This window comes from Orcinus orca, chromosome 15 (assembly GCF_937001465.1).
Source record: "Orcinus orca chromosome 15, mOrcOrc1.1, whole genome shotgun sequence".
NCBI classification, from domain to species: domain Eukaryota; kingdom Metazoa; phylum Chordata; class Mammalia; order Artiodactyla; family Delphinidae; genus Orcinus; species Orcinus orca.
This window is the reverse complement of record NC_064573.1, coordinates 47277633-47494207: the sequence shown is the minus strand read 5'-3', so window position 1 is coordinate 47494207 and position 216575 is coordinate 47277633. Positions and strand designations below refer to the sequence as shown.

Sequence of the window (216575 nt, the reverse complement as noted above, 5' to 3'; positions counted from 1 at the left end):
ATCACATGAAAGCAGAGGGGTAGCACTGGTGTAAAGATCCATCCAAAAATACAAATGATCTCCCCAAGAGAAGACACTTTTTTTTTTTTTTGAGAAGACACTTTTTAAAAGGGACTTTATCTTACTCTTAAGCATCCACTGTAAACCAATCAATCAGCTTGACCTGGAAAAGTGGAAAATTCAGAAAGTGAATAGAACGTTCCTTATGGAACGTTGTAGCCTGGAGGAACTTTCTTAGAATTTTGGAGTCTTTGTACCTGTAAAACGCCCTGAGTTAGAAAAAAGATAGAAGCATCTAGTAAATCCTGTCTCACTTCACCATTAAGAGAGAGGAATCCCGAGGTACAGATTGAGTGGTATCAGAGCTGGAAAGAAAAGAATAGAGTCCCCAGCATTTAGTTAAGGAGAAAACAGAGAATGAATACGAGCAGTTGGCCCAAGTTTGAGAAATGACTCTGGGAACTTAAAAATGAGCTACCCAGACAACCATCTCCCCAACCAGAAAAATCAGTCCCATTATTTAAATTGTTCTTGGATTGAGACATCTGAAAAAGGAATTGAGATCACATAATGAAGATGTGAAAGGTTTTTTAGAATATACAATAGCTCAGAGTAAATAAAATAATCTGGATGAACAATTAAGTGTTGATTATTCACACTAATGAATGTAGTACAAACCAAAAAAAGGTAATAAGGAAATTATCCATGCTTGATTTTCAAATATGCTTCAATTTTTTATTTGTTTTACATGAATCTGAATTCCTTAAATGTATTTCACTGAAGTGATAGCTTGAAGTGCTGTAGGAATATGCTCAATATTTAGTGAAACTATATAATCATGGCATTAAAATTACCTCAATCCACAGAAGAAATCATGAATTTGCAGATAATTGAGATTACTTTCGTACATTTCTTTAATACTTATTGTTTTATAATTAGTAGAATCTCTGTACTATCAAATTAGCTAATATTTTAAGCCCCAGTGCTGCCATAAATTCTTATAATACATTGGGAAGGCACAGACCAAGCCTGTCTGCTTGTAATTGGGCTCAGAGCAAAACCCCTCAGGTCATATCTTTCAAAATATTTCTCTGCTTACTGTCACCATGGCATTTGATGAGTCATTTTGAGTTGTGGCTTCCACAGATTTCAAGACTATAAGGTGAAGAGCATACATCTATATATATAATCACTATTCCAGGCAAGAACAAATCACCTTTCCCAATTCTTCATAAAAGACTTTATTTTCAATACTCCAGAAGATTTCATTCAAAGTAGACTATAACTTAGGCCTCTCTGGTGCATTTCCATTTCTTCTTATAGTATCAAATATTTAATGAATTAAGAAGGAGCTGAATCAATTATATTTGGGGATTTAATGTTATAAGAAAGTATTGCTTCAAAAAACTTAGTTTCTATGGGAAGCTCTATGCAATCGTAACTCACTGTGATGGATGCCCAAGTTTGGAGTTCCCAGTTCGTCCACCTGTGGTATGATACTGGACAGGGCATTTCTGTATCTCATTCACCTTTCTAAAAAACAGCCGCCCTATTTAAAAGGCTATTAGAAATAATAAATGGTTTAATCATTTAGTTAGCATTTATTATGCACAGCCACTGTGCTAAGTGATAGTCTTACCTTAGATTCTTTAAGACTGTGTCAATTTTAACAGGTAAAATATGCAGAAACACGTGATATTGTAAATTACTAAACAAGGATAAGATTTGTACTTAATAATCTAATAAGAAGAGAAATACATACTTCAAGGCTAGAAATGGTCCAAAATACTTGGTAGTCTATCCTTGAGATAGTTTCTGGCAATAATTTAGAGATCATATGATTTTTTTTTTCCTGTTTAACATGTTTCCTGACCTTGTGCATGATGTGCAGTTACTTTACCTTTAGTAAAAGAATATAACTGTTGAACTACTTCACAATTTATAGGATTTATAATTTCCCTATGAATTCATAGCTACTTTCCCTATGAATGGGTATGATAGGCACAATAATTTCATCCTCACAAAGATGACTACTTCCCAGTCTTCAGAACCTGTGAATATGATAGGTTACATGGCAACATGGAATTAAGTTTCCAGATGGAATTAAAGTGGTTTACCAGCTGACCTTAAAATACAAAGATTAACCTGAATTATTTGAGTGAGCCCAGTGTAATCACAGATATCTCTAAAAGGAGAACAGTGAGGCTGAAGAGTCGTAATCAGAGAGATGGCACCTTGAGAAAGAATTGACTGGACATTGCTGGCTTTGAAGATAGAAGGGGTTCATAAGCCAAGGAATGTGGGTGACCTCGAGATGCTGGAAAAGGCAAGGAAGCAGATTCTCCCCTAGAGCCTCCAGAAGTAACAAAACCCTGCCGACACCTTAATTATAGCCCAGTGAGACCCTTTTGGACATCTGACCTCTAAAACTGTAAAGTAATAAATTTGTGTTGTTTTAAGCTTTACGTTTGTGATAATTTGTTCAAGTAGCAATAGGAAACTAATACAATGTTTATTCCCCATCTAACATTGATGGTTGAATTATGCAATGTGCACTAAAATATTGATGTTATTCAATACGTTACAAACTACTGTCCTAATTATATACTAAGCTAACTTATCAATCACATTTATTGTATATTTTCTATAAAAGAAAAATAATAGCATAATATTATAGTGCAGTCCTGTAGACACCATGATTTCAGCCTTCTGGCCTCCAGAATTGTGACAGAATAAATTTCTGTTTTAAGCCACCAGATTTGTGGGAATTTATGATGGCAGCTATAGGAAACTAATACAGATGCCAAGGTAATTCAATAGAGAAAAGATTGTTTTGAAACAACAATCCATGTTTCATCCATGTTTTTAAAAATGAACTTTGACCTTTTCCTCACATAGACACAAAAGTTAACTTGAAAGAGATTGTGAACCTAAATGTAAGAAATAAAACTATAAAACTTCTGAAACAAAAAACTGGAGAAAATCTTCATGACCTTAGGTTAAATATTTCTTAGACATAACCAAAAGCAAGAAGCATAAGAGAAAGATTGATAAATTGGATTTCAATAAAATTAAAAAATCTGCTCTTCAAAGGATTATAAGAAAATGTAAAGGCAAGTTATACTCCATGAGAAAATGTATGAAAACAAAGAACCTGTATCTAGAATATTTAAAGAACCCTTACAACTCAGTAAGAAGACAAACAACCCTATTAACAAAAATGGACAAAAGATTTAAAGACTTCACAGTAACGAAGTGGCCAATACATACATGCAGGTTTAGTATGGGTTTTCTAAGCTGAATTTCTTTCATTTATCCTGCTTGTTGTTAATAGTTTTTCCTGAATCTGTTGCTTGATTCTTTTGTCAGTTTTGAAAATTTCTAAACAAACTATCTTTACGTGTTTCTGCCCTATTTTTCTATCTGCTATTGTTCTGGTACTGAAACTATACAAACATTAGGCTTTTCAGCATATCCAAAATGTTTTAAATTCTTTTTCAGTGTTCTCTATCCTTTTACCTCTCTCTGCTTTGATATGGAGGGGTTTTTTTCTTTTTTCAGTGCATCCATTAGTTTTTATTTTATATTACTTTTTTTTACATCTTTATTCATTAGTTTTTATTTTTAATCATTCTTACTAGTAATTCACAGAGAAAACTTTGAATTTCCAAGATATGGAGATTTTATATACATATAAAACTATCTTCTAGTTCTCCACTTCTCTCTTCAACTATATCTACGCTGATTTTAAATCCATTTATTGAACTCTTAATCTCAATTAATGTATGTAGTTAGTTTTCATTTCTACAATTTCCAATATGTGCTTTATTGATAGTTCTACTTCCTGCTGAAAATCTTGATCTTGTCTTTAACCCCTTGAATATAATTATATTATTTGTTTTAAAAATCTGCATCTGATAACTCCATTATCTAGATGCTATATTGTCTGCTGTTTCTCTTGTTCTTTGGTCACACCATTTTTTGTGTGTGCCCGGTTATTTTTGATTGAGTACATGATATTGCAAATGAGAAAGTGTAGTAATTATTTGAGCTTCTACATGATCTTATCTTCCTCTACAAAGGATTTACTTTTGCTTCTGGCAGGTAGCTAATCATCTAGGGGCACTAGCAATGCTTTATCCCAGTGCTTCCCAACTTTTTGGCCTTAGGAACACTTTACCCTCTTAAAAATTACTGAAGATCTCAAAGGGCTTTTGTTTATGTGGGTTATATCTATCAATATTGATTGTATAAGAAATTAAAACATTTTACTTATTAATTCATTTAAAATAGTAAACTCATTACATATTGATATGTATGTTTTATATATTTCTATTAAAAAAACTATATTTTCCCAAATTGGGACAATTAGTGAGAAGAATGAGATTGTAAATCTCATTCATGTCTGGCTTAATAAAATATAGTTGTATTCTTATATCTCTTTCTACATGCAAACTGTTGCAATATGTTATTTTGGTTGAAATACAGGGAAAAAACTCACAAAGATATGTATTAGAAAATAGAGGAGTATTTTTATAGCCTTTTTAAATCACTGCACATCAATCATTCAGTGAATTTCAATCATTGGGTCTCCTTTGATACTAGACCAGTGCTCAAAAGGTGATAGTTTCTTAAAGTTGGTTGAAACACAATTTAGAATCCTATGAGTGAACTTTGATTATTACATTAAAATCCATTGGTCTACAGCAATTTGAATGTCTTTTTTAAAAAAAAAATAATTTTATTTATTTATTTATTTATGGCTGTGTTGGGTCTTTGTTGGTGTGCGCAGGCTTTCTCTAGTTGCGGCAAGCGCGGGCTACTCGTCATTGCGGTGCGCGGGCTTCTCCTTTCAGTGGCTTCTCTTGTTGAGGAATGTGGGCTCTAGGCACGTGGACTTCAGTAGTTGCGGTACATGGGCTCAGTAGTTGTGGCTCACGGGCTCTAGAGCACAGGCTCAGTAGTTGTGGTGCTGGGGCTTAGTTACTCCACGGCATGTGGGATCTTCCTGGACCAGGGTTCAAGCCTGTATCCTCTGCATTGGCAGGCAGATTCTTAACCACTGTGCCACCGGGGAAGTCCCGGTAAAGTTTTTAATTTTTTAAAAATTTATTTTATTTACTTATTTTGGGCTGTGTTGGGTCTTCGCTTCTGCGCACAGGCTTTCTCTAGTTGTGGCGAGCGGCAGCTACTCTTTCGTTGAGGTGCGCAGGCTTCTCATCGTGGTGGCTTCTCTTGTTGCAGAGCACGGGCTCTAGGTGCACAGGCTTCAGTAGTTGTGGCACGCGGGCTCAATAGTTGTGGCTCGTGGGCTCTAGAGCACAGGCTCAGTAGTTGTGGCACACAGGCTTAGTTGCTCTGCGCCATGTGGGATCCTCCCGGACCAGGGATCGAACCCGTGTCCCCTGCATTGGCAGGCGGATTCTTAACCACTGCGCCACCAGGGAAGTCCCAGTAAAGTTTTTAATTATGGGAAAGTTGTCAAGTTCATGGTGATGTATACAAGTCTTCCAAAATTCTAATTTTTGCTTAAAAGCTTGAATTTTATCTTTTGAAACACATACTGTTGTTTTTTTGAAATGACAGGCTAATTTTGTTCATTTTCAAGAAATGCCTGCCCAAATTATAACTCTGAATAACCACAGTGTGTCAGTCATTCTTTCAAGTATAAATGGTGTCCAACAAGAAAGGGGGCTGGTTCGGTTAGCAACTCAAATATTTTAAAAAGTGCTTTTTCTCAAGCTAACTATCTTACTTTGGAGGCAGCAGAGGTGCTTTATGAGTACTGCCCATTATGTCATTCTGAATATTAAAAAGACAGGTACTCAAGAGACAAGATTTAATAAAATTAATAATTTACTGCTTATTCAATGATACTCTAAAATGAAATTGGCATTTTTTTCCATAGGTGCTTAGTGGTAAAAAATACAATGTTTACTAGCACAGTTTGGTACTACTGCCTTGATTTATTCTAAGGCTCTAGCAGTTTTACCCATTTCTTTTGCACTGTGAATGTAAATATCCACACCGTGAAAGGGCAAATACTGTTTTAGTGTTTTCACTATAGGCTTGACATTGTGAATCCCTTGAAAGTTTTCTGGGTACCTCCAAGATCTCTGAACCACAGTCTGAGAAACACTGCTTTATTCCAATCATGGATTGAGATGATTCAAAGCTCAACGTAGGTCCCTGTGAGAACAGGTCTATTTTTGTTTCACTCTTACTTCGGGGCTGTGGCCCCCTGAGTCCCAAATAAAAGCCTAGGTGTTTTTCATGACCTCTATACCCTGACAGACTTTGAACTCCAGTTTTTGTTTATCAAAGGTCTCCTTCTCACCTAGTGAGTGCTTTGGAAATAGGCAAATACCTCCAAGGGAAGATGCTAGGCTTACTCTCTACGAGTTTTCCTTCTCTTCTGAATCTTGGCACCACAAACCCTAGTTGGAGTCAGCATACATAATTTAAAAAAAATACTTTGTTCAATATTTCTAATTGTTCTCAATAGGATATTTGGCTCAAACCATCAAGGCTGTCATTGCTGGAAGCCTCTAAGCATTAAACTTTCTCAATGTTGTTTTTATTGTTTAAGTATAAACTATGCTTGCTGTAAAATTTTTTAAATAATACAGTTATACATATGAAGTTTAGAACAGTAACTTCTCTTTCCTTACCATGTCTCCCCATTCTCCTTCCAATCCCTGGCCTCCTGCAAAGAAAACCACTTTTGTCAAATTGGTGTATGTTCTTTCACTCTTTTTTGTCTGTATACTTACAAATGTATATTTATACATATATACATATTAAAAATATATAAATGGGTTCATGCTACATTTTTTTACTTTCCTAATTTCTCTCTTACAGAATAATCTTAACTTTTTAGTTAACTCAATGATTAGTAACAATAGTTAACATTTTTCAAGTGCTTATCTGTGTCAGGCACTGCCCTATGTGCACTAACACATTATTTGCTCTTCACAACAAGATTATGAAAGTATTATTACCCTTGTTTTACAGATCAGGAAACTAGTTTTGTTTTGTTTTGTTTTGTGTTTTTTGCGGTACGCGGGCCTCTCACTGTTGTTGCCTCTCCTGTTGCGGAGCACAGGCTCCAGACGCGCAGCCTCAGCGGCCATTGGCTCACAGGCCCAGCCGCTCCGCGGCATGTGGGATCTTCCCGGAACGGGGCACGAACCCGTGTCCCCTGCATCGGCAGGCGGACTCTCAACCACTGAGCCACCAGGGAAGCCCAGGAAACTAGTTTTTTGTGAAGTGAAATATACCTGCCTAAAGCCACAGTGTTAAGCTGCAGTGTCAATGTGAATCACAAATGTGTCAATTAATCCTTGTCAACATTTTAATGCTATCATATTTGTGAAATAAATGCTAAAATACATCATAACACTTTCAAAATGTCTTTCAATCAAAGCTATATACATATTTTCTACCAACGTCAATTTCTTCATTCTCATATTGTACTATAGTCAATAAAATGTAACATATTGGGTAAACTAAGTGAAGGGTACAGGAGACCATTCTGTATTATCATTGTAACTTCCTGTGAATCTACAATTATCTTAAAATAAAAAGTTACATACTGTATGATTTTATTTATATAAAATTTTTGAAATGACAAAATTACAGAGATGAAGAACAGATTCGTGGTTTCCAGGGTTGGGGGAGGGAAGTAGGATGGGTATGACTGTAAGTGAACAGCACAAGGGACCTTTGTGGTCATGGAACAGTTCTGTATTTGATTGTGGTAGTGCGTATACCAATCTACACATGATAAATTACATAGAACTATGCACACATACACAAATGAGTACATGTAAAACTGGTAAAAGCTGAATAAGTTTGTACCAATGTCATTTTCCTGGTTTTGATATTGTACTATAGTTATGTTAAAATATTACCATTGGGGGAAGCTGGGTGAAAGGTACAGGGGACCTCTCTGCACGATTTTTGAAATTTCTTGTGATCTATAATCATGTAAAAAGAAAAAGAAAAAATCATATTATTCAACAAGGACACCAAGACACTTTTTAAATAACAGCTTCTTGCAAATGTTGGTTTACCATAACATTGTAAATTTCAGAAACTCTTGAAACATTAGAGTGAATTGGTTTGGTTAGGAATTTTTTTCTTTTTTAGTAAAACCAGACTTTTCAAGAGTTTCTAATATTAAAGAAAAAGATGGGCATACAAATTGCTTTTAGTAGTCAACTAAAACTCTGAATTAAGTATTTGGAATTGAGGGTATGGAGTTCTCCTCTTTTGTGGGTACCCTTTTTTCTTTTTTTAGTTAAGGTTGGTTTCACCAAGCTTAAGATCCTCCCCGATGGAAAACAACAAACATGGAAAGTAATAACAATACTTAAACTTACCTGGCTATTACTATCCACTAGGTACCATTTTAAGTTATTTATACCTATAAATACATTAAACCTCAGACGAACACTTTTCTACCAGTTTTTAAATATTCCCATTTTATTGATGAGGACAAAGAGCCAAGAGTTGTTTCACAGGTAGTAATGTTGTACCAGATTATACAGACTTTATAGAACAGTTAAATTTGCAGATATCTTTCAAGTTAGCATAATTTGGGCTTTTAGAAAATTTCTTTGGTTAAAATAGTATTACCTTAATTCCTATCATTAATATTACTTTGATGGACTATTTGCTCATTTGCTCTATTTTGATCACAAGGCAGAAATGGACGAAAGAAATGAAAAGAGAGAAAGAGCGCGAGCAAGTGCAAGGACAAATGGAAATTCGAAAATTATAACTTCTTTGGGTTAAAATAATGTAAGATAACCAAGGATGGAGGGGAAGAGAAAGAGAGAGAAGGACATTTCAGAATTTGAATCCAAAAATAAGAGGTTGAAAATTAACTTACCACTGGTTCTCTAATAGGTTTGTGAAAACAAAAATACCTGATCTTTGAAGTTCTCACTATTAAGCCCTAATCTTTGAGGGTCATTTTAATAACCCCACTCCTGGAGCAACACCAGCGTGGGAAAATTGGGACACACGTGCCAGGCACTAAGGATAGCGGAGGAACACAGTCGACTCGCACGCACAGCCTCGAACCAGCGGAAGGCCACGAGGACCCCTGAGCTGTCCCCGTGATCACTTCCGATGGCGTCTTGAGCATGCGCAAGCACTTCCGGGTAGCATGTGGCCGCAGGTGCGATTCCTCTGACCCCTCGACTGAGGCAGTGTGGGACTCACAGCGGATATTGCGGTAGCCCTGCGCCAATGGTGTCTCAGTATGACCGGGCAATTACTGTCTTCTCCCCGGACGGACACCTACTCCAAGTGGAATATGCCCAGGAAGCGGTAAAGAAAGGATCCACCGTGGTGAGCGAGCAACTCTTCTTCACTACCCTTCTCTGCCCTCAGGCCTTCCTTACCCCGCTGCCCCAGCGCATCACTCAGTGTAGGGGGACAAGAAAAGAATCTCCCACATGTGAAAATTGCCTCCTTCCTTTATTAAGGGAGATGCTGTTCTGAAATGTGGGATGGAAGCCGTGGAGTTAAAAGTTGGTAGATTTCATAGGTTTCCGTTGTGCAACTGCCTTTAACAGTCGCTGTAAACGTTTAACTAGGGTGTGTGTGTGTGTGTGTGTGTGTGTGTGTGTGTGTGTGTGTGTGTGTGTGTGTGTGTGTGTGTGTGTGTGTTGTAGCCTTGACTGTAGAAGAGATATTAATGCTGTGTCTGACTTGTAAAGAAAGAAAAGACTTCTTTCAGCCTGTAACAGCCTGCCTGAATGCACACTGTCCACTAACTCAGGATTTGGCAGACACATAGAAAAGTAATAATTACAGTAAAAATCAAACATGGCCATCCCTGAAATGTGGCTTAAATCGATGTAAAATTAAATCTTTGTTGAGGGAATGGTTGAAAATGCTAATCTACTCCAACACTTTCACCTTTTAAAAATAATTGTCCAAAAATTTACTCCTGAATATTTAGCAGCCTTCTAGAGGTTTTAAGCCCAAGAATCTCCGCTCTTTTGCCATTTCCACTTCTTTTGGTTTGGTTTTTAAATAATACTGGAATTCCTTGAGAGATTATACCCTCCTTTAAATTGATATATCCACATTTCTGAAAAACTTTAAAACATTCAGGGCAGCAGTAATGCTCCTGCCAAGTTTTAATTATATTTAATAATCTTGGTGGTTTATAAAAATTTAAAAGGACAAAAGTGCCCTGGTGACCAAAGATATATTACCCCAAATCGTCCAGATCCTAGCCTTTGAATTCAGGAGGATCCAATTTTTTTAAATCTTTCAAATTTCATAAGCATGTTTGTTGTGTATCTTGGAAATTGAGACACTAGCTATGACAATACGCAGTGCATTTCTAAGTCTAGTAGTATCTGTATTTTCTCTCACTTTCCATACCAACTTAGTTATGAAAGGAAGTAATTCACTTTTATCATAAATCTATCAAATGTAAAATGGTAAAAAAAAAAACACTATAAAGAATCTTACCATTTTTTGAAGTATTTTTCTATTTAATTGGGCCCTCTAGTTTTACTTCTGTTTTGTAAGTAATTCTTTTGGAATTGTAAATTTAAGAAAAGCCTGATGTAGCTTAAACCAAAAGGGTACCATTTTGATAAAAACAAAAATTATATAATCCCCAGCATGCCATGAAGCATATGGTTAGAAAATAATGCCCGAGTTTAAGAACCTAAAATAAAGGGAGTAATGGGAGAAGACTGAGGTGTAATAAGAAACCGCATTGGCTATTTAAAATGTTTTAAGAATGCTCTAGAACTGATTGATGGTTCCTTTGTAATGAACTGTAAGAGGGTAAGGATATAAAAATACCTATAGTGGGCATTTTTAAAGACACATTGGAAGGATGAGACAGTTTTATCTCAGGATTCTGAAATTATAATTTGCATCTTTGTATGGAGTTATTCATTGTGTTTCCTTGAGGGCACTATGACCTTTCACGTGGGGTAAAGTTTACAATGGCACTTGTTTATTAAAATATGGCACAAAATATTCTGTCTATAAATGACAGTTGATATGATAAGTTATAAATAAGCTGAGGTTGGCCAGTTGTGACCAGTATGTAGATATGATATTATTTGGTAATACAAAAAGTTATATGGGCCACAATTAGAGTCCTTGGGTTCTGCTTCTTTCTTTTTTTTTTTTTTTTTTGCGGTACGCGGGCCTCTCACCGCTGTGGCCCCTCCCGCTGCGGAGCATAGGCTCCAGACGCGCAGGCTCGGCAGCCATGGCTCACGGGCCCAGCCGCTCCGCGGCACGTGGGATCCTCCCGGACCGGGGCACGAACCCACGCCCCGTGCATCGGCAGGCGGACCCCCAACCACTGCGCCACCAGGGAAGCCCAAGTTCCCTTTTATATAAATGAAAAATATGTTTGAATAACATTTCGAAGAGGTAATACTTCCTTTTTAGGGAAGAAAAAGATGAATCCTTCACAATATTCCCATGAAAAGGTTAAGGTTTATTATCCTTCCTCATTCTGTCCTTTCCCTGACCCCAAACTGTTATTAGCTCCATATTTCCTACTTTATCAAATCTCAGCTCCACAGTCTGGCCATGAAAATCTCACATGATCCACATCCACGCTCTTTAATTAAGGAAGCAGTTTCATGGTTTTACCAATATATGCTTCTGCCTTGTAGGTGGGGAGAGTGAAAAACACCTCTCTGTCACTCTCCATCTTACTTATCCTCTAAGAGTCTCTGCACATTTCTTTCCTTTGTGGCCGTGTCTCTGATCCAGTCTAGTTATCATGGATCTCTTTCTTCTTCTGAATTTATCATCTGTACCGCAGAGCAGTGTAGAGTATTTACTATTTAGCCTCATATTCTCTTTAACTTCAGGTATTCTTAATAGTCTTCTCACACCAACTGGATAGTAAGATCTTTGAGAATCTAGATGGTGTAATTCCTTTTGTGCTTCTACTGCAAGATATATAGTGGATGAACTGACGAAGTAACCTACCATTTAAGTAATACCTATTTTATACCATGTATTTCATGTACATTATCTAACATTAAGAACAGTATTTAATCCTCTTTTTAATGTATGTGGAAACCATGATTCGGATGCTTCCATAGCTTGGTGAAGGTACCCAACTAGAAAGTGATAGAGTCCGTATTCTCATTTAAGTTTTTCTAGTTCCAAAGCTTCTGCTCTTTGCATTGCACCATGCAATTTATTTCATAAATTTTGTATATTACTTATCTGTCGACATCATGAGTGTGGAAGCTAGATATGTATCATGTAAAGCAATTCTCTAAGCTTCAGGGGTTTTTGTTTGTTTGTTTTGTTTTTTTTAATGTTGAGCCTTCTTTTATTTATTTTTATTTATTTTTATTTTTGGCTGTGTTGGGTCTTCGTTTCTGTGCAAGGCCTTTCTCTAGTTGTGGCAAGCGGGGGCCACTCTTCATCGCGGTGCGCGGGCCTCTCACTATTGCGGCCTCTCTTGTTGCAGAGCACAGGCTCCAGATGCGCAGGCTCAGTAGTTGTGGCTCACAGGCCTAGCTGCTCCGCGGCACGTGGGATCTTCCCAGACCAGGGCTCGAACCCATGTCCCCTGCATTAGCAGGCAGATTCTCAACCGCTGCGCCACCAGGGAAGCCCAGGGGTTTTTTAAATAGTAAAATAGGCCTCGAAATAGTGCCTGCTTCATAGTGTTGATGTGATAAATGAATGAGGCAACAATACATGTTCAGCGTCTTGCGCAGTGTCTGGTTCACAGCAAGTACTTAATAAATGGTAGGTATTATTCTTTACTATCCCTTTGTTTTCTCCTTTTCCTTCAATTGGGTCTGTATTTCTTCCAGCACTTTCATTTATTATTTCAAGACATTTTTGTTGAACACTTACATCTGCCAAATGTGGTGCTAGGTCCTAGGATTTCACAGTGGACAAAATAGACTCAGTCAGTGGCCTCAGAGAGCTTCCTCTCTAGCAGGAACGTTAGATGACTATGAGTAGATAGTCCTAACAAGGCCTATCTGAGTATTATAATGAGAGAATATGAGGCATTGTGGGAACTCTAGGTGTTAGGTCCCCATGAAGATGTATGTAATATTTAAGTAGACACCTGAAAGATGAAAGTTAGCCAGGTGAAAAAGTGGAAGGGGAAAGAGAAGAGTATTTTAGACAAAAGAAATAGCGTATGGGAAGACCAAGAAGGAAAATATGACTATGGTTCACAAACTGGAAGGCATTCAGGATTGCTGAAGCAGTGGAAAAATGGGAAGAGATGAAGCTAGATACAGGAGCCAGATCACGGAATACTTTTAAAGGAATAAGAAGGCTTGAAGGCTTTTGATGTGACTATTGCTGTTCTGTCTTTCTAATAACAGACTGCATTTGTCCCACCAAAGAGGTACTAACATGACCCGAGCAGAATCATTCATAGTTTCTGTCCTCCTGTAATGAGCAAGTGACAGAAATCTGGCAAATAAGTCCATCCTCGGGGCTTTTCTAGCTAGAGATAGTGGCAGCTTTTTTCCTCTGGGAGAACTGTTGGGATATGAGTCCAAGGTTGCTGGTGGCCATCTTTTTTTCTGTACAGATAAAGCCTCTCTGCATCAAGAGAGCAGGAAGGCTGATATGCAGAAGTAAATATTATAGTCCCTAGATCCTTTTGCCCCTAATCCATCTCTGTGTTGTCTTGGTTCGCCTAGTGAGAAATGTTCCCTCCTAATACAGGTTTTAAGTAGAGGAATGCCACATTCAGATTTTCTTTTCTTTTTTCTTCATATTTTTATTTTTCAAAGACTTCTCAGACTGCATCGTGGTCAGTGGATTAGTGAAATCGACTGCGAGCAGGGAGACCACATGGGAGTCTATGGAAGTAGTCTAGATGAAAGATGATAATAGTTCTCACTAAGGTTGGGCCCAAAATGGAAATAAGGCAGATTCTGGAGAAACTTAAGCAGCATAGTTGATACATTTGATGATTATTTGGCTGGTGCTGGGGGTGGGGGAAGGAGAAGAGGAGGTACTGAAGAGGGAGGAGTTAGAGAGGTGCCTCCATTTCTGGATTTAGCCTCTTAGCTTATGGCACTGCCATTTTTTTAGGGAATATGAAGCACTAAGTATGAGGAGAAGATAACTGAGGTTTGGACTTTTTGAGATTGAGATGCTTATAGAATCTGTAGTAGGCAGCCTCTAAAATGGCCTCTAATGATCCCCACCTTCTGGTGTTCATGCCCTTAAGTAACCATCTCCCCCGGATGTTGGCTGAACCTAGTGACTTGCTTCTAAGGAATGGGATAGGCAAAAGTGATGGAACATCACTTCAGATATTACGTTACAGATGGTGACTTGCGTCTTGTTCATCCTCACTCACTCTCTCATTTGTTTACTCTGGTGGAACACAGTTGGCATGTTGTGATTTGTCATTTGGAGGGTCCTATGTAGCAAGGAACTGAGGGAAGCTTCTGTTAAAAGCCCAGTATGGAGCAAAACCCAGTATGGAACTGAGGTCCTTAGTCCAACAATCCACAAGGAACTGAATCTTGTTAACAACCATACGAGTGAACTTGTAAATGGATTCTCCCCTATGAACCTTGAGATGAGTGCAGTCCTGAGGGACAACTTGGTTGCAGCTTTGTGAGAGGCCCTGAGCCAGAGAACTTTGCCAAACTGTTTCCAGATTCCTGATCCACAGAGACAGTGAGGCAGCTGAATATACACATTTGGAACTCAGGATATTGATCTGGGCTGGAGATAGTTATTGGTATTTTGAAATGTATCCTTTCTCTCTCTTACTTAAAACCTATGTTGGGACTTCCCTGGTGGTGCAGTGGTTGAGAGTCCGCCTGCCGATGCAGGGGATGCGGGTTCATGCCCTGGTCCGGGAAGATCCCACGTGCCGCGGAGCGGCTGGGCCCGTGAGCCATGGCCGCTGAGCCTGCGCGTCCGGAGCCTGTGCTCCGCAACGGGAAAGGCCACAACAGTAAGAGGCCCGCGTACCGCAAAAACAAAAACAAAAACAAAAACAAACCTATGTTGAAGGTCAAGTAAATGAGTATTCTTGAGAACTCTTTTAAACTAGAGAAGACAAAATTTAGACTATAGACTATGTAGACTGGGGTAGACTGCAACCTTAAGGGACCTTAATGACCCTATGTGTAGTCTACCTTGGCAAAACACTGGGAGGAGTGGGGTAGAAAGCAGGTTACTATAAGCTAAGAGTTGATGACAGTATTTGGCCTTGAAGTTGAGAGAGAGAGGCAGAATTGAAATGAAGTGGTCTTTAAGATTTTGTTTAAGATAAGAGAGACTTCAACATACATTTAAATGTTGGTGAGAAAAAGCCTGGAGAGAATGTTGAGGTTGATTTGTTTTAACTTCAAAAGGTTATTTAAATGGCATCGTACAATATGAAACCTTTTGGAATTTGGTTTCTTCCCTTGAGATTCATCTAAGTTGTTGCATATTATTGCAAGTAGTGTTCCATGGTATGGATGTACCACAGTGTTTAACTATTCATGTGTTGGAGAACATTTGAGTTGTTTCCAGTTTGGAGCTGTTATGAATAAAGCTGCATTCATAGCAGGCTTTTGTATGAATGTAAGTTTTTATTTCTCTGATATAAATCTCCCAAGTGTACAATTACTAGATTGTATGGTAATTGCATGTTTTATAAGAAGCTGTCAAATTGTTTCCCCGAGTGGCTGTACCATTTTACATTCCTACCAGCAATATGCTAGTGATCCAGTTTCTACACATCCTTGCCAGCATTTGGTGTTACTGTTTTCCATTTTAGCCATTCTGATAAGTGTGTAGTGATACCTAAGTGTGGTTTTAATTAAATTAGCCATTAATGGCTAATAATGTTGAACATATTTTCATGTGCTTATTTGCCATCTGTATACCTTCTTCAGTGAAATGTCTTTCATGTCTTTTGTCCATTTTTTAACTAGACTGTTTAGTTTTTTTACTGTTGAGTTTTGACAGTTCTTTATATATTCTAGATTCTGGTACTTTGTCAGTTAAGTGGTTTGCAAATATTTTCTCTCACTCTGTACCTTGTCTTTTCATCCTCTTCACATGGACATCCACAGAGCAAAAGTTTGTAATTTTAATAAGCCAAATTTATAATTTTTTTCCTTTTTATGGTTCATGCTTTTGGTGTCAAGAACTCTTTGCCTAGATCCCCAAATTTTTCTCCTTTTTTTTTTAAGAGTTTATAGTTTTACATTTGATTCTATGATCCATATTAAGTGCTCACTTTGGCAGCACGTATACTAAAATTGGAACGATACAGAGATTAGTGTGGCCCCTGCTCAAGGATGACATGCAAATTCATAGCATTCCATATTTTTCTAACAAAAATTAAATACAAAGAAAAATATTAAAAGCAACAGGGGAAAAGCAACAAATAATATACAAGGGAATCCCCATAAGGTTACAGCAGAAACTCTGCAGGCCAGAAGGGAGTGGCATGATATATTTAAAGTGATGAACAGGAAAAACCTGCAATGAATAATATTCTGCCCAGCAAGGCTGTCATTCAGATTCGACAGAGAAATTAAAAGCTTTACAGACAAGCAAAAGCTAAGAGAATTCAGCACCACCAGACCAGCTTTACAACAAATACTAAAGGAACTTCTCTAGTAGGGAAACACAAGAGAAGAGAACAAAAGAGGAAGGGAAGAAAAAAGACCTACAAAAACAAGCCCAAAACAATTAAGAAAATGGCAGTAGGAACATACATATCGATGATTACCTTAAATGTAAATGGATTAAATGCTCCAACCAAAAGACATAGACTGGCTGAATGGATACAAAAACAAGACCCGTATATATGCTGTCTACAAGAGACCCATTTCAGACCTAGGGACACATACAGACTGAAAGTGAGGGGATGGAAAAATGATTTGCATTTCCATGCAAATGCAATTCAAAACAAAGCTGGAGTAGCAATACTCATATCAGACAAAATAAACTTTAAAATAAAGACTGTTACAAGAGACAAGGAAGGACACTACATAATGATCAAGGGATCAATCTAAGAAGAAGTTATAACAATTGTAAATGTATATGTGCACCCAACATAGGAGCACCTCAATATATAAGGCAAACGCTAACAGCCATAAAAGGGGAAACACAATAACAGTGGGAGACTTTAACACCCCACTTATGCCAATGTGTAGATCATCCAAACAGAAAACTAATAAGGAAACACAAGCATTAAATGGCACATTAGACCAGATAGATTTAATTGATATTTATAGGACATTCCATCCAAAAACTGCAGAATACACTTTCTTCTCAAGTGCACATGGAACATTCTCCAGGATAGATCACATCTTGGGTCACAAATCAAGCCTTGATAAATTTAAGAAAATTGAAATCATGTCAAGCATCTTTTCCAACCACAATGCTCTGAGATTAGAAATCAATTACAGAAAAAAAACTGTAAAAACCACACACACATGGAGGCTAAACAATGTTACTAGAGAACCAATGGATCACTGAAGAAATCAAAGAGGAAATCCAAAAATCCCTAGAGATAAATGACAATGAAAACCTATGGGATGCAGCAAAAGCAGTTCTAAGAGGGAAGTTTATAGCAATACAATCCTACCTCAAGAAACAAGAAAAATATCAAATAAACAACCTAACCTTACACCTAAAGCAACTAGAGAAGAAAAAACAAAACCCAAATTAGTAGAAGGAAAGAAATCATAAAGATCAGAGCAGAAATAAATGAAATAGAAATGAAGGAAACTATAGCAAAGATCAATGAAACTAAAAGCTGGTTCTTTGAGAAGATAAACAAAATTGATAAACCTTTAGCCAGACTCAACAAGAAAAAAAGGGAGAGGACTCAAATTATTAAAATTAGCAATGAAAAAGGAGAAGTTAAAATGGATACCACAGAAATACAAAGGCTCATAAGAGACTGCTACAAGCAACTATACACCATTAAAATGGACAATCTAGAAGAAATTCTTAGAAGGTACAACATTCCAAGAATGAACCAGGAAGAAATAGAAAATATGAACAGACAAATTACAAGTACTGAAATTGAAACTATGATTAAAAATCTTCCAACAAACAAAAGTTCAGGACGTGATGGCTTCACAGGCGAATTTTTTTTTCAATAAATTTATTTATTTAGTTTTGTTGGGCTGTGTTTATTTGGCTGTGTTGGGTCTTTGTTGCTGCGTGTGGGCTTTTCTCTAGTTGTGGTGAGTAGGGGCTACTCTTTGTTATGGTGCGTGGACTTCTCATTGCAGTGGCTTCTCTTGTTGCGGAGCATGGGCTTTAGGTGCAAGGGCTTCAGTTTTTGTGATGCGTGGGCTCAGTAGTTGTGGGCTCTTGAGCTCTAGAGTGCAGACTTAGTAGTTGTGGTGTATGGGCTTAGTTGTTCCACAGCATGTGGGATCTTCCCGGACCAGAGCTCAAACCCATGTACCCTGCATTGGCAGGCAGATTCTTAACCACTGCACCACCAGGGAAGTCCCCAGACAAATTCTATGATCCATATTGAGTTAATTTTTTTATATGGTGTGAGGCTGAAGTTGAAATTCATTTTTCAATGAAGTATTTTAAAATAAATCCCAGATATTATGATATTTCCCCTGTAAATATTTCAGTATTTATCTCGATTAAAAAGGATGTTTTTTATTTTTATTTATTTATTTTAATATTTATTTATTTACTTTGGCTGTGCTGGGTCTTAGTTGCAGCACAGGGCATCTTTGTTGCAGCATGCAGGATCTTTAGTTGCGGCATGTGGACTCCTTAGTAGCGGCACGCAGACTTCTTAGTTGTGGCATGCGAACTCTTCATTGTGGCATGCGAACTCTTTGTTGTGGCACACATGCAGGATCTAGTTCCCCAGCCAGGGATCGAACCTGGGCCCCCTGCATTGGGAGCATGGAGTCCTACCCACTGGACCACCAGGGAAGTCCCAAAAAAGATGTTTTTTTAAAACCATGATCACTCCCAATGAAATTAACAAAAATTCTTAATATTTTGTAATAGTCTACATTCTAATTTTCCTTATTGCTTACAAAATATGTTTTTATAGCTCTTTTGTTTGAGTCTGAATCTAAAATCCATGCATTGCAGTAAGCTGTTAGGTATCTCTTTTATTCTTGAACAGCATCCCCCTTTATTTTCATGCCTTGGACTTTTTTTTTTTTTTGTGGTACACGGGTCTCTCACTGTTGTGGCCTCTCCCGTTGCGGAGCACAGGCTCCAGACATGCAGGCTCAGCAGCCATGGCTCACAGGCCTAGCTGCTCCGCGGCATGTGGGATCTTCCCGGACCGGGGCACGAACCCGTGTCCCCTGCATTGGCAGGCGGACTCTCAACCACTGCACCACCAGGGAAGCCCGCCTTGGACTTTTTGAAGAGACTGGATTAATTGTTCAGTAGTATCCCCCATCTAGATTTGCCTGATTATTTTTTTGGCCCTCATAGATTTAACGATTTGGAGAGGTAAGTATAATGAATAAATAATTATAAATGTGTTGATTGCATGAAAAGATAGGTTGTTTAGAGAATAATACAGAAGGACTCCTTGAGGTGAGATTTAAATTGAGACCTGAAATAAGAGGAGAAGCATTCCAGACAGTGGGAATACCACATGTGAAGGCTCAGAGGAGGGAAACAGAATTGTGTTTGAGAAGTCTTGAAAGAAGGTAGTGTAGCTGGTGCTTGGTTAACAACCGTTACATACTATTGTAGAAGTAGGCAGGGGTCAGATCATGCCCAGCTCTATTGGCAAGACTAAGGAGTTTGAAAAAAGTTTCTAAGGGCAGCGGAAGGATATTCAACTGGAGAGTAATCTGACCTTGTTGATGTTTTTAAATGCTCATGCTGGCTGCTTTGTGGAGACTAGATGGGGGTACAGTGAAGGGTAAGGCTGGAAGAAGGAAGGTGGGGAACAAGAGAAGAAACTGGAAAACCTATTAGGATATGCAGTAGTATGTAGTCCAGGCAAGAAATGATGGTTGCTTTTACTAGAGTGGTGATAGGAAGAAGTGGATAGCTTTTGCAGGTAAAATGGACAGAAACTTGGTGATTGATTGGAAATGGATAGTGTGGAAGAAGGAATTATAAAGGATGTCAACCAGATTTTTGGCTTGAACAGTTGAATGGACGGTGATTCATATTCTGAGACGAACCTGGCTGCTGATTTGTGATACTTTTAACAAGCTTTGAAATAGTTTTCACAAATAATCTTCTTCCTGCTTTTCTAGTGTTATTTTTAATTTAGGTATGGATGTTGAATTTTATCACGGCTTTGTAGTTTTATCGTTTACTTTTTATTTTTACTATTTGATTGTTTTAGTTTGTACTATTTCAGTTGCCGGTATCAGAAATTCAAATCAAACTAATTTAAGCAAAAAAAAATAAATCTATTGAGTCAAGTATCCAAAGGGAACAGCGGTAAACCTTGCTTTCAGGTTCAACTATATGGCTGCTAGGGTATCAAACGATGTCAGCAGAACTGGTGTGTCTCTTCCTCCCTTTTTCTCCTTCTCTCTCCCCTTCTGTCTCTTGCTTCCTCTCCCTGTTACTTTCACCCTCAGACATAACATCTCTACGTGGTGGCTCCCAGAGAGCCCTAGGCTTCAGGCTGCCAGCTCTAGGTACAGCAGAAGGAATTATCTTATCTTCCAAACACTTCCAGTAAAACTTTAAGGATTTATCATTTGGCTAGGCTGGGTTTCATTATAGCCCCACCTAAAGACTCAGTATTTTTTCAAGAACAATTGAAGTTCTGTTCTTATCAGAAGGCCAAAAATAACAGATCTCCACTTACCCAGTGTAACATTTATATTAAAAGATTTACTTTTATTGATGTTCCTAAAACTCCTGGAATGAACCATACTATTTATGGTATATTGTTATTTTTCTGTACCTCTAGATTCTATTTATGAATATCATTTTGAATGGGCATCAGGTTTCCTAAGTGAAAATCATTAGTACTTTTTGCCAGATTTTAACATTGTTACGTAGCTTTCCCTAAAAGCATTAGGGGGACTTCCCTGGTGGCACAGTGGTTAAGAATCCACCTGACAATGCAGGGAACACGGGTTCGATCCCTGGTCCAGGAAGATCCCACATGCTGCGGAGCAACTAAGCCCGTGCGCCACAAATAATGAGCCCATGTGCTCCAACTGCTGAAGCCCGGGCGCCTAGAGCCCGTGCTCCGGAACAAAAGAAGCCACAGCAATAAGAAGCTCACACACCACAATGAAGTGTAGCCCCCGCTAGCCGCACTAGAGAAAGCCTGCGCACAGCAACGAAGACCCAACGCAGCCAAAAATCAATCAATCAAAATAATTTTAAAAAAGCATTAAGAATATTTCAATTTTGATCTGCACCATAGAATAATTTAAATAGCATAGGAAGTACCTATAACAGAAGATTAGAAAGAATTTATCCATGAACCTTCTAGGTCTGACACTTGCTTTTGAGGAATAGTTCTTTCCTGAAATTATCCCATGTTGGTTAGTGAGAGTGAGACTTCTATCTTTTCTTGAGTAAGTATGAGCAATTTTTAATTTTTCTAATCTGTCATCTTTTTTCAGTCAGGTTTTCAAATTTATTAACTTAGAATTTTTAAATTCCTACTTTTTCACATGTGCATATATTTATTTTATCCTTTCCTCCTCTTGGCTATATTAACTGAAATACTGCTTTTAATTATTTTTTTTAAAAAACGTATCTTGGGGAGTCTGCTGGTGGCCTATTGGTTAGGATTCTGGGCTTTCACTGCCGTGGTCCAGGTTCAATCCCTGGTCAGGGAACTGAGATCCCGCAAGCTGTTCAGTGCTGCCAAAAATAAAAAAAAAATTTTTTTAAATCTTAGTATTATTTATCAATTGTATTGTTTTCTCCCTAACCATTAATTTCTGCTTTTGCCTTACTTCACCTCTTAAGTTTAGCTTAAGTATTTTTATTCCTTTTTGATCTTCTTGAATGAATTCTTAATTTTTACTTGATTTTATAAAGTGAGATTATGAATTTTCTTCTGAGCTTAATTTCATCCACAGAAGACTTTAATATTAGAATTTTCATTATAAACATTTTCTAAATAGTCTGTTCTGACAGTTTTAATCACTTTATCAAGTCAAAAATTATTTAGGTGAGAGCTACATATTGTATTCTCTTGTGACCAATGAATTGAATTGGATTTATTTCAATTTTGGGAAAATACTGAGATTTTTTTTTGAGTCCTAATATATGTTAAAGTGTTATAATGTCCCATGGCTTGGTAGAAAGGCATATTCCCTGTAGGGTATAAAGTTCGACATGTGTGTATTAGGTGAGGGTGGGATGTGGGCGGGGAGGGTTGCTGATGTTGGATAGAATGGTAAGAGAAGGACTGTTGGATAAACGGACAGACTTGAAGTAAGGGAACAATAAGAGCAAAAGCCTTGATAAATTGTGTTTTACTTAACTGGAAGATGTAGTCTCAGATCTAGTTCTATATATTTAACTTGTTCTATATTTTTACTTCAATAATACTAATTCAAGCACACCTTTTTGCATAATTATATTGTATAAAACAGTACTAATACCACATTTGGTCACAAGGCAATCATAAAACACAAATGCCTCTTAAAATATTTACATTACCATTGTAATACAGAATTAAAATTCTCATAGATTACTCTTGAACCCCTGAGAAAAGGGTCATGTTTCCCAGAAGTCCCTATCTGAGAGCTACTACTCTTATACATTATTCTTTATTATTTTTTATCTTTATCTTTATTTTATATTATTTATTATTTTTTATCTTTATCTTTATTTTATATTATTCTTTTTTCCCACTTCCTTCCCAAGTGAAGGAGTGGAGAGTGGAGCAATAGTGATTCTTCTTGTTATATTCATGTTTGCATTGAGGTTTTCCTTATCACTGATGTAGCGTGAGGGCATTTGGTCTTTCTCTTGGCTACTTATGGCCCCTATTCCTTATCCCTCCAAATTGTGAGATTCATGGGAGAGCTTTCAGGATTTTTTCTACTTGACTTTCTATACTACTTCTCCTACCACCAGCACTGGTACTACCCATTCTATAAGGAATTCACATGTATTTCCAGCATCTTCTTTCATTTGGGTTAAATTTTTTCTTTATTGAGATAGTACTTCTTTAGGTGTACTGTATGAGATTAGGACACTCACGTAGTTTCAGCATTGGTGGTGTATTCTTCTAGTTTATACCTATTTGTCTTTACTTTGAGTTTGGGAAATGAACTTCCCGTAAGCCTATACCTATGCATCTATTTTCTTAGAAATCTCCTTTTCTCATTTTTATTGAAGGTTAAGGAAAAGCCTTTCTCCATAAGTCATATGTTAGAATAATTTGATTTTAGTGTTAAAACTGACAACTCGTTATGTTTTTTTAATGACTCAACAGGTTGGAATTCGAGGTGCTGATATAGTTGTGCTTGGGGTCGAAAAAAAATCTGTTGCCAAGCTTCAAGATGAAAGAATTGTGAGGAAAATTTGTGCCCTTGATGACCATGTCTGCATGGCTTTTGCAGGTACTTAGGGACCTACAATAATGATAGAGTATCTTGGTGTAGTAGGGTAACAGTTGGCCCCTCTGTAGCTGTTATGCAATATTTATACAACATATAGAGCTAAACTCCATTTTTTATTAAACATAAACAGTATGCCTTATATTTTTTGGGAAATCACAACTCTAAACCAGCATTTCTGATAATGAGCTTTAATAAAACATAAATGTTAAAAGAAATATATTACCTTAATTATAACTTTAGGTAGCTGTTTTCTTTTTAAACTTTTTACTTTGAAATAATTATACTTAGGAAGTTACAAAACAACACAGGGAAGTCCCCTTTACCCAGTTTCCTCCAAAGGTAACATCTTTAAAAACCAGTAAATTGACATTGGTACAAGCCACAGAGCTTATCCAGATTTCACCAGCTCTGTGTGCATTCATTTGCGTGCATTTGTGTGTGTGTGTGTGCGTGTGCGTGTGTGTGTGTGTGTGTAGGTTTAATAGATTTAACATGCGTACATTCATGTAGCCATCACCAAAATCAAGATATACAACTCTTTGGTCATCACAGGGCTACATCATGCTATTCCTCCTTCTTGTGTCTGACATCTGGCAACTACTAATCTATTCTCTGTCTGTGTAATTTTGCATGAGAATGTTGTATGAATAAAATCACGTGGTATATAACCTTTTCATATTGGCTTTTCTTGTTCAGCATAATTCCCTTGCAGTTCATCCAAGTTATTGCATATGTCATTACTCCATTGCTTTTTATTGCCAAATAGTATTCCATGGTACGAGATATACCACACTTTGCTAACAACTCACCAATTAAAGGACATTTGGATTATTTCCAATTTTTGCCTATTACAAATAAAGCTGGTGTGAACATTCATGTACAGGTTTTTGCGTTTTCATTTTTCTGGGATAAATGCTTGAGCACAGTTGCTGGGTCATATAATAATGCATGTTTAGTTTAATAAAAGACTGCCAAATTGTTTTCCAGAGAGGCTGTACTATTTTGCATTCTTGCTCACAATGTATGAATGATTCATTTTCTCTGCATCCTCATTAGCATTTGTGTTGTTACTATTTTTTATTTTAGACATTTGTATAGGTGTGTCGTGAAATCTCTTGTTGGATTTAATTTGCATTTGCCTCATAGCTAATGATGTTGAACATATTTTCATGTGTTTATTTGCCACTGTATAGCAAACAAGACATGTTTCTTGTCTTTTTTTTCTTTTTGCTCCTTTTCTAATTGTTTTTTTTTCAAAACCAAACTTTTGTATTGAAGTTTAAAAACTTTATTGAGCAAAAAATAGCCTTTACCTTACTATCTTATAAAAGGAATCATTTTGCCACAGAACAAGTCTGAATACATTTTAAAAGGTTGAAATCATACAAAGTATTTTTTCTGACCAAAATTGAATAAAACTAGAAATCAAGAGCAGAAGAAAAATGGAAAAATCCACAATATGTGGAAATTAAAGAGTACACCTAAAAAACCCCATGAATCAAAGAAGAAATCACAAGAGAAATTAGAGGATATCTTGAGACAAATGAAAATGAAAACACAACATACAAAACTTACGGGATGCAGCCAAAGGATTGCTAAGAGGAAAATTTATAGCTATAAATGCTTACATTAAAAAAAAGAGGGCTTCCCTGGTGGCGCAGTGGTTGAGAGTCCGCCTGCCAATGCAGGGGACACGGGTTTGTGCCCTGGTCCGGGAGGATCCCACATGTCGCGGAGCGGCTGGGCCCGTGAGCCACGGCCGCTCAGCCTGCACGTCTGGAGCCTGTGCTCTGCAACGGGAGAGGCCACAACAGTGAGGCCCGCGTACCGCAAAAAAAAAAAAAAAACAAAAGAAAGATTTCAATTTAGCAATCTTTTACATTAAGAACTAGTAAAAGAAGAACAAACTATAAACCCAAAGCCAGCAGAAGGAAGGAAATAATAAAGATTAGAGCAGAGATATGTAAAATAGAGAATAGAAAAACAATAGAGAAAAAGCAATGGACCCGAGATTTGGTTCTTTGAAAAGATCAACATTATGATAGTATTTTCAAGTTAAAGTTGTATAAATTTAAAAGCAACGGACTGAGGACTCATTTCTTCTATAGGTTGCCTATTTATAAAGAAAGCGAAATTGCAATTTTCAATGTATCTTTAAATAGAAGTGGTTCTCTTTTTCCTAGCCATTTAGTATTGATTTGTATAATTGCTAGTTCTTATGTTAAAATCAGACACATATACACAACTATGTTACTTGTATGGTTTGACAAATTTATCACTTATTTTTTTCCTTGAAGTAGTTACATTACTACTTTCTAAGTATGATACTTTTATTTTTCTGTAGTTTTGGACCATGTTTACAATGTAAAGGGGAAAACGGTACTTCAAAATCTCCTTTCTGATCATATTTTTAAGTTGAGTGAAGCTTTTAGTCTATAGGGTAGGATAAGTCAATCTGTTCCCATTTCTTTCTCTCAGATAACCTTTGCAAAGAGAAGAGAATCAGTTTCTCTTCTTTAACTGAGTATCTGATTATAATTCACACCCTACTCATGAATGTTAGAGTGTTAACAGCGGCATATTCTGACAACGTCTTCATTGTTGGTTACTGTTAAGTATCTTCAGGAGCTGACAGTTCTTCCAGGTTTGTAGAAACACATTTTGAAGTGGTGTGGAAGGGAAACAAGAGTCTGCGACTGCAGAAGACTGATGGTTATGTGGGAAAAGGCTGTTTCAGAGATTTTGTGAAAGAATTTTTTGGGCAATATGATATTAAGAGAGTGGAGAAAGAAAGAAAATGGTGATGGAAAGGTCAAATGCCAAAAAAGTCTGTAGTAGAAATGTTTGTAATTATTAGAATACATTTTAAGTTTTTGGTCAGTTTGTTTTTCTTTTGATAGGAACACCTTCTATCTCCTTATTAGAAGTGTTGAGAATTCATCACATGATGTTTTGGTATGACAAAAGCAAGATGAAGTTTTTTTTTTCTTTCTTTCTCTTTCTCTCTTTCTCTTTTTTGGCCACATGGTTTGTGGGATCTTAGTTCCCCGACCAGGGATTGAACCCGGGCCATCGGCAGTGGAAGCACAGAGTCCTAACCACTGGACCACCAGGGAATTCCCTTCTTTTTGTTTTAACATTCCTGATTTTCAAACCCCTAATCTTAGACAAAAGCTGAGAAGTGACATGTCACAGTTATACTGAATGCAGATTGAATTCTGTTTGATAATGAAGTAATACTCATTGTTTTCATAAGAAGAAATCCAGCTTACTTCATGGTTTAGGTAATAAGTATCTTGGTTCTGGAATTAGGATAGACCATCAACCTTTGAACAATCTGCCACTGATACCTTCTCAAAAAAGTTTTAAAACCTAATAATCAAACCAGCTACAGTTAAGTCCCCTACATATGAACCTTCGAGTTGAGAACTTTCAAAGATGCAAACGGGTCTTCACATGTCCAGTCACATAAGTTAGTTCACGTGTCTGGCGTACATTGTCATGTGCATGCATCCTCTACAAGTGGTTATGCTTTTATATACTTTACAGTACTGTATAGAGTACAGTAGTACAGTGTCTTTATTTCAAGCCCAGGATATCTGGAAGCAAGGGTAAAAGCAGCAGTGATGTAGCTGGTACTGCTGAAGAACTGAAGAGATTCTCAATGCAGGAAATGACAAGGGGATTTTCTTTATTTGACAAGGCGCTGTTAGTTTTTGAGGACAGGACCCGAACATAGAATGGTACATGAAAGTTGCAGCAGCCATTCAGAATGCAGTCCAGTGCTACCGTGTCATCTATGACAAGAAAAAAAGAGCTACTACCCAGACATCACTGGATCGTTTTTTCAAGCATGTAGATACAATTGAACCCAGCAAGGAACCAGAACCTGTGCCATCAACGTCAGGCGTGAGTGAAATTGCAGCTTGCCCTCCGTCTCCTATTGCTGACGATCCTTCAGCTCTACCATCCCCCACCTCCTCTCCCTCCTCCAGTCAGTAACTCTTCTTGCCTGTTCACTTGATGGCAGCCCCTGTATGCCAGCTGTTGTACTGTACTACTGTACTTTTCAAGGTACTGTACTGGAAGATTAAAAATGTTTTCTTTATTTTTAGTGTTTGTTTCTTATGTATTATTTGTGTGAAAAGTATTATAAACCTATTACAGTACAGTACTATGTAGCCAATTGTGTTCGTTGGGTACCTAGGCTAACTTTGTTGGACTTAGGAACAAATTGGACTTATGAATGCACTTTCGGAACAGAACTCGTTCGTATGTAGGGGACTTACTGTCCTGTGAATTAAACCGTTTTGATCTTTGGGAAATAGGTGACTTAACATTAGTGTTTAAACATTATTCCTTAAAACAATTTTCTTTAAAAAGTAAATAAGAATGGATCAGGGCTTCCCTGGTGGCGCAGTGGTTGAGAGTCCGCCTGCCGATGCAGGGGACACGGGTTCGTGCCCCGGTTCGGGAAGATCCCACATGCCGCGGAACGGCTGGGCCCGTGAGCCATGGCCGCTGAGCCTGCGCGTCCGGAGCCTGTGCTCCGCAACGGGAGAGGCCACAACAGTGAGAGGCCCGCGTACCACAAAAAAAAAAAACATATATTGGAAAAAACAAAGGATGTTACAAGAAAAATATCATGGTGGCCAAAACCCTTTTGACAAGAAAAAATGCCATCCTTTTTTTTGTAATGTATCGACTACTTTTATAGGACTGACTGCTGATGCAAGAGTAGTAATAAACAGAGCTCGTGTGGAGTGCCAGAGTCATAAGCTTACAGTTGAGGACCCAGTCACTGTAGAATATATAACTCGCTTCATAGCAACCTTAAAGCAGGTAAGCCAGTATTCCAACAGATTTCTTCAAGTTTTCTTCTTTTCCATCATTATGGGTCCTGTCATGGGAATACTACAGTCACTCCAACCATTTAGTCTATTAAAACATGCTAAATTCCTTATTATTTCTCACACTTAACTTCAAACTCACATTCTTATTCCAGTGGAGTGGATTGATTTGATATCAGAAATCTCAATCAATGTCAATTCTGAGAATTATATTAAATTTTAAAAAACGAGTAACCTTTTAAGGAGATATCTACAGTTGTACAGATTTCTACATCAGAGATGTAGCAGTAAAACACATGTTTTAAAGTTTTCCAAAGAAATACCCATGATTGTTTCACCTACAAAGCTAAACACAACTGATCAGGTTTAGATACGACTTCTTCTGAGTCCATGTGTAGAAACATGATTTTACATTTAGTATAATCATGATGTATACAAGTATTGTTTCATTTATTATCATTTTCTTTGTTCTTTAAATATGGCAACATCTCCTTATACTTACCATCCTTATGAACTATATAGTACTGTTTCTAGTTACTATCTGGTAATTATTTAGGTTGTTTCCAGTTTCTTTCCTTTTCTCCTTTTCTCTCTCTCTCTCTCTCTCTCTCTCTCTCTGCCTTTCTCTCTGTCTCTCTCTCAATTTGCTGCTTTAATAACATTACTCTATCTTTGTCACAGCTTTTGTTTTTCTTTTTTGAATTATATTGTTAAATTAATTTTCAGTATGGAATTACTAGATTAGAGATTGTAATTAGTTTTAAGACTCTTGTTATACGTAGCTAAATTGCTTTCTAAAAAGATTGAACAAATTTTTATTGTACAACTAGCAATGCATAAATACATCCCTGAAGAATCATCAGCATTGGGTTTTTCATTTTTCTTTTATTTTGCAAATAAGTATAACATAGTACTGTAATAGTTGTTTTAATTTGTATTTTATAATTAGTAGTAAGGTCAATTTTTTTCCACATGTTGGTATGCTATTTTCATTTCTCCCAGTGTAAACTATCTTTCCTTTTGACAGGCACTCTAGTAGTTAAGAATGTACTCCCAGGAGCCAGAATTTTGGGATTTAAATCCTGGCTTTGCTACTTCCTAGTTAATGCCTTGGGAAAACTATTTAGCCTGTTTTGCCTCAATTTTCTTATTTATAAAATGAATGTTACAATAATGTTTGTTGAATTACAGTATGGATTAAATGATTTAGTACATTTTAATGCATTTAGAATACTTCCTGGCATGGATTTTACCATTTGTCTACACAGATTTTTTAATAGGTTCTATATATTCTAGATAATAAAGTTTTAGATTACATAAATTTTTTTTTAATTTAATTCATGTTTCAAGAAAGTTCAACATTTTTATATTGTTCTGTTTTTCTTTTTTCTTTGCTTTGATTTCCCAGTAGTTAAAAGGTACTCACCAAAAAACAAGGTGCGGAACATTGTATATACAAGGCTCCCAAATGTGGATTTTAGGTTTTCTTTTGGAAATACAAAAGCTATTATGCGTGGAACATTTATAGAAATATACATTGTGAATCTGTAACAGTGGGGTTGCTACTGAGGAGGAGGCTGAGGCTCTGGGACAAAAGAGTTATCCCCATGTACACCTTTTGTTCTTTTAAATTATTTTAAGTTGTGCATATGTTACTTTTTCATTAAAAAGTGGTTGATTAGGACTTCCCTTGAGGTCCAGTGGTTACAACTCCACACTTCCAGTGCGGGGGGCGTGGGTTTGATCCTTGGTGGGGGAACTAAGTTCCCACATGCAGCACGGTGCAGCCAATACAAAACAAAACAAAAAAAGTGGTTAATTAAGCAAATAAGGTAAAAGTTTCTCTCCTCTAAAGTATATTTACAAAACATCTACTTCATACCTAGGTGTGAACTAGGAACATTAGGAAATACAGAGAAAAAAGACAAACCCTATTCTTTAAGAGTTTATATTGTGGACTTCCCTGGTGGTGCAGTGGTTAAGAATCTGCCTGCCAGTGCAGGGGACATGCGTTCGATCCCTCATCCAGGAAGATCCCACATGCTGCCGAGCAACTAAGCCCGTGCGCCACAACTACTGAGCCTGTGCTCTAGAGTCCGTGAGCCACATCTACTGAGCCTGCATGCCACAACTACTAAAGCCCACATGCCTAGAGCCTGTACTCCGCAACAAGAAAGGCCACCGTAATGAGAAGCCCATGCACCGCAACGAAGAGTAGCCACTGCTCACCACAGCTAGAGAAAGACCGTGCCTCAATGAAGACCCAACGCAGCCAAAAATAAAAATAAATTTATAAAAAATAAAAGTATGTTATTAAAAAAAAGAGTTTATGTTTTAACTCACTATTTGCATTCAAAATTTAAAGTGGTTTGGAATTCCCTGGCTGTCCAGTGGTTAGGACTCCATGCTTCCACTGCAGGGGGCCCGGGTTCAATCCCTGGTCTGGGAACTAAGATCCCACAAGCCATGAAGCCAAAAAAAAACCCCAAAAAACCCCGAAACTTAAAGTGGCCTATAAATATAGATATAATACAATTAAAATTTAAAAACAGATATGTAGACAAGTCCAAGAAGAAAGCTAGTATAAAGCTATCTCAAGCCATAGAGTTATATACAGTTCCTACAGTTGCCTACAAATGTAGTCCTGAGTTTTCTGCCAGGGCTGCCTCTCTGCACAACTTCTGTGGATGCCAGTCTCAGAATTAGTGTGAATTCCACTCCCTAGAGCACAAATTCAGAAAGTTCCTGGCACTAAAGTAAAAAGAAATACCATTGGTTTCCAGTGCCCCACTGTCAGTCAGGAAAAAACATTTTTTCTTCAAGAGAAACAGAGGTTCCTTGTCTTGGTACTGAAAGAAGTGTCTTAGTTGGGTTTTTATATAGAGATAACTTGGTATAGTGAACAGAATATACTTGATACTAATAGTATCAAGTAAGAATACTTGATAATAACAAAGTGTCCCTCACAGTAAACCAAGGACATGCTTCCAAAGCACAGCTCATTGAAATCAGCTTTATTGGGAACCAAAATGGTATGACATGCACAGTTCTCTGAAGTAAGAAAAAAGCTTAAAGTCTAGTTATGTTACCAAACTTACATAAGGCAACGAGAAAACAAATTTAAGACCATACATAAGAAACTTACGATTTTATTTTACATATCGTGTACATTTATTTCTTAAAATTTTCATCATGGATTGTGGTTAGTACAAAAAAAGGAAGAGGATCTTGAAATTATACACAATAGGAATTAATGAAGATCATATTATCAGGAATACTTTACTATTGGAATTTGTTATTTGATAAGTAATAGTGTTGTCCTTTCTTTAAAAGGCCTCATATAGAAAGTAGTCATGAAAACATTTTATTTTTCAGAAATATACTCAAAGCAATGGACGAAGACCTTTTGGTATTTCTGCCTTAATTGTAGGTTTTGACAATGATGGTATCCCAAGATTATATCAGACTGATCCCTCTGGTACTTATCATGCTTGGAAGGTGAGTCATGAATTTGTTAATGTATTTTAGAATTTGAGTAGGTGCTTTATCGCTTTCAGGCATGACAACAAATTATGTTGTACTAAAATATTGATGGTAGTATAAACTTTATGTAACAATTTAGTCAGAAACTATGATGGTTTTTGATGGATAAAGAAACACTTTGGTTTATTAATCACAGGATCTTTACTTTTGAAAAATGTGACAAACCAAATGTATATAAATGACAAATTAAGATAAATACCCAGTTTCTTTTCATCATTCATTCCTCCGTATTAGTAGGATGCTTGCTTTGAGTAGAAATAGTCTTTTTGTTTTCAGTAAAGAATTAAATGAGCTTTTAAATCTCATGGTGAAGTCTTTAATATATCCTCTATTCTAGGAGAGTCAAAGCACCCCAAACTATGAATCTATACCTATGTGTCAGTACCTGGCAGTTGTATCCACATAATTCCTGGAACATAGTTTGTTTTCCAGATAAGTTGTTACTCTTGTTTTAGTACCCAACTGCTAACTTTGTTTAATGGTAAACTCAAATCTAATACAAAAGTCTAGGGCTTAGGGAAACTAGTGACAGCTTGCAGAAGTGAATTTTTGTATATTCTCATATATAAGAATAAGACTGTATACTATAGAGTCTAAGTGATTTTGACTTTATTAAAAGTTTAAACACTCAGGCTTTAAATAATTTTATAGAGAGCTTTTTTACTGTTATTAAGGGCCAAATAAATTCATGGGAAATACTGCCTTGGTCTTTAAACCTGTATTAACTAAAGGATTTGATTTTAGCTTACCATACTCATAAGACAGTTATGAGTTAACCAGGCCAGTAAAACAGTGGATTATATTCTTGCCACAAAGATCTGAATACTTGCGTTATTAACTGCACATCTTAAAAAGCTATCTGGACACTCTAATTGGTAACCAGAAACTATGAATTTACCTGATGCAAATGCCAGACTTTTTTTCTGCCGGTTAGAAATCTTTTACAGGTACTAGATTTCATGTCCCTCTCAAATCTATGCCCTAAACAAAACAAATTATTACACTCAATCTTTCTCTAAATATTTTGAAGTCTGCCATCTTCTGTTTACATTTATCATTACATTCTGACCTTTAATTTCAATATCATAACAATTTCCAAGTTTACATAATTTTCTATTTTAATTTGGTTGCTCCCTGGGGGTTATATAGAGAAGCATTTTTATTTCATTTCAAGGTCAGTCAGGAAAATTATGGAAATTTTTTTAATTGTTGGGGATTTCATTTATCACTCAGGTCTGAAACTGCTGCTGTGGTACTGCAAGGCCACGTGGTGGAGGTGGGGAGGGTGTGAACAGCGTGAGCATGTGCACACACACACCTACACCCCGTTATCATCATTTTACTGATTTTACATGTTGTACTTTCTTATAAGATTTTGGTTGAAGGAAGCATTATGCAGCTTAAAAAAATCATCAATAACAAAAAAGTCTTGGAAACTTTAATTTTACGTATTTGGTAAGTAAGACTCAGGAGTTAAGTGATTTTTTTTTTTTTTTAAGTTCACTAGTTAATAGCAAAACTGGAATTAGAACTCAGGGTCTTCTGCTTGTTAGTCCAGTATTCTGTCCACTACTTCATGCTACTTCCCTAGGCCAAAGGATTCTCTATACATTTTATATAAATTCTGATATTCAGTCTTTAAAGGTGGAGTAAAATCTTCCAGTTTTATTTTTATTTGTGGGGGGGGCGCGCTATGGCACTTTAAACATAAGATCAAATTTTTTTGTTTGTTTGATTCTATGTTTTGTTTTTTTACTCTGACCTACTATACCACGTAGCCTGACAGGATGGTATAGAGGACTTGAGAACACAGCTCTGGTACCATGAGATGACAACACTGCAGTACTAGGCTGTAGCCTTACAGCGTACACATAGAGGACATGTGAAATAGATACTAGAGAGTTTTGCTTATTAGAGTAACATGATCTGATTTATATTTTTAAAGTATCTATCTCTTTTTTTTTTTTTGCGGTACGCGGGCCTCTCACTGTTGTGGCCTCTCCCGTTGCGGAGCACAGGCTCCGGACGCGCAGGCTCAGCGGCCATGGCTCACGGGCCCAGCTGCTCCACAGCATGTGGGATCCTCCCAGACCGGGGCACGAACCCGTGTCCCCTGCATCCGCAAGCAGACTCTCAACCACTGCGCCACCAGGGAAACCCTAAAAGTATCTCTTTTATTGAGAACAGATTGTAGGGTAGAAGCAGGCAAACAAGTTAGGGGACTCTTAATAATAATTCAGGCAAGACCAGATTTAGATCAGGGGCAGTGGCCAGTGAAAGGTGGGGATAGATCCAGTCTATTCTGTAAAGGAGGAGAACCCAGAAAGCAATATCCTGGATCCTTAAGTGAAAACAGTATTCTAAGAAGAGTTGATCAGCTGAGTCAGTGCCACTGATGGATCAAGTAAGAAGAGGACATGAAATGATTGAATTTGATAACAGGCAAGTCATTGGTGACTTTGGCAAGGACAGCTTGGATGGAGCGATGGTGAAGAGCTTATAAGGCCAAGTGTTTTGCTGTTGTAGGTAACACTTTAAAACAGGAACAAAGTTAATATGTTGTATATTTCAGAGCAGTGTTTCTCAAAGTGTATTTCTTTTGATGTTAATAGGTGTAATGTAAACAAGCTCTTTAAAGTTAATTAACTTTGAGAGATGTTTTTCTAAAGAAATTTAATAAATTTTGTTACGTTCTGCATCTTCTAAAAGGCATTATAAATATTCTAGAAGCAGCTAAAGTAGTAGTCTCCAAGATTACTTGAATTTGGAACCCTTTTATCATAAATCCTCTCTCCACTCTGGTATTCTTTGGAAAATATTTTAAAGGCCATTTAACCATCATTTTTAGGAAGTATATTAGGAAATGCTTTGGGGATCAGCATTTGTTGAAGGGAAGGGAACCAGATTAGGCCGAGGGAAAAGTTGGACTGCAGTGCAATCTCAATAAAGGCCTCATCAATCCCATGGGAAGCCCTGGATCTGGGGTAGCTCTTCAAAGTTTTTCCAAGTTGGGGTGAGGGGACTGGACATTAATAGCTCTTCATCAATCAGTCATTGGACTTGGGCCAACCCTAGATAGTACAAGACCTTAGATGAGGCAGCTCTTGTTAACAAAGGCACCTCTCAAAGAAAGTTAAGAGCTGAGGGCTGTGTGTCATTGGCACTTCCAGCAACTGTAGGAATAAGGCTTTCATTTCTGAAGGGAGGTGGGGCAGTATGTCACAGGATCTACTCAAAGGTGTATTCGTGAGTTATTGTTCTTGGCTCCTAACAACAGAGATGCGATGATTCTTCACACAGAAGGATTTATTTCTCCCACATTATGAGAAGGCTGAAATAGGCAGTTGCTGGTGTTTGTCTCTTTTATTATCTTAGTCTTTTCTCATGCTCTCAAGGTAGTTACTAGACCTCCAGCCAACATGTCTGCATAACAGGCAGCAAGGATTACTAGAAGTTTCACCCAGTTATTTCCACTTGTATATACCTTTTGGTAACAGAGGGTAGGACATGACATTTTTCAGCAGGCACATTGCCTAGAGTTCAGTTGCAAAGGAAGAATGGACATTGGGGTTGGCAGCTCATATTGTTTGCCACAGAAAATCGTCATTAATCTGGATAGGCAGGCAGGAAAAACACTGCAAACCCATCAGAGTCTGTTGAAGTGAGCTGGAGTGGGTGATCGGGTTGCAGGGAGGGTAGGGGCATGAGTGTGGCAAGAAGCAGCTAGATTTTAGGAAACCAGTCAAATAGGTTAAGAGTTAAAGAATTTTGACATCAGCAATCGGAACAGGTGGACAGGAACGTCACCAGGAATTTACAAGGTGACTTTTAAAGGCTCAGTGAGATTTTTGGACAAACCACTACCTCATGTACTTCCTCTCTGGGCAGCAACCAATTAGTTAACCAAAACAAACTAGAAGCTGATAAACTCCAAAGTCATACCAGGCTGAAGGCTTTACCTTTGATCTTAATGAAATTTCAAGGCCACAAAATCTGATTTAAAATTTCACAGCTATTTAGTTTAATCTTCTGAAATATAAAGGTATCAAAAAAGTTCTGTCAAGTAGCAGAATTATATACTCATGTAGTACAAAAGGTGTGTTTTCATTCTCACTTCCTAAAAGACTCCTTTGAGATCTCTTTCCAGTAATCATAATACCTACCAGTTGGAACTGAGACATCCCCCATTTCGTGCCAGAATCCTTCAGTGAAAGGATGGGCCTTTCTGCTGGTTCTTTTCTCTCTCTAGAGACATCACAGCAAGGGGCATGTGGCAGCATGGGGTATAGAGTTCAAAGCTTGGATTGGTGATTCCGTCTACTTGGTTTCAAAGCTCAGATCTTCTGCTTACCCGCTATATGATCTTGGGCAAGATTACTTAAGCCAGTGGTTCACAATGGGGGTGATTTTGTCCCATCTAAGGGACATTTGGCAATATCTAGAAACACATTTGGTTGTCACAGCTGAGGCCGGGGTGCTGCTGGCATCTAGTGGATAAAGGCTGCTAAACATCCTACAGTGCACAGGACAGCCCTCACGAGGGCAGAGCTATCCAGCCCAGGATGCCAACAGCGCTGAGGTTGAGAAGGCTCTTTTAACCCTGTATGAATTAGAGTAGTAACAGTTCCTATTTAATTGTTTTTGTGAAGGTTAAGATGAGATAATCCATGTAAAATGCTTAACATAGTGCCTGGCACATTAAGTGCTGTTAATATAAATTACTGTTATCATCATCATTATCATTACTATTACTGGATATTGAGACTAAATGGAAAGAACATGCCATATACTACTTGTAGTCATGCAGCCAGGAAAATGCATTTACCTCTTCCCTTCATTTGATGAAAATTTCTAAAGAACAAAGAAAAATGGGGCATGGAACAGAAGCAGCCTTTCTTGCTTATAGTCAAAGGATAATGAATCAGTAATTAGTATACTTAGCTAAGTTCTAAGAAAATGATGCACAGTCCTATCCACAGAAACAACTTTCTTCTTCACAGTGATGTCCTTTTTTTTCTTTTCTTCTTTTTTCATCATATTGCAAAGTTATGTCTCCTTTCCTCTTCACATCTTTTCGAGTTTCAACTCTTTTAATCTTTTCTGACTACTAAGGACTTGGGAGCCATTAAGGAAATAGAAAGCACTGGCCAGGAAAGCATTGGTATATTTGAAAGTCAGGCATTCCATCACCACAGATTATTCATATAGTAATCAGATGAGCTGTTGAAATGTTTGCTAAATCTTTGAACCTACAATCTTCATTTAGTAATTATGCTAAGAAATATTGGAGTAAGCTCTAAACCTCACTTAGTAACCATAAGTTCATTCATATTCCAGTGATATTAATAATTATCTTCTATCTTTCAAGGCAAATGCAATAGGTCGAAGTGCTAAAACTGTCCGAGAATTTCTAGAAAAGAATTACACAGAAGATGCTATAGCAAACGACAGTGAAGCTATCAAATTAGCAATAAGAGCTTTGCTGGAAGTAAGTGATCTAATAAAGCATATACAGAAAAGCATGTTTTTTCCCCTCATTCAGTCGCCTTTTAAAACAGAGACTTTCCTGAAGTAATTCTAAAATTGCACTTGTTTTACATTAGGTTGTCCAATCTGGTGGAAAAAACATTGAACTTGCTATAATAGGAAGAAAGCAACCTTTGAAGGTAAGTCATTAACCAAAGAGGAAAAAATATCTGTAGTATAAAGTATTTTGACAAAATTTAATATGTTGTTGACACCTGTGAATCTTTTATTATAAGCCTGAAACATCCATTAGCATCCACTGACACTATGATGACTTCTGTTTTGTTTCTGTAGCCTAATAGTCACTAATTTGTACATGCTTATTACACAAGCAGTTATCTATTCCTAGCCCTCTGGGAAGACCTAGATGTGCTGAGATCTATATATAGGCCTACCCCATTTAGTATATGTTCTTATAAGTAGGAACCCCTACTGAGTCAGTCCTATATAGGGTCAGTGTAGCATATTCCTTACAAAGATTCATTCCTGGCACCATATAGAGAACAGTTACTCTTCCTGTCTTTACATCTTCTGAAATCAAGATTAGCTTCTAGCCAGTGTCATTCCGCTGCCATTTATATAATTGTTGGCCCTCTAGGCTTCTAACACAATGTTATCCTTCATTATGTCAAAAAAACACCCTTGGGCTTCCCTGGTGGCGCAGTGGTTGAGAGTCCGCCTGCCGATGCAGGGGACGCGGGTTTGTGTCCCGGTCTGGGAGGATCCCGCGTGCCGCGGAGCGGCTGGGCCCGTGAGCCATGGCTGCTGAGCCTGCGCGTCCGGAACCTGTGCTCCGCAACGGGAGAGGCCACAGCAGTGAGAGGCCCGCGTACCGCAAAAAAAAACACAACAAAAAAAAACCCCACCCTTTCTTGATTGCCTACTGGTTTTTATCTATTTTCTCTACTTTTCATTTATGAGTGCCTTGAGCTTATGTAAGACTTGCATTTTAATATCTAGTGTGATAATCTTTCCATATTTCTTTATGGCAAGTCTAGCATTATTATTTGTACACCTTTTGTCAGCCACTATGTGTTAAAACTGCTAGACTGCAAAATAAAGTATTCAGAACGCTGTGATAAATTGTTCCAAATATTGTGATAGAGGACTCATTGGCTAAAGAACATTTGAAATGTGGTTCACTATTGTTCATTAGGTAGAGCTTCACACTGTTTGCTAACTAGCTGTCCTTTAGCTGAGAGTATACAAAAGCACTTGCATGGGAAACTATATGAAAAGTGCGCTAAAAAGGATTATTTTACATATAACTTTTGTTTTAAAGAAAATATTTCAAGGGGAAATAATGTTAAAATCAGTGCTGTGTGGAGTAGTGGTTTTTGCTTTTGTTTTTGTTTTCTTGACAGTTTTTTTGTTGTTGTTATTGTTGTTTTGACACCAATGGATGGGGATGCAAGGAGAGTGCAGGAGCAAGTTTCAATGAATTAGAGAAATGGGGACAGGGTAGTTGGGTCTGCCTCTGCAAGGACATAATAACCAGGGTGCTGAGCACAGAGTATGGAGATAGGAACTGGGTCAGGTTGTCACCCCTGCTGCCAAGGACTCAGGGACAGATGTGCCAACACCACAGGGACACAGAACCACTGAGTCCAGAGTCACCTCTCCAGCCCCATCACATACATATGTACACACCTGGACAGACACACACACAGATATACATATCGTTTTATTTATGAGTGGTAGAATGGTATGTGTACTGGCACCAAAGTTACACTATCTTTCCACATGATATTTCACAATAGGCTGTGTAGTGAATAGAGCCTGTGCTTTGGAATTGGATAGATCTGGGTTTAATTTCCAGCAGATACATTTGTTTAACCATATGATCTGGAGCAAGTTGCTCCCAACTTTGATTTTAAATAAAATAAAATTGATTTAAATAAAATAAAAACTGTTTTGCTCTCTACTCAGTAGCTGTAAACAAAGCACAGTGTAAATCATCATTTTCCTGCCTTTGGCTAGTCCATGACCTGACAAGATAGACAAACCTTTTCAAGAATCACAGTGGGGTAGGGATAGGAGTTCAGTAATGAGTTATTTGCTCATGAATAGAACAAGCCTCGCATAAAAATGTTTTCAGAGTTATCATATATAGGATATGTAATGCAATGTCGCATTTGCCCAGCTTTCTATATTAGCACACGAGAGTGGAAATGTCATAGAGTTCTGGTTTTGTCCATAATTGTTACAAGTATGTTGCTTTTGAACCTTGTGAAATATTTCATTATATATTTGAAGTTATAAAATATAATGTTATAAATAGAACATAAAAATTTATAAAATATAATTGGGTTCCTTCACATTATAAATATTTAGAAATTATTGCTATAATTGAAGTTTGCTTTTTAAATTTTTTTCTCTTTTCAGATGTTTAGTGCCAAAGAAATTGAATTACAAGTAAATGAAACAGGAAAGAAAAAGGAAGAAGCAAAGAAGAAAAAATCAAAGAAGACTGCCTAATTCTTAGGATAAACCCTGGGAGCTTTTAATATTTTGTTGTGCTCCTTAGAATTATTTAGTGAAATTTTAAGGAAATAAGTTAATTTGCAACATTACATTTAGTAGTTACGTGTTGTTTTGAGAATGCCATATTTGTGGCTGTCTTCAGTCTATTACATGGACAAACATACATTAGTATGAAGATTTTCTTTGAAAAGAGAGTTCAGTAATTGTTGAAAGCAGTCAAGATTTTACATAAGCCCGAGACTATATAACTTGCCTTGTATGTTACTTTTTTCATACATGCAAATTTAATTAATAAAAATGTTTAATTAAAAATTAATAATTTGGTGCCATTTGAGCATAGACTGTCAGTTAAAGATAGCTATTCCAAAATAAACTGAATATACTACTGACTTGCATTTCTAGATGAATGATAAAAACATCCTTGTGTTGGTGAATTGCCAAAATTTTGTCAGAGCCTTTTAAAAAAATTTTTAAATATTTTGTTATATTTATTTTACCTTTGTTATTTTATAAGTTGCAGTACAGTCATCCCTTGGTATCCAAGGGGGATTGGTTCCGGGACCCCTTGTGGATACCGAAATACGCAGATGCTCAAGTCCCTTATACAAAATGGCACAGTATTTGCATTAACCTATACACATCCTCTTGTATACTTTATATTTTCTTCCACTTTTATTGAGATATAATTGACATACAGCACTGTATAAGTTTAAGGAGTACAGCATAATGATTTGATTTAGAAACATCATGAAGTGATTATCACAATAAGTTTAGTGGACATCATCTCATATAGATGCAAAATGAAATAAACAGAAAATAATTCTATTTCTTGTGGAGAACTCTTAGGATTTGCTCTCTTAACAACTTTCATATATAACGTACAACAGCATGAATTACATTTACCATGTTGTACATTACATCCCTAGTACTTATTTATCTTATGCCTGGAAGTTTTTGCCTTTTGACTGCCTTCATCCAATTGCCCCTTCCTCCAACCTCTGCCTCTGGGAACCACAAATCTGATCTCTTGAGTGAGTTTGTTTGTTTTTTCTTTTTTTTTAATTTGTTTAGTTTATTTTTAGCTGCGTTGGGTCTCTGTTGCTGTGCACGGGCTTTCTCTAGTTGCAGCGAGCGGGGGCTACGCTTCGTCACGGTGCACAGGCTTCTCATTGCAGTGGCTTCTCTTGTTGCAGAGCATGGGCTCTAGGTGCATGGGCTCAGTAATTGTGGCTTGCGGGCTCTAGAGCGCAGGCTCAGTAGTTGTGGCACACGGGCTTAGCTGCTCCACGGCATGTGGGATCTTCCTGGACCAGGGATCGAACCCGTGTCCCCTGCATTGGCAGGCGGATTCTCAACCACTATGCCAGCAGGGAAGCCCCTGGAAGTTTGTACTTCTTAATCTCTCTCATCTATTTCTTTCCTCCTTGTACACGCCCTCCCCTCTGACAATCACCTGTTTGTTCTCTGTATTTGTAACTCTTTCTGTTTCCTTATTTTTTGTTCATTTGTTTTGTTTTGTAGATTACATATATAGGTAAAATGCACTATGTGTCTGTTCTGTCTGACTTCTTTCACTTAGCGTAATACCCTCTATGTCCATCCATGTTGTTACAAACGGCAGGATTTAATTCCTTTTTATGGCTGAGTAATATTCCATTACACGTGCGCGTGCATGCGCGCACACACACGTGTGTATACTTTGGCTGCTTCCATATCTTAGCTACCATATCAGTAAATAATGCTGAAGTGAGCATAGGGGTACGTATATCTTTTCTAATTAGCATTTTTGTTTTCTTAGGATAAATACCCAGGAGTGGGGAATTCCCTGGCAGTCCAGTGGTTAGGACTTTCACTCCAGAGGGTCTGGGTTCAATCCCTGGTCGGAGAACTAAGATCACACAGGCCGTGCAGTGTGGCCTAAAAAGAAAAAAAAAATACCCAGGAGTGGAACTGCTGAATATATGGTACTTCAATTTTTAATTTTGTTGAGGAATTTCCATACTGTTTTCCATAGTGGCTGAACCAATTTACATTCCCACCATCAGTACACAGGGTTCTCTTTTCTCCACATTCTCGCCAACACTTGTTATTTGTTGTCTTTTGGATAATAGCCATTCTAACAGGTGTGAGGCGGTATCTCATTGTGGTTTTGATTTGCATTTCCCTGGGGATTAGTGATGTTGAGCATCTTGTCATGTGCCTGTTTTCAATCTCTATGTCTTCCCCAATGTCTTTGGCCCTTGTTGAACATTATAGTGATGGGAAGGCACCACATAATTGTTGAATATATACTGCATGCAGGGTCCCTGAAAGTGGATTCAGACACTGGTTAAGTAAAAATGAGGGGACCTCCAGGAAGAGAGGGATGTGTTGCGATACCACACATGGCCCTGGGAAGCCTTCTCACGAAGGTGCATTCACCTACTCCTCATCCTCATAGAACGTTCTTTTCGTGCTAAGTACCAGAAACAAACGATATGGTCCTTGTCTTGAAGACATGTTTCCTATATGGGGCGAAATAGGGACACACCATCCAAATGATATGGTGGTAATTCCACCCCTTATTTTTATTAAACAGCCACTGACATAGTGCTTACTACATGCCAGACACTGTTTTGAATTCTTTATAAACATTAACTCACTTAATTCTTATGAGACACATTGTATAGTTTATGCCCAAAGTGCTGATGCTTATAGTGTTTACACCACAGCTATCCATCGAAATGGACACATTTCTGCCTAAATCTTCCTCACAAGGCTGTATCATAGGAGGCAGAAGCTTTTCTATCTCATTGGTTTTATTCTTCCTGTAACTGGCATGAGAGTCAGATTATTTTTGACTCAATTGCTTTGTTTTACTTTGGAAATCTAAGTATTGTTTTGGTCACGTTTCACTGATCTATATACAAAGTGATTTTTTATTTAATGTGAAGTTTTAGCCAAAATATATTCAAACATTATTGCTATTTAAAATGTCAGTTTTACCTCTTTTACTGGAAAAATGCAATATGCAAGCACTTTGTGCTTTACTGGAAAAATGCAATATGCAAGCACTTTGTGCTTTTCCTCCCTTGTATCCTCAAGGTGAGATGATCACAAACATTTGTTTTTGGGAATCAGCTAAACAACTTCTCTTTCCATCATTAGGTTATGCAAAAAATCTCTCACTACAGGCAAAGAAATGCTGGATAAGATCTAATAAACATAACATATGCCCTTTAAATGCATAACTGAACTCACAAGAAGTAAGGGAAATCCCCAGAGGCCAAAAACAGAAAGGGGTTGAGAATCAGAGAAGGCATTAGAGCAGATGCCGGTGCTGCCCAGGAGAAAGCTGTACTGGCACAATAACCAAAATAAGAATGAGACGATAAAAAGCCTAGAAACACAGCTACCCTCATTGGGATACTTGGGTTATGGCAGCTAGCATTGCATATCTGTGGGTAAAGAATAAGTGCTTCAATAAATGGTGATAGGACAACTGGTTATCCATTTGGAAAGAAAGAAAATAGGACAACTGGTTATCCATTTGGAAAGAAAGAAAATGGAACCTCTACTTCACACCATTTTTTAAAAAGTCAATGTCAGATGAATTAAAGACCTAAACATAAAAGGTAAAACGTTTAGAAGACAATACAGGAAAATATCTTTAAGACCCTGTACCTAAACAAGCTACAAAAAGTGCTAACACTTAAGGAAGAGATTGATAATTCAACTCTGAAAATGTAAGCTTCTCTACATCAAAAGATACCATAATGAAAGTGAAAAGACGGGCCATAAATGGGAGAAGACATGTAACATATAACTGATAAAAGGTGTGTGTCTGGAGTTTATGTAGGACTGTTGGTTCAAAGGAATAAAAAAAAAAATGCAACAGAAAAATGGATGGACCATTTAAACAGGCAGTTCACAGAAGAGAACACCTGAATGATTTTCTCTTTATGAGGAGCTTATTAAGTAATGCTCTACCACACTAATCCAGGAAACACATATTAAACTATGATAAGACACTACTTCACAGCCATCAAGTTGGAAAAAATTTAAAATGACTGTGTAAAATTTTTTTTTAGACTATATAAAATGTTGGTGAGCACCTGGTGCCCAAGAAACTCCTATACTGCTATTGGACTTTAGGACACCTGCTGTGGGCAACAAGGTAGTGAGATCTAGAAAGTCAAAGAGGCAAGTGTCCTTCAGCCAGTAATTCCACTCTGAGGTATACAGCCTACAGAAACTCTAGTATATGTGCATAAAAACAATCACCTATAAAGGCATTGCTTGTGATAGCAAAAAAAAAAAAAAAATTGGAAGTAACCTAATATTCATCAACAGGAAAATGACTGAATAAATTATGATTATTCATACAGTAGCATACCATATAGCAGGGAAAAAGAAGGCACTACAGTTACATGTACACAACAGGTATATGTCTCCAAAACACTGAGCAAAAACTAAAGCCAATTGTGAGAGAGTATACACAAAGGAATGTTTACAGCAAGCTTAAAGACCTACAAAGCTAAATATAGTGTTTAACAGATACAGTGAGGTAAAACTGAAGAAAAGCAAGGGAATTAGTTGTTGCAAAAGTCAGGACATGAGTACTTCTGTTGGGAGCCGGGGAGAGAAATGCACAAGAAAGGTAAGGCTTTTATAAAGCTGGGTGGTGAGCATGTGCATGTTCACTTCATTATGCTCTAAACTGTACATGTCAATTATCTATACTTTATTATGTATCTTACAATTATAAACCCAAAAAACATTCAATGCAGAAAAAGTTTAAAAAAGTTTAAACATGCATACCTTGCCCTCAAGAAGCACACTGCTTAAGAAAACTTAAAAGCATGCATAACTATAATGTATTGTGTTGTCTATGTATGTATCCATATGTAGTAAAAATAAAAAGCAAAATCAGGATGGTTGGAAGAGAAGGGAACACACGGGGCTTTGACTGCACTTGACACATCATATTTCTTTATTTCTTGAATAGTGGATGGTATAAGAGTGGTCATTACAATATTCCCTTGTCTGACAGAGCCAGAGACAGCTTTGCTTCATTACTAAGGTTAGCACTTATTCCTTTCTAAAAGTTTTTTCCCTCATTCCTGGTCATCTTGAGGATGATGACCAAGTGAGTGAAGTAATGAAAGACATGACAATCTCACCATCATCTGAAGTGAAGTCATGACTAATTCTCTTAGGAAGCAGATCTGCAGTTTGCACAGTAAGTTTTAAAAGACGCTTGGAAGCAAGTAAATTTCTAATTGATCTTTGGAAAAGGATGTGATTGAAATAAATACTCTCCAAGTTTGCAAAAAATCCCACTTAATCTCATATTTCATATTTCCTTAGGGCTCTTCATTCCAAGTATTCCCATGCTTTGTCTTGTTTAATTGAATACATATATACATATATTTATACATATATAAATATATCTATACATATATATATATATATTTCATACATTGACATTCCTTTAGAAAGAAATTAAGCAGTTACTTTATCATAACTCCATATAAATTTTCATTGGTTATTGAGGGGTCATAAAAATGCCTCATCTAATTAAAAATTATAAGGTTTTTCAATGTTTTTTTTTTTTTTCTTTTTTGCGGTATGCGGGCCTCTCACTGTTGGGGCCTCTCCCGTTGCAGAGCACAGGCTCCAGACGCACAGGCTCAATGGCCATGGCTCACGGGCCCAGCAGCTCCACGGCATGTGGGATCTTCCTGGACCGGGGCACGAACCCATGTCCCCTGCATTGGCAGGCGGACTCTCAACCACTGCGCCACCAGGGAAGCCCTTCACTGTATTTTTAATAGAGTTATAAAGGTATACTGTGCTTTACCTATCATAGAGAAAACAGGTCACAAGAATATTTTCTGTAAGATCTTGATTTCAAGAAGCATATATCAGAAATAAACAGAAGAAATGCATGTAACAGTCTCCTTTAAAGGAGACTCTCATTTTTAATAACTGATACATTCACGTGGTACACAAATTTTTAAAAAATTGTATAAATACTCCATCTCGTTTTGGTCCCCCAGTAACTAAGTTTCTCTTCTTGAAGGTAACGGATGTTATTAGTATGTTTCTACTGATATTTTCAGTATACTTCTATTGATATTCCATACATATACAAACATGAATATATCTTTCAATGCAAGTGGTAGCATACTGTGCACTGTTCTGTATCTTGATTTTTTCACTTAACATATCTTTGAGGATCTTCCCATGAGAGGATCATTCTTTCCAACGTACAGATATAAGGTTAAATTCTTAACCAGTCTTCTATTGATGATCATTACTGTTCATGGTGTTGCTACTGCAAATAATGTTGCAATGAATAAACTTTTGTTTGTCATTTCCCATAGTTAGAAGTATATTTACAGGATAAATCACTAGAATTAGAATTTCAGGGTGAAAAATATGTTATACAATTATACAAATTTATGTTTCTCCTAACAGTGAGTGAGGGTCCCTCTGCTATACCTTTCCCATTGTAGTTGCATTGGCTTTGTATGGTATCAACTCAGCTAACCTTGGAACTATTTCCCAGAATTTTCTTTCCTATATGGCTGCAAGTTTGAGTTGGCCACAGGAGAAATTTGCACAGTATTTGAAAGGCAGAAGAGAAGTAGCTCCATGTAGGGCACCAGAACTGTAGCAGCTCGCAAAGGATGTTGGTTTGCTGGCTCACTTTATTGGTGTGGGGAGGCATCCAGGCCCATAGCTACTCTAGTTCCTCCAGATGCTACCGGATCTCCTCCTTCATATTCTTTGCTAACAGATTCTTTGCATGCAGCTTCATGGCAAAGGACACCAGCTTTTCCTGCAGGTCACCAGCATTGCCAAGGTTGCAGATGGTGAAAGATACATGAGGGCACTGTTTGTCCCCATGGGTTAGTTTATTCTCACCCTCCCCACTTCACATCCAACTTTCCTTCCTCACTACCAGAATGAGCTGACACCAGTGACAACAACCTTGCACAGACTTCTCCATCAACTCCCACAATTGTGTGAGGTCTAATTCCTAGAGGAAGAAAATTGCTTATTTGATACCACAGTGGTTTTGCTTCTCTAATTGAACTCAAACTAATAAAATAGTGCTTCAAACTTTTTTGCCAATAAATAGGCGAAATCTCAATATATAATTTCATAGCTATTTACTTTGTATTTTTAAAAATTTACCCAAATAATTTTGATTTGCGTTTCTTTTATGAATGATGTAGAACATCTTTATGTTTGTTTAAAAGCCTTTTGAATTTTCCTCCCATTGATTGTTCATATCCTTTGCCTAATTCTTCCAATAGGTTTTGGTTTTTTCCCACATCAATTTGTAAGAGCATTTACTATATTTGGGAAATTACTTTTTGCTTACATGTTAAAGCAATGCTAGCTACTATAGTAGATGAGCCCACACAGTTTGCTTCTCTTTTTAAATTTAATTAAATTAAATTTAATTTATTTGGCTGTGCGGGGTCTTAGTTGCAGCAAGTAGGATCTTTGTTGCCACGTGGGGGATTTTTAGTTGAGGCATGTGGGATCTAGTTCCCTGACCAGGGATCGAACCCGAGCCCCCAGCATTAGAAGCGCAGAGCCTTAGCCACTGGACCACCAGGGAATTCCCCAGTTTGTTTCCCAATAACAAATCCCATTGTTGATTGCAATCCTCCAAGCGAAAATCTAGGAACTAAAAAAAAAAAAAGTCTAGGAGCCAAGACTCTTCCCATTTTGTGTCTCTGCCATCTTCAACATGCCATTTTCAAACACTCCCAAGACTTCTGTGTCCATTTAAGCTACCAAATGGGAAAGGATCTGAAGTATCAATTGTGATTTAAAAACAAAATACTCAGTATACTAGAAACAGAAGGGAACTTCCTCAACATGATAAGAACCCAAAGCTAACATCATATTCAATGGTGAAAGACAGAAAGCTTTTCCTCTAAAATCAGGAACAAGACAAGGACACCTACTCTCACCACTTCTATTCATCAGTGTATTGGACATTCTAGCCAGAACAACTGAGCAAGAAAAAGAAATAAAAGGCATCCAATTTGGAAAGGAAGAAGTAAAATCATCTTTGTTCACTGATGTTTATTAGTTCTAACAATTTTTAAATGGAATCTTTGGAGTAGAAAACAAAGTTGCAGGATAAAAAAATCAACAAACAAAAATTAGATGCATTTTATACACTAACAATGAACAATCCAAAAAGAAAATTAAGAAATTCCATTTACAACAGCATCAAAAAGAATAAAATTCTTAGGAATAAACTTAACCAAGGAGGCAAAAGACTTGTGCACTGAAAACTGCAAAACATTGCTGGAAGAAATAAAAGAAGACATAAATAAATGGAGAGACACCCTGTTTTCATAGATTGGAAGACTTAATATTGTTAAGATGTCAGTACTACCCAAAGCCGTCTACAGATGCAATGCAATCCCTATCCAAATCCCAGTGATTTTTTTTTGCAGAAGTAGAAAAATCCATCCTAAACTGAAAATTAAAGAAAAAGTACTGATTGTGGTTTCCTATGTCTTTGCTGACTAACATAAGCTAAACTAGTGTTTCTCATACTTTAATGTATATATGAATCTCTGAGGATCTTTTTAAAATGCAGGTTCTGATTCAATCAGTCTGAGGTAGAGCCCATGAGTCTCTTCTGTCAAGCTCCCAGATGACGGATGCTTAGGAGGCACTGGCATCACGTAAGTACTTGTTAGATCTCATTAGCTAAGTATTTAGGAGACATCTACACGTAGCCCCTACTATGGTCTGTGCGATCTCCCTTCCCCCACCTTCCCCATACCTCTTTGCTTCATCTCTTGCCATTCCTGCCATTTCTGCCATCCTTCATTCACCTCAAGCCACACTGGCCTCCCTGCTGTTCCTCATAAACACTAAGCAGGCTCCTGTCTCAGAGCTTTGAAACTAACTGTCCTCTGCCTGCAGCGCTCTACCCATACTCTAATGTGGACATGGCTTGCTCCTGTACTTCCTTCCATTTGCTGCACAAATGTCACCCTATCAGAGAGGTTTTCTCTGACCATCATTTATAAAGTAAGACTCCCACGCCCCAAACACCTAACACCTGAAATATGTGTTTGTATGTGTTTACTGACTGCTCCGCCCCATTAGAATTGTAAGTTCCACGTCTATTTTATTCGTTGGTGTACGGCCAGTGCCTAGAACAGTCTGAGCTTACAGTAGGTAGTTAATAAATACTTACTGAATGAATATTAGAGAGCCATTCATTTATATTACAACTTAAAAATCCAAAATCAGATACCAGTTGTTTCCATGTTTCTTACTTAAAATTACTGGCTAAGATGAGATTGTTCTTTGCTTATCTTATTCTAGCATAATATCATATTTGTTGATAATGGATAAAGTAATAGGAAAGAGGTTTTGAAAAGTTCTCCAAATGATGTGTTTGGTGAATTATAATTCTGTCTTTGAAATACATGTAACATGTGAGTGGATCACGTATATAAGGCTGGCCCACCTGCACTAGGAATTCAGGGACAATTCAAGGCCACCTTTTTTCAGACATGATATTTGCATTTTGCTGACTGTGTCATGTTTTCCTATGCCCACTTCAGTTGAGATCTTTTGGTTAAAAGAAACAAAGGTTCACTCCAGAAAGGATTCAAAGAAACAAGGGCCCTCATGGGGAATTACAAAACTGGGAACAACAACATCATTTTGCCTCCTAGGAATGGCCGCGTTAGAAATGTCAGCATCAGGAACTTTTGGATCTTAACTCTAATGTTGAAGCAGTAACAGGATCAGTTCCTTTCAGCACATCTGTTCTTCTCTCTTTACTGTCTGACTTTCTCAGTCTCATTTTCTTTCTTTAACTCACGGTTTATGCTAACTCATGGTTTCTTTTCCCTTATAACCTTCTAGCTCATACATGTGCATTATGGCCTCTCTAGCTTCTCTTTCCATTACAATCATGTAGCTTCAGCTTCCACAGTTAACTTCCCTTCTCTTTCCAAGGTTCCCAACTGCAATTCTGCACGACTAAATATGTTTGGACCAGCTGATATTTTTGCATCAGGCCTGGGTAGGGTCATTGTGGCCAAAGGAGTGGCTGCCCTTGGGCCAGCTTCCTGTTGCTTGTCCAGTCTGTGGTGGCCAGCAGCTTGGGGTCAAGTGGCTCCACCCCATGATGCCCTTTTCGTCAGTAAAGCAGCTCTATTGCAAGGGGCTGCGTATGTGACTGACCTGGGGAGAACACACATGCTTCCTCTCACAGAAAAGACTTTTCTCCTCCTCCTTTTCATCGATTGAGCTGACTCTGGAAACTTCTTATGACTCACCACAGGTAGCCCTCTCCAAGAAGCCTTTCCTCGGGCTTGATTAGAGGCCCGACCTCTGTGTCTCCAAAGTTCTTTGTTGCGACCTGTCTCATACTGTCTATAATTGTTTCACACTTGTATCTCCTAGTAGAATGTGGGCATCTCTGGCTGAGAAAACTATAGTTATTTTTCATTTAAAATATTTATGAAATATTATAAAATATTTATGGTATTATGTGTGCTAATTATCAATTTCTTGACTCTCAGCTACAAATCTGCCTTTCTTTGCCCTCTTTTGTGATAGCAGAGCTGGACCCTGGTAACATTTCTCCTTTGCCAGCTAATGAAATGTTACACTTCGCCAATAGAGGGCACTGACGTCACACTGCACAGCCACAGCAACAGGTAACTATTTGGCTTACGGATTCTGGTACTCCGCTGTTATGAAGTACAGATAACTCCAGTTACACCCGCAGCCCATGCTTTCCCCACCTTCAGGGGCTTTATAGACCAGCAATGGCCCATTTCAGCTGGCAAGTTTCTTCATCACTCCATGCCCCCTTGGAGGAGGTCTGAATCTCAGCCATGGGGACTGTTCCTCTCCTAATCCCTGGTTCTTTTAATGTCCACTCTCCCTCTAGCTGGAGGGTATAGATGCTTTTTTGCATCTGCTACTCTAAGGATGCCTTAGAGTCAGTCCTCTTCTACTCCTTTCAGTATCTAACCACCTTCTAGTAGCTAACAAATTTTTATATTAAATTTTCGCTCTTCAAAAAATTGATGTGGTATCTGTCCCCTGAATGGACCCTGGCTAATATAACATGTAGTGAGGCTTTTATTGGTATTTTTAAATGGACCCATAAATAAATAATTTATACTTTTCTCAGTTTTCATTTCTAACATGGTAAATATTGACAGGTACAATCCACACAGACAAAAGATTTTAGGGGTCCTCAGTAAGTTTTAATAGTATTAAAGTTTCCTGAGATGAAAAAGTTTGAAAACAGTTGCTTTATTGCAAGTCTTCTAAGAGTTTTGATATACAAATGCATTTGCAAATCTGAATTTAAACCCAGATCTAACGTACATAAAGCTTTAGGAGATGGTGAGGTCGACAACTTTTAAGTCCTGAAAACTTGAAACTTTTTTCTCATTCAGAAGTTTCTTAAAAAAAGAAAAAAAGAAAAGAATCACACCTTATCAGTTAACAATGTAATTAAAATGAAATACATTAGCTGGGATTACTTGACAATATAGGAAAGATATAATGAAGAATTTGTTGAAACTTAGAAGACAGAGTCTGTGGGAAGAATACCTGGAAACAGAGAGGTGATGGTGGGTGAAAGGTTTTAGCTGTTTTGCCTGGGACCTTGACTTCCTTCCTTCCTTCCTTCCTACCACAAAACCTCACGATACTGTGTCAGAAACTGCAGGTTAAACAGTAAAATAACAGACCTTTCTGAAAGAAACATGTGGAGTCTCAAGAGAAAGAGGGAAGTAAGGAATATACTAGGAGAATCTACTAGGAGGATCACCCAAGAGGAAAACAAACATAATGGGGGGTTTTGCTGGGGAGGGGGTCAAAGAAGACTTCCTTGGGAAAGTTCTTCCCCCGCCTCTTTGCCTGGCAAGAGGAGCATGGCACCACAAGAAGATGTGGGAAAAGGGAGGTGGTAGCCGGAAGTGATGCCAACCAGCGGTCACATCACGATGGGACCTCTATTCTACATTTGGGTTACTCCGGAGACACTGGGGGAGAGGAGGGGCACATGGTGACGGGGTGGGGGGCATGGAAACTTATTAATGATGCAAGAAACCACAAATTTTTGTTTTGGAGAGGCAAACATCAAACAATTAAACCACTTGAGGAAGTATTACATCAAGAACAAGACTAGGAACTCAAGGGGAGGTGTAGCTCAGTGGTAGAATGCGTGCTTAGCATGCACAAGGCCATGGGTTCAACTCCCAGCACCTCCATGTTTGATGGCAGCAAAAAACAAAAACCAAACATGGCCCTGAGCTGATGTGATGTCAAAGCCTTCATCTTGGGACTTTCCTGGCAGTCCAGTGGATAGGACTCCTTGCTTCCACTGCAGGGGGCATGGGTTCGATCCCTGATTGGGAAACTAGGATCCTACAGATCTGGCATGCTGCATGGCCAAAAAAACAGAACAAGACTAGGAAGCATATCATTGTTATTATTCAACATTCTCCTGGACATTATATCTAATCAATGTGATAACACTACAGAAACACATGATCTACAAATTCATTCATTCAGTCAAAAATATTTATGAAACACCTACTATGGGCCAGGCATTGGCCCATATATATGGGTATAGCAGTAAACAACAACAAAAGATCCCTGTCTTCATCAAGCATCATTCTAGAAGAGGCAAATTGAAATGTGACCTCTCAGCATTTCACCTAGTTCAACACTTTTATCTTGGCTTCCTGACTTCACCTGTTTTGATTTTTTTTGCCTTGGCTTCCTGACTTCACCCTTTTTGGTTTTTCCCCCTACCTCTCCAGCCTCTCCTCCTTCTCTAGTTCCTTTTATTGGCTTCTTTTTCTATGCTACCTTGAAATGCTGAGGTTTGATATGGGTTCTTCTCTCTTTACTGCACCTGCTCTCCTTCCATCATAACATTTACTCCCATTACTTCAAGTATAATCTATACTGTCAAGAAGTGCAGGTAGAAAGGTAATATAAAGCCTAGTTTTTGTTTCACTTTCAAGTTCCATTTGATCTTTCTTGAACTCTTGATCTTTTCCATCAGAGCTGCTCCATCTCCAATCTTCCCCATGGCTGTGAATGCAATCACCATCCACCCAATTTCTCAAGCTAGAAATGTTAGTCATTCTTAACACCTTCCACTCCCTAAGCTACTTTACTCAATTTACCACTAACACCCACAGATTTTTACCTCCAAGATATACTTCAAATCTGTCCACTGCTACCAACTTATTTCAAGCTGCCATCATCTCTCACCTGCAAGAGCCATCCAACTAGTTTCTTTGTTGCTTCTTTTGCCTTCCCCAAGTCCATTCTCCATATAATAACTAGAATGGTCTTTTAAGAATGTACATGACTCAGAAAATGATGGGGGTACATCAAAAGGATACAGGAAACAACTTAAAAAGGAGTTCTCACTGTCCAAATCTCGGACAATTTGAGAATCAAAATAAGTCATGGCAATTACCGATCATAGCCCATTGACTAAAAAAGAATGCATGAATCCATGCTGATACATACATAAGAGAAATGGGAAAACTATTTCTTTCAGTAGAATGTCAAACAATAATGTAGAAGAAATGAGTTTTAAAAAATCACTATTTTGTGGCCATCATAGTAATAACTGATTCAGCCAAGTCATTAATGGATGCTAAAATTAATAAGGCAAAGCTTGATGAAGAACAGCATATTTATATAGTCTCAAAATATGTCCCACCACATTGCTTATTAAATACAAAGAGGAAAAACAGTTAACTTTATGGTGAGAAACTTGGCGTATACCAACATAGACAAGTGATCAAATTTAAGGTAAACAGTAATAACGTAAACTTACATAATGTATCTCCTAATGTGACACAGAGGACATAACATCACTCATGCAGTATTCCTGTCAAAATGCATAACCTGAATCTGATCATGAGGAAACAACAAACAAACCCAATTGAGGACATTCTACAAAATAAAGGGTCTGTCGTTTTCAAAAATGGCACTATCATGAAAAAGAAAGGCAGAGAACTGTTCTACACTGAAGGAGACTGAGGAGATATAAAACTGTATGCAATGAAAGATTCTGGATTGGATCCTGGATTAGAAAAAAATTTTCTATAAAAAACATTATTGGGACAAAATGGAAAAAGATCTGTTGATTAAAGATCTGCTGACTAAATAGTTGTATCAATGTTAAATTTCCTACTTTTGTTATTTGTACTGTGGTTATATAAGTCCTTGTTTTTAGGAAATATAAACTGAAGTATTTGGGGGTAATGGGGTAAGTCTGCAACTTGCTTTCAAGTAGTTTAGGGGAAAAGTGTATATAGAATTGATTCTCATTATTTGTGGTGATTGTGTTCTATGAAGTCACAGAACACTGAATTAGCAAATACTAAAAAATCGTGACTAGGGGAAATACAGAGTTAGGTTCCTCTAAGCCTCTGGTCATAACATGTTTTTTTTTCCACCCTTCAATGTATCAACATGTCTTATGTGTTTCTGTTTAAAGATACCTTATTTAATATATATTGTTGATTCATTAACATTGAACTCACAACCAATAGCACTATAACTCATGCCTGAAAGAAGCGTATCTAACACATATATTCTCTGTAAGGCATGTAACCTAGGAACACTAGACAGCACTTCAGCACTGTGCCTGAGCACCATTTTAAACAGTGACATCATCAACAAAAAGTACAAAAATATGAAAAACATGGCACTAAATAGGCTGCAAAAAGGATACTTGTTTACAGTATGAGAGCTAAAACAAGAAGGCAGAGCCTTGTTTGAGCTCACCTGGGAATGTGCACATTTGGCAACTAAAATTTTCCCTCCTCTGCAAATGTCTGCAAAAGACCTTGCAAGTACCACAGGGCACGAGGGGAGGAACAAATAAATTTTAGGTAGGGGGTTTGGTAGGGGGTTTGAATTTGAATTTGCAAATACAGAATGTGTGAGTAATGAGGATCGAGTGAGTATGTTTACTATATATGCATACACACACACACTTATACACAAAGAGACAGAGCAAGTGATGAACAAATCAAAATGTTAAAATTGGTGAATCTGGATGGAGAGAATATGGGAATTTTAAGTACTATTTCTTGCAGCTCTTCTCTAAATTTGAAATTATTTCCAAATAAAAAGTTTTCAAACGTAAATTGATTCATTTTTACTCCTCTGCTTAAAATATTTCAATTGCTTTCATTTGCACATCACATGACCTTTAAGCCCTGAAGGTGGTCAAGCCCCTTTTGGCCTCTCCAAAGGTCATTTAGGCCACCCTTCCCCTAGTTGTCTCACAGGCATTTTTTTAATTCCTGGAACACTTCCCTATCTCCATAGCAAAATTAGATCCTATCCATTACCCTCTTTTGAAGCACCTTGTTCTTTTCTTTCATAGCATTTATCATAATTTGTAATTATACATGCAAACAACTATGTGTTTGTATTTCATAAACGTGTAAAATGATCATTATGAAGACATTTTAGAAGTATGGAACTATGCAAGTGACTTGCTTTAAATGTTTAAGCATGGAAAATTATTTCGGCAAAGGTAAGTTCTATAAGTTATATACAAAATCATACTTCACAAGCAAACAATGGACAAGGATTAGAAAGTAATATGCAAAAATTAGAATTCAGCCAGAATGATAGAATTACAAATGGTTAAATATAGAAATTGTTTTCTTTTTAGGTTCCTTTCAGTAAGAAAGAAAAATAATCCTAAATCAAACAATGATGATAATAACTCCCATGTTAGTGCTTAAAGGAACATTTTGGGGAAAAAAAAAGTCTCTCTAATTGCAGACTGCAGAATAGAATGGAGGGGCAAGGCTAGAAGCATGGACACAGCACAGTTAGTATAATTTAAGTGAGTGCACTTGGGTTGAACTAGAAGAGTGATGGTGGGAATGAGAGAAGTTGATGGATCACAGAGATATTACAGATATGATGCTGGGATTGACAGGATCTAAGACTGATTGAAACAGGGGTGAAAAAGAGGGAAAACTCAAGGTCAGTTCCTAATTTTACATCTTAGGCAACTGGAAAGGGGTTCATTGGTTCACTGAAATAGGATCATAGAAGAAAAAGCAGGTTTGAAGATGGCAGAATAAGTTTAGTTTGAACCTGTGGGCCATCCAGGTGAAGACAGTAGGCAGCTGTCTACATAAGTCTGGAAACCAGGAGAGAAACTGGGCCAAAGATAGATAGATCTGGAAGTCATAAACATATAGATAGAAATTAAGCCATGGAAGTGAATGTTATCACCCAAGGAAAGTATAGACTGAGAACAGAAAGCTGAAATATTACCCTCCTATTAGACACCAGGAATACACAGACAAGATAGAATTCCTGCCCCTGGCAGCCAGTCTAGAGGTTGGGATTGGAATAGGAGTTGGAGAAGTACTCTTTGTCTTTCTACTATGTATTAGATTCTCTCTTCTGGTTCTGAGATGAACATGACGCAGTCATGGAAGTTCACATGGAAGTTCACACATCAGGAAGTTCACAATTTAGTGAGAGAGGATAGACAAGAAAAACAACTCAGATACTACAGTGTGCTATGAGAGACGAAAGAGGCACTGAATTCATCCAGTGTAGGCTGTAGCCTGTTGAAGGCCAAATAGGAATTGGCCAGGTAAAACATGTTTCAGATGCGGAAGATCTTTGAAGGGATGTGAACCAATGTATGAAAAGGCATAAAGTTGAGAGAAAGTTTGGGGGTATTTGGGAAATTCCCGTAGTTACATATGGGCCAGTGGAAGGTTCCCAGCTTGGTGAAGTTCAGTGAAGTTTCTTGGATGCTATGCGAAGGAGACTAGGGAGTTTAGCTGTGTTTACAGATTTCAATTGTTACTAAGAATACATATTTTAAGAAAAAGCTTGTGTTAATTTTTGACTATGTTATGTAAATACTATTCATTCATTGTTAAAAGAATTAGAAAATACACAGAATTTCTTTTAAAAAGGATCACTTAGTTAACTAATGAGAACCTACTGCATAGTATAGGGAACTCTACTCAATGCTCCATGGTGACCTAAATGGGAAGGAAATCCAAAAACGAGGGGATATATGTATACTTATAGCTGATTCACTTTGCTGTACAGTAGAAACTAACACAATATTGTAAAGCAACTATACTTCAATAAAAATTAAAAAAAAAAAAAAAAAAAAGGATCGCTTAGAGTATCTCCAAATAGAGATGTCCTCTGTTAAGGGTTTGGTGTATAATCTAGATTTTCTTCTGAGTATATATCTAATCTGCTTATTGATTAAAAATTTGTTTTAATTTACAAAAAAATGGAGTCATACTTTGCATACTATTTTATAATCTTTTAAAAATTTTAACAATATACCATGATCATTTTTCCATAAATGTACCTCTAAATGTGTAAATCTCTTTTTTAAAAAAAATTAATTTTATTTATTTATTTATTTTTGGTTGAGTTGGATCTTTGCTGCTGCACGTGGGCCTTCTCCAGTTGTGGCGAGCAGGGGCAACGTTTCGTTGCGGTGCGTGGGCTTCTTATTGCAGTGGCCTCTCTTGTTGCGGAGCAGGGCTCTAGGCATCTGTAGTTGTGGTACATGGGCTCAGCAATTGTGGCCCGCGGGCTCTAGAGCGCAGGCTCAGTAGTTATGGCACATGGGCCTAGTTGCTCTGCAGCATGTGGGATCTTCCTGGACCAGGGCTTGAACCAGTGTCCTCTGCATTGGCAGACGGTTTCTTAACCACTGAGCCACTAGGGAAGTCCCTAAATGTGTAAATCTTAACGCTAATTAATATTCCATAGTGTGAATGGATCTCTTATGTTAGGATCATTCAGCTGCATTCACTTTTTCTAAGAGCAAGATTTCAAACACTAAAAATGTTAAAAAGTGTCTCAAACTTCACTGAATCTTTAATGAAGCCAGCAAAACTGGAAATCATTCATAAAGTCAAAACTCTTTAAGAGTCTGGACCACAGGAATTCCCTGGTGGTCTAGTGGTTAGGACTCTGTGCCAGGAGCCCAGGTTCGATCCTTGACTGGGATCCTGCAAGCCACTGGCCAAAAAAAAGTTCCAGTCACATTCCTTTAAGAGGAAGGGAATGACAGAGTGGTGTTCTGTTGCAGAAAGTATTTAAATGCTCTGATGCAAAACACAGATACTGGGACTAGGTTCAAGGTATAGAACTTGAAGGCCCACAGTTGTTCCTGGCTCGTTTTGAAGCTGAGGCCATAGCCATCTTAGTCAAACAGTTATGTTTTCTCCGGCAGATTTTTCAGCTGGTCTCATTTCACTGATAAAGAAGGCTTCCTACTTAAATTCTAGAGTAGTAAACTTTTATTCATTTTGTGAAGAGACTGTATGTACTTGTAAAATCAAGTGGACAATAAGAAAAACTTACATTGTCCACTCGATAACTGTACCCTAGTTAAATTATGTTTGTGTGTTTGTATGTAAAATAGTAAAATATTCAGAACATAAATTTTATATTTGTTCAATTTTGTTTTATTACCTGAGTTGATAAGCAGAATATTTGGACAATTAATGACTGAGTCCATCATTTAGAAGTCGCTATAATCTGAATGTTTGTGTCTCCCCAAAATTCGTATTTTGAAATCCTAATTCCCAAAGGTGATGGTATTAGTAGGTGGGGCTTTTGGGAGGTGTAAAATTATGACAGTGGAACCCTCATGAATGGGATTAGTACTCTGGACTAAGACAGAAGGTAAATGAATAAGTATTTTTCAACATCTTTAATTTTACAAATATTTTAACAGATAAATCTAATAAAATCAAGATATAATCTTCCCCCTACATTTTTTCTTTTCTTACATAGAGACAAAATGCATTTTGCCTTCCTATGTATCCTATTTTATTATTATAAGTTTCTATAGGAAGGAAATGTACTAAACATTATTATTGCTAAACTCCAAATATCAGGACAAGTGCTGGGTAAGGAGGAGTATATTTTTTTCAACTAGAAAATTAAAGTTTCCATTAGCAAGGCAAATTATAAAGCAAACATAAAAGAAAAATGTTCAAGGTCACCTTAAAAAGAAAGTATAGTTCCTCAAATCAAGCCTCTTAGTAACTTGATAGAGGTTATTTACATACCTAAATAAAGTATGTGAGTTGGAGGTGGGGTTTAATGGAAGTTTAGAAAAGGGTAGTTCTCAGAGCAAACTTCTGAGCCTTCCTTCCTCTAGCATTCACTGAACTATACTACACGGAGAGAGAAAAACCAAGGCTAAACAATTTGCCTATCTAGTAAAAAGCAGGTCTAAGATTCAAATCCACTAGATGGTTTTGCTTCACTGAAAATGTTGCATGGCTCCATTTAATTCATTCACTTAGCAAATTATTTATTAAATACCTTTTCTGTGCAAGGCATTTTGCCAGTGGCAATGGAGGATATAAGATGAATCAGACAGTTGTGGAGTAGTGGAAAGAGATGTACTTTGGCTTCATACAGACTGGTTAGATTCCCAGCTTCATGGATAAATTACTCTTACAGTTTTTAAGTCAGTAAAATGAGGTGGTAAAGAAAGAAAGAGAGGGAGGGAGAGAAAGAGAGAAAAAGAAAGAAAGAAAAAAAGAAAGAAAGAAAGGAGAAAGAAAGGTATCTCCTAAGACCAGCACGCAAAAGGTGCTCAATAAATTTAGTTTTCCTCTCTTCAACTCCACTTGGAGGGGTTTTCTGTAAGGTAAGTGATCAAGTAAGTCTTCATAAAATGGGGAATGTTGCGATTGATTTGGGTCATGAGATGGGTTCTTGATTTGGACTGGCTGAGATGTGGGAGATGGCAAATGCACTGACGTGTGAGGACTGTGAGTAGATCCTGTCTGTTGGAACATACAGGGAGGGACAGGACTAGAAGCCGTAAAGGTCACGTTGCCTGCCTACCTGCATAATCTATCTCATTCAGTATAGTGTCAGTTCCTAAAATATATAATATTAGGACACCAGCCTGAAATTAAGGCATCTTCTCTGATTAGATCTCTAAGGGACAAGTTTTCCCATATTTTACTTGTATTATTGATTCATTTGCCACACTCTTTTCACTTATTCAAAGAATATCTAGCATTGCACTTAAAATCTAAGCGCTAGAATCTGAGGATGTAGGAATCAAAAGACACTGTCCCAGTTTTCTAGCAGACAGAGATGTAAACAACTTAAATAAGCTCAGAGGTGACGGAGACATCTACAGCAACGCCAAGGAAGAAAGAGATTTTCCCTTGGGGCAGCTCAACCCTAAATTAATTATACGAAAATAGGCACATTTTACAGACTGTAAAATTATACGCCATGCTTAAACATTTAAAAGAAAGAAATGGAAGGTTTTTTTTCACAGTGTCAAATGCAATGCTCATTCTAACGACGCTATACAGCCAAGCCCGCAGAAAAAGTGAGGAAGCGTGATTGAGTTCTTACTTTGTTATCGTTCTCTGAAATCGGTCTTCCACACTGTTTCCTTAAAAAGTAGAAGCCTGTGGAAAGTATAGTCCGGGCTCTTCAAGGAACACGCAACTGGGGATACCAAGGAGAGAGCAGAACGCGGATACCGCAGTTTTCCAAGTGCTGTCTGGCCTCGCCACGTGGTAGATTTCTGGCAACTCGCCCCTCTTTCCTCAGGATTCAGAGGCGGATTCTAACGCCCTCTGGAGCCGTCCCTACTGACGTCACGAGCGCGATTCCAGTCTGTGGCCAATCACGCGGCCGGATTCTGGGGGAAGCCCGGGGCAGCGGCGGCAGCTGGTGCGCGTGCGCGAGGTCTCCGCGTGGCTATATAAACATGGCTGGCGTGGTCGCGCAGAGGGGCCGTGCAGAGCGCGCGTAGGGGGCTTTGGGCCGCTCTGGGTTTGTAGTTTTGAAATTTCTGGCGGGGGAATCCGCCGCGCAGAGTTTTGGTGGAAGGTGGGAGCCGAAGTGACGCCCTTCCGGGAGCCGCGCAGCCGGGCTCCGCTGCATCTGGTCGCGAGACTGAGGGGCCGGGTTGAGCCGGCGCACGTGTGAGCGCCGCTGAGGAAGCGGCGAGCGGCCGAGCAGGTGTGGCTGCCGGCGGGGCCGCGCGGACTGGAGGAAGGTCCGGAGCGCCGGGGTCCCGCTGTCCAGCCGGCGCCGGTCACTGACTCGTGTGGCGGCCCCGGCGCCTCTCCCTAGCGATGCTGTGGAGCCGGAACTGCACTGGAGTCGGCTGCCGCTTGTCAAGCGTCCCCTCGCCTGTGCTCCCGGAACGGCGGCGCCTCAGCTGCCGCTGATCCACCTGGGGATGCCCGCGGGCCTCACAGAACCGGCCGGCGCCGCTCCCCCAGCTGGTGTGGGCGCCTCCGGGACCGTGACCATGGCCCCCGCCGCGGCTCTGCCAGTCCGGGTGGAGAGCACTCCGGTGGCCTTGGGCGCCGTGACTAAGGCTCCTGTCAGTGTCTGCGTGGAGTCCACGGCGCCCCAGCCGCTGCGGTCCCCCGTGGGGACCCTGGTGACTAAAGTGGCTCCTGTCAGTGCTCTTCCTAAACTCAGCAGCGGCCCTCGTCTGCCAGCTCCTCAGATTGTCGCTGTGAAAGCACCCAACACCACAACAATCCAGTTGCCTGCTAATTTTCAGCTTCCTCCAGGTATGTCGCTCACCTTTTCCGGCTTATCCCTCGGGCCGGCCAGCGGTGACACGGGAAACGTCGCAGCCCGGGATTGCGCCTTCTCGCTGGGAGTTATAAAAAACTCAGCCAAGAGAACCTTTCATAATCTTGACTTTGCGGGGCAGTGATTTGGCGTTACAATCAAGATAGCATCTTTGAGTCCTTACTGCATAGTTTTTCTTTTCCTGTTTAAAGAGAGCATCTTTTCCCTTAAGTGACACAGGACAAGCTGGAGCAGCCTGTTCAGGAGGGCCTTTGAGGCACTGGCTCTTAGGTGCGGGAAGATAAGGAGTATCGCTAAAGTTTATTTTCATATGGAGAAAGGATCAATTTTTATATCCACACGCTTAGATTACTATGTTAAAAAAGTGTTTTTAAAAGGCTCTTGTGTGTTAAGACCGAAAGTGAATTTTAAATTTAAACAAGCCTAAGTAAGTTTACTGCTTAGAAATGAATAATGTTGCTTCCCGCACAATTTTCAGATGTGTGATGATTGTAAGTAACTTTGAGTTAGAAGGAGCCCTCTCACAGGGAGCAAATGCCAGAGTTGACAGGTCAGAGCCATGAGGTGGTTATTTGTGAAGCATTGTGTGAATGCTACCGTTAATGAGCCTGTGACTACTTTTTATACTAGAGTGTCCTCTGTGGGGCTGTTTTTCATGACTGAGGCAAAGGTTTTGCTTTGTGATCATTTGCATATTGTAAATGTGCAGAATGGTGTTGGAGTGTTCTACCTTGTTTTCTTTCCTCAAATGAAAGTCACTTGGAATTTCAGTGGGGAAAAAAGCACGTGTTATCTTCTTTGGAAAAAAACTCTACTCATAATTTGATTATTCTCTATGTATTTTGCTGAGCAGCAATGGGCACTCTGACCCCCAAAGGTGGTAAAGAAGTGGAAGCATTTGGTTCACGTGATGTCAGTTTCCCCTAGCAAAATGAGGGTGCCTCTTTTGTACCTAATGTTCTGTTGTAGCTGTGTTTTAGTTTTGTATTGTACACGAGGTACCTACACTTAAGGCTGTGTGCACCACTGGATGCATTTTCTGCTGGTTCTAAATTGTCCTCCTACATGCACTCTTATAAAGTAGCTATGAATGTGTTTGAATGAAATTACTCCTAATTTGTTAAAAACAAAATTCCTATCTAGTCAGTGAAGTTGGTTTAGAAACAATCAAAAAAGTATTAAGAGAGAAGAACTTTCAGGAGTGGAAACTTGCTGGTAAGTGGGAATGGATCACTTATTGAGGGCGTACTGTGCTAAGCACTTTTGAAAAAAATTGAGCTACAATTGACATACAACATTATATTGCTGGGCACTTTTCATCCATTATTATTTTTATACATTATTTATATTCTTTTATTTGCTGGTCATAATAGATAGATAGCAAATAAGGAAAAAGGTCTCTGAGGGTAAAGAATTTGCCCAATGCCAGACAAGTCATAGATGTCAGAGGGAATTTGAATTCAGGTCTGTTTAACTCCACTCTTTCCGCAACACTGTGCTTACCACTTGGTGTGTGTACAATATGCCTCCTTGCGTAGCAATGTTAAAAGGCGATTTATAGCATTTTAGAGCCTGATCTTTTTATTACACAGAGAAACAAAAACTGAAACTTGCTAGAGCAAAACAGCAGCAAACCGGGACCACAGCCTAAGTATGCACTACACTATAACTTGTTATGCTGTCGACCATGGATAAACTCCCACAAAAGAGAGGAGATAAATTGCCTTTAGTTGTTATTTAGAGAGGAGGTGAGAAGTTACCTTGAAGAGCAGCTTTTGGAATTTCTGCTGAGGTGTGGCAGAAGAACATACTCATATTTGTGCTCTCACAGATGCACAATAAGATAACCAATACTTGAGGAATGATATAGAAACACTGATTAAAATAACATTTTAAAAAGGTCTTGTTCTACTTCTTTTATATACTGAGGATTAGCAGAGGATTGCTCAAGGATGCTTAAATTACATAGGAGTCAGCTCTGATTTTCCCAAGGTAATGAATACTTTAAGTATTTGATTTCTCTTTACTTCAGAATTTCCTCTGTGAACAGAACTAGTTTTTAAAAAATATGCATATGCACCACAGGTTTTTCTAGGGAGCAGGAGCTGGAAACAAAAAGGGGGGCATTGTGAGGAAATGAAAGAAACTGTAGCAAAGCCCTGAAGATTATTCTGTTGAATATTTTTGGTAATCTCTTCAGTCTTCTTTTTTATGAATTTGTGGGATTTAGACCAGACTGTGGCTCTTTCCGTTTTTGGTATTCTGTGTCTCTTCTATAATGTATTTCAGAGTGATGAGTAAGGACTTGATTGCTTCTTTTGTGTCATAGACTGTGCTTCATAAATTCTGCTTCTCAGTCTTACTATACAGAAGTTTGTGAAAAGTTGCTTGTGAAATGGTTCTGGTCCTTTTTCATCAACTCCTTCATGCTGAGACATGGTATAGGTTTTGCATTTCTCAAATTCCTGAATTAGTTCCTGGATAATCTCCGTGGTTCTTGTTTCCACCCTAGCTTTATCAAAGGAATATTACATGATCATCTGCTCCCACAGTTGTAACAGTGCTCCTGGACATCATTAAATGAGAGGCAATTGTCTTCAGTGCTCACCATATGCGCCCTCCACAGTTTGGATTTCAAAGGCTGTGAAGTCGCTTTAATTCATATTTGAGTTAGAAAGACTCAAAGGTTGTGGACCTTAAGGCATTAATAACAACTACCACCAATAACTTTAAAATTCATAAATTTGCTCATATTGTCTCATTTGATCCCTTTAACTGTCCTGCAAAGTAAGTATAAGTCTCTCAGTCCACAAACATGGGATACCTTTCCATTTATTTAGATGTTTAATTTCTTTCAGCAACAGTTTGTAGTTTCCACAGTATTGCTTTTGCACTTATTTTCTTAAATTTATTCCTAAAGTATATTATTTTTGATGCTATTATAAATAGAATTTTTTTTCTTAATTCCATTTATAGTTAGTCATTGGAAATGTATAGAAATACAGTTGATTTTTTTAAATTGATCTTGTATCCTCTTCCTAGCTGAACTTGTTCATTAATTTTAATGGCCTTTTTCGTGGATTTGTTTGGATTTTTATATAGAAGATCATAATATATGTGGATAGTTTTACTTTCTATTCTGGATGCCTTTTATTTTATTTTCTTGCTTAATTTCCCTGGTTAGAACTCTCAGTATAATGTTAAATAAAAGTGATAGTGATTGTAGGCATCTTTGTCTCATTCATCTCAAATGTTCCTGATCTTAGGGGAAAAGCATTTAGTCTTTCACCACTAAGTATGGTGTTCGCTGTGGGTCTTAAACCAACCTTGCATACTGAGATAAATATCACTTGGTCATAGGGTATAACACTTTTTAAATGTTGCTGGATTCAGTTGGTAGTACTTCGTTGAGAATTTTTGCATTGGTATACATAAGACATTTTGGTCTCTAGTTTTCTTGTGATGTCTTTGTTTGGTTTTAATATCAGGGTAATACCGACCTTACAGAATGAATTGACACGTTTCCTCTTATGTTTTTTTTTATTTTATTTTTTATTTATTTATTTTTTTGCGGTACGCGGGCCTCTCACTGTTGTGGCCTCTCCCGCTGCGGAGCACAGGCTCCGGACGCGCAGGCTCAGCGGCCATGGCCCACGGGCGCAGCCGCTCCGCGGCATGTGGGATCCTCCCCGACCGGGTCACGAACCCGCATACCCCGCATCGGCAGGCGGAGTCTCAACCACTGTGCCACCAGGGAAGCCCCTCCTCTTCTGTTTTTTAGAAGAATCTGTGAAGGATTTATTTTTCCTTAGATGTTTGGTAGAATTCATCAGTGAAGCCATCTGGAACTGAGCTTGTCTTGTGGATACTATTTTTGATTATTAATTCAATCTGTGTTTGTTAGAGATCTATTCAGGTTGCCCATTTTCTGAAGTTAGTTTTAGTAGTTTATGTGTTTCTAGGAATTTGTCCATTTCATATTATTTATCCAATTTATTGGGTTATAATAGGCCATAGTATTCTGTTATAATCCTTCTTTCTGTAAGATTAGTGGTCACATCCCCTCTTTCATTCCTAATTTTAGCAGATTGAGCCTTCTCTCCTTTTCTCTTAGTTAATCTAGGTAAAGATTTGTTAATTTTGTTGGTCTGTTCAGAGAACCAACTTTTGTTTTGATTTTTCTCAGTTGTTTTTCTGTTCTCTATTCTATTGATCCCTGCTCTAATCTTTATTAATTTTCTTTCGTCTGCTTGCTATAGTTTTTATTTTGCTTTTTTCCCCAATGTCTTAAGATAGGTTAAGTTATTAATTCAAATAATCGTTCTTTTCTTTTATTTTTTTTTGAAATGCAAATATAATAATGTCTCTCCTACGTGAAATCCTTCAGGGCTTCCCACATCTCTTCAGATCTTTTTTTTTAATATATAAATTTATTTATTTATTTATCTATTTTTGGCTGTGTTGGGTCTTCATTGCTGCTCGCGGGCTTTCTCTAGTTGCGACGAGCAGGGGCTACTCTTCATTGTGGTGCGCGGGCTTCTCATTGTGGTGGCTTCTTTTGTTGCAGAGCGCGAGCTCTAGGTGCGCGGGCTTCAGTAGTTGTGGCTCGCAGGCTCTAGAGCGCAGACTCAGTAGTTGTGGTGCACGGGCTTAGTTGCTCCGTGGCATGTGGGATATTCCTCGACCAGGGCTTGAACCCGCGTTCCCTGCATTGGCAGGCGGATTCTTAACCACTGCGCCACCAGGGAAGCCCTAATCCTTCTTTTAAAATAGAGGGATTTACAACAACAGTTCACCTGTGTACAACACAGGTTTGAACTGCACAGGTCCACTTATGCTCAGATTTTTTTCAATAAGTGCATACTATGCTACTACATGAGCTGCAATCAGTTGAATCTGTGGATGCGGAACTTCAGATATGGAGGGCCAACTGTAAAGATACATGCAGATTTTCAACGGAACAGGGGTGTGGGGCGTCAGTACCTCCAACCCCCATGTTGTCCGGGGTCAGCTGTATAAATTTTCCTTAAACACTACTTTAGCTGCATCACATAAATTTGGGTATGTTGTGTCTTCATTTTCATTCATCTCAAAGTATAGTCCAGTTTCCCTTGTGATTTCTTAACTGACCAACTGGCTACTTAGCAGTAATTAATTTCTACATATTTGTGAGTTCCCCTAATTTCTTTTTGTTACTGATTTCTAATTTCACTCCATTGTAGTTGGAGACCACACATTGTATGATTTCAGTCCTTTTAAATTTATTTCAACTTGTTTTATATCCTAGCATGTAGTCTATCCTGAGACTGTTCCACATACACTTAAGAAGAATGCTGTTGTTGGGTGGAGTATACTATTGATGTGTTTTAGGTATGGTTGGTTTATAGTGTTGTTCAAGTATTTGATTTCCTAGTTGATCTTCTACCTAGACATCTATCTTTCATTGAAAGTAGAGTGTTGAGGTCTCGCAAGTATTATTGTTGAATTCTCTATTTTTTTCGTTCGTTTATGTCAACTTTTCTTCATATATTTTGGGCTTTGTTGTTTGGTGCATATATGTTTGTAATTGTTAAATCTTCCTGATCCATTGGCTGTTTTATCAATTATAAAGTACCCCTCTTTATCTCCAGTAACACATTATGTTTTACTCTATTGTCTGATATTAGTATGGCCACTCCAGTTTTCTTATGGTTGCTGTTGGATGATATGTCTTTTCTGTCCTTTTACTTTGACCTTTTTAGTGTCTTTGAGTCTAAAGTGTGTCTTCTGTAGGCAGCATATAGTTGAATCCTATTTTATAATTGGGTGTGACACTTTTTGCCTTTTGATTGGATTATTTAATCCATTCACATTTAATGTTACTGATATAGTTGGGTTTAAGCCTGCCATTTACTTTTGTTTCTATATATTTTCTCTTTTTTGTTCTTCCTCTGTTCCCTCTTTCCTTTGCATTAAGTGAATATTTTCTAGTGTAACATTTTAATTTCTTTATAATATTTTTTAAGAATATATATATTTTGGGCTTCCCTGGTGGCGCAGTGGTTGAGAGTCTGCCTGCCGATGCAGGGGACACGGGTTCGTGCCCCGGTCCGGGAAGATCCCACATGCCGTGGAGCAGCTGGGCCCGTGAGCCATGGCCGCTGAGCCTGCGCGTCCGGAGCCTGTGCTCCACAACGGGAGAGGCCATAACAGTGAGAAGCCCGCGTACCGCAAAAAAAAAAAAAAAAAAGAATATATATATTTTTTAGTGATTGCTCTTGGGCTTACAATATACATCTTATTAGAATTTACTTCACATTTATATTAACTTGTTTCAGTGAGATGTAGAAACATTTTTCCTATTTAGCTCATTTCCCTCTTTTTTATTTTTGTGCTATTATTGCTCTACATATTGCATCTAGATATGTTACAAACCCAATAATACCTTGTTATAATTATTACCTTATGTAATTATATGTCTTTTAAAGATGCTGACAGAAGAAAGGAGCACAAGGATATATTTGTAGCATTTGTTTTATTACCTTCTTATTTACCATTCCTAGTTTTCTTCATTTGTTCCTATAGATTCCAGTTACCATCTGAAGTCATTTCCCTAGTGCAGTACAACTTTGCTCCTGACCACTTTCTTTGTGTTATTTTGTTCACAAATATGTTACATTTCTAATATGTTATAGGTTCAAGAATACAATTATATATATTGTTCTATATAGTTGTTTTTTAAACCCATTAAGATAAAGCAGTAATATGCATATAAATTATATAATTAACTTTACCAGTGCCCTTTTCATGTGAATTTGAGTTAGTTTCTGGAGTCTCTTGTTTTCAGCCTGAAGAACTTCATTTAGTATTTCCTGTCTGGTTTGTCTGCTAGCACTCAGTCCTCTAAGGAGGATGTCTTTTTTTTTACGTTTTTATTGGGGTATATTTGATTTACAATGCTGTGTTAGTTTCAGGTGTACAGCAAAGTGAATCTGTTTTACATATACATATATCTACTCTGTTTTTAGATTCTTTTCCCATATAGGCCATTACAGAGTATCGAGTAGAGTTCCCTGTGCTATACAGTAGGTTCTTACTAGTTATCTATTTTATATATAGTAGTGTGTATATGTCAATCCCAGTCTAGGATGTCTTTATTTTGTCTCCTTTTTTGACAGATATTTTCAGGGAATGTCTGATTGTTGGTTGATAGTTGTTTTTTTTTGTTTTTTCCCCAGCAAGTGGAATGTGTCATACCCCTGCTGTCTGGCCTCCATTGTTTCTAATGAGAAGTTAACTGTTAATCCTATTAATGCAGTACTCTTGTACATTTTTCTCCTGGTGTTCTCAAGATTTTCTCTTTGTACATTTTTATCATATTGTGTCTTGGTGTGGATCTCTTTGCATTTATCTTACTTAGAGTTTGTTGAGCTACTTGGATGTTTAGATTATTTTTCATCAAATTTGGGAAATTGTCAGCCATTATTTCTTTGAATATTTTTTCTGTTCCTATCTCTCTCTCTCTCTCTTTCTCTCCCCCCCTCCCTCCTTCCCCTCCCTCCCCCGCTCTTTCTGGTACTCACATTATGCCCATGTTGGTGCGCCTATCATTGTCCCGCGTTTCTATGAAGCTCTGTTCATTTTTCTTCATTCTTTTTTCTCTCAGTTCTTTGGATTGCATAATCTCTATTGAACTATCTTCAAGTTCACTGACTTATCTTCTGTTCATTCAAGTCTGCTGTTAAGCCTCTCTAGTGAAATTTTTATTTCAATTATTGTACTTTTTTTTTTTTTTTTTGCGGTACGCAGGCCTCTCACTGTTATGGCCTCTCCCGTTGCGGAGCACAGGCTCCAGACGCGCAGGCTCAGCGGCCATGGCTCATGGGCCTAGCTGTTCTGCGGCATGTGGGATCCTCCCGGACCGGGGCATGAACCCGTGTCCCCTGCATCGGCAGGCAGACTCTCAACCACTGTGCCACCAGGGAATCCCTCAGTTATTGTACTTTTTAACTACAGAATTCCTTTTTTAATGATATTTATTTCTCTAATGTTATTCTCTATTTGTTGAGATAATCATCATCATATCTTCCTTCTTTAAGCATGATTTCCTTTAGCTTCTTGACATATTTATAACAGTTACTTTGATGTCTTTGTTAAATCTAACATCTAGTCCCTCATAGGTGGTTTCTGTTGCCTGCCTTTTTCTGTGTCACTTTTCTTTTTCTTTGTATGTCTTGTAATTTGTTAAGCAAAACTAATATATATATATATATATATATTTTTTTTTTTAAGATGTTGGGGGTAGGAGTTTATTAATTAATTTATTTATTTTTGCTGTGTTGGGTCTTCATTTCTGTGTGAGGGCTTTTTCTAGTTGTGGCAAGCGGGGTCCACTCTTTGTCATGGTGCACAGGCCTCTCACTATCGCAGCCTCTCTTGTTGCAGAGCACAGGCTCCAGACGCGCAGGCTCAGTAGTTGTGGCTCACAGGCCTAGTTGCTCTGCGGTATGTGGGATCCTCCCAGACCAGGGCTCGAACCCGTGTCCCCTGCATTGGCAGGCAGATTCTCAACCACTGCGCCACCAGGGAAGCCCCAAAACTAATATAGCAAGTCTAGATACTGGTCTTTACTCCCCTGAGTGGGTTATTGTTGTTTGTTTGTTTATTTTTTTAAATTGCTGTGTTATTTTAGTGAAGTCTATTTTCCTCACAGGGTACAGCTTTGGGCATAAGCACAGCCACCCTGGGATGACAGTGGTTTTAGCAGGGCTCTTTTTGACTGTTTCTTTCTCTGATCTCTCTGTTAAGATTTCTACTTCAGCTGGTGTCATGCATAGCTGTTAGGCTCCACTCATTGCCAGCCAGTTACCCTCTTGTTTTCAACAGTGCCTTAGAGCCTAACTTCCTCCATAGTCTGATTCAATTAAATGTGGACTCCTTTACAAGGGGTAGTTTTTGAGGTCATTGCTTGAGGTTCTCACCCCAGAAGGGCCCTTCTTAGTTGTTTCTTTATCTTGTTCTCTCTGATAAACTGGAGATATGCCTGTGACTTAGCTTATATCTGTCATGAAGATACCAGAAACCTTTTAATTGTTCTGTTGTACTTGAGAGTGACCTTAGCCTTGACCTTTCCCACACTCTGTTGGAAATAAAGTCAGTTTCTTTTGGGAGATGTTTGGAGCAAGTACCCAGGGCTGTGGCATGTTTCTTTCTGAGTGATATCCATGTTTTAGAAGTGGGATACTGGGCATGGTGGTAGCCTCTGGTCTTCTCTGCTTACCTCTTCCATTGTGGGACCTCCACCCTATGAAAGAACTGGGGTGAGGGTGATTGGGCCCCAAGTATTCTCTGAGCCATCCCTGGGGTAGAGCCTTCCCTTTCTGAGTAGGGATGGGTGAAACAAGAAGCCTGGAAACTCTTGGATGCACTTATTTCAAATTTGTTCTCTTCTGTATGCAAGTTGGGGTGGCAGAGATGGGAAATGCTAGTGGCCTGCTTCTCCCAGCGAGATACCATAGCCCTCAACTGGGAGTTTGGGAAAGACGGAGGCCTTATGTTGTCCACAATGCCTGAACTGAGAAGGGAGAGGGAGTGGGTCATGGTTCAGATGCCACAGATTCTTGCTGTTCTGAGTTTTAGTAGATTCTCTTTAATAATTGTCTAGTCATTTTCTGTATGCCTTAGGGCATTTCCAAAGACTTTAAATGGTTGTTTTTAAAAATAATTTTCACGTTATGCTTGTTTTGCTGGGGAGTGGCTTTATTGAGCTCTTCATGCTGCCATTCCAGAAATGGAACTCCAGCTATGAATATTCTTGTTTGTACCTCCTACTTACATGGACAACAATCTCTTTACGTTAGAAATACTGGGTTAGAGGGTATGCAAATTGGAACCAGTTTGGCACAACAATGTAGAGTTGAACAAAGCAGTTGTACCAAATTACACTACCAGCCTAAAGATGTTGAGAGTTTTTGTTGCCACACATCTCTCTAACACTTAATATTGTCACTGGACTTCTTAATTTTTTTCTCTCTAGGTAGATATAAAGTGATATCTCACTGTGGTCTTAATTTACCTTTCCCTGTCACTGATATCTGTGTTTCTTTTTTGCATTTTGGATATTTGTTCATTGAATATACGTGAACTAAAATTTTCTCCAATTTTTTTTTTTAGTTTATTTATTTTTAAAAATTTATTTATTTTTGGCTGTGTTGTGTGTTTGTTGCTGCACAGGGGCTTTCTGTAGTCGCTGTGAGCAGGGGCTACCCTTTGTCACAGTGCGTGGGCTTCTCATTGTGGTGGCTTCTGTTTGCAGAGCACAGACTCTAGGCACGTGGGCTCAGTAGTGTGGCGCACAGGCTTAGTTACTCCACGGCATGTGGGATCTTCCTGGACTGGGGATTGAACCCGTGTCCCCTGCCTTGGCAGGTGAATTTTTAACCACTGCGCCACCAGGGAAGTCCCCAAATTTTCTCCAATTTTGTGGTTTGTCTTTTTACCTGAAGATGTCTTTTGCTGAACAACAGTTTTTAAAATATAGTTGTATGTATCAAACTTTACTTATTTAAGAAATTTTTCCCTATCCCAAGTTCAGAATGACAGTTTTCTACATTGTCTAAAAGTTTAAAAGTTTTTACTTTTTATCCTTGTATCCTTAATGCCCTTGGGTTTTTGTGTATGGTGTGAAACTTTTCATCTTTTCCATTAGTTAATTGAGCAAGCCCTATTTATTGAATAGTAGCTCTTTTTCTCACTGATCTGCAGTGCTTTTAGAAAAATTTGATATGACGTATCTGCAGGCTATTTGGGGTCTATTTGGGGGTTTTCTTTCTACTCCATTGGTCAGTTTGTGTAGTCTTGTGCTGTTACCATACCATCTTACTGTAGCATTATAAATAGTTTGATGTCATGAGGAAAAGTGTTTTGCCTTCTTCAGGAGTATCTTGTTCATATGTTTAGACTTTTAATATTTTAAATAGCTTTGAGTGACAACATTTTTTCCATATTATATATCTTAATTAGTAGACATGGAATTCAGTATGTACTAACTAACCACTTATTCAGAACACTTTATAGCACTGAAAGAAGGGGAAGAAGAATATGTGATGATTATACTTTATTAGCTCACATTTTGTTTTCTTTTAACTATAGGAACAGTTCTGATCAAAAGTAACAGTGGTCAGTTGATGTTGGTATCTCCTCAGCAAGCTGTAACAAGAACCGAGACCACAAGTAACATAACTTCAAGGCCAGCTGTACCAACGAATACTCAAACAGTCAAAATCTGTACAATGCAGGTAATGTACATTAAAGTTTTTTTCATCCTCCTCAGTTTTCCAGCAGTTATCTTCATATAAATTTGTATGTATTTGCCAGTAAAAATATAGAAGAGAAGATTCTGCTCGACTTTTTGAATTAAGCTACTTTCTTTGAATATGTTAATTTAATCTAGGTGTTTGGTTTTGTCGTTTGGCAAAACTAATAAGTTAATCTTCGTACTCAAAGATTTTGTCGTCCTCAAGGGGATGTTCAAAGGGCTATGTGCATCTCTAAACGGGAAGAAAATAGCCATTCTGCTTCAATTTTAATTTGTGGTAAAACATTAACACTACAATTTATAATATTCTTTTTTATCCATATCATATAGGAATTACCTTTAAAAAAATTAGAAATCTGCTGTAATATTTCATTAACTTGGCATTATTAGAAGATGATTTATTTTACATACGTGATCATCTTTCTAGGTAACTAAAGCTTATCGTGTGTGTGCCAGAGTTAAAAAGTATATTTTTATGAGCATCTTTCTTTGGTTAAACAGAAAATGTGGAATGTAGTATAGTATTTTCTTGATGAAGCAGGCTCATCCTAATAAAAAGTTTCATTTTATTCTGTGGTAATATCATTCTTTGCCAGTTTCCCCCAACCCACTCTCTCATAATTTGATTCTAGGTTCTCAGCCAGTCATTTTCTCTATTGCTGTATCTGTCAATGATAGCTGCTTCTTCCCTTTCTTGTTTGCTATGGGTTGAGGAGATAGGTTAGCAGACTTTTGTTTATAATAATATATTAAATAAGAATCTAAGGGGGAGGGGCAAAATAGAGGTAGAAGATGAAGAGATACAAACTACTGTATATAAAATAAATCAGCTACAAGGATATATTGTACAACACGGAATATAGACAATCTTTTAAAATAACTATAAATGGAGTATAACCTTTAAGAATTGTGAATTGACATGTTGTAAACCTGAAACTTATATAATACTGTACATCAACTATACTTCAATAAAGAAAAATGATAATTATGTGATGTGATATAGTTGTTATGGCGGGAATCACACTGCAATATATAAATATATCAAATCACATTGTACACCTTAAATTTACACAATGTTCTATGTCAATTATATCACAAAAAATAAAGTTTAATTAAAGTTATTTTTAAAAAAAGACTAAAAGGATACCAACAATAGAAATGACCAAAAAAAAAAAAAAAAAGTATCTATATGTTTTCTGTGTGAGCCAAAGAGTAAAATTCAATATTTTAATGCAGAAATACTGTGATATTTATCTGTTTAATCAGTTGCCTCTTTAGGAATAAGAAATGAGTGTCAACTGGCCAATTGACCAGTTAGGTTAATAGTAGAAAATATGCATAAAATTCATGAGGTTATAAAACCAGTTATAACAAAGAAGTTTGCTGTGGTAAAGTGTTTTGATGTTTGCCATAGTACCGATTAATTTTAAATTACTAATGCTGATGACTCTGTACTATCTCCCTCTCCCCCCCAAGAATTCTAGTTCACAGTTAATCAAGAAGGTGGCAGTGGCACCTGTTAAACAACTGGCACAAATAGGAACTACTGTGGTAACCACTGTTCCGCAGCCTTCCCCAGTGCAAGTAAGTTGTGACTTGTGGCCATGTGCACACTGGTTATTTTCTCATCTTTTGTTATTATTTATTGTTAGCTATTTCCTGAAGAGAGCAATTCAGTGATATATGAGGACACTTATTAAACTGGGAGCTGTTAGAGGTATGGGAAACACAAGATGAACATGGTGTATATTCTTGGAATATCAGATTTATTTGAATGTATTAAATTAATACAAATGCATCTAATGTTCATGTGTCACAGTGTCTAGAAGCAGGTGCTGGGACAGAATTTTGGTGCATGGGATATTTATTAGGGATTCATACCTGTGGAAGGGAAGGAGAGTAAGAGTTTGAACTAGATGCAGGTTCAAAAAAGCCTCAGCCAACCTGATGGAGAGCTTTGGAGCAAGTGTAGCATGTCAGAGTTGTCCCACTGTGTGCCAGCATGGTTGGATGAGCCATAATTTCCCCAGGAGAGTAAGAGTTTGAACTAGATGCAGGTCCAAAAAAGCCTCAGCCAACCTGATGGAGAGCTTTGGAGCAAGTGTAGCACGTCAGAGTTGTCCCACTGTGTGCCAGCATGGTTGGATGAGCCATAATTTCCCCTCTGTGATCAGTCATAGGATGTGGACTCTCCAGGGAGAGTTGTGCTCATGGGCAGGTAATTCTCTGTAGCTGAAGCAGACTCTGAAGGAGCTGACAATTGTCGTCTGTCTAAATAGCATTCCCAACAGCTAGGGTAACACAAATCTCTCTTTGTGATGGTGTATCACAGTCTACTCCTTGAATTGCTGGGATTTACTTCCTCATATGTGTTGGAAACCAGCTCTCCTTGGATTTCTATAGGTTTCTTCCTTGGAGAAGCAAAGAAGAGGTTAGTAGGATGAACTACAGTCCCCAGTGCTGCAGCTGATACCATCATTTCCTCCTCCACCATCCATTCTAGATTCCTCCCACACTCAACTACCAACTCTTCTGGGTCTTAAGTGGTAGTGTGATCAGGCTTTTATCCCTGAGGGATCCAGGGTCCAAATTGCCACAGTCCTTTGAGGCAAGAGTTGTGTCACTTGTCCATTTATCATCACAATTGGGCAAGGAAATACCAAGAGGCACTTAAGTGGATCACCTGGATTCACTGCATAAACTCCTCTTGGCCTTGTGTAAAAGCTACCCTACCTATTCCAGTTGTCAGGTCAGTTACCCCTGTCATGATAATGACTCTTCTCTTTCCTGTTGATCACTGGACACAGGGACCCTGAAGTGTCCAAGAGGCAGCCATGGTGTCTAGTTTATAGGGACTCTTGCTATGTTCTTTGGTGAAAGTGTGCCCACTATCGGCAGGAATGGGAAGCACAGGATCCCCCAGTGGATCTTTGGGAGTAATGATAAGTGGAGCCGTTCATCCTTCTACTCTTTGATTCCTTGGTTCTTCATATATTTGTCCTGTTGGGGACATAGTACCATATAGAATTTTTTGATTCAGTGAGTATGCACTAAGTCTTAGAAGATGGAGGATAGAATTCCATCTTCATAGAGTATTGTTTCTGAGTTTGCACTTCACCTGTGTTTTCTGCACGCTGTCCTAATACTTTACTAGGCAGGCAGCTTCTGGATCATGCCATATTTGATATAATCAGTGGATCCCATGGTCATGGGACCACTGTTGTACTTCCTTTGCTGTATAGAAGGTACATCTTCTTGAAGCATGTTATGTGAAATCCCATGCTGTGGATCAAACATGGTGTTTGGTGTTTCAGAATTACTTAACCGTATTACTTCCTCTAACAGAGATGGTGATCAGTGAACCTGATTTTAAACATAGTTTTTGTTGTTGTTGTTTTGTTTTTGTTGTTTTTTTTGCTAATAATGGCTACCATTTATTGAGCACTTAATGTGTTGGACACTTTTTAAGTGCTTTACATCCCTCATCTCATTTCATTTCATCCTGTGACTATTCTGTAAGGAAGTGTTATCTCTATTTTATGTAGGTGAAAATCAGTTTAGAGAAGTTAAGAAATTTGCATGATTTCTGCTAATATGTAGCAAAGGGGGCATTTGAACCAAGGTCTCTATCTGACTCTGGAAACTCTATTCTTAATGACCTCTGTGCTGATTGTCTCAAACTCTAGGTTCCACCTCCCCCCTGCCCCCCTGCCCTTAGATTATTCTGGGGAGATCACTGGGCCAAAGGGTATGAATTTAGGCCTACTGATAGCTGCTATGTGTTGTAAGAAAGAATTATGTTTCTTAAAATGGGATTTTTTTTTGTTTTTGATCAGTCAGATGTGGACACCAAATAACACCACAGGAAGGTATATGAAAGTGAAAGAGACGTCCTATACTGACAGGTCCTAGAAGAGGGTGGCATGGAACGACATGCAGGGGGCCATATGGGAGGAGCACCGGGGCAGACTCAACCAAACAAGTGGGGATCTGAGAGGGAATGAGGACCTGGGGGCAAGTGCCTTTGTTGAGGGTTGGTATGGAGTACACAAGCAAAAGACGTGAGGGGATTTCATTGGTGTGTTTGAATGTCATTATGTCACAGTTGGGAGAGCAGAAAGGGAACTTGTGGCAGGGACCAGCCTTATCACACTGGTGCACCTGGTCACCTGGGCAAGGCGTTCACAGCCTGTTTGTAGGGATGTTGAGGCAACAGAAAAATACGAAGTTTGAAGAATTTACAATACAGTTATTTTATGAAAGGGGTTTCAACTTCCACAGTATTTTGAGTAAATCAGTTTTTTTATTGTATCTGTTTATTAAAGATTTAGTACATATAGTTGTACTAAAATGGTATATATGTGTTGTTTAATTCTTTTCCTTGGGTTATTTTTCCATATATGTGTCTACAGTTGCTATTTCCATGCAGGGTGTGTATAACTTTTCTTAATTTAGATTGATGCCTTTTTTAAGCTGAGTTGCTCCTTAGTGGTAGGCTAAGGCAGTAGAAATTATCAGTGAAGTTAGTGAATAATTTCTGTGTCCACTTTGAGAGGTAAAGCATCTCAATTTTAGGCATTTCTTGGAAATAAGGAGCTAGAACTTGGATGACTCTCCTTAAAAGGCAATTTAGTCTGTTAAGTTTGTATACAATTAATTTCACTGACTCTTGTGTATTAATATAACTGATTTTCACAATTTACTTCACATATACCCCAGGTCTTTTCTCTCCTGTCCCCTAGACATGCCTAATCAGTGCCAGTACAGTCTTGCAAAGCATGGAAATAGCGTTGCCTGGTCTAGAATATTGAGATTTATGATTGAGTTTAAAACAGTCCGTCCATTACGGCAGTGTGATTATATACATAGAGTAAGACCAGGATTGTGTATTTCTCCATGCCTCTTTAGAGTTGCAGGTATCTGGTAAGGTACGGGTAGTAGCTATATTAAAAAGAGTTATGAAGGACAAATTTTGTGCTGGAGACAGAATAAAATATTGACAAGGAAAGTAGGAGTGCCACAAATGCTTCTTCTACTCACAAAAAATAGGACTTTTTTCCTGAGCTCACATTTCGTTGGGCCTTATTTTGCTTCATAAGGAAGAGGGACAGTACTCGCCTGAGGAACCCCTCCCATCAGTCCTGCGAGGTAATCATAGTCAACAGCTAAAGTTCGACATTACTTTCTTAAATATAGTAGTACAGAGAATTAATGGTAGAGTATAAAACATACTCACTGAAAAAAGAGTATGTGTTTACTGTACATAAACCTAAGAATGTTTATTAGAAGATCTTCAAAAGGATTCAGAGGGAACTGTACAGTACTTGTCCTTGAAGAGCAGGACTAGGGATAGACTAAGAACGAGACTTCATTTTCATTGTTGTCTTTGAGATCTGTTAATATTTAATAAAACTACTAATTTAGGTATGATTTTTAATTTTACCTTTTTTGCTTAACATTTCATAAGTTTTCATCTTCATCATTAATCAGTGTTTTAAATTTCTTTCCCATTTTTTTACCTCCAAAACATTCTTGTCTAATATATGCTTCAGTCTTTCTAAAGTGGATTTTTTTTTTTTTTTTTTTTTTGCGGTACGCGGGCCTCTCACTGTTGCGGCCTCTCCCGTTGCGGAGCACAGGCTCCGGACGTGCAGGCTCAGCGGCCATGGCTCACGGGCCCAGCCGCCCCGCAGCATGTGGGATCTTCCCGGACCGGGACACGAACCCGTGTCCCCTGCATCGGCAGGCGGACTCTCAACCACTGCGCCACCAGGGAAGCCCTAAAGTGGAAATTTTTGATGTATATTTGAATTCACTTATATTAATTGTTGCAGAAAGAAAGTTTCTTGAGGGTAATAACAACCTGACCTTTTTGTGTTTTATGCCTGTAGAACACAAGTATTTAAATTAAAATGATGGTGCACTGTTCAGTTTTCTGTGTGAATTGTAAATACTATTCTCTCCCCTACCCTCAAACTTTACTCATGTTCTGTAACTTTTAGTGTTTGTCTTTAAAGTAAGATTGTTGCTTTATCTCAATCTGCTTGTCTAAATTATTACCCAATTTGCGATTTCTTATATTAAACCTTTTATCCTGCAGGTGGTGCTATAATCTCACCTCACTTAATAGAGGATAGAAGAAACAACCGGAATTCTTTTCAGTGTGAAAATAAGATAATCACATTTTGTAATATTTGTTATTACAAATTACAAAGCTATTACTGTTTTTCTAATAGTCTACATAAAAGCAGCTTATCTGAATATGAGACGATCAATAGATCTCTCAGATTTATACTTAATAAAAAGCAGAATATTATAAAATAAATTCTATATTTTCTTACAAAAACTTACTATTTCAAATTTTTTTGGAGAAGTATTAATAATATTTGAGGACTACGTGTTTGGCACTTTTTTAAAAACAATCCCAGGATAGTAGGTACCGTTGCTGTCCTTGTTTTTTACAAACAGGAATCAGAGGGTTAGCAGGATAAAGTAACTTGCCTGAGGTCAACACTTGGGTGTCAGTGATAAATAGGTAGGTAGGTGAGAATGAAACCCAGAGCTGCCAGAGTCCAGAGCTGGTAAATGGTGTTACATTGCCTTAGACTAGTAGAGCATAATATAAAAGCAAGGATGTCAAGATCCATTTGTAGTCTAAGTGTGAAATGAGGCACTTGCCATGATGCATATCATAGTAATACATCTCTCGATATCTACCGCTTTTACTTTCAGTCTGTGGCTGTGCCAACCAGTGTTGTCACAGTGACCCCTGCAAAGCCGTTGAATACTGTGGCTACCCTGAAGCCTTCAAGTTTGGGAGCGCCACCCACCCCCTCAAGTGAGCCCAGTCCCACAGCAGAGAACTCAGCCACTGCTCAGACTAGTCTTTCTCCGGTAAAGCTCTCCCTTGTACCTTACATAAATAGAACTCTTTACAAATTTTCTTCAAGTATATTTTCTAGCTAACATTTGTGAGTGTTTGTTTATACTTCTATATTTAGACGATGCTAGAAAATGTGAAGAAATGTAAGAACTTCCTCGCAATGTTAATAAAACTAGCGTGTAGCGGGTCACAGTCCCCGGAGATGGGGCAGAATGTGAAGAAGTTGGTGGAACAACTTTTGGTAAGTTGGGACTATAAAAGCTCTGTAAGCAGCCGTAGAACATGTTTTAAATGAGAAATAAATATTTTTAAATGAGGTTTATCTTAAGTGCATTTTTGGATAACCTTTGCTTTTGCTTATTGAAAGCTTTGTAATGATTATAAATCTTAGACTAGTAAATCTAGTCTATACAGTCGTCCCTCAGTATCCATGGGGGTTGGTTCCACGACCGGCCGAGGATACCAAAATCCACAGATGGTCAAGTCCCATAGTTGGCCCTCCCTATCTGTGGGTTCCGCATCTGTGGATTCAACCAACTGTGAATTGTAAATATAGTACTACACCGGTCCTTAGTTGGTTGAATCTGCTCATGCAAAACATGGGGATATGAAGGGCCGACTGTATTACTTTATGTTTGCTAGTCTTGCTTCACTTAGCCTAAAAAGAGCTTTGGAGAGAAGGTTGACTACTTGGTCAAATAAAAACTTATTAGTATTTGGAGAATATTTGGCCTCATGAAAAGAGGTGGTTGGAAAAGTATTTTAAGAGCTTTTCTCCAGATCATTATGGATATTCTTTAGAGTCCACTGGTTTGTCTTGTACCCTGAATGGATCTTTCACCCAAATGTAACAGCTCACATTTGGTTGTCTGGAAAATAATTGGTTCGCTGAGTTGTATAGATCTTCCAAATGTTGACAGATTTGTTCATTAAGATATCAAAAAATCATACTTGTAATCTAACAATCGCATCAGAAAATTTTTTCAGTACAGGGAAGCTGTACCGAAGCTTCAGGATTGTGGTTACAAATTTTCCAAGGATCAAGCTCAGGATTGTGGTTACAAATTTTCCAAAATTCTAATTTTGGCTTGAGAGCTCTGATTTTTATCATTAGCAACAAAAACCTCAGTTGTTTTCCTTACAGTGACAGGCTTCGTTCGTTTGTTTGTTTTTTGAGAGAGTGTCTCTCAAAATACCCCAGTGTGAGTAACCACAGCTGGTTTGATATTCTTTCCAGTAAATGAAAAAAAAGCAGCTAGCTCAGCTAGCAACTCAATCACAAAGTGCTTTTCCTTGAGTATCTTACTTTGGTCTACTGTATGTATGGTTCCCATTATTTTGCACACAGTATTTTTAAAAGATGTCTACTGAAGGGTTAAGATTTAGTAAAATTAAATTTTACTGTTCTGTGAAGGACATTTTAAAGTGGAACTGGCTCTATTTTTTTTTTTTTTTTTACCACACATGCATAGCAATGCAGAGTATGACGACAACTATTTAAATTTTTTATCATTGCCTTTCTTGCCAGCAGTTGCTTTCGTACCATCAGTGCAAATCTCAGCACAGTGAAAAAGGCAAAAAAATGATTAGTATTAATGTGAAAATAATTTAGACCTCATAGACCCCTGCAGTGTTTAGAGTCCAAACCAGTACGGAAGGATTCCTAAGTTCTTTGGAACAACAGCATATCTATTATTGTGGCCTTATAATAAAATACAGTCTAACCTCAGTTAAAGTAATTTAAAAATTGAGAAAAGAAAACAAAAAAAATCCAAGGCTCCCACAACAAATAACTTCCAATTTCCTACCCTAAGAAGTGTAGGACTCCTGTGTCTTTACTTCTTAATTGTTCTTAACAGACTGTAGTACTATCACCTTATCCAGTCAGCCAGCTCTTCTCTCACTTTGCTTACTGGGATCTTAAAAAAAAATAATAATCTCTTCATTGTATTCTGTATGAAAAAACATCTCTATGTTTATTTTGTAGGGGACATGAAAAAACTGCCCCTATTTAATGATAGACTTTGACTTTATTACTGTTCAAAGTTTGCTATGTCTACAATCATGAACCACACACTTTTCCTCTTGTAAAATATTTGTAGACCTAAAAGTGTTTTCTTTCTTCCATTCCTCAGGATGCAAAAATTGAAGCAGAAGAATTTACTAGACAATTGTATGTTGAACTCAAGTCTTCACCTCAGCCTCACCTAGTTCCTTTCCTTAAGGTAGAGTTATGTGTTACTTTGAAGAAATAGTTTGAATTAGATTACTTTAAAGTAATTTAAAATCTGAATATTTCAATATGACAGCAATTTAATGTGAAGATAGTAACAGTAGAAGAAATCTCTCAGGGCTGTTGTAATCTGTAAAGCACATTCATAATTCATATTCTTTGCATTGGAACACATTGAGAAAACAGAAGTAACATCTCATTCATGAACATAACTTAATGATTATATTATTTGATGCTTGTATTCTCAAAGATTCTTAACTTTAAAAAAAATAGTGTCTCTGCTTTGTCCTGATGACTCTTATTCTCTTCGAAGTAGTAAACCACATGGTACCAAATTTAGTGGGAAAGCTATTATTATTATTATTTTTCTTGGAGGGAGGAAGCTATTATTTTTAAAAATTAATTTATATTGTTAGTAGACACACTCTTCTCTAAGATTTATTGAATTAAATAGATTTTGATGGGAACAATAACTTTGATAACAAGAGCTTTGTTTGGCAGGCTGAAAAAATATATTCCTTTTGGATATTTTGAAGCTGAAAAGGAATTGAATTGAAATTTATAAAGTTATTAAAGACCTGAGATTTTAGTGAACCAAACACTCATCCCATATATTTTGAAATAATGGAACGAAGAGTTGCCTTTAGAAAAATTTGGCTTAATTATCTAGGGGAGATGTAAGAGACTTCATAGAGGAAGACTCTTTTTGATGCCTCATGAAAGAAGAGTGGGAAAGGAGATGGGGCACCACATTTTCAGAAGGCTATTAAAATAACTGGAAATTGTCCCTAGGAGGCTGACCATGTTGATTAGGAAGATGCCAATCATGTGATATAAAATGTGGCTAAAAAACTGAGAATGTTTTAGCCAGGGAAGACTTAATCTGGGGAAGGGAAGGTTGAAGGGTCAGTGCAGTACCGAACATCAAATGACTAGAGGCCTGTTTTCGGGTGACCCTCTTGATTGAGAAGTTAGCTGCAGTTCTTCTTGGGTCCCTTTCAGTGTAAAAGTTCTGTGAGCTGTAGGTGCTCTATGTGACACTGACAACTCTGTTTAGTGTATCTATGTTTCATACTCACTGGAGACACTGGGGGGGAGAAGGAGGGAAATAAGAAAGTACCTACTATGTGTTCTGTGCTTTGCTAGCTACTTCACTTATAATTTGCATTGTTTGGACTTAATTTTCATATCACTCTTTTGACAATAGGTGCTAGATGGTATAGTATTTTCCATTTTGGAGATGAGAAAATTGTTTAAATTGACTTAACTTTTGATCAAACACACAGGTCTAGAATTTAGCCTGATTCTACTGGCTATGTAACACTCCCTTGAAGTTACTAAATATTACCATTAAGTACTTGCATTTTGTATCAGTTTTCTAAGGACTATTATTAAGCCTTCTGTTTTTTTCTTGAGAATATTTTTTTCATATCCTTGAGAGCTCTGGAGGTTGGACTTTGCATAGGGATAAGGGATTCGGCATTTAGACTTAACTCTGGCCAGGTGATCAAGAGATAATTTAGCATACATGTTTTTATTGTTGTCTCTTTAAGTCTTATTACTTTAACATTTCTTTCCAGTTGTGTTTTTCTCAGGTCTCCCCCATCTTAGATTTCTTGCTTAAATTTAATTAATCAAATCACTTCATTTGTTCATGTATTTCCAAAGCAGCTTGTTTTCTACCTTTTTTTTTTTTTTTTTTTTGCGGTACGTGGGCCTCTCACTGTTGTGGCCTCTCCCGTTGTGGAGCACAGGCTCCGGACGCACAGGCTCAGCAGCCATGGTTCACGGGCCCAGGCTCTCGCGGCATGTGGGATCCTCCCAGACCGGGGCACAAACCCGCGTCCCCTGCATCGGCAGGCGGACTCTCAACCACTGCACCACCAGGGAAACCCCTGTTTTCTACCATTTTTAAAGTTTGGGAAAAGAGCGTGAAAGACTTTTTGTTTCTTTCTTTTGATACTGTTTATAGATATATATAATTGAAAACCTTCAGATTAAAATATTCTCAATCTATTTAAGTAAAAAAAAGTAAAAGAAGTAACTAGAAGGAAAGGGAAGAGAAGCAATAGTTCTCATTTGCTTCTTAAGTAAAGGCAATCTGACTGAATTTAAGTATCAAAACAAGGAAATCTTCCAAAACAGCTCATGAATTCGCTGAAAGATAACCTACTAACCACCTCCTTTTTCATCTTGTTTTCTTACTCAAAAACAAAAGTAGATAAAAACCCCAGGGATGAAAAGGCAGAACCTTCTTTATAGATTAAGCTGTTTTTATTTTTTTAGCAAGATACAAAGGTAGACTCCAACTTAAAACCCAGTCAGAAAATATTCTAGCTCAATTAAGGAAATTGACCTTCTTTCTATTAATTTTATTTTGATGTAAAGGCTGTTTCTACTCAAAGTTTGGAAGTTATTTAACAAAAACTTTTTTTTTTAGATTCTGCTGTCCTGTAAACAAACTTGTAAATACTGAAGTTATGGGTGATCTATTATGGGGTTTAGATAAATACAAATAAGTAGGATACAGTGTTTTATTTTACCAAATTAATATTTGATACCAATTTGATACTGAAGTATATAAAATAAGTTTAATACTGAGACATCATAATTATGAATTGAAAAATGAAGCACTTCGGGGCTTTAAATTATATCCTGGATATTGACAGAATGTAAATGATTGATAACAGATTTCCTCAACTGAAACGTTGGTATACTTTTAATTTTATGTTGTAAAGATATGACATGCAAAGTAGTTCTGTTTTACTAGAGCTCATTTATTTAGTTATCAGTGTTTTTTTTGTCCTCTGTTTCTAGAAAAGTGTGATTGCCTTACGACAACTGATGCCTAACTCCCAGAGCTTTATTCAGCAGTGTGTTCAGCAGACTTCTAGCGAGGTGGTCATTGCTACCTGTACCACAACAGTAACGCCTTCTCCTGTGGTGACAACAGTAGTTTCCTCAGTCCAGCCTGAAAAGCCCATCATTGGTTCTGAAGCAGCATCATCTGGAACTGTGTCAGTGCAAACTCTGAATCCACTTGCTCCAGGGGGAGCAAAAACTGGAGTTGTGACACTTCATTCTGTGGGTCCAGCTGCTGTGCCAGGAGGAACAACAGCTGGAACTGTTGTGCTTCAGACTCCAAAACCGCTAGTGACATCTCTGCAGAACACAGTGACAGCAGTCTCACTTCAGCCTGAAAAGCCAGTTGTCTCTGGGACAGCAGTGACACTGGCCCTCCCCTCAGTAACTTTTGGAGAAACCTCAGCAGCAGCTGTATGTCTTCCGTCTGTGAAACCTGTTGTTACTTCTGCTGGGACCACATCTGACAAGCCTGTCATTGGCACTCCAGTCCAAATCAAACTTGCACAGCCGGGCCCCGTGCTTACACAACCAGCCAGCATTCCACAGGCAGTTAAAGTCAAACAACTAGTGAGTAACATTTCATTTCTTCCTCCATTTCTTCTTTTGAAAATTTCAGACATTCAGAAAACTGGCAAGACTAGTAAAATGAACCCCTGTGTACCCTTGACCAGGGTTGACCAGTTGTTAACGTTGTACCATGTTTGCTTTGTCTCCCCCCCCCATTCACATACACAAACACACACGTAATTTTTTCCTGAACCATTTAAGAGTTGGTTACAGAAATTGACTTTGTGCCATTAAGTACTGTGTATCTCTTAAGGAAAAGGATTTTTTTTAGCATAACTGCAAACGTACTTATTATCACACATGGGTAGTTAATACTGGCACAATATTTACAGTTGTCCCAACAATGTCCTTAATAGCTAATTTTTTTCCTGATGTTTCTAGTAAAGAATTGCATATTACACTTGTCTTTTTTTTTTTTTTTTTTCAGGCTCCGTTAATCTAGAACAGTTCTCAGCCTTTTGTAGTTGTTCATTGTGTTGTACTATTTCAAGTGCCTGGGCTAGTTGTTTTGCAGAGTGTCCTTTATTTTGTTTTGTCTAATCATTTCCTCAAGACTAGATTCAGATTAAATATTTTTGGTAAGGTTATTACATAGGTGATATTATGGTAACATTTCTTTTAAAAATGTGCTGAAGGAAGGGAGAAGTGAGGGGAGTAGATGAGTAAGAAGTTGTGTTTCTTCCTAAACCCTATAGATTGGGAAGTTCTTGGGTGGAAGAAACCTGAAATTTTAGCTGTTTATCTGTTAGTGTTTAGATTTACTTCAGTCAAGACATGTTTTATCGGAAGACTGAAAGTATTGTTAACCTGTGGAAGATAGTACATGGTGAATTAATTAAAAATCGTGTTTTTTAAGTAAAGTTCTCCCCTACCTTATACTGTAACAGAACTAACTGTTCTTTTGATTTTTGGTGATTGCCCTTGTTCTTCTTTGAAAACCTTCATGTTAAAGGCTGTGTTTTGAATCTCTTTGTTTTAGTTTTTTCTGCTTTTTGGAACAGTAAAATCTAAGTAAACTTCCCAGCCTTATGTACGTGGTCAGGAGAAGACATTAGTATCTGTGAATGATTGTCTTTGAGGCAGAGGGCAAGCTTTAGGTGTAGAATGAAAGAGGAAAGATCAGTTTGGACAACAGTCAAAACTCTTGGGTAGGTGGGAAGTAATAATCGTTTCCTGGGCGTTGATCTTTTTTCATCCCTTCCTACTCTGCGTCTGATTTTCAAGTGGAGAAATGTACCTGCCTTGTGGCGTTTCTCTTGGGTGTCTGCATTTAATCTCAGAGACGAACCTTCTTTAGAAGCAGTGATTCTTAAACGTCGATCTGAGTAGCCAGGATTGGGAACCATTGTAACTGTAATTGCCTTGGTGAAAGGTCTCTTTTGGTAGCACTTAAGAGTATTGAAATCCTCTTTATGGGTCATAGCTGATTCTTGAATAAATGCTAATCTTTATTGAAAATCTATAGCATATCCACCCCTAAGTGAAATAATACTTTATAGCTACATAGAGTCTTAAAACATGTCTTGTATGCAGTATGGATTTTGAAATAATTTTGATGAAGACAAGGCAGGGAGAAAACTAAGAATCCCAGAAATTGTAAGGGACCTATCCACTGGCACTCAACAAGTAATAGATCTCAGCCTAGAACCCAGCGTCTTTCCCATTAGATTCTGGCACTTACGGCAAGAACTTCTAGGTTTCTAGAGGGTCCTGAAATGGAAAACTGTCAGGTAATAACATCTTGACAGCATTTACATTTTATAGGCTTACCTTGTTATACATTAGAAACAGTTTCAATCAAGAAAAACATGTAACAAAATCCACTGGTAAATTTTAGGGATTTTTAAGTTTCCTGCTTTCATTCTTAAAAGAATGGGGAATATATTTTCCTTGTGAATTCTGTTTTCTTGTTTGGCCTTTGTTTCAATTTTAGTCAACAAATTTGATGTCAGTATTCATATCTTCCTGTTTAAAATGGCAGAAACAGAGCAGCTAGACACTGAAGATGCATTGTAATCTGTTTTATAACAAATTTTTACCTGGGGCACAAAACAACATAAGCTGTTCTTTCTGTATGGTAATGCCACAGAGAGGATTGAACTAGGACATTCTTTCAAATCAGCTAATTTAGAAAATTAATGTTACTTAAGTTTGAATTAGTATTACTCAAGTAATTTAAGAATATCATCAGTGAGTTCTTTATAAACCATAGTCCAGTTTAATCCTAGGTCTGTCTAAGTGAGGAGGAAAACACTCCGGGTGCTAGAAACATAAGAAAGTATTCAATGCAGCTTGTAAGAAATATGGTAAATAATTATTTAAAATACGAGAATTGCCACGCTAGTTCAAATCTGTGGTCCATGTAACTCAGGATGCAATCTCCAAAAGTGGTCTGAACAGTAGAAGTATGGGTGTGTTTTTCAATGTTAGGTATAAAATTTGTGTGATTTATTTCCTTTAATAATCATGAATTTAAAAATCCCTGTTAATACTTTATCTTCTTCTAGCTTGTCTAGTTTTCCTAAAGAGTTGTAGGTTTCCTGCCTTCTTGATAAGATGTTTTAAATATCACACTTTCAAGGTATGAGAATCCTCTTAATCTGCCATTGCAGGGTTTAGATTTTGTACAGTTATTATTTTATGAAGTATATGTTTTCATTCCAGATTAAAGAGACCCTCCTCCCAATTTTTTTAAAAAAATTTAGATTTATGACCACATGTTATTTTTTCTATCTCATGGATTTTTTTGTGTGTTACCCTCTGGGGATCTGCTAAAGTTCTCATCAAGTAAATTAGCTAGGATTGTTCACACTTTCTTTAGGTGTAAATTTTTCATTTTGTACCAGTAGTTCAACATAGTGCTTTGTATATCTTGGTCCTCAAATGCTTGAATTGTTGAAATATGGACCTAACCAGTAGTTCCTGGATTTCATCTAAGAATCTAATTCTTTTAAATGATTAATCTTATTGGTTGTCTACCAATTCTGGCATAGCAGCTATTATAGGATGTTATATACTACAACTAAGCGGAGCTTGACATTTTTACCTTTTTTAAAAAGTTAATGAAAGAGAGTGGATGAATTGGATTAGAATCTACCAGTGGTGGATAGATAATAAGTAGAAGCTTTCAGGAGTTTTGATGCTTAAAATTTTCCTTATGATATTGGTGAAAAAATTATTTTACACATAATTGAGCAAAAGCTAAATTTAATTTAAATTAAACATTGTCATAGTAATTCAGTTTAAATGTAATTAGAAAAGTTAATTTAATTTAAAAGAGCTAAATTTTAATGTCTCATCATTTTTTAAATTAAATTTTGATAAATTTTAATAACTAATTTTAACACAAAAAATTAATAAGCTTCTCAAATCCACATGTGTGAACAAAAATCATGAATGAGAAAGGAAATTCAAAATTCTGGGTTTCTGTTTTTAGAAAAAAGGTGTATAGTTTTAGAGAGTAAACTGAATACTGTTACTCTTAGTAATCGTGTGTGTGTGTGTGTGTGTGTGTGTGTAAAATCTTTTAAAAATTTTTTTATTTGGAGATAGGGCAGGAAGTTGTAGTATTATCATAGATATTTTCCTTATTTCAGATATATATTTCCCCAGGTGACTATTACTTGCATTTCTTTCTTAACAGAATTGTAGACATTTGATAAGTAAGTGGCCAAGTACGTTCAACAATCATTCTCCAACTATTACTGTTTTGTGGATATAAGAGAAAAACAACTAATTATCAGTATATTATTAATGTAATTTTCAGTTTCATCGAAGTAAAACTGATCTCCTAAAATAAATTGACCCAGAATATTAGAAAAAATTTGTTGTTGTTGCATCATATTTTTGTCTCGTACCTAATTATTTTGAAGTAGGATCATTAAAGAATTTCAGAATACACATTTTTATATGAAATGCTCTGTGAGGCTTAACTCTGCTGATTGTCTCTGACTTCACTTCTCACTGAAGAAGGAGAAACATTTTCAAGGTATAAATTTCAGTCTCTGAGTGTGCTGGTGGCCACTATTTTTGTTAAAGAAGTTGAAATTAAAATTGAGTGGGAAACAAAACAAGGATTATTGTTTTATTGGGTCAAGTAGTTCACTGTCAGTTTCATATTGGACTGATCTACTACGATCCAGACTTAAGTAATCAGTTTGTCTTTTTTTTCTTTCTTCTTAGCATGCTGTTAAGAGTGACAGGAGAGGTAGAATTCAGTTGTTGATTGTCAAATAGGACTAATGAAAGATTTGGTAAAGAGGCTGAATCCAAGTAAGGCCTACTACCCTTTATTTTCCATATATAATCAGGAGTTGCATCGAAAAATCTTCATGGACTATAATTTAGTCAGGGTTCATATAGTAGTCTTAATATATAGGTTGATTAATGCCAGTTCATTTAAATTTAATTGAAGAATATATTTTTTTTAGTTTGGTGAGGATACATTAGAATTTATGGAAAATAGACTATTTAGAGACAATATTTACAGTGTGTATATTGTCTTATTTTTGCCTTATTCAAGAAAATGTTTTATTATGAAAATTTCCAAACATAGCAAAGTTGAAGTTTATAGTGAACACCCATATACCAACCACCTAGATTCCACTATTTACAGTTACTATACTTGATTTATCCACCCATCAATCTTAATTTTTGATACATTTCAAAGGTTTCTTCCTAAAAAAATTAAACATTAATTTTAATGCATGCATATCATTAACTACCAATCAATATTTGTTTACTCTTTTCTTCCTTTTAACTAAAATTTATATTCAGTGATGTGCACAAATTTTAAATGTAACATTGGATAAGTTTTGACAATGCTTACCTCTGTGTAACTCAAACCCTTTCAAGATATGGAGTGTTACCATCACCTTGCAGTTAGTTCCCTTTTGTCCCTTCCCAGTCAGTCCCCACCTGTGTACCTCCAGAAGCAATGACTCCCACAGATTAGTTTTGCTTGTTGTTAAAGTTCATATAAATCATCATACAAATAAGCACATTTAACTTTTTTAACAGAAATTTATAGGTTCTCGATTTGAAGCAGCATTTACTGATTTCTATAAAAGCTGGTAATATAATTAAGAATTCATTTGGGCAAATTTTAAAAAGTGGTTAGAAGGCCCTTTGAAGAAACAGCATATTCTGAGGTTGCCAAGGTTGAATTTTAATCTAGATTGGGCATGGCAAATACATTTCAACTCTCATTATAGGATTTTACTGGACCTCTGTGTTAAGAAAGATTCTAAGGCTGCATGTGGGTATATAGAAATGGTGGTATTTAGTGATGTATGCTTGTCCCAGAATATGAGTAGTGGCACAAGAACCATACATTGGCTGTTCCTAAGAAATAGTGGCAACTAACATGTATTTCCTGACTTTTTTTTGTGGAGGGGGGGCATGCTGCACAGCTTGCGAGGTCTTAGTTCCCCGACCAGGGATTGAACCCAGGCCCTCGGCAGTGAAAGCACAGAGTCCTAACCACTGGACCACCAGGGATTCCCTATTTCCTGACTTTTTATACTACAGTTTTTGTTCATTTGGGGCCCTATGTTTTCTAGAACTCAACCTCAGTGAGTGTGTGCCAGTAATCACATATTGAATACTGTATAAAAATTAGAGGAGGTATTACCCTTTAGTAACTTTGTGTGCATGTACTGCTTGAGTTATTTAGAGCTAAGTATTAGATTGCTGTGTATTTATGAACAGAGGAGTTGGTGGGGTCGAAATATAGAGGAAAGCAGAGTGTGAAGGGTGTTTTCATCTACTAGTTTAATCTGTACTTGTGTTTGTTTGCTTCCTTTCCTTATGGAATTTAAGAACAGTTCCATGTCAGATATTCCAGATCATAGTTAGTGTAAAAATCATAATTAATGTAAAAAAAAAATAGCTGTCACCTGAAGAATATTGTGTAGCTCTAGACCTGCAGTTTCTATAAACTATAGAACATTAAATTAACATCCTAGTAAAACATCAGAACTTGACTTGTCAAGAGAAAAAGCTAAGGTATGTACTATTTACTCTTCTTCTTTTCTAGTGGTTTTTTTGGAGGGAAAGTAAATAAAGGACATGTTTTTAAAAATATAATAGCTCTTTGTTTTGCTTGCCAAGTAGGAGCAGATGTATCATCTTTGGGCCAATTTCCATCTGTCTAATTTCAGTGTCCATAAGATGCCTAATATTGTGGCCTAAAAATGGTACTTTCTTTGAAAGAAGACTACTGAACTGTTTTATACTTTCTCATTGTATTTTATTTTGCTCAGCAAGTGTGCAGGAATATACTGTGCATGTGATCCCAAGTGTATTAGGTGCACTTGGTAGCATACATCCTCATTGGTATATCCTCATTAGGATGAGGAATGATGGGTATCCAGGATTATTAAATCAGTTGCCACATTTGCCTCCTGCTCCCTGCATGAACTTGCCCTGGAGTGGGCTGTAGGCTGAGCCACACACATACCTTCCCTCCCAATCCTTCCGCAGCTTGTTCTGTGCTAGGGCCACACGCTGATGCTGGGGTCTTCTGGCCTCCATGCCCCCACCCCTCCTGGCCCGACCCCAGGAGGCATAGAACCTCCTTCCACCTCAGGGGCTGGTCTCTAGGCTGTTACTTTTTTTTTAATATTTTTGAGTACCCATCAAAAATGGTATGAAGACTAACTCATAAGCAAATTTCTAATAACATTTTATTACTATCTTTTGTAATTAAAATACTGAAAAGAATACCAAATAAAAGATATCAAGGAAGAAAATATGAACAATAGGGAGGTATGCCAGAATTGTTAGGAGTGTTTCTGTTTTCTTTTGAGTTTCCATCTGAATGCATAAATGGGACTCTGAATGTGTATTACTTTATAGAATTTAAATCTGTTTCCTAGGACTTTACAATACATAAGTATGATCTCAACTGAAATATATCATTGTTTTCAAGAGTTGTTTCTCTCTTTCAAGAGTCTATTCTCATAGAATCATGGCAATTGAATTATTCCAACTTGTATTTTTTCTCTAGGAACATTGGTTTCTATAAGATTATTTATTGGGACATTTTGGATTTCTTGTAAGTTACTTTTGTTTAGTAATATGCACTAGACAATTTTATTACAAAAAATTAGAGTATAGAATAAATTATACCTCCAGAATTCCATTATGAAGTCTACCTCCTAGATCATTTATATTAGCCATATATGAGTTTGAGGACTTATAAATAGTTCGCTCTCAATAGCTGGCTCAAATACATGGTGACTGTTATTTTTCTTTTCTTTGAAGTGAAAAAATGAAACTCTGCTATTCTGTTTTTTCTTCTTTGAAGCTAAAAACAAGGCCCTGCTATTACTTTAATTTCTCTTCCTTTATCCCCAACCCTCACCCTCTGGATTTCTTGAACTGTTATCTTGGAGAATGCCTGTAGCATTGTTATCTTTCAGATACTTTTAAAAAAACAACTAATTGAAAGTCATCATCTTCTAGAGGTATATTTTGAAATATTTATGGATAAAAAGATATATCTGGGATTTGCTTTAAAATAATTGAGAGTGGGGAGAAGTGGGTAAGGATATAGATGAAATAAAATTGGTCAAGAATTAATCATAGTTGAAGCTGGGTAATAATGGTATAGGTGGTTTCATTTTATTGTTCCCTCTGCTTTTGTATGTGTTTGAAATGTTCTGTGTTAAGTTAAAAGATGAAAATAGGGTCTATTTGGAGATTTAAATTTAGCAGAATATAAATTTGAATTACACTCTGAAAATTATAGTGTGAGATAGTCATGTTTTTCACTTTTGAGTAAGATAATTTTGCTACATACAAATTTAAATTTTAAGTAGGCTTTCTTGTGATGCTACGATAAAGGTATATTTAGTTAGGTGAGCCTAATCATTTGTTCTCTTGTTACAATTGAAAGCTTGTTCTTTCCTAAAGCAGGTCTAGTTGAATGACTGTATTAATAATTCTCATTGTTTCAGGTAGTCCAGCAGCCTTCAGGAGGCCTTGCAAAACAAGTGACCACACTTTCCCATTCCTCAGCATTGACCATCCAGAAATCTGGACAGAAGATGACAGTGGGCACTGCAGTACCTACCAGTCAGTTTCCTCAAGGTAGACTCTGGCTCGTCCCTTGGGTTTGGAACATGATGGGTTTCCGTACTTTTCTTTTGCACTGTTAAGAGAAGAGAGATTTCTTTTAAGTTGAGACCTGTGAGAGAAGACTGAAAGATAACTTTATTATATTCTTTGTACATAGCCACTTTTTAAGGGTGTATGTTGTTTTAGATTAAAGAAGCACCACTCATGGTGTTTTGTAACTAGATAAAACAATCTACTAGTAAATAAAGTACTTTTTTTAACTTATAAAATTTGCTATTGTCTTATTTCTTTTTAAAATGTGCTTCTTTCCCTACGTTTGGAAGTCAGTCTTACAAATAAAAGAGGTTTTATGTATTTTTAAAATCTACCAATATAAAGGATATATTATTAACATGTTTCTGTCACCTTTTCTGCATAATATTTTTATAATGCTGGTAATTCTCTAGCTGATTTCAGGACCATATAAAAAGAAATGGGAGAGGTCTTAATTTTATGATTTCTTGTGCAGGGAATAAATTCATTGTCATGTTTGAATTTAAACATAGTTCTAGGGCAGCTTGAAATTTTCTTTGATTATTCTATATGCATTAAAAATAACTTGTCCTGAATTTTTCCTAATGTAGTGTGATTGCTTTTTTAAAATTTTACCTTTTCTTTCTTCTTTTGATTTTATAGCTTCCATTCTAAAGCAAATTACCCTGCCAGGAAATAAAGTTCTGTCACTTCAGTCATCTATTCAGAAAAGCAAAATAAAAGAGAATGGAACAGCATCCTTCAGGTAAAGAAATTAAATAGTTAAAACTTGGTCTGGTTTAAGAAATTAATATTTTTTAAAAAACAGGAAAGGGATGACAGAATAATACTTATATAAACTAAATTTAATGATGCCTTTTTAAAAAGCTAACAGTACTTTATTGAGTGTAATTTATAAGCAGTAAAGTGCACAAATCTTAAATGTAGAGCTCAATGAATTTTGACGAACATATGCCTGGGTAATCATAATTCAGACCAAGATGCTGAACATATCCATCATCTCTATGCTCCTTTCATATCAATGACTTCCAACCCTTGCCTTTGGCAGCCACTGTTCTTATGTCCATCACCATAGATCATTTTTGTCCATTCTTGAACTTTACATAAATGGAAAATTACATTATCTACTCTTTTGCATTTGACTTTTTTCACTCAGCATTTTTTTGAGATTTATCTACATCATTTTGATTATTAGAAGATTGTTCTTTTGTACTGGTGAGCAGCATTCATTGTCTGAATGTAAATTTGTTTATCCGTTTTCCTGTTGATGGACATTAGGATGTTCCCAGTTTTTTAATGATTCTATATAAAGTTGCTATAAACATTTACATACAGATTTTTATGTGAACATAGGTTTGATTTCTCTGTAGTAAATATCTAAGAGTATTATTGCTGGGTCATTAGGTAAGTATGTGTTTTACTATTTAAGAAACTACCAAAGTTGTTTACTTTGTTTACTTTGCATTCCCACCAGCAGTGACGAGAGTTCCAGTTGCACTCCAACTCTGTCAGTACTTGTTATTGCCAATTCTTTTGATTTTTACTATTCCAATAAGTGTATAGTGGTTGTTATTATTGTCATTTTAATTTGCACTTTCCTAGTGACTTAAGATGTTGAGCATCTGTTCTTATGCTTATTTGCTATCCTTATACTATCTTCTTTGGTGAAGTGTGTATTCAGATCTTTTGCCCATTTTTCCTTTGAATTGTTTTTTTTCTTATGATTGAGTTTTTAGAGTTCATTATATATTCAAGATCCAAGTCCTTTGTCACATAGTGATTAGGAAGTATTTTCTTTGTGGTGTGTTTTATTCTTTTACCAGTGTCTTTCACAGAGCAAAAGTTTTTAATTTTGCTGAAGTCTAAATTCATTAGTTTTTTTCTCTTATAGGTTATGCTTTTCATGTTTTGTCTAAGAAATGTTTGTGTAACCCAAGGTTTCAAAGATTTTCTTCTATGCTTTGTTCTAGAAGTTTTACAGTCTTATGTTTGTCCTTGGATTGATATTCTTTAATTTCTACCAGTTGATTACTTAAAAATCAGTGTGTGGATATTCTATTTTCTTTTTTCTCTATCTTCTCCCATTTTTAGTTGCATTATTTGTCACAATATATAAATATTTGTACATTAGTCCTCCTTCCTCATCCCCACCTATATTTTAGTTGTAGTTCTACTTTTATATTAAAATGCTCACCTTCAGTCTGTTCTCTGAAGTTTTCCTAGTCATCTCTTGTTTGGATGAAATTAATTGAATGTAGTCCATACTTTGATCTACCAGGACAACCATTATTTCATCCTTATGCCTGCCACTAGTTCTCTGGTCTCTCTTCTGCAGTTTTTATTCAGTCTTCTTTTACCCAAAGCCTTTGAGGTGGGGGTGAGTGGGTTGGGAAATTGGTCGCAGTAGCACAAGAAAGTATGCACTGGGAATTGTTTTCCTTTTTCACTTATTCTTGTTTTGAAGTTTGGGTATTTTTTGTCTTCAAGTTATGCTGAGGCTGTGGTTTTTGTTGTTCTGTATTGTTTTGGGGAGTAAATGTTGGAAGATGGTGACCTAGGAAGTCATCGTTGTCTTCCAGTGCAGTGAGTTTTGACAAAAGGCTAAATTCATGTACCCAGTACCTCAGTCAAGATACATAGAATACTTTCAATACCTCAGAAGCCTCCTTTGTGAGACTTCCCAGCCAGTCCCCCTATTATACCTTAGGCAGCCACTGATTGGCTTCTTATCATTGTAGATTTGTCTTTCCTGGGGTTTCAAAGCAATAGAATCATATAATTTGTATTCTTATGTTTGGTTTCCTTTGCTCAGCATAATGTGTTTGATATACATGCAGTGTTGTTGCATGTATTAGTAATTTGTTGCTTTTCATTGCTGAGTAGTATTCCACTGTATGGGTCTACTGCATTTGTTTGTACTGAATTGTCTCTTTATCCATTGGTGGACATGTGGGTTGTTTCCAGTTTTGGGCTATTATGAATAAAGCTGCTAGGAACACCTGTATCCAAGTCTTTGTATGGACATAAGTTTTCCCTTTACTTACATAAAGATATGAATGAAAATGCTGAATCATTTAGTAGGTGTATGTTTAACTTTATAAGAAGCTGCCAAACTGTTTTCCTTTGTGGTTGTACCATTTACAGTCCTACCCGCAAAGTATGAGAATTTGTTCCATATCCTTGCTAACAATTGATAAACTGCAGTTTTAAAAGTTTTAACCATTGTAGTTGGTATTTAGCTGTACCCTCATTCTTCAGTATCTGCGGTGGGATTGGTTTTAGGACCCATTGCAGATGCTCAAGTTCTATAGTCTGCCCAGCATATCTGTGGTTCTGCATCCTCGGATTCAACCAGCTCCAGATCATCTACTACTGTGTGTATTTACTGAAAAAAATCTGTGTATGAGTGGACCCGTGCAGTTCAAACCCATGTTGATCAAGATGCTGAGTGTATTTTCATGTCCTTATTGGCCATTTGTGTAGCTCCTTTTGTGAAATGTCTGTTCAAATATTTTGCCCATTTTTAAATTGAGTGATTTTGTCATGCACTTTTTCTTCACCTATTTAAGATGGTCATTCATTTTTTAAATAATACAATGTATTCTGAATTACACCGATTTTTAAAAAAATAATTTGAATGTTAGTATTCCTGAAGTATTATTATCCTTTTTATATATTGCTGCATTTGATTTGATTAATATTTTAAGGGTTTTATATGTATGTTCTTTAGGGATACTGGTGTATAGTTTTCTGTTCTTATGGTGTCTTTGCCAGATTTCGGTATGTGGTTATGCTGGTCTCAAAAATGTGTTGTATGATGTTTTTCCCTCTCCTTTATTTTAAACCTTTGAGTAGAAATTATTTCTTCCTTAAATATACGAATGAATTTACCCTTGAAACTAAATAGGTCTTTTGTTTTCTTTGGGGGGAAGGTTTTGGGTTTTTTTGTTTTTTTATTTATTTGTTTGCTCTGGGTCTTAGTTGTGGCAGGTGGGCTCCTTAGTTGTGGCTTGTGGGCTCCTTAGTTGAGTCATGCAAACTCTTAGTTGCGGCATGCATGTGGGATCTAGTTCCCCGACCAGGGATCGAACCCAGGCCCTGTGCATTGGGAGCATGGAGTGTTATCCACTGCACCACCAGGGAAGTCCCCCGGGGGAAGGTTTTGATAAGAAAGTTTCATCTATAAATGATTTTCTCTGTCATCTTAATGTCAATTTCAGAAAGTTGCATTTTTTAAGGTTTTTGTACATTTCATCTTACTTTTAAATTTGTTGAAATGAAACTGTGCTACTACTTTTTCTTTTAATATTTGTAGATTCTTTAGGGAAACATAGTATCATGCTTTTTTTTTTTTAAAGGATTTTGTGTATTTTATCTTAGTTGTTGACTTTTTCGGGCATATAGCTGTTTATTTTATTCCCTTATCCTTTTAATATCTGTAAGATTTGTAGTAATACTCTCTCTTTTCATTGATATGTTTCTTTCAGTTTTGTTTAGTGTTTTTAGAAAGTTAACTTTTGATTTTACTTTTTTTTTTAATTAATTTATTTTGGCTGCACTGGGTCTTTGTTGCTGCACACAGGCTTTCTCTAGTTGCGGCACGCAGGGACTACTCTTTGTTGGGGTGCACAGGCTTCTCATTGCGGTGGCTTCTCTTGTTGTGGAGCACAGGCTCTAAGCACATGGGCTTCAGTAGTTGTGGCACGTGGGCTCAGTAGTTGTGGCACCCAGGCTCTAGAGCACAGGCTCAGTAGTTGTGGTGCACAGGCTTAGTTGCTCACCGGCATGTGGATCTTCCCTGACCAGGGCTTGAACCCGTGTCCCCTGCATTGGCAGGTGGATTCTTAACCACTGTGCCACCAGGGAAGCCCGATTTTATTGTTTTTATCTGTTCATCTTCTGTCTATTTTATTGACTTATGAAAAATATTCCTTTCTTTTCCTTATGTTGGGTTTTAGTTGCTTCTCATTTAAAACTATAAACCCCCTAAGTACTGAGTTAGCATCCAGCCAATTATAGTGTTTCATTTTCATTTTTATTCATGTCAAAATATTTTCTCCTTTTCCTTTTATTTAATAGTACAAATACTTGGGGCTTCTCTAGAGATTTTATTCGTTTTTTTCTAACGTAATTTTGTCCTGATCAGAGAATATACACTGTAAAATATCAATCTTACTAAATTTGAGACTCTTTATTGTGGTCAAACTTGATGAATATCTCATATGCCCTTGGAAAAAATGTATTACTCAGTTTGGGGGAGTAGTTTTTTGTATGTGCCATTCTGGTGAAGGTAGCTAGTAGTGTTTATATCTATTTCCTGGCTTTCTTTTTTTGGACTAGTTCCATCAGTTACTGAGAGTGGGTATTAAATCTCCAACTATGCTTATAGTTTTATTTTTTCCTTTAGTTCTGCCAGTTTTTACATTAATTATTTGAAGCTCTGTTATTAGGTATACACATATTTATAATTGTTATGTTTTTCTAATAAATTGGCCCTTTTATCATAATTACATGTCCTTTTTTATTATTTTTTAAATTTTTATTTATTTATTTTATTATTATTTAAAAAAAATTTTTGACCATGCTGCGTGGCATGTAGGATCTTAGCTCCCGGACCAGGGATGAAACCCGGGCCCCCTGCAGTGGAAGCACAGAGTCTTAACCACTGGACCACCAGGGAAGTCCCCACATGTCCTTCTTTATTTGAAAATATTTCTTGTATTGCTGTGTATTTTATCTGCTGAATATAATATACTCCAGTGTGTTCACTGGAGTAACACTTTTAATTTCCTTCAAGAACTTTTCCTTTGCATTCACAACTTGACTAACTGGCACAAGAGGCCTAGCTTTCGGCCTATCTTGGCTTTCTGCAGGCCTTCCTCATTAATCTTCATCATTTCTAGCTTTTGATTTAAAGTGAGAGATGAGTAACTCTTCCTTTCACTTGAACACTTAGGAGGCATTGTTGGGTTATTACCTGGCCTAATTTCAATATTGTCATGTCTCAGGGAATAGGGAGGCCTGAGGAGAGGGAGAGAGACTGTGGAATGGCTGGTTGGTAGAGCAGTCAGAACACACACAACATTTACCTATTAAGTTGGCAATCTTGTATGGGCATGGTTTGTGGTGACCCAAAACGATTACAATAGTAACATCAAAGATCACTGATCACAGATCACCATAACAAATAAAATAATAATGAAAAAGTTTGAAATATTGCAGGAACTGACAAAATGTGACGAAGAGTCACAAAATGAGCAAATGCTATTGGAAAACTGGCGCTGGTAGACTTGCTTGACCACCGGGTTGCCACAGACCTTCAATTTGTAAAAAAACACATTATCTCGAAGCACAATAAAGTGAAGTGCAATAAAAGGAGGTATGCCTGTATAGGCACGGTCTTTTCTGGGCTTATCTATTCTGTTAATCTTTTTTTTAAATATCTGTTTTATCTTACTGTTTAATTTATTTCCAATAGCATACTGCTCAATTTACTATAACTTCAAAATAAATTTTACCTCTGTTAAGGCATGTCTCCTACCTATCCCTCTTTATTTTTTTATTTCCTCTCCTTCCTCTACTTTTACACCCTCCTTCCTCCACTTTCATACCCGCTTCCCCTGCTCTTCTTGATTTTTTTTTTGCCATTCTTGGGATTTTGCTGTTCATATAAATTTAAGCATCAGTTTAAATTCCACAAAAAACCTGCTAGAATTTGACCAACATGGCCTTGAGCCTATAGGTCCATTGTCCTTCAGCTGATTTCTTTATAATTTTGAACCTTCTATCTATGAACATGATTTATGTCTCCATTTATGCATGCTTTCTTTAACATCTTTCAGTAAAGTGATATAATTTTATCTATACAGGTTGTACACCATTTGTTTTGTTTATCTGTTAGGTTTATTCCTAGGCACCTTTTTGTTGCTATTATAGGTAAAATTTTTGGTAATTGCCTTTTCTGTTCCTAGTATATAGAAATGTAGGTTGCTTTTTATTTATTTATTTATTTATATTTATTTTTGGCCACGCCGCGCAGCTTGTGGGATCTTAGTTCCCCAACCAGGGATTGAACCTGGGCCCACAGCAGTGAAAGCCCACGTCTTAACCACTGGACCACCAGGGAATTCCCTAGGTTGCTTTTTTTAAAAAAATTATATGCCAACCCCCTTGTTAAGTTCTTATTTCTGATAATTTTTAAATTAGGTTGTTTATGTAGACAGTGATGTCAGGAGTGAGATTAGAATTATAGGTTGGCTTTTCTTTTTTTGCTTCCAGCACTTTAATAATGCCATTTCATTCTTTTCTGGTATGTATGCATGTGTTCACTTTCAAAGATAAAGCCTACAAGGAAAGGTCACCCCAAGCAAAGGAAACATCAACACAATTGGAATGCCACTGACTTCAAACATTGGGTGATCAAATATTCAGTATTAAAAACTCTCATAGGGCTTCCCTGGTGGCGCAGTGGTTGAGAGCCCGCCTGCTGATGCAGGGGATGTGGGTTCATGCCCCGACCCGGGAAGATCCCACATGCCATGGAGCGGCCGGGCCCATGAGCCATGGCCGCTGAGCCTGCACGTACGGAGCCTGTGCTCCGCAACGGGAGAGGCCACAGCAGTGAGAGGCCCGCATACCGCAAAAAAAATAAACTCTTATAAAATGGTTAAAAATAAAATGTGGAATCACAAAAAATGAGCAAGTAACAATTATCTATTAAAAAATGAATACAAAGATTTGATAAAGAACCAAATAGGACATTTAGAAGTGAAAAATGTAATTGTTGAATTTAAAACCTCAGTGGATGGGTAAATCAGATTAAATCTGGTGACCCAAATTGAGTTTGCTTTACTCCAAAGAAGATTTGTGACTGTGTCCCATAGGAACCAGGGATGACTATTGACTTGGGACCACGTTAGTACCTGTTCTAGAGAACCTGACTTAAGAGTTTCTCCACTTTAACAGAGGCCTGAAAACTAGTGCTAGCCACAGGCATTTGCCCCTGAGGCAGTTCTACTTTTAGAATGTGCTCAGTGCTTATTTTTACTGACACCTTTTTGACAACTTCTGTGCATCCAACACTGGAATGAAAATAAGCTGGTCTAAATTAGAAGAATGTCATGTAATTTCTCATGGGTAAATCTAGTCCAGTTAACGCCTGAAGCAAAAGTGTCACCATTAGTATTTTCTTTAGGTAGTTTTTAGCTTACTACTTTTGCTCATTTAGCTATTGAGTGCTTATTGCTTTCTAGACTTGTATATTGGAAAATAGTTTTTGTTTTTTTTTCCTGGCCGCGCTGTGTGGCTTGTGGGATCTTATTTCCCCAACCAGGGATTGAACCCGGGCCCTCAGAAGTGAAAACACAAAGTCCTAACCACTGGACCGCCAGGGAATTCCTGAGAGTAGATCTTCATTGTGTATGTTATAAATATTTTTCTCCCAATCTTTTGTTTAACTTGTAATTTTGTTTTTAGTGTCTTTTGTTATTTGAAGATTTTAAATCACAGTATTAACTTTATTAGTCTCTTCCTTTATAGCTTTTGACTTTTGCATTATTTTAAAAAATCTTTCCCTATCCTTAGCTCATAATGATGTGCTCCTATATTTTCTTCCAAGTTATCTATACACACCTCATATATGCAATAGACCTTTACAAAATCTTCAGTAATTCTTGATTCTATCTTTGTAAATAGCTTAAACAGAAATTACCTTTTCCCAGTTGGGTTGCTCATCTTAACAACAGTTACTTTTCCTTACTTTTCTGATTTGAAATGCTACTTTACCTTTTAGTAAATTCTCAGTTATACAAGGGTACATTTCTAGATTTTCATTTTAGTGCTGTTTTTGTTTTATTTCTGTGTTAATATTTTTGCATTTTCAGTTATCTTTCATTATATGTTTTTATATCTGTTTAGATAAATCCTCTCTCTTTATTCCTTTTTCAGTCATATCTGCTGTCTTGAGGCACTATCTAAAGTTACCCTATTCATTTATTTACCCTTCTTTATGCTCCCCACTCCTTTTTAAATCTCTGAGAGTTTACAATAACTTTACCATTGTATATCTAACATTTAGAACAATGCCTGTTCATAATAAGCATTCAGAAATTTGTTGAAATAATGAATTTTGAAAAAGAGAATAGGATTATCTATAATCTTAGATATACTCTATTTTTAAGATATATTTTATTTTTGCACAAAGATACACTTTTCATTTTTGTATAATATGTTCTAGTTATTTGGGTTATATGTGGTTTTATGCATATCTTTTTATAGTAATGTCTTTCAGTTTTCTTTCTTGGATACTTAGTATCACTTCAGTTATTGTTAAAATGAAGCTTAAAATAGACCCTTAATATTGACTCTTGTTAAATAAGAGGAGGTAATAGTGTATGGCATTAGATCCTGTCTTAACTGGATGAGGTTTAATAACATAGAGTGATATCTGCCTGTATTTTCATAACTACGTGTTTAACTGAAAAGAAAATTTTTGTGACTTTTTCCCAGTGGTAAATCATATTTTCTGTTGTGCTTGTCAGTACATCTGGGATGAATAAGGGAAGCTATATAGTGTTTAAACACCAGAGGGTGCCAGAGATTTGTGTTTTATTCTTCGTACTTCAGAATCAGAAGTGATAAATATTACAGTACCTGTGCATGTCTGTAGAGTTAACTCTATTTAAACAGACTGGTTATTTGATGATAATAAGGAATTATTGTTGATTTTTTGAAGAGGTGATAATGCCTGGTTAAGGTCTTCGTTTAGAGTCCTTATATTTTAGAGAGAAATTATAAAATATTTATGGATGAATAATATATATATGTATATTAATATATACTTACATAACTTAGAAGGTATTTTACCAGCTAGGAATTAAGAGGTTTTTTTTAAAATTTGCTTTAAAAGACACTTAGAAAATAATATAGGACAAGGTTACATGCTATTTGCACAGATAATATTATTCCACCAACTTTAATGTCCCATTTTTTCATATTGCAGGAATCAGATTCTCTAGTGTAGATTAAACATGTGCTCTGCCTTGCTTCATATGTAATTAATTGTTTCATTATGTATTTATTAAGAGTCTGTCCTTATATATACAAGTGTATCAGTGATATATACTTGTTATATAGAGTATGACATAATATAGATGATTAATCATTCAAGTAAGGACTTAAAGAGAGAGAAAACAGTCTCTGGTGACAAAATCTTGGAAAGTCAGGAGACGGAAGAAACATCCTTCTGAGCTGTGCCCAGATAAACTCTAAATCTAGGGTTAAAATTCAACAACAAAAAAATCTTCTTGAAGGAGTTGCTTTATGCTAAATCTTGTTAGAAATTAGGTTCTTAAACATTCCTCACAGCGAAATTACATGAATGAAGACTTAGAGATGAGATTGTGAAGTCTTTCATAGTTTTTAGGCAGATTTTTTCATAGTAAAATGCGATTTAGGAAAAATTATCTTTGTGCTTACATGCTGAATGAACTGCAAAGGAATATACTCGTAAGTAGTTCCTACAATCACTGAAGTTTGAGAAATACTGCAATATCCTATACTGTGTTTGAGTTAAAAAGAGGAAAGGGAATTTCCCATGAGGAAAGATACCTTTAAAAAAGTCATAGAAGGAAGAAAGCAGCGTTTGTAAGCTGGCTGTGGTAACGTAGCGAGGTTATGCCCAAGGATGGTGAAAAAAGAATATTGAAGGTAACGTTATTTAACCAGGGATTAGTAACCTAAAGGAAGAACTTGATCTTAAAATAAAAATTTTTTGTTTATACCTTTTAAGCAAATTATTTATTTATTTGACTAGATAATACATACATTTTGTATAGCATTCGAAAGGAACAAAAGGATATACAGTGGGAAAAAAATAAGGTTCTCTCATTTTCCCTCTGCTACCCAGGTTCTCAGCCTAGAGCCAACCACTGTTATCAATTTCTTGCATATCTCTCTAGATAGAATCTTTTCAACATAGATGGCAGTATACAATATATGATGTTTTATTGGGTTGGCCAGAAAGTTTGTTCGGGTTTTTCCGTAAGATGTAATGGAAAAACCCAAATGAACTTTTTGGCCAACCCATTTTGATATTTACAACTTAGTAGTAATAAATCTTGCAGATTATTCTATATCAGTATATAATCATTGTGATTTGATGTTTTAAACAAAGTTACATAATGATATTTAGGTTGTTTCCAGTGTTTTGTACTGAGAAAACAGAGTTGCAATGACTATCGTTTCACATAATTCCTAGAAAGAGCAGTTTATTCATTTTAAATTAGATAATGTCAAATAACCCTCAGTGGAGTTGGCTTAACAAATTATACTCTGAGCAACAAAGCTTAAGGTATCATATTTCCACATGTTCTTGTGAACTTTACCAATCTAACAGAGAAAAATTGTATCTTACATTTTTCTTATGAGTAGGGTAAAACGTCTTATATTTGAGTCATTTAAAATTTTTCATTAACTGAAGATTTCTATGTTTTGTACATTTTTCCATTGGATTTTAGGTCTTTTCCTTAGTTATTGGTAGGAGCTCTTTATATATTAAAGGGACTCCTTTTTTCATGATATGATTGCTTCCTTCAATCCTCAGTCTCAGATGTGGGGATTGTTATTGTCTCCATTTTACTGATGATGCAGGCCTAGAGAGGTTAATTAATTTGCTTTATTTCATATAGACAGTAAGTGGCAGAGTCAGGATTTCACGGTAGGCAGTTTGACTCATCTTTTTTACCCACCATTCTTCTACTTCCCAATACATTGTCACAGATAAACAGCATGCTGTTCTGAGCACATACAAATTCCTCAAATATTTAAGTACCATTTATGACTACTCTGCTAGAAACGATAGGTGATGAGAGTGATTAATATGATCAATAAAATTAGTCTGGTTGAAGTATAAGGCAAATAGTTGACTATTGGAAGACAGAGTAAGACCTACCATAACAGAGACAAAATGTACCCTTGGAAGTTCAAAAGATGTAGCAATTGGACAGATGCTTTAAAAGTATAAAGATAAGTTAAACCAACATTTCCAAAGTAGGCATTTGAAGTAGGTCTGCAATATAGATAAGGCACTGACAGCTGAAAGATAATAAAGCAAGAGGAGCTAAAGACTAGAACAGGAAAGCCAGAATCAGTAGGAGCTATTTTATGGTGAGGAATGGGAGGTAAGAGTGCTAAGTTAACGTCATTACTTGGAAGGCCTTGAATATCAGGTTGAGCTCATAGGATCATGAAATGTTTGTTTTTTGTTTTTTGTTTTTTTTGCAGTACGCGGGCCTCTCACTGTTGTGGCTTCTCCCATAGCGGAGCACAGGCTCTGGACGCGCAGGCTCAGCGGCCATGGGTCACGGGCCCAGCCGCTCCGCGGCATGTGGGATCTTCCCAGACCAGGGCATGAACCCATGTCCCCCGCATCAGCAGGCGGACTCTCAACCACTGCGCCACCAGGGAAGCCCCATGAAATGTTTTTGAATAGGAAAGTAATGTGATTTTCTCTACTGTAGAAAAATTAGTCTGGTGCTATTATAGATCTTAAGAGGGTAGAAGAGATTTAAGAAAGTAGGTACAAGCAATGGTTAACTTTATAAAAAGCTGAAGAATTAGATCAGTTTCAGAAACCAAAATGCAAGGTATTAATGATAATTGGGTAATGCTACTTTAATTTTTGCATATTAACCTATTACTCCCCACAGAATCTTGAGTTGGAAGCCTTTTTCTACTGAGGCACTATTAAATTTCCTTTTTGTATGTCTTTTAAAATGAAACAGGTTATCTTTCACAGCACCTTCATTAAAAGACATACTGCATTAGACCAGAAGACTTGAAGATGCGATTTGGAGGTTCTCACTTTCTTTTCCTTTAAAATTGAGCCAACCCAGAATCACAAATACGCCTCAGCATCAAAGCCTTTATTACTCTTGGCCTATCTTACAATATTTAGCCTTATCAATAATGCTGCTACAACGTTGTGTTGTCTTTGCTTTCCTTTAGTCTGTCTCCTTTCTTAGAGGAAGTTTTAAGTGGTTCGGGTACTGTTTATTGTGGTACCTTTTCCTCTTCCCTCAGTAGGGGTCTTCCTCTATTCCTGCTGCCCTCTGTAACCATAGCAACTGGCAGCTGAAGTAGAGGGAGCTGTGTTCAGCTTGGGGCCAAATTGGGTGGGTGGGTAGGCAAGAACAAATCTTATTGGGTGTTTAGCTCCCTTCTTAGTTCAGAGAAGGGCTGCAAGAAGATTCTAAAAGACATGGGACAGTCTCCTCATTGAACGTTGAGTTCTGTTCAGTTCTAGTACTGTGCATGGTACTGGTAGTAAGGAGGCTTGGTACTGGTCTCTCCAGTCTGTATGTGAGATTTCAGCAGGGGCTATGTGGGACCTCACCTATGGAAGCAGGGTGCAGTTTACAGGGCCTGTGTACCTGGCAAACAGCTGAGACTGTGAACAATCAGTGTTGTGTGCATGTGTGTAAAGGCCATGTGCTGTATACCTTATACAATTCTGATTTTTTTTAAAGGAAAGATGAGACCATATATCTAAACTTCATAATATTTTTCTGTCTCCAGTTTTCTTTCTCTGTTTACTTATATATTATTTTTTAAAATATCACTAACCATTTGATTGGGTAATTGTGTATATACTACAACATTCAAAGGGTAGAAAGGAGTATGATGTGGTGTAAATGAAATCTTCTTCCTATCCATGCTTCCCTGTTTCCCTCTCCAGAGGAGAATTTCTTGTGCATCCAGAGATATGTTATGCCCGTGTGTGTGTGTGTGTGTGTGTGTGTGTGTGTGTATTTTTTTCAAGGTGCAGTCTGTTCTATACCTTGTTATGTTTTGTTTAGTTTTTTTCCCACTTCACAATACACCTTGGCATTTGTTCTGTGTCTGGCCAAAGAGAGCTGCCTCATTCTTTTAAGTGGCTGAGAGTGACCTTAGAAAATACCTAATCTAAGTTATTCATTTTTTAAAGGAAGAAAAATTTGAGTCCTAAAGGTGTTAAGTAACTGGTTGGTATTCTCTTTTGGAGTGACCTGACTTTTCATCGATTTGTGCTTGGCCTTTTTGTTTTAAATAGACTGTTTCTTAGAGTAGTTTTCGGTTCATAGCAAAAAATTGATTTGGACGTTGTAGAAAATGGCAGCACATGCACAGCCTCCCCCATTATCCGCATCCCCCACCAGAGTGGTCTGTTTGTTACAATTGATGAACCTGCGTCGAGACATCATTATCACCCAAAGTTCATAGTTTACCTTACAGTTCACTCGGTGTGTGGTACATTCTGTGGGTTTTGACAAATGTGTAATGACATGTATTGACCATTATAGTATCATACAGATACTATATATTTCACTGTCCTAGAAGTCCTCTGTTTTCTGCACATTCATCCCTCTCTGCTAACCCCTGGCAACCACTGGTCATTTTATTGTCTCCATAATTTGCGTTTTCCAGAATGTCATATAGCTGGAATCATCAGTATGTAGCCTTTTCAGATTGGCTTACTTCACTTAATAATGTACATTTAAGGTTCCTCTAGTCTTTTCATGGTATGATACCATTTCTTTTTAGGACTCAATAATATTCCATTGTTTGGATTTACCACAGTTTATTTATCCAGTCACCTGCTGAATGACATCTTGGTTGTTTCCAAGTTTTGACAATTAAGAGTATATGTGCTATAAACATCCATGCACAGGTTTTTGTGTGGACATAAATTTTCAGCTCCTTTGGGTTAGTACTAAGAAGTTTAACTGCTGTATCATATGGTAAGAGTATGTTTAGTTTTGTAATAAACTGCCAAACTGTCTTTCATAGTAGCTGTACCATTTTACATTCCTACCAGCAATGAATGAGAGTTCCTGTTGCTCCACACCCTCATCAGCATTTGGTGCTGTCGGTGTTCAGGATTTTGGCCATTCTGATAGGCATGTAATGGTATCTCATTGTTTTAATCTGCATTTCCCTGATGACATAGGATGTGGAGCATCTTTTCATGTGCTTGTTTGCCATCTGCACATCTTTTTGGTGAGGTGTCTGTTAGGTCTTTGCCCCATTTTTTAATCTGTTTGTTTTCATATTGTTGAGTTTTAAGAGTTCTTTATATGTTTTGAATAACAGTCCTTTATCAGATATGTCTTTTACAAATATTTTCTCCCATTGTGTGGCTTGTCTTTTCATTTTCTTGATACTTGGGGTTTTTTTTAATATTTTTTACTCAGACCTTTTAAAATACTTTTTTTACTCAGACCTTGGTCCATCTTTAGGTTTATGGTTTCTACTATTCTTATGCTTTAGATTTTATTTATTTTTTTTGACATCTTTATTGGAGTATAATTGCTTTACAATGGTGTGTTAGTTTCTGCTGTATAACAAAGTGAATCAGCTATACATATACATATATCCCCATATCTCCTCCATCTTGCATCTCCCTCCCACCCTCCCTATCCCACCCCTCTAGGTGGTCACAAAGCACTGAGCTGATCTCCCTGTGCTATGCGGCTGCTTCCCACTAGCTATCTGTTTTACATTTGGTAGTGTATATATGTCCATGCCACTCTCTCACTTCATCCCAGCTTACCCTTCCCCCTCCCTATGTCCTCATGTCCATTCTCTACGTCTTACACTTTAGACTTTAAATGTTTAGATGTTTCTGGAATACTTCTTTGTTTTCATAGTTGGTAAATTGATTCTTAGAACCATTTTCATACCATCCCTCTGACAGAACCTCTGTGACATTTGATGAGGTGGAGTCCAACCATTTTCATATAGATTATTATTATTTGTTTTAATATTTATGTATTTGACTGTGCCAGGTCTTAGTTGCAACATGTGGGATCTTCATTGCGGCATGCAGGATCTTTAGTTGTGGCATGTGGGCTCTTTAAGTTGTGGCATGTGGGCTCTAGTTCCCTGACCAGGGTTCAAACCTAGGCCCCCTGCATTGGGAGCACGGAGTCTTATCCACTGGACCACCAGGGAAGTCCCCATACAGTTTATTTATATTGCGTGTTTCATTTGGTTGTTTTGAGATACTAATTAAAATTTTTTTCTTTTCTCCATTACACAGACATACCTTTTAATGTTAGGTCTTTAAATATAGTGTTCAGATTGTGAGACCTTTGTTCTTTCTCTCCACTTGCAACTGCTATGTCCAGCACTTAACTTTCTTTCATTTAGTTTGAATCTCTCATACCTGTGTGAGTAGGGGCTCTTTCCCTGTCACTCCTAACATGCTGCTTTTTAAAGCTGAACACCAGAGGCCTTCGTATCTTGAGCGCTTGACAGTTATACTTTATTTCCCTTTTTTGTGCATAAATGCATTACCACAAGGAGGTTCATAATTTAAATCTGTTGACATGAAACCACATGATATATCTTTTGGCCCATGCAATAAATAGAAACAATATGTTTTTTATATAATCATGTTGTGTAAATTATGTTATGCATTGGTACATGAGTTATGATCAGTAACATGCTTGTTATTACAGGGTGTTAAGAATGCCATAAGGGAATTTTAGGTTTTTGTCTCTCACTTCTCTATCCTGAAACATATATACTCATCTTAGTACTGTAGCCATGTAGCAATTCTGTTAGATAAAAGCAACTATTTAATTTTGCTGGAACAATGCAAGGAGCTCAAACATATTTTGTGTTTTTATATGTATGTCTTTTGCATATGTGTGTATAAAATAATTTTATATTTTAAATATAAGCCCTTTGCAGCCACTTGCTTGAGGAGGTGGTTTAATGAATTCAATTGGTACAGGTGGAGCACACCAAAAGTCTGAAGCGGAAAAACAAAACTACTTTTAGCCATATGGTTTCAGAATAGCTAGTCTAAAAAGCTTCTTCTCAAGGGCTTTTACATGGGTATGGACCTTTCGGGATTGGGGGATTTCTCCTCCTCAGTGGAACAGTGGACTGCACTGGGGATATCTGAGGGGTTTTAAAATCATCTTGGATGAAAACAAAGAAGTCTGTTTTTATTTCATTCTTTCATTACCCGCAATTTGTGGATAACTTAGTATAACTTCCAAATCCCTCTTAGACTATCTTATTTACTAAACTGAGAGTGGGAGAGATGGGCACTAGGAGACAAAAGTTGCTTCTGATTCATCTTTCTGATATTAAATGTACACTAGTGGTTAGAAACACCAGTGAATTTTAAAGGCTGACAGGGAAAGATAGCCATGCTTTACTTTTCTTGCTTGGATAAATTGAGTAAAATAATGTCTTTAGTTATAAGGAGAGATCTATAATTCTTTGCTGTCTTAAATCACTCATTCACATACCACAACCACTGAAAGCTTTCTTTTTTTTTCTATTAGAGATGAAGATGACATCAATGATGTGACTTCCATGGCAGGGGTCAACCTCAGTGAAGAAAATGCCTGCATCTTAGCAACAAACTCTGAATTGGTTGGCACACTTGTTCGGTCATGTAAAGATGAACCGTTTCTTTTCATTGGACCTCTACAAAAGAGAATTTTAGACATTGGTAAGTATGATTATTGACCTGATAGGACTGTCTCTTACAAGGAAAATGTTATCAAAAGAGATAGCCTGGGTTGGTTTTTCTGGGAATTCTGAGGCTTAAAAAAGGCTCTGGAAGTAATCAAGATTTCATGGGTGTTATAGAAAAAAGTATTTTATTTTAAAAGTTATTAATGTAACTTAAATCATGTAACCTATGGTTTCTGGTGTAGATAATAGACGTTAATATTTTATTCATCTTAATGGGAGAATAGATGTGTAAAAAATGAATATATGCTTATGATATACTATTTTTTTCTGTGCTGTTCTTCCTTGGTTGGGCTTTAGGCATGTAACTTATTACAAGTTTGTTTTTATGAAATAAAGAAACAGCCAATGAGAGTTAGTCCCTTTTTCCTCATCTCAACACTGAAATTCAAACCCATCCTTACCGTAAAAGAACTGAACTAGAATATCAGAGTTCTCTCTGGCCAGGAGTAGTTGCTGGGTGGCCTGAAGTATGTGAAAGGAAATGGAAGAGAACATACCAGTTTTATTCTGGAGCCAAACAGCTTTTTTGTTGTTGTTTAATACCAAACTTGCAGTGATAACTGAAAAAAAGAGACGGATTGGAGAGAGATTGTTGCACGTGAGTTATCTCACTTCTTGTGTCCTGACACAGGGACTTATTGGAGTCTCCTCTAGCTCTCTTCCTTCACCCATGTCCAATTTGAGGGGCCAGTACCAGTGACCTTTTAGTATGCTTGACTAAGAACCTTTACATTTCTGTGTTGAAGGCCTAACACAAAAATGTGAAGGTTTCAGATTTTTGATACATCCATGATATATTTAAGGACTTCAAAATGCATTACTATTACATATTCTAAGTTTACTTCACAATTACTCAATAAAGAAATATGTGAGCTCCTACTGTATGTTATTCAAATTATCACTTTTTTCACCTCTAATTTAAGTTGGTTATATGTTATCCTTCTTTTATCTTGAAAAACTAGAATTTACAGTAGTTCAAAGGGATAGAAATTCAGAAGAGCTAATGGTAAAATGTTTGTTTGCTGTTTGCTTGTGTTTTGTTTGATTTCTCCCTCCTCCTCCTCCTTCCCTCCCTCCCTCTCTTTCTTTCTCTTTCGTTTTCTTCTTGCATTGTATTTTGTATTGTATAGGAGACGGTTCCTTAATTTTGGAATAAGCCTAAGCAAATATCTTTCTGTGATGGCTTGGGAAATTTACTGGTGTTTTAACTCCTTTTAGCCATATAATTATTTAGAACTGGTGGAGTAGAAGTAGATTCATACTTAGTTTTAGCAATTCCCTGCCCCCCTTCTAAATTTTATTTCTAGCTTGATTTAAACCTTGATTATATGATAGGAAAACTTTTAGTTTGACAGAGCATTTTCCATCATTTAGGACAGGAATTGACAATATTTTTTCCTGCAAAGGACCAGATCGTAAATATTCGCCACTTTGTGGGCCATATAGTCTGTGTTGCAACTGCTTACCTCTGCTGTTAAGTTACAGAAGCAACTGTAGACAGCATATGAACAAATAGAAAAGACTGTATTGCCATCAAACTTTATCTATAAAGAGAGACCAGATTTAGTTTTCTAACCTCTGCTTTCAAGGAGAATTCTGGGGAGAACTCTTTGTATTTTCAGTTCTTGATGATAAAACACCAACTTGTCATTTAATATGATGGAAAATTGCAAAACTTCTTCCCTCTAAATTACTTAAGCTTTTAAAACAAAAACAAAAACCATAGAGTGAATGGAGTTATATATTTCTAGGAATTTTTTCATTTACAATAAAATGGTTTTTATTTAATACAATAAAATTTTTTCATGTACAATAAAATGTTCCATGTTTACAGAACAGATCAGAACCAAGACCATTTCTTAATAACAGGAATTATAAAGTAACCCAAAGAATTTGGGGAGGAAGATTTTCTTACTTGCATATGTTAGGGGAGTAAACATGCCAATGTTCTTCCTTTTTTGCTAATTACCTAAATTAAATTGCACAGACATTCTGTAAAAATCACGTAGTAAGCTTGCAAACACCTACTAGATTGCCTTAAACAGTCAATGGTGACTTTACTAAAGGGAGTGTTTTATTTTAAAGTGAGACTTTAACTTGTAACTCTCTTATGTTTTATCATCAGTTTAGTGAAGATATTAGAATGTTTGATTGTTCACTAAGCCCTGGAATTGATTGCAACTCCCAGTACTTGTTTATTTTTAGTATTTTAAAAATATGGATATTTCTTTAGCATAGGTTTCTGTTTTATAAATACATATGAAATTATTTTCAAAGTTTCTCCCCAAACACTATATATTCTTTTTTCTTTTTTTTTAATTTATTTATTTATGGCTGTGTTGGGTCTTTGTTTCTGTGCGAGGGCTTTCTGTAGTTGTGGCAAGCGGGGACCACTCTTCATCACTGTGCGCAGGCCTCTCACTGTCGCGGCCTCTCTTGCTGCAGAGCACAGGCTCCAGACGCGCAGGCTCAGTAGTTGTGGCTCACAGGCCCAGTTGCTCCGCGGCATGTGGGATCCTCCCAGACCAGGGCTCAAACCCGTATCCCCTGCATTAGCAGGCAGATTCTGAACCACTGCGCCACTAGGGAAGCCCAACACTATATGTTCTTAAATGTTCACTTTCTTTAGGCATTAACTGGCATGTCATCCTCTATATACTCTATGTTTAATTATAATTTTAATCACTGGATTGTTTTGAAATTGCATTATTGCTTCTATAGAAGGCCCCCACTATTTGTTTATGCTGATGTTTTAGTAAAGTAGATTTGACTTTTCAGTGTTTTTCCCCCCCTTGAATCATAACTTGGTGATTAATTCATTTTTGCTACAAAGTAATGAACTGCTTTGTTTTGAAGGTTTGTTATAGAGAAGCTGAATCATTTTATATCGTTTTCCTGTGTGATTTACTATAGCCCACATTTTGAATTAAGTTGAACATTTGTTATAGAATAATGTCAAAGAATGTGTTTAAGAATTGTTAGCTTTTAATTAAAGCTTGTTTTTTGCAATACTCATTCACACTTTGAGTATATGAGTATGTTTCAGATAGAGTGCAAAATCAAACAATAATATATTTTAAATTTCTATAAATGCATATGTTAAAAACAAACACAATAGCACTATTTAAAAGCTCATTTAAATGAGATTACCTAATTACCTGTATCTTTAGAGTTAGGTCTCTGATGATACAGGTAGTTTCACTGAGCTGGAGAATTACTATTTAAAAACTGATAAGGTTGATTTATAAATGAGCTTCTGCTTTGGGGTATGTGGTCCAAATTGTTTTCTTGAAACTTTCCTCCTGGTTAGCAGAAGGAAGAATAGAAGTTTGATTTATTTATGGGAAGAGATATAGTGAAAGAGAAATTTTTCAAATTGATGGGTAAAATGATGAGGCTTTGAACCCATTTCAACTTGTAAATTAATTACCAGGTCAGCTTATGGAACATGAGTTAGTGCAAAATAAGCATGATTGGTAATGGACAAAAGGTGTATAGGTGTGTCATGCAGACAAGTTATTAACAGAGACTCACAATCTGAATTAACTGAAATAAATGTCATAAATTGTTAACAGTGTCAAACGGCAAAATGTAATTTTCTATTTTTTTAATGACTAAAATTAACAGAATATAGCACTGATTTCTGCAGTTACCATTTTCCTCCCTGAACACTAGACTTGATTTGTGTTCTTATTAACTTTGTCCTATAAATGACCTTGCAAGGAGAATGAGTCTAGAGGCTAAGTGAAACAATGTCTATATTTTCTGAGGCTTCAGGCTAGGTTTTATTAATGTAATGTCTAAGATCTTTGAAGTTGTGACTTTACCAGGAAAATCATAATCTCCAAACCTTTATTCATAATGGGTATGACTTCCAGGGGGAACAGAATACCTGCTGTGCTAATTATTTCAATTATCAGCCACTACTAAAACACGTAATGGATTTTCTCTGCTTCCACAGGTAAAAAGCATGACATTACAGAACTTAACTCTGATGCTGTGAACTTGATCTCCCATGCAACACAGGAGCGATTACGAGGCCTTCTAGAAAAACTGACTACAATCGCTCAGCATCGAATGACAACTTACAAGGTAAAGGAAATCCTTAAAGAAGAACAAACTCTTCTGTCTCTTCTTTGTTGTGTTAAAGGTAGTTTTTTGATATGGATTCATATTCTAAGTATATTTTTTCAAGGAAATGGTCGAGACATATTTCATATTGGTAGAAAATAAAAGTCTCATTCCTAATTTGCCTTATTTAGATACGCTTACATGACAAATAAAATAGGGTTTCAAATGGTATCCAAAGCTTCTATGTCACTGTACATTGAAATTTGCATCTGTTCTGCCTGAGGCTTCTTCTCCTAAAGCTCTTGACTGGGAGGGAGGATATGTTAGAAGGGATAATGTATTGGATAGCTGTGTTTTCTTCAGTGATCCGTTCTCTGCTAGCACTCCTGTTCCTTTTAATAAGTTAAATGATTGCATTGAGTGCTAATATTGGTGCCACTCATTATTTATATTGACCACTTTTATAAAAAATTAAATGCAAGAATAGCCTATCTTATCCCTAGTAGTGTGAACCAAATCACTTGCCATCATCAAGATGAAAGCATTAGATTTATTTGCATTATGGTTTGGATGGAGAACAAATGTATTGGGTAATGAGGGTTGAAAAAGATAACCTTTTCCCCCTATATCAAGAAATGTTCATAGGTAGATTTTGTACAATGTGGTATATGGGTAACCTTATAAGGTTTTGAGTTTGCAAGAATGGTCATTGTCATGATGTCCTACACATAGGTTAAAAGCAATCTAGGGAAGATCAGCCACTCTACCACCGGTAAATTTCCTGGAGGAAATCATTCTGTTTTCTCTCCTTTCTGCTTCATTTAGAACTTTGGAAGAACTATTTATAGTTGCTGAGGTCCTCACTTGTATAAATCTTTGTGAGAATTTACTGGACTGACTTAAAAATATATGATCATCAGAAAAAGCTGTGAAAAAACCCCTACTATCAGTATTTATTTTTGTGTGCTTCTGGAATTTGTCCATTTCTTCTAGGTTATTTAATTTGTTGGCATACAGTTGTTCATAGTATTCTCTAATAATCCTTTTTATTTCTGTAAGGTCAGTGGTAATGATTCTACTTTCATTTCTCATTTTGTTTCCTGAAGATATAAGGTTGGTTACTGATTTAAGATCTACCCTTTTAATGTAGGCATTTATTTATTGCTATAAAATTCTCTCTGAGCACTGCTTTTGCTGCATTCTATACGTTTTGGTACATTGTGTTTTTGTTTTCATTCATCTCTTAGGTATTTTCTAATTTCCCTTGAGATCTCTTTATTTCATTGGTTATTTGAGAGTATGTTGTTTAATTTCCACATATTCGTGAAATTTCCAGTTTTCATTCTGTTGTTGATTTGTAGCTTCATTCCATTGTTGTCAGAGAATATTCTTAGCACAATTCAATCATTTTAAATTTATTGAGGCTTGTTTTGTGGCCTAACATATGGTCTGTCTTGGAGAATGTTCCATGTGCACTTGAGAAGAATGTGTATTCTGTTGTTGGGGAGGAGTGTTCATATATGTCTGTTAGATCTAGTTGGTTTATAGTGTTAGGTCCTCTATTTCCATATTGATATTCTGTATAGGTATTCAATCCAGTATTGAAAGTAGGGTATTGAAGACTTCAACTACTATTGTAAAACTATTTCTCTTTAGTTCTGTCAGTGTTTGCTTCATATATTGGGGGGCTCTGTTGTCTAGTGTGTATATCTTCTTGTTATATCTCCTTGGTGAATTCACTCTTTTGTCAGTATATAATGTCCTGTCTCTTTTAACAGTTTTTGACACAAAGTCTGTCTTGGCTGATATTAGTATAACCACCCCTGCTTTCTTTTGGTTATTATTTGCATGGAATATTTTTTTTCCATCCTTTGACTTGCAGCCTATTTGTGCTTTTATCTAAAGCCAATATCTTGTAGACAGCATACAGTTGGATTTTGCTTTTTATCCATTCTGTCAGTCTCTACCTTTTGATTGAGGAGTTTAATCCATTCACATTTAAAGTAATTACTGATTAAGGAAAAACTTAACTTCTGCTATTTCTGTTTTTGTGTGTGTCTTACGACTTTTTTTGGCATTCCTTTACTACTGCCTTCTTTTTTGTTTGATTTTTTTCATTGTTGTATATTGTTTTGATTCCCTTTGCACGTGTGTGTGTGTGTGTGTGTGTGTGTGTGTGTATTTTTTAGATATTTTCTTAGTGGTTACCTTGGGGATTACAATTAGCATCCTGAATTTGCAGTAACCTAATTTAAATTGATAACAATTTACCTTCACTTTTGGGATGTGGGGGGATTAGTCTTCCTTTTTGTCTTTTTACTGTAACGTTTTAAAGAGCCTTATAATTTTTCATATCTGGATTCTCCCCTTTTCCTGCCTCAAACACCCTGTTGTTTCAGATATACATGAGTGCACTTTCATTTACAGTAGGCAGTTTCTATACAAAATGTAGCATGTGCATTTAGTATGGAATAGAATTTTTCCAAGTAATGTTTACTATCCAGAATGCCATCCAAAGCTCTATTATGTATAGCCTTCAGGTGGAGTAGTTCTTCTAGTGTATATCAATAACACATATTCCAAGGATTTAGTTGCCCCAGGCAAAATGGATAGTATCTACCCCACTTAGAAACTCAGTAACATAGCTTAAAGCTAACACCTTCTTAACCTTCTGTCTTGACACTGCCTATCCTGATTGATTTTCCCCTGTCCGCCTTTCCCCACACTCATTCCTTAATACAGCTAATGCCACTGTGTGAATTTGCACATATAGAAAAGCAGCTACACGATCATCCTTCTTTAAACAGAAATAATAATCATTTAATTATATTTGGATCTAGTGCAAAATTATATACTTATTTTGTAGACTTTGATTGTAATAATCTTTGTGTCACAGATTGAGCCCTGTCCTTACATTTCAGTTCATCCCTGATAGGATTTATTTTTATCTGTACAGTATGGGAAATTTTACTCCATGAATTTCACAAAAGTGAGCTACTTTTATTAAAAGCAAAATCCCACCATCTCTTTCCATTTGAAATCCCTCTACTTTTGATAATCTTTCACCTGGTTAGACATAATTCTCTAATTAATCATAGTCCATAAACTGAGATTTAAGTAAACAAATAGAAAGTGACACATGTGATACAAAGCTTTTGATCTTGCTGCCAGGTTTTTTCCCACTGAAGATATGTTAGAGTCTTCTACGTGCCAGTGGCTGTGGAGAAACTTCATGTTTTCCAGTTGAAAGGGGCTGTACTTTCTTTAGATGCGATTCACTTGATGATGTTATTGTTTGGTCTGAGTCCTTATATTTTCACTGCTAAACCACCTGACTCTGTGGTGCAAGAAGACTTCAGTTAGACCAGCTGGGTAGATAGGAAGCATCATGATAAGATTGGGGTACTGTTGTTTAAATAAAGTTGGAGACTCAGTAGAAGTAGGGAATACACTCAGTTGTTTAGGACTGGAAGAGTAAAGGAAGGATGCATTAAGCAAGAGGCAGTTGTACTGAGTTGGAAGAGAGAGAAGGAATCTTAGCATGGAAATGAGATTGGGTTCAAATTTAGAAAGTCTGTGTGCCTTTTTAATTTAGCATTTGCTGTCCTTTTAAATTAAATCCTGTCAGTAAATTATCTCCAGGGTATATGAACACAAAAATGGTAAAAATGAAGTATTTAAGAAACCACTGGTTATTATGTTTATGCCTGTATGGTTGGCTTATAATGTATTCCATATTCTATCTTGTATTATTTAACTTTAAAAACATTTGAGAATTCTTTTTGTGTTAAACACAAAGTAAAATAAGTAGCACTAATACATCCTTGTTCATTATTCTATGTAATACTCTTTGGATCTAGTTAAATACCAACAATAAAAATTTAATTTAAAAAGAATCTTGGGCATATGAAATCTCTCAGTCCCAGTTAATTGAATCAACCATAAGCATGGGATAAAACAAAGATGGGAATGGTGCTGTACCCAGATTTCCAAGCCACGCACTGACCGTTGGACTAAACGTTTAAAAACATTCAGTTTTCCTATTTTATAGTCTCCCTCCTATAGCTTGGATGTCTGAATTACTGAAATGAGTAGATGGCAGGAAGTCACCCCACCCCCAACAAGCATACATGTATTAAAGGAGGAGAGATAGGTGGTCATATCAGATAAAATTACAAAATATTTAGATTGTAAAGCACTGTTTTACACTGTAGAATATCAGAATAAATGAAACAGTATAAATTTTATCATTTTATGGAACATTGAAGATGAATAATTATATTTCTCTGTTATGACTCTCATTTATACATTGTATACTTAATTTCTTTGACTATAGTTTCTGCCCAAGTCCATAACTTAAGGAAATTCTTACAACAGGGTTTAGGATTTTAATGTTTGCCATTTTGTCTTATGTCGTATTTTGGTAGAAGTTGCCTTCACTTGGCATGGTTAGACCAATTCAACAATAGAAACAAGGGTGATAACTTTCATCTTAGGTATATTTTTCAGTGAGATGATTGTTTCTTATTTTTTGTCTTTCACAGCCCTACGATTTAATTAATCATTAAGGTCTGCTGAGATGGACGATAGTTTAAATAAAAAGATTTAGATTATAGGTAAAGGGTGCACTGTCTTGCTTTCTACTTCCAGTTATTAGGATCTGCTTGGCTTAATTCCTTTTTCCTCCCCTCTGGATGAAGCTTACTAGGAAAGCTCTTTGAAATTTCAATGCTTAATCACCTCTCAAATTTTAAGGATGATTAAAGTTCTTATTTTTTTGTTGTTTGCTTAACAGAAATAAACATAATACCTCCTGTAAATTTAGTTCCCTATGTTTGTGTTACTGTCTTTAGCTGATTTATAACAAGACTTAATGTAGAATGTGTTGCCTAGGATCATCATAAAACTTTTTTTTTCCCCAGGCAAGTGAAAATTACATCCTGTCTAATGACACCAGATCACAGCTCAAATTTCTTGAAAAGCTAGATCAACTGGAGAAGCATAGAAAGGATGTAGAAGAAAGAGAAATGTTACTTAAAGCAGCCAAGGTAAGGTCCTATGTGATTTATGAGTGAACATGGCCTGGCAAGGAGGTCAGAATTGGCTTTATCATTTGTTGACTATCTTGGTTTTGTTAGGCCTTTAGATTTCTTAAAATGAAATTACTAATAAATTCTCTCACAGCCACAGGATGGTGTCGTACAGTGGCTTTCAGTTAATTTACTTTAATGAGACATAATCTTTTGTCTCCTCATTCTCAATTCCTGTGTGCCTAGCATCATACCACTTCCCCCTCCCCAAGTAAAAATGTTTTAAAATTTTTCAAGGTCTTTTCAGGGATATGATTTAATATGTGCCAAGTTGAAGTTGAGAGAGGAAAATTTGGAAAGTGGACATGAATGTTATAGGTAAAAATTAGGAATAATTAGGATTATATGAAACAAAATAGAAGATGAGCAGGAATGGGTTAGAGAGATACTAAAAGAGAGAACAGGTAAGGCTATTATTGATTTTCTTTCTTCCTCCTTTAAGCATTTTCCTGGACCATTAGTGCCAGATGGAGTGAGAGCTAGTTCCATTATAGTTTGCGTTTTGTTGCTGCACATTTCTTTGGAGGCCTTGGGGAGCAGTCTTAAGGGTTGGATACTAGTGTTATTTTTTGTTTTAAACGCTTCAGTTTTGATTTCCAATGTTACTGGAATCCTCCCCTTTTAGAATATTTGTTCCTAGTCACATACTAATCACTTTTTAAAAAATTCATTTATTTTGAAATGATTTCATACTTACAGAAAAGTTGCCAGAACTATACATCTCCTTTTCAGTTGGGGTTCCCCATTTTTAACATTTTACTGCATTTCCTCCATCTCCATCATTTCTGTACACAGGTGCACACTCCCGTTATCATTATTCTCTTTCTTTTGTTCTTTCTTCTTTGAATTCAGAGGTTTCTCGTACATTCACAAAGTTGTGGAACTGTTGTCTCTAATTAGTCTTTCTCTGAACCTTTTGAAAGCAAGCTTCAGACATGATGTCTCATCACTCCTAAACATTCTGGCATGTATTTGCGAAAGCAAGGCCATTCTCCTGTATAAGCTTCCAAGTCAGGACGTGAATAACATGACACTACCATCTAATCCACAGACCCTATTCAGATTTAACCAGCTATCTCAAGCCTCTTTTTCCTTCATGGTCCATTTTCCCATTCAGGAATGTGTGTCTATTCAGTTGTCATCAGATTCCTTCAGTCAGATTTTCTCACTCTTTTTCTTTCATGTCTTTGACAAGTTTCAGGAGTACAAGAGTACAAGCCTTACCTTCTGTAGGGTGACTCTCAACCTGGGTTCATCTTATGTTTCCTTACAACTTGACTTGGGTCATGCATTCTTGGTGGGAATGCATAGAAATGATGCTTCATTCTTCTCAGCTGATTCTATCAAAAGGCAACCTTGATCAGTTCTCTCCATTTTAAAGTTTCCCTTTCCGCCTTTGTAATCAGTTAGTTTTCTGTAGGAAGGTATTATAGCATTATACTAATATCCCATACCTCATCAAACTCCACAGAGCAACTTTAGCATCCATAGATGATACCTGTGAATCAGATACCTCTGTGATGGCTGCCCGATGGTGATTCTTCATTCTCATCATCTCGTCTATGTTTATTAGTACTCTACTTTGTGGAAGAGCTTTCCTCTCTCTGATTCATTCATTCATACATTCATGCATTCATTTATATCAACATGTGCTCGTGGATTTCTGTTTGATGCAACAGGTTGTAACCCATTACTATCATTATTTATTTTGTTGCTCAAATTGCTCCTGAGTGGGAGACCCTTCCAGCTGGCACTTCTGTCCTTTAATCATGTTTCCATCATTCACTGAGCATCTCCTTACTTTCAGGCACAAGATACTCCAGGCCCAGCTTTTACTCATCCTTTCCCAGCCCTGGAATCAGTCAGTTCATCAAGGAACCATATACTTTTTAGTTGAGGATGATATCCAGAAATCAAGATTAGAGCCTACAGTGTGCTCATTGCTAAGAGAGTATCATTACATGTAGAGCCTGTCAAATGGACAGATCTAGGAAACATGTATGGTATGTGATATGTACACATATCTATGTAAACACACAAACATAGATCTATAACTATTTTACTGTGTGTGTACATTATAAAACTATAAATTTATATGAATATCTCCATGATATCTTAGGGTTCTTCCTAGCTTTAACCTTTCCATGTTTATAAGTACTTACTCTGAAGTCAGAAACCTGACTCTCATTATCCTCGATATATTTGATCAATGTAACTAATCTCCCAAGCAACCATGCTGACTGACTCTTCTGTCTGCTGCCACTGTTACCCCTGCCCTCATTTCATTGCCCATGTAACTGGCCGCCGTGCCCACTGGCCCATGCCTTGGTGGGTCTTCCCCAGCCCTGCATCACCCTGCATTCTTGACCTCCACAACCTTGTGCACCACAACCTTGTCACTGTGCAGCTTCTCACTGTCCCACGGTCTCAGTCCCCATTCTGACCCCTCTTGCACTGGGAAAGGCTGCTGGGACAGGAAGATGCTCTTTCTCGAGCCCTTGAGTATTATAAGCAAGCACACAGCCAATGTAACGAGGTGGTTTATTGGTATTTTATTCCCAATTACTCTGCTGTAAACAAGGTTATAAACCTTTAAATACTTGTTTAGTTATTATCCGGTGTAGTATATTATAGTTGCTCTCACTTTCTCGTAGTTTTACCTTCTACTCTTACAGATTTTCTAACTCAGTAAATGACATCATTATTCACCCAGATGTTCAAGCCAAAAAAACCTAGGAGTCATCTTTAACTCCTTTTCCTCTTTTCTCTCCCTACATCCAGTTCACTTTCCTATTCAGTTCCCAAAATGTATCCACCTTCTCTTCATCACTGTTGTCATCACTCAGATGATCTGAGTCATGTTTCCCTTGGACCTTTATAATGTCTTCTAACTAATGTCCTTTTCCTTCTACAATCCATTTTTCATACTGTTGTCAGGATAGTGTTTTCGTAACAAATCATATGTGTCTCTGTTGCTTAAAATCCTTCAGTGACTTCCTCTTGCCTTAAAATAAAATCCAAACTTACTACCAAATTTTTAAACGCACCCACCTCTCTCTCTGAACTTTCCTCATGTCCCTCCCTTCTTCACTCATTCTGCTCCAGTCACAGTGACCTTTCTTTGTGCTCCAAGTTTGTATCCTAGGCTACTAATGAAGCATCTAAAACTGAACACTGAGTTCCCTTTCCCCAAATCTGCGCTGGTCTTTACCTCCTCGGGAAGTTGGAATTTTCTATCCTTCCAGTTACTTAGGCCACAATCCTAGGCATCATTCTTGATTCCTCTCTTTACTTCACACCCTATATCCAATCCATCAATAAATCTGGTTGGCTCTACCCCCAACATGTATTTCAATCTAGTTATTTATCATCGTATTCTATGATGCTGGTTCAAGTTGCCCTCATCTTTTTCTCAGTCTTGTATTTACAGCAGTTGTTTTAGAACAGCTTCCTAATTGCTCTGTGTGCCTGTGCCTCCAGTCTTGGATCCATACAGTGCATCGTCTACGGCAGCCAGAGTGACCTTTCGAAAGTGTCCTGCCAGTGGCATCTCACACCTTGCTCCAAACCCTCCAGTGGCTTTTTCTTACAACTAGAATCAAAGCCCAACTCCTCATCATGACCTACAAGGCAGCACATTGTCTCCAGCCTTATCTCTCAACTTTTCTTTATGCTCCAACCACACCAGCCTTCTTTCTTTCCTCAAGTATGCCAACCATATTCCCATTTTTTGGCTTCTGCAGTGACTGCACCTTCTGCTTAAGAGTGTTCTTCCCCCAGATCTTTATATGGCTGCCTCCTCGTCATTCAGATCTCTACTCAGTTGTCACTCCTCAGAGATGTCTTCCATCCCGTTCTGGCTACAGAAGTACACCCCTCTTTCTATCACATTATCCTATTTTATTTTATTTATAGTACTTATCACTATCAGTCATTGTTTTTTATTTTTCCCCATCATAAATGTTTTACATTTCACAACTGTGTTTAATTTCTATAAAATTATTTTATTTTTCTCTTCTTAAAATGTAAGTTACTCGAAGGCAGAGACTTTGTCTTGTTACCTCATTTCTATATCTCCAAGGCCTAGAACAAAGGCACACAGAGTAGAATATATACTATGGATAGTCAATAAATATTGGTTGACTGACAAAGACTTGATACCCAAATGTGCCCATTTTATACTGTGGCAAAAATTATATACACACACATATACATACACACATACATATACACCAGTATTTTTATGTGAATACACATATACTCATTCTCTCCTAACATAAGTAGAATAACAAGGGAGTTTTCTTAGTTTGGGCTAGAGTGAAGTTGTTTTATTAGATTGGAGACAAAATTAAGAAAAAATGTATTAGCTTTCGGTAGAATCTTATGTAGGTATTTAATTAAGGTGTTTAAAATTAGAAGGCACTCAGATATAAACAGTTTCTTCCTTGTGTTTTCCTTTAACAGAAGTACTGATAAATCAGTAAAAACATTATCAGTTAAACTAAGTAAATAGGAAAGTACTTTTTGCTTTTATTTTGTTAGCTATCTTTAGTTAGCTGCTATTGAATGTTATGGAATATTCAGATTTATAAGGAGTTAGGTAACTTTATTAGAATAAGAAGAATACACCTATCCGCAGCATATTTTTCAGTGGACAAATGTCTGTAGTGTCAGAAATATAGTTCTTTCCTTACCTTTGGTTCCATCAGAGCATTACATGTAGAATGTAGCTCTTTTCTTATAGCAGTCCTGTAAGATTATTCATTTTTTGAATGTTAAACTGAATCAGTATGGAAAGTGACATTCAATAAATATTTATTGAACATCTTCTTGGGCACAGCATTCTGTTAAGTGCTATAGAGGACCCAAAGATGATAAGATACTCTAATGAAAACATTGGGATGTATTTCTTAATTTTAAAAAATTACACTTTTGAAGAGAGAGAAATTTGGTTCAAAGTTCATCACGTTCTTGTTTCTAATAGTCCTTGAAATACCATATTTTTTACCAAAATGGCTTCACCTAAGGATTAGCCAATGTTGATTGTTTTCATTCATTTGAGCCAACAGTTATCCTTTTCTTTTCCTTCATCTCTACCATCCATTTTTCAGTTTTTAGTGTTCCAACAAGACCAACGTCATGCCTCAACTGGACCTGACTGACATTGTTAGCATCATTTTCTCTATAAGCTTCCTCCGGGCTAGAACTGCAGCAGCCAGCCCAGATGATGGGGGGGGGGGGGGAGGGAGAGCACGAGACTGGATTGAGGCATTTTCCCCTGGAGCTAAGGTTTTCAATCACAAGAGAAAATTGTCATTTATTAAATATTTAACGGCAACTATGGTGTTTAGATGCTAGTAATTTCTATTAAAATTTTCTTTTCCTTTGATAGAGTCGTTCCAATAAAGAAGATCCAGAACAGCTGAGATTAAAGCAGAAAGCCAAAGAGGTAGGACTTTCAAGTTACCATGCTTGTCTTTGTGTTTGAGGGAAGGTTGGCAGCTCTCTCCTGGCAATTAGGTCAGGGTTTATTTTGCTGTTGCATACCATTTGCCGAAGCCTTGGGGAAGGACAGGAACTGCTGAAGGCAAGGGCAGTACTTCAAATGAGGTCAATGAGTTATGTGCTCTCTTTTTAAAATTTATTTTCAAGGCTTAGGCCTGTCTAGAAATGGCTCTTTGTAAACTACAGCAGCACACTTGGAGGAATATAATGTGGGATTAAAAAAAAAGAAAGAAAAGAAACTTCTGAGATTTAGCATCTGGGACTGTACAATAGGCTACATTTTTCCAGGGTAATTGTTCGTTTTGTAAATCTGATACTGCTTATAATTCTTTGGCTGGGAGGTGGTACTGGGATTTAGTTTTAAATGGAAAACGCCTCTGGCTTTTAATTTTCTGGGCCCAGCAGTTTTCTGTTCTGGAATGGAGCCCTTGTTTCACACAGTTCATGTTTAGCTGCGGGGGTTTTAGTTTATAGCTTAGACTGGTTAAGCTTTTACTCCCAGAGGCCTCTGCATAGCAACTGTAGAAATCAACAAATAAGTTCATTTATGTCTGCAGCCTCCTCTCAGTAGCTGACTTTTTACATTTCCCAATATCCATTTCCTGACTTTTCTAGCCCCAGAGAAAAAAGCTCCACTAATTGGAGCTTATTTTAATTGAGCCTTAATATTGGATCTCACTGGAGTTGCCCCCAGAGCTGCTGAGAACAGAAGGAAATGAAAGTACCTAAGGTTGAAGACATGGTGTATGTATGGGTGTGTGTGTGAAATTTTTCACTTGACCTACAGATTCTTTTCCCTGCTGAATAAATCATCAAGCCTGTTCACATTTCTGATTAAGGATCTGACAGCAGACGATAATAAAGACAATTGAGGTGTGAGACGTGTGATATGGAGCTGAAGAAATTGGTTTCTATAGTTACTTGACTGATTTCATGCAATTTTTAAGGATCTTTGTGCTAAATAAGAGTGATTTCCTGAGCAACCTTTTTCCTTAACTGTGCCTCTTGAACTATGAAATTTGTTGTTGCTTAACATTGCTGCACTCGGCTTCTAGGTGCCAGCAGCAGCAGGTTATTTATGAATGTTTTAAAGGCCCTTATTGTTTGGATTAATGTAGGAGCTGAGGCAAAGCAAATGGAAATCTAGTAAGATTCTTACAATCAATGTGATGTGTTTTCACTAAAATAGAAAAGGAAGAAAACATGAACTCTGGATGGAGGGGTTTCTGGATTGAGGTGAAGAGAACTGGGAAAGGAGAATATTAAAAAGGATTTGAAACCGAACCAATTTTTTTCAACAACAAAAAATTTCTGTTACTCATTTCCAGAAAATTTATCTAAAAATTTTATCTAAAAAATTTAACATGAGAACTGTACCTATAATCTTACAGCAAGCCTGGCTTGATGATAGATTGATTGGTTGCTTTGAATCATGAGTGTCCCTCTTTGTTTTCATTTAGGACTGATAGATGCTTATCTTACTTCTAATCCCACCTACTTTTTGGAAAATAAATATCAGAAAACTTACCGCTTTATCCTTAAAGGTCTTATCCTGTCTGTTTTTCTTTCATATACCTTCACAAACATCTGGATCATAGATTAATTTTTCCTTCAGGTTTGTATGGAATGCTTTTGTTTGTTTTTCTTTTAATTGTGTTTTTTATTCCCTGAAGGATGAATAGGTGGACAGCATTTTTTGAAGAAAATTCTAAGAGCAAATGTGAAAAGAAAAAAAAAAAAACCTCTCAATGAGAGCAGGTGTGCTGTAGCAAACCTGTTTTTTTTTCCCCACTGTTTTTGCACCTCCATTTATTTATTTTTCCTAGCAAGATTAAAAAAACTGTATATTTTCCTTCCAAAATATTTCAAAAGTTTTCTGGTTGCTTCCTATTCTAAATCATCTTTGATTTAAAAAAGAGTCAAATACATTGGCCCAGTTCCAAGAACAGAGCCACTCTGTATTAGTTGCAAATGTTGGATGAAAGTAAAATATTGTCATTTTTGTCATCCCCATGCCCCCTAGAGTTCTTAATAACTTTAATATTCTTAGGGGCTCTAATTTAGAATCAAACACACCATATTTTGTTTGGTTGCAAAATCATTGACCCTATCTTTATATAGAGTTGAATTGTTGTCTTATATGGTAATTTGTAAGGTTATCATTTGGGATATAGTAATTGTTATCACACTGCTATAAACTATAAAGCTTTGGTTTGTGATTTTTTGGTATTTGGCTGTTTAGGAAATTTTCTTTGTCCGATTGTGAAAATTAGTACAGATTCCTTACTGTTGCTCAATATAAAACTGCTTTGCTTTCCTTTTTCTGGTAACTACCTACCTACCAAGCTAGGTGTAGGAAACAGATTAATGACAGTATCTTACAAATATAGAACTCCAAAGAACTGTTTAGAGAAGTTGTAGGCTTTATTGATCCTGAGGAATGTTTCAGCAGTGATGTTTGTCATATAAATATTAAATCACAACTTGAATCCCCTTCATACGTAGTCTTATAATCCATGGTTGCTTTCAACTGTTAAGAACTAGAGTTTTGGGGGGTTTTGGGGGTTTTTTTTTTTGCAGTATGCGGGCCTCTCACTGTTGTGGCCTCTCCCTTTGCGGAGCACAGGCTCCGGACGCGCAGGCTTAGCGGCCATGGCTCACGGGCCCAGCCACTCTGTGGCATGTAGGATCTTCCTGGACCGGGGCACGAACCCGTGTCCCCTGAGTCAGCAGGCGGACTCTGAACCACTGCGCCACCAGGGAAGCCCAGGACTAGAGTTTTGATCTTGGTCATTTCTCCCATGGGTTTTCTTCTCTCGAATACAGATTTAGAGTCTATGCATTTCTTCTTTGCATTCTGGTGTAAAGCCAAACTGTTAAATTGAGCAGGTTTTTATAAAGATGTCTAATTTCTTTTCATCCTTCCTATTGACTTCTTCCAATTTTGTCATTCTCACTTGGCACTTAAGAAAGTAGGCTGCCTTTGGGTTTGCCTCCAGCCTAGTCTGAATCCGTTGAAGCAGCTCCTGCTGCATACTATTCTTATTGATCTGACAGGTTATCCATCTATTTGAAAACATTGTTGTCTGGCTAAAATGTCTGTGGATATCAAACATTTTAGTTCCAACTTTGGGGCCATCTTTTTCCTGTTTTCTATCTTTGCCTTTAAAAAAAGTCATAAGGGCTTCCCTGGTGGCGCAGGGGTTGAAAGTCCGCCTGCCGATGCAGGGGACACGGGTTCATGCCCCGGTCCGGGAAGATCCCACATGCCGCGGAGCGGCTGGGCCCGTGAGCCGTGGCCGCTGAGCCTGCGCGTCCGGAGCCTGTGCTCCGCAACGGGAGAGGCCACAACAGTGAGAGGCCCGCGTACAGAAAAAAAAAAAAAAGTCATAAGTGTTCTCGCTCTCTGTATTGTAAGTTTATATTTTAAATATGGACACTTTTAAATTGTGATGGCTTTTTTCCCCTAGATACTTTTACTGAAATGTAAGTACTGACATTCTTCCATTTCACCATCAATGTGTGAAAGGTTTTAAATAGATTACTAATTGCCAAATTCTGACTTCAAACAAGCAGGCACGTTTTTGTTTAATGCATCTGCAGACTTGTCTGAAATGTGTGCTGTGTGTCCTAGATTACCATCTAGCCTTCAGTGTTTTCCTTTCTTACCACATCATCCAGAGTTCTGCAGAGCAAACCATCTGACCTTGGAGTTCAGACATCCTGATTCCTTAAACATTTGTTATATATATCGTGACCCTTATTTCCTTTGAATATCTTCTTTCTCCTTTGGGAAATGTGAGTTTAGTCCATCTGTGCAGAGTGAGACAAAGAATTCACTTACTTTCTTTTTAACAATTCCTAGCATCCCCACTTTCATTTTTTATCAGACATTAGAAGAAAGAAAAAGGAATGCATGACATGTACCTGCTGGCACATTAGTTTCACAGTGCATCCTGTAGAAACTGGGCAAAAATAAGTATTAAATAATTAAAATGCATAACAGATTAGAAAACTTGTACCCTGAAGGACTTTGGATTTTTGTTTATAGAAAATATAGGATATAAAAACTATAAGTAATACAATTCTCCATGAAGCATTATTGTACAATAAATAAAATACTGACTCATAAGGCTCATTACTGATTAGAAGATATATCATTTAGGTACAAAAAGGGCAAGGGATTTTTTTTAATGAAATTTTAAAAGATATGGAGTCAGTGAAATATGATAGTTAAGGCTAACTATTAAATTTATAGCAACTTGTATTTAAACTTTATACTAGTTCTGCATGAGCCAAAACTCATGGAACACTGAACAGGGAAAATTGAAGTTTGTCATTAAAAGTGCAATCAAATTAATGTAGTATGGAGAAGATGTTCTTAAAATGGCAAGTTATAAAGAGCTTGTATACATAGCAGAGAAACAGAAATGCAATGTTTTCAAAGCATTGATAGTCTAATAAGATAGTAGTTCTCAAACTTCGATATGCATAAGAATTATCTGGAGGGCTTGTTAAAACACAGGTTGCTGGGTACCACCCCAGGAATCTATGACACAGTAGGCCTGGGTGAAGTCTGAGAATTTGCATTTCCAACAAAATTTTTGGTGATTTTTCTATTGCTGTCACTGTTCTGGAGATCACACTTAGAATCTAGGAGGGGAAAGAAGGGGGCCTTTAAAATCTATCACTTTTGTTTTCCCATTGACTAAATGGTCATAGAAAGTTAAATAAAATACTGTGATTTGGGAATCTGAGAATTGGCATCTTGAACTGGCATAGTTCAGATACCATCCAATTACCATTCACTAGGCTCTCTCTTTGGAAGCAGGAAAGCTACACTAGGTTTTTTAATGGATATTTTCTCAAGAGACCTTTATTGGTTGTATCTCTTGATTGGTGAACCTTACATAGAAAATATAACATTTTATTTAGAGCTTCTTCAGAAGGTTGTACTCATTCTTTAATTTTGATGTATAGGATCTGTGTGTCTTGAGATATGTATTATCCTTTCGATAGAAAAGGTGTGTATTATAGAGGAAATAGCATTGAAGTAGAAGTCAGGAGTCGTGGATTATCTAGATTTCACTTTGGGAAAGATTTCACTTTGGGAAAGATTTCACTTTGGGAAAGTTACTTGACCTCTTTGAACTTACCTGTTTCCTTGTATTTAAAATGAATGTAACAATACAATCTCTGCTTGTATTACAGAGCTGTCATAATTTAGGGAAAGGTGAGGTATTACAGGGAAAACCAGTAGCTTAAAACCATTAGCTAAGATACATTTAAGAAAGATGCCATCAAGCTCTTAAATATAATAATCTTGAGATTGCCCATGGGTATGTCAGTTTCCAAAAACTAATATGTCAGTTTTTTTGGTTTCTTTTTTTCCTTCCAGAGGAATGAAAAGAAGTTTGGGAATAAAAAAAAGGATATAAGAGTAAGAACTAGAAAAAAAATTATATAATCTAATATGAATACAGCACATTATATTTCTTTTTAATAATACATAAATCAGGTATTATGTTTGCATGTAAGGGGAAAAGTGTTCAAGTGAGATTATGTGGAATATACTATTTTCCTGAAAGGTAGAGATGGATTAGAAGGGCTGACCAGCAGGTATACATTTCAGATTCCAAGTATCTCAGGTGGCAACAAGGGTTTACTGTATAACACAGGGAACAATATTCAATATCTTGTAATAACCTATGATGGAACATAATCTGAAAAAATATATGTATATATATGAACCACTTTGCTATACACCTGAAACTAACACAGTATTTTATTTATTTTTTTTTAAACATCTTTATTGGAGTATAATTGCTTTACAATGGTGTGTTAGTTTCTGCTGTATAACAAAGTGAATCAGCTATATGTATACATATATCCCTGTATCTCCTCCCTCTTGCATCTCCCTCCCCACCCTCCCTATCCCACCCCTCTAGGTAGTCACAAAGCACCAAGCTGATCTCCCTGTGCTATACGGCTGCTTCCCAGTAGCTATCTCTTTTACATTTGGTAGTGTATATATGTCCATGTCACTCTCTCACTTCGTCCCAGCTTACCCTTCCCCCTCCCCTTGTCCTCAAGTCCATTTTCTATGTCTGCATCTTTATTCCTGTCCTTCCCGTAGGTTCATCAGAACCTTTTTTTTTTTTTAGATTCCATATATATGTGTTAGCATACAGTATTTGTTTTTCTCCTTCTGACTTACTTCACTCTGTATGACAGTCTCTTGGTCCATTCACCTCACTACAAATAACTCAGTTTCGTTTCTTTTTACGGCTGAGTAATATTCCATTGTATATATGTGCCACATCTTCTTTGTCCATTCATCTGTCAGTGGACACTTAGGTTGTTTCCATGTCCTGGCTATTATAAATAGAGCTGCAATGACCACTGTAACACAGTATTTTAAATCAACTATACTACAATTAAAATAATTATCAGTGAAGGAAAAAACTTCAAGCCAAGTATCTCAGGTGTTCTGGACAGTGTCCTGATATCATTAGCCTTAATGGTTGGGAGAAAAATTAATCAGACCCTGTGACTGTTTGATTTGGTAGAATGCCTGCTTAATAATTGTCTTTAAGGGGTTAAAAAGGATTCTGTGTTTGAATTGTGGTATCCTTGAATTTATGTAAGGTAGGGAGATGATTTTTTTTGGAACTTGTTCCAAAACTTTTTTCCTTTGGTTTAAGATTATGTTAACTGTAATTATGAAATCTAAGCAGGACATTCTTTTTTTAAAATATTTATTTATTTATTTTTGGCTGTGTTGAGTCTTCATTGCTGCGCGCAGGCTTTTTCTAGTTGCAGCGAGCAGGGGCTACTCTTTGTTGCGGTGCACATGCTTCTCATTGTGGTGGCTTCTCTTGTTGTGGAGCACGGGCTCTAGGCGCACGGGCTTCAGTAGTTGTGGCATGAGGGCTCTAGAGCACAGGCTCATTAATTTACCTCTCAATTCCTTCCTTTGCTTTATACCTTTATACTTTCCGAAAGTATGTAGCAAAATCAGACTGAAGGTGACACTACTTCATATTTTTGGATCATTTGTTATGAAGGACAGCTCTGCTGTCATCTTTTGTACTCTCTGTGCCTACATTTTCCCCCTATATCTTGCCTTCCTTGAGCATGAAAAAGAAACTCATTTTTGGATTTCCCATTATGTCAGTGTCATAATTATCTAGATAATTTAGCCCTTTTTGTTAAATATGTCCCTATATTTGTTGAGGGAGTTAGCTGTAGGACACTAGCTTATTCATTCTTCATGTAACTCCTCTGATTCTGCCTAATAAGCTTTTGGTTTCTGTTTTCATTTTCATTTTTTCTATATCTTTTGTTTTTTTAAAAAATTATGTCCTTAACATCAAGAAGTACCTCTACTGAGTTTTACCTCTGAGAGCTTGTGTGATTTTTTAAGGTAATCTGTTAATGTGGTTTGGCTCTTGATTAAAGTCAGTACTACCATAGTTATACTTTTAAGGAACAGAGACAAGTACTAAACACCAGAGATAAAATAATTTTCAACCATGATTTCTCTGTTGCTTTCTAGGGCACTGACTTGAATTTTAGGGGACTTCTACTTGATATCAGAGAGACTATGATAAGGGAGATGAAGACTTCTGCCTTTTTCATTAGCCATTAAGGAAGGAATGAGGATGCCCTTAAAAGAAAACCTGCCAAGCCTGTTAGGTCCTTTTGGACGAAGTTGAGAGAGTTTACTGGTATAGGTGAGCAAGCAGGCTTAAGTTTTATGAAGTAAAAGCTAGTAGGAATATAATATAACAGAAGCCTCCTGTCAGAATTCTGATTAAACTAGCTTTTAATGGTTTCAGTTAAGATGGAGTAAAAACATTCCATACTGTTTCTGCCAGCTATAAAACATGGACAGAATGCATGGAGCAGCTATTCGAAGGCTTTGAAAAGTAAATAGTAGGCAAATTGGGGAAGAAGATGAGAATTCAGACTGACTTCTGAACCAGCCGTGAGGTTGCCATCTCACTTTTACCCCACTCCCCACCCCCATTTTTTCTTGCTGCTTGACCCTAGGCATGGATGTAGTCACAGAACTATGTGGCAAAGAGGAGTAACTAAAGCCCCAGCTTTCTGGCCAGAGGGCCAAAGGGAGGAGCTCAGGAAACCAACCCCATATTACTATGTTTAATTCTTATTACCACTCTTGAGCTACAGATTTGTTATATGTGACTCTGATCTAATCAGCATACCAACGAACACTACAGACCAATATGCTTCATGAACATAGATGTAAACATCTTCACCAAAATATTAGCAAATCAAATCCAGTGATATATAAAAATAATAATATATCTTGACCAAGTAGAGTTTACCCCAGGGATGCAAAGCTTGTTCAGTATTCAAAAATTAGTCAGTAAAATCTAACATATTAATAGTCTAAGAAGGAAAAACCATGTGACTATATCAATTGATGTAGAAATACATTTGGCAGATTTCAACATCCATTAATAATAAAACTCTCAGCAATCTTGGAATAGAAGGGACTTTCTCAGTCTGATAAAGGGCAGCTGTTAAAACCCTACCACTAAAAATCATTCTTAATGGTGAAAAGTCTGAATGCTTTCTTCCAAAGATTAGGAAAAAGGCAAGGATGTCTGCTTTCTTCACTACTATTCAACATTATATTGTTGGTACAATAAGGCAAGAAAAAGAAAGGCATATAGCTTGTAGAGAAAAATTAGTTTGTTCTTTCATTCTCTTAACTGTGTCCTTTACAGAGCAAAAGTTTAATTTTTATGAAGTCAAATTTGTCAATTAAAAAAAAAATAGACCTGCCTTTGGCTGTCATGTCTAAGAATTCTTTTCTGGGTCCCAAGTCACAAAGATTTTTCCTTAAGCTTTTTGCTAGAAGTTTATAGTTGACATTTTGAGTTAATTTTTTATAAGGTGTGAGGTTCAAGATTCATTTTGTTGCATGTGAATGTTCAATTGCCCCATTTGTTGAAATGACTGCTTTCTCAATTGAATTGTTTTCCACCATGGTCAAAAATAAATCGGCCATATTTATGTGGATCTATTTCTCGATTCTCTATTCTGTTTCATTAACTTATGTGTCGATTCCTTCATCAATAACACATAATTTTGATTACTGTAGCCTTATATAAGTAATTCTTAAAACTGCATGGTGTAATTCTTTCCATTTTGTTCCCTTTTTCTCCCAAAAATTGATTTAGCTTTTCTAGTTTCTTCGGTTTCCATGTTAAGTTTTACAATCAACTTATCCATATCCACAAAAAAATTTTTTTGGAACTGTGTTAAATCTGTAGATGAATTTGGAGAGAATTGAGATCTTTACTATGTTGAATCTTACAATCCATGAATGCAGCATGTCTCTCCATTTATCTGTATTTTCCTTTATTTCTTTCATCTGTGTCTTGTGGTTTACAGCATACAGATACCTGTACATGTTAGATTGATACCTAAGTATTTCATTTTGGGGAAAGCTATTATAAGTGGGATTTTTAAAAATTTAAGTTTCAGACTTTACCTTAATGATATTTAGAAATACGATTATTCTATGTATTGACCTTGAGTCTTGTTGCCTTACTAAACTCATTCATTGGTCCTAGGAGGCTTTTTGGTTTTGTTTTTTTTTATCTACCTTGAGGTTTTCTGTGTAGATAAGCATGTCACTTGCAATCCTGTTTCCACCAGCAAACCTCTAATTCAATGGCTGTTTTTACTGAACTGAGCTTGCATGTCATTTTCACCCACTGTGTATGCCAAGTCCACATTAATGCCCAGAACATCCTCCTGTTCCAGTTAAAAGTGCATAGTTTTTCAGAGACCTTCAAGATGGCGGAAGAGTAAGATGTGGAGATCACTTTCCTCCCCACAAATACATCAGAAATACATCTACACGTGGAACAACTCCTACAGAACACCTACCTAACGCTGGCAGAAGACCTCAGACCTCACAAATGGCAAGAAACTCCCCATGTACCTGCGTAGGGCAAAAGAGAAAAGAAAAAACAGAGACAAAAGAATAGGGACAGGACCTGCACCTCTGGGAGGAAGCTGTGAAGGAGGACAAGCTTCCACACACTAGGAATCACCTTCACTGGTGGAGACGGAGGGTGGGCAGCTGGGAGGCTTCGGAGGAGAGCACAGCAACAGGGGTGCAGAGAGCAAAGCGGAGAGATTCCCACACAGAGGATCGGTGCTGGCCGGCACTCACCAGCCTGAGAGGCTTGTGCGCTCACCCGCCGGGGCACGTGGGGGCTGGGAGCTGAGGCTATGGCTTCGGAGGTCAGATCCCAGGGAGAGGACTGGGGTTGGCTGCGTGAAGACAGCCTGAAAGGGGCTAGTGTGCCACAGCTAGCCGGGAGGGAGTCCGGGAAAAACTCTGGACCTGCCTAAGAGGCAAGAGATCATTGTTTTGGGGTGCGCAACGAGAGGAGATTCAGAGCACAGCCTAAACGAGCTCCAGAGACGGGCGCAAGCCACCGCTATCAGCACAGACACCAGAGATGGGCATGAAAGGCTAAGGCTGCTGTTGCAGCCACCAAGAAGCCTGTGTGCAAGCACAGGTCACTATCCACACCTCCCCTCCCAGGAGGCTGTGCAGCCGGCCACTGCCAGGGTCCCGTGATCCAGAGACAACTTCTCCAGGAGAACACCCAGGCGCACCTCAGGCTGTTGCAACGTCTAGTCTCACCCCGCATTCCGTACCCCTCCCTCCCCGCGGCCTGAGTGAGCCAGAGCCCCCTAATCAGCCACTCCTTTAACCCCGTTCTGTCTGAACAGAAACAGATGCCTTCAGGCAATCTGCACGCAGAGGCGGGGCCAAATCCAAAGCTGAACCCCAGGAGCTGTGCAAAAAAAGAAGAGAAAGGGAAATCTCTCCCAGTAGCCTCAGGAGCAGCGGATTAAATCTCCACAATCAACTTATGTACCCTGCATCTGTGGGATACCTGAATAGACAACGAATCATCCCAGAATTGAGGCGGTGGACTGTGAGAGCAACAAAATATATATTTTTTTCCTTTTTCTCTTTTTGTGAGTGTGTATGTGTATGCTTCTTTGTATGATTTTGTCTGTATAGCTTTGCTTTTACCATTTGTCCTAGGGTTCTGTCTGTCCGTTTTTTCTTCTTTCCTTTTTTTAAATTACATTTTAATAATTTTTTATTTTAACAAGTTTATTTTATTTTATTTTTTCTTTCTTTCTTTCTTTTTTTCTCCCTTTTCTTCCGAGCTGTGTGGCTGACAGGGTCTTTGTGCTCCAGCCGGGTGTCTGGCCTGTGCCTCTGAGGTGGGAGAGCCAAGTTCAGGACATTGGTCCACCAGAGTCCTCCCAGCTCCACATAATATCAAATGGTGAAAGCTCTCTGAGAGATCTCCATCTCAATGCTAAGACCCAGCTCCACTCGAGTGCTGGACACCCTATGCCAAACAACTAGCAAGATGGGGACTCACCCTACCCATTAGCAGAGAGGCTGCCTAAAATCATAATAAGGTCACAGACAGCCCAAAACACACCACCGGACGCAGACCTGCCCACCAGAAACACAAGATCCAGCCTCATCCACCAGAACACAGGCACCAGTCCCCTCCCCCAGGGACCCTACACAACCCACTGAACCAACATTACCCACTGGGGGCAGACACCAAAAACAACAGGAACTACAAACCTGCAGCCTGTGAAAAGGAGACCCCAACACAGTAAGTTAAGCAAAATGAGACGACAGAGAAACACACGACAGATGAAGGAGCAAGGTAAAACCCCACCAGACCAAACAAATGAAGAGGAAGTAGGCAGTCTACCTGAAAAAGAATTCAGAGTGATGATAGTAAAGATGATCCAAAATCTTGGAACTAGAATGGAGAAAAAACAAGAAACGTTTAACAAGGATCTAGAAGAACTAAAGAGCAAACAAACAATGATGAACAACACAATAAATGAAATTTAAAATTCTCTAGAAGGAATCAATAGCAGAATAACTGAGGCAGAACGGAAAAGTGACCTGGAAGATAAAATAGTGGAAAAAATTACTGCAGAGCAGAATAAAGAAAAAAGAATGAAAAGAATTGAGGACAGTCTCAGAAACCTCTGGAACAATATTAAATGTACCAACATTCAAATTATTCGAGTCCCAGAAGAAGAAGAGAAAAAGAAAGGGACTAAGAAAATATTGGAAGAGTTTATAGTTGAAAACTTCCCTAATATGGGAAAGGAAATAGCCACCCAAGTCCAGAAAGGGCAGAGAGTCCCATACAGGATAAATCCAAGGAGAAACATGCCAAGACACGTATTAATGAAACTATCAAAAATTAAATACAAAGAAAAAATATTAAAAGCAGCAATGGAAACAGAACAAACAATATACAAGGGAATTCCCATAAAGTTTAGCTGATCTTTCAGCAGAAACTCTGCAAGCCAGAAGGGAGTGGCAGGGCATATTTAAAGTGATGAAAGGGAAAAACCTACAACCAACATTACTCTACCCAGCAAGGATCTCATTCAAATTCGACGGAGAAATTAAAACCTTTACAGACAAGCAAAAGCTAAGAGAATTCAGCACCACCAAGTCAGCTTTACAACAAATGCTAAAGGAACTTCTCTAGGCAGGAAACACAAGAGAAGGAAAAGACCTACAATAACAAACCAAAAACAAGTAAGAAAATTGTAATAGGAACATACATATCGAAAATTACCTTAAATGTAAATGGATTAAATGCTCCAACCAAAAGACATAGACTGACTGAATGGATACAAAAACAAGACCCGTATGTGTACGTGCTGTCTTCAAGAGACCCACTTCAGACCTAGGGACACATACAGACTGAAAGTGAGGGGATGAAAAAAAGACACTCCATGCAAATGGAAATCAAAAGAAAGCTGAAGTAGCAATTCTCATATCAGACAAAATGGACTTTAAAATAAAGACTATTAGAAGAGACAAAGAAGGACACTATATAATGATCAAGGGATCCATCCAAGAAGAAGATATAACAGTTGTAAATATTTATGCACCCAACATAGGAGCACCTCAATACATAAGGCAAATGCTAACAGCCATGAAAGGGGAAATCAACAGTAACACAATCATAGTAGGGAACATTAACACCCCACTTTCACCAATGAACAGATCATCTAAAATGAAAATAAATATGGAAACACAAGATTTAAATGATACATTAAACAAGATGGACTTAATTGATATTTATAGGACATTCCATCCAAAAACAACAGAATACACTTTCTTCTCAAGTGCTTATGAAACATTCTCCAGGATAGATCATATCTCGTGTTACAAATCAAGCCTTGGTAAATTTAAGAAAATTGAAATCGTATCAAGTATCTTTTCTGACCACAACACTATGAGACTAGATATCAATTACAGGAAAAAAATCTGTAAAAAATACAAACACATGGAGGCTAAACAATACACTACTTAATAACTAAGAGATCACTGAAGAAATCAAAGAGGAAATAAAAAAATACCTAGAGACAAATGACAATGAAAACACGATGACCCAAAACCTATAGGATGCAGCAAAAGTAGATCTAAGAGGGAAGTTTATAGCAATACAATCCTACCTCAAGAAACAGGAAACATCTCAAATAAACAACCTAGCCTTACACCTAAAGCAATTAGAGAAAGTAAAACAAAAAACCCCCAAAGTTAGCAGAAGGAAAGAAATCATAAATATCAGAGCAGAAACAAATGAAAAAGAAATGAAGGAAACAGTAGCAAAGATCAGTAAAACTAAAAGCTGATTCTTTGAGAAGATAAACAAAATTGATAAACCATTAGCCAGACTCATCAAGAAAAACAGGGAGAAGACCCAAATCAATAGAATTAGAAATGAAAAAGGAGAAATAACAGCTTACACTGCAGAAATACAAAGCATCCTAAGAGGCTACTACAAGCAACTATATGCCAATAAAATGGACAACCTGGAAGAAATGGACAAATTCTTAGAAAACCACAACCTTCCAAGACTGAACGAGGAAGAAATAGAAAATGTAAACAGACCAATCACAAGCACTGAAATTGAAACTGTGATTAAAAATCTTCCAACAAACAAAAGCCCAGGACCAAATGGCTTCACAGGCAAATTCTATCAAACATTTAGAGAAGAGCTAACACCTGTCCTTCTCAAACTCTTCCAAAATATGGCAGAGGGAGGAACACTCCCAAACTCATTCTACAAGGCCACCATCACCCTGATACCAAAACCAGGCAAAGATGTCACAAAGAAAGAAAACTTCAGGCCAATATCACTGATGAACATAGATGCAAAAACATCCTGAACAAAATACTAGCAAACAGCATCCAACAGCATATTAAAAGGATCATACACCATGATCAAGTGTGGTTTATCCCAGGGATGCAAGGATTCTTCAATATACACAAATCAATCAATGTGATAAACCATATTAACAAACTGAAGGATAAAAACCATATGATCACCTCCGTAGATGCCGAAAAAGCTTTCGACAAAATTCAACATTCATTTATGATAAAACCCTCCAGAAAGTAGGCATACAGGGAACTTACCTCAACATTATTAAGGCTATATATGACAAACCCACAGCCAACATCGTTCTCAATGGTGAAAAACTGAAACCGTTTCCACTAAGATCAGGAACAAGACAAGGTTGCCCACACTCACCACTATTATTCAGCATAGTTTTGGAAGCTTTAGCCACAGCCCTCAGAGAAGAAAAAGAAATAAAAGGAATCCAACTCAGAAAAGAAAAAGTAAAGCTGTCACTTTCTGCAGATAACATGATACTATACGTAAAGAATCCTAAAGATTCTACCAGAAAACTGCTAGACCAAATCAATGAATTTGGTAGAGTGGCAGGATACAAAATTAAGGCACAGAAAACTCTTGCATTCCTATACACTAATGATGAAAAGTCTAAAAGAGAAATTAAGGAAACACTCCCATTTACCACTGCAACAAAAAGAATAAAATACCTAGAAATAAACCTACCTAAGGAGACAAAAGACCTGTACTCAGGAAACTGTAAGACATGGATGAAAAAAATTAAATATGCAAATAGATGGAAAGATATACCATGTTCTTGGATTGGAAGAATCAATATTGTGAAAATGACAATACTACTCAAAGCAATCTACACATTCAACGCAATCCCTATCAAACTACCAATGGCATTTTTCACAGAACTAGAACAAAAAATTTCACAGTTTGTATGGAAACACAAAAGATCCCGAATAGCCAAAGCAATCTGGAGAACGAAAAACATAGCTGGAGGAATCAGGCTCCCTGACTTCAGACTATACTACAAAGCTACAGTAACCAAGACAATATTGTACTGGCACAAAAACAGAAATATGAATCAATGGAACAGGATAGAAAGCCCAAAGATAAACCCATGCACATATGGCCACCTTCTTTTTTTTTAATATTTTAATTTTATTTATCTTTTTATACAGCAGGTTCTTATTAGTTATCCATATTATACATAGTAGTGTATATATGTCAGTCCCAATCTCCCAATTCATCACACCACAACCCCCGGCCCCTGCCTCTTTCCCCACTTGGTGTCCATACGTTTTTTCTCTACTTCTCTGTCTCAATTTCTGCTCTAGAAACTGGTTCATCTGTACCATTTTTTAGGTTCCACATATATGCGTTAATATACGATATTTGTTTTTCTCTTTCTGACTTCACTCTTTATGACAGTCTCTAGATGCATCCACGTCTCTACAAATGACCCAATTTCATTCCTTTTTATGGCTGAGTAATAGTCCATGGTATATATGTACCACATCGTCTTTATCCATTCATCTGTCGATGGGTGTTTAGGTTGCTTCCATGACCTGGCTATTGTAAATAGTGCTGCAATGAACATTGGTGTGCATGTGTCTTTTTGAATTATGGTTTTCTCTGGGTATATGCCCAGTAGTGGGATTGCTGGGTCATATGGTAATTCTATTTTTAGTTCTTTAAGGAACCTCCATACTGTTCTCCATAATGGCTGTGTCAATTTACATTCCCAACAACAGTACAAGAGTGTTCCCTTTTCTCCACAACCTCTGCAGCATTTGTTGTTTGTAGATTTTCTGATGATGCCCATTCTAACTGGTATGAGGTGATACCTCATTGTAGTTTTGATTTGCATTTCTCTAGTAATTAGTGATGTTGAGCAGCTTTTCATGTGCTTCTTGGCTATCTGTATGTCTTCTTTGGAGAAATGTCTGCCCATTTTTGGATTGGGTGTTGTTGTTTTTTTTAATATTGAGCTGCATGAGCTGTTTATATATTTTGGAGATTAATTCTTTGCCCATTTATTTGTTTGCAAATATTTTCTCCCATTCTGAGGGTTGTCTTATCGTCTTGTTTGTAGTTTCCTTTGCTTTGCAAAAGCTTTTAAGGTTCATTAGGTTCTATTTGTTTACTTTTGTTTTTATTTCCATTACTCTAGGAGGTGGATCAAAAAAGATCTTGCTGTGATTTATGTCAAAGAGTGTTCTTCCTCTGTTTTCCTCTAAGAGTTTTATAGTGTCCGGTGTTACATTTAGATCTCTAATCCATTTTGAGTTTATTTTTGTGTATGGTGTTAGGGAGTGTTCTAATTTCATTCTTTTACATGTAGCTGTCCAGTTTTCCCAGCACCAATTATTGAAGAGACTCTCTTTTCTCCATTGTATATCCTTACCTCCTTTGTCATAGATTAGTTGACCATAGGTGCATGAGCTTACCTCTGGGCTTTCTATCCTGTTCCATTGATCTATATTTCTGTTTTTGTGCCAGTGCAATATTGTCTTGATTACTGTAGCTTTGTAGTATAGTCTGAAGTCAGGGAGTCTGATTCTTCCAGCTCTGTTTTTTCCCCTGAAGACTGCTTTGGCTATTCGGGGTCTTTTCTGTCTCCATAAAAATTTTAAGATTTTTTTTTCTAGTTCTGTAAGCAATGCCACTGGTAATTTGATAGGGATTGCATTGCATCTGTAGATTGTTTTGGGTAGTGTAGTCATTTTCACAGTATTGATTCTTCCAATCCAAGAACATGGTATATTTCTCCCTTTGTTTGTATCATCTTTAATTTCTTTCATCAGTGTCTTATAATTTTCTGCATACAGGTCTTTTGTCTTCCTCGGTAGGTTTATTCCTAGGTATTTTATTCTTTTTGTTGCTGTGGTAAATGGGAGTGTTTCCTTAATTTCTCTGTCACATTTTTCATCATTAGTGTTTAGGAATGCAAGAGATTTCTGTGCATTAATTTTGTATCCTGCAACTGTACCAAATTCATTGATTAGCTCTAGTAGTGTTCTGCTGGCATCTTTAGGATTCTCTATGTATAGTATCATGTCATCCGCAAACAGTGACAGTTTTACTTCTTTTCTGATTTGTATTTCTTTTCTTTCTTTTTCTTTGATTGCCGTGGCTAGGACTTCCAAAGCTATGCTGAATAATAGTGGTGACAGTGGACATCCTTGTCTTGTTCCTGATCTTGAAAGAAATGCTTTCAGTTTTTCACCATTGAGAATGATGTTTGCTGTGAGTTTGTCATATATGGCCTTTATTATGTTGAGGTAGGTTCCCTCTATGCCCACTTTCTGGAGAGTTTTATCATAAATGAATGTTGAATTTTGTCAAAAGCTTTTTCTGCATCTATTGAGATGATCATACGGTTTTACTTCTTCAGTTTGTTAATATGGTGTACCACATTGATTGATTTGTGTATATTGAAGAATCCTTGCATCCCTGGGATAAATCCCACTTGATCATGGGGTATGATCCTTTTAATGTGTTGTTGAATTCTGTTTGCTAGTATTTTGTTGAGGATTTTTGCATCTATATTCATCAGTGATATTGGTCTGTAATTTTCTTTCTTTGTGACATCTTTGTCTGATTTTGCTATCAGGGTGATGGTGGCCTCATAGAATGAGTTTAGGGTTTCCTTCCTCTGCAGTTTTTGGAAGAGTTTTAGAAGGGTGGATGTTAGCTCTTCTCTAAATGTTTGGTGGAATTCAGCTGTGAAGCCATCTGGTCCTGAACTTTTGTTTGTTGGAAGATTTTTAATCACAGTTTCAATTTCATTACTTGTGATTGGTCTGTTCATATTTTCTATTTCTTCTTGGTTCAATCTTGGAAGGTTATACCTTTCTAAGAATTTGTCCATTTCTTCCAAGTTGTCCATTTTATTGGCATAGAGTTGCTTGTAGTAGCCTCTTAGGATGCTTTGTATTTCTACGGTGTCTGTTGTAACTTCTCCTTTTTCATTTCTAATTATATTGATTTGAGTCCTCTCCCTCTTTTTCTTGATGAGTCTGGCTAATGGTTTATCAATTTTGTTTATCTTTTCAAAGAACCAGCTTTTAGTTTTATTGATCTTTGCTATTCTTTCCTTCATTTCTTTTTCATTTGTTTCTGCTCTGATCTTTATGATTTCTTTCTGTCTGCTAACTTTGGGTTTTCTTTGTTCTTCTTTCTCTAGTTACTTTAGGTGTAAGTTTAGATCGTTCATTTGAGATATTTCTTGTTTCTTGACGTAGGCTTATATTGCTATAAACTTCCCTCTTAGAACTACTTTTGCTGCATCCCGTAGGTTTTGGATCATCGTGTTTTCATTGTCATTTGTCTCTAGGTATTTTTTGATTTCCTCTTTGATTTCTTTCGTGATCTCTTGGTTATTTAGTAATGTATTGTTTAGCCTCCATGTGTTTGTGTTTTTTACGTTTTTTCCCCCCGTAATTGATTTGTTATCTCATAGCATTGTGGTCAGAAAAGATGCTTGATATGATTTCAATTTTCTTAAATTTACTGAGGCTTGATTTGTGACCCAAGAGGTGATCTATTCTGGAGAATGTTCCATGCACACTTGAGAAGAAAGTGTAATCTGTTGTTTTGGGATGGAATCTCCTATAAGTATCAACTAAATCTATCTGGTCTGTTGTGTCATTTAAAGCTTGTGTTTCCTTATTAATTTTCTGTTTGGATGATCTGTCCATTGGTGTAAGTGAGGTGTTAAAAAAGTCCCCCACTATTATTGTGTTACTGTCAATTTCCTATTTTATAGCTGTTAGCAGTTGCCTTATGTATTGAGGTGCTCCTTTGTTGGGTGCCTATATATTTATAATTGTTATATCTTTTTCTTGGATTGATCCCTTGACCGTTATGTAGTGTCTTTCCTTGTCTCTTGTAACATTCTTTATTTTAAAGTCTATTTTATCTGATACGAGTATTGCAACTCCAGCTGTCTTTTGATTTTCATTTGCATGGAATATCTTTTTCCATCCCCTCACTTTCAGTCTGTATGTGTCCCTAGGTCTGAAGTGGGTCTCTTGAAGACAGCATATAGATGGGTCTTGTTTTTTGAGGTTTTTTTTTTTTCTTTTGCTGTACGTGGGCCTCTCACCACCGTGGCCTCTCCCGTCGCAGAGCACAGGCTCCGGACGCGCAGGCCCAGCGGCCATGGATCACGGGCCCAGCCGCTCCACGGCACGTGGGATCCTCCCGGACCGGGGCACGAACTCACGTCCCCTGCATTGGCAGGCGGACTCCCAACCACTGCGCCACCAGGGAAGCCCGGGTCTTGTTTTTGTATCCATTCAGCAAGCCTGTGTCTTTTGGTTGGAACATTTAATCCATTGATGTTTAATGTAATTATCGATATGTATGTTCCTATTACCATTTTCTTAATTGTTTTGGGTTAGTTTTTGTAGCTCCTTTTCTTGTCTTGTGTTTCCCACTTAGAGAAGTTCTTTCAGCATTTGCTCTAGAGCTGGTTTGGTGGTGCTGAATTCTCTTAGCCTTTGCTTGTCTGTAAAGCTTTTCATTTCTCCATCGAATCTGAATGAGATCCTTGCTGGGTAGAGTAATCTTGGTTGTAGGTTCTTCTCTTTCATCACTTAAGTATATCTTGCCACTCCCTTCTGGCTTGTAGAGTTTCTGCTGGGAAATCATCTGTTAACCTCATGGGAGTTCCCTTGTATATTATATTTCATTTTTCCCTTGCTGCTTTCAATAATTTTTCTTTGTCTTTAAGTTTTGCCAATTTGATTACTATGCGTCTCGGCGTGTTTCTCCTTGGGTTTATCCTGTATGGGACTGTGCGCTTTCTGGACTTGGGTGGCTCTTTCCTTTCTCATGTTAAGGAAGTTTTCGACTATGATATCTTCAAATATTTTCTCGCGTCCTTTCTCTCTTTCTTCTCCTTCTGGACCCCTGTAATGTGAATGTTGTTGTGTTTAACGTTGTCCCAGAGGTGTCTTAGGCTGTCATCATTTCTTTTCATTCTTTTTTCTTTATTCTTTTCCGCAGCAGTGAATTCTACCATTCTGTCTTCCAGGTCACTTATCCGTTCTTCTGCCTCAGTTATTCTGATATTGATTCCTTCTAGTGTATTTTTCATTTCACTTATTGTACTGTTCATCTCTGTTTGTTCTTTAATTCTTCTAGGTCTTTGTTAAACATTTCTTGCATCTTCTCGATCTTTGCCTCCATTCTTTTTCCGAGGTCCTGGATCATCTTAAGTGTCATTATTCTGAATTGTTTTTCTGGAAGGTTGCCTATCTCCACTTCATTTAGTTGTTTTTCTGGGGCTTTATCTTGTTCCTTCATCTGGTACATAGCCCACTGCCTTTTCATCTTGTCTATCTTTCTTTGACTCTGGTTTTTGTTCCACAGGCTGGATTGTAGTTCATCCTGCTTCTGCTGTCTTCCCTCTGGTGGATGAGGCTATCTAAGAGGCTTGTGCAAGTTTCCTGATGGGAGGGACTGGTGGTGGATAGAACTGGCTGTTGCTCTGGTGGGCAAAGCTCAGTAAAACTTTAATCCTCTTGACTGCTGATAGGTGGGGCTGGGTTCCCTCCCTGTTGGTTGTTTGGCCTGCTGCGACCCAACACTGGAGCCTACCTGGGTTCTTTGGTGGGACTAATGGCGGACTCTGGGAAGGCTCACAACAAGGAGTACTTCCCAGAGCTTCTGCTGCCAGTGTCCTTGTCCTCACGGTGAGACACAGCCACCCCCCGCTTCTGAAGGAGATCCTCCAACACTAGTAGGTAGTTCTGGTTCAGTCTCCTATGGGGTCACTGATCCTTCCCCTGTGTCCTGATTCCAACAGTACTTTGTGTGTGCCCTCCTAGAGTCTAGTCTCTGTTTCTCCCAGTCCTGTCGAAGTCCTGCTGTCAAATCCCGCTAGCCTTCAAAGTCTGATTCTCTAGGAAGTCCTCCTCCCGTTGCCAGACCCCCAGGTTGGGAAGCCTGATGTGGGGCTCAGAACCTTCACTGCAGTGGGTGGACTTCTGTGGTATAAGTGTTCTCCAGTTTGTGAGTCACCCATGCAGCAGTTATGGGATTTGATTTTATTGTGATTGCGCCCTTCCTACCGTCTCATTGTGGCTTCTCCTTTGTCTTTGGATGTGGGGTATCTTTTTTGGTGAGTTCCAGTGTCTTCCTGTCGATGATTGCTCAGAAGTTAGTTGTGATTCCAGTGCTCTCACAAGAGGAAGTAAGAGCACGTCCTTCTACTCTGCCATCTTGAACCAATCTCATGGTCACCTTATTTTTGATGAAGGATCAAGAATATACAATGGAGAAAAGACAGCCCCTTCAATAAGTGGTGCTGGGAAAACTGGACAGCTACATGTAAAAGAATGAAATTAGAACACTCCCTAACACCATACACAAAAATAAACTCAAAATGGATTAAAGACCTAATGTAAGGGCGGACACTATAAAACTCCTAGAGGAAAACATAGGCAGAACACTCTATGACATAAATCACAGCAAGATCCTTTTTGACCCACCTCCTAGAGAAATGGAAATAAAAACAAAAATAAACAAATGGGACCTAATGAAACTTAAAAGCTTTTGCTCAGCAAAGGAAACCATAAACAAGACGAAAAGCAACCCTCAGAATGGGATAAAATATTTGCAAATGAAGCAACTGACAAAGGATTAATCTCCAAAATTTACAAGCAGGTCATGCAGCTCAATATCAAAAAAACAAACAACCCAATTCAAAAATGGACAGAAGACCTAAATAGACATTTCTCTAAAGAAGATATACAGATTCCCAACGAACACATGAAAGAGTGCTCTACATCACTAATCATTAGAGAAATGCAAATCAAAACTACAGTGAGGTATCACCTCACACCAGTCAGAATGGCCATCATCAAAAAATCTACAAACAATACTGAAGAGGGTGTGGAGAAAAGGGGACCCTCTTGCACTGTTGTTGGGAATGTAAATTGATACATCCACTATGGAGAACAGTATGGAGGTTCCTTAAAAAACTACAAATAGAACTACCATATGACCCAGCAATCCCACTACTGGGCATATACCCTGAGAAAACCAAAATTCAAAAAGACTCATGTACCAAAATGTTCATTGCAGCTCTATTTACAATAGCCCGGAGATGGAAACAACCTAAGTGCCCATCATCGGATGAATGGATAAAGAAGATGTGGCACATATATACAATGGAATATTACTCAGCCATAAAAAGAAACGAAATTGAGCTATTTGTAATGAGGTGGATAGACCTAGAGTCTGTCATACAGAGTGAAGTAAGTCAGAAAGAAAAAGACAAATACCGTATGCTAACACATATATATGGAATTTAAGAAGAAAAAATGTCATGAAGAACCTAGGGGTAAGACAGGAATAAAGACACAGACCTACTGGAGAACGGACTTGAGGATATGGGGAGGGGGAAGGGTGAGCTGTGACAGGGCGAGAGAGAGGCATGGACATATATACACTAACAAACGTAAGGTAGATAGCTAGTGGGAAGCAGCCGCATGGCACAGGGATATCGGCTCGGTGCTTTGTGACCACCTGGAGGGGTGGGATAGGGAGGGTGGGAGGAAGGGAGACGCGCAAGAGGGAAGAGATATGGGAACATATGTATATGTATAACTGATTCACTTTGTTATAAAGCAGAAACTAACACACCATTGTAAAGCAATTATACCCCAATAAAGATGTTAAAAAAAAAAAAAAACAACTAAAAACAGAACTACCGTATGACCCAGCAATCCCACTACTGGGCATATATGCAGAGAAAACCATAATTCAAAGAGTCATGTAGCACAATGTTCATTGCATCTCTGTTTACATTAGCCAGGAGATGGAAGCAACCTAAGTGTCCATCGACAGATGAATGGATAAAGAAGAAGTGGCACATATATACAATGGAATATTAGCCATAAAAAGAAACGAAATTGAGTTATTTGTAGTGAGGTAGATGGACCTAGAGTCTGTCATACACAGTGAAGTAAGTCAGAAAGAAAAATACCATATGCTAACACATTTATATGGCATCTAAGTAAAAAAGGTTCTGAAGAACCTAAGGCCAGGACAGGAATAAAGACGCAGACATAGAAAATGGACTGGAGCACACGGGGAGGGGGAAGGGTAAGCTGGGACGAAGTGAGAAAGTGGCATGGATTTACATATACTACCAAATATAAAATAGATAGCTAGTGGGAAGCAGCCGCATGGCATAGGGAGATCACCTCGGTGCTTTGTGACCACCTAGAGGGATGGGATAAGGAGGGTAGGAGGGAGACGCAAGAGGGAGGAGATATGGTGATATGTGAATATGTATAGCTGATTCACTTTGTTATAAAGCAGAAACTGACACACCATTGTAAAGCAATTATACTCCAATGAAGATGTTTAAAAATCCATAGTTTTTCTATATTGTGCTGGCCAAAATACATAGGGTTTTTTTGTGGTACGCGGGCCTCTCACTGTTGTGGCCTCTCCTGTTGTGGAGCACAGGCTCCAGACGCGCAGGCTCAGCGGCTATGGCTCACGGGCCCAGCCGCTCCACGGCATGTGCGATCTTCCCAGACCGGGGCACGAACCCATATCCCCTGCATCGGCAGGTGGAGTCTCAACCACTGCGCCACCAGGGAAGCCCCAAAATACATTGGTTTTAAGGTAGTTCGTTGTAAATACAACCAACCTATTGTCAGTTTCCATTTTTGTTAATAGTTTTGCAAAATTTTCTTAAACGTCTGTGAGATTTCTGAAAACCAAAGTGTAATTTGCAGAGTGAGAGAAAATGTTTTCCTATATAGGTAGTGGAATTTGGTGACAGAGGTCAATTTTAAAACTATTTATTTGGTGTGACTATTGTGCAGATGCCATTTCTCTACAGGGAAAGACTAAAATATAGCTTGTTGTTTGATTTGTGCTGCAGGGTAGATTAATTAAAATTATATTTTGTCACCTACAAGTTCTGTTGTGACAGCATCAGACTCTACAACTATATATTTTATTTAAAAGGCCAGCATTAACAAAAGATGGTTTATAACTCCTGAAAATAGTTTTCTAGCAATTTATATATAAGTAAATATACAATTTAAATGAAGGATTTCTGCTCTGTTATTTGGGGAACAAATGGAAAATGGTTCCTAGTTCATTTTCTTTAGTTAAGTGTTTTCTGCTTTGCTGGATTCAGTTACCTATGGCTTATTCTTTGTCTTTCCTCTGATATTATAAAATAATTTGAAGTAATCTTTACTTTGTGTCTCTCTGAGACTGCCTATTTCATCATAAATTGTTTGCTTCTTTCATCTAGGCTTTTTTTTTTTAATGTTAAAAATTTAGTTAGTGTTCTTTTTAGAAAAATATTCTCAGGATAACTTTATGGTTCCCCAATAGGTTACTTTCAGTTGACTATCTTGGAGTCTGATCTTGTTTGAATATTTATCTAGCAACCAGTGCCAGGTTCTTTCTTCCTTCTTCTCCACACTAATAAGATTTCGGTGGGAATTAAGCCTGCTTCCTTTTCCAGAAAAACTTAGCAACCTGTATAGTGATATTTTATTTTGACTTTTTCACCTTGTTTTTTTTAAAGAATACATTTGACACTTAGTTGCCTTCGTGAAATGATGCTATGTTTCATGCATTTATTTCCCAGTTTTAATATCTTAAATTTATCTACCTTAATGAGGCATCTTTGATGGGTGCCCCTGAATAGTTTAGTGCCCAAATACTAAAAAATTATACCTTGTAGATTTGGTCATTTGGGTTAGGCATAATGAAAGCTGTACAACAAAACAATACTAACTCACTTTCAATTGTTGACATGAAGATAGATACAGAGTAGATCCATAAGAAAGTGTGATATATTGAAAAGGTTTATAATGAGAACACTTGGCTCTGCGTTCTGTTTCTACCACTTATTATTTGTGTGACCTTTATGAAGTTCTCCCAATTTCTTAAAACCTCACTTTCTCCCTTAGTTATTAAAAAAAAGTATATGTATAATTTTCATGTTATTATAGCAGTTAATATATAACTTTCAGTGTCGTTGTAAGAGTTAACTGAGTTAATTTTAAGGAAGTGCTTTGTAAATCATACAGCATAGAACTGTTTCCTGTAATATACAGAAACTATTTTTAAGTACCGTTGACCTTTGAACAACACAGGTTTGAATTGCGTGGGTTCCCTTTTATGCATGTTTTGTTCACTAAGTACCTACCACAGTGCTACACAATTCTCAGTTAGTTGAATTAATGGATGCAGATACGTGGATATGGAGGAACCTCGGATGTGGAGAGCCAACGATAAGTTACATGTGAACTTTCTACTGCATAGAGGGTCTGCACCTCTACCCCCCACATCTGTTGTTCAAAGGCCAACTGTAATTCTCTCTTATTCCAAAAAGTTTGACTGTATTTTGGCCACTTTCCCTCCAATTTACCGTTCAACTTATTCTTCAGGCATTTCTTAACCTGTGCTTAAACTAAGGAGAGCTTAAGCTCTAGGGGTGCTTCTTTTCTTCTTTTTCTTCTATTCCATACTTCTTCCTTACCTAAATTCTGCCTCTTCTATTTAGAGATTCAGGAATAAAGAGTTTGTTAGAGGAAAGGGATCAAGAAATGATGTACTGTTGGCTGTTAGGGAAATCTGATATTTATTTTACACTGTCACGTATTTAGTAAAGAACAGAGAAGTGGGCTTAGTGATCAGTTTCTTTCCCCCTTTGAGCATCACTGTGTGTAAACGTTGATTTTTTTCTTTTTTTTAATTCCATCTTCTAGTTACAACAGTTGGAGCTCGCGCAGATACAGCATAGAGATGCTAATCTCACAGCTCTTGCAGCTATTGGACCAAGGAAGAAGAGACCACTAGAATCCGGGTCTGGAAGTGAGGTATTGAAATAACGTTTGTTTATTTTATTTTTCATGTCAAAAAAGCAAGCCTAAAGGAAGCAAAGAATGCAAATTTACTCTGCCTTGCACACTGTTGCTGTCAAATACTTGTTAAAACTCTCCTTTGCCTCTTTTATAAAATCTTAATTTTTGCTTGTTTTTTTTTTTGGTTTGTTTTTTTTGCGGTACATGGGCCTCTCACTGTTGTGGCCTCTCCAGTTGCGGAGCACAGGCTCCGGACGCGCAGGTTCAGCGGCCATGGCTCACGGGTCCAGCCGCTCCGAGGCATGTGGGATCTTCCCGGACCGGGGCACAAACCCATGTGCCCTGTATCGGCAGGTGGACTCTCAACCACTGCGCCACCAGGAAAGCCCAATTTTTGCTTGTTTTTAAAAATATATATCACATTGAACTTTACTCCTACTAATTACTTATTTTATACTTTTTCCTATCCCCCATCTCTAGTTATACTGAATCTCACTATCGCAGTTTCTTCTGTACACTCTTTCAGGCAGTTTTATGTAATTTTCTCCCCGCTGTGTATCTAAATCCAGCTCATCTGTTAAAATCAAGTCTGCCCTCTCATTTCTATCATGAACCTTGACTCTGCATACCCACACTGACTTCTCCTTTTCTCAGCACATAATGTGTTTGCACGGCATTAATCATTCTCTGCTCCTCACGTGCGTGTTTTCTCTTCTGTGAGATTATGAATTTCTTGAGCAAGACTATAATCCTTTTCCTTTGTATCTCCCACAGGACCGGGCACATACATATTCAATAAATATCATTAATGTTTGATTAACACCAAGGAAGGATCTTACTTACATCTTTAGAGCAATTATTTGCTGTAGTGATAGATTTTCAGATCGGTTATCAGGGCTGAGATACAGGTTTGATAAGAGCCCTGAGCTAGGTCAGCAGTAAAGGAACCACAGCTCATCTGTTCTGCTCTGTAAAACTTAAAAGTGCTTTGAGACGAGCTCCTCCCAGTGCTGACCCTAAACACTGATGTTTCCTAAATGAATGACAATCATCTCAATAGAAGAAGGATTTTAAAAGTCTAGTTCTTTTTATTAATAAAAGTGTAATGAATACAATATGTTCACATGCAAAAAAAATTCATAGTATAAAAATGTTTGAAAAAAATAAATGTTTCCTCCTCACAGATTTCTAGTCCCCCATCTCCTGCCCAGCCAGATATAACCACCATTAAGATTCTCACATATCCTTCTAGAATTCGTTGTGAATATGGGCATGTATCTCATGTGCCTTCACAAATCCACATTTGATTTTGTTTTTACTAAATGCAGTCAAACTGTGTCTATTGTTCTGCTCTTGATACTTTTCCCCTTTTCCGTAATATCTCTCATATAATTTATCTCCTTACTTTTTAAAGGTATATGGCATTACTGTGTTTAGATAAATAATGTATTCAACCAGTTCTCTAATGGAAATGTAGGTTGTTTCCGGGTCTTTGCTTTTATTGCCTCAGAGAACATCCTTGTACTTACCTTGTTGTGTGCTTGTCCAATGTAACTATAGACTAAATACCTAGAAATGGAATACCTGGGTTAAAGGGTGTGCATTAATAGGAAAACCTTTTTGGAAAAATTCAAACATACTCAAAGCTAGAGTAGTATGAATCCCCTACACACTTACCATCCTGCTGCAACTACTATCAGTTTATGCCTAATTTTGTTTTATTTATATCTACACCAACCTTCTCAGGTAAATTTTTCACTCCTCAGGTTATTTTAAAGTCAGTCCTAGACTTAATATCATTTTACCCATAAATATTATTTGTTGCTTTTCATTTTTGATAAATATTTTAAAATTACCTCCTGAATGAGTTGTATCAGGCTTTATATCCATTAGTGCCTGTTTTCTCACACTCTCATTTAACACTGGGGATTCTCTTTGCCATCTGATGGTTGAAAATGCAATTTTTAATAGAGTGTTTAAATTATGAATGAAATTGAGCAATTTTTTCATGTGTATATTGGCATTTCAATTTACCTTTTCCCCACTGAGTTATATTTTTTAATAGATTAAGAAAATGGAACACTCCACACCTCCCTCCACTTTCCTTTCAGTTTGTCTGGGCTTTATTCACCTAAAAGTTTGTATTTTCTTAAATTAAAAAAAAAAAAATCAGTCTTCTGCTTTTGTCCTCCTGGGGTTCTATTGTGTTTAGAAAGCCCTTTCTTAATAATTAGACTTCTGTGTTAGTATTTTATCATTTCAGCTTTTAAGTATAAATCTTTGGTTCACTCAGAATTTGTTTTGAATAAGAGTTGAGATCTGGATTTACCTTTACTCCCTCACGTCCCCCTCATTCTCCCCCAGGCTAGCAGATTGTCCCAACACTGTTTACTCAATGATTCTTTCCCCACTGATTTGAAATGCCACCTTTATCACAAACAATTTTGTGTCAAATACAAATTCCCATATGTATTTGAGACTGTTTCTGTATACTCTGACCCAGTGCTAGCTAATAGAACTTTCTGAGATGAGAATGTGCTGTCTGTGCTGTCCTCAGCAACTACATATGGCTGTTGAGCAGTTGAGCTGTGGCTAGTGTGATTGAGGAAATAGTTTTAATTTTTTTAATTAATGTAAATTTTAATAGTCACATGTGACTAGCAACTACCATATAAGTGCAGCAGGACCAGTCTAGTGATGTATATGTTTATGGCTATTTATGTATTAGTACCAAATCTTTCTTTTTAACCATCTTAACCATTTTTAAGTGTACAGTTCAGTAGTGTTGAGCATATTCACATTGTTATGCACCACATCTCCAGAACTTTTTCATCTTGCAAAATTGAAACTCTATACCCATTAAACAACTCCCCATCTTCCCTTTTCCCAGCCCCTGGTAACCACCATTCTACTTTGATTCTATGAATTTGACTACTTAGATAGCTCATGTAAATGGAATCATTTAGTATTTGTCTTTTTGTGACCTCAAGGTTCCAAATCTTAGTATATTTTAAAATATGGTAACACTAGTCCAGTAGAGTTTTTTATGTTCCTACTTCTCTAGCACAGGACAACCCACTGCCCTTTATTTTTGGTCTATTTGTATGTAAATGTGTAAATATTTTATTAAAAGTGGGGCATGCTATTTCATCATTAAGCGTATTCCTATAAATATGGCCTAGTTAGCATAGTTTTTTCTTTTTGGCAAGAACAGTTACTTGTAATTTTTTTTCATCCACATAAAGTTATTCTTTATAATATTATAATTCCTTTGAGAAAGAGCTACAGGGATGTCTGAGTTCCTGCCCTACTTTTTGATAATGGTAGCTTTATACAACAAATTCTGTTAAATGTTTGCTTCGTGGGGAAGCATCATAAGTACATAATAGTTTGGACTCAGTCAAATCTGGGTTTGGTTCTTGACCATTAAGTTTTGTAACCTTTGACAAGTTCTTTAAACCTCTTACCTCAATTATCCCCATCTGGAATATGGGTGTAATACCCGCCTTACAATGTTTTAAGGATTGGATTATGTAAAGTGCTTAATTAGTTCCTGGCCTCAAGTACAGGCCTAATAAATTGTCATCTTTGTCATCATAGTAATAGTACCATTATTTTAGCTTTTAATAGAATTTTATAAGTAGTATTAATGATCCATAGTGAATTTGAACTGTTAATCATTAATCTCTTCAAAGCTTCATTTTTATGTCTCATTTGAGTTCGTCACAAATCTCAGAAACATTAAATGTTCCCTGGTTTCTAATAATCAGAGATTTTAAAGAATTTTTCATCGATTGTATGTTTGAATCTGAGGAAGTCCATAGGTTACAGGGGGGAATATGAGATGTACTGTTGATGTTCAAAACAGTGATTAAAAAAATTATCAGTTTATATGATTTATCTATTAGCTTTAAAATATAAGCTTATTTAATTTTTAAATTTCAAAACAGATGTGTTCTAACTTGGCTATAAATATACTGAAGCGTGTGTTTGCTTGGTGCTTCTTCAGTTTTGAGAACTTAGGCCTGTATGTTTTCCCCTTTATTCCTGGACTTTAAACTTCGATCGTTGTCAGACTTTTACTGAATTATAACAGCGAGTACTTTTAAGTAATGCCAACCTGAATTGAAAATATCCATTTCTTTAATGAGTTGGTGACATTTTAGTACAATCCTTATTTTGAAATTAGCTGAAAACTATTTTTTTGTTGATTTTTATTCATGGTGTTTTAACTTCAAAGGTAATTTTCTTTGAAAAATGGGAAACTAGAGAGAACCCTGCTGTATGCTCTTTCAGTGTCTACATATACTGCTGATTGATTTGCCCCTCCAATCACTTAAATTGCATGAATCAGGATTGTTAAAAACCCTTCAACGATTCAGGTTTTTTGTTCTCTCACAAATAACACAAAATTGATGTATGAAACCATTTAGATTTTTAACATTCTATACCTTGAAGACTGAGGGTCTACTTTTTGTCTGCCTCTTTCTTTATAGATGGGAACCTGAAATCTTACCTGTTTGATTTGAATTTACTAGAATAAGCATATAATCCCAGAGGAGAGTGAGGTAGAGTCTTGCTCTTTGAAGAGTAAAATCCTTAGTTCAAATGCAGGTTTTTAGTACTGAAGGGAAGAGGTTTCAGTTTGGAAGATTGCATAAAACGGTGATTTTAAAAAATGTAAAATTCAGAGAATTAAACTTAGAACGTTCAGCATTCATAGATTATAATTTTTGTTGATAATAAATCAACAATAATAAATTTGGAGAAATTCGTTTTAGACCTTCTTCCTTTAGTATATTTTTCTATTATGTAAAACAAAGCAAAACTGGCTCTTATCCTTTAAAAAATCTTTCTAGTTGTACAATTTATACATTAAACTATTCTCTGTGTAGATTTACATTGATATTCTCAGAAGTCTTGGTAAAGTTGAAGAGCATCAGCTCCTGTCTCCTCGTGTTAACCTGGCAAAAAGCAACAAGTACCAATTATCATTTAGAACCAAATTATTTGTTTCATAAGCCTGTTGGCTCTGGGCGGGGCGGGGGGGACTTAAAATTTACTACTTTGGAGTATTTAATTTGTCCTTAATTTACTGCTGTGTGTTGAAGTTATATATAAGAATATATGCATATGAAATTAGTTCTTAAATTAACATAGGCTGTACAGATACCTATGCAGTAATCTAGAACCTACTTAAAGATTTAGAGTGTTTCCATGTGTATGTCATGTATGTATACGCTGAGGTGATGTGTTTGGGGTTCTTTGGAATGTTAAGTCATTAATAACTTTATTTCCTGCATTGATTTTAGGTCCTTGGATTATAAAGGCTCTATCTTTTCTCTATTAGCAATACTTTCAAATAGTTCACCTAACTTAATGAGCCAACCATCATAACAATATTTCTTTATTTTATTGAAAATAAAGATAGGTTTTATTTTAACCTTATAACATATTGGCTTGAAAATGCTGATATTTCTTTTAAAAGTAAGTGGTTACAGTGCCAGATCAACTACATGATGCTTATAGTATTGATATACCTGGTATGTGTTGCTTAAAATAGTGTTCATTTGCTAACCGAAACAAAGAAATTATTACTATATAGATAAGTGTATGTCCTTTCTATCTAGAAGCAGGTTAAAGTACTACCCTGTAAAACTGTAAGAATTTTAGAGGAAGATAATGAGGAGAAGGGGCTTTTTTGAAACGTTTCTTAGCAATAAATAGAAAATTTGGTTGAATCAGAATTGCTTTCAGACAAACATATTTTTTTTCCACAGCTGAATTCTAATTCAGAGATAAATGTTAGATATTGATAACAGTTTTGCTATATCTCCCTACAATTAAAGGTGCATTCCTAAAATTCATTTCTTCTTTATTGTACTTTTTAAATTTGTATACCTTGAAAACAAGGCATTTCAGTTAGGCATACTTGTAAATATTTTTAAAACAAGCATTCTTTAAATATTATTAGCCAAGCAAATATTATTTGGATAGAACCTATAAAATGATTCTACTGCAGAGCCCTAAGTCTATATTCTTAACCATTTATGTTTAGTGGTCTCACTATAACATTAATAATAGAAATTATCACATTGCAGTATTTTATGAGTAGGCTTAAGAAGGTGAGAAAGGACCATTTTAGAATAGTGTGTTGAATTCCATTGACAAGAATATTTCATGCTACAGCTTACAGATGAGTGATTTCTGAGAAAGTTTCATTAATTTTTACATGTATTTAGAGATGAACTTTTGAAAAAATCCTGTATCTCAAATAGTATTCCACAGCAGTTTGCTATAGATATTATTAGAACTTCTCTATATAGAACTTGAGGGTCTTGTGATATATCTATTGTAGCAACTTACCTTTCCCTTTAGCTCCAATTTGATGTTTAAAGTATTAGAGTACTTTGATTTTGGGGGGACAAGGTAGGGAGAGGGAAGGCAGTTTTCAGAAGACTGTGGGCAAACTGCAATAAAAAAATCAGGATAAAGAAATAAATGATGTTGCTATAAAGGAAACAATAGAGCTTTAAGAATCTTTCCATATGTTTTCTTTGTTATTTTAACCTGTGTGTAGGTGCCCTAAAACAGAATGTCTCTACTCTGCTAGATGCCTAGTCCTCTGAAGGGCAAAGTACACCATTAGGGCCTAACCTGTTTTAGGTTAAAGATATCTTAGGGTTTGAAAATTCATTTATGTGAATTTTTTGGCACCTAGTATACAACTTTGAAAATCAGGTGGGAAATAAAGGTTTTTTTTTAGAAACTAAACTGAAATTGTTTGAAGAAAAATCACAAGTTACTATGAAGCAGTGTAAAAAGTAATAAAACGCATTGTGTTTTGAAAAAAATTTTTTTCTTGAGCTGTTATAATTTTCTTCTTAAGAAAAAGAAAAATAATTGTAGTTACTTCATAGACAGCCAGAAATCACCTGAACATTCTACTAATTTGAATATATCTGAGAAAAAATTTATCAGAGTCATAGTAGCACAACCATTTGCCTGTCCTCATGATTTAATACTATATCCTCAGTGTCTTAGGATGTCTTTGAGCGTTCAGGAAAAGAATTGTTTACTGGAGTCCAAGAACTATCTCTGAGATGCTGAAGAAGTCTGTGTGGTGGGTAGCCATTTTTTTCCCTCCATGCTAATCCTAACAACAGTATTCTCTGTCCCTCTCTCATTATTTCTGTTCTTTGGTGGTGCGCCCCTTCAAGGAAGTGGAAGTTAGCGAGTTAAGTGCCAGGTAATGATATACCTGTTTTTTAAAACAAGCACTCAGCATTAGCTTCCTGCTCATAGACAAAAATGAAGTCTGGGGAAGATGGGATGTCCTGGAAAGGCAGTGATGGTACCAGAGAGTGTTCTGTCCAAGAACGGATGGAACTTTGCTGGTTTGTGTGCGTCTGTATCAGATAAGAGGAAATATCAGGAGGCACAGTTAAGATGGATTCCATTGCTTTGTCTTCTTCAGAGGAAGATGATTAGGGAATTCCTGGACTTAATTATTTCCCCCATTATTACTTTTCCAAGAATCTTCAACATGGAGCAGGCTAGGGCTTCCAAAGCACTAGACGTGTGGTGGTCTCAAACACAGACTCCCCCACACGTTTCTTTGTACCTGCCAGAAAATATTATTTTGTTCTTATTTCTTGACTTTTCTTCTCTCTTCCCACCCACCTTTATATAAGGATAGTTGTATAGAATTATTAAAATCAAAGCTCTTTGGAATATAATATTTAGAATAGATTTCAGTGATAACTTTCTTCCATTGTTTAAACTAGTATGAATTTACCTAGGTATGGTAAGATCCTTTCCAATGCTTGCAAGTTTCTTATGAAGTCTAAATTTCTCTGAAATGAAGAAGACTCAGTTTCTAGAAGAGTACTATCAGAAGGTAGATTATACATTCAACAAATGATTATTGATTTTGGGGGGAAGAAAAATGTCTGTTATACTTTTAAGATAGTACTGCTTAAAGCAAGGGGAATAGAGTAGATAGCTTTTTATTTGGGAGAGAAGAGTGTTTGTTAACTGATCATGTTGAAAATGTCAAAATAGTATAAAAGAGTATTACAAACAGCTCTTAAGTTTCTTGGGTTACCCTTTCCAAAATTATCCATGCATGTATTAGGTTAAACCATATGAACTTGCCGTTTTCATAGGTGAAAAACTATCAAGTATTGGCAATTTTATATAGTTCTACCTAATATAATCAAATATATATATATTTACAATTGCATATATAATAATAGTTTACTTTTAGCAAGCACTTAGAATGTATTATCTTGGTTAGTCCTTGTAACTCCTTTGTAAAATCATACTATTATTTTCCCTAAATGAAAAAGTTGAGGTATAGGGAAGATTACTTTTCCAGAGTTCCACAGTTAGTAAGTGGAGAAGCCCAGATACACGTCCAGAGAATTTGATGTTTGTCTGTGCTCTTAATTACTATAATGGGATCATCCTAAAAGTACTGTTTTACAATTTGTGAAGCACTGCATCTTGGACATTTTTCCATACTGGTACATACTTTTGTGCCGTAATTCTATGATCCACTGATAGACATTTAGAATATTTTCATTGGTTTATTATAAACAGTTAACATCCTCTATCTTCATGCACCCATTTATTTTGCCAAATTGATTTCTAGAAATGGAACTTCTGGGTCAAAGGGTATGCACATCTTAAATTTTAATAGATATTTCCATAATACTTTCCAAAAACTTTGTGCCAGTTTCCACCACTGTGTGAATGCCTATTTTCCCATTCCCTTTTAGCAACAGATGTGATCAGTCATTTCAAAATATTCTAGTCACTACAATTTTTCCTTTATTGTATCTCTACCATTTCTATGTGTCCTCTTCAAAGGTTGAGGTTCTATTTCTGTATGGAAACATGGTGTCGAAGTGTGAAAAACCTCTAAAATACCTTATGAGGGAGATACTTGGGTTTTTTAATTTTTATTTAAGCATTAAAATTATTTATGGACATTTTCTTTCATAACTTAGAAATGTGTGTATTTTGAAATAGAGAACTGAGTTGAATTCTTATGGGTATTTGAATGATTGATCTTACATAGATGTCATTTTGTTTACCGTATTTACTAGTTTTCATTATTTGAGGATCTGAGTAGATTATAATTGAAATATTAAGCCTGAAATGATTTGAGGAAACACAGCAGCTTAAAATCTACTAGGGGACAAACAGAATTAGAGATTTCAGATTACAGATTTGTTGTCATCTAACACCTTCTATAAATATCATATAGATTCATTAGAATTTAGAGCATTATTACTTTAGATAAAGAAGCAGCTTTTTTATGTTTTGAGATATATTTTTCACATTTTATTTTGCTCACACTTCCATAAACAAATATGCCTCTTTTTTGTAAATGACTTAAACATAAATCTGAATTTTAGATGGATCTTTAAAATTTTCCAGAGATTTAAAGTCTGACACCTTGTCAACTATCTTCAGGGACCCCCTGTGAAATAAGTTGAATTGCACATTATGGGTTTATCTTCCCTCCTTCCCAAATCCCCCTTAAATGTTAGTAAAGGAGTGAAAATGACATAAATACACAAGAATAAAGAAGAGAGGAGAAATCAGCAATAAAATTATTTGGTAGTTTAAATGACAGTAAATTTCTCTCTGAAATATTCTGAAATAAAATGTTCAGATTTTCAACTAATGTTACCAGTGCAAATCAGGTTTACATGGAAAACAATGTATCTGCCTTAAGCATTGCAACAGTACCTATTTAGAGTATGTTGTTGAATTCCTATTTATGCATTTTTTCCTAAGAATTGTGGAGAGTATTGAAAAGAATAAATATAAGTTGTTTTTGAAATGTTTATTTGAACTTGTTTGTTTGACTTACCAGACTGTGCCATTATTTGGATTTTTGTTGAGATAAAATTCACATACCACACCTCATCATTTTAAAGCGTGCAAGTCAGTACAGTTGGCCCTCCATATCTGCTGGATTCCACATCCATGGATTCAACCAACCATGGATTGAAAATATTTGGGGTAAAAAATTCCAGAAAGTTCCAAAAAACAAAACTTGAATTTGCTAAGTGCTGGCAACTATTTACATAGCATTTACATTGTATTAGGTATTATAAGTAATCTAGTGGTGATTTAAAGTATGCAGGAGGTTGTGTGGAGGTTATATGCAAATGCTATGCCACTGTATATAAGGGACTTAAGCATCCACAGGTTCTGGTATCCATGGGAGGTCCTGGAACCAATATACCTAGGGACAACTGTATATTCACATAGCTGTGCAACCATCTGTCTCTATGGATTTACTTGTTCTAGGCATTCATATAAAAGGAATTATACAATATTTGGCCTTTTGTATCTAATTTCTTTGACTTAGCATAATGTTTTCAAGATCCATCCATATTGTAGCATGTATCAGTACTTCATTCCTATATATGGTTGAATAATATTCCATAAGTTGTTTTCTTTTCTTTTAACTATAATTGTACATTTGTCTATGTTTACCTGTCGATTTTTGCTTCTTTTATTTGATGGTCTTACTAAGTGCAAACACATTATGTCTTTTTGATGAATTGCTCCCTTTTGTCATTGTGAAATTGTTCTCATTTCTAATATTCCTTGTCTTAAAGTTTACTTTGATATTATTATAACTACACCAGCACTTCTTATGCTTAGTATTAGCATGATTTATCATTTCTCCATTCTTTTACTTCCAGCCTATCTGTGTCTTTATTTAAAGCTGGTTTCTTATGAGTAGCATGTAATTGAGCTTTGGATTTGTATCCAGTCTGAAAATTTATTTGGACTGTTTAGTCCATTTACATTTGATGCAATTATTACTATGATTAGATTTGAGTTTACCATCTTGCTATTTTCTGTTTGTCCCTCTGTTTTTTTGTTTCTCCTTTGTTGTCATCTTTTGAGTTAACCAAGTAGTGTTTTAGTATACCATTCTATATCCTCTTTTGGCTTTTTAACTATACCTCTTTTTTTTTTTTAATGGTTGCTTTACAGATCTGTTTAAAGGTACAATATGTATCCTTAACTAATTATACTCAATCTTGAATTAATGCCACTTCATATATCATGTAAAAACCTTTTAACTATATAATTCCATTATACAAATTCCTCCCATCCTTTGTGCTATTGTTGTCACCTATTTTACTTATGCATATGTTTTAACCTCCATAGTACATTGTTATCACTTGGTCATATATCTCTTAAAGAACTTATGAAAATAAAAACAGCTTTTTAATGTTTACCATTTCTAGTGCTCTTTCATTTTTCCTGTAAATTCATATTTCTTTCTAGTATCATTTTCCATCTGTCTATATGCAATTCATCAACTCCAGAATTACCAGAGTTTTAATTAAATAAACCTAAAGCTACTATTAATACATTTAAATATACTGGTAAATCTACCTTTAGTTGTGAGGCACAGCAATCCTTACTGATGTTGTAGTTTTTTTTAACATTTACAGTCCTTCAAGGATAAAATTAAAGTTGTCTCTGAAAGAAAAATCTTTAACTGGCAGTCCTTTAAAGAAGTTAGCATAAAATAATAGATAAAACTTAGTTCTGGACGTAGGTTACTTGAGTTTTCAAAGGACTTTGTGTCTTAATTAAAGGTAAAGAAAATTACGAGAGTATAAAGAGGAAAGTCCTGCTGACACAGGCTTTTCAACTTGCAGTAAGTTACTGCTTTTCAGAATTGACATTTATTTGGTTATTTGCTGTTCTTGTGTGTTGTGTTACTTGGTGGGTTGAAGCACTTACCCACTGTTTGGAGAAAGTGGCAGAAAATAGCCTTTTGAGCAAATCCCATCTGGTGGCAGCTTGGTGGGGATGAGTAATGCTGAGGAACAAGTCATCAAAGGATTTTACCTTTCAGCTTTTCTCCCAAATTTATTTGGCTTAAAGCTAAGAATGACAGCAGGATCTTGATTTAAAATGTCCAAAGCCCCATAATATGGCTCATTTTCACTATTTGGTCATTCATATAACTGATGATATTGAGTGACACTTGATGCATAATTGTACTACAAACGTTGATTGGATACCAGCTAAGTGCCATATATATAAAATATTCACAGGTACAAAATCCTTCCTTTCCAGTGAGTGAGAAAGAGGTTGTTGCATTGCACTGAATACATGTGACGGTAAAGTAGAGAGTACAGCTAAAATACACAGGAGTTGCACCTAATCTAGACCTGGGGTGAGTCTGTGTTTGTAGCATTGGGGAAACAGGTTACCTGAGTTGAGTCTTAAAGGACTTAGTCGAGTGATGTGATGTAAGGATAGGACAGAGAGATTGGAGAAGGAGTTCCAGGAGGAGAGAACTAACTGTCTGGAACAAAGAGGAAAAAACATTCTATGGCATGATCAATAGTTTGAGATAGGAAGAAAGGAATGAGAGATGAGAATGTGGGGAGAAGCTTTGGTATGCTCATGGTTGACTGTATTTGTCATGCTTAAATACTTGGACTTGGTCCTAGAGGTGGTTTTTAGCCACTGGAGCATTTTAAACAGGAAAACGGTATTATCAGATTACTTATTTTAGAAAGATCATACTCACAGCAGTGTGAAGAATATTAATACTGGAAATAGTTTCTTAGAAGGTTGATGAAGTCATCTTAGGCAGAAGATAATGGAAGTGAAAATGTAGAAGGATGTAGATGATTTGGAAACTATTAAAGAGGTTAGAACTGATAAGAAGTGATAGATGGGATTAGAAGAAGAAAGGGTTGAGGATGACACCCAGTTTTCTGGATTAGGCATTGGAGGTGAATGGTATTACCATTCCTTTAAATGAGAAAGAGAAGAGGAGAAAGGCAGGAGTAATGATTTGAAACATGTTGAATTTAGGATACATACTTTATTAGGAAATTGAACAATGAGGCCTAGAATTTAAGAAAGTGTTCTTTTGGAGATAAAGACGCGAGTGGTCATTAGCATAGGACAACCAGTATTGTCTTCAAAATTCTCATAATCACACAACTAGAATTAGAACTCAAAGCCCACGATTATACATCACATCAGTCTATTTAGACATATTACTTCTATAAAGACTGTTGAAAAACGGATACTTAGAGGTGACAAAATTCTAGGGTGGAAGTTAATATGCAAGGTTGTCTGTATTCTGAAATAACTCAAAGGAATGAAAAGAAGGTGATAGAGGTGAGGGATGTGTTACTTCATAAATTCTGCTTGTTGACCAGCAGAGGGCCGGCAGTCTCACAACTCAGTATTTTCTGCTCTGTGCTGCCCTTGAGGCCTAGAAGCTCAGGTCTTTCAAACATAGATTTTCAGTGATCTTATTACATTATTACACTAAGGCCAGGCATCCAGGACACTTTTATTTATCTTTGCTACCAAGACTTAGAAGATGTTTGATTTTTGTTCTGGAGCCAGATTTTCTTTCCACCCCCTGTGCCCTATGTCTAGTTCTTATTTTTGCTTAAAGTTTGAGACTTGAGTCATCCCTTAAGAGCTGCCATGGTGACATGGGGTTAGAATAAATCAAATAGAGAGTCTGAGAAATATAAAGGATCTTTGCCTTTTAGAGGTTAAAATGCCCAACTCTTGTTCCTGGTCGACTGTTAAGATTCAGGGACACGTTTGTGTTTTCTTGGTCTTATGATTCAGGGACTAGAGTGGAAGGAATGGACATCAGCTCCTGCACACAGTACTGGTAAGTGTGGTTGGTCCTCCACTGTATGAGCTGAGGAGCTTGTGAAAACCTTCCTGTCCCAGGATACATCCCTCATCCATTTGCCATATGTCTGTAATGCCCATTAGTTTACTTTTTAGCTTTAAACATTCAAAGCTCAACTAAAATTTAAAAATTTCTCTAGGAGGGACAAGGTTAGTGTGGCAGGACAAATTATTTAAATTAGCCAGGACTTATGAGAATAGGGCATTTAAACTAGGGGATGGAAAAAAAGATCTGGAACTAGGATTATACTGTTTCCTGTTTATAAACCTTCAATGCCTCCCAACTGACAAATGATATTTATAGACTATATACTGTATGCCAGGCATTGTTCTCATTTAATCCTCAGGCCAACCCTGTGAGATAATTACAGTTACTGTCCCTATTTTGCAGATTAGGAAACTGAGGCACAGAGAAGTTAAGTAATTTGTCTGAGTTTCCTTATGGAGGAGACAATGTGTATTCACCACCATTCAGTCCCCCTGTATATCTTATGCTGCCAGAACAGTTCCTTTGCCCATAGTAGGCGCCCAGTAACCCAGATAACTTTTGAATTGAATCAGTACATGGGCTAGCATGAACTAGTTCGTATAGCAGCAACATAATTTAAGGAAACATGGAAAAAGAAGTAGAGACACTTAAAAGTTTTACCTCACAGCACCTGCTCTATTAAGTTGGGGGGAAATGTGAATAATTGGTTATTTTTAATTACTTAGTGTCATTCTTAAAATGGTGTCATTGCTCTGAAATTGGTAACTGACAGTGTTCAAGTTTTCCTTATTAGAGCAAAAGCGTTTCTCAGAAGTTTCATTATAAAAATATGAAACTTTGTTTAGTGATATAATTGAACAAATTGAGGGCTAACTTAATTGACCTGGCAGTGTTGAAGAATGTTTACATTTAGGTTCGGTTACGCTTCCGAAAACATCTGTTGTACACTTAGTAAGTGAATTATTTCTTTCATCTTCACTGAATTCCATCTTCTATTTTACCCTCTATTCATCTAAGTGAAGAATTCAGATTAAGGAATATCTTCACGTAGAAAGTCGATTGGTAAAATCCTCTATTTCAGAAACAAATAGTACATTGTCCCAACAGATTTTTTTTTTTCTTCTTACACATGGTCTCCTAACTACATTTGTGTTCTTTGGCACTGACAGTATAGTGTAACCAGAAATCAGCCCTAGGTGACTTTGGGCAAAGGACTTGGTGAGGAAGAAAATAAAAACTGGTGGTGAAGGCAGGTTCGAATTTTTATGGCTCTGAGTTCCACCCGCTTTACCATGGATAATTGAGATGTAGCTGATTATTCTGGCCAGGTCAGTATGAAGCTGAAAAGTCAGATTGTGGATTTTTTCAAATCATAAGCATAGGAATAAAAATGCTATATATTTGTATCCAAGTTCAAAGATTAACTTTCCAAGCCAGTCACTATTTGGGGGAAGAGAATGCTGTCACCTTCGTGAAGTTGTGAATTATAAAAGACATTTCTGTGGGATTACTGAATGTCCCTTGGGGTTTGTTTCATTTATAACATTGCCTCAGGCCTTCTGCTGCATCCTGTTGGAATGACCTCCTTTTCAACCCTGTGCTGGCAGCTGTGATGTGGCTCTTTCCCTGGGATCCTTCAGGCTTGTCACATGACAGACATGAACTGTGACCCCTTTGTTCCTTACCCAGATGGTTCATTCTCCATAATTTTTTTCTATTTAACAATTTTGCCTTATCTTCTTTCCTCTTTTCCCTCTTCATTTCCCTTTGTATTTCCTACCTACACAAGACTTTTTTGGTAGCAGTTTAATTTTTTTTATTGAAGTAGGACATCAATGCAGAAAAGTACACAAATCATGAGTAAGCTCACTGAATTTTCACAGCAGAGCACACCTATGCAGACAGTACTTAGGTCAGGAAAGAGAACATCACCAGAATCCCAGAAAACCTCTACTATCCCCTTCTGGTTACCACTCTTCTCCCTTAGGGGGAATCATTATCCTGACTTCTATAGCTTTGCCTGTTTTAAAGGTTATAGAAATGGAATCAAACCATATGTATTCCTTTGCATCTGGATCCTTTCATTTAATATTTTGTGACATTTGTCCATGTTACGCAGTTTGTTACTGCTGTGTAGTATTCCATTTGTATGAATAGTCCACAGTTTATTCTACTCTTAATGGGCGTTTGGATCGTTTCTAGCTTAGGGCCATTATGACTAGTAGTGCTAAACATTCTCATACATGTCTTTTTATCAAAAGACATGACATATTTCTGGATATTTACGTAGAAATTAAATTGCCAAGATATAGTATGTCCAACTAGCCATTTAATTTAAATATTCATGTAAAACGCTAAACGAGTGATTTTTGGCAAACTTGGTAGGAAAGATCTATAAACATATATAGATTCAGCTTTAGCATAATATATCTAATTTTTGGCTAAGAAAAATGCCTCTAGTTAAATATACTGTAGTTTTAAATAGATAACTCCTATATACAGCAAAATTGCTGCTCAGTGCCTGGGACATTAACTTTCTTCCTAATTTGTCCTTTTATCCAGTGTTCCAAAGCTGAGTTGGTGGGCCCATTCTGTAAAAATCCTATGAGAATATTTTGATGGTGATAATTTACAAGAGTTAAGATTATATCTGTGTTACACCACCTCTAAGTTAGTCTTTTTGTCCTTTTTTTTTAAACATGGACTTTCCAAAATTTGCTTCATGGATGCTTTTGAATGAGTCTGACCTAATGAGTATAGAAGTGGGATTGTGATATCATATCCCTTCAAAAGTGAGTAGTATCTTTGAAGGACATTTTATTCGACTGTGAGGTAAAGTCAAATGTAAGAACTCCCAGTCATTCTGTGAACATGTATGGAATTAAGTTCACTTGTTTTGACCATAGGGTTTTGGAGACCTTAAAGGGGATTTCCTTACCCTCCATCAAACTAAAACAAAGCAAAAAAAAAAAGAGAAAACCAGAAATGTAGAGGGAGTAATTAAAATTTGAAGGTTATAAAAAGATAGTAATGGAACCAGAAGATTTGCTTCCTGTGTTAGAGGAAGTCTTTTGGGTAGGGAAAGGAGGGTTGCCAACTCAATTGAGATGTTTTTGAAACAAAGTATAGTTTAAAAAAAAGAAAAGAATAAAGGATTCATTTTTGCCAAATTATTCTATATCTGAGTTTTCTGTATTTTTATTTCTTCTTCCAAATCTTTCTTTTAAATAGTGGTGTATAGACATATTGATACTTAGGAAACTTAATATCTTAATACAGAAGTTTTGGGTTTCATTCAATTTTGAAAGACATTTAGAACTCGTGTTAGTTGTTATGTTTTAAACTGGTGTATTCAATTGAGAAAATATTGCTGATAATCTGTGTTGTTCTGTATACTTTGCTAAGCCATAGAAGGTATAGAAATGATAGTCCCTGTCCTCAGAAAGCTTACAATCTAGTGGGTATGTGCTGGTGGTGGTAGCGTATACAAATTACTATAATACGATGTAAGATAATTACCACAGTAAGAATTCTTACGGGGAAGGGGAGGGTAAGTAGACCCATTTGAAATGGGTCTTAACGGATGAGTAGGTTAGCCTGGAATGGCCTTTTGCTGATCTCTGCAATGGGAAGTAAGGCTGAAGAGAAGCCAGGTAATCAGTTTGTACCTGATATGATGTATAATATGGAACAGGCTAAGAGCATTCACTTTATTATTTTTTTAACATCTTTATTGGAGTATAATTGTTTTACAACGGTGTGTTAGTTTCTGCTGGATAACAGAGTGAATCAGCTATACATATACATACATCCCCATATCTCCTCCCTCTTGTGTCTCCCTCCCACCCTCCCTATCCCACCCCTCTATGTGGACACAAAGCACCGAGCTGATCTCCCTGTGCTACGCGGCGAGCATTCACTTTAGATCAAATTAAAAGTTGAGTCCCAGCTCAGTGTTGCTGTGAGACCTTAAACAGATTGCTTTAACCTGTCTAAGCTCAGTTTCCTCACTTGATAAATGAGGACAGCACCCATGTAACGTGCTGCAGTGTTGTATGAAAGAAAGATCATGTGTGGAAGGTGCTTAACGTAGCTCTCAAAGTATAATAAGTGCTCAAGTAGCTACTCTGGACAGAGGGGAACCATTGAAGGTTTTTGAACCATGGAGTGATGGGATCTGAACCATGTGAGGCTTTCACTTTTACTTTTATAATTGACAAACAAAAGACCGCACACATTTAAAGTGTGTAATCTGACAGGTTCTTACATATATACACACCTGTGAAATCATCGCCACAATCAGAATTATGACCACAGTCATCACTCCCGAAACTTTTGTCTAAGACCTTTAAAGAGGACAGTCTGCCCTGTGATGTGCAGCAAAGAACGGATTGAAGTGGAGAAGTCAGTTAAAAGGCTGTGGCCATGGTCCAGGTGAGAGAGCGTGACTGAGGCCATGTACTAGGTGTGCTGGCCATGGGCCTCCCCCAAGAGCCTGGGCTGCTGGAGGACAAGCTGCATCATGCTGTTACCTCCAGCACCTACCCCAGGGGCCAGAGGCTAGCAGGCTCTTGCTGAATTGACAGGTTCTCTCTTTATGAAAGATTGCTTATTTTAAACTTGCTTCTCCCTTTACTTTGTATAGGGTTTAAAAGACAACCTTTTTGCTTCTGGGACATCCAGCCTGACAGCCACCAAACAGTTGCTTCGTCCAAGAATCACAAGAATCTGCCTCAGGGACCTGATCTTCTGTATGGAGCAGGAGAGGGAGATGAAGTATTCCCGAGCTCTGTACCTGGCCCTTCTGAAGTGACCATGGCCCTCTCCATCCAGATCCTTGCTACTTACTGCCAAAGAAGACATAAAGAGCGGTGTCACATGGTCCTGAGATTTCGGTTTCTGGAAAATAATCACCGATAGGGAAGACCATTGTTTACAGTTATATACTTTTATTAACTTATGTATTCCATTAGGTTGGTAATGACTAGGAATCAGCTTCTAAAAATAGGTTGTGAAGTACGGTTTATTTACACAGAAGTAGGCATATGCCTACCAACGTGTTTAATTACAGCAAGGCTCTGTTTGTTACTCCCTCCTTCATTTGCCAAACTGTTAATAGGTAAGGCGTCTTTCCCTAGTACAACCTGCATTGAGATGCAGGGGGAAGAAAAGAAGGGTCACCGCTTACCAGGAAACTATGTATTTCATCCTACATGGAACCTTACTCAAAGCATTAGGTTTTCTGGGCTGGAATCAGAAGTTGCTTAGCAAGTGATGACAGTTGCCTTCTGTGGTTGAAGGTGACAAGCCACAGGGTAAGGCCAGTGGTGGCTTTTGTCGGCTGAGTCCCATTGTTGTTAAAACATTGACAAATGGGGATAGTTTGTGCCTGAAGTTGCTGTTCCCTGGTTCACCTCACCACCAGCGATGGAGGGAAAATGAAAACGGAATCATAAAACAGGAAATATGCTGTATACACCTAAGAGGGGTCAGTGGTCGAATTGGAACTCCGAACCAACCAGTACATGTTTTGTTGACAGGAAAAAAATCACAGCCCAACCAAAAAGGAAAATGTATCAAACATTTTCAAATTACAGTATTTCAAAAGGAAGAAGTTATTCTTTGTTTTGTGTACTGCTTTAAATCTCAAGAAGGATAGTTTTATAAACTCTTTTAGTTACCCTAAGTTTTAAGCATCTTGTTGCATTAAAAAAAATCATGATTGATGATTAGAAATTTTTAACAATGGGATTCCATTTTGGATTCTGTACTCAAAAGGTAAGGTCAGCATCTTACTCTTGGAGATCTTGGCTCTACATATATTATGAGAAGCATGTTATATATACTCGTCTGAGGAGGAAGCTGACATTTTGCAACGCAAACCCTCTTTTTTTTTTTTAATTCCACTTTTGTGGTATGTAGCTGGTGAAAAATAATAGCTGTAGTTAGAATCACATACAGAAAGAATGCGTAAATCCTCCAAAGAAGGCTAAAGAAAAGAAAAAAAGGGAAAGCTGTGCTTCTTAGAAAAAGAATTCAGGGGAATAAAACCTCAAGTATGTTATTCTTCATCCTGTTCTTCCCATCGGGACTGTTATGGCCATATTCTATACTGTAGTAAGTTTCAAATTGGCCACATTTTCTGTTTCAGCGAGTTATTATGTAAAAATGCTATAAATTATGTGTATGTTAAAAGAGTCCTTTAAGAAGAGATCTATACCTAAAGTTGTTTTTGTATATTTAAATGCTTAGCTTTATTTTTTGGTAAAGTGCAGCACACTCCCATATTTGTGTGTAATCTTATTGATCAGATGTTTAAAATTATTTCAAATACTTCATTAAAATAATTATTTTATTATAAGAATAACTTTGCTCAGTCACTGACTTTGGAAATATCTCTGGAAGTTGGCCCCTGAAGCTGGGGGCAGGGCAGTAGATCTTTCTTGGCTGGGTTTGTTACTTGGGAGTGTGAGCATTTGGGTTCCAGAAGCTCACTTCAGATCCAAGTTCCTGTATCACTTTCTTTGAAATAGTTGTAAACTTGCATGGTATTTGACTCACAATGAAAGCTACACATATTCATTACAAAAGCTTCTCTTGCCCATCAAGGTTTTCTTACAAAGGTATTCTTTTTCAAAATTTATCCTTAATATACATTTTTAAACTTTGTGTCCTAAAGTATATCTTACACACAAAAGAACAAACACAGTGGACCCAAGGTATTCTTCCACTCAGTTTGCAAAATGATGGCCTTGGGGCCGATTTGATGTCTAAATGTGTTCTCTGTAACTCACATGGTGCTGCCAATAGTTTAATTCACAAAAATCTATATTTCCACTTCTTTTGAAAAATTAGAAGATCTGGAGTCACTAGGTGTACCGTTTGTGTGACAGTCTGCTGGAGCCGACCAGTGGCTGTCCACTTCAGATGTGGGAGCGTAAGTTCACCTTCCCTTGCCTGATCCCTTTAAGCACTGAAGTGTGAGACTCTGCCTTCAATGTTGATCTTAAGTGATGAACACTAAAAGGGGAAAGTGCCAGAAATTCTCCATCTATTTACTGTTTTTTAAGCAATTTTATTGAGGCATGTTTTACATATAAAATTCACCATTTTATCCATTTAATTTTAATATGACCGATGGAACTTTTAAATTGTTTCCTCCTGAATATCTGTAAGATTCTTCTCCTCTTAAAAGAAGCAAAGTTTAACATTCTTGTAAAGCCTATATTTCTTTTTCTTTTTCTTTTTTTTTATTGAATGAAAGATTCTTTAAATTCTCTAGCGCTTTAGTGCTTTACAATTTTCAAAAGTTTCACACACATGATTTCATATAATCCCATACTAACCCTTTTTTCCCTGCTCCTGTAATGCCCCTCCCTCCTTCCCTCTCCCCACTGGTAACCACTAGTTTGTTCTCTATGTCTGTGAGTCTGCTTCTTTTTTGTTTTATTCACTAGTTTGTTGTATTTTTTAGATCCCACATATAAGTGAGATGACACAGTATTTGTCTGACTTATTTCACTTAGCGCAATGCCCTCCAAGTCCATCCATGTTACTGCAAATGGCAAAATTTCATTCTTTTTTATGGCTGAGTGGTATTCCGTTGTGTGTGTGTGTGTGTACCACATCTTCTTTATCCATTCATTTGTTGATGGAAATTTAGGTTGTTTCCATACTTGACAATTGTAAATAATGCTGCTATGAACGTTGGGGTGCATGTATCTTTTAAAATTTGTGTTTTTGTTTTTTTTGGATATATACTCAGGAGTGGAATTGCTGGGTCATATGGTAGTTCTAGTTACAGTGTTTGGAGAAGCCTCTATACTTTTTTCCACAGTGGCTGCACCAATTTATTGGGTTGGCCAAAGAGTACTTTCGGTTTCTAAGTAAAAATAAAAGACACATTTTTCATTTTCACCAAGAACTTTATTGAACAACATATTCACCCTTTTGTTCCACTACCTTCTGCCATTTTTCAGGCAAGTTCAAAATTCCATCTTCCCCAAACCTTTTTATCTTTTTGAGCAAAGAACTGTTCCAGGTGCTTTTTACAGTCTTCCAGGGAATTAAATTTTTTTCCATTAAGAGAATTCTGTAACGACCTAAATAAATGGAAATCCGAAGGTGCAACGTCTGGTGAATACGGCGGATGAATCAGAACTTCCCAGACAAGCTGTAACACTTCTTGCCTGGTCATCAAAGAAACGCGGTCTTGCGTTATCCTGATGGAAGATTATGCATTTTCTTTTGACTAATTCTGGATGCTTTTCATCAAATGCTGCTTTCAGTTGGTCTAATTGGGAGCAGTACTTGTCGGAATTAATCGTTTGGTTTTCCGGAAGGAGCTCATAATAGAGGACTCCCTTCCAATTCCACCATATTCACGACATCACCTTCTTTGGATGAAGACCGGCCTTTGGTGTGTTTGGTGGTTCATTTCGCTTGCCCCTCGATCTCTTCCATTCCACATTATTGTACAGTATCCACTTTTCATCACCTGTCGCAATTTGTTTTAAAAACGGAACGTCTTCATTACGTTTAAGTAGAGAATTGCATGCAGAAATACGGTTGAGGTTTTTTTCGCTTAACTTACATAGAACCCAAACATCAAAGCGATTAACATAACCAAGCTGGTGCAAATGATTATCAATGCTTGATTTGGATATTTTGAGTCTGTCGACTATCTCCCGCGTGGTGTAATGTTGATTGTTCTCAGTTAATGTCTCGATTTGATCGCTGTCAACTGGTCTGCCCAACCGTGGAGCATCATCCAGCGAGAAATCTCCAGCACAAAACTTCTCAAACCACCTTTGACATGTTTGATCAGTCACAGCACCTTCTCCATATACTGCACAAATCATTTTTTTGCATTTCGGTTGCATTTTTACTTTTCTTGAAATAATAAAGCATAATATGCCGAAAATGTTGCTTTTTTTCTTCCATCTTCAATATTAAAATGGCTACACAAAAATTCGCTAATTTTGATGTCATTTTTTAAATGCATACTGATATGACAGCTGTCACATACAGTCTAACAAAATTGTTTTGAATGAAGTTAAAGACAACTAAGTGCTACTAGAGCCATCTTATGAAAAACCAAATGAACCTTTTGGCCAACCCAATACATTCCCACCAACAGTGTACGAGGGGTCCCTTTTCTCCACATCCTCGCCAACATGTGTTACTTGTGGGTTTTTTGTTTCTTTGTTTTGTTTTTTGGATGATGGACATTCTGACAGGTGTAAAGTGATATCTCATTGTGGTATTGATTTGCATTTCCGTGATAACTAGTGATGTTGAGCATCTTTTCATATGCCTGTTGGCCATCTGCATTTCCTCTTTAGAAAAATGTTCAGTTCTTCTGCCCATTTTTTTAATCAGTTTTTTTTTTTGATGTTGAGTTGTATGAGTTGTTTATATATGTTGGATATTAACCCCTTACTGGCCATATCATTTGCAAGTATCTTCTCCCATTCAATAGGTTGTCTTTTCATTTTGTCAGTGGTTTCCTTTGCTGTGTAAAAGGTTTTTAAGTTTAATTAGGTCCTATTTGTTTATTTTTACTTTTGTTTCCTTTGCTTTAGGAAACAGATCCAAAAAATATTGCTGCGATTTATGTCAAAGGGTGTTCTGCCTCTGTTTTCATCTAGGAGTTTCCTCTATGTATTCAGCCTTACATTTAGGTCTTTAATCCATTTTGAATTTATTTTTGTATATGGTGCTAGAGAATTTCTAATTTCATTCTTTTACAAGTAACTCTCCAGTTTTCCCAGCACCATTTATTGAAGAGACTATCTTTTCTCCATTGTATATTCTTGCTTCCTTTTTCATGAATTAATTAACCATAGCATTGGGTTTATTTCTGGGATTTCTATCCTGTTCCATTGATCTAAGTGTCCGTTTTTGTGCCAGTACCATACTGTTTTAATTACTGCAGGTTTGTAGTATAGTCTGAAGTCAGGGAGCATGATTCCTCCAGCTCTGTTATTCTTTCTCAAGATTGTTTTGGCTACTTGGGGTTTTTTGTGTTTCCGTACAAATTTTAAAATTACCTGCTCTAGTTCTGTGAAAAATGCCATTGGTATTTGATAGGGATTGCATTGAATCTGCAGATTCAATGCCTTGGGTAGTATGATCATTTTAACAATATTAATTCTTCCAATCCAAGAACATGGTATATCTTTCCATCTGTTGGTGTTGTCTTCAGTTTCTTTCATCAGTGTCTTAAAGATTTCTGAGTACAGGTCTTTTACCTCCTCAGATAGGTTTATTCCTAGGTATTTTATTCTTTTTGATGCAGTGGTAAATGGGATTGTTTCCTTAATTTCTGTTTCTGATAGTTCATTGTTAGTGTATAGAAATGAAACAGATTTCTGTATATTAATTGTGTATCCTGCAACTTTATTGAATTCATTGATGACCTCTAATTTTCTGGTAGCATCTTTAGGATTTTCATGTCATCTGAGAAAAGTGATACTTTTACTTCTTCCTTTCCAGTTTGGATTCCTTTTATTTCTTTTTCTATTCTGATTCTGTGGCTAGGACTTCCAAAATTTTGTTGAATAAGAGTTAAAGCCTCCGGAGCCTGTGCTCCGCAACGGGAGAGGCCACAACAGTGAGAGGCCCGCGTACCACAAAAAAAAAAAAAAAAAAAAAAAAAAAAAGAGTTAAAGCCTATATTTCTTGGAATCTGATTTGAGGTAAATTTTGTGTCATTAAAATTTTGGCAAAAGTTTATTTAGAATTAAAACCATTTATACTAATTATGTCATAGTTGCAGCAAAAAAAACACAAGCAATATTAGGACATATTCTTCAGAAAAATAAGAAACCAAGATCTCAGGGGGATTAAGTTGGACTTTATACCTAGTTGTACAATGAACCAACTAAATGTTTATGACACTTTAACCTCAGCAAGCCTCAGTGATTCTACAGGAAATAAAAGTATAATATATCCTATGTTTATATAGGACCTAGTAGCAGTTTTTACCTTGTTGTTTTTAGCATTATTATCTTTTCAGATACTTTCATATGCCTTGCTGCCCTGAAACAATTTTTTTTTTTAACATTTAGGCACAGTTTACATCTGATATCAACTTCTTTTTCTCTGACTTTTTAACAACCTCTTGGTATTTTCACATGCATTTTAGCTGTATGGCATTGGTGCAATTACGTTTTCACCGAAGTTATTCCATCAGTTAGAAATTGTTCCAAGTAGAATATATTTGCCATAATTTTCTTTGGGAAACTTTGAGAGACTGCTGTGCATGCAAGAAACCTAAAGTGTTGGGCTTCCCTGGTGGCGCAGTGGTTTAGAGTCCGCCTGCCGATGCAGGGGACACGGGTTCATGCCCCGGTCCGGGAAGATCCCACATGCCGCGGAGAGGCTGGGCCCGTGAGCCATGGCCGCTGAGCCTGTGGAGCCTGTGCTCCACAACAGGAGAGGCCACAACAGTGAGAGGCCCGCGTACCACCAAAAAAAAAAAAAAAAAAAAAGAAACCTAAAGTGTTGGGCACTGTGTACTTGGACACTGACTGGTTGGGTGAGAGGAACAGATAATGTTAACAGTTATATGTTTAGAATTTGTGTAGACTTTGCACATTGAATATTTGTGGGAAGAAAATACTTCCAAGGAACTCACTTGACTTTTGACTTTGTTGGTAAAACATGATGAGAACAATTTTAATGGCAGCTCTTCTCCTTTCAAATAATAAGGTCAGTTTGATATCTTTCTAAGTTCTCTTATAGGCGGTACTGAGGCAATGTCGCCCTGGCTGACATTGTCAACATCTCAGTCTTGCCTCTTACCAGTTGTGTGACCTTGGGTAAACTATTTAATCTCTCTGCCTTTGTTTCCTCATCGGCAAATAAGAGTACCTACCGGTGAGGTAGTTGTGAGAATTTAATGAATTCTTAGAACAGTGTGTCACATGTAGTAAACACTATATTTGTTAGTAACGGTGGTTGTCACGGCTGTATCAATTCTGAAAGGCATAGTTCTACCTCCCACCGACCTCCAGTACTAGATTGTATTGATAAAAGTCACTAGTTGAATGCATGAACTTAGTATCTTATTTTAAATAGAATAATCTAAGCTCATGCAAAAGTCTAATGTATTGCATTGAGGATTGGAGGATGGGAGGCTAGAAGGAGAAAAGTATGATACTATAGTGGAGCCATTAAGCAGAGTAATTCTTATGTCCCTGGCTTTGCCTATTAAGTTTCTTGTAGGGTTGGAAGCAGTAATGAAGCCGTGCTGTTATTTTAAAATTTTTAATTGAAACTATTATAGATATTGTGAATAATCAAATCACGTAACAGGGCATACCAAAGTAATTCTACTCACAGACCTCCTGAGGTCCTGTGCTCCTCTCCCTAGATTCACCCACTTTTACCAGTTTCATATATCTCTTAACAGACATAGTTTGTATACATATAAGCACATAGTTGTAGGTTCCCCCTTTATTTACATATGGAAGCATATTGATCTATCCCTTGCCATTCTCACGGTTTCATTATTCTTAATTCAATTTATACTGTGTCCCAGGCCAGGGGTCCTAGTAGAATCTTCCTGTAAATCTTTGGGAAAACAACACTGAATTTTTCCTTGAGAGATTTAGTCTCAGATTTTCTTACTGTTTTGTAAATTTTCTTATTTCACTAGAAGAATTCAGTCATACCTGAGTGTGTGTCAACAACGTTCCTCTACCAAACAGGCATCATGAAAAGCAACAAGGGGAGTAGAGGTTTCCTCTGGGAGGAAGTGGAGAGAGGGAAAGAGGAAAAATCATTTAAAGGAAGAACTGAGTATTCTAGTTGTAATTATAAAGTTTCACTGACAGAACCCTCCCACCGTGAACACTAGCATTGGAAGCCAACCTGAATTGAGGATCACTCCAACCTCTTTTTTGTAAGATTGATATTCTTCATTTAAATGTAATAAGTAGATCATAATAGGGATGATCTAAATTTGGGATTCCTGAGAATGATCCATGAAGGAATGCCTGATACCAAAATATTCATTTGGCAAATTTGTAAAACTTTTCTGCACTATGGGGAACAAAGATGCATAAGACACAGTCCATGGCCTGGAGGGGTTTTCTAGTCAGACAGATGGACTCTAGACACATAAACACAAAGTAGCATATACTCCTCCCAAAGAGAGGTGTAAATAGCAGTTTCTTGTAGGTGCCTTTAGAAAAAAAGATGTCACTTCCAAATGGAACAATCGTATTCAGTTTCTCACAGAAGAGATAGAATTTGACCTGTGCAATGAAAGGAATGGATAAGATTTTTTCAAGTCGTATGTTTTAAGGCCTTCTAAGGCAAAAGGTTGGGAAGCAAAAAAAAAAAAAAAAAGGGATAGAGTACTTTTAGGGAAGTAAATATCTAGATCTAGTTTGGCTGATTATGAAAGTCATGTAAGGGAGAAATGGAAAATAATTTTGGAAATTAAGATAGCGGCAACTAATATTTACAGTGTCCAAAATACATAGATACAAAAGAATATAAGTTCCCTACCTTTGTCTTCTAGATAAGTTATTTATAATTTTTATTTCAAAGTGATTATAGAAAAAGAGAGTGGTAAGAGTTCCCTGAAACCAACCCCCTACCCACCCAAAAGATTTTCCCTTGATTATAACAATGATATATTCATACTGTATAAAATTTGGAAAATAAAAGACTATAAGGAAAATGAAAAATATAATAATATTCAGTGCATTTCTTTCTATCCTTTTTTTTTCTGTACTAAATCTGTAGATAGATGTTTTAGATCATGAAGTTGATCCAGCTTTGTATCCTTACCTACACACCATTGGAGACACTAGGGAAAATGAGAAGAAACACAGCTAGGAGAATAAAACATCACTTTTTTGAGTTCTGTCTTTTCAAAGTGATGCTGAGGCCACGTTTCTGGTGCCCTCATATAGCATGTGGATTTGTTTAAAACAATTTCAGTCTGTTGCACTTCGGGGTGAACTGAGAGTACCTTTTATGTCTCATCATTACTTGCATTGGGCCTCTACATGAGAAGGTAATGTGGAGGAAGAATTGCCATAATTCTCTGTAAACTATTGAGCAGATTCAAAGCTAGTGTAGGAATGTTATCCATGAGGTTTAGGCTATAGGACTGATAACTTTCCTATTTGTAATCTTAATGGAGGCTCTGCCTGAAGATGAGGGGAAGGTAAGGATTTGCTGGTTGGCTTCTTGACGAAATCTCATGCCTTCGGTTTTCATGTCCCTAAAAAGAAGTGTGAAGTTGTGCCAGCTGGTCATCAAGAAACCTTTAAACTTTCAGATGGTATGAGTATCTCACTGGATGCTTCCTGGGAGTTTTAATTGCTATCAAAGTAGACAGTGGTTGCCTCTGCGGCTGAGGAGAGCAGTTGAATAAATGGTGCATCATGCCCTTTCCGTGTCTTCTGCCTTTATCAAAAAGTGTAAGTTGTGCATGGTGCTGGGCCAGACCCCAATCAAAGAACAATCCAAGCATCCTTCTTGAGGTATATCGAGCCAGATGAATTTCCCACGGCTTCCAAAACAAATTGCCGCAACTGGGCTGCTTAAAACACAGTTAAATTCTCTCACGGTTCTGGAGGCCAGAAGTCTGAAATCAAGGTGTCAGCAGGGCCAAGCTGCTTCCAGAGGCTCTGGGGAGAACCTTCTTTGCCTTTCCAGCTTCTGGTAGCTTTTAATGGCCTTGACTGTGACAGCAGAACTCCAGTGTCTGCTTCCATCTCCACATGGTCTTCTCTGCGTCTTCTGTGTCCTCTCCTCTTCTTATAAGAACACCAGGCATTGAATTCAGAGCCCACTCTAATCCAGTATGATCTCATCTTGACCCTCAACTAACATCTACAAAGACCCTATTTCCAAATAGGGTCCCATTCTGAGGTTCCAGGTGAACATGTATTAGGTAGGGGGACACTGTCCACCCCACTATAGGAGCATACTGTATATGATTATATATTCCTGATACTTTATTTTTTACCTCTGACTTCAAAAGTAGTGAAAAACTTAATGGTTGTTAAAATGTAAAGGGGTTGATTTTATGTCTCCCTCAATGGGTATCTTAGAATCTTGTGGTCTGTCAAGATACCTGTCCTCCACTTCTCCCCGCTTCTCTCCTCTTTCAGCTCAGAAGTTCCTAGTAGGTGGCTCTGTTCTGAGAAATGTGTCTTTGATGTGGTTTAGACTGTGCCATCCTGGTGTTTACAGAAGTATATTCAAGTGACTCTGTCTTAAGAAGCCTTTTGAGATTCTGAATGCTATGTACATGTTGACTGTTCTTAAGGAAATTCTCCACACTATGAGCAAATCATAAGTTTATTTCTAACAAGTGTCAAGTATTAGAATTTTTTTAATAGAAGTCAACCCAGGTCCTCTCTGCAAGAACGTCAAGAGAGTACAGGCGTACCTCATTTAATTGTGCTTTGCTTTACAAATTGAAGGTTTGTGACAACCCTGTGTCGAACAAGTCTATTGGCACCATTTTTCCAGCAACATTTCCTCACTTCATGTCTGTGTGTCACAGTTTGTTCAATATCTCGCAATATTTCAAACCCTCCACCAGCAAAAAGATTATGACTCGCTGAAGGCTCAGATGATAGTTAGCATTTTTTAGCAATTAAGTATTTTTAAATAAAGGTATGTACATTGGGTTTTTTTTTGTTTTTTTGCGGTACGCGGGCCTCTCACTGTTGTGGCCCCTCCCATTGCGGAGCACAGGCTCCGGACGCGCAGGCCCAGCGGCCATGGCTCACGGGCCCCGCTGCTCCGCAGCACGTGGGATCCTCCCAGAGCGGGACACGAACCCGCGTCCCCTGCATCGGCAGGCGGACTCCCAACCACTGTGCCACCAGGGAGGCCCCTACATTGTTTTTTTAGACATAATGCTACTGTATACTTAATAGGCTACAGTATAGTGTAAACATAAGTTTTATATGGACTGGGAAACCAAACAATTTGTGTGACTTACTTTATTGTGATATTTGCTTTATTGCAGTGGTCTGGAACCAAACCCACAATATCTCCAGGGTATGCCTGTCTAGTCCTGAAATGAGAATGTGCCAATATATGGAAAATGTCAGTAACTGTTCCTTTCACAATCTGCTTCCCAAGTGCCAACTGTGGACCCAGTCCCATTAAATCAATCAAGTCAGTTGATCTGACACTGGCAGTCTCACTTTTGAGGTGGGAATCTGTATTATTGGAGAAGGAAAGGAAGAAGCAAAACCCAGAATTACTGGGGAGAGATGCATCACTGAGGAGACTTAGAAATTGGAGAAACATCAAGAATAGTTTTATTGATTTCATCACAGATGCCACCATCAGGCATTAGCCTCTGGACCTGGGAGTTGATAGCAAGTTCTAAATCTAGAGTGCCTAACAGGCAGTTCAGGTTTTTATCAGATTTCTTTTGCAATAGAATATTGAAAAGATCCTAACTAACTTTTTAAAGAATGTGTATTTTGCCTACTGCAGCTTTCAAAGGCCATCCTCTGTCTACTTCTTATGGATTTACTGAATAACTAGGCAAACAGTTGGTAGGGGTTTGGGGAAAAGGCCCTTAGATGACGTCTGCATATATTCTAAGCAGAATCCCACAGAAAAGTCTATCGAGTGCAGTCTGTAAAGGTCAAAAAACAGCAGGCTGTGCCTAAAATGCTAACATAGGCTCAATCATCTACCAGATTCTCAAACTTGTTTTCATGACGTAGTCTGTAGTTATCTCAAGGGAGGACTCAGATCTCAGGTTCCCCAGATTAAGTTTTAATCCATCTGTTTGATAGATGCAGAGGCAGATGCAGAGGCAGGCATGGGGATAAGGAGAGAAAGACATCAAATCAAGCAAAATGATAGGACGTTGCATCTTCTCTCTGGTTACATCTGTTTCAGTGTTACTGAGAGATGTCAATTGCTGAGATGCAGGCTAGGTCACAAAGATGAGTGTCTGCAGAACAAGAGGTGATGTGGTCTAGTCTACCACAATTGAGTACAAATCCACTTAGAATCAAGCCACTTACTTGCAGCCCAAGGTTCTCGATATTTCTAAGGCTATTGGAAGGTTAGCTAGTCCAACATTCCACTAATAAAGGAATTCCCTTCAGCATCCCTGAGGCCTAGGTCCTCTACTTGAATAGCTTCATTGATGGGGACCTTACTATCTTATCATGGAATTCATATTTGAACTATTATTTCTTTGTTTGGTCTTGGTTTGATTTGAAATCTGCCTTCCTATAATTTAACATTTGGGGCCTACATTTGTTCTCCGAAGTTACATAATAACACAGGTTTGTTGAACACTGACTCTGTAACGGAGACTGGACCAAACTAAGCATTCTACCGGCGCTGTCTAAATCATCACTCTCACAGTCAGAAAGTGGCTGGCTGTGCACTAAACCCGTTTCCTCCTGGGCACGCGGCTAGACCATGTTTCTGAGTCTCCCTGTTGTTGAAAGTGGCCTTGTGCCTGAGGTCTGGCCAATGACATGTAGGCAGAAGTGATGTGTGACATGTCAGAGCTGGCTCATGACAGCCTGCCATGTATGACTTGCGTGCTCTTTCCCTTTCCACAGAGGCCCCGAAAGGCTCGTGAAGATGGCCGAGCCACCAGATGGAAGGAGCTGTGGTCACTGAATCATGGCTTGGAGCAAAACTGCCTGCTAATCAAGGACACCCATTTTGGACTATGCACAAGTGAGAAATAAACATCTAATGTGTAAATCACTAATATGACGTAACTACCGTAGTAGTTAATTGCTAATAGCTATATATGTAATATAACTATGCTATACATATTATGATGTGTAATATAACTATAGCAGCTAAATCAACTAACCCAGATAGCTACTGCTACTATTATTTCTATCTTACAGATAACACACCGGTGCCTTAAGAGAGTAGACAATTTAGTGGAAGTCACAGAGAAAGTCGTAGAGTTGGAGGTCTAACTCCAGAGCCTACACTGTTGATCCTTACACTGAGCTGGGGGGTTGTTTGTTTTTTAATGCTTCAGAGCTCATCTCTGTCCCATGTGACAGCACTTTAAATATCTAGGGATAGCTACCGGTGTCCTTTCCTACACTTGGTATTCCCTTCTGTCAGCTGAAGCGTCCTAGTCCTTTCCATTCTCCCCACATAGATTCCAGATGTCTCAGAATTTTCATTGTTCTCTTGGTCACATTCTACTCTGCTAAAGGCCACATTAAAACTTGGTTTCCTGTGCTAAATGCAACACAGCAGAAGGGGCTGGGGGCATCGGAGGAGAGCGGGCCCATTCGTATGCTGGAAGTCAGATGGTGGTCGTGTGAACTTGTGGCTGACTAATCACCCCAGGGCTTTTTCACCCTCTCTACTCAGAGAGTAGCCAGTGGACCACAACATTGTCTTCACCTAGGAACTTGTTAGGAAAGCAGGAGCTGAAGCCCGCACTCCAGACCTACTGAATCAGAACCTGCATTTTAGCAAGATCCCCAGGTGACTCCTGTGCTCCCTGCAGTTTGAGAAGCACTTGTCTCTCAATTGCCTCTATCAGCCTAAAGAGAAAACATTGCTATGTTCTGCTTGCTTCATTTTGTTAGTTTTGGCCTGTTATGATCATTTAAATTTGATTCTGTCACTCAGTGAGCACATCTGAGTTCAAGTGACTCAGTCAACTCTGCAAGCCATTATCCTGCTCAGCCTTGCATCACCCACGTTTCATCAGCATGCCTTCTGTGTTCATTCAGTTTGTGCATGAATGTGTTGAACAAGACAGGGCTGCTAGGAAATAATGAAGCACGTTTCTGTCTCCACCATCAGTCTGTTAATCAGCACTGACACTGCTCTGGCCGCCCAGGGTCGTATCTGACTGATGGTGCTGCTGCAGGGCCCCCAGGGTCTTCACGAGCAGCTCCGGCGGACTCGCTCCCTCGTATGCACCACCCAGCGCGTGCTGGACCAGCCTGGCAGGCACCTCAAAGAACATGATGATGGTTTGGAAGGTCTTCACCTGCTAGCAGATTCCTAACCCCCAGCACTTCAGAATGTGGCTGTTTTTCGAGATAGGGTCTTGGAAGAGGTAGTTACAATGAGCTCATTCGGGTGGCCCTAATCCAATGTGACTGGTGTCCTTATAAGAAGGGAAGATTGGGACACAGGCACAGGTGCAGAGGGAAGATCATGTGAGGACGCAGCAGGTAGGCAGTCACCTGCAAGCCAAGGAGAGAGGCCTCAGAAGACCCCAACCCTGCCAACACCTTGATCTCTGGGCTCCAGAATCATGAGAAAATATTCTGTTGTCTAAGCCCCCCAGTTCGTGGTTCTTTGTTACGGCAGCCTTGAGCAATCTACCACCCCATCCCCTCCGCTCTTCTGCCACTGCGTTTTGGTAGAATTGATCATCTGGCTCTGGTAAGATGATCTGAGGTGGTACCTTTCTGTGTGTGTGAGAAACGTGGGCATAAAGGATGCTACCTTTAAAATGCCTCAGGGCTGTTTGCTCCAGTAACGTCCTGGGTGAAGTAAAGGATTGACTCAAAGGGCAAAATCACTTCTAGGGTTACAAGGTACAGAGGAATGTTCAAGGTGTCTGCATTCATGGGCTTTAATCAAAGCTTACTGGGAATCCCAGAATACAACACCCCTGAGGTGAAGCTTCTGGGAGAATGAAAAAGTCATCACCATACAGCACAAACTCCAGCAGCCCTGTCATCTTGTCCCCTCGACATCAGAATTCCTTTCTCTTGACTCTGGTGCTTCTGACATTAGTGCCTCAGCTGCTCAATCCCCGCTTCTCCTGCTAACTTTTCTACTACTGCTTTTGTTCTCTGTTGAGTGCTTTCTCCCTGCACATTTTTACATCTGGGCACAAATCTCTGTGTGTCACATTCAAACCTCCCAAGAGAGAAGAAGTGCTTAGATAGATTAACTGTTCTTCCTTTTGGATATTCATACATTTTGGATAATGATTTTGTGCTAAACTATCTCACAGGTGACTGACTGGCTGGCCTATAGATAGTTGCTCTGGGGTCAGGGGCTAGTCCCTGGGTGTAATGTCACAGGTGTAAAGCAAGACAAGATCCCACGCGAGGAAGCGCCCTCGGCAGTGTTGTTTACTGGAAGACGTTAGCATAGCGGGCACGCCCTTGCTACTCAAAGTGTGGTCTATGGACCAGCAGCGTGGGCATCACCAGGAGCTTGGTAGATGAGGAACCTTGACTCCACCCCAGTGCTGCTCAACCAGAATTTGCATTTTAACAAGATGCCCAGGGGATTTGGATGTGTGTTGTAAGTTTGAGAAATGCTCTACCAAGCCCTGCCCCCACTGATTTTTGGTAAATTTGAACTTTTCTGAATATTAGCCTTGCTTAAAACTGCATACCCGTGTGGGTCAGATCAGATCCTAGGAGTTTTAAAGCTGTGCTGAGCCTTAGCCATGCAGTCAGATTTCAGGACGAGAAGCTGAAGACCAGAGAGATTAGTTTGCCTAAGAGCACAGCACTAGAATGCATTTAATTATGCACAATTGTGTGGGAACACTGGTAATATAAAAAAAAATTATTTTCTTATGCAACCCAGCAATACTGAGTCAGTTTCTGAGCCAGATAAACGTAAGAACTGGGCCTAAACTTGTTAAAGCAATGGACGAATTAGCTGGCTGCATACATGAACTGCATTCAGAGGGGTTAGTGCCGTGGAGGGTTGAAGAGAAGTCGGAAGGATTGTCTGCCAAAGAGAAACACCACCGTGCTTCCAGTTACAGGGGCCAGCACTTGGCTTGGAGAATTACTCTATCTGGTCTTACCCTCTTAGGAGAGATTATTAAAGTCTATCCCATTTCTAAGCAAATTCTCCCACATCTTTTATATTTTAAATTTGATTCGCATCAGAATGCCTTTGGCCCACACACATTTTTCATCTAAACAGACACCATGATAATAAAAGCACTTGCAGTAGTGGCACTGGTAGAAATAATAATTAGTACAGCATTTTAGATCTGTATGAATGAGCTATGTATGTCACATGGGTATCTAAAAAAATGTGCCATTGCAAATCTTGAAGGTTTTCCCTGATGAATTTTCCATTTGATCCATAAATTGATCTTATAGTTTTTTGTTTTTTGTTTTTATAAATTTATTTATTTATTTTTGGCTGTGTTGGGTCTTCGTTTCTGTGCGAGGGCTTTCTCTAGTTGCGGCAAGCGGGGGCCACTCTTCATCGCGGTGCACAGGCCTCTCCCATTGCGGAGTACAGGCTCCAGATGCGCAGGCTCAGTAGTTGTGGCTCACGGGCCCAGTTGTTCCGTGGCATGTGGGATCTTCCCAGACCAGGGCTCGAACCCGTGTCCCCTGCACTGGCAGGCAGATTCTCAACCACTGCACCACCAGGGAAGCCCGATCTTATAGTTTAAAATACTCTTCTTAGGTTTTGTAGTGGTCACTGCTCATTCAATATTTAGCTACAGAATATCCCCTTTGCAGAGCTTTTGAGGGGGTGGAATTATATACATGAACACTCAAAGGAATGTTAGAGAGCCTGGAACTGGCATCTCGTTTTACAGGTGAGGAGAATAATGTCCATAAATGGTCAGTGGCAAAGCAGAAACGGGCACCCAGGGGGACAGAGATTTGAATCATCCAACAGATCGGTAGGGTGTCCCGTGTGGCTGTGAGCTTGGTCTTGGGAGCCTGAGAGCCTGATATTTGGGCATTTGCTTGGGCCGCCTGGCAAAATACTTACTCCTGTTCCCCAGCGACAGGTCTTAGCTGTGGTTCCTGCTTCCAGGTATATAGGTGTCTTGGTTGTGAGTTGGATATACTCCAATGCACTCAACCATTTTCCCTCAATGTGTAGGACTGCTGCTCTTGTCTATGGATTTCTTGCAATCATTGGTTTTGCCATGCATCCGACAGACATATATTTGGTGCCTACTGTATACCAGGCACTGCATCTCATGCAGTGGGATTCCAGGATGAAGAAGACACACTCCCTGCCCTGGGAGCTCCCTGCATAGAGTAAACAAGATATCTGGGAGGCAGGTGGATGGAACACAGTGTGGTGAGGGTGAAAGATGAACCAAGTGCAGTGGGAGGGTTTTCATTCTTGTTTGCATCAACTCTATTTCTTTCACTTTCTGCCTTTTCTTTCAGTTTCTCTTCCTTCTTGAAAATGACTAAATATCAAATAGCTTAAGGATAGTAATACCTGGTTTTATTTTATCACACGTCCATTGTACCCAAGCACTGTGATGGGTACACAGAGGTGAACTATGTCGGTGACAGGTGACACACTTGTCACCAAATAGCTGCATGGGGTGTGCTAAGTGCTGGGACGGGGGGCGTGCAAGGCCCCTCCGGGTACAGGAGGAGGGCCTTCTCTGGGAGGGAGTTGGGAAAGTTTACACTGAAACTTGAAGAATAAATAGGAGTTGCCTAGACTCCTTGGAAGAAGATTGTCCAGGCAAAAGGCAGAGGTCCATGACGTGTCTGTATCTGGGGACTTGTTTGTTTACTGAGGCTGGAGCATGTACAGAACGACAGCTTCTATAAGCCAGCTCAGGAGGACAGGAGTCAACCCTCCAATAGTGGCACAGGACACACATCCCAGACTCCCCTGACTCTGGAGCCCTTTAAATGATAATACATGGATGGTACCCACACAGGCTTCCTGGGAGGTAAGGCCTGCTTGAATTTAAGCATGAGAGGCCCTCAGCTTTCACATAGTCTCCCTTTTGCTCACCATTCACACCCACACGCCAGCCGCCTCCGTCCTTGGGCTTTGGTCTTTCACACGTGGCCGGACTGGTGATGAAGCATCTCGTGGCGGCAGGCACCATTACCGAGAGAACAGCCAAGGGCTGGCTGGCTTGCTGCCCAGCTGCCTGAGCCCCTGCCTGGTCGGACCCTGGAGCGTCTTTCTGGGGGCTCCTCGGCCCACTCCCACCCGCTCCTTCTCCGTGGTGGGATTGGTGGGAGTGGGTTAGGACACAGGTCCAGGCTGTCTGCAGACGGCCTCATGTGGGACTGGTCCACTGAGGCGCCATGTGACTTGTGGTAACAAGCAGAAGAGGTGCCCCTTCACTGCAGCCTCGGTTCTGGAAAACCCCAGGTCTGGTTAGAGGTTGGAAGGTTGAGGGAAGACTTGTGGGCCCTGGCAGCACTGGGCGGACCCAGCACCAGCAGGGGTCCCCTCCCCAGGCACTGGCACCTGGGAGCTTCTTAGCTGCCTGCCAGGTAGTCTGAGCCTGGGGGAGGGGGTGCCTATAGAAGCCATAATTAGGGATTTTACTGTCTGTTTTTAGCTCCTCTGGAATGGAAATTCTGGAAGTCAGCAGGAGCCAAACTGGCTGGGCAGGGCCAGGCAGTGGTTCTCCTGACTGTTGATGGCAGCACAGGCCACCTCTGAGTCACAGGCATGGTGAGAGGGCTTAGGTGGGTCCTCTGGGTGCAGAACCCTCGTAAGTCATCTCCTGGAAGCCACAGCCGGCAGGTAGCTTGTGCCGTGTAGATCATGGACTCTGGTTAAGCACTTTCAAACATGTTCTGTAATAGAGACCCCGGCTGCGGCTCCTCTCCTGCTGTCGCCCCTTCTCCTCCTCTGGTCGGTGGTCGTGTGGTGTCCCAGCCATTTCTCCCCCACAGGGTTGGATGCCGTCTCTCCGGCTGGAAAACAGAGAAGAGAAGGTCAGTGTTTTTTCCCTTATCATCCCTCTGTTGTCCTGGGAGCGAAGCCTCTGGCTGCACAATCAAGATGGGTCGACCTGTCTTACTTCCAGACCCTTCTGTCCCTAGCCAGAGCCCCGGGTTTCCCACTCGGGCACCAACTAAAGGCCTGTTAACCAACCATGGGCTCCCTGGTCATTTTATTTTTTGTGGGGTGGGAAGACTAGATTACTGCCTAGAAGCCTAGTCTGTCCATTGTAGGAAGGGCTCTCAGAGAAGAAATCCCTTCCAAATACCACGTAGGCGGCTGACTGAGCCCCAAGGGGGTTACGTGGCGTCAGGTGTGCATTTATGGGTATGAGGGCGAGGGAGATGATTATCCTGAGACTCGGGCAGCCCCGCTGGTGTGGCCGTCACCATCCAGGCTGGAGGATGGGCCAGGGGATGTTACCTGGGGGGTGGATGCCAGGTGGACGTGCTCACAGACCCCATGTCAGAGGCCGTGGCTCCACACGGCTCAGAAGCACGGAGGTCAGGAGGGTAAAGATGCTTGTTCTGCACCTCAGTGTGGGACAGGAGGCTGGCAGTGTCCCTGGGACACACTCCTGGGAGGGTCTCCAAGTAGAGCATCCAGTCAAAGGGCAGAAGGAGGGTCACTGCGACAGTCAGTGCCATGTCTCCCACTCAAAATTGGGATGGGTGGTTTGCCACGGAGTCCCTGCAGCTGCTCTCTCCACAGTGTGAGAACCTGAGCGTCCCCACAGGGTCTGCCTCCAGGTCAAGTTCATGCTGCATTTCCTGGCTGCCCATGTTTCTCACAACTCACCCACCTGGATGGCGGAGGGGTCAGAGGGAGGAGAGCCAAATGGGTTATTTATGGTGGGAAAGAGGAAGAACAGGGGGGCAGGCAGATCTGCCTCCCAAGCCCTCAGTGACCAAGCAGCCTGTGCTCCTGGACACCTTCCTGCCCTCTCCGGCCTCTGTGGGTCCGTCTGTGCCAGGGGAGATGCCTACCTTGCAGGATCATTGGATGTCTCAATATGCAGATGCCCAGGGCCAGCCTGGGATGTGTGAGACGCCTAGTAAATGAAAAGGTAAGCGAACAAACAGACTTCCTACTAAAATCTGACACCCTGCAGATATTTCCTTCTGACCCAGGACAGCCTCAGCATCGATAATTGCAGCTTTCGGGAAGTTTGATGGAAAAGAATTTGTGACACCCTCCCTGGCAGGAAGCATGGAGTTTGGAAATGTGTCTTTGCACCGAGATCAGAAAGTGTGTGCGGTTCAGAAAGAACTGCACGGGGAGGGGCGGGGGGGGGGGGTCGACTCTGCGCTGCCCCTCTGCAAGCTTCCCGTGTCTACTGCCAAACCTCTTCAGGGTCGAAATAAGCGAGATCGAGCGCGATATATGAAGCAGAACCATGGGAGTGTCTTTTCATCCTGGACTGAACAATTTCAAACTTTCATCTGATGTTTTTTCAGGGGAGGGGTGGGGAAGGGTCTTAACTCTTAATAAAAAATCAGACGTCAGCATCTCCTGTAGAGCCAAGTCCTCGGGTACTGGACCTGGAGCCTTTGAGCTCCGAGAGTTCATTGTAAACATCAGTGTGGCCAAAACCCACAGTTGAGTGCTGTTTCTGGAAAGTGAGTGGAAGGATGATTTTTTTTTTTTTTTTAATTCAGCAAATAACATGGCTTCTCTCTGTATCTTTACTTATTACGGGCTCTGGCTTTACCAAGCCGGTCAATCTCTTTTATAGATAAATATGTACCCGTTTTATTAAAACAAAAGCCTCTTAAATGCAGATGGTATGCTTCCTGTTTGCTAGTCCTCGCAGATTCCTTGTTGCAACCGAAGCGGGCGTGTTACTTTGATAGTCGTATGAAATAACCTTAACTTTGCTTGGGGATATTTATAACAAAACATGCAGAATTATTGCACCATAAAGCCTGCTTCACTGATTCTTGCTGATTAAAAACTTTTTTTTTTAAGACTAATGTAATAAAAACCAAAGACCCAACAGCTGGAGCTCTGAGCACAGCCCAACTGGAGCCAGCGGCTCCCCCTCCGCCTTTGATTCAAACCCTGTGCCTGGGAAGCCAGGCCAGCATGGTGGCCCCTTCCCAGAGGCGCTTCATGCATCACCAACCTTCCCGCCCCAAGTCCAGGCGAGGAATGAATGGCCTGGGCCTGGGAGGGACGGGCTTGTCTTTCTGCCACGCTGAAGGCCAGCGCCAAGTTTTGCTTCAGGAAAAACTAAGGCAGAGCAATCCCTGGTATTAAGCAAGGCCGTTGTACCTCCCCTGTGCCCTGGCAGACAGGCCCAATAGGGCAGAGGCATTTTTAACTGATGGTAGGACCTTGCAAGGATAAGAAGTTGGCAGGAACTGACACAACCCTTTCTTCCTCTTTCCAAGGTGTCTGTTTACTGGGTACATCCTCAAGGGCACTATGAAATCAGATCCAGTGGGGTTTTCTCCCCTTGGCTGTTGGCCAGAATCAAACTGGTTTCATCAGACTCTGAGTGTAGATGTTACGTGCGTTAATTGGTGCGTTCAGCGTTAATCCTCACTTTCTTTGGGGACTACAAGAAGCTTTCCCATAACCTCTCCCATTGGGTGCCTGTCTTTGGGGCCCGAACCACCACCATCACACTCTTCTCTTTTCTCACTTTCCCTCATCCTTCTTCAACCCCTCCCTGGCCACCTACGCATTCACACATGCATAATTCTTAATCCCTCAGAGTCAGAGGTTTCCCTGAAGCTAGCTCAGGTGGAAAACCTGGGCTTTTGCTTTTTTAAAAAGGCATTTTCTTATTTTTGAGGGGTGACTGAAGAGAATTACAACACATTCCTCTTAAGCCCAACTGTCTGGAAGCTGGGGCCCAACAGGGATCTCTGTCCTGTAGTGGCGCCTCTGGCCACCAATCGCCAATCCTGGGGGACCTTCGCTGTTTTTAATGAGACGGAATAGAATAAAAAGACTCGATTTAGGGAACACCCATGTGCCCAACCCTCACCCTAAATAAAAGGCCATTGCTCTTGCCTGTGGTGTGTCCTGTGGGCTCTCTTTGATCCATCTCCTTCTCTCTCCCCCAGAAGTGATCAATCATCCTGAGGTGTGTGTTCACCATTCCCTTGCTTTTCTTTACGTTTTCATGTATATTGAGTATCTCTAACTAGAATATTCAGTTTGCATGTTTCCGGACTTTACATGATAGAATAATATTCTTCTGCAGATTCTTTCCGGCAACATCAGTCTCCCAAGAAGCATCCTTTTGGCTGCGGCTGTGAAATTGTTCAGTGTCGCCGCTCACTGAGTCCCATCGTATGGTGATATTGATTCCAAAGGACGTTTAGGTTGTTTTCACTATTTCAGACTTTCCTGCTGTGCTATGTACATTCTAGATATGTCTCCTTGTTCGAGACTTGCTCTGGAAGTAAAATGACTGGTTCTAGAATGTGTACATCTTCAGTTTTCCAAAAGTGGCTAGGTCAGTTTCCATTCTGCTCCAGTGTAGTAAGTGTACCATTTGTTTCCTTACCAACACTTGATATTGTTTTTTATCTTTGCCAGTTCAGTGAGCAGAAAATGACGGCTCACCATTGTTTCAATTTGAATTCCCCTGTTGGTTAATGAGGATGGGTGTCTTTTAATTATGCCAATTAGCCATTGTGAAGCACCTATTGAACTATTTTGCCTGTTTTTCTTAATGGATTTCCAGGTGTTCTTTATATGTTTTGGATGTCCATCCTCAGTCAGTTATGTGTTGTGCAAATATATACTCCCAATTTTGGCTTATCATTTCACTGTCTTTGTGGTGTCTTTTGATGAACAGAAGTTATTAATTTTAACATAGTTAAGTTCTTCAATCTTTCCCATTAGAATTTGCATAACTGTGTCTGGTTTTAGGAATCCTTTTCAACTACATTCAAGTTCATAAGGATAGTCTCCTAAATTGTCTTTTAAAAGTTTAATAGTTTTATCTTTTGCATTTAGCACTTTAGTCCACCTGAAATTCTTTCTTTTTTTTTAATGGTGTGAGTTCAGGGTCCAGTTAAAATTTTCCCTTCATATGGATACAGCATTATTCCACCAATTTATTGAATAGTCCATCCTTTCCATTGATCTATAATGCACCAAATTCATATCAATATTGGTCTCTTTGAGGCTCTCAGTTCTGTTGATCAGTTTGTTTCTCTCCAGTACCACACTGTTTTATGCACTATGGCTTTGAATAAATATCGATACCTTGTGATGTTAGTTCCACACTCCTCCTCCCCCATTCTTCTTCAACAGTGTCTTGGCTGCTATGCTGTCTTGTCCATGTAACTTTTAGACTCAGCTCATCAAGGTCCACAAAAACTCTATTGGTATTTGACTGGATATGAACTAAATCTGTAGATGAGTTTGTGAAAAATTGGTATCTTTGTTGATTAAAAGATTTTGATACTACTCTAAACTGTGTTTTTAAAACAAACTTTCTAGCATTTTTTTGTTGATAGATGAAAATGAAATTGATCTTTGTATGTTGATTTTATACCCATCCAGCACCTTTGATAAAATTTCATCAATACTTATACTCTTTCTGATAGATTTTTTTTTTTTTTTTTTTTTGTGGTACGCGGGCCTCTCACTGTTGTGACCTCTCCCGTTGCGGAGCACAGGCTCCGGACGCGCAGGCTCAGCTTCCATGGCTCACGGGCCTAGCCACTCCGTGGCATGTGGGATCTTCCCGGACCGGGGCATGAACCCTTGTCCCCTGCATCAGCAGGCGGACTCTCAACCACTGCGCCATCAGGGAAGCCCTCTGATAGACTTTCTAGGGTTGTTTTTGAAGACAATTGTATCATCTGCAAATAACGACAGATTTGCTTTTTCCTTTGCAGTCTTTACCATTCTTACTTCTTTTTCTTGCCCTCCTCTATTGGGTTGAATCTCCAGTACAAAATGGATTAGAAGTAGTGAGAGTGGACACATTTGTCTTGTACCCGATATTAAAAGAAATATAGATGATGTTTTACCATATGATGATGTCTGTAAAGTGATGTCTAGGCTGAAGAAGTTCCTTTATGTACTTAGATTACTAAGAGTTTTTTGTTTTTTTTAAATCATGAGTAGTACTTTAACAACTACCTTTCTTTTTACTTTGAGAAGATGACTATTCTCCTTTAATCTGTTAATGGAGTAAATTATATTAACTGATTTTCTAATATTTATGACCAACTAGGTCATAAATGATTTTATACAGTACTGAAATTTGTTAGTGTTTCTGTTTATCTCTTGTTGCATAACAAACTACTTCAAAACTTAGTTGATTAAAACAATATTCATTTTATTTTATTCATAATTTTGCAGATCAGAAATTTGGACAGGACTCAGCACAGGGATTTTCCTGCTTCATATGGACTCCTTGAGGTCACTTGGTGGATTTAAGCTGGCAGATGGGCTGGTCTGGTGGGTCCAAAACAACCTCATTCATGTGTTTGGTGCTTTGACAGAAATGGCTGAAAAACTGGACTCATCTGGGACTGTCAATCACAGTGCTCTCATGTTGCCTTTCCACCTGGCATTCTCACGGTAGTCTTACTCCTTACATGACTGCTCAGGGCTTCCCAGAGGAAGTTTCTAAGAGACAAGGCAGAAGGCGGTCATGCAGTGGCACATCTACCACATTCTATTGATGAAGCACTTTTCTAGAAGAAAAGGGAAGGAATTAGACTCTACCTCTGAATGGGAGAAGTCACACAAAAAAGTGCAGTCATCTTTAATCTGCCGTCGTTAGCTAGCCGTTTACTATTTTTACATCTATATTTCATAAGTGAGATTGTAACTTTCAGCTACTGTCCTTGTCTGCTTTTGATACCAAAGTTCTGCCAGCCTCATTAAAATGAAATGGTGAGTCATACCTACTTTTCTCTATCTTAACATAATTTCAAACTAGTTTCATTTCTTGAATGTTGGTAGAACTTGCTGGTAAAATCATCTGAGCCTGGTGTTTCCTTTTTGAAAGATTTTCAACTATTATTTCAATTTATTTAATGTTTAAAGGACTATTTGAGTTTTCTATTTTTTCTTGAGTCAGTTATATAAAATTATACTTACCTAGTAATTTGTCCATTTCATGTACATTTCCAAGTTTATTGGTATTAAATCGTTGTAATGTCTGCAGCATCTATAATTATGTCTCATTTTTAATTTCTGATATTGTTATCTGTGACTGCCCCTTTTCTTGATTAATCCTGCCAGAAATGTATCCATTTTATTAGTTTTGTCCAAAAACAACTTTTGGCTCTGTTGATTCTCTCAATATTTTTGTCTTCTATTTCATTAATTTCTCATCTTTATATTCTTCATCTTTCTTTGGGTTCATTCTATCTTTTTCTATCTTCTTAAGTTGTATGCTTAGCTCATTAATTCTATTATAAATTGTTTTCCTTAGCTTCTTTGAATCACTGGTTATAAGCATATTTTAAAATTTCCAACCATTAGGAAGTTATCTTTTTGTTATTGCTTTCTCATTTAACTGCATTGTAATCAGAGAATGTGGTCTGTGTGATATCAATGCTCTAAAATCCATAGAGACATTTTTTGACTCAGTGTGTTATCACTGAAAATAACTTACATTCTATAGTTGTTTGGTATAGTTCTCTTTAAATATATGTTAGATCAATCTTATGGTGCTGTTCCAGTCTTCTATATTTGTACGTGTTTTTTGCTTTTTTGTTTTATTTGTTGTTGCTTTGTTTTGCTTTGTATTCTTTTTTTTTTTTTTTTTGTGGTACGCGGGCCTCTCACTGTTATGGCCTCTCCTGTTGCAGAGCACAGGCTCCGGACACGCAGGCTCAGTGGCCATGGCTCACGGGCCCAGCCGCTCCGCGGCATGTGGGATCTTCCCGGACCGGGGCACGAACCCGTGTCCCCTGCATCAGCAGGCGGACTCTCAACCACTGCACCACGAGGGAAGCCCTGCTTTGTATTCTTGATGTTTCAATTACTGGGACAGGTATGATAAATTTTCCTACCATAAGAGTGGATTTACTTATTTCCCCTTGTAATTGTGTATATTTTTTCTTTTATGTATTTAGAAGCTATATTTTTAGGTTACACATGTTTAAAGTTGCTCTATTTTCCCAGTAAACTGAAACTTGTATCACTGTATAATGATTCTATTTATTCCTAGTGGCGCTTCTTACCTTCATGTCTATTTTGTCTACTCTAAATTTAGGTACACCAGCTTTTTGATTAGCATTTGCCTGGAATATCATTTTCAGTTCTTTTTACTTTCACCTTTTATGTTTCTATGTGTTACCTATAAATAGCATATAGACAGATTCATTTAACTGAAACTTTGTCAATTTGTATTGATTGTGATTACTGATATATTTGCCATTTTATCAAAAGCTTTCTATTTGTCTTGCCTTCTTTGTTTCTTTTTCTCTCCTTACTTGCCTTCTTTTATCTTTTTAATATTTATTTTCTTATTTTAACGTTTTATTACAGAAAGTTTTAAACACATACAAAAATGGAAAAACCATCTCTCAGCTTCACCAAATGAATTTTTTCTCTCTTCTATATTTTCCCCACAACCCAGCATTGGATTGTTTTTAAGCAAAACAAAGCCATCATATAATTTCATTCATACATTCTTCAGTGTGTATCTATAATATTTAAGAGGTCTTTTGTAAAACAAAACCACATTACCATTATTACATCTTAAAAAATAGTAACTCTTTAATATCATTAAATATCCAGTTAGTGTTCAAATTTTCCTAATTGTCTCACATACACAATTTTTTTTTTTTTTTACTGTTGTATTGGTTTGCTTAAATTGGATCCACTAAGGCCCACCCATTTCTTTCTTTTTTTAGAGTAAAAATTATTTTTCTTATCTCCTTTTCCCCCTTACTAGCTTAAAAATTATATAATTTTTTCCCATTTTTTCTTACTATTCTAGAAATTCTAACATCAAAGTTAATCAGTATTTTCTCCCTCTTTCTGAACAATACATGATTTGAGGGATAGTTTAACTCCTATCAAAAAACCCCTCCTCTAATCTCAGACTATATGCTATAAGGTTTTGTATTTTGATCCACTAATTCTCTCTTCAATTGTATCCAATCTGCTGTTAAACTCAACTACTGAGTTTCATGTTATAATTATCATTTTCATTTCTTGGGTTTTTTGGTTCTTTTTCATATAGTCTCTTGTCTTTACTCATATTTAAAATTCCTTATTTTATCTTTTAAATCATATATTCTTTATCTGATAATTCCATGGGTCTGATTCTTCTTCTTCTTATTATTTTTTTTAAATCCTGCTTGTACCCACTCATGCTTTGTTTCCTTATATATTTTGTGATTCTTGACTGTGAGCTGATACCTGTGGGAATTATTTGAGGTTTGGTTGATGAGTTTCTCTTGGGAAGATTTGTGTTTGCCTCTTTCAGGCATCTGGGGCACCTCCTGTCATAAATATCTTTAAACTAAATATTCAACTTGAAGTTTTTCCTTCTTCCTCAGTTCTAGGTTCACAGAGGCAAATTCTTTGCACCCCCTTGGAGGAGGGAATAGATGAGTTTATTTCTCAGTTCACTCTTACAGGAAAGATATAACCCAGTGAGTCTCTAACTTTATGTAGGGGGTGTTCTATTAGACTCCTCACCTTGATTGGGCCCTATTTCCTTCACCCAGCAAGGCTGTGAAAAACAAAATTCAAGTTCACTGTTGCAGCAAATGTCATCAAGGTAAAAGCTGGCTTTAGAAGTCTACACATCTCTCTGGTTTTTCACTTTCACTTAATTTTCAGTCTCTTGCCATTTTTCTGGCCAAACTCAACAATGCTTTTTATAGATCAGCATTGTTAATCGCTTTCGGTAAGAGGGTAGGCCAGCGTATCTCTTCCATGCTTCCAGAAGTAAAAGTCCTCCCAACAGTTACTATTCCAGTTCCTATTCCCAGAGAGCTGACTTTTGTTAGACAAAGTTTTGGGAGTTTCTAACTTCAGTAGAACAAGCCCACCTGGCTGCTTTGCAGTCTGTGTCTCCATCTCTTTCAGATGCACCCGTTTCTTCTTGACCTTGACCCCTGATCCTCTGCTTTCAGAGGCTCCTCTGCTTGCCAACCTTACAAAGTACAGTGAGACCATCTAGTATGAGTACTCTTGTACTCCCTCCTTTCTGCTTTCCAATACCTCTTTATCTTATTTTTCCTCCCTACTTATTCTTTCCTTAAGTCCCATTTAGAGAATTTTTCCTCTTTCCAGGGCTACCTCCTCTGTCCTTGTTCTGAACACCGTCTTTGCATCTGGAATTCCTCCTTCTCACACACTTCCTCTGCATCTTTGTCAGTCATATTATTGCTCATGTTCTGAGGCTGAATATGGTACTTTCTATTCTGTGATACCTGTTGAGCTGTCCCTTTCCTTTTCATCCCAAATTTCCTCTCTGAACCTCAAATAACACTATATTGCTAAATGAACACAGGGCTCACACTGCCATGCAATAATTCTATTTGTTTAACTGTCATCTCTCCTACTAAACTGTGGGCTCCTTAGAGAAAGCACTGTTTTTCATTTTATCCTTATTATTTCTTACTGTCCTGAACACAATACTTTGCATATAAATGGCTCCTTGTCACTTAACAAATGAATCCCTTCTTGCCTTCTCTAGAAATCAGCTTTTCCAGTGATCTCTTTTCCTTACTCACTCTCCATCTTCACTAGATTCCTCCCTTCTCTAGTCAGACACACTCAAGTATCTGACTTGGAGGGGAAAAAAAATCTCCTCCCTTGGTCCTGTGTTCCCTTTTTTATCTTTTCCCTTCCAAGTATCTTAAACATGTGGTCTATGACTTCTGTCTTCTTTCTTTGCCCTGAGTCTTTTTTTAACCATCTATAATCTGACCTCCACCCTTACCTATCTACTGAGATTACGCTCTTAAAAAGGAAAGCTTTCCTTCTATCACCACATCCTTCCCTCAGCTTTGTGTACCGATTCTGAGCACTCCTGCTGGGAAAGTGTCCCTTCCCTAGGGTGGCCCTGCAATGCCTTGTGCTCCCCCTGCCCCGTGACCTGTGACCTCTCCACCCAAGCCTCTCTCAGCCCGCAGCCTTCCTCTCTGTACTGGGAGGTCCCCTGCCTTCGTGACTTTAGCCTTAATTAATGCGGCTGCTTTTCACATCTTGATTCTGCATCTAATCTCTTCTAAATATAAAATCTTGTATCCCTAAATTCCTTCCAGACATTTCATTTACTGTCCTGATGCTCAAGATGCCTCTCTTTTCTAAATTTTTTACATTCATCTCTTCCATCACCTCCTGGGTCACTTAGGTTCAAAAATCTCAATTTAGTAATGGTCCCTCCCACTTTCTTACTCTTCTCCCCCTTGGCTCCTATCACAACATCTCTGTCCCCTCCAGTTGCTGTTACTCTGGTTTAGGATCTCTCACTCTGGACCAGTGTGCCAGGCTCTGCTATTGGCCTCTTTCATTTCTCAGCCATCTTCCCTACTATTCCAGAAGTTCCCGCCCCCGTCCCGGGATATGATGGAGGGCTCTCGAAAAAGAGTATGAATTTTGGAATCAGACAAACCAGAATCTGAACCCCAACTCCACTCATACTGGCTGGGGAATGTCAGTTTCCTCAACTGCTGTGAAAGTTGGAATTTAGTATTAAGGGAAACGATATAATAAAGTTACCTTCCATACTAAAAAAAAATTTTTTAACAGATGAATAAGCAGTTTCAGAGCAGTTAAGTAACTTTCTCAAGGTCACAGTTTATAAAGCAGAGCATAGCCTACCTATAAAGAGATTTTCACACATCTCACAGGTCAAGGTGAATATTAGCCTTTAATTGCCTTATATTAATGAGTCCATATTCCCAACATCTAGAAACAAATTCTGGACTCATCTGGTTCTTCAGGATCCAAGAGAAGACACTGACTGTGACAGGGCTGGAGCAGGTCAACACTGATGTCAGGGGCCGAGACCGGGGGTAGAAGACCAGGCTATGTGGGGTTAGTGTGGAGGCCAGCACGTGGACACTGGGAGGAGGGCACGGTGAGGGGAGAGGAGATCATGACCAAAGGACCCCTGCCCAGCACAACTGTCACTGGAAAATGAGAAAGGATATGGAGCTCATTGTGTATTTTTATGATGTTTAGTAAATTTAATCCTTTTCTGCCTAGGGCGATTCACTCTTTATAGGGGTCCTAGGGATTTGGCCAATTGTGAGAATGTCTGGAGATACTAAAGCTCATTTTATGAGGTTGGCAGCCATGACTTTCAAACCATAAATTTCATCCTTTAAAACAATGAGAATGACTGCTTTGAAAAAGTCCATTTGATGGTGGAAAGTACAGTCATAGAAAACACAAAGACAAAACTCAGGATCCCCACCTCTGTCTCAGGCCTGGCTGGGACTTGGGTCAGCTGTCCGGGCCATGTGAGGGGCTGGACCTCCCCCGCCCCCTGCTACTCCCCCCACCCCCCGAGCCTCTGTGATGGATGCTGTGATGGAGCCAGGAAAACACCCAGGAGCATGTACTCAGAAAGAAGGGGGAGCAAAGGAAGGGGAAGGCCCTTCAGTCCACGACAACCTCCCCTGGCTTGGCTGCCTGGGGTCGTGTGTCTGGTTTCTTCAACATGGCGGTAGCGTGACCTCAACTTGCTTGTCCCCTCCTGTGTCCGGGAGCTGTGCTGTGTCTTCTCCCTTTGCTCACGTCCCTAGAGCAATGGCTTGAGGGAGCCATTCCCTCAGAACTCCGCGAATAAAAGCGTTTTGTGGTGAGTTCTGTTTTGGAAAGGATGCATGTTATTCTCTCCTTCTGGAGGCTCAATGACCACCAGCAGTTGGAATTAACTCTTCTTTAGCGAATAGCCTTCAGGGCCAGGTGACAGTTCTTGGGGTGTTCCCAGGGCCCAAGTCATGCTCTGTAGGAGTTACAGAAACTCTCACCTCTCTGCAGATTTCCACCTTGTCCGTGCTTTTTGGTGGTTGCTCCCTGGCGAGCTGGCGGGCACACTGTGGAAGAGAGGGCAGAGTCTCCTTCCAACCTGCTCACAACCAAGAGCTCCTGGTTGTTCATTTCTGAAACCCCCTTAAGTGATTTGCTTCCCCATTCACTCCTCTCTCTGACAGAAGGAGGAAATCCACTTTTCTGCGCTGATGGATACTCTGTTGTTAGTTTAAAACGTAAAGTACGGTTTAGGGATGGAAAAACTTGAAGCTGTGTACTGGGGAGCAGCTTGCGTTGTTATGGCAACTAAAGCCATCAGCTGGCGTGCACTGGGCATGGGGAGCAGGGGTGGGGCTAAGCTCAGGAGCATCACGGGGAGTCCCACCCATGGCCATTACCAGAGGTCAAAGGCCACAGATAAAATCCAGGGCAGTGGGTTCACAGGGGGAAACTTGTGCCTCTGGGTGGGCATCCCACAGGGGTTATTACGAGGGCAGTGAAGACAGTAATTTTATGAAAAATCAGCCTTCCGTCCAGACCGTTTCTAACAGCTTGACCATTCTCAACCCTCCAGATTGAGGATATTTGCTTTAGGTAACTAAAGCAAACTTCTGTTGGGCAGAAGTCACAGCAGTCAACATTTATTAGACTCTCACTGTGTGCGGATGTGTCCATCTCCCCACTTCATACTCGTGGCACCACTGGGACTTGTGGCAGCAGAGTATTTTTATGCTCATTTTACAGATGAGGAAAGTGAGGCTTAGCAGGGCCGGGTCACATCCTCCGTGAAGCTGGGTAGGAAGCCCAGGCTCCCACTCCGTGTGTTCCACTTCAGGGTACAGCTTGGAGTCTTCTTGGAAACCTCCTCACATTCCAGGCAGAAATTCAAGGACCAGAGAAATAAGAACCTAAAAAAAAATCACATCTATATTTGAAAGTTTGTTGCTTCATGTGCCGTCCACTTGGAGAGGGTCTGGGTCTCTTCTCAGCAGGGAGTGCACAGGTAGAGCCTTCTCTCCACAGGGCTCCCTCCTGTGGGACATGGAGTCTGACTGTGAACCTGGACAGGATTCAAGATCCTTTGGGGCCTCGCCTTGAAGGATGAGCCCAGGGCTTGGGGGAAAAGGGCTGTGAGGCTCCCCAAAGGAGGGTCCTCCCTGGCCCTTTAAAAACACGATTTCTTCTCTCCAACTCTACCTTCTCCTAGAGATATAGTGAGAGAAATTCTTAGGGAATCTCAGAGAAATTTGACTGGCTTTGATGTAAAATATGTGGAAGGAGACAGACCACTGTTGCCAGAACTTAAACCTTAGGTGTCGCTGCCCTGTTTTCGAGGCATTGCTGGCTCCTGACCCCAGCAGCAAGTTGCATGCCAGCCACAGGGGCAGCCCTGATGATTTACTCCAGCTGTCCCTCTCTGGAGAAGAGAGATTCTCAAAAACTTGTCTCTGAAATGTTTCTATTAGTTGAATAATTTGTGTATTTAATGGCATATAACATTTTAAAAATCTCATAAAAGATTAAAAATTATATTTTAAAATTTTCTATTTGAAGAAAAACTACAGGCACACCTTGGAGATATTACAGGCTTGGTTCCACACCACCACAATAATGCAACTATTGCAATAAAGCAAGTCACACAATTTTTTTGGTTTCCCAGTGTGCAAAAAGTTACGATTGCACTACACTGTAGTCTATTAAGTGTGCAATAGCATTGTCTAAAAAATGAACACATCTTAATTTTAAAACACTTCATTGCTAAAACATGGGGACTGTCATCTGACAGCACAGGGTTGCCACAAACCTTCAATTGGTAAAACAAAAATACCTGTGAAGTACAATAAAGTGAAACCTAATAAGATGAAGGTGTGCCTGTAAAATAGCATATTGCAAAGACAGGCGAGTGCAAGGTTTTCCTGGCCGAGACTGGGAACTGCCAGCTGTTGGGTCTGGATTCATTCCCTAAGCCATACCCACAGCCAGCTTCCCAGGGCTGCAGCCTGGGCGGTCACATGGGGCCTGCGCTCAGGACCCTGGACTTGGTACAATGCTCTTTTGCTGCTGTCTTGAAATTGCGAACACTCTTTAACCAAGAGGGCCCCACATCTTCATTTTGCACTGCGCCCCTAATTATGTGGCCGGGCCTGCCTCACTGGTTCCTCATCCACGCAGAATGAGGTGTGCGCCTATAAGCTCTCAGGCCCGGCCCCGCACCCCTCCCAGGCCTCCATCTGTTCTCTGCTCGGAGGTCAGGGTGGCTCTTCCCAGCCTCAGGCCCCTCAGCGCTCCCCGCACAGGCTCTCGCTTTGCTGGGCTGACCCTGACCTGGGAGGCCTCCCTCACCTCCTCAGGTGTCCGCTCCTGCCTCTTCCCTCGTCAAGCATCCCCCCTGCCTGCCACTGGTCCAGCTCGAGTGCTCACATCTCTGTGCAGTCATCCACTACACCCACTGTGTTACACTCACATCCTGCGTGTCTGCCCCTTCCACCCCGTGAGCCCCTCCAGGAGGGCACTGGGCCCAGCCCTTCCCACTCCAAATGTCAGATGTAATGTCGGATGAATTGTTCAATGGATGACCCTCAAGTTGCCTGGCAACAGGGTCTCTGGGACCAAGGTGGGAGGGCTGTGCACAGTCTCGACTTGCCCCCTGTCTCCAGATCCTGGGCACCAGCACTCCCATCACCTCCTTGAACAGCCCAAGTCTATGTTCAGACCTCCTAGTACCCCCACCTGACTTGTCCCTCACCCTCCAAGGCTCCTTTCAAGGCCAGTAGAAAGATAGATGTCTCCTCTCCTGGAGCACAGGCATGGGGCACCATGCCGGGAGAATACAGCACCCAAGCACTGGCTGCCCCTTCTCCCTGTGTGTTCCAGCCTCTGCCCCAATGACCAGTGCTATTCCCTGTGTCCATTAGCATGACCAAGGTAAAGCAGTGTTCCCAAGGTCACACAGCCAGCAAGGGGCTGAGATGGGACTTAAGCCAGGCTGAGTGATTCTAGAACCTGTGTGCTAACCCCCTGTTTTCTACTTAAGCACTGTTTCTTCATCAAAAACAGCCTAAATAAACTTTGCTTTTTCACCAGGTTTCTGGGAAGGTCAAATGAGTTAATATATGCAAAAGCACTTTATAAGTTAAAAGTGCTATGCTTCCTGGTTTAATACCACCACCCCCAACTCACTCACCCCTCTTCATCCTCACATTCTTTAGTCAACAGTTGGTTTTGTTGTCTTGATCTGGGGCAGGAACGATTTCTGAAAAGCAAAGTTACTGCCATGTGCAAGGTCAAAGCTCTTTAGGTGGCTGCATTTCAGGTTGGTGTGGTGATGGGAAGAGAGAAGGCTGATATCAGGATGTCTGATTTCTAATCTTGGCAATGTCATTGTCCTTATTTTCCACCTTTAAAGATGGGCACCATCCTTTCATTCTTGAACACTCTACTGTAACCAGGCTCTGCCAGACACTGGGGCAAAGGAAAAAAGTCTCAATTCTGCCCTTCAAGAGGTTCAGCATAGCCTTTCTGGCAACATTTGGACTGTGGTAGACCATACAGTTGTTTGCAATTATTTGCTGCCCTTCTTCTGAGAGTTTTGTTTTTCTCTACATCATTGACATTGGCTTGGGCGGATGGCTTCCACTGGCCAATGAGATGTGAGTGAAAGTGGCATTTGCCACTTGTGAGTCATTGCCTGTCTCCACCAGTCCTCTGGATCTTTTTTCTCTGCCACGAGACCAACTTGTTCCAGAGAGGGCTGCACCCTCAGCCTTGGTGCTAGAATGGAAGAAAACCTGCAATTGACTTGTAGAAGGTGTGAAATGTGAGCAAGAAACATGTTGTTGTATGACACAGATTTGGGGGGACATTTGTTATGCAGCGTAACCTAGAAAAAGCTGAGTGATACAAAAGGAAAGAAGTGGCCTTTACTCTTCTGTTTCTTTGTTTCATCAGTTTGGTGATAAGAACAGTAATTCTTGTTCACTAAATTAATAGATTTTATGTATCTCAAAAACTTATTTCATTCATTTCTTGTCTTTACAGCCTTGGAGTCCAGGCAGCCAGGGGTCCAGGCAACCGGGACAGGCCAAATCCACAGAACTTCACTACCCACTTCTCTATGGCGTTGGTGGCCCTTGGGTCCCAGGCTTCAATGTTTCTTTGCCACTCTTTCTGGTGAGTGGTTGGTCTTTGTGTCAAAATTGCCCTGAGCTGCTTCCCTGCCCATGAGTGTAAGGCGGGATCCTGGGGTTATTTGGCATTTGTGTTGGGTCAGGACTTTACTTTGGAAAGAAACTCCCTATTAGACAGTCCTGAACTGGGTGCAGAAGATGGAACTGCCTGTCTACTTTCCTGGGCCCCCTCTCAGAGGGCACCCTGAGTCCCTTCTCTGTTTCATCTTCCTGTTTCTTTTGTTTGCTCATGGTTACTTTTTTTCTTTCCCATTGGATGGAACTGAAGGGACAGAGCCAGTTCCTTCAGAGTGTCAAACCTGGAAGACAGACAAACTTTTCTGGCACTGATGCTGAGTGCCTCTCACAGACTAACTTCCTGTATGATGACACTAGCCAAGGCCCACCCTGCCTCCTGCCTTCCTTCCCTCTTTTCCTCCTTCCTTCCCTCTATCCTTCCCTCCTTTAATTCCTTCATCTTTTCTTTCATTTCTTTCTTCCAGCAAATAGTTATTGAGTCCCTATGATGTTGCAAGTCACTGCACCAGGCACTGGAGAGACTTCAGTGAATAAGACAGATCAAGAAGCTCCTCTCGAGATCTGGGGGAATGTATAGGGTGAGTGGGCAGGGAGGACAACCCAACCTGTCATTCTTTTATAGAGAAAGCTGCAGTATTGCTGTAATCTGATTATTTTTTCAGTTATTCTAAATGCAGACCTCTGGGTAGAGATGAGATGGACAGATAAGGAGATGAAGGAAGAACTGGTAACAGAAGGTCACTAGCAGTTTCTCCTGGAAAAATCTCTCTGTAGGTTTATCAGGCTGGGCCTTGGTGACTTCTAAAGATTGGACTTAGGATGAGGATAAAAGATCATTAAGTCCAGTGCTCCCCAGAATTTCCACCAAGTGGCCCTAGGGGCAGAGCACCGTGAATCACTGTCCCTGAAGGAGACAAACTTACCGTGAAGCTGCCAGATTTACGAGAAATTTTTCTGAAATATCTTTTGTGACTTAAAAATGAATGTAATTTTTTTGCTTGCATTTCATAACATAGCTGTTTGGTTTCATATAAAAATTACCCTCCCAAGACCACATATCATATGATTCCACTTACATGAAATGCCCAGAATAGGCAAATCTGTGGGGACAGAAAGTGGGTTAGGGGTTGCCTAGGGCTGCCAGGGCTGGGGGAGATGGGAGGAAATGGCTGGAGGGTACAGGGCTTCTTTTTGGGGTGATGGAAATGCTCTAAAATTGATTGTGTGATGGTTGCACAATCCATCAATATACTGAAAACCATTGAATTGTGTGCTTTAAATGGCTGGATTGTATGTGATATGAATTATATCACATAAAGCTCTTAAAAAAATAAAAAATTGTCCCTCACCATCTTCATGTAAAGTTGGCATTCCGGGAAGATAAGAAACTTGTAGCTTTTCACCAGTGGGCAAGCTGGGGTTAAGTGCACCCATTTGAGAAGTGAGATTCTGGTCCAACAGCATCAGTTTACAGATTTATAGAAGCCTGAGGAGGAGACATGACTTGCCCAAGGCCCCCAGAGTAGGGAGCAGAGCCAGGTTTCCAGAGTCCAAGTCTGGGACCACGGGGTAAGCCTCCAAATGTACTTTGCACTGAACTTCGCATTCATCTTGTTTCACTTCCCTACATCATTTACTTCCACGTCAGTTCAGCCACACGTGTTTCCCGGTCCATGTCATTAGCCCTCTTCTCTTGGCTTTCTCTGACTTTCCATGTCCTGATGTTCCCCAAATAAGTGGCTATGCCTGTGGATCACTCACACCCACCTTCCTCAGGGGCTGGATGGGAGCGTCGGGTGGAGGAGGGGCCCCAGCCATTCTTGCCTTGGAGAAGCTGAGGGGAGTAAGATCCACTATCTGTGTAACCATGGAAGAACCAATGGTACCTGGATGGAATCTCAGCCAGGACACTTTCATCCTAACCTGCCTGGCATTGGGCAAGCTGTGAATGTGAGCTGCTCTGATCAGATGTGAGGAGGGACCGTGTGGTAACCTGCAGCCCCCGTGGCCCAGCCCTCTCCAGATCACCCCACGCCCAGGGACCCACGTGCGTGTCCAGAGCAAGGCCCCCCTCTGTCAAGCTGGACCTTTTCGGGGAGGGGCAGCTCAGAGGGTCTCTGTAAACTTGGGGCTTCCCTTCTGTGTGCTTCTTGTATCCATTCTTTCATGAGATCTTTACAAAGGTCTTGTGGGGTGGGCAAGGCAGATATAATTTGCCTTAATTTTTCAGATGTGGAAAACAAGGCTCAAGAATGCACATTATTTGCCCAAGGTTTTTAAGCCAACAAATGGAGGAGCTGGGTCTGCTCCGGACTTCTAGGCCAGGCTATTCCACCATACCCTGAACCCAGATTAGCAGCAGCCATGGGGAATAGTGCACAAGACAGCCCATGGCCTCAAAGGACAGCGTGAGCCTTAATCATCAAGCATTTGAAGACCACCTCCAGAATAGCTTCGTTTTAAATCCATGCCCAGGGTTGAAATTAGATGGAAAAGACGTGAGAGACAGAAGTACCCAGAAGTATTTCCTAATAACTACCTCTCCCCTCCTCCGTTTCATGAATGCGACAGTTTGGGGGAATAAGCAGTCGTAGGCAGAGATGACAGTGTGAGATATTTCACCGAGGAGGGGTTTAACCACCATTTGTTCAGCAGAGGAGAGACTGACGCTGGAGATTACTCTAACAGGGAACTAGTCCTTACAGAGCCCAGTGAAGGAAACTTAGGAAGTTTGGGGTCTGGAGTTCTGGGGCCAGGCCGTCACACTCTCCCTGCCAGGTGAGATACCCCCTCCCCCCGATTGGAGTTCCAATGTCTTACTATCTTTTAATTAGATTCATAAGGTTGAAAATTATCTGATTATCCAGTCCAGAATTTTTCAAGCACTTTAAAAAAGGCTTAGAATTCTTTTTTCCCAAAATAAATAAAAATTCATAAATCTGAGAAAAGCACAGCTGAAAAACAGAAGCATCTTGGAGGGTGAGCTACCTCGAGCCCCATCCTCTAATAGTTCTGGTCGCCCTTCAGAATTCCAGAATTCCTCTGAAAACTGCTGATTTAATCTCTTGTTTCACATATGGGGAGACTATCAGTAAGTATAATAGTAGTCATCATGGTTATATTTTATTGAGTCTTACTGTGGACTCATCTTTTTATTCTCCCAGTGGCCCCACAAGACAGGTGTTATTTTCTGAAATTATCAGAAAAGGAACTTGAGGACTCAGGACTTGTCCTAACTCAGGACAGTTAGGCAAGTTGCTTGGAGTCACCCAGAGAATGCATGGGGGACAGGAGACTTATGTCCAGGACTGCCTGGCTGCAAAGCCAGCACTGGGCCAAGTCCTCAAAAACACAGATTTCCCACTAGACCCAGACTCTATAGGAGCAAGACCTTAATGGAGACTTGACGTAGATTTGTTTTTCTACCCCCAAAAGTGCCAGCTTTCGTGATACCTACTTTGAACAGTGGAAGGGCCCTGATTAGTGATCTTAGATGGGGTACGTGGCTTTTGGTGTCCTAAAGGAAGTATTGGCAGTTTGTCAGTGACTGAAAGTCAGACCAAGTTCCAAAAGTCACCTTGAAGCTGGGGCAGTAGGGGTGAGCTGCCTCCATCCCTGACACAGAATCATGTTGTCACTTGGAATGACTTCTACCTGGCAGTTGGCATTTGCACAAGGAACTTGGCATTGCAGAAGGCTAAGAACTTTGGAAGCATCTGGTCCAATGTCCTCATTTTACAGATTTAAAAACTGGGAGATGGAGTGGCAAAAAAGGAAGGGGAGGAGGAAGAGGAAAAGGAGATGGTCCAGGGAAGCCAGAGCCCCCAGCAATATGGCTGTCATGGGCTAAGAGCACCTGCATACGGGGAGAGCGCCAGTAACAGCAGCCATGGCTCTTCCATCCAGCAACTACTGAATGAGAACCTATCACGTGCCAGGCACTGTTCCAGGGTATGGGATACATGTCTGAAGAAACATAGAGACCCCTGCCCTCGTGAAGCTCACAGCCCAGTGGGTAAGCCAGATGCTATAAAGTCATCGCAATGGTGGCCTTCAGAGTGTGTTGACCACGCAACCCAGGAGTACAAAGTGTTTGATACTGTTCCTCCTCTGTAAGTTTATATATGTATAAATTATATACATGTGCATTTATACTATTCTATATTATGTGCATTTAAATCTATCCCCAAATAGAAAAATTTAAAGAATGAATTTGAATAGATACATAGAAGTTCTAGTATTTTTTTCCCTCTCCCCAGTTGAATTGTAATAGGAATAGATTTGGAGCATTCACTTTGGAGAATTCTGGACCAGCCACCCTATGAGCTGGGAAAGTTAGAAATTCTGAGCTCAATCTTTACGTTATATTTATTCTGAGTTGCAGCCCTCTCTTATAATATCAGTACTTCATTCAACTTTTTAAAAAAATTGTGGCAAAATTTACATAACACAAAATGTACCATCTTAACCATTTTTACGTGTATAGTTCAGTGGCATTAAGCACATTCACACTGTTGTGCGACCATCACCACCATCCATCTCTAGAACCTTTTCATCTCCCTAGATTGAAACTCCACATCCATTAAGTATAACGCTCCATCCCCCGGGGGCCCTGGTACTCACCATTCTACTTTCTGCCTCCGTAAATTTGATGACCCTAGGTCAATAATTATTTTTAAGCTCCTATGATGACTCAAGAGGTAGTTTGGCACGTGGGATTCAGTGGTGAGCAAAGCAAATGAGGTGTCCGCCCTCCAACCTCCAATAAAGTCTGCTTTACTAACCTAACCTAGTACTGCTTTAGATCGGTGTCTTTGGCAAGGCCAGAAGGTGGGCTGTATCTAAGCATGTGGCCCACTGTGGTAGACAGGGCAGGTGAGCTAAGAAGGGGTGGGAGTGGTGAGGCTGAAATTGAGTGAGATGTGACAGTTGACCACCTGATAAAAGAGAAATACCTTCCCAAGGAATTCCTAAAAAATTGGGGGAGAGGTGGGGCTTCCTGTGTTGTGTAGGTTGAGGTTTGTATTTATCTTAATTGAATAACACAGGAGAGGTAATCCCAGAAGGCTGGTGGACGTGAGAACATTCAGGTGTCATTTACTATCAGTAACCTTCAAATGACTCAGGCTTCAGGGCTTGGGAGGATCAGGTTTCCAGGAGAGAGACCCGGAGAGGGATGCGGGCTATCCTCCCAGGGTGAAGCTTGGCTGGGTGGCTGAAAGCCTCCCATACTCTGCCCCTCTGCCTGCCTTTACCTTAGGATAAAATCATACATTTCCAATTACAGGGCTGGTCAAAAATCAATACAAAGTTGGGAGAGAACAGATCATTTTTCTTACGGAAGTAACCGTTTTCATTAATTTTTCATTAGTGCTGCCTTTGTTTTGCTATCCATCACTGGTGGAGCCCTAGCCTGCATTTCAGCCAGTGTGCATGTTTCTTGGATTCAGGAGATAGTGGTTGATAAAACCAGCAGGTTCCTGCCAGGATTACTGCCTGTGGAACCGGTTTACGTGACTGTTCTAAGACCATTATGTTGGTTAAAATGTGCTTAAAACTAACAGGTTTCCACTCAGCAAAACTCAGTCCTAACTCTATCGTGGACATTCTATCTATAGAATAAGGTTCAGCCTCTGTTGCATTTATTTTCAGGGGTGTATTTGTCAGTCTGTTCGTGGGCACTTTCGGCATTGATTGATGTGATGGGTCCATTTGGCTGGTGCACTTGGCTAAGGGCTGCCTTTGGGGCCTGGGGTCTTGGGTGGGGAGGGGGGGAGGGCAGGGTCCTGTGTCTTTGCACATGGGCTTCCCCGGGCTTTCAATGCAGTTATTTTATTCTTCAACTCCTCCCTCATTTCCCCTAACCTCAGCCCGCCCCATCCTCTCAGAAACTTAAATATCTTCTCTATGAAGCCTTTGCAACCCAGCACCTTAGCAGAATTGCTTGACCAGTAAATCTTATCCCCTCTCCTCTTAATGCTTTTCACACTACAGTGCGTTGTCTATTCCCGTGGGCCTCCCCTAACCAACCTTGCGTTACCCGAGGACAGGGGCAGTGGCTTTTTATTTTTGGATTTTCAGCACCTAAGAGCACCTGGCCAATGGGAGGTGATTAATGAATGTTTATTAAATGAAAGAAATGACGGGAAGTCCTTCCTTGCTGTGTGTAAGCCGGGGTCAGAGCCCTCGTTAGCAGTGGAGGTGAGGTAAGCCCTACACTCCCCCAATTGACTTATCCTATTGATGCTTAAAGAACTAAATGCTAATCCCAGCTCTGGCTAATTAGCTGTGGAACCATGAATAAGTCACTAACACTGGGTCCTTATCTATAAAGAGAGGATTCTCTTCCAGCCCTAACATCCTTAACCCCAAGAACCTCTGCCCTTGGAAAAGGATTCTCCCTGTGCTCACTCGTGCAGCTGAACGACACATAAGCCTCGGTTGCCAATCCCCCAGCTGGCCCCTGCCCAGGCCCTGGGCTGGCTCATTCTCCTTCTCAGCCGTTAGTGGCTTGTCTGGAGCTAAGCCTGCATCTCTGGTTGTGAACCCAGCTCCGCAGCCTGCCCCCCAGCTTTGCTCCATCAGTTAGCTCTGGACCTTTTCCTATTTTCTAAAATGTATTTCAATATGACTAGATTTGGGATGACCACCCTCGCAAGAAACATTTTCATTACCCCAGAGAGTTCCTTCGAGCCCCTTTCTAGCCACTAGCCCTCACCCCTTTGCCTCCACCCTAGAGGTGACCACTATTCTAACTTCTATCACTGGAAACTAGTTTTGCCAGTTCTGGAACTTCACATACATGGAACCGTACAGTATGTATTCCTTTGGTTGCTCGATTTTTCATTCAACATAACTTTTTTTGAGATTCATTTGTGTTGTTGCATGTACCCGTAGTTCATTCTTTTTGACTACTATATTTTGTTGTTTGAATAAATCACAATTTGTTTACCAACTCTCTCATTAGAAGACATTTGGATTGTTTCTGGTTTTGGACTTTTTGTGTTTTTAACTTCTTTTACATTTAGCTGTTTTCCCTTAATTCCTAAATGTAATACAATCATTTGAAAAAATTCACTCCCACTTACATGTGACCTTGAGCAGGTTACTTAGGTTCTCTGAGCTACAGTTTCCTTCCTTATCTGTAAAATGGGATAATAATAGTATCTTTTTTATAAGATTTTTTTTCAGGTATTGTTTCGGGCAATAGTATCTTTTTCATAAAATTGTTTTGGGTATTTTTTTTTCCTTTCAAGGGTAAAAATTTTATTTTTGAGGAACTTCATACTGTACATTTTCAAAGAAAGTCACATAAGAAAGGAAAAAATGTTATCCTCCCCTCACCCTAGAAATAAATAAGAAGGGTATAAAATTTATTTTAAAATCATGATACTTGGAAGATTAGTACCAGAATCTAAAATGAAGAAAAAAGGGGAAAAAAGCATTTACTATATATTTCAGATTTCTTTGGTTGGGGTTCTTCCTTTGTGGTAGTAATATTTCTTCTTTCAATTCATATTACCAAAAGAGTAAAAACCAGGAAAAATATATTTCATATATTCATATGAATATATACCCAAGTTATAATTATTAGGTTTATATACTGAAGCACTTAGGATACTGCCTGGAATATAATAAGCACTGTATAAGTGTTTGCTATTATTTATATTATTAGTGAACTGCTGTGAGGATTAAATGGGTCATACTCTCTTCATAGAAACACATCTGTGATGCAAGAGTTACGCAAGGAGCATGGATTTTGAGCCTCATTCTTATCACTTACATCCCTTCTCATAAATATCATGTAAGATGTAAGCTCACTTGTAACCCTGGTATTAATTTTTTTTCACTGCAAGAATACGAGATGACATGCATAGATATGGTTCTCAAATATTCCAGCTGAAAAAATAGTAACACCCCAACCCGCTGAGCCTGTACCCTTTGCAAATACATCATTAGGAATTGCTGGTGTAGAAAATATTTCTCATAATTATTGGTCTACAGAATGTAGAAAACAATAATTATATCAACTGGCTCGTGTTAAGGCATGCCATTTTAATAAAGTAGAAAGTTCAAAAAAGAAGAGGATCTGCGTATTTCACTCTGCCTTTTCCTTCTGGCTGCTGCCCTGGCTCTCTTTTCTTTCACAAGTTCTTAAAAAGAATAATGGACAGGGCTTCCCTGGTGGCGCAGTGGTTGGGAGTCCGCCTGCCGATGCGGGGGACACGGGTTCGTGCCCCAGTCCGGGAAGATCCCACATGCCGCGGAGCGGCTGGGTCCGTGAGCCATGGCTGCTGAGCCTGTGCTTCCGGAGCCTGTGCTCCGCAACGGGAGAGGCCACAACAGTGAGAGGCCCGTGTACCGCAAAAAAAAAAAAAAAAGAAGAAGAATGGACAATCACTGTCTTTACTTCCTCACCTGTGATTCCCTTCTCAGCCTGCCGTGGTCTGGTTCTGGATCCCAGCGCTCCGCAATGGCTTTCTCTAGGGTCAGCAATGGCCTTGCAGTTGCCATAGCTGCTGCACCTCGCTCCGGCACTGGACATGCTCATTCTTTCTTTGAAATTCTTCCTCCACCCCAATTTCCCACCGCATCGTACACTGGTTTTCATTTTTCCTCTTGACTGTTCCTTCTGGGTCCTCTCCATGTGGGGACCACGCCCCCTCTCTACGCTCTCCCTGGGCATTGCGGGCGCTTTCTTGGCAGTCACCACGCCAAAGCCACGTGTTTAAGTGCAGCTCCTCCCCCTAGAGCCTACCCCTCCTGCCCCGAGTCTGGACATCTGGTTGCCCACAGACACCTCCCCGCCACATGCTCGAAACCAAACCCGACTGAGTGTCCTCTTTACCTGCCCTACAAACGCAAGCTTCTGCCTGGCCTCCATTGCCTCTTTCTCTTAAGGGCTCCCCAACCCTTAAGAGCCTGAGGTAGAAACTTTGGAATCATTCTTGATCCTTTTCTCTCCTTCACCACCCACATCTAATTGCTCATCAAGTTCTGTTGTTTCTACCTTGGAAATAGCTCATGAATTCACCCCCTCTTCTACCTTCCAATTGCTTTCATTTATCATAGCTCCACGAGACAGCTGGAATAATCTCCCAGTTTATTTCTCAGTCCCTGTCTGTTTCACTTCCTTCTCCATTCTGCCACCAGAAAATAGTATTTCTTAAAAATAAATCTAGTTGCATCACTCTTGGGCTTTAAAACGTCACTGATTCCTTGTTGCCTATGGCTGGTTCCCACACAGGGTGCCTGGCCCCAGGGTCACCTGGAGATAGATTCCTGGGGGCCCAGCCCAGGAATTCTGAGTCATTAGGTGAGGCCTGGATACCTGCAGTAAAAAGGAGCTCCTTTCCTAACTTCCCTAGGTGGGTCTGGAAGCTGTCTTCCCCGCACCTGCTCCTGCCCCACGGGGAATGTGCTATTCTTAGTACACTGGCGTCTTGCTTGTTCAAGCCTCTGTGCTTTGCAGCCTCTCTGCTCTGCTCGGGCTGTTGTCTCTGCCTAGAACACCCTCTGCTTGCCATTCACCCTCCCTTGTTTTCCTGGTGGGCTCAACCTACAGGCTTCCGTGAAGCCTTCTCTGACTTCCCTGGGATGAATGAGTTGTCCCCTCCTCCGTGTCCCCAGGGCAGTGTGCACACCCCCGTCAGGGCATCTATCAACCCTGCTGCTATATGAGCAGGCCACCTGCCTGTCTTGCTGGATGCATCTTCCTCAAAGGCAGGATGCCGTCTCCTTCTGCCTGTGTCCTTGGTGCCTAGCACAGTGCCTGGCACATCAGCCCCCCTTCCGGCTTGGCCAATGAGTGAAAGAATGAACGTCCCTTCCTCCTTCCCCTTTCCTACTTCAAGCACTGCTTGTCAGATGGCAGTGCTAATAGTTAGGAAAAACCCAATGTGAGTTTGTAAGTGTTGCTTTGGTTAGGACCTCCAGTTTCTCCAAGTCCATTTTGGTAAATTTTATTTCTCTTCTCTCTTTTCTTTCAGTAGCAGAAAATTAAGGAGAGATTGAGGAGGGGCAGCTTCTCAACTCTGCCACCTACCAAGGCTGTTTGATTTGGGTATCATGAGAGAACACCCCTCCCCTGCCCATGTCACTGTAAAGAACTTCCAGCCTGAAAAGCCCCACTGAGGTGGTTTCCCTCGTTGCTGGGCGGTAACATTTATTTCTTTAGCCAGCAGGGCACTGCCTTCTGTGGCCGGGGAGGCGGTGGGGACCAGGGGGTGTGGTCTCCCAGCCTGGAGAAGGCAGCAACAGCAGTGGGGTCCGAGTCCTACTGAGGGTGACGTCTGGAAAAAGAAAAGCCGTCAGGAAAGACAGCTGACCCAAAGAATACTGATTAATGGACTGGCCTCATGCTGGAGAGAGAACTTGGATGGTGCTTCAGTTGGACAAGTACATCCGTGGCTTGGCGGGGGGGATACAGGCCAGGATCACAGAATTCTCAGACCTCAGACTGGACAGAGAGTGAAGAGCTTCCTGGAGGACAGATGCAAGACTCCCACGGTACCTGAGAGGCGGGGATGAAGGACAGACACCAATTCCACGAAAGTTCACTGGGACTAATGCCAAGTTCTTCATTTGGTTACAAACGATCAACTGCTCAAGGGATGTGGGATACCTGGCCTGATGGAAGTCAAGCTCAGGGTGGTGTCTGTTTCTTGGGCTGCACTAAGCTGGGGGTAGTGTTCACATGAAAATAGCGCTGCTGGATCTGGTGAAGACAGTATGAAGGGTGGATTCGATGACTTTCTTCAAACAGCGGAGGCCAGTGGACCAAGGTAAAGGTGATCCAGGTGACAAGAGCATGTTGCACCTGACCGTGGCGAGCTCCCCGTAACTGCGGCCACTTATACTCGTGCGGCGCTTCGCTGTTCCACATTCTCTTTCTTATTTGTTCCCCACACAGCCTTTGGGTAGAGTTGAGACAGAGGATGATGTGCTCTTGTTAGAGCCAAAGAAACGGCACGGCTAAAGAAAGAGCATTTAAGCGACCGGCCCGAGGTCACACAGCTCACAAGTGGCAGAGCTAAGACTGGAAGCCAGGTGTTCTGGTTCCTAGTCTGATGGACTCCCTGAGTTTCCCATGATAAGGTGTTGAAGGAGAGGCTGGAAGATCATGGCAGGGGTGCCACGGAGGTGAGTCCTTCTGAGC

At 38.4% G+C, this 216575-nt stretch overlaps 2 protein-coding genes, 1 long non-coding RNA gene and 3 other non-coding genes across 8 annotated transcripts; 5 read left to right on the top strand and 1 right to left on the bottom strand.

Annotated features, from left to right (window-relative positions):
- The first annotated feature begins 8826 nt into the window (after positions 1 to 8826).
- On the top strand, positions 8827 to 40868 carry PSMA8 (proteasome 20S subunit alpha 8). The gene is made up of 7 exons (XM_004273735.3): positions 8827 to 9360; positions 23405 to 23531; positions 28249 to 28373; positions 31757 to 31879; positions 37293 to 37412; positions 37528 to 37590; positions 39836 to 40868. Exons 1-7 carry the CDS (start codon positions 9259 to 9261, stop codon positions 39926 to 39928), a joined length of 753 nt encoding a protein of 250 aa, XP_004273783.2. The 5' UTR covers positions 8827 to 9258; the 3' UTR covers positions 39929 to 40868.
- On the top strand, positions 16239 to 16340 carry LOC117202840 (U6 spliceosomal RNA). The gene has a single exon (XR_004485333.1). It is a non-coding gene; the product is annotated as a U6 spliceosomal RNA (small nuclear RNA).
- TRNAW-CCA (transfer RNA tryptophan (anticodon CCA)) lies at positions 18861 to 18933 on the bottom strand. Its single transcript has one exon. It is a non-coding gene; the product is annotated as a tRNA-Trp (tRNA).
- An 11272-nt stretch (positions 40869 to 52140) lies between the features above and the next one.
- Positions 52141 to 52212, top strand: TRNAA-AGC (transfer RNA alanine (anticodon AGC)). The gene has a single exon. It is a non-coding gene; the product is annotated as a tRNA-Ala (tRNA).
- An 8539-nt stretch (positions 52213 to 60751) lies between these two features.
- Positions 60752 to 190733, top strand: TAF4B (TATA-box binding protein associated factor 4b). 3 transcript variants are annotated; one of them, XM_049697673.1, is made up of 16 exons: positions 60753 to 61569; positions 72725 to 72870; positions 74367 to 74474; positions 79623 to 79784; positions 79892 to 80014; positions 81909 to 81998; positions 84824 to 85438; positions 93400 to 93532; positions 94196 to 94298; positions 110893 to 111062; positions 115050 to 115180; positions 120082 to 120207; positions 125642 to 125698; positions 151790 to 151900; positions 183185 to 183305; positions 189230 to 190732. In XM_049697673.1, the coding sequence occupies exons 1-16, from the start codon at positions 61227 to 61229 to the stop codon at positions 189424 to 189426; spliced, it is 2736 nt and encodes a 911-aa protein (XP_049553630.1). In that variant the 5' UTR covers positions 60753 to 61226; the 3' UTR covers positions 189427 to 190732. The 3 variants fall into 3 exon arrangements, with proteins under 3 accessions (XP_049553631.1, XP_049553630.1, XP_004273781.1); XM_049697674.1 differs by lacking the exon at positions 74367 to 74474 and having other exon boundaries at positions 60752 to 61569; positions 189230 to 190733; XM_004273733.3 differs by lacking the exons at positions 183185 to 183305; positions 189230 to 190732 and adding an exon at positions 170248 to 171969 and having other exon boundaries at positions 60758 to 61569.
- Positions 190734 to 205154: 14421 nt separating this feature from the next.
- Positions 205155 to 211157, top strand: LOC117202837 (uncharacterized). The gene is made up of 3 exons (XR_004485330.2): positions 205155 to 205382; positions 205882 to 205995; positions 209159 to 211157. It is a non-coding gene; the product is annotated as an uncharacterized LOC117202837 (long non-coding RNA).
- Positions 211158 to 216575: the final 5418 nt, after the last annotated feature.

Excerpts from the sequence above, each read along its gene's own strand:
- PSMA8 (XM_004273735.3), top strand. The coding sequence starts at position 9,259 with ATGGTGTCTCAGTATGACCGGGCAATTACTGTCTTCTCCCCGGACGGA. Across the intron at positions 9,361-23,404 it reads TAAAGAAAGGATCCACCGTG|GTTGGAATTCGAGGTGCTGA; the intron begins GTGAGCGAGCAA and ends ATGACTCAACAG. Across the intron at positions 37,591-39,835 it reads GAAGAAAGCAACCTTTGAAG|ATGTTTAGTGCCAAAGAAAT; the intron begins GTAAGTCATTAA and ends TTCTCTTTTCAG.
- TAF4B (XM_049697673.1), top strand. The coding sequence starts at position 61,227 with ATGCCCGCGGGCCTCACAGAACCGGCCGGCGCCGCTCCCCCAGCTGGT. Across the intron at positions 85,439-93,399 it reads CAGTTAAAGTCAAACAACTA|GTAGTCCAGCAGCCTTCAGG; the intron begins GTGAGTAACATT and ends TCATTGTTTCAG. Across the intron at positions 183,306-189,229 it reads CCATTTTGGACTATGCACAA|GGTTGGATGCCGTCTCTCCG; the intron begins GTGAGAAATAAA and ends TCTCCCCCACAG.